At 43.5% G+C, this 267,314-nt stretch overlaps 2 protein-coding genes, 1 long non-coding RNA gene and 1 pseudogene across 11 annotated transcripts; 1 reads left to right on the forward strand and 3 right to left on the reverse strand.

Annotated features, from left to right (window-relative positions):
- Nucleotides 1-377: 377 nt before the first annotated feature.
- Slco5a1 (solute carrier organic anion transporter family, member 5A1) lies at nt 378-126,625 on the reverse strand. 9 transcript variants are annotated; one of them, XM_011238380.3, is made up of 10 exons: nt 126,357-126,610; nt 123,409-124,792; nt 77,809-77,941; nt 72,818-73,029; nt 54,867-55,031; nt 28,256-28,454; nt 15,122-15,281; nt 12,967-13,208; nt 10,139-10,203; nt 378-6,157 (listed from the first exon to the last, which is right to left on the reverse strand). In XM_011238380.3, exons 2-10 carry the CDS (start codon nt 124,322-124,324, stop codon nt 5,697-5,699), a joined length of 2,553 nt encoding a protein of 850 aa, XP_011236682.1. In that variant the 5' UTR covers nt 124,325-124,792; nt 126,357-126,610; the 3' UTR covers nt 378-5,696. The 9 variants fall into 9 exon arrangements, with proteins under 9 accessions (XP_011236682.1, XP_006495581.1, XP_030109844.1 ...); XM_006495518.4 differs by having other exon boundaries at nt 72,818-72,956; nt 126,357-126,601; XM_030253984.1 differs by lacking the exon at nt 126,357-126,610 and adding an exon at nt 126,055-126,284 and having other exon boundaries at nt 72,818-72,956.
- On the forward strand, nt 195,751-196,366 carry Gm5250 (predicted gene 5250; annotated as a pseudogene).
- On the reverse strand, nt 224,517-238,788 carry Gm39592. Its single transcript, XR_865187.1, has 3 exons — nt 238,756-238,788; nt 238,155-238,245; nt 224,517-224,645 (listed from the first exon to the last, which is right to left on the reverse strand). It is a non-coding gene; the product is annotated as a predicted gene, 39592 (long non-coding RNA).
- Nucleotides 238,789-247,256: 8,468 nt separating this feature from the next.
- Prdm14 (PR domain containing 14) lies at nt 247,257-260,992 on the reverse strand. The gene is made up of 8 exons (NM_001081209.2): nt 260,939-260,992; nt 258,995-259,685; nt 258,448-258,501; nt 258,192-258,349; nt 256,190-256,460; nt 252,592-252,794; nt 249,609-249,710; nt 247,257-248,316 (listed from the first exon to the last, which is right to left on the reverse strand). The coding sequence occupies exons 2-8, from the start codon at nt 259,662-259,664 to the stop codon at nt 248,089-248,091; spliced, it is 1,686 nt and encodes a 561-aa protein (NP_001074678.2). The 5' UTR covers nt 259,665-259,685; nt 260,939-260,992; the 3' UTR covers nt 247,257-248,088.
- Nucleotides 260,993-267,314: the final 6,322 nt, after the last annotated feature.

Consider the following 267,314-nt stretch of genomic DNA (forward strand, 5'->3'; position numbering starts at 1 on the left):
CTCTGGCCTTCCATCCCTGAGGGGCGTGTGCAGCCCGGCCATATTGGACATGCAGTGCGGATAAGAATTCTATCTGCGTGCTGTGAAGCCACTGAGGGAGTGGGTGAGCATCCTCTATCAAGCCACACTGAGGACAGAGTTCTGCAGTCTAAAAGTCTGTTGAATTTGAATAAATGATAAACTACCTAAAAGAAATCTCTTAGGAAGTTCATGAAAAAATGTGCTGACAATGGGCTCTTTAAACTGTAGTCATAATAATTTCTACACAGGACATTCTGTTTGTAGATACACTCAGCATCAGGCTGATGTATGGGTCACTCTGGTGCCATTGCTTCATGTCAAACAACAACAACAAAAACAATCTAGAGACAACCAAATTTCAATCCAACACACTTTATTTTTTTTTCAACTTATTTTTCTTAATTTTCAATGATCAAGTATTCATGATGTTGTAAACCCAGGTTTATTAGTCCTTTGACAATCAGTTTCATTAAACATAAAGAAATAAGTCATACGGCCCTCCATACCATACCAGGTCTCCAAATAAATGTTTGTTCTAAAAACCACAAAAATCAAACTCTACATTATAACTCAAAGCAGCCTTTCATCACAAACATGCCTCTACAGAGAAGTACATAGACACACAGGACAGGCAGAAAGACACACACACACACACACACACACTTCACAGATATCCTAATACCAGTTTGACACAGTTTCACATTTCCTTACACTACAAAGTTAAAGGCTGGCCTTGGGCTTCATGCTCCTAGATTAACATTTGGGTTTGGGGTAGAGGTATATAGCTGAAGACAACTGCCCACCGTCGAGTCTTACTCCTCAGTTTAGTTTAATATATCCTTACCATTATTTTCATTTTCAATAACATTAACTTCTTCACTTTCTACATATAGAGTAGACTGCCAGTCAAGGACAACAGTGTCGAATCCAATGCTAAAGGGCAGCTCGCAGGGCGTGAAACTTTCTGCAGAAGATATAAGATTATCTAAATATGTTTTTATCTCTGAAATTATTTTTAGCATCTCCTTATTCTTGATAAACTAAATATCAAAAGCACTGACTCTTGCATAGAAAAGGATTCTCCTGTATACTTCTCAGATTTGCAGAATAGAGTTTCTGGACTGTGGAAATGAGGTGGGGGAGGGGCTTGTTCTCTCGGGAGAATCCCCAGGTTTCCAAACCCAAAGCTCTGAAACACTGACTTCAAAGAGGAACATGCCTCTACAAATACTTTAGCACCAAGGCATTTTATATTTAATGTTGCCAGAGCCAACAGCAATAAGGTGAGCTCCTGGTCACATTTGACCCTTCTTAAGGCTGAGTACAAATGAACTGCTTAAATTAAACCTCTTCAGACAAACACAAATCTGGTTGAAACACAACAGGAAGTCTGGGACAGACAATGCCAGCAGCATTTCTTTGCCTTTGACAGTAGAGTAGACCATGGACTACCAGTAAAGATGAGATGACAGAAGAGAGAAATAAGGTACACCAGGCCACTAGCCTCACCTGCCAGCCACATCCTTCCACACCGCATTAGACTGCTCCCAAGTCTGGAAAACAGAATTAGCGTGCTTGGCTTCTAGGCTATTCTGGGGCTTGCAACATTCTGGTTTCTATCACTACATAGAATCCTCAGCATGTACCTCTGCAGCAAGTTACTGTCACGTTCTGATCTCTAGGACACACACACATACACACACATACATACACACACACAACCCACACATACACACACTACACACACACACACACAGCTAGCACCTTAGGCAAGTGCTTGCCTTGCTACAGAGCTCATGGGAGAGTTCCCATGGGGGCTTTGGGTCCCGCCACACTGTGGTGATGTTCCTTGGTGCACACAGGGTTCTACAAAGCAGCCTTGAAAACAAAACACACAAGACACTTTCTGGCTAGAAGTTCATTAAAGACTGTGACCCAGAGCTGTGGAATAAACAGAAATTTTGGGTGGTTGGTGGGATGGGATTCTGAGAGCTTTGGGAGCCTCACTCTACCAACTCCTGAGGGTGCTGGCTTCCCTGAGTACAAAGATGCAGTTAACCGTCACAGTCACTTGAGGTGACAGATGGGGTCTGTGGCTTGGAGTATATTTTCTATGTTCTTTTTAAATCTTCACTAAGAATCTGAAAACCCATGGCTGTCTACAGGTTAGCATAAATGTTACTCTACTGACAGGAAAGAGAAAAAATAATAATATACCTGAAACCCCCAAAGCTCAGATACAACCAATCAGAATTAACCTTTTCTTCATAAAATTTCACTTTAGAAAATTCTGCTAAGATCCTAACTAATACCAAAACTGAATGTGTTCACAATTAAACTCAACTTATAAACAAATATTTGAGGTAAGTTATAATAAATGATTTAAATATTATACTTGGCTACATAAATAACACTTACTTTGAAAAAATCTAGTTAACCAGGAAGTGTGGGTGGCTCTCATAGATATGTACTATGTTTCTTGTATTCATACAAGGAAATGTCTCTACTTTGAAGAATGTCTCTAAAACCTCAAAAAGAATAATATGTCAAAAGTGATGGGTGCTAACTTACTTTACAGTGGACATACCACCTTGCCCCTGTCACAGCTGCTCTGAGCCACCCTAAAGAACTGGCTTTAACTTTGTGAGCCTAGGGTTCATATCTGTTTTTTAAACAAACAAAACAAGAATCCTTTCCAGAGAAGGCTAGGGTGCTGCTCGGGGAGAGAGAACATGTCATATGCAGGGTCCCTCGCTCAGTCCTGAAGCACTGAAGGGAAGCATTGCTTCCATGCTCCTAACGCAGGAAATGTCATGGGTGCTGAGCATTGGGAGACCATTCTGCCAATGGTCGCCACACCAAATGCTCTTTCCCACCATCCCTATGGTGTTCTCAATGACTTTTGAGTGTTTTCAACTAGAAACTCCACCTCCATGACACAAGAACCTCATACTAAGGAAGAAAATCCAAAGAAGGTTCTCCCCTACTTCCTCCCTAGGCTCTTGGGAGTCAATGAGCTGCACATTACATTAGGATATTAGAGGCAAACAACACATTAATTTATAGAGATGATATAAGAACAACTTGCCCTTTTGTCAAAACAAATAATTCAAAGACTATGCTCAGAAAGCAATTAAAGTTTCTGATAAGAGCTGCGACTACAAGTAAAACAACCAGTTTTCTAGAAACAGAAGACCTCTTCTATATGTACAGTTGAATGGTACTGCCTATGAAATAGCCACTCATTGGCTAGGCAATATTCAGATGATGCTACCAGAGCCCAAACCCTCTGGAGAGCAGTCTTTAATTGATATATAATGCAGGACTTTATTCCCTCAGGACTTTGAGGACTTACTCTACAGTCACCACCAGCACGTTAATGATACACTGCTACTTAATATTAATATTTAATACTTGCACACTGTAGTGCACATCCCAGGTCAATGTCTTTGAGTTCTGACCTCAGCCTTCCAAAGGATTTCATGGAGCAGTGAATGGTATCAACACATAACCAGTGCCCAGTCAGCAATTGCTGGACTGAATTCAAGGTAGAGAAAGGGACCTGAAGCTTTCTAATTACCCTTGGTGAGCCCATCAATCTTAGTACCAAAACAGGTCCAAGTCCACCAGAAATCTCTTCATATAATATCTTATCACAGAAAAAATTAAGAAAGCACCACCTCTCTACAGCCTATACAGCATACCATTAACGCCAAAGGACACTCACTATCCCTTCTAAAGGATGACAATCACCCACAGAAGCCAACAAGGGACACCAAGTCCCAAGAGTACACTGTGGGCTAATCTTCACTACTTTATGAAAACCTCTCATGTCTGTTACACTGGTCTAAATCTGACACACAGCATTCACAATCTATCACAGATAAGCATGACCCCACCTCCATGGCAGCCAAGCCCAGGACTCAAAGCAAAGTTCTTTTCACCTAGGCACTAGCTCCATCTCTTATAGACATTACCCAGTCTAAGGGTGAATGCCTCCTCCACAAACTGCACAAACCCCAAAAAACCACTTGACTAGTGAGTTTCCTACATGGACAGGAAATCAATCCTATACCCAGGAACTGTATTAAGAATACTGGAAATTCTACCTGTGTGGCCTGCCAAGAATGTAGGTGTCTGAATCATGGCCTGTCTGCCAGCCCCCTCTCTTCCAGATGGAAAAATATTTCCTGAGGTCGCCTTACATGACATGAGGTTCTTGACAGAGAGGCCACAATTTTATGGCGTATTGGACATCTTGGCCCATTGTAGCCAGATCCCATGAGTTACCATTAATGCACAAAGCTTGCCAAGAGGCCTCTGTCTTAAGCATCCTGAGCAGCAATGAAGCTGAGATAATGCTGTCAATGGACCCAAGGTGCCTTTGGGAAGGGAATTATCCTGTCTCAGAGCCACTTAAGGAAGGATAGAAGAACACATATACAAAGGGCACCGTGAAATGATGCTAGCTTTGAGAGTGCAGGATTCAGTATGGTAGACTAGCTTGCTTTACGTTCCAATTCATTATTTAAAGTATGATTATATTCCATGTTCAGCTGACAACTCTGGATACTGTGCAGTCATTTTCATATCCCAGGTACAGTTTTTCTGACTAAATTATTCATTTTCTAAGGCAACCATGACCTCTTTCTATACAGAAAAAAAAAAAAAATCAGTGGAGATTTGCCAGTATGTTAAAGATATAAGTGAAATTCCCTAGTTGGGACCTCAATCTTACCTCGGGAATTTCTTTATCAACTCCTTTGAATGTCAAAGTAGTCGTAACTCTTAGCTAGTTTTAGTGGGCCCTTAAGAGCTGAAAGAATTCCTCAGATGACAAGGCCATCATTTCCTTCCTTATTATGCATCTCAAATTACAGTTTCTAGCCACACTGTTTAGCACACTAGTTTAAAGCCCCTTATGGAAGAATACTGTAGTTTATATATTCAAGCTATCAGGTGCATGATTCAGCAGCCTCTTGATCTACCTTAAGATGGAGTAAACAGACTAAGAGAAAATATATCTTAAGAAATCCTTCCATTGCAGAATACAGTTCTTTGAAGCATTTGAGATTTTCTACCTGATTGATAAGTCTGCTATGGCTTAAATTGTGATTAACAGTGCTTTAGGGAACATTCAGCTTCCACTTATGAAAAAGATATCTGCTTTACTCTCTGAAAGCCAAAGGGACATGCCACACTTTTCTATTTCCAATCAAATTGCATAGTTGAAGCAAATTCAATTGTGCTTTGCTGGAGAACTCACAGTAGGTGCTCAAATCTAAAAGCTCTGACTTGCAAATGCAAAGTCATGGTCAAGCTCACCTTTATCTGGAGTGTATGCTAATGATATGTGTGGTCATAGCCTTTCCCATGGCTAACCATGGACCTCAGGCTTCTACCAAACGGGAGCAGGAACATTAAGTGAACCTAGCAGACATAACGACAGATCTAGCTAAGCTCCTCCCTGGAGAAAAGAGGGGAAAGGCTGTCAGTCTTGTTGAGGTATCCAGCCCTCATCAACAGTGGCTGTGTATACTGAGTTTTGTTGGTTTAAGGATGATGTCTGTGGAGGTTTACAAAAAGAAAGAAGGCACAGGTGTTTCTCAACTTGCCGTATTCAACTCAACCAACAAAATCCATCTGTCTGCCTTCTCCGGGCTTCAGCAGGGATGTTACAAAGCAGCATCGGGGCTCTCGTCCTGCCCAGGGTCTGCAGAGGAACTTACTGCTTCTGAGAAAGGTCCCGGATATGTCTGTGTGGTGCATGGGAATCCCTTTTGCAGAGCAGTTTCTTCATGGACTTCCCCCTGGGTGCTGAAGGCTGGGCATGATGTAGTCCGGGAGTACTTCTCAGCTTTGCTGGGCTGGCCCACTTGCTCACTCACAGTGCTCAGTGGGAATTCCCTGCACCTCCGCCTCTGCAATCCGTCCTCTTTGTACTTGATAGAGTACCAGGCCAGGAAAATAAAAATAAAGCCAACAAATTTGAGGCCAGCCGCCAAGCCAAAGTAGACAAAACGAAATGACGTCACGTTGTACTCCCAGCAAGAGCCCTGCACTCCGCATTCCTGCTGCCAGAGCATACAGGTGGTGTCAATCACAGCTCCAAAGTAAATTGGAGTAGGAATGTATGCTGCAGTCAGGGAGAGAAAGGGAAACACAAAGATATAGCTCATCCCATAAGAGAAAACACATTTGTAATGAGCAGGCTGCCTGTCAATGCAGAGAAAATGAGTTTTGTTTAATTGAATTTTCTTAAAGACATTTTCATCTAATTGCAATTTACTCATGAAAATAAACAGCAAAGACTTAGCATCTTCCACTTTACAACTCAGTATGACTTAGTGCTTTATAGGTTGATAAAAGTAGCTACTGCTTTCTCTGGGTACCAGGTCCTTACATTGGACACTTGATAAAGTTTTCACAATGAGACTTCAGTTGAGTTGAAAGAACTGCCTATTGCCCCAAATGCCAACACAGAATCCTTTCAAACTTAACATCGGATCTTGACACCCTTATGTCAGATTGGAGCTGGATAGAAAGCCAGGGAATGTTAAGGGGACCAGAGAATAGAAAGAGTCTAGTCTAAGTCTCTTGAAGCTGAAAGTCAAAATGTTTACTACAAAGTGCTGGCTCTGTGTGCACGAGGATCCGAATGCAGACTCCAGAACACACGGAAAAAGCTGCTCATGGCAGCATACGGCTGTAACTCCAGAGCAGCCCGAGGGCTCCCTGGCCAGCCGACCTAGCCAAAATATTCAGACCAGGGTCAAAAACTAAGGTAGAGCCAGGTGTGGAGGTGCACATGTTTAATCACAGGACTCTGAAGGTAGAGGCAAGAGCTCCATGAGCTAGAAGCCAGCCTGATCTATACAGTGAGTTTCAGGCCAGTCAGAAGCAGTAACAGTAAATATATAAATAAATATTGAGGTAGAGAAACAATTGTGGAATATGCCCAAATGTCAACCTTTGGCCTCAACAAAAGTCCCACACCACCAAAAGCTACACACACACACACACACACACACACACACACACAAAGAATTCCGATGTAATTAACAAAATTCCCTAAAATGATTGCTTACATAAAGACAATATTCCTTTTTAAAGAGGTATTTCAAAAAAGAATGTTACAATACCAAGAATAAAGCATGCAAAAAAACTACATGTAAAGGACCCTCCCCCTTTCTCAGCTGTACACCTGTTATTGTTTGTTACTGAGAATATCACAGACAAGATAATGACCTTGTTTATAATCATCACACATCTTAACTTCATGGTGACCTGGTCTAGTGAGTTTTTTCAACACTGAGAACTCTAGTTTTCATTATCGGTCTATAATCCAGTGAACTTCAAAACCACCATCTGAAGAAAAGCCAATGTTTCCTAGAAGCCCTCTAAACAAAGTTGGGAGGCCACTAAAATTGCATATATGGCTACCGTAAGATTGCAATCTCTCCTGAGAAGGCCAGGACCACACATCAGTGGGTACTGTCTTTGTCCTAAGGGTCTTCAGCAGCACAGTCATGCTCAAGTCTGGTCAAGTGTCTTCTTAACAAACTCCTCTGAACTTCTTACTGACCCATGCTGAGACTCTTTTCTGTGGCTCAGGGAAGAGACTCACCTCTCCCAAGCCGACTGAAGGAGGCTGTCAGGCCACTAAGTGACTCTTCTGAGGGCTGTGCCTTCCACTCTGACCCCAGAGCAGCTAACAAGATACACTTCAGATTTAACATCACAAAGGTACTTAGTGTGTGGAGATAATCAAGGCCTATAATTTATCTTTGAAGCTTCTGAAAATCCTAGAAGTTGAAGGTCTCTTGTCTGGGCTGTGTGTAACAGACATCTCTTCCAATTCCACAGGAAAGCATGTTTACTACATCATACACTCTTCGCCAAAAATTTGCCCCACCTCTAACTCATTCCCTTGCCTATGAGCCATTCCTTTTGATCCCTGGATCTGTTGGACACCACTCTGCTGCCATTGAGTCTTGCACGTACCTCTACTTTACCTACTAGCAATGAGCACTTAAAGCCTCCGCTATTTGTCACCCAACACACTCCTCGATCCAGAGCCTATTCCTTTTTATGCTTTGCAGCCTAAGAACTTTTACAACAGTCCACGAATGCTCCGTGCACAGAAGTAAGAGCTGGCTACGTTAAAGCAACACAGAAGGAGGGAAGGAAAATGAGGGACGAAATAAAACAGGGCATCTAACAGCTCACAAACAGGCCTGTGAACAGACTCTGTTAGGAATTTATTGAAGATAAGGCCTAGGGGCTGGAGAGATAGCTCAGTGGCTTATCGAGTTGGCTGATTAGCTTCCCAGAGCCCACATAGGCAGCTCACAGCCACCCTCACTCAGGCTCCAAAGGTTTCCCTAAGGCACCTCCACTCCCACACCCACACCTACACACAGACACACATACATACGCATAGTTAAAAATAATGAAAGTAAATCTTCAAAATGAAGCCGAGTAGTAAGATTAAATAGTAAGTTTCATAAAGAACTGAGAAGTCTTTTTCTTTTTAATTTGGGGAAAATCAAATTTGGATGGTTAGCTTAACTGTACTTCTGCAGCACCATGTAAATGACAAACATGGGCTGAGTAACGTTCACCAGGTGTTGTTCTCTCCTGGCTTAGTGGCGATTCTACAGGTGGTTCATCTTTTCCCCAAATTCATATCAAATAGCCCAACTCCCTTCAGAGAGTAGAGAGAAAATAAGTATTTTTTTCTCTTTTTCAACTCAATCATCACTTTGACAAATTCCTTTCTTTGAAAATATCTTTTTAACCAGGTAATATGGTATACACCTGTAATCACAACATTTGTGAGGAGGCAAGCTATCACTGGAAGTATGTACTTAAATTCCCTAACCCTAACCCTAACCCTATTCAGCAAGGACAATACACATTGCAAGACCCAGTCAAATACACATAAGAAAATGCAAAACCCCTAAACAACAACAAAAGTAGCACCTTTCAGTGTATGGCAAAAAGCACAAAGCATAATTATGAACTGTATGCAATTGTATCTGAAATCCTCTTTAGCCAGCACACTTTGAACAAAAGAATCTTCAAAAACCTTCCAAGTCTTTTTGATACCAAACAAGCCACACCAGGGGGTTTTGTTTGTTTGGTTGGTTGGTTTTGTTTTGTTTTGGTTTGTTTGTTTGTTTGTTTGTTTTTCCTGCTGGAGGGCATTGAAAGTAGTCAGCTTTAACCTCGCTGTCATCAACCCACACTAGCTGCAAACAGAATCCCAGGAGTGTGAGTGCTTCAGAAAAGAGACCATTTACCTTTCAAAACTAAACTGTGAATGAAAAACATGGACAATGGTTTTGATTAGTCAAGGTAAACAGCAGTAGAGGAAAAAGAGAAACTGCTGCTTAAGAGAAAATGAGCTTGAGGAAGTCAAAACAGTTCAGGTGGCGAATGGGCGGGGTGAGCAGGGGCGGGGCGAGTGGGTGGGGCGAGCAGGCGAGGGTGGGGCGCGCGCGCGCGGCGGCGGGCGGGCGGGCGGCCTCTGTGAACTTTGGTGACCTCTCCTTTTTTGCTTTTTAAGATCTTTGCCTCCGAAAACTCTACACGTGTACACCTCAATCAAGCCAATTAAATTACCCGAACACAGTAAGAACCTGAAAGTACGCTAAGTAAAATGCACCCGGTTTCTCTCACATTCCTGTCAAGAGGCATCAAGAGACCTAAACGCCAAGATAACAAACTCATTACAACGCTCGTGATATCGATTTCTTACAAGTTAAAAATCTGGGGGAATTGTGTACACCTTTGTAGTCAGAGTCAAAAGGAAACTAACCATCTTTTGTTTTGTCCAAGGAACTTGTCAACTTTTAGATGAATTAAAAAAAAAGAGAGAGAGAAGTGTTCTCTGATCTTGTCAGATTCTGTTACAACCATTAATTACCAAGTGACTCCACTTCTGTGTTCCGCTTCTGTTTTTAAAGGACCATAGCATTTGCCTGCTGTATAGAGGAATTAAGGGCACACTTGGAAATTCAGGGACATACCAAGTGTTCGCAACAAAACAAACTGCATTCCCAACCTGCTGTAAAGAGGAATTAAGGGCACACTTGGAAATTCAGGGACATACCAAGTGTTCGCAACAAAACAAACTGCATTCCCAACGCGAAGGGCCTTTCCTCATCTTCCACAGACCTACAGGGAAGGAGGAGAAAATGGTTTAGAACAATGGTTCCAAGAAAATGCCTGTCAAACCAAGCCTGCCTTAGGCAGAACCATAAGCTAAGAAAGGCACCTTCCCAGAACATTTAATCCACTAGAATCTACTAACAGTCACCAACCAAGATTCCCTTAGTAAATTCCAGGCTGTAGATGTCTCCATCAGAGACTGGTTAACTATCTCTGTGTTAATAGTGGGGGAGGGGTAAGGCTCTTGGCTGAAGGGAGAGCCCCTCTAAATGAGCCCCCCAAATCCCTTCTACTAAGAAAAAAATGTAAAAATTTACTCAAACCATTGCAGTCTCTTTTTCTCTGTCAGAATGTTCCAGAATTGAAGGTACATCTAACAAAAACCATCCTCATAATTCCTGCAAGATTGGAGAAAAGTAGCTGCTGGCTAGTTTTATGTCCACTTGACACAAGCTAGGAATATCTGAAAGGAGGGCATCTCAATAAAGAAAGTGCTTCTTTAAAATGTGGCTGTAGAGTGTTTTCTTCGTTGGTGATTGATGAGGGTTGGTGGTGCCATCTTGGGTTCTATAAGAAAGCAGGCTGAGCAAGTGTCAGAAGAAAAGAAGTGAGCAGCGCCCCTCAAGGTCTCTGCTTCAGCTCCTGCCTCCAGGTTTCTACCCGGTTTGAATTCCTGTCCTGACTTCCTCCAGTGATGGACTATAATGTAGAAGAGTGAGCCAAATAAAGCTTTTCCTCTGCAACTTGTTTTCGGTCATGGTGTTTCATCACAATAGAAATCCCAGTTAAGTCAAAGTAAAAGCAGAAATTACAGACATACATATATGTACATGCACACTCACACACACATTCATAAAAAGCCAGAGAAAGATATAAGCGTCACCAAGTCACGCTCTCCTCCAAACACTGATGTTCAAAAGCAATCCCCGTGCGGTGGAAAGATTGGGACTGATTGAGTTTGCAATTAGTGGAGGTTAAATGATCACTCTTCAGAGATTTAGTGTTAGAAGCCAACTCATAAATTGCCATGCTTGAACACTTCTTCTGTATAATGTGCTTCATCTGTACAACGAGGTGGCCTTCATAGAATACTTACAGAATCACAGTGGGAAAAGAATGGGATGTTTCAGGTAAGTAAATTTACTAATGGGGCGTGTAATGTTTACATGATGAAGTACTTTATGCTTTCTCATGCACACAAGATCTAGACATGGAATGGAAATTTTTTCTGAGCCTGGTGTCCTTACTGTCGTCCTCATATTATCTGTGTCTCCTAGCAATTTGCCAGCTCTGCATACAGGGCTGCTCCATCAAGATCTGCTGACAGTGAGTAGACCAGGGAGCCTTGAATGCCCTGCTTTCTCCCACTCAGGAACTGCCTATCTCGGTGTCCAATGAGGAAGAAGCCAGTGTGCATGATACAGTGTGTGTGATACAGTGTGTGTGATTCAGTGTGTGTGATACAGTGTGTGTGATTCAGTGTGTGTGATACAGTGTGTGTGATACAGTGTGTATGATTCAGGCTAACACTCTCAGAGAACATGATGTTTCCGGGCCCGATGCCCAGCATTGTGGGGTTGGAAGAACCAGGCAAAGGGAACACGGGTAGACTCTCTTCCTCAGGCTCTCTCTGCACCACCTCCCTGCTCCCTCCCTCTAACCCACAATGTGTTCTTCAGGCTTCCAACCCTGTCCTTTCCTACCTGGCCATGTATGCACAGCTTTTAATGCAAGGAATAACAAACTGATCTCAATGGAACAGAACAAAAGTAGCTTCCAAGTCCTCTCCTAGGAAAAAAAAAAAAAAAACAAACCAAAACAAAACCTCCTCCAGGATATGCAACACAGCAGTGAAAGCACAGCCTGACCAGCTGAAAGCTCAGATTTCCAAGTCTATTCTGTTCTTGATTCAGCTCCAGGACTTCATACAGTAGTAAAATTAATGAACTCAGCATTTTGAAATGCAAGCCCAGCATAATTCTTCACTGATCCCAACGGTGCAATATTAACTATCCATGAGGCCAGAGATAATAATACCCTTTGCAATATTCATAATCTAGTCACTTTTCCCAAGTATTCCTGCCCTGCCTGAGGGTCTGGCTTCTTGATGCTAACATAGAGATGACTTTCTTTTCTTTTCTTTTCTTTTCTTTTCTTTTCTTTTCTTTTCTTCTTCTTTTCTTTTCTTTTCTTTTCTTTCCTTTCCTTTTCTTTCTTTCTTTCTTTCTTTCTTTCATTCCTTCTTTCCTCTTTCTCTCTTCTTTCAATTTTTCTTTAAGATTATTTAAATTTATGTGTATGCCCACATGTATATATGTGCACCTTTTGCATGTCTGGTGCCTGTGATGGGGACAAGAAGGTGTCACATGTAACTGGAATTACAGAAGATTATGTGTGTGGGTACTGGAAATCAAACCCAGCCCCTCTGGAGGAGCATTCAATGCTCTGAACGGTGAGCCATCTCTCCAGCCCCATAAACAGGGCTTTCAACTCATGATGTCTGACTTCATAGCACAAAGACTTCGGACACTAAAAGCACTAGAAAGAAAGTTTGATAAATAATAAGAATAGCACCCAGCTGAAAAAAGATTCTAGAATAGACAGTATTTCAGCCATCCTTTTCTCCCTGATATAAAAGCTTTTCTCCCTTAAGCCCAGAAGAGCACGTATGGGTGCCTGCCAGCAGCTTTTCCTTCCTATCCCCTGCTTTGTTTGACTTCTGTCCCTCTGCAATAGGCTCTCTCAAGCACTGCCTGGAGCTGTTCTCACCTGAGAGTCACTATAATGGCTGATGGTTGGGCACATGCTGTGATGAAGGTAACTATGAAAAGGAAGACCAGGAAGGGAATGAGGGTATTGCAGGTGCGTTTGCACTTCCCAGACACAGCATAGCCGTTCTCATTGAGATAGGTTTTGACGATGACCACTCGGAGCTGGCTGCGCTGCCCCACTGTGGGCGGGGTGATCACTTGTCGGCTTTGGACACAGGTACACTCTGTGTAATTTCGGACCTGAGTAGCAAATAAAGATAAGTTATAGGCCAGTCAAGAATAAAGCCTGGCATGGAAATATTAACAAAGTAAGAATGCTTTAAAATAACTATAGGATTTTAAAGAATGTTTAATAATTCACACAAAATACTTTGGTAACAGCACTAATGGGTCAACGATTGCCTTGATAATATCAAAACCTGCTAGTTAGACTGTTTAATCCTAAACTTCCCTAAGAAGCTTCAAAGTTCAATTCTGTGACATGCTACGTGCTCATTTGGGGTCACAAATACACACAGCTTTGATTGCTGTTGAACTTGTAGACTCCCCAGTTAGCGAGGCCCTGAAAACAGAATCCAGCTTGATTTTTATGTGTGCTCACCAGAGTGCCTAACACACGTTTGAGCACATAGTGAGTCCTAAAATAAGCATCTATTAAACTCCTAACACACACATGATGGCTTCCGGTGTGCAGACGGGCTGGCCTAGGGATGCTGGTTTCAGTACAGTGATGAGGGACGTTCCGTTGGCTATTCCAGTTTACCCCCCTTTCAGTCCCCTCAGCAAGCTGGTGACCTTCAGGTGAAGGGATGGAGTCGTCATCACTTCAGTGTGTACTCCAGCCTCGGCCCAGTTCTCTGGACTCTGGCAGACTCCAGCTGTCTGAAAACCCTGCTGGGCTCCACATTGCTTGTCTATTTTCTCCAACATATGTCTGGCCCTACTAATGTAGAACATGCTGTTAGAGGGCACTGAAGACAGAGGGGTAAAGGAGACCACGTCTTCTCCAGTAATCACACATTGTGTCTACTGAGCAAGACACAAAGGTCAGGAACTCTTCTTGATGTTACTTGATGTTACCAAACAAGATGAGAAATACTAAACTGGCCAATTTATCCTCTGCCTATCATGTTACTTTTTACTAAATGGAAATCAACTGAACTAGTTCTCATGGTGCCTGCTTAAAACAGTGGTAAGAGCAGGTTGGGCACGGGGTATTTAGCCATTTAGGCCATTAAGGACGTTCAGTCCTTAATAATATAACAATGGGTCCACGAGGTCTCATTCAATGCCATGCAACAGGGGCTTCACTGAAAAGAAATGATCTCATGACCTCAATAGGTCAATCTCCAGAGCTTGCCAGCTATGTCATTGGGAACCAGCAATAGTAATATCCATGTTGCCCTCTGGTTTCAAACTGAGAAAAAAAAAAGTGGCACCCCTAAACTCTCGGTCAGTGGTATAGTCTCTAGATAGGCACAGAAGAAGCAAATGCATTTTAACCTTTAAATTAAGGCAGTCACCTCCTATCTGTTCTAATGCTAACAGCCAAATTGGGCTCAGTAAAGAATAGAGTAGAATATAAAAAACCTTCCCCCACAGTATTAAAGCCTATTTATAATTCACAGGGAAGAAAATTCTCAAAATAGACTATTCTTCAGCTGACAGAAATATCTTTACTCTGGAAGTTAAGGGGTAGGGGAGAAAGTTAACTGACGGGCTTATGAATAATGGCCATTGCCCATCTTCACAACCACCACTTAGCAGACCAGCCTCCTCAGCCTCTAGTCTCTTTTCTCAGTGGCAACAGTGATAACCTTGACCTTCAGATTCATTAAAAAGACCCTGGCAGAGGAAGAAATGGGAAGCCTGGAGTCCAACCTTATCAAGTTTCCCTGAGTTGGCATGAATGTAAAACAGAATCCAGCTAATGAGGACCAGAACTCTACACCTAGCTCCTACTAACACATTTGACAAAAGTAATAGCCCTGCACAATTTTTTGTCTCGGGAGAGGTTTTTCAGAGGTACCTGGAGGGCTATTTGGAGCCTCATGAACAAGGGAAACTGAAGTCATCATGGGTGCCTGGGGTCCCATCACCTGTCTCATGATGCTGGCCTCACAATAGAAGAACAACGTAGGGCGTCTACTCACCCCAGTGGTAAGATTACCACTGTTAATGCAGCCAGCCAGACATGGGTTGAAGTATGTGATCCCATCTGATCCACAGACTGGCTCATATTCGTGTATTTTACAGCCACAATTAACATTACAGCTTCCTGTCAGATTCCTATGAGGCATGGTCAGAGAAGGTCTGAGAGAGAGAGAGAGAGAGGGAGAGAGAGAGAGAGAGAGAGAATATATATCAAGCAAGGTCAAGAATGGAATTATAAGGCAATGGTCTTGAGAGCAATAGAATTTTCTATTTTAGAGACAATATTCCCCTGAATCAAATGTATGATACCATGAAGTAGGCATCTTCTATAGTTATTTCCACAAATTCACAATGAAACATAAGAAAAAATGTTTCTGTTTTCATTAGAATAGATGAGATTAATTTAAAAATCAAATTATCTGTGTTGTTCCAACCTTCATCAACAGACCAATCTCATGTCTGGTCCAGTGACTTGAATCCTCATAAAACTCCTTGCTGGGAAAGACTTGGCTCTACATCTTAACAAGCCTAGATCATGATTTATTTCATTTGATTTGATTTAAGCCCACTGGATTAAACCCAGCAATTAATGCTCACAAAGCACGAATTCTAGCACTGAGACATATACCACCATAGTTTATTTATAACTTCTATATAATACTTATATACATTTGTGGAGTATGTGTGCTATTTCAATATACATTACATGATGAGCCAATCAGATTAATTACCATATCTTTACCTCAAACACCAAATTTTTGAACTATGAAATAGAGAAAGCATATTTCATTACTGAATCTTTGCAATTGACATGAAATCCACCCATCAGCCAGTTACCAGTGTAGATTCTATTCATCAAAAACTTGAATTGCTCTAGGATACTTTAATCAAAGGAGCAGAGTAATCTTAGAAAACCAAGAGGAAATGATTTGCAACAGTGACTGGTTAGGAATCCTATCACTAGTTTGACAGAAATAACTAAAGAAGAAAGATTAAGCAGAAATCACTAGAAATGCCCAAATTCAATTCACAGTCAAACATGGCTGGCCTTGTTTCCCTGTGGAGTCACAGTGCTGGATACAAAGAAGTGATGTAACATATAAGTTCAAGAAACTCCACCCAAGGGAAATCCATTCAAGCCATATATATAAGGGGAAAGATGACATAGAAAGGCTCAAAATGAGATCAGTGGTAAAATGGCAGTAAAGGAGGGGCAGGCAGGGTACAGGGGGCTGCAGAAGAATGGGAGACTCTCTGAAGGGACGAGACAGTGTCTCTTACATCACTTTGTCACCATTCTTAGGCAGTACTGATAAAATGCTGTTCCTGCATCTGTCCCATAATCCACCGTCCAACAAATACTGGGGAATGTGTGTTGTGTCAGGATTTAGCTTCAGTGACTATGTTAGTGTAGCCTAGCACAGCCCACCCCAATTGCATGTACTGCTCTACAAACAGCACACATGCTGCCTATTCTAGGGCTTCTCATGCCTTGATAACTCAAACTGGATAGAGAACCAAATCCAAAGCCATGCTTACAGTCGTATCGAGAAAGCTCCCTACGAAAGCAAAGCCAAATAAATCCGCTCCTCCTTCCTGTCACTCCCCAAAAGAAATCCAACTCAAGACACAATCATCAAGTTCAAAAACTCTTAGTATCAAGAATTTTAATGTTTAAATACACTCCAAAATAATTCTAAAGGAGGGGTTCTCAACGGGGACAATTTTGTTCTCCAACTCAAGGGACTTTTAGCAATGGTGGGAGATAGCTGAGAGGTGCTGTGGATATCTTTTAGGGGTCATCAAAGCATACTTCCAAACACAGCACAATGCTCAGGAAAGCTCCACCTTCCACAGAAAGGGACAGGTAGCTGTCCCAAGTGTCAGTGGTGCTTGAAGATGACCAACCAATAAGCATATTCTGAAGATGATAACATGGGAGTTTCAAAGGCCCGTGCCATGTTAAATATAAACATGTGGAAGTAAGCAGTATGGTTCAGATCCACCTCACCAATGCTTCAAGAACTAAATTGAAAGCCATGACAAGAGAGAAGAGCTTTTATTAGTCTGTGTGCGTAGTCACTGAAAATGACAGACTTTAGTACCAGGCCAACAGTTGGTATTGCTACTATTTAGAAGCTGCTTGGCATTTTCCTTCTGACAGCCTATTCTGCCTTCATATGTAACAGCCACACACAAGTGCCTGCCACTTATGAGACTGTCCACTCAAGAGGCACAACCTAAGTACAACATCAAGGTATGCTTTAATCACACAGACAAGAGCATTCCTCTCACAGCTGTCTTGATGGTCTCTATTTCAGGAAAATACTACAATAGTAAAAACAATAATAATGGCAGCGGCAGCGGCACTACTTTTAAGAAGGAAAAAGTGATTGAAGTCAACAAGTAGAATTATCAGGAAAGGAGTAGGTATTTATGAAAAGGTCTTTAAGAGGAAAAGTCGCCATGGACTGAAGTAGAAGGCAGCCATCATGGCTCACCTCTGCAATGGGATGATTTGCAAAGAATCTTTTTTTTTCCTTACTGAAAATAGAAATTTTCTGCACATAATATTCTGATTATGGTTTCCCTTCTATTACTCTCAGTTTTCCTCCAGGTCTCCTCCCATCAGGATCTGATTTTCATTAGAAAATAAACAGGATTCTAAAGGATAATTAAAATAAAATAAAATAAAATAAAATATAATAAAACAAATTCAGCACATCCAAATAGGACAAAACAACCAAGCAGAAGGGAAAGAGCCCAGGAAAAGGCACAAGAAACAGATGGAGATGCAGAGACCACTTGCTCGCACATTGAGGTATTCATTAAAAGCCTTATACTGGAAGCCAGTATATACCCAAGGGACCTGTACAGTACAAAGAAAGAAAAGATGAAATAAAAATAAAAAGAAATAATTTTAAAGAATGTCTTGTGTGCTTGTCATTAATCTACCAGAACCCAGACTGTTGCCCTCATGCAAGACTCCACCCTACTTCACTTCTAGGATGAGATAAAATGGGGTGTGTTCAGCATAGTACAGCCATATGTCACACTGAATTCTCACAGCAGTGCAAGGGCACATCTCAAAGCACTAAGAAATCTCTCATTGGTCAGGAATGAAGCTGTGAGCTGTGATGGGAAGGGAAGATACACAGGGACATTGCACTTACCAGCACAAAGAGACCAGCTACCATCTTTCAAAACTGGAAAAGATGCCAGGCAAGGCAGCCTTCTAAATGAGCTCACCTGTTAAGTCATGAATCAAGGTAGGTGAATCTCATTTTGGTTTTGGTTTTGGTGGTGGTGGTGGTGGTGGTGGGTTTTGTTGTTGTTTGTTTGTTTATTTGTTTGAGGTTGTGTCTCATGTAGTCCTGGCCTCGAACTCACTATGGAGCTGAAGATGACCTGACCTCCTTTCTTCTCTCCCAAGTTCTGGGAGTAGAGGTACGCTGTCTCTGTGCCCAATGAGTCAATGTGACTTAATTTCAAGTGATGCTCAGGACCTTATTATCAAATATTTTACAACTGATGCTCTGAACTGCTAGCATGAGCTAGAAAAATGGAAGAGGTCTCTGAGATTATCTAGCAATATTGCTAAATGTAAAGACTAAGAAACTATGTGAGATACAATAATCTGCCCAGCATCACCAAGACTGTCTTTAGAAAATCCAGCCCTAAAGAGTTAATAACAAACTAAATATGAATATAATAAAAATATAAATAGCTGCTCTGGCTAATCTTTATCAATCAACACCCAAGGAACAATGTCGATTTAAAGTGATATATAACAACAAAGAATAGCAATGTATAATATGAAATGGAAACAAAGCCCTGCCACCAGTGGGTATGTAGGAAGACAGTTAGACACAATACATTACACGTACATGGGCAGTTGTACCATAGCAGGCTACCTTAAACTCTGAAGACCACTAGGCCTTCCAATTGGCACTGCCACAAACAGAAACTTGTCCTTTCTCAGACATTTTGTAGCTCAAGAGGTCACCTCTGGAAACAGTTTCATCTAGACACTGGAGTCACAAGAAGATGGCATACTAGATTTAACTGCAAGCACAAAGAGATGACATCTGATAAATGAAAGAGCTATCAACTTTCACGCTGGAGCTATTAGATGATATGTCGAGAGACAGCCTTGGTTGGAAGTGCAGTTGGCAATCAGATTTAAATCAACTTTTAGAAGTATTTGAAGGTAGAGAGAGCAGGGAGGTGGTTAGTCTCATTATGCAATGTGTGTACTTAAAGTCTTCCTTAAGCTATGACTCTCATAATAAATGCCAACTTGACTATAAGATGGTTAAGACACACCTATGTTGAAGAAGTCCCTAGCCACAGAGGGGGATCCAGTCACACTAATTAATGAAACTGTATGGAAAATTCAGACGTTGGTGATGGAATTGCTTGAAGTAGAAACGGATCAAGCTATCATCTATAGTTCCTGGAATCTTCATGGATCAAGCTATCATCTATAGTTCCTGGAATCCTCATGCTGAAGTTCCTTTCGTTTTACTTTTACTTGATTATGGGTGGAGCGCTTTAACAGATCTAACTGCCGAACCTGAGGGGTGCTGGTTATTGGACATATGATATGGGTTATACCCTCAGCAGATCATTTAAAATGTTAAGCCTCCTCTCCCTCATTATCTCTTTACTGACTTTATAAGATAAAACATTACAATGCGGACTGGTCCCACCTCTTTAATCCTAGCACTGTGTAGTCAGAGGAGAGCAGATCTCTGTGAGTTCATGGTCAGCCTGGTCTACAGAGTAAGTTCCAGACCAGCCAGGGCTACACAGAGAAATCCTATCTTTGAAAAAGGAAGAAGTATAAGTTAATAACAGGTAGAAAGTTAAAGTTAATAAGGTAGGCAGCCACATGTCATTGAGCAGCTTGTATACTGAGGAAGAAAATCCAGTGAAGGCAATGAGGATCTCACTTTACCTACACTTTGAAAGTGGTATGCCAAAGAGGCCCTGCCGTTCAAAACTGTCCATTCTAATCCATTCTTGGAGTATCTTCCTAGAAACAGGTGGAAATCCAGAGGAGTTATCCATGAAAACTGATGATTTCTTTTGCTAATCCACAAATGTCACTAAAATCAGTTTGCAAAGTACCAGGACACCTGGGTCCCTGCTGCAGTACCCAACACTCCGAGATAGGATGATCCTTCTCAAGTGGTCCTAGTCAGATGAGGTGTACTTAAGAGGCATGTTTGTTTGGTTGGGTTTTGGCTTTTGGCTTTTCAAGACAATGTTTTTCGGTATAGCTCTGGTTATTCTAGAGCTCACTCTGTAGACCAGGCTGACCTGGAACTCAGAGATCCTCTGCCTCCTGAGTGCAGGGATTTAAGGTGTGTGCCACCACCACTCCGCTTTAAGATGCATATTTACATGGAGATCTAATGACGTTCACAACTGAGCAACATTCCTGTGCAAAGGCAGAGGTGTGGCATCTGCTTGCATTCTAGAATGAATGGAGTTGCTTCGCATAATCTCAAGGAAAGAGAACCGGGACAAGAAAGAAACACACCCTAAGTCCAACTCCATGAAAGGAAAAGTGATTCTTAAATAATCTTCATAATAAAGACAATTAGCATTTGTTTGACAATAGCTAAGCTGCAGGATGCATGTTGGAGGAGGTAGCACCCCATTTCTCCCCTCTGTGTTATTTTAACTTCTTAGCATGTTGAGATTTTTCATCAGTTATACACAGAAGATAGCCAAGACACAGCAATAGCAGACTGTTAGTGTGTATAGTATGTGGTGGGAGGGTCACACAACTAAAAAACAATGAAGTTAACACTGTCCTTTAAAAATAATACTGTTTTAGACAAGATGGCTTAGGTGGGAAGGTGGCGGGGGGGGGGGGGGCATCGGGTTAGAAACCTCACTTTCTCACTAACACAGAGCTGGTTGCCCACTAAGAAAAACAAAACTACGGTAAGATTTAAAAGACTTGAGGTAAGGGATTGCAAAGCAAAGAGCAAAAAAATAAAACAAACAAAAAACAAAAAAAAAAAGAAAAAGAAAAAAAGAAAAGAAATAAAAGAAACCATCATTATAAATTTGGGGAAGAAAGCTGACTGTGACTAATAAAATGGATTGTTCGGCGAAGATGAAGGCCTGCTAAGGTTGAAACTCATAAATTTGTTATAGAGTCAATCAGCACAATTATATAATTTCCCCTGGCAATGCTAGCGGACTAAGAAGCAATTGATTTGGGGTTGGCAGGACACAGTGGTATCAAGCAAGGATTCTAGAAAACTTGAGGGGACCTATAATTCCAAAGCAGGTAAGATACAGAGTCTGGCTTCCAGATCTTCTAAAAATACATTTGAAATAATCATGGATTAGAGGAAAAAGGAATAAAATCGTGTACTATTGAAGAAATAGAAAAACTAGCAGCAAGCTTCACAACAGTGGCAAGCAGACAGCCATGAGCTCGTTGTCAAAGATTGTCATCAGAAGTGCTGGGCAAAATGATCTGTGGAGAACACAATGGACCCCACTGAGGGAGATAAGCCATGAGTGGTTCCTTCCACTCTCATCTCTGTTCTTACCACCAGCTCCAATTCAGAGCCCACAAAATCATCAGAAATCTGTGAGAAAAGCTGTAAGAAACTAAACTCCTCTAGTTGCTGACCACCAAGACTAACCCTTTCATTCCTGTATTGAGGATGGCAAAGGATACAGGCATGCCCTGAGAGATGCTAGCCTGAGTGCTGTCAGTCTGGAAAGATTATTGTCAGTAAATGGGGTGGTGGTGGGGGAACAAACCTTTAAATCCAAACGGTAAGATGTAAGGCAAAGAAGTAGAGAAAAACGTCCTAATTGCAAGAGATCTAAGGAGACCTTACTCTCTAAAATACCAGGATCCTATAAAAGGGGAACAATCAAGAGTCAACAAGAAAAAATAATCCTCAAAGTTTTAAAAATTATATAAAGAATTTAAAACATGGCTTTTGAAAAAAAAGCTCTCAGAGCAAAATGTACAAAATTATGAGTTATGGCAGAGTAAGTTAACACCGAAAAACCCATTCCATAAGTTCTAACAGAAGAATAACAACTGCCTTGGAAGTCACAGGAAAAATGAGGAGGCTGTGGAGGTTTGAATAAGAATAGCCACCATAGCCTTATTTATTTGAATGCAAATTCAAATAAAAATTCATTTGAAAGAATTAGAAGGATTAAGAGGTGTGGCCTTGTTGGAGGAAGTGTGTCACTTGGGGAGGGCTTTGAGGCTTTAACCCCATGCTAAGAGCAGAGTCTCTCTTTATCTATTTATGGGTCAAGATGGAGTTCTCAGCTATTGCTCCAGTGTCTGCCTGCATGCCACCACCATGATGATAACAAACTAAAACTTTGAAACTATAAGCAATCCCCCAATTAAGTGCTTTCTCTTATAATAGCTGGTTGGTCATAGTGTCTCTTTACAGCAATAGAACAGTAACTAAGACAGAAGTTGGTACCATGGGGTATTGCTGTGACTTGCATTACCATATCTGTTGTAGGAATAAGGAAGCTTTATGAATTTGGACCAAAAAAGCAGTTGAACATTTCAAGCAGGATTTTCGAGGCAATCCTAGTAGAATCATGAAAGACAGTGGTCCTGAAAACAGTGTAGATTATAATGGCCCAGCTCAAGAGAGGATGAATATTAGTAAGTGGCCTGTAGAATTAAATAATTAATAAATCCCAGCAGTGGGTTAGCCATCTCAATGCTTTAGGTTCTTGAATGAAAGACACACACATACTCTTTATATTTTATAATGCCTTAAACAGCAAAATAGCTGGGCTACTGCCCAGCCTCCATGAAGTTAATCCTGAGTTATCTAATTCTATCTCGGCTGCCCTGGAACAAGTTGGGCATCCTCTGGGCTGTGCTTTCCCATGGTGGCCATGCCTCTCTGTCCTGCACTTTTCTCAAGCACGGCATCTCCCTTCTCTACACTCTCCTGCTATGAAAGAACTCCTCCTTCTTTTTCCTCCCTGTTTCAAGCCTTCGGAATCCTAAAATCCCACCTCTGCCTGTCCTCCCCAACTATTGGCTGTTGGTATCTTTACCAACAGAGGGCAGGCTTCCAGAAGCTATCTGCAGACACTCTAAGGTAAGCAGTTTTGGGGGGAACATAATTAGCATTCATAATACAAGCAGCTACAGTAGCCTATGACCATTCTTGTGATATTTTAGAGAAATTGTGGCTGCTTTTTGCCCTTGTCTCACCTCTCCCCTCCACAAAAAAAGAAATCTGTCTGAAGCTAAATTAAAGAGTTTTGGATTAATGACATTGGCAGAAATTTCAAGACAGCCTAATATTGATTCTGTCCTATGGTTATTAGTGGTCACTCTTATGCAGATCTATAATGAAAAGGAACAAGCTGAGCATGGAAAAATGCAAAATGTAGAGTTTGAGGAGAAAAAAAAAGAACATCAGGAAATGTAATGTGGAAGACAAAATTCCAGTGCTCAAGAAGATAAAAAGTTTAAAGAAAAGCTTGATGCTAAATGGATTTAAGGGATGTGACCTCAGAGAAAGACCCCACCCAGCTATGCTTCTAGCTTATGAAAAGAAATTAAAGTTTGAATAGTGAAGAAATAATAGAAAACTGATACAAATGTAATTGAACAAAGACGCTAAATTCTAGTCCCAGCAAGCAGCAGAATCATATGGTTCTGGCTTTAGAGTCAAGGATACAAGAAAGGGATTGTGGAATCTCCCCCAGGGCTAAGGAAAGCTGCTGAGAGCAGACATGTGACAGAGGTGTCTCTGCATAGAGGCCCAGACAAGCTATTCCATAAAGCCATGGAGGTGAAGCCTAGATTGTACTGGAGATGCCAAGATGTTGGAAATGCCAGAGATATGTGATGCTTGCCAAGGAAAGCAGCAGACTGGATGTGGAGGCAGTCCAAGAGAGAGGTGTATGTTATAGGCAACAAAGCTAAAATAGTTAGATATCTGAAGAATTATTTGACATCAGTCATGGAGATGTAGAATTTGGAATTTGCCCTGCTGGTTTTCAATCTTGCTTTGGTCCAATAGTTCCACATTATGCTTCTTTTCCTTCCTTTTAAAAGGCTAATGTATATCCTGTACCACTGAATGTTGGAAGTATGTGTCTGCTTTTTTATTTTGATTTTACAGGGAATTACAGATAAGAGATTGCCATGAGTCACAGAAGAGACTCTAAACTTTGGAATTTTAAAGTGTCAATACTGCAATAGACTGTGGGGACCTTTGCTGTTACACTGAATACATTTTTTTCATTATAATATTGCTATAAGCCTATGGGGCAATGGAATGTGAAGGTTTGAATAAGAATTGGACCCCTAAGCTTATACATGTAAATGCTTAGTCACCAGGACATGGAATGATTTGAAAAGATTAGAAGGATTAAAAGGTATGGTCTTATTGGAAGAAGTGTCCCTGGGGGTGGACTTTGAGGTTTCAAAAGCCCATGCCAAGCCCAGAGTCTGTCTCTGCCTATCAATCAAAATGTAGTTCTCAGCTCCTGCTCCAGTGCCTGAGAGAATATAGACATCCTTCCTGCCACCATGATAATGGACTAAATATCTGAAACTGTAAGTAAATCCGAGTTAATGCTTTCTCTTATAATAGTCGCTTGGTCATGTTATCTCTTCACAGCAACAGAGCTGTGACTAAGACAGAAGCAAAAAAAAAAAAATACAGGTATAGTATGAGAAATATTTCTTAAGTTAAAGTGGGGAAAGATGTGTTTAATTAAAAGGGCTCATTAAGTGGGCAGAATAACAAATGAACAAAATCCTTTGGAGATATCCAGCTATTCACCTCTACCATCCAACCTCCCAGCTATTCACCCAACCACTCAACCATCCATCTATACATCCATCCATCCATCCATCCATCCATCCATCCATCCATGCAACAAATTTTCGTGCATTGTTTTATATATGAGAGTCACAGCTATTGTGTAGACAACAAAAGAGCTTATCTCAAGGACCTAGGTAAAGAAGGTAATCAAAAAGGAATTAAACAAAATAGCTTCAGTTGTGTTTAATGCTATGGAGAAATGAGAAGGAATAATGAACCCAAAGTGAAGAGGAAAAGTCTTGGTGAGAAAGTGACATGGCTAAAACTGAACAAATGATTGGTCAACTATAAATTCAGGATATTAGTATTTATATAACAATATTGTGGGTTCTCACACGTTAGTAATATATATAAGCCACATAGAAGAATGTTTCTCATATTCTGAGTTAAGAGCTGGCTATGTTCCATATTTTTACTAATGGTATAGAAATATCCAAACATATTGGTACATAATAACAAAGCTCAGATAAGCAACTGTCAAATGCTATAATTTAAGTATAAAACAGTTTTTTTTTAATCAAAGCAGATATTCTTAGTGTTATATATAAAGAAATTTTGGAAAGATACACAAAACTGAATTAGCCAGACACCTATAGTCTAACAGTTGGAAGGCAGAGGCAAAGAGAGGGTCTTTGTGAGTTTGAGGCCATCCTCATTTACAAATGAGTTATAGGCCAAGCAGTGCTACTTAGTGAGACCTTGTCTCAAGAAGGGGCAGGAGAAAGAAGGAGAAGAAGAGAAGGAAAGGAAAGGAAAGGAAAGGAAAGGAAAGGAAAGGAAAGGAAAGGAAAGGAAAGGAAAGGAAAGAAGGGAAGGGAAGGGAAGGGAAGGGAAGGGAAGGGAAGGGAAGGGAAGGGAAGGGAAGGGAAGGGAAGGGAAAGGAAAGGAAAGGAAAGGAAAGGAAAGGAAAGGAAAGGAAAGGAAAGGAAAGGAAAGGAAAGGAAAGGAAAGGAAGGAGAAAACAATATAAATTACTAAAAGATAAGTAAGAAACTAAACTAGAAGGATTAAATAATGAGCGGGTTGGAGGATGAGTTAAAGAGGAAATATGGGAAATATGGAGGAGGGCAACTAGCACCAAAGGTCTTTTGAAAAAAAAAAAAAAACACTAGAAGTCATCTACTGTAGATGCTCCCTAAAATATGTACATAAATGTAAGAATTTAAATGAAATCACCATATAATGAGGTACACAATGCCCCAACTAAACACCTATGCCACCTAGTAAGATCTCCAGTTACAGTTATATCTGTTGAGTGATCCTTCCTCAAACATCACAGGCTATTGTCAAGGCTATTGGTCTCCATGACCTGACAGCCCTATTGCTGAAGACAGCACTTACTTATATATCAAGTGTGGGAAGACCTAGTTGGTGCCCACCTACAAGCTTCACTCCTGCTGACTAGTGTTCATGCTGTTGGAAGGAACTCTGCATGCTACCAGAGGAAAAAAGTAATCATTAATAAACCCTATGACCTAAACCAGCAATCTACCTGCAACATCCTCTGCTGCAATAGTGGCACAGATGTTATGAAAGTAATCAACCACTTCGAAAAATTAGATTCAGGGCTAGAGAGTTGACTCAGTGGCTAAGAGCACTTGCTGTTCTTCTAGAAGTCCTGAGTTCAATTCCCAACAACTATATGGCAGCTCTTCACTTTGGTTATGTGATAATGATATCTGATAACCTCTTCAGCCATACAGAGATACATGCAGACAGAGCTCTCATACAAAAACAAAAATAAATTTTTAAAAATGTAAAATAAACAAAATAGAATTGGATTTTAAGGCCCACTCCATGAGATGGAACCCGTTCCTGACATTGCTAAACTGCCCAGGAACCTGACACTAGATAGATCATGGGCCTAAGGGAAAACTTACTACTACTACTCTACTAAAGGAAAAGCACAATAAAATTATTCCAAATGATATATTGCTATACTCATTGATCAGTATTTGGGTCAACCCTCAGCAGAGAAATTTCTTCTTGAAATAAATGGCAATCCACACAGAGACCCTCAAATGAACAGTATGCAGAGAGTGAGAGATTTTGGAGCACTCAATCCACGATGAGATGTCTTCACCAAACCCTCCCCTCAAGGTTCTGGGATCTATGTAGAAAAGGAGGCAAAAGAGTTGATGGATTAATCCAAGTAAATAGCACCTTTCCAACACAGCAGGGCTGACACACCTATGGCCTCACAGAAACTTATGGAATGCACAAACCCTGCACAGGTTCAAACTGATAAAATCACAGTACCAAGAAAAGGGAGTGGACATAAACTACCATCCCTAACCAAGAAGCTATGTGCAATTTCTACCTGCTGGGAGAGGGAACTCCATTCTCCTCTGTGAAGTCGCTCCAGATCTATCAGGCACAGTCCAGGGCAGCAGCACGCTCGGGAGCAGCTGGACACCATAAAACTAACCCCATGGTTTTTGTTTTGTATGAGATTTTTGTCTTACTGTTTGCTTGTTTTGATTTTTTTAAGAGCAAGTACATGAATTTGGCTGAGTAGGAAGGGTCTGAAAGGGGTTGGGGGAGGAAAAGCATAAGGAAAATGTACTATATGAAAAAACACTAAATGTAAGAAAAAAGTATTATTTAGCTTAGTTTGGAAAGGAAGGAAGAAGTAGGTAAATGGAGCACTCAAGACTTTCCATAGTGGATTGTATTGCATAAATTTGATGGGTTTTGGTGGGGGTGCAGATTCATGTGGGTGCATGTATGCACATTTGCATGTGCACGTGAGTACATGTGTGTACAGATGTGTACACACAAGTGCTCAGGTGCTGCTCTTCAGAAACTTTGTATTGTGATTTTTGAAATAGACTTGCATTATCCTGGGGCCCACAGATGTGACTAGACTAGCTGCTGGCCAGCCACAGGCGTCTTCTCAAATCCAGCTCCCCAGCACAGGAACTACAAGTGTGTACCGCTGCATCCGGCATATCCACATGGCTTCTAGGGATCCAAGTTAGTTCCTGGTGTACTGACTGAACTACCTCTCTACCCATTGTGTACAGCACACTTTAAAAACATTTTAATTAATACAATAAGCATCTTTTCCTCATCTCCTGTAGTTAAAATGTCCTGGGGGTCACTCTGTGAGGACCAAAAGGAACACAGACAAAGATGACACCATCTGGCCTCCACCCTCCAGGTGTGTGAGCTCCAGTGCCAGAGACAGAGAACATAGAGTGGGTGGGAGGGAGAGACGGTCCCATGTATGCAGAGTGGATGATGCCCCTAAGAGGCACTTACCCCGTTGTGTAAGGGATGTTTATGCCTCCTAGATTAATGCTTTCACAGCCAACAATGAACAGGGTGGAGAAGCACAGCAGAGAAACCCCGCTGCAGATCATGGCTAGCTTTGCAGATTCTCTTGCACCAAGCTTCAGTTTTTTTATGATGTAGCCTCCCAGGACAATACCAACACCGGCACTGGGGACAATGATGACACCTTGGAAGAAGAGGAAAAGAGGGTTAATTTGTACTAGCCTCGACTGTCCACTGTTATTTTCTCTTCTAGTTGTTCTGTCTCCTTCTGCTTATCACTACTAAGGTAAAGAATCAGAATTAATTCATAAATACTGAGTGTGTAATTTTACAGTATACTACTTCCAACAAACATTGACAAAGGATTCAAATCCACAAGATGCAGCAAATACCTTTACAAAGCAGTAATATAAGGACAAACAATTCATGAAAAAGGTGAACAAAATTTAAATTGGCCTCTCACTGAAGAGAACATCCAAAGTCCTGTGCACATGAGAAGGCATCCCTTCATTACTGAGCGAGAAGCACAGGTTCAAACCACTGTGGCGTTCTACCACATACCAAGTCAGAAGGTAAACATTTTGAAGTTTGGAAATGTCACATGTTGATCAAAATGTTGATTAAAATGCTGGAAACTCTCAGCAGTAGAGGACACTAGGACCAACTTTGAGAAGCAGTTTATCATTACCTGGTACAACACACCCTGTGACAGGTAGTTCCATCCCAGATTTATACCCTCCGAAGAAAGTCATGGTATATACTAACCATTCTGTTAGTCTCCAACTGAAAATAAACCAAATATCCCATCACAGACACGGAGTATGAGGAATATTCCTAATCCAAGGTATTTATTATTATTATTATTATTATTATTATTATTATTATTATTACTACTACTACTACTACTACTACTACTACTACTACTACTAGAATAATACAAAGGAAGATCTGTAACCATATGTAACGTGAACAACTCTCATAAGGACTACCCAAGAAAAGGAATGCAACAAAATATGCACACATTCACACCCTTGTCAAGAACCAGAACTAAGCTGTCATGTCCTAGGATGCACACATGGTAACATGAGAATAAAGGAAGAGGAGTTACCATAAAAGCCAAGATAGCTTGGCAATGAGCTGTTCAGGACAGAGGGGGTACTGCATGCTCTATTCCATAAAGTGGGCTATGGTTACTGCCATTGCCTGATGCTCATGTCTCCCTAAATTCATTTGTTAGCATCCTAACCCCTAAAGTGTTGGCATTAGGTAAGTGGACACCACCTGAACAAGATTATTGCCCTAATTAAAGACACACACACACACATTCCTTTTTCTCTCCATCATATAGTGGCCATAGTGAAAATGTCCCAGTAAGATCAGGGGTGAGTGGGACACAACATCTGTTCCAACACTACCGGGAGTAACTGTGACCAGCAGGTTCAGGGATGCAGGACCCCACCCAACCAGTGGCTCGGGTTCCTTCAGATCTGCAACTGTTTACCTTGGGCATGAACTCCACAGCCAGTCTCACATCACCCAGAAGAGGCTCAATTCCCAGGTAATCTAACACACCCAGAATCCCAGGAGCTTGGTCACACCAGGTTCTCAGGATCACAGAGGCAGCTTGACTCCCAGGAACTCTGACACACCCAGAATGTCAGGATGAAAAGATCACAGAATTATGGGATTAGATACAACTGGACTCTGAGGAGTTCTGACACAATGAGGTTTACAGGAAGGACAGGCTCCAATCAGATATACTGAAGGCAGGTAGCACTACAGATAATCAGATGGCAGGAGTCAAGCATAAGAACATAAGCAACAGAAACCAAGGTTATTTGGCACCATCAGAACCCAATTCTCCCACAATAGCAAGTCCTGGATACATCATAACACCAGAAAAGCAAGACTCCAATCTAAAATCACTTTTCGTGATTATGATAGAGGATTCTAAGAAGGACATGAATAACTCTCTTAAAGAAATACAGGAGAACACAGGTAAACAGCTAGAAGCCCTCAAAGATGAAACACAAAAATCCCTTAAAGAATTACAAGAAAACATAACCAAACAGGCGAAGAAAATGAACAAAATCATCCAAGACCTAAAAATAGAAATAGAAACAATAAAGAAATCACAAAGGTAGACAACCCTGGAGTTAAAATACCTAGGAAAGAAATCAAGAGTCATAGATGCAAGAATCACCAACAGAATACAAGAGATAGAAAAGAGAATCTCAGGTGCAGAAGATAACATAGAAAACATTGACACAACAGTCAAAGAAAATGCAAAATGCAAAAAGCTCCTAACCCAAAACATCCAGGAAATCCATGACACAAAGAGAAGAACAAACCTAAGAATAATAGGTTTAGAAGAGAGTGAAGATTCCCAGCTTAAAGGGCAAGTAAATATCTTTAACAAAAGTATAGAAGAAAACTCCACTAACCTGAAGAAAGAGATGCCCATGAACAAACAAAAAACCTACAGGACTCCATTTGGAGACTGAACCAGAAAAGAAGTTCCTCCCTTGACATGATAGTCAAAACATAAAATGCACAAAATGAAGAAATAATATTAAAAGCAGTAAGGGAAGAAGGTCAAATAAAATATAAAGGCAGTCCTATCAGAATTATACCAGACTTCTCACCAGAGACTGTGAAAGCTAGAAGATCCTGGGCAGATGTCATACAGACTATAGGAGAACATATGCCAGCCCATACAGTATATGGTAGCAAAACTACCATAGACAGAGAAAAAAAGATATTACATGACAAAACCAAATTTATACAATATCTTACCATAAATCCAGCCCTACAAAGGATAATAGATGGAAAACGTGAACACAAGGAGGGAAACTACACCCTAGATAAAGCAAGAAAGTAACCTTTCAACAAACCTAAAAGAAGGTAGCCACACAAACATAATTCCACCTCTAACAACAAAAATAAAAGGAAGTAACAGTCACTTTTCCTTAATATCTCTTAACATCAATGGACTCAATTCCCCAATAAAAAGACATAGACTGGTTATGTAAACAGGACCCAACATTTTGCTGCATACAGGAAACCCACCTCAGTGACAAAGACAGACACTACCTCAAAGTAAAAGGCTGGGAAAAAGTTCTCCAAGCAAATGGTCCCAAGAAAAAAGTTGGAGTAGCCATTTTTTAATTAATAATATTGATTTTCAAACTAAAGCTATCAAAAAAGATAAGAAAGGACACTTCATACTGGACAAAGGAAAGATCTACCAAGATGAACACTCAATTCTGAAAATCTATGCTCCAAATGCAAGAGCACTCACATTCATAAAAGAAACTTTACTAAAGCTTAAAGTACACAATGCACGCCACACAATAATAGCAGGAGACTTCAACATCCCACTCTCAGCAATGGACAGATCATGGAAACAGAAATTAAACAGAGACACAGTGAAACTAACAGAAGTTACAAACCAAGTAAATATGGCAAATATTTATAGAACATTTTATCCTAAGGCAAAAGAATATACCTTCCTCTCAGCACTACATGGTACCTTCTCCAAAATTGACCATATAATTGGTCACAAAACAGACTTCAACAGCTACAAGAAGATTGAAGTAATCCCATGCCTCCTATCAGATCACCATGACCAAAGGCTGGTATTAGATTCCAACAAAAACAACAGAAAACGCACATACCCATGAAAGCTGAAACAATTTAAAGACTTTTTAGAATTTAATGAAAGTGAAGACACACCATACTAAAACATATGGCACACAATGAAAGCAGTGGAAAGAGGAAAAATTCATAGCTCTAAGTGCCTCAAAAAGGAAACTGGAGAGAGCTTACACTTAGCAGCTTGAATGCACACCTGAAAGCTCTAGAACAAAAACAAGCAAATACACCCAAAAGGTGTAGAGTACAGGAAATAATCAAACTCAGGGCTGAAATCAACCAAATAAAAATAAAAAGAACTATACAAAGAATCAACAAAATGAGGAGCTAATTCTTTGAAAAAAATCAACAAGATCGATAAACCCTTAGCGAGACTAACCAGAGGGCAAAGAGAGGGTATCCAAATAAATAAAATCAGAAATGAAAAGGAAAACATAACAACAGAAATCGTGGAAATGCAAAAAAAAAAAAAAAACAAAACATCAGATCCTACTAGAAAAGTATACACTCAACTAAATTGGAAAATCTGGATGAAATGAACGATTTTCTAGACAGATACAAGGTGCCAAAGTTAAAACAGGATCAGATAAACCATCTAAACACTCCCATAACCCCTAAAGTAATAGAAGCAGTCATTAATAGACTCCCAACCAAAAAAGCCCAGGATCAGAGGGGTTTAATGGAGAATTCTATCAGACCTTTATAGAAGACCTAAAACCACTACTCTTCAAACGATTCCACAAAATAGAAATAGAAGGAAAACTACCCAATTTGTTCTATGAAGCCACAATTACACTTATACCTAAACCACACAAAGACCAAACAAAGAAAGAGAACTTAAGACTATTCTCTCTTATGAACATTGATGCAAAAATACTCAATAAAATTCTTGCCAACCAAATCCATGAACACATCAAAATGATCATTCATCATGATCAAGTAGGCTTCATCCCAGGGATGTAGGGATGGTTCAATATATGGAAATCCATCAACATAATATAATACATAAACAAACTCAAAGACAAAAACCACATGATCATCTCGTTAGATGCTGAGAAAGCATTTGACAAAATCCAACACCCCTTCATGATAAAAGTTTTGGAAATATCAGGAATTCAAGGCCCATACCTAAACATAATCTACAGCAAACCAGTAGCCAACATCAAATTAAATGGAGAGAAACTCGAGGCAATTCCATTAAAATCAGGGACTAGACAGGGCTGCCCATTTTCTCCCTTCCTATTCAATATAATACTTGAAGTTCTAGCCACAGCAATTCGACAACAAAAAGACATCAAGGGGATACAAATTGGAAATGAAGAAATCAAAATATCACTATTTGCAGATGATATGATAGTATATATAAGTGACCCCAAAAATTCCACCAGAGAACTCCTAAACCTGATAAACAGCTTCAGTGCAGTAGCTGGATATAAAATTAACTCAAACAAGTCAATGGCCTTTCTCTACACAAAGAACAAACAGGCTGAGAAAGAAATTAGGGAAACAACACCCTTCTCAATAGTCACAAATAATATAAAATATCTCGGCGTGACTCTAACTAAGGAAGTGAAAGATCTGTATGATAAAAGCTTCAAGTCTCTGAAGAAAGAAATTAAAGAAGATCTCAGAAGATGGAAAGATCTCCCATGCTCATGGATTGGCAGGATCAACATTGTAAAAATGGCTATCTTGCCAAAAGCAATCTACAGATTCAATGCAATCCCCATCAAAATTCCAACTCAATTCTTCAACGAATTAGAAGGAGCAATTTGCAAATTCATCTGGAATAACAAAAAACCTAGGATAGCAAAAACTCTTCTCAAGGATAAAAGAACCTCTGGTGGAATCACCATGCCTGACCTCAAGCTGTACTACATAGCAATTGTGCTAAAAACTGCATGGTACTGGTACAGTGACAGACAGGCAGATCAATGGAATAGAATTGAAGACCCAGAAATGAATCCACACACCTATGGCCACTTGATCTTTGACAAGGGAGGTAAAACCAACCAGTGGAAAAAAAGACAGCATTTTCAACAAATGGTGCTGGCACATTCTTCTACAACATCATGCAGAAGACTGCAAATTGATCCATTCTTATCTGCTTGTACAAAGCTCAAGTCTAAGTGGATCAAAGACCTCTCTGATATAAGACCAGAGACACTGACATTAATAGAGGAGAAAGTGGGGAAAAGCCTCGAAGATATGGACACAGGGGGAAAATTCCTAAACAGAACAGCAATGGCTTGTGCTGTAATATCAAGAAGTGACAAATGGGACCTCATAAAATTGCAAATCTTCTGTAAGGCAAAAAAAAAAAAAAATGGGGTTCAGAGCTAAACAAAGAATTCTCAACTGAGGAATACCGAATGGCTGAGAAGCACCTGAAAAAATGCACAGCATCCTTAATCATCAGGGAAATGCAAATCAAAACAACCTTGAGATTCCACCTCACACCAGTCAGAATGGCTAAGATCAAAAATTCAGGTGACAGCAGATGCTGGCAAGGATGTGGAGAAACAGGAACACTCCTCCCACTGCTGGTGGGATTGCAAGCTTGTACAACCACTCTGGAAGTCAGTCTGGCGGTTCCTCAGAAAATTGGACATAGTACTACCGGAGGATCCCGCAATACCACTCCTGGGCATATACCCAGAAGAAGTTCCAACTGATAATAAGAACACATGCTCCACTATGTTCATAGCAGCCTTATTTATAATAGCCAGAAGCTGGAAAGAACCCAGATGCCCCTCAAAAGAGGAATGGATACAGAAAATGTGGTACATTTACACATTGGAGTACTACTCAGATATTAAAAACAATGGATTTATGAAATTCTTGGACAAATGGATGTATCTGGAGGATATCATCCTTAGTGAGGTAACCCAATCACAAAAGAAGTCATTAAATATGCACTCACTGATAAGTGGATATTAGCCCAGAAACATAGAACACCCAAGATACAATTTGCAAAACACAAGAAAATCAAGAAGAAGGAAGACCGATGGGTGGATACTTCATTCTTCCTTAGAATAGGGAACAAAATACCCATGAAAGGAGTCACAGAGACAAAGTTTGGAGCTGAGATGAAAGGATGGACTATCCAGAGAATACCCCACCAGGGGATCCATCCCATAATCAGCCACCAAACACAGACACTATTGCATATGCCCGAAAGATTTTGCTGAAGGGACCCTGTTATAGCTGGCTCTTATGAGACTATGCCAGTGCCTGGCAAATACAGAAGTGGATGCTCACAGTCATCTATAAGATGGAACACAGGGCCCCCAGTGGAGAAGCTAGAGAAAGCACCCAAGGAGCTGAAGGGGTCTACAACCCTATAGGTGGAACAACAATATGAACTAACCAGTACCCCCAGAGCTTGTGTCTCTAGCTGCATATGTAGCAGAAGATGGCCATCACTGGGAAGAGGGGCCCCTTGGTATTATAAACTTTATATGCCCCAGTACAGGGGAATGCCAGAGCCAAGAAGTGGGAGTGGGTGGGTAGGGGAGCAAGGTAGAGGGAGGGTATAAGGAACTGTTGGGATAGCATTTGAAGTGTGTATAAAGAAAACATCTAATAAAAAAAAAGGATAAACAGGCTGAGAAAGAAATTAGGAAAAGGACACCCTTCACAATAGTCACAAATAATATAAAATACCTTGGTGTGACTCTAACCAAGCAAGTGAAAGACTTGCATGACAAGAACTTCAAGTCTCTGAAGAAAGAAATCTAAGAAGATCTCAGAAGATGGAAAGATCTTCCATGCTTATGAACTGGCAGGATTAATATAGTAAAATTGGCTATCCTGCCAAAAGCAATCTACAGATTCAATGCAATCCCCATCAAAATTCCAAATCAATTCTTCATAGAGTTAGAAATACCAATTTGCAAATTTATTTGGAATAACAAAAAACAAAACAAAACAAAAAAAAAAAAAACCCAGGATAGCAAAAACTGTTCTCAACAATAAAAGAACTTCTGGTGGAATTACTATCCCTGACCTCAAGCTGTATTACAGAGCAATAGTGATTAAAACAAAACAACAACAAAAACCTACATGGTATTGGTATCATGACAAGCAGGAAGATCAATGGAATAGAATAGAAAACCCAGAAATGAACCCACACACCTATGGTCACTTGATATTTGACAAAGGAACTTAAACCATTCAGTGGAAAAAAAAGACAACATTTTTAACAAATGGTGCTTGTTCAACTGGCGGTCAGCATGTAGAAAAATGCAAATTGATCATTCTTAGCTCCTTGTACAAAGCTCAAGTCCAAATGGGTTAAGAAACTCCACATAAAACCAGATACCCTGAAACTTATAGAGGAGAAAGTGGGGGAAAGCCTCGAAGATATGGGCACAGGGGGAAAATTCCTGAACAGAACACCAATGACTTATGCTGTAAGATCAAGAATTGACAAATGGTCCATCCCATGATCAGCTTCCAAACGCTGACACCATTGCATACACTAGCAAGATTTTGCTGAAAGGACCCAGATATAATTGTCTCTTGTGAGACTATGCCAGGGCCTAGCAAACACAGTAGTGGATGCTCACAGTCAGCTATTGAATGGACCACAGGGCCCCCAATGGAGGAACTAGAGAAAGCACCCAAGGAACTAAAGGGAACTGCAACTCTATAGGTGGAACAACAATATGAACTAAGCAGTACCCCGGAGCTCTTGTCTCTAGCTGCATATGTATCAAAAGATGGCCTAGTCGGCCATCAGTGGAAAGAGAGGCCCATTGGACTTGCAAACTTTATATGCCCCAGTACAGGGGAACGCCAGGGCCAAAAAGGGGGAGTGGGTGGGTAGGGGAGTGGGGGTGGGTGGGCATGGGGGACTTTTGGTATAGCATTGGAAATGTAAATGAGCTAAATACCTAATAAAAAATGGAAAAAAAAAGCATTGACAAATGGGACCTCATAAAATTTCAAAGCTTCTGTAAGGCAAAGGACACTGTCAATAAAACAAAAAGGCAACCAACAGATTGGGAAAGGATCTTTACCAACCGTACATCCGATAGAGAGCTAATATCCAATATGTACAAAGAACTCAAAAAGTTAGACTCCAGAGAATCAAATAACCTTATTTAAAAATGGGGTACAGAGCTAAACAAAGAATTTTCAACTGATGAATATCAAATGTCCAAGAAGCACCTAAAGAAATGTTCAACATCCTTAGTCATCAGGGAAATGCAAATCAAAACGACCCTGAGATTCCACCTCACACCACTCAGAATGGCTAAGATCAAAACTCAGGTGACAGCAGATGTTGGCAAGGATGTGGAGAAAAAGGAACACTCGTCCATTGCTGGTGGGATTGCAAGCTGGTACAACCACTCTGGAAATCAGTCTGGCAGTTCTTCAGAAAATTGGACATCATACTACCTGAGGACCCACCAACACCACTCCTGGGCAAATACCCAGAAGATGTTCCAACTCGTAATAAGGACACATGTTCCACTATGTTCATAGCAGTCATGTTTATAATAGCTAGAAAGAACCCAGATGCCCCTCAACAGAGGAATGGATACAGAAAATGTGGTACATTTACACAATGGAGTACTACCCAGATATTAAAAATGATGAATTCATGAAATTCTTAGGCAAATGGATAGAACTATAACATATCACCCTAAGTGAGGTAACCCAATCGCAAAAGAGCACACATGGTATGCACTCACTGATAAGTGGATATTAGCCCAAAATCTCCAAATAACCAGGATACAATTCACAGACCACATAAAGTTCAATAAGAAGGAAGACCAAAGTGTGGGTGCTTCTGTCCTTCTTAGAAGCTGAACAAAATACACACAGGAACAAATAGGGAGATGAAGTGTTGAGCAGAGACTGAAGAAAAGGCCACCCAGAGACTGTTCCACCCGGGGATTCATCTCATATACAATTACCAAAAGCAGACACTATTGTGGATACCAAGAAGTGCATGCTGAAAGGAGCTTGATATGGCTATCTCCTGAGAGGCCCTGCCAGAGCCTTACAAATACAGAGACCAATGCTCACAGCCAACCATTGGACTGAGCACGAGGTCCGCAATAGAGGAGTTAGAGAAAGGACTGAAGGAGTTGAAGGGCTTTGCAACCCCATAGGAAGAACAACAATATCAACCAACCAGATTCCCCCAGAGCTCCCAGGTAATAAGCTGCATATGTAGCAGAGGATGGTCTTGCCAGGCATCAATGGGAGGAGAGGTCCTTAGTCTTATGAAGGCTTGGTAGAACCCCCAGTATAGGGGAATCAAGGGCAGGGAGGTGGAAGTGGGTGGGTGGGTGGAGGAACACCCTCTTAGAAGCAGGGGAAGGGAGGGTAGGATGACGGTTTCCTGGAGGGGGGAAACCAGGAAAGGGGATGACATTTGAAATATAAATAAAGAAAATATCCAATAAAAGAGAAAAATAAAAGTATTCATTGGAACTGAAAAAAAGAAAGAAAGAAAATGTCCCATCTATGAGAAACAGACCTTCACCAGACACCAAATATGCCAAAACCTTGATCTTGGATTCCTTACTTCTAGAACTGTAAGAAACCAAATCCCCACACTTGTGAACCACTCCGTGGATGTTAATCTTGTCACATGAGCCTGAATAGACTAAGTAAGCCTTATGCTTACTACTCATTTCTAAATTCTGACCAGTGCCCTCCTAGATGTGTTATATGACACTAGGAAAAATAAAGACATGGAGTTGGAGAGGTGGCTCAGCTTAAGAACAGGTACTCTTCTTGCAGAGGACAGAAGTTCAACTCCCAGAACTCACATTGGATAGCCCACAAACATCTGTAACTCTAGCTCCAGGGAGACCTGGCCCTCCTGACTTCCAGAGGCATCTGTGTTTACATGCATGCATGAATAGACACATTTAAAACTAATAATAAAATAAATATTTGTTTACAAAATGAAAAACAGCTGGGCAGTGGTGGCACATGCCTTTAATATCAGAACTCAGGAGACAAAGGCAGGTGAATTTCTGAGTGTTCAAGGCCAGCCTGATCTAAAGAGTGAGTTCCAGGACAGCCAGGGAATACACAGAGAAAACATGTCTTGAAAAAGAAGAGGAAAATGAGGAGGAGGAGCAGGAAGAGGAGGAGGAGAAGAAAAACATAGAATACCTGCCCATCCCCAATGTGTACCTTACAAACTAAAAGACAGACATACAGACTAATAGAGAATCTCAGTAAAGCAAGTCTGTAAGTTGCTGGGAAACACAGCGAAAGGGGAAGCTGAGTCTTTCCTGGCAGAGATCTCACAGTGGCTATTTTCAGCTGGCATTCAATAGAAGAGGCAGCATATATTGAATGGACCAGCACAGAGAGACATTGTAAACAAAGGAAATGCACCTGAAGGTGTGAGGTCATGGTATTGGGTATTCACAGTGCTTCAAAATACCAAGGCTGTGCAACACAAGACGATGGGAGGTGGCGGGGTGCAGAAGGAGGGGTAAGAAGAGTGCAGTGAAAGAAACTCAGATTGTATCTCTGAGCAATGAGAAGCCGCTGGAGCCTTCTGAGCCAGGTCAGATAAGAGTTATATGTTATGAAGAGCATTGCTGAAGAATAGCATACGCGATAGCATAGATGGAGAGGTAACTTGAGTCTGAAGGGGTCAGAAGGGTAATTGCAAGGGTGCAGGTGAGCTGCAGGAAATCGCCACACTGACAGCACAATAAATTAAGTAAGGAGAGCAGGAAAGCGAGTGTGTGACACTCGAGTAGAATGGGGATGTGAAGAGGCGGCAGCTTCATAATCTCTACTAGAGACAGGAGTGTGAGGGGCCTGCAGAAGAAGCTGGCAAAGACCTCACACTGGAGCACTGGGGCTGGAAGCTCTCAAAGGAGCCATGCTGAAAGATTTATAAGTTGCAGTAGAATCTGAGGGATGGGATGTTCTCTGAGTGCAAAGTGAGAAAAAGAGGAAGCCGTCTGTGGAGAATGAGTGTTAATGGGAGATGACAAAGAGATAAAGAAAGCTAAAAACCAGAGAAACTCAAGAGGAAAGCCAGGGGCGAACAGTGTTATAAACGAATTGAACTTGGTTGGGCTTTGAGTTCAGTAAGCAGCGAGGTCATTAGTTACACACGTGCAGGTGGTCGCATTTCATGTGAGAACGATCCCACAGACGTCTAAGCAGATACAGTTCTGGATTGTCTTGGGGCTCCTGGCCCAGTTTCCCCTTCACCACCACACTACCATCTTGGTCTCTAATGGTACTAATGCTACTCCTTTGTTAGGGGTTACCAAAGAGGGTCCTCCAGGCTGAAGTTACTGCTACCAGCTCTGTCTGAACCTAATTTCATGTGTTTTTCTTGGCATGTTTTTTCCTCTTCCTGAGAACCCAGATCCCAAAAAGCAACACCGTATCCCACAGTGCCCCAGGCTTACCCTCTGCCAACACCATCTCTTGTCTAGCTCTCAAGGAGACAGTTCTGTGGTCCCTAAGCTGCTGATCCTAGCACTCCCCAGGGGCCATGATATCTAGAACTCAGGGTACCACAGCATGTATGGGGAATACATCAATATATACCAAAGAATGCTCACCTCCACGGGCATCTATGTGGTTTGGATGAGATCTTCCCCCACAGTCTCAGGCATCTGAACACTTGATCTCTGGTTGGTGGCACTACTTAGTGGGTTTAGGAGGAGCAGCATTGTTAGAGGAAGTGCGCCACTGAGGGCAAGCACAGAGAGTTGCCTCCCACCATCCCCAGTGTGCCCTCTCTCCCTCATGCCCCTGCTGCACAAACTTGGCTTGTTGCCATGTTTACTCTCTGATGCTGTGGACTCTCATCCCTTTGGAATGATAAGCCAAAATAAACTCTCTCTTCCTTAAGCTGTTTTGCTTGTAGTATTTTAACACAGCAACAGAAAAGTAGCCAATATAGCAAGAACGCCATTACTCATGGTCTCTCAAATGGGAAGGAACACAGTATTGTCTCCATACCACACTGTGGTGTGGCAGAGTAGGCAAGTGAACTAAGATTTACTGAACTTTATAAAAGCCCATGGTACTAATTTTAAAATACAAAATAAACCCTTCCTCTTGCCTTGGATAAATTACTTTTTAAGGTTTCTACCATCTCTTGCAAACATCTTCTTTTAGAGAATAGGTATCCATTACCATCAGAGTAGAACTAAAGATATTGTTTACAAAATCCACACCTCAATGTTGGCAAATATTAAAATGATCCAAGAATAAAGGTCACAGTAAGTTCACCTTCCCCCAAACTGGATATCAGTCTACAAATAATAGCAGTGTAAGATACCCACATCTCTTGCATTTTGTAATGTCTCATCCTCACTGTTGTGGAAATTTCTCAGAGGCAATCAAGTACCTGCATGTGGCATCTGAATTACTCAGTGGAATCCTTCACTTAGACTTCTGTGGCTATTTTAAGACAGAGAACAAAATAGTTCTTTGCATCCATCATATTCCATAATATGGCTTCAAACCTCATTCAATTTCAGACAAAGAAGGGCTCTGTGTGTGTTTGTGTGTGTGTGTGCTTGTGTGTATGAGTTTGTTTATGTACATGTGAGTGTGTATAAGTATTGTGAGAATATGTTTATGTACATGTGAATGTGTATAAGTGTGCATGTGTGAGTGTGTTTATGTACGTGTGTTTGTATGTGTGTGTGTGTGTAAGTGTATGTAGGGCACAGTCCAAGCTTCCCTTAGGAACTTTCTTGAGGACTTAAGGCTGTAGATTAGCAGCTTGGCGTTTGAATTCTAGCATGACCTTGCTGGAATGATTTAAAAAGGCTCTCAGAATCTTAGCTCCACACTGCCTTTGGGCTGAAGATTCCTGTATGTAGCTCATATGTTAATCCTCGTAGGCCCGATAGAGCTCATTCACCATCACACATTTCAGCCATGCTAACATAGTGAGACCTGTATAGTAGGAGAGAAAATATGAGAAGTCCAGTCTCAGGGATTCAAAGACTTAGACGCCGGAGGAGAGGTGACACAAAGGAACATTCAGGGAGAAGAGAACCCTGTCTTCATTGTGGGTCTCTGACAAATCAGATGAAATCACACATGAATGTGCCTGGTCACAGGGACCCCCAAATCAAACAGAATAAATATGGTTTCAGCTTTTATACCTTACACACCTAGAACAGCTTTCTGCATGGATGTACTAAAACCAGAAAGCAACATCACTTGCAATGGGAAAATGCTTAGATATCTATTTCATCTCCTGGTTCTGGGAAATAGGAGGGAAAGAACATCAAGCAAATAATCATGGGGGGTGGGGGGTGGGGGTGGGGGTGGGGTTACCTGGGCCTTGCGTAGAGGAAATTTCACAAGACAGTAACAGGAGCTCGCTAACGTTTTCAGTTATCAAAAATAAGTTGCAAGCATTAGGTTACTGCACTCAGTTCTTGTTCATGGTACAGGTTTGGGTCTGTGCCAAATGCAAAGCCCTCTAAGAAGGCCCTTCAGGCAAGATCTACTTTCTGTCAGCAATTTTCAGCTGTTCTCTGTTCACTCTTGTCCAAGTCCTATATCCCTTTCAGAAAACTGATCACCTCCCTGCCCACCAGGAGCTCAGCTGGAAACCTGACAAGGCCTTCCACCCACCACCACCACCACCCTCGGGAGGAACAGAGTTTTAAAACTCTGTTCATCAAGGGCAGGGGGGGTGGAATTTTAAAAAAAAAGTTGACACACCTAAACCATGCCCACTTAAATGCCCTCTCACAAAGCCCTGATAGAAATTTTTCGTTCAAAAGTATATTATTGTATTTATTCCATCAGGTCCACATGGGAGACCAGAGTTGTCATTTTGGGCTAAAGTCCAGTCACTGCTTTGAATGCATTATAATTTTTCCTTCATTTTTTATTATCTCTTATTTTATGTGTATGAATTTTTTGCCTTCAGGTGTCTGCTTGTTTACATCCCTTTATCCCCTGGCTCCAGGAAAAAATAGGGAGGAGTTATTATTGCACATGTGGTCAAGTGTCCACCTGCTGCTGGCCAAGATCAGCATGGGGCATCAAATCCCCTGGGACTGGAGTTACAAGCAGTTATGAGCCACCATACAGGTGCTGGGAAATAAACCTGGATCCTCTAGAAGAGCAGCGAGCACTGTTAAATGCAAGCCATCTCCCCAACTCCTCACTTAAAAACAAAAATGACAACTTCACTGAGCTGTACATCACACAGTATAGAATTTGCCTATGACCCATACAGTTCCACACTTTGGAGGATGCTGGGACTTGAGCACAGGGCCACTTTGCAGGTTTTCAAAGCTTTGCTCTTCATCTCTCCTTAGGGCCAAACTACACTGTACTCTATTCATACCTTGTTCTTTTTTCATGAGATGAACTCTAAGGCTATGGCCACATTGGGGATATTATGAATAACACTGTTGTGAGAGTTCATGTATTTATTTATCTTGTTTAGTGTGGCCATAAGTTTCATTTCTTTGGAAACAGGGCTAGAAAAGGACTTTCCAGGTCATGTGTTTGAAGATGCATTAAACTGTTCTCCAGAGGACTCCAGATGTTCCCACCAACCGTGCATAAGGATTTCACTCCATTCTTCTACTTTTGTACCAAGTTTTAAAAGGTAATATTTGATGTGGCCAAACACATCGGTATGCTATAGGGTCTGTAGATCATCGTGGCCTTCATCTGCATTTCTCTGGTAACTAACTGGATCAGTTGTCTTTCCCTGCACTTGTTTTGGCCATTTGTATACCGTCTCTGGACAAATGTCTATTCACAGCTTTTCCTCATTTCTTAAAGTTGGCTTATTTTTTCTGGAAGTTTTGAACTATTGTAGACACCAATGATAATATATTTCAAAAATATTTTCCTTGTCCTAAGGTGTATATATATATTTACTTTCTTGATGGTGTCCTTTGATACAAAAGTTTTAACACTAATAAAACCCAATTTCGTTGTTTTTCCCCATGGCCCACATTGCTTGGTCTAAGACCACATTGATTCATATGCGTGCCTATTTCTAGGAATATTATAAGCCTTTTAGGTTATACTTTGAGCCACCTTGCATTTATTTAATATAATATGGGAGTGCATTTAATTCTTCCTCATGAAGCTACCTGTTTGTTCCAGAATCAGTTGTTTAAAAGGCTATTCACTCCTTACAATGAATAGTGCTAGTACCCTAATCAGCTTGTTGATTGTGGTAGAGCAAATAGTTCAGTGGACAAATTACTTGTCACACAAATCCAAGGGCTAAAGTTCAGGTCCCCCCCCCCCAAAAAAAATAAGGATAGGCAGGCATGACAGCCCACATGTAATTCTTCAGGAGGTCACGGGATCTCCAGGGAAAGATGACAACTGGTGCTCAGTCTGTGGGTCGTAACCATTCTGGTAAACCTCTAGCTCCAAAATATATTTACATTACAATTCATAGCAGTAGCAAAATTATAGTTCTGAAGTAGCAATGAAAACAGTTGTATGCTGGAGATCATCATGACATGAGGCACTGTGTAAAAGGGTTGCAGCATTAGGAAAGTCAAGAGCCTCTGAACCACACTATCCAATCAGCAAGCTCTAGGTTCAGTGATAGACCTTGCCTCAGTAAACAAAGTGGAGAATGATTAAGGAAGACACACACACAAAACCAACCTCCAGCCAACATGCATACGTACATGCATGCATGTGCTCCCACACACATGCACATACATGAACATACACAATACATGGGAATGATCTATTGGTCAGAGGTGTATAAATTTGTTTCTGGATCCTCAGTTCTATTCCCTTAATATTTCTGTCTCCTTTAAGCCAATACCGTACTGTACCGGCTAGTTTTGTGTCAACTTGACACAGCTGGAGTTATCACAGAGAAAGGAGCTTCAGTTGAGGAAATGCCTCCATGGGATCCAGCTGTAAGGCATTTTCTCAATTAGTGATCAAGGGGGAAAGACCCCTTGTGGGTGGGACCATCTCTGGGCTAGTAGTCTTGGTTCTATAAGAGAGCAGGCTGAGCAAGCCAGTAAGGAACATCCCTCCATGGCTTCTGCATCAGCTCCTGCTTTCTGACCTGCTTGAGTTCCAGTCCTGACTTCCTTGGTGATGAACAGCAGTATGGAAGAGTAAGCTGAATAAACCCTTTCCTCCCCAACTTGCTTCTTGGTCATGATGTTTGTGCAGGAATAGAAACCTGACTCAGACACTATACCGTCTTGATTATTAGGAAAGTTTGATGGGGTCATCACTGAATCTAGTGGTCACTTTGAGGAGTACTGACACCTGAACAATACTAAGTCCTCCAATCTTTGAATATTACATGGATTTCTTCTAAGATGTATTTTCTGTAATCTTTAAACAGTCGTTAATTGTCTAGCTTTCCAAGTTGTATGCATTTATTATGTATTGCATCTTGTCTCAAAATATGCATATACTGCTCAATGACTAAATTAAGCCAATTAACATACATTATGTGGCATGCATTTTGTGGTGAGAACACAAATTCTACCTTCCAACTTTCAGAATCCTGTGTGTTGTAACTATGGTCGATCTCTGTTTTGCATGAAAAGATTTTACAGTTGCTCCTCTGCCCATGTGACCAGTGTTTTCTTAAACAATATGTTATACTTTCAAAATGCAAGTTTTGCATACATTTGTTAAGTGCTATTCCTAAGAACATCATTCATTCCTGCTAGTGTTTATGGGACCCTTTCCTTTGTTTGATTGGGATCTCTTTCTCTTAGGTCTTGCAACCCTGCTGAGCACAGTCAGTAGCAAGGTTAGAGTAGCTTATCTAATGGAAGTCTTGGAATTTTCTCCATAAAAAATTGAAACCTGTAAACAGAGGTCCTTTTCCATCTTCATTCCCGATGAGAATCCTGAGTGGAGTAAAGTAGCAAGTGAGACTTATTTGACATTGTTGGATCTTAGGGGGAGGGTGTTCTTAGCAGGTTAGCCATGGCCTTCCATACATCCATTTATCATGGTGTATCTCTAACTTCTAAACTATTTAAGTAGAACTTTATAAAAAAAATTAGTTGTGCATCATTTGCAAGAATATTTTTAAGTGTAACTTTTGGAGAACTTACAAGATTATAACTTTTAATTTAGTTACTTAATAAATGTTAACAAATCATTTAGTATTTAAATATTTACTAGAAACCCTTTATTGAACATCAACTATGTAGCAGGAACTATTCTAAACTGGAGATATATGGCAAACAAAACTAGCAAGAATTTTATTGTCTAACATGGCAAAATAATAAGTTAATAACCAAGCAAGTTGTCCCAAATGATAGGAAATGAAAAGAATTTCAGTGAAAATTATTCTCAGCACTGTAAGAGAAGCGAGCATGGAGAGAGCAGAGGCACATTTAATCAGGCTGAAGTCTCAATGACAAAGGGTCATTTCAGTCAAAGCAAAGGAAGAGAGGGAGGCTTAAGTCACACGCCCCTTACACACCGATCTGACCCATCCCTGAACAGAACCCTGACGTACCACAACTCGGAAAATTTGATAACTCAAAGAAACCTCAAACGTCACTCATCTTCCTTTGCTCTAGTGAAACAATTCAAACTGCTCTAGTGTGCTCTACATAAGAACTCCAGGCAAGTCAGAAACCGATGAGGAAAACAATCAGACCCGACGGGTACTCACTGAACTGCTTATTCCAAGATGCAGGTTTGCTTGCCGTGCGTAATTGCACCAGGTAATGAAAGCCTCGCTCTAAGGTTTCTAATAACAAAGCTGATTCAGGACAAAAACGTACTCTAGAAACACCATGGTCAGAGCATGCATCCATAAAGAACAACAACCCTGTGAGAACATGGGCTGCCGGCATTAATAACTTAGACTTACAGAGAGTAGCCACTGGACTGGAAGTATCAGAATCCATCTGCAATTTCTCAGCTAATCACCTCCTCTCCTCTCTTCTCCTCTCCTCTCCTCCTCTCCTCCTCTTCCCTCCCTTATTCTCCCCTCTGTTCTCCTCCCTCTCCTCTCCTCCTCTCCCCTCTCCTCTCCTCCTCTCCCCTCTCCTCTCCTCCCCTCTCTTTTCCTCCTCTTCCCTCCCCTATCCTACCCTCCCCCTCTCCTCTCTTCTTTTCTTCTTTTCTCTTCTCTTCTCTTTGCTTTCCTTCCATTATTGCTCTGACCTTGTCTATACTTAGTTTTGGAGCATACAAGCCAGAGACTCATCTTCAGTGTTTGACCTTTGTAAAATCATTCTTTCATCAGGTAACTGGCTCAAGATTTTTTTAATTATTCATTTAATTTGTTGACTATTGGTTTTTATTGTTCATATATTATTTACTTATTTACCTCTTCTTTTAAAAATATGCCTGGGAGTGCTTTTGCCTGCGTGCATGTCTGTGAATCATGTTGCACTCCTGTGAATCACTGTGTTGCCCTCAGAGGCCAGAAGAGGGCATTGGATCCCCTGGACCTGGAGTTACAGAGAGTTGTGAGCTGCTATGTAGGTATGGAGAATCACACCCAGGTCCTCTGGAAGAGCATCCGGTGTTCTTAACTGCTGAACCATCTCTCCAGCACCTCTTTTTGTTTGTTTTTTAATCATAGAATTTGGAAGGAAGCTAAGACAAAGATCACGTCTTAACCTCTGATGACTACTTTTCTTTCTTCTAGAGCAGGACTCAGGAAGCCAGATATGCACTTTGCTATCTACCTCGGCTGCTGTAGAACTAAAGCAGTGATGAACATGTGTACATGGGGGACATAACCGCATTCTAATAAAGTTTGGTTCACAAAAACAAGCAGTAGGCTGAATGAATATGGCACTAGACTTTTTATAGAGCAATTCCTTGACTCATGGTCACCTACAATGCTGGCTTTATCTCCAAGCTGCCCTTTCAACTGGATGTGTTTTAAGTTTTGATCAGTATGACATAAAGGAAAGTATATATTCATGGATGTTTGTTAGTTAGATTGTTTTGAAGGCAGGGTTTTCCTGTGTATCCCTGGCTGTCCTGGAACTTGCTCTGTAGGCCAGACTGGCTTCAAACTCATAAAGATCCACCTGCCTCTGCCCCCTGAATGCTACGATTAAACCTGTGTGCCTCCACTACCACTACCACCCAGCTCCATAGCTTTTCTCAGTTCTACCAATTTGCTACTGAGAGTGCAAACACAATCTCTGGACCTCTAGTTTATGAGACCAACAGTCTCCAAGGCAGCAGGTACTGGGAGCAGTTTGGGCCAGCATGATAGTCACTTAGTTGAATCTCTCCTATTCGACTTTTCTAATGCTCAAAAATAAGCAAGCAAACAAACAAACCTATGATCCTAACACAGGGCCATCTCTCCAATGTGCTCAGTTTACAGAGCATAAAACAAAAAGTAGCATCAGTCAACAGCTGGATAATGCACGCATGAACTCTCAAGTGTTCTAATTCTAACTGGAAAGGGAAGGTGCCAGACCTGGGATCTGTCTGTGCATCACAAATTGGCCTGGAACTTGGGAGCCTCCTGGAGTCTCCCAGGAGCTAAGATTACAGGCACCTACCTGACTCACACCTGGCTCAAAACCCGCCTTCCCAGGGTTGAGATTCAAAATCCAGTATGTTTTCTGCATCTCGGGGTTAGGACTTCCATAACCACAGGTATAAATCATGACATTTGGTTAATTATATTGATATTTTCCAAGCATTTTAAGTAAATGTTTTCTGTAGAAAAATGTATTCGATTTTACTAGAGAAAGAAAAATATTTTTATCAAAGAAATTTGATGTACAATCAATTCTTCTAAGTTCCATTTATCTAAACAATGAAAGGATTCTAGACTAATTTTCTACCTATAGCTCAAAATTCCTTTTAAAATGTACAAATTACTATTTTCAACCATGTAAGGTACTTATGGAAAAATAAATGCTGTGATAGAAAGATTAAATGTATTCATATCATCGTTTCAGTGGCTGTCCACAGCAAGTCCCAGGTCAGCCAGGCCTACAGAGGGAGAAACCACCTCATTAAGACAATTCATGCGGTAACAGTATCCATTCTACTTTTTGTATCTCCTAAAGAATTTGATACTTATATAGTGTATATTTTACATAATTTTTCCAAAGATGTTACTACTGCTTTATATAAAACAAATTATACTAAGTGTCCTACAAGAGAAATGTATACCTATAATGTTTCTAAAAGTCACTTAAGTCAACACACAAACGAATTACATCATCTTTCTGCAAATAGAGTTAAGAGAGGACTCTCAGTCCAATGACTTGAAGAATCTGGTAAGTAACATAGCGACAGACTTCTGTGCTTTGCTCCGGCTGATGGAAAAAACCAGCCTGAGCAGACACTGAGCTGCCAGCAAAGCGACTTTCCTGTGGTCCACCCTGCAATGGTTCAGGTTACGAAAGGGCATTGCTGCACTTTCTAATAATGGCTTATCATGCTTTATTATTTATATCAAGAGTAAAGTACTTCCTGTCTGTAACAAGCATTTCTTGTCTACTCTTAAGAGCCAGTGTATTCGTTAGCCTTGGACATGTTCTTTATGTGTTAACAGAAATCACTTTTGAATGAGAGACGACGGAATGTGCCGGAAGTGAGAACAATTTGTCTTTAGTCCTGTAAGGCCAGCACTGGATGCCATCAATGCTTGAATGAGCACCTGCTTCTTTAGTGACTTGCCCATAACTGGGATATTCCACTCTATCCTCTACCACCTCTTTTTCTCTAATCTTCTGTGGGTGTTTGATGAAAGTAGAAAGGGGACTATGAGAAGACAGAAAGAGACCCTAAGGGAAGGGAAGAGGAAACACATAGAAGCAGAAGAGGAAGACATTTGGGGGATTAGCAAGAGGGGGACAGAAAAATGGAAAAAAAAGAGTGGGGGCAGGGTGGATAAGAACAAAGTAAAATGAAGAATGCATGAAAATGCCATCCTGAAGCCCACCGCTCTGTATGCTAACTTAAGTATCAAATGATGTATGTTCAAGCTTCCAAAGGAGGAAAGCGACCAGCAGTCCTGCCCAACTATGACCCCTGTGAACCATGATAATGAGCAGTATGGTACAATCCTAAGGGTACAATAGTGGCATGCATGCTTTGGAAGTAACCAATAACTCTCAATTAGATTTGCACCACAAGAGGAAAACTATTCCTGATTCTGGAAACTTAATTGACTACCCAGAGTTAATGAAGTGATGGGTCTTAGAAGAGAACCTATATCTACATTCCTAACTACATTCTAAATATTTGTTCTTATAACCCCAGATAAGTGTAGTCTTCATCTCTCACCAAGGAAACTCCTCTTTACAATAGATGGAGACTCCTGTATAGAACCACAACTAATCAAAATGCAAAGTTGTGGAGCCCAGTCCCACAGAAACACCTACAAAACAGTTCCTAGGCTTCAGGCAACACTGCAGAAGAGGCAAATAGATCCTAAAAGCCAAAAAACCAGGGACTTAGAGGTGAGATTGTATCTTCTAGTAACCTCAGAAGCTACACCCATAAAGTCTTGCCAACACAGCGGCCTAGGCCTGAGCTTACAAGCACGACACCAATAGGAATGTCACAGTGGACAGGGCAAGCTCATGAGGCCTCAATCCTACACAACTAAAGGATAGTGTAGGCAATGAAGGAGTGCTGAGAGTGGAAGAAATAGTCTTCCCCAGGGAAGAGCACACCAACTGCTGCTCCAATACCAAATGATCAGGCTTAAGAACATGCATAGGAGTGACATTATACAGAATGACCAGTTTATATTTAGGAATATTATATAATCCTAATGTGTGTGTATAATCCTAATGAATATATATATATATATTCTTTATATACATATATATATATATATATATATATATATATATATATATATATAAAGAGAACAAGGAGGGAAACCTTTGGAGGAAGGAAAGGGAAAATAATGAATAATAATCTCAAAAATAAAATAATAAAATTATCATATATTGTAGTATATGCATATTTACTAACAATTCATTTGTAGGTAAATCTATGTAGTCAAACAGAAACAAAAGCAGGATAAAGCAGTGCAAGCAGCTTCTGAAGGAGGAAAGGATGGGAGGGAACCACAGTGGGCTCAAAGCTTCTCTCAGTGGCCTTTGTTTATGGCTCTTATTTTTAGATCATACAAGAGTCTTGCAGCGGGCTGGAAAGATGGCTCATTGGTTAAGAGCACTGAGTGCTCTTTCAGAGGTCATGAGTTCAATTCCCAGCAACCACGTGGTGGCTCACAACCATCTGCAGTGGGGTCTGATGCCCTCTTCTGATGTGTCTGAAGGGAGCAATGGTGAATATATAAAATAAATAAATAAATCTTAAAAAAAAAAAGAAAGAAAGAAAGAAAAGAGTCTTGCAGTTTAAAACATTAAAAAGAATGTCCTCTCTGAAAGCTGGAAACAAATAAACTCTCAATATCTCAGACATAACCAAACAAAGCAGGATTAGTTCAAGCGAAATTAAGACATGGTGTGTTGTGTGTCCACAGTAAGAGCCTTCAGAATCCAAATAACTAGGAGTCCCAAGGCTTCTTCTGGTTTTCCTTGTTTATTGTACTGCAAGGTGGCACTCGACCTGCTGCATGCATGTGCACATGTGGGTGTTAGCACACACTTGGGCAAAGTAACTGTGTTAAGTTCATTAGGGAAAGTGATTCTCCCTATAGAGGAAAGACACTACAATATAATACTATGTTACTTAATACAGTTAACACTGTATATATATTTATACAATATAATACTGTGTTAGTTAACACAGTTATTAACAATGTATATATAGTATATATAAAAAATGCTGTATTGTGTCATTACTATGATGAAATTACTGATGATATCAATATAAGAAGAAGTTATTCTGGCTCACAATTTGAGGGTGCAGTTCACCATGGTGAGTCACCATGGCAGGCGTCTGAGGCAGCTGGTTATGTTATTTCTACCAGCAGAGAGATGAACGCTCATGAGTGGCTTACTTTCTCATTTAGTTGGTCCAGGATCCCAGACCAAGGAATGTGCTACCCAAGTTAATGTGGGCTCTCCTTCCACACTTAATCTAGAGATCCTCTCATAAACATGCCCCAAGGTTTATCCTACCTGACTCTAGATCCATTATGGATATCAAAGAAATGAAATAATTAGCTATCCATAACCTCAAATTAGATAGGTAAATATCCTGAGACAAGGTCTCACATGTCCCAAGCTGACCTTGACCTTCTGGTCACTTTGCTTTCATTGTGAAATCACAGGCATTGAGGTAGTCGGGTTGAGATAGTTATCAAAATAAATTTTCAAAAATAAAAGATTAGTCTGGTATATAGCTCAGTGATGAAGGGCATTCCAGCATACATGATACCCTGGGTCCAGTCAATCAATAACCACGAAAGGATAATTTAAATTAGAAAACTTTGTCAGGTAAGAAATTAACACTAAGGCTAGGAAGGTGGCTCCGAGTTTAGAGTACTGGCTGCTCTTCCAGAGGTCCTGAATTCAATCCCCACCAACCACATAAGCATCTAGAATGTAATCTGGTGCCTTCTTCTGGCCTGCAGGCATACATGCAGGCAGAACACTGTATACATAACAAGCGAATAGATCTCAGAAAAAGAAAAGAAAAAGAAAGAAATTAACACTATTGTAAAAAAAATTTTTCAGAAAAAAAACTCATGATTTTCCATTTCACTTTGCATTTATAGGAAGGGCTTCAGAGAGCAAAAACAACAAGAAGGAACCCTCAAAGTGTTTTTAAAAATTAAAATCTGTGTTCAGAGGCTAAGAACGAAGTGATTCACGGCAAGGAAAAAGCCCAAGAAGAGCTTTAAAGAAACCTCTGCTTTTAATCCCACTGCGACTTAATAAACCTCTTCTGCTCCTAGACAACCTGAATTTTTCTTGAATTTCCTTCTTGTCTATGAATCAAATGACGATGACCAAGAGAAAGTACCTTCCCTTTTCAATGCCACTGGGAAACACAGGAGATTGTGAACTCTGTGAAACACACAAGCCATCATTTTAAAACAGATGACAAAGGATGGACACTGATGAGTGCTGTGACCATAGTGGAATTACACTTAGTTATGTGGCTTCCCTCATCCCGGAGTTGTGTCATGGAGAAATAAACAGCCTCTGTGAGCTAGCCTCATGTAGACAAGTGTCTCTACCTTGCTGATAGGGACCCAACCCTCCAGATCACACTGTAAAAGTTTTCCTCCATTTTACCTCAAAGAACCATCTAACTAGTCTCTTCTCTACCTGCATTTAAGAGATGGCCCCATTGATCCACATTCAATTCTCTTCAGCTGCAAACTGCAAACTGCCCTGGAATGAACACTGTACACAGGAGGACTAAGGGACGACCCAGACAGCTCTGTACTTCTTAGTATGTCTGAAATAGAGACACACATGACTGGGTCCCCACATTTTACCAAAGAAAAAAACAGAAAGACAAGTTTCTGTGAGCTCTGATGGTTCACATAGACATAATCTCTGCACATAGAGGCCTAGGCAGTAGGTTCACAAGTTCCAGGCCATCCCAAGCTGTGCAGTGAGATCAGCTTCAAAATAAGTGGAACGAAATACTGAGACAGTGTCACACACAAACAATAAATATGAAAATAACAATGATAGTCTATCGTAATGAGTAAACAGAAGGTTGTGTTTTGTAGTCAAACAAGCCTGGAGACAAATGCCTCCTGAGTCTCCCTTGGGAGTCTTATAGAACATGCTGACAGGGTGACTGGGGATGGAGAGCTGGGGTGACCAACCCTGCAGCACTCTGCCTAACACAGCAAGCACTGGACTCACTTGGCTAGGCACCTTCTTCCTGGTCACACCTTTTTATACTGAAACTTAGTCTATGTGCAAGTATTCTTCAGCTTTGAACCCAATCCCAAAAGATCTTAGTTCCCCTGTCCACAAATCACTGTTCAACAAAGGCCAGTGAAAGAACTACAAAAGGGGCCTTTGATTTTCTGTTAGCCACGCTGAAACATGATCTAGGGATGTCACATCAAAAAGGAAAGCATTTTGGAAAGCAAGAAGAGCAAAATATATTTTAACTCACAAGTTATAGCAGTCTGCAGCCATATACTACTTATTAAACAGATTATAACCATGGACACATGACCAATTTGGATGCCTTTATAAATACAAACTGAAGCAGATATTTCAGATCACCTTCTATTTTTATAGAATTTTTTTTCTGTTTATTTTTAGATAATTCAAGCATGTTGGGTTTAAATGTAGAAATAGGAAGCCAAGCTGTGTAAAAAATTACTACTTATTTAAACTCACTATTATTCAAAAATATTTAATTGTCTGCTATTAATAAATTAAGTCTCTGTGTACAGAGTCCTTGGCCGTTTCTATTACCACTAAGGGAGTATTCATGATATTACATAACATTGTAATTCTCCCCAAACTGAGAATCAGTTTTCCCACATTACTAAGTATTATATTTACTATTCAATAAGGTTTGAGTATTAAGTCCTATAAGTACACATATCAAAAACTTCTAAAAAGTCAGCTTGACTGAGCACAGAACAACTGAAATCAAGTTCACACAGCATCTTTTTAATGTCATGCATCTTCAGTAACTCAACTGAAATCTATTCAGGAATGGAAAAACCTAAAACCATGGAACTGATCTGAATTTTAAATCACCAACTTAGTCACTTAACACATTAAGATCCATGCTAATCCAAAGAAGATTAATACAAATCTAAATTTGAACCTCACCACTTATTTTATTCTGTTTAATCAAGATCCACAAAAAAACCCATAAACCAATAGTCACCCATTTCAAAACACAGATAATGAATATTTATCACATGAATACAATCAAAATCAAAGAAAGCACATCCCATCACAAACTCTGGGGCAGCAGGGGACAGCAGCGCATGTGTGAGCACTTGAGTGTGACCTAGACCCTCTATTCCGACCTACGGACACAATGGCCATGCTTTTAAGCAGCCCTAGCGGCAGTGCCTTACCAGTGTAGATGCTGGCATTGGAAGCTGGGATACCAAACTGTGACTCGATGAACTTGGGGATGAAGGTAATGAAAGCGGTGACAATGGCACTCTCAGCTGTGTATGACAGACTCACAAAAAGGAATGTCATGTTGCTTAAGATCCTGACAGCTGCTCTTGGTAGGTCTACAAAATGAAGGAAGTAATACATGAGTGTTACAAACAAGGGATGGAAAACAAAAGAAAACTGAGATTCTTTGCTTTTAATGAACTTAAAATAGTCCTCGGGCAACCTTCTCAGCAAGAAAGTAACAACAGGAAGCTCTGATGATTGGCTTTGGTTTTGGTTTGTTTTGTTTTTTGTGGAGATGGGGTGGCTTGAGACATGGTTTCTCTGTGTAGTCTTGGCTATCCAGGAATCTACTCTGTAGACCAGGATAGCCTCAAACTCAAGAGATCCACCTGCCTTTGCCTGCCAAATGTTGGGATTAAAAGCATGCACCATCATTACCCCCGCTTCTGATGACACTTGAAACCATCCTGGTTCTTCTAACTCAAAAACCAAAATAATGAAGAAAATAGCATCTAAAAGCATAACCAGATACAAACAGCTTCATAAACATTATACCGCATGCGACACCTATATTTTAAAAAGTTTCAATTAATTACTCGCTTTTCTCATTAATTAAAACACATTTTCTGTTAAGACCCAAAAGTTTCCTTAATATACAAAGCAGTTGTGAGCTAATCCAACATTATAGTTTCCAGTTCACCCAACTACCTCTTTCCTAAAAGGAGACATTTCTCTTTTTAAAACTCAGTTTGTTATTTACACACACACACACACACACGCACGCGCGCACATGCGTGCGTGTGTGTGTGTGTGTGTGTGTGTGTGTGTGTGAGAGAGAGAGAGAGAGAGAGAGAGAGAGAGAGAGAGAGAGAGAGACTGTTCGTGTATGCATAGGTGTATATGGGTGCTCTAGGAATCCAGAAGTATAGATAGTAGATCCCCTGGAGCTGGAGTTACTGGTAGTTGTTAAGTCACCCAAAATGACAGCAGGGAACTGAACTGGAGTCCTCAGAAAAAGTAGCAAGCACTCTTAACAGCCGAGCCATCTCTTAAACCCAAGATGCATTTCAGAGTTGGCAAGTCTTTGTTGCCACATTGCAGATGCCCAACAGCAGAGCAACAGGTTGGGCATCTGGTCTTTCAGCCTCGTTTATGAAACAGGAAATATTCATAGTTAAAGCAGTGGTGAGGCATGATGACATCAGGTCAAGCACTCCCAGGTACTTTAGATTGAAGTACAAAAGGCCATGAGGTCCTAAAGGGAAAGACAGCCTGAAGGTGAAGCTCACCACCTCCTGGGCAGCCTGTCAAGGAGAAAGCCCTCATACTTAAACCTAGGTATTGACTTAACAGAATATGCTACAGACACAACATCATTTATAATAATGGCTAAATAGCCATCAATGAGAAATGTTCAAACAAAGTATGGAATAGCCATACAAGTGAATATGAAGTGGTCATTAAAATTGAAACAGCTGTATGTGCTAGCACAAAAGAGTTGCAAAAAGTATTGTAACGATAAGTAAAGTGAGCTACAGAAACACACATAAATATGTGTGTATAGTCATGTTTAAGTAAAAATTAAACAAGAGAATGCATTCGTAGATCAAATAAAGACTTCTTCATGCATTAATACCAAATCCCTAAGGGATTAAATTGTGGAATCCTGATGGAGGTTGGGAGGGGAATAAAAGAACATTCTCTATCTTATAAACTTCTGTATTTTTCATTTTTTCAGAATGAATGGATACCCATTTGTGTAATTGTTGTACCTTAGCTCTTACATTACAACGTAATAAAGTTATTCCATTAGGATTGGTCAGCTTTTATTGATACTATAATTCATAGCCTCCCACTCACCAGAATCTAAAACTTAGGAAATAGAGAGTATTAGCTAACATCATTCCAAAATGTAGTTAAATGTAATGTTCTGGGTCTTATCTAACCTTATGACGTTTAAGATTTTAGAGGGAGCTAACATGCACACTTGACCTTTAACATAAACACACCAAAGAAAAACAACTAAACCTTTTCATAAGTTTTCCCTGTAAACCTTAAATTAAACATCATATTGTAAGTTGGTAAGTTAAGATTATCACCACTCAAAGAGTCTAGTTAAATGTAACTGGCATGTTAAAAGACAAATATTGAACCTAAAACATCTAGGAGAAGGGAAGTTTAAAGCACAGCATTTGTATCCCAAGAATGCTTTAAGTCATATTCATTATCTCAAATTGGCTTTTCATTTTACGATACATTTATTTTTCATTGTGTATGTTGCATATGTCTTACTTTGTGTAAGCAATGCACATGAGTACAGGTGTCCTTGGAGAGCAGCAGTATCGGGAGCTGGAGGCACGCGTTTGCACAGAGCCTGGGAACCGAATGCTGGTCCTCTGCAAGAGCGGAATGTGCTTGGAACACACTGAACCATCTTTCCACCTGCATATGCTTGCAAACCCTCTGAGCCACGTCTCCATCTAAATGTCTTTTAGAGACATTTGGTTTGATAAAATGGTCTTTTAGCTTCAATGGTAAGAAAATATGCATATATATATATATATATATATATAAATATTTTCTTATCTCATTAAAAATTTACCGGATAAATAAATAAAAATAAAGTTGGTTGTTACTTAAGAAGAACTGACGAAGTTTAGACTTCCAATAACTTTTTTTCACTCTCCATACCCACTGATTGGGGTTGAGTGTTTTGCCCAAATGCCCTAACGGAGTAAAAGGATTTAGAGCTATGTCTTAGGCTGGTACCACTAAGTATTTTTTACATAAAGAAACTGAGCTAATAATTACATTGAAGAATGATGGAAATCAGATCACTAACTGTAAGAAAAGAAGTTAGAAATGTGGAAAGATAGGTACTAGATTAGAACTGAAGGTACAAATATGACTCAATTAGATGAGTAGATACATACAGAAATGAGAGATGCATTAGATAATAGATGGATGGGTAAATAGATATGATGGATAGATAGATGATAGATGATTAGATAGATAGATAGATAGATAGATAGATAGATAGATAGAACAGGTTGATAGATGATTTATAACAGATAAATAAAGGATATAATAGATTGGCTGACAGGTTGTAAACAGGTGCACACACACACATAAGGTGAGTGCATGTGTTTGAGTGTGTCCATGTTATTTGCAGCATTGTTGCAAACAAGACTGACATAATGATACTGCAGTAGGAATGAGCCCAACCCATCACCCAGCTCTTGGTTTCTAAAAGTCATTTTCTACTAAAAGGAACAGAGAAATGTCTGACTTCAGAGTTGGGAGACAAGAATACACAAAATATAATCAGAAAATATTGACGGTGAAAAATCACTTCAATGGACTGGGATCTTCTGAGCTCAATAGATGCTAAAAGAATTTGGTGAAAATCCAACAGAAATAATATATATCCAATCATCCTTACTTGTGGATTGTACTGGCAGATTTAGTTTTTGCTAAAATTTACTTGTAAGCCTAAAATTAACACTCGATGAACTTATACAACCACACTCAAGGCGGTAAGTCATCCACACTCCCTTTCCTGGCAGAAGTTGAAAACATGTTCAGCTCTGACACAGTAAAGGTGGGTCTTTGTCACAATAGTTTGTCAGAGTTTTCTCATTATGTGTTCTGTTGGTAATCTTGCTTATTTTAAAGATCCCTAATATCAGGCACGACGCATTATACCTATAATCCCAGTACTTAGGAGGCTCAGACACAAGAACCATTAGTTGAGGGCCAACCACGTCTATACAGGCTTTACCTCCAAAGCAGAAAGGGTCAAATAAGAATCCGCCAAGGGGCTGCCTGTGGTATCCCTAATTGCAGGTGACTGCAATGAATGAGCTCAGGAGAAAATACATGCAGCAAAGATGCTTACTCTAGGCCTGAGTTACAGGCTTTTGGCATGATCTCAAAGCGGTAGCTGTTACATACAGATATTCAAACATGAAATGAAGTCACATACAGATGAGCTGTTGATTACATTGTGACAAAACCAAACCCATGATATCTTCTAGAAACTATTTCCATGTTTGCTGATGTTATATTGTGATGTCACAAAGCATGATGGCTATGAAGAATGGGAGTTCACTGATCTTATGTAGCCTCAAACATGAAATGTTTACAAAGCATTAATAAATTATGTATTGATTTACTGCACTCTACTAATTTTGCATGGAGAAATCTAGCAAATGTAACTTTATTCAGGGATCAAAGTGTTAATCAACCGGAATAATGGGCAAATTAATGCTATGTGCCCAGTTAGAATATACTTAGCATAATATTATTTTTGTGCTAAGCCTTTAAAAGTGCATAAATCAGAAGACAACATCAAACCCCAACTAAGCAATATTCTACAAAGATAACAGCCTATACTTTTGAGAAAAGATTAAGATCACGAAGAACAGGAAGAGGAGAATCTGACCAAGGTGGAGGGAGACCCCCAAATTAAATATAAGTGGTCCTGTGTTGGACCTTTAACATTAAGGGCTTCACTGGGAAGACAGGCCTGTGATATAGATAGTTGAAATAGTTGACTGCATATTTCTGAGTTTCGATGGCTGTCCAGTGGTCATGAAGGACAATGTCCTTGCACTTAGGGAAGCACCTGTGAGTATGATGAGTCAGTAAGCCTGTCTGCGGCTTCCAGGAATGGGAATTATCATCGGAGACTCACTACCAGTCACCAAGTCACCAGGACCCTGTGCACCTTCCCAAAGCCTTTATGTTTATCTAAAACTACTTCAAAAGCATAGCTTTAATAAGTGAATTGGGCCGGGCGTGGTGGCGCACGCCTTTAATTCCAGCACTTGGGAGGCAGAGACAGACTGATTTCTGAGTTCGAGGACAGCCTGGTCTACAGAGTGAGTTCCAGGAAAGCCAGGGCTATACCGAGAAACCCTGTCTCAAACAACAAAACAAAACAAAAAGTGAGTTGGACAAGAAGTTGCTAAATCTATATAGATTTACAACCAAGTATCTATTGTTTAATGCTACAGAATATATTCTAGATTCATTCCTTGGTGCCATATGTAGAGTGTCATTATACAATCAAAGATGCTGTGAAGACCAAGAGACAGAGGTGTGGAGTGATGATGACAATAATCAGGGGTCTAATCATTTGATAGTGTTTTAGTCAGGGTTTCTATTCCTGGACAAAACATCATGACCAAGAAGCAAGTTGGGGAGGAAAGGGTTTATTCAGCTTACACTTCCATACTGCTGTTCATCACCAAGGAAGTCAGGACTGGAACTCAAGCAGGTCAGAAAGCAGGAGCTGATACAGAGGCCATGGAGGGATGTTCTTTACTGGCTTGCCGCTCCTGGCCTGCTCAACCTGCTCTCTTATAGAACCCAAGACTACCGCCCAGAGATAGTCCCACCCACAAGGGGCCTTTCCCCCTTGATCACTAATTGAGAAAATGCCTTACAGCTGGATCTCATGCATTTCCCCAACTGAAGCTCCTTTCTCTGTGGTAACTCCAGCTTGAGTCAAGTTGACACAAAACTAGCCAGGACAATTGACCCCTTATCAACTTGACACACAAACACATCACTAGTAAGCCTCAACCCTTAGTTTCTTATTCATCCCCAAGATCTAAATAACTTTAAAAGTCCCACAGTCTTTAAATATTAAAATTTCAATCCTTTTAAAATATCCAATATTTTTTAAAATCCAAAGTCATTTTACAATTAAAAGTTTCTTAACTGTGGGATCCACTAAAATATTTTCTTCCTTCAAGAGGGAAAATGATCGCCAGGCAGTGGTGCATGCCTTTAATCCCAGCACTTGGGAGGCAGAGGCAGGTGGATTTCTGAGTTCGAGGCCAGCCTGGTATACAGAGTGAGTTCCAGGATAGCCAGGGTTACACAGAGAAAACCTGTCTTTAAAAAAAAAAAAAAAAGAGGGAAAAAAATCAGGGCACAGTCACAATCAAAAGCAAAAATTAAACTCCAACTGTCCAATGTCTGGGATCCAACTCACAATCTTCTGGGCTCCTCCAAGGGCTTGGGTCACTTCTCCAGCACTATCCTTTGTAGCACACAACTTTTCCTCTAGGCTCCAGATGCCTGTACTCCACTGATGCTGCTATTCTTGGTGGTCATTTATGGTCCTAGCATCTCCAAAACACTGCATGACCCCTTCAGTCCTGGGCCAACAATTGCAACTGAGGCTGCACCTCACCAATGGCCCCATGACCTCTCACAGTGCCGAGCCTCAGCTGCTCTGCATGACCCCTTCATGCCTTCAAAACCAGTACCACCTTACACATTACCAAGTCCTGCTGCAGTATGAGGAACAACTTTGGCTAGCTCTGGAACACAGCCTCTTTGTGCTTTCAGAAAACAATTCCCAGAAGATGTCACCTCAATGATGCTGGTCTCTCCTTAATCACAGCTAATTTCTTAGCTCCAGCTAACCAGCATCAATAGTCCCAGTAATGCAAAGTTTTTGCTTTAGTAGTTCTGGTATCTTGTTAATCACAGCTGATTCTTCAGCCCCAGCTAACCAGAACCACAGAATCTGCACAATCAAAATAGCAATGGCCCTGAAAAGAGTTTTTAATCTTCCCTCTGAAATTACACAAGCCAGGCCTCCATCTTCTGCAGTATTCTCAACATTATCTTCCAAGCTCCTACATAACATCTGACAGAGCTCTTAGCACCGAATGGATCTTCTAGCCCAAAGTTCCAAAGTCCTTCCACAGTCCTCCCCAAAACATGGTCAGGTTGTCACAGGAATACCCCACTATACTGGTACCAATTTGACTTAGTCAGGGTTTCTATTCCTGGACAAAACATCATGACCAAGAAGCAAGTTGGGGAGGAAAGGGTTTATTCAGCTTACACTTCCATACTGCTGTTCATCACCAAAGGAAGTCAGGACTGGAACTCAAGCAGGTCAGAAAGCAGGAGCTGATACAGAGGCCATGGAGGGATGCTCTTTACTGGCTTGCCTCCCCTGGCTTGCTCAGTCTGCTCTCTTATAGAACCCAAGACTACCAGCCCAGAGATGGTCCCACCCACAAGGGGCCTTTCTCCCTTGATCACTAATTGAGAAAATGCCTTACAGCTGGATCTCGTGGAGGCATTTCCTCAACTGAAGTTCCTTTCTCTGTGATAACTCCAGCTTGAGACAAGTTGACACAAAACTAGCCAGGACAGATAGTAAGAAAAAAAATATCAAATTCAGGGTTGACGAGACAACCTAGCAGATAAATAAATGTGATTACCACCAAGCCAGATGCAGTGTTAAGGAGACACCACACTGAAACCAAGAAACGCCCCCCGCCCTACATTACATAGAAGTCATGTTGGAAGAAGTGTGTAATGTAAAGTGCCCAAACTCAAGAGAATGTTACATGAACTGAACAACACTCGGAAAATACCTGTGGCCAGGCCTCGGGTATACACCTTGAATCCCAGCACTCGGGACAAAACGGATCTCTGTGAATCCAGGATCAGCCTAGTCTACATATTGAGTTCCAAGTCAGCCAGGGATATATAATGAGACCCTGGTTTGGTTTTGTTCTTTTAGAAAAGAAAATATGTATAAAAAACATGTTAACAGTGTTGGCAGGTCCTTTGCTTCATGCAGACAGATGCCAATGGCAGTTTAGGTGGCCCTGACACCATACACCTCTAGACAAAGAGAACAATGGCACTCCACTCACAAAGGGAAGACATATGCTTCATTGGATCTGTTGGCTTCTTCTCTAAGTTTTAGAAAATCTGAGGTATGGAGTAAGGCCATTCTTGTGGAAATTGACAAGGGACCTATATTTATGAAAGACCGATCAGTTTCAGTGCAGATTGGACCATAGCTGGTTCTGACCAGTCCCAACGGGAGTAGAGCTATAGCTGGTTCTGACCAGTCCAGTGAGAGTAAGACTATAGCTGGTTCTGACCAGTCCCAGTGTGAATAGGGCTACAACTGTTCTGACCAGTTCTGTTGCAGGCAGGACTACAGCTGGTTCTTCTCTGAAGCCTTGTAGATAGAAGATGTTGTCATGCTTGTTGTAACCCAACCAAGCACCAACACATGAATGCAATGTTTTAAGCAAAACTGTGGTCTGAAGCATCTGTCAGACTAACAAGTTAGGAAGCAGCAAGCATCAAATCAGTCATTTTCAGCAAAGACAAAGCTACAGCCATCTTTTCAAGGGGAAGAGAAATACTTACTGAGAGCTTACTTTCAGTGAGAAATATTTCTCCTGTTGAGAGAACCATGAACACATGTCACGCTAAAATCCCTCTGTGTACCTGCTTCTGCTGAGGCTGCAGTAGTTTTGAATCATGGGCCTACAGAGGCACTAAAATATCCTTAGAATGTATTTATTCACTAGCATTCCTTACTGCATCACAACAGCCATGTATACTGAAAAGAGTATCTGTATATGAGAAACTGCAATGAATGGCATGGGTATTTCCTTACTCCATTTCCTTACAGGAATGGCTAGGTTCACAGAGCATGAGTCCCAAGATGAAGGTGTCCTTGGTACAGACACATAGAACACACTGAGAGCTAAGAAGGGATGGTCCATACTCATCTGAATGACAGCTCTTTGAAGCTAAAGAAAGCCACCACTTTCTATGCTAACCTAAAAAATTAATTTTTAAAAGTCAGGAAAAAAAATAAAGGTAAAAAATTTCTAGCAAATTTAGATAAGATTACGAATTAATCGTTCATTAAAGAATAATTAAAATGCTATTAAGAGAATATAGTATCCACAGATTTGTTGGTACAGCACATAAATGGGGAGGGGTCTTCACAAGCTTCAGTTGAAGTAACCGAGGGATTCCTTTTTAAGCTGCAGCGTAAAGGATTTTGATATGCTAGCTCATATTACGAGACCACACATAAATTGACATTTTCCTCAAGGTTCCAATTCATGTGTAAGAATGCTAATCACTTCACGCTACTTTCAGTGTATTTTAACCCTCCATTTACACTCTTATTTTTCTCTCTTTTAGTTGCAAGAAAATTCCTCCCCTATGACCTGCCTGTGTATGTGCTTCCTCCTGTCAACATTCAGCTCCCAGATCAATGTTCCTCTGTCACCTTTTTCTAAAAGTAAATGTAACCCATCGATTCTATTCTTTCAATATCTTTTTAAATCTTCACTTTCCCAAAGAAATTCCAATGACAGGTCTGATCCAGTTTCCAGACTCACTCCTATTTCTCCCTCTTGGTCAATCCCACTACTTTCCCCGCCCTAGGGCTCTGCAAGGTGCTTCCTTCAGTATCTGTATACACTAAAATCATGGAGAGCAGCTTTATTGAGCATCTCTTCATGAAAACTCCTAGCTCCATCTTTGGCAAGTACTGTACGTCTGGTCATTTCCCCTGATTTCATTTGGACATTAGATGATGAGCTAAAAAAGAAGTAACAACAGGTCCACAGGTTGAGTCCAAACCGTGGTGGAGATGCCAATCAGCACCATTTATCTTGCAGTATGAGACAAATATCATCCCTACTTCCTGTTCATCATCCTTGAAACCAATGACCCCAGGGGATCCCCAAAGATGAGACCCCACAAAAATATTCTAACTGAACCCCCGCCTCCCCCCAGGCCCTGTGTGCAGCAACCCCTGCTTCATGGCAGTGACCTTCCAGCCTAGCCACAGAATCTCTGAGCCACTGAGTTAGACTCTTGACAGAAATGGAAATGGTGTGCCTGGAAGGCATCGATAAGGGTCAGCAGGCTGTGCCCTCCCCGCAGCCTTGAGCAGGCTGGCTCAGACCTGGTTTGCCACAGTTGCTAGCTCACCTAGGGTGGAGTCTTCCGACCTAGGTAAAGTCTATTGTCCTGCCACGTTTTTGGTTTCCTCCAAGACAGCACTACCTGCTGAGAGGTTGAACCTGTTTTCCTGACAAAGCTGGGATCCTGACAAAGCAGCAAGATCCTGGCATGGTAGGGGATGGGTCCCCCATCTCACCCCACCCCCATTTATAAGTTCAGACTCATAGTAAACATTGGCCTTTATCAGAGAACTTTGTCTTGGCTCACTATTTCTCTCACTACTTTTCCCATCCAAACCCCATCTTTCCTTTCAGGAACCCAGTAACCCGTGGCCGCTGGCGGCTACAACAGGATATGGCATGCCTTGAAAGGCATCAGTAAGAATCAGCAGGTCACAGTGCACCCTTGCTTGCTTAGATTCAGCACTCATGAGCACTGTTATCCATCTTTCTGAATGGAGACTCCTCAATGTGAGTAATGCTGCAGGCAGTTTGCACTGGGTGTAAAATGTAGAGCTCTCTCTCTCATTCCTACGGACTCTTGGCCTATTGTTATACTTGTATTTTAGCTCATCATCTAAATGTCCAAATAAAAAAGAGATGGTCAACTACAAGGAAATAAAGAAAGGCTCAAGGAAATGAGTGCAAATCAGAAATGAAACAAAAAAAAATTAGAAATGAAGAAGGCTTAAGAAGAGCAGAACATGAAGAGCAAGGAAGGGGAAAACATGGGTGTAGAATGAGACTCATGGTCAGCAAAGTAAAGAGCTCTCCTCCTCCTCCTCCTTCATCATCATCATCATCACACCGTCACCACCACAACCACCACCATCACTGTCACCACCACCATCATCAGAAACACTCTAATTTCTTTGTAAAAACAAAGCTTTTCTCATTATTGTATATCATAAAAAGCAATGGATATTTTGTGTGGTTCCTCAACCCATAACATTTGTGAGACCTGGATGGTTATTTAAAACTCTGATGTCCAGATCAGCTGAACTGGGAATCCTGGAGCTTTCTAATGATGCTGAAAGAGGATAAATTTGAGAACCATTGTGTCAAAGAAGGCTTATGAAAGGGGCACTGGGAAACCATCCTTGGGCAAGCCTAGGAACCCAACAATAGCCTTCAATAAAAGTTACAAAGCATCAAACTAAAGTGCAGCCCAACCAAGCTAGCACACAGGAGGGCCAAGGCAGTGCGGCTCACAGATGCAGTCTGTAGAACCCACACTGTTGAGTCAAAACCGTGTCTTGACATTCTAGTGCTTTACTTTCTTAGCAACACTCAGCAAAGGCCACATACACTAAGGATGGGTAGTTTTTGGAAATTCCAAGCCAATTCTGTCCTTTTCTCTGCTAATTCCCATGCCTGTTATCTGAACTTCATCTTAGCACATCTCCCCCTCTAAATCTGATGCTCAGCCATCACCACCAGCATGACTGAAGTTAGACTTAACCAAGAAGACAGAGTCACACCCCAAGCTTATCGTGATGCTGTTTCCAGAGGGGCTTAACCAAGATGAGACCCATCCTGAATGAGATCCATTTTGGTGAGTCTGGTTGTTTTCAGACCTTAAAATAAGTGCTAAGTTGAGCAATCATCCATTAAATATTTACTGAGCTCCACTTGGTGGGGTTAACTCAGCGATGTACGTGATGAGTAGGGTGGGGGCTGCACCAGGGAGACAACAAAGATTAAGGACGTTCCAGTCAGCCCTGAATCACCCTGGCCTCTGCATCTGTGATCTCAAGCAACCACAGAGCAAAATAACAGAAAAGATTTTATCTGCCCTGAGCGTGTGGGAACTTTTCCTGTCATGGATCATAAACAACACCATATAGTCTATTCGCATGGGCTTTATGTTGTAAAGAGCATAACCAAACTCTTAGAGATGGCCCAAAGTCTAAAAAGGGTGTCAAAAATGTATGTGCAAAAACTATGTCTCTTTATATAAGCACTTTGAGTCTTCTTGGAGATACCAAGGGACAACTGTGCCTTGTGGGTGTGTGAGGAGACCTGAGGGGAAGATAGGGGATCATAGGAGCTCAGAAGCATTAGAAGGGGAACTGGAGATGTTTTTAAGTAGGTTGAGGAAGGCTTCGGTGAGCAACATGCTGAAAACTGAGGAGCTGCGGGCAGGAACATCCTTAGCATATGAACAACAGCTGCAAAGGCCCTGGGGTCAGCATATGTCTGCACCAGCAATGAGCCCAGTGTGGTTATGCGTGGTTTGTAGGTGAGACTGAAAGGAGGAGATGGGATGGAAGTACAACCATGCCTTAGATCCAAAAGTCCTATGAGAGAGAAGAGAGTTACACTTATTAGACTTCTCTGGCAGCTGAGTGAAAAGCATCTACACTGGCAGGGGAGACAACGGCTCATGGAGCAGGCTGGCTTTTCCTTCTGTTATGGGCAAACTTCACCTGGGCTTTGTCCACCACTTTCTCGGTTACCACCACCACCCCCCCCCCACACACACACACACACATCCCCTACCTGATCTCCCTCTCAGAATGTTTTTGACAGCTCCCTGGTAGGAAGGAATTCGAAGAAACACTGGGGTGCCTGCAGCCAGGTGTTCCACAATATGACCCAATGCGCACACTTGTATACACACACACACACACACACACACACACACACACACACACCTCCCTAGCCTTACCATCCAGGAGTCCACCGCATATGATCGACAATGTGTCAAGCACCAGAAACCCATTCAGTATTTCTGAACTCATCTACACTTTGCACTTGATTCTCTCTACCTGGGACTCCTGGCCACCCGACCTCTACAGGGATCAGGTGACCTGCAGTGTATCCATTAAGTGCTCAGTCTCCCACCCTCAGCCAGTTCCATCCTCTTTTTATGGTTCTTTCGTGGTACTGGGGATCAAATCCAGAGCCTTGTGCATATCAAGCAGACATTCCACGGCTGGGACGAATCCTAGACTTCTTGTGATTCACAACAGTTCTCCCTCAGGGAATTCTGGAAAACACAGCTCACTCATTTCATAACAGCTATAACCCAGTCTGGAACCTTCTACGGGATCTGCCCCATCTTTATCCCAAACTCAGCACAGTGAACTTCGACACTAGAGTTTTATAGGTTCTGGGGGTCCAAAGCTAGATCCTCATGCTCCCCCAGCAGGCCCATTATGGGCTGAGCTGTCTCCCCAGACCCTGACTTTATCCTTTAATGACAACTACAACAACAACAATTATAAAATCACTTCACTATTTAGTTATGATTATAACATTGCACAACAACACAGACAAAATCCTAGCTAGAAGAATTTCTATTTTATGTTAAATTAATAAAAGGAAACAATTAAGAGTAAAAGTAGGCATGAAGGAAAGTCAACTGCCACCATTTTTAGTTTTGTTTTGCTTTTTTTGTTTTGTGGAGAAAGATGCTAAGGTAAATGGGAAAGGTTTTAAAATTCTAGGCCTCAAACCACAGGAACATTGATCCACTTAAATATTTTACGTGTTTATTTTTGTTAAGACTTTGATGGAATCAATGTTAATCTCTTGTTGAAAGGCAATGCAGACACACTTAAGTTTTGACTTTCTTCTTTGTGGTGTTTTACAACAACCCCATTCTACATAATTTATAAGAATCTAGAAACCTAAGTCAGATTTTACCAACATCTGTATCAACATGGGGAAGCAAAAAAGTGGGAAGTGCAATGAATTTTCTTCTAGCAGCCTCAGCAAGAGGGCTTCTAAAGAGACAGGCCTCTAACCAGGTGTGGTAGCATGCCTTGCTAGTCCCAGGTACATGGGAGGCTTAGCAAGGGGTCACTTAAGCCCATAGATGCAAAGCAAGCTTTGGTGACACAGCAAGACCCTGTCTACAAATAAAACAAACGTAAAAGGCACCATTCTGTAAAGCCTAAATTGTTTTCTTTTTTAAGGAAGTACAAATCAATAGCTGAGCTATCAGTTTTCTTTTTTAAAGAGCTGGTATTGATGGATACGCACAGAAAAATAATAATGAAAGGAAACCCTGCTCCAGACAACGAGAGAGAAAAAGTACTCGGGACTCAAACTCCCTTTTAACTCAGAATGAAATCTAAACAATTCTATAATATAAGACCTTCAGCCTCGGTTCCATGATCATCCCAAGCCTGAATTCATACCCAGAGGTTTTATTTGTCCTTCTCCAAGCTGGATTAGATATTAGAATTGTCACTTTCACCAGCTGCTTTGCAGTAAATACTGTAAGGAACAATGGTGCATACAAGATAAATGAATTGATTTAAATGCTTAAGTTAAACGTCCTTATAATACCATCTATATAGTTTAAGACATTTTTAGCAAGAGATTTTTCAGTATATCCCATTAAAACAGTGTTTCTGTTTAACAAGTAAATCAGGCTGGGTGTGGTGGAATGTGCCCATAATCTGAACATTCAAAGACTGAGGCAAGACGATCAGCGTTCCAAGGCCAGTTTCATCTATATAATGAGTTTAAGGACAGCTGAGGCTGCATGCGATTTTGTCTGGAACTTCCGATCTACAACCAGCTAGAGAATCCATTTTGCAAGAATTAACATCTAGGAGGGTTACACATTATAATCCAGAAAAAGAGTAAACATGAGAATTTACTAGAAATATGAGCAAGAAAATCAGACTGGGAACTAATTTCACAAACCAACTATACAACATGTTCAGACTCCTCTCATTCACACACTCACACACACACACACACACACACACACACACACACACACACACCAGATGACCCATACCTGTGCAGAAAAGTTGGAAACCCACAACGCCTTGCAGAGTAAGAAAACTAATGAATTAGCATGTAAAATTCCATAAATAAGTCTTAAATTCAGAATAGATTCTTCTCATTTTGATATGATGCTAGAAACACACACACACACACACACACACACAACTCTGGAAGTTTCAAAAAGCATTGGGAAGAGGACAGGGCAGAGATCCATGAAAAGAAAAGACAGCTGAAGTCGCTAGAAAAAAAGCCTCAGGGACTAGGGAAATGGGTCAGAAAAGGAAGGGCGCTTTCGGCTCTTGTGGAGCACCTGGGCTTGCTTCCCAGCACCCACATAGCAGGCAGGTAACAACTTGTTATTTCTAGCCCAGGGGATCTGGCGCCCTCTACTGGCTTCTACGGGTGGCAGGCATGCAAGTGGTGTGCAGATAAGCATGCAGGTAAACGCTCATACACATAAAATACAATGAATACATCTTTAGAAAGAACATCAGCAGTTGTATGGACTTTAGTACTTGATATCAACACCCCCTTCTACTGTTCATTTGATATATTTCACACTGAAGTCCTGATTTATAAAATATAAATACTTCTAGCCATGCCTTTCTTTATCTTTTCCCTTGAGTCTACTTTGTATTCCCTCAAATTAAGATTCTAAATATATTTGTATGTTTTAAATTACTTAATACCAACTTCATCTCAATTAAGCTGTAAAACCAATTGTGGAGGCTGGAGAGATAGCTCAGTGCTTAAGTGGTACTGATCTTGTAGACGTCCCAAGATGAGTTCCCAGTGCCAGCATCAAGCATTTCACAACCGTGTATAACTTGAACTCCAGAAGACCCAGAGCCCTCTTCTGGACTCCAAAGGTACCTATATCTATACGGGTACATGTGCACACACACATAATTAAAAGTGAAATAAATCAGTTTATGTGATCATCGTAATGGTCCAGAATGAAGCTGTGAAAATGGTGGGCTGGCCTACACAGGAGAGTTCAAGCCACAGAGAATCCCTTTGTGCCACAATAGTATCAGAAGTCATTTCAACAGTTACAAAAGAACACCTTGTCCTCCCCTAAAAACTTGCAAAGCAATTCTGGTGATTTAATTAAGTGATGTGATACTTGCTAGCTTTAACTTCTCAGTTTCTCTATTCAAATTTTATTGATGCCTATGCCTAAAGAATAGAAAATTATAGCAGCCTTAGAGAAGAATACTAATCAGGTAAACAATATTGTAGGCAAAAGAAGTTTATTAAAATTTATAACCTACATGTGTCTGCTGTGGTTAGACTAGACATCTATATACTAACAAATTTAATGATCCAACCTTTAAGATTTTATCTTATAACCAAGCCAGGTTGCAATATTCTCTGCATCAATTTACTTCTAAGATACATAATAAATAATGTGGCATTCGCATTAAAATCTGTCAGTACTAATATCTAAACTTTCAACCTTATAATTCTAATTTTTGTATTAATATACAATTTCCTAATGCTTATCAATCAAAAAATTATTCTGAGAAGTTTTACAGAAAATGGAATGCATGGCAAGAAAAATTTTGTTTACTTTTTATTTATTTTAATGGGGTTATGGAACCATTGATAAAGAAATCAATCAGAGCTAGGTGTTAAAGGTTGAATAGCTGAAATAAATTCATTGATTGAAATTAAAAAAAAAAAAAGAACACATTGTCACAACGTCATTGGGAGGAAGGGAATCACATCTACAACTCAAATGGAAAGAAACAGCTTTTTTCTAAGTACTGATAATTGCTTTTATTAAGTAGTCTTTAGAAATGCTCTAGTCTATTATCCTTCTTAAGTTGTAGGGACAACTCTATGGCATATTAGTGACTTTATCCCACCTATCTGTCTCACCGTACATAGTCAAAATGCTGGAGTCATTTCATCATAAGCATTTGATAAACACCATGCTCTACAATTTATATAAAAGTTAATTCAAAGAATTCAGGAAGCAAAACTGAAAACAATGAACACATAGGCTCCTTAAACAAAGAAGGTTAACTGTCATTCAATAGACCAAAGCCTGCCTACTTAGAGGCCATTTAAGTTTTAAGGTTTTACACTGTTTAATCTAACGTTAATGAACTTATCATTATTTATTGCTACTACCTCTACCACCATCACTTTCCTTTTTGAAACAGTCTCGCTGTCTAGATCTGGCTGGCTTAGAATCCCTATACACATGAAGCTGGCCTCAAAGTCACAGAAACCTCCCTGCCCTGGTCCACCCCTGCCCTACCCTAGGATTAAAGGTGTGCTAAACTCATCATTTTTAAGATAAATAAAAATGAAAACACATGATAGTCCCTTCTACAAATGTCCTTCTGCCAGGACAACCACATAGGAACAACTGATAGAGTCACCAGAGAGTAGCATTCCTCTCTAGTGAATTTTCATACTTCCGTCAGGATTGCCCTACAATGATCTCAACCATGCTGTTAGAAATCCAACGCCAGAAATTGCAGCAAATGCTACATCTAGTTATGGGTATCTTTGTGTCCTAAAGCAGTGACCTTTAAACTTCCTGCAGGGTGGGCCATTTATATTATTTAATCTGTCACCTACTAATAGTTTTTGCAAAACACACTCAAAATGAATTGTTAGGATTTTTGTCTGTCTGTTTTTAAGTTTCATTTTTATTTTTCACTATTCGTTTATATAAGTGTATATGATGTGTGCACGTGAGTGTCAGGCTTGTGTCACCTCACATTCGTTGAGGTAAGAGAAGACATTCCTTGAGAGTGTTTCTCTTCTCCCACTGTGGGATCCCTACTTTTAAAGACTTGCAAAATATAAGCCTAACTTTGTATTACTGTTATCAAATTCAACAGATAAAACCATTGGCTTGAGTTTCTCTTTAAAAACTAGCTTACAGCGCAATGGGTTCCATTGCACCTCTTTATATCTGTCTCTTTATATCTTTTAAACCTGTCATTTTGTTTTGTTCTTATTTGTCCCTCTTCTCGACTTCACTCTGTGTCACTACCCCACCCTGCACGTGCTGTCCCACACCATCCCTCGAAGAACTCATTCTCTCAAATTTCTGAAGTGACATTTGTAGCCCTTCCTCTCAAATGCAATCCTTATCTGGCCAGCAAGCACCAAACACCTGTGGGGGGCATTGGTGTGGAGTCACAGGGTTCATATTTTGGGGGCCTGCTGAGCATCAAACTCAAGACCTTGGTCCTCTACACTGAGCCACCTCCTTGGACTGGCATTGGCTCTCTACCGCCGAGCCACTCCTCCTTGGACTGGCCTTGGCTCTCTACCGCCGAGCCACTCCTCCTTGGGCCCACACTTGGCAGAGCACCTGGCTGAAGTACCATGCATGGATTCATTTAAGAGATATACTTTACCTCTGACATTCTTTCCAAAGCCCATTGGAGAAACTTTTTTGTTCATTTGTTCACTTGTGTTTGATTTCTCCTTGATGATGTCATCGTCGATAACGACATCGGCAGAAAATTTTTTCTTTTTCTTGTGTCGAGGTGGAAGCTTTTTTGGAAAAGTAAACATTGGGAATATCACAAGAAACATTGCAATGGCACAAAGAAGGAATCCACTCCACCTAAAAAATTGGGAAATGTCAGTTGTATTTATGGCTTCAGTTTGGGAGTAAGAATAAATCAGAGAATGAGATTTGACAGGATAAAAGTGCAGAGAAATCATTTTACCTTCATCAACTGTAACACAGAAGAGAACTGAACAAACTGAGAAAATAAAGGTAACTTGCCTTTCTGTGGTATGAATGGAAAATTCATAATTACCTAGGACTATAGTGACTAATATACTGAACAATTTGATTGGGATGTCATTCAAGAAGCCTGAACAGCTATGAATCTGCTAACACAGTTATTTCCGCTACAGTGTGCATTTCAGAATAGTTTTTATTTTATTTTGTTTTCCTTTGTTTAAGCCCGAGTCTCATGTAGCCCAAACTAGCCTCAATTGATTATTATTTCTGGGTAACCCTGACAATATTATCTGCCTCCTAAGTGCTAGGATGACAGGCTTGGGCCACCACACCCGGCTACAGTAGATTTACTAGAACAACAAGAGACTGTCTCACATGCTTTGAGGAGCAATATACACCACCACCCAACTTTTGAAACAAAGTATCTCTGTGTAGCCCATGCTGTGTTAGAACTTACTTTGTAGACCAGGCTGGCCTCACAGAGACCTGCCTCCTGGGTGCCAGGCTCACCCCTTTTTTTTTTCTTAAAAGTAAACAAATAGCTCATGTCAAATGTGGTTTGTTTTTCCATCCATTTGACCCGGTGATTGAAGCTATACCCCCAACTCTATGTCCAGTGTGCATTTCTTATTGCTGATGGGGTTCAAATACTTTGCAAGTACTTAAGCATGCATTGCTCACCCCCACTTACTCAGTCCTCGAAGTCTTTAACAAACATGATGGACATTAAGACATTCAGAGTTCACCATTTTACATGAAGAACTTAAAACTACCATATGCCAAAGATGTAAGAAACAACTCCCAGGAAAACAACACACTATAGAGCTGAACTTGTATCTCATTTTGTGGTTTGTGTTCCAGAGAGCTACCTAGGGGGTGTATAATCGCCAACCTAGTGCTTGGGACAGGTTAGGAATTCAAAATTTTGCTCAATACTTAAACTGAGAGAAATAGGTCTTAAGAGGGTGGTGGGTATCAGTGTTGGGGAACATAGTTAGGTCAACATGGCTCCTTTAGAACCTGGCCGCTTACAGGACCTCATCAGTCACTGCCCACGGCACACCCCACTTGCCCTCTGGCCTTTGAGTTCTCCAAGCCTCTCCACTGCCCGCTTCACATCCTCCCTCCTCAAGAAGGCAGGCAGTGGACTCAGGGCAGTCATGAGTTGTGGCTTAGATATATCTGGGATTGGACCCTGTCTTCACCGCATTAACTAAGGAATTTCAACTGGGGAACTGCCTCCATCAGACTGGTGTATGGGCACGTCTGTGGCCATTTTCTTGATAAACGATGGCTGTGGGAGGTTCTAGCCCAACTGCTCATGGTTCCACCCTTGGACGTGGCCCCAAGTTAATGAGGGAACAATTTTACTTTTCCCAGTTGATTTTCTCATCTAAAAAGAAGGTTTAAAAATGTTTCTGAGAGATGTCAAATTTAAGTCAGATGGTGCTTCTAACAGACCCAATGAAGTACTCAGCCCAGCCCAGCAGGTGCTGTGCAGCTGGTCTCAGACCCGATTCCCAGCCTTCCCCTAGCCTGGGATGATGTGAAAGTTCATGCAACCATTGAAGGTACTTGTGTTTTTAAAACTTGAGGTGTTTATTTAATACTAGTGTGTTGTGATATGGCAGTAATGCGCATGTGTGGAGGACAGAGGACAATTTTGTGGCAACAGTCCTCTCCTTCAACCTTTATATATAGGTTCCCAGGAGTGAACTCAGGTAATCAGGCTTGCACATCAAGCACCTTTACCCACTGAGCTATTTTGCCAATCCTTGAGATAAAGTCTAACAGCCCGAGGAAGGGAAGAATTACAGCAAGAAAATACAAATGGGACAGCTTGGGACCAACTAGAAGCAAAGGAAACCAGCTTGCATTCTTCAGTAGCCTCAAGAAATAACCATGTGACAATGACAGCCTCTGAGCACACAGCTGAAGAGGACACTGGGGGAAGCCATGACAGGAGAAGATGCAGCATGTGTTGGAAGAAGACACCTCCATAACAGTTAACATTGAAGGGCCCAGATATCCAGACCCTTCTCACAAGCCTATTCAAACCAGCCCCAGGTGGACAGTAGACTGGCAAACGGCCCCACTCCTGTCCGTTCCTTAACCCCACTCCACACAGAGGCTTTATTCAGGTAATTCAACTCCCTGGATATCACTTGCCTGACCTATGAAATGGGCATGATGTTAAAAGCCCCAATTGATTGTTAAAAGGCTTAGACGAATTTGTGTGTAAACCTTGACACACAGTGTCTAATAAATGCCAGCATAATGTCTCTCTCCACTCCTTCAGCCACTATTCAATGAAAACTTATCTTTGGTTCTAAGTACTTCATTCAATGAGAAATCTATTACCAGCAAGACTACCGAATTGGGGGGGGAGGGGGCCCTCTAATTCATTTTTTAAAACATTCAGATAGTTCTAAACTGACAGTCATACATAGAATTAAGATTAAACCGTCAAGCTGGTAGATAAAATTGTCTGACTATTGCTATTCAAAGCAATGAAGATGCCTTGGTCTGGTGCTGCAGGTCCATAATCCCAGCTACTCAGAAGGCTGAGGTAGGAGGGCTGCAAGTTCAAGGCCAGCTTTAGCTACAAGTGAGTCAAGGCCAGCCCGAGCAGCTTGGTGAGACTGAGAGTGAAAATATAGAGGTAAAAGAGAGCACTGGGAATGTATCAAAGGGACAGAAAGCTTGCTGGGTTTTCCCAAGACCCTGCATTCAACCCCCTACTGAACTGCAAAAAAACCAATTAACAAACAAAAACACTTACTGAAGGCCAGGACATACAGAAAAGCCAAAACTGGAGAGCTCTCCACAGTCAACTCATTCCTCACTACAACCCTACACCTAGGCACAGAAAAGCAATTTCCAGAAATCCACACAGCTCAGGAGCACACTAGAAGAATTCAACGTGAGGGTCTGTGCTCCACAGTCTCTGCCATCCGCTGTTGACCAGAACACTGGTAAATAACAGCATCAGATGCGGGGCAGACTAAGGTTCCTGCGGTCCTTCCTCCCCTCGCCCTTCTGTTCCTGCATCTGTCTTTCCCACCCCGAGTTCCCTTCCTACTGTGCTGGCCTCAAGATATCTAAGTAGGATACAGGGTGTACACTGGACATTCATAAGTATATTTTAGGAATTTGTTTTCTAACAATGAAAAACAATTTCTACTCTGACTCATTCCAGAACTGCAATGAAAACAGCTCAGATCAAAATCTTCACTCTCTGTCTAGACCTCAATGCCCTTGCTATTTCCCCACTGCTGGCAAGGGCACCCTTCCTGTATGACTCAAACGCTCTGCAGGCTAAGTCCACGTGGGTCTTAGTCCATCTACAGTCAACCAAGTCTGGAACATCACTGTGTGGCAGGACTCTCAAAGTCTAGCAAGTGAGAAAACAGCTAAATGTATAGCACATATAGGGAAAACTGTTTCCAAAAAGAAAATACCTGCTCAGAGTGGAAAAACGGAAAAGTAGGGCTGCACATTTGAGCTGGAGAAGACAGGCTCAGAGGACAGACACACACAGATCTGAGCCCAAGAGGACAGGCACACACTCCATAGCTTTTTGTCATTTCCATACTAACCACTGTCACCAGGAGAGAAGGACTCTCAACTGGGGAACGTCTCCATCAGACTGGTGTGTGGGCAAGTCTTTGGGCATCTTCCCTCTTAATGATGGATGTGAGAGGACCTAGCCCACTGCGGGTGGTTCCAACCCTAGGCAGGTGGCCCTGAGTTAAGTAAGGATGCAAGCTGAGCAAGCCATGAAAAGCATGTCAGCAGGCATCATCCCTTCATGGTTCCTGCTTCAAGCTCCCTCCTTAAGAGTTTCTGCCTTAGCTCCCCTCAATAATGGACTGACTATATCCTGCAAACCGACATAAATCCTTTATTAACCAAATTAGGGTTGGTCAGTGTTTTATTACAGCAACAAAAACCTAAGTAGAACAGAAAGTTTTTTTTTCTCTACAGCACAGAAAAGGTATTGGGACATGGGGTTAAAACGGTCTTCCCGGAAAGTCCTCTCTAGGTCAAGATGCCCTCTTCCTACACTCTGCTTTGGACACAAAGTGACCCAAATGCCTCTGTGTTAGCTTCCTGGTGCTGCTCTGACAAACTATCACACATGGAGTGACTCACACAAGTGGATCAGCTCCAACATCATGCTAGATCAGCTCTTGGTTCTGGGCCCTGGGTATCTACTGCACATCCCCTGTGAAAGTCCAGGCTAAAGAATTCGTCTTCCCTCCCTAACTTGTAGAGGCCGTGCCTACAATTCTTTTGTTCACAGACCTTTATCCATCTTCAAAGTGAACTGCCAGGATCTCCTCTTTAATCAACAGAGGCCCTGCATCTGGCCACCTCCCTCCCCTTTCACCAAAGATACCCTCCCCCTACAAAATCCTTAATGTGACCACCCCTCTTCAAAGTCCCCTCACCACATAAGGTCCCATATTCATAAGCTCTGGGAATACGAAAATGGCAGTTTGTAGGGGAAATTATTCTCCCTATCATCTATTGCAGGTAATGCCTAGCTAGCTACCTTCCCCCTTTTTGCTGGGGACATTGTAAATGCAGAGTAGTCGTGACTGACGATCTCTAGTAAGAAGTGAAATAGAAAATGCGGAAAACACTCACCAGTTTCCGATGAAACGAGGGTCACTCTGGTCAAGGTGAACAGGATTTCTGGGATCCACATAAAAGCCAATGAGTAGCCCACCTAGTAAGTATCCTACTGCAGGGCCGAGTGCTCCCATGACATACATGATGGCTGGAGAGAGAGAGAGGGGAAGGGACAGATAGCAACGTTACACAAGACTGTATATGACACAGATGTGTTCTGTGGCTATCTTCTGAAACATTCATGCTGAGGTTGAGCTTCAAAGTTTTCCCTTTACTGCAGTGGCCCCTCTTGTTTCTGCATGAGAGTCACTTAAACAAGCTTGCAGTTGCTTCTGCTTTGGCTTTTAATATGAGTATCCAGGCCACGCTCTAGAACCACTAAATTAAAATTTCTCTTTTTATTAGCATACGTTGATTGTGTATAATAATGTGTTTTCATTGTGGCATTGTCATACTTACGTATGATATAATATTCACACCCTTAACTCTGTTCCCTTCACACCAATCCCTCTCCTCTTCCCACCTGTCCCTCCTCTACTTTCTTGTCTTTAATTTCTTTATGAATTAGTAAGTTTCATCACAGCTGCTTACAGGGTCCTGGGCAAGAGATTTAAATTCAATTTTTGAAAGTAGAGACCCAGGCTAGTCAATGAGGCTGTATTGACTAACCAAAAGAAAGGAAAGGAGAGGAGATAAGGAAGCCTTCTCCAAAAGAAAAACAGTTGGTCACAGCTGGAACACTAACAACATGACAAATCTGGGGGGCAGAGTTGCTCTGAATGCTGGATTCAGTTGAACTATGGTCAGCCACTGTTCAAGTGCCCACCACCTACTAATGTTTTACTAACTACCACCTTAGAATCAAATGAGGTTTTAGAATGCATTTGGTTCATTGCTAATTGAGGAAACTTTCTTTAAAAAGAGTAAATATCCCTAAATGACATCATTCAGAAGGTCTATGTGGAAACCATCAACTACTGATGGACCAGAAAATAGCTTGTTAAAATCTGTCTAAAGAGCTGGGTGAGGATGTCTCACTGCACACAGGTCTGAAGGCAGTCCCTGGGTTCAAAAAAAAAAAGAACCAAATTATTAGCATTACTTCACTAGGTTTCTGAGACAGGGAAGTACCCCAGACTAGCCCTGATCTAGCTCCTCTTGCATTAGGCTCCAGGTTATGAAGGCACAGGTACATACATGCCACCATTTCTGCCTCTGCTTCATTTATCCACATTTCTATTTTCACTTCTATAATTTAAAATTCTGAAATGCCACATTGGAAATCTTGAGGTGGGATATGAAATTCCTTGAAAGTCATTGAAAACTCCTGACCCATTTTCTCCTACTAAACTCCATCCGTGGGAGCAGATCCATGGGCATTTTCAAGTCACTGCTGCATGCAAGGCATGAATAACACACGCTGGTGGTCAGCATTTCTCATTATACCTCTGTCTGTCGTTTGTTTAAGCACCTAGCCTTCAAACAGCACATAGTTACCAGAAAATGATCAGTGTGGCTTCACTTGGCTTCATTGTCTATACCTGAATAAGTGTTGATCCTATCTACTCCTAGAATCACGGACAAGACCAAGACTGCAATTTAATCCTGTCACTCGCCCTTAACACCATTACAAATATAAGTCACAGTGCTCGTTTTACAGAATTGTCCACCACTACAGTACAACTGTGCTTCCATGGCCCATGGAAGTCCAGATCACAGGCAAGCCTCATATAAGTGAGAATTCCAGAATTATGTTTCTCATGTATATAATTAGGACTTTGACAAACACCTTGATAACCTCTCTGTTTACAGCCTCCTTTGTTAACCAAAAATAGAAAGCATTTCTTTAAGGTATAGGTATTCCTGTATGCACAGGAAGATAAAATTAAGGTTTACAATGCTGAGCAAGCCACATCCACTTAGAACTTAACACTATAATGAGGCCAAATTGGACATGAGTCACGATACCCAAACAGTTCTTCTGGCATGGAAGAGGCTGTCTTATTCACATAGTTCTGGAAGGGGTACTGTGGTTCTGCTGTTTACACCTGGGGACAATGGTGTGGGTCCATGAAGAAGAGCATGTGTGTACAGCAACCCCACACAACTACCCAACAGATGAGAAACCATCAGACAACAGTCACCAGAATTCCTGACAGCAGTTAGCTGTCCAGCCATACACCGTGTGGAATATGGGGAACTGAGTGGCCCAAGCCCAATCAAAAGAATTTCAGTATCACGTCAGCCTACAGAGGAAGGTCTATGGAAGCCTTTCTGGCTTTGTACACTAATATTGACTAAGTCACTCCTTTAGCTGTATCCTCTTTGAGAGGGCACTGGGGAAAGCCAGGGACACTGAAAAGATAACTATGACTGACAAAGAGTCTCACAGAGAAGACACACATAAATCTATGATTCACGGTGCATTGACTCGATGGGACATCAACAATATGTGGAGGGGAGGAAGGATCTGTTGTAGTAAGTAAAGGAAGAAGGTCTTGTGAAAGGATGACAAGCCTCTCAGACTATTCTTCAATGACTTATTATTGATGGCTGAGGAGTGCTGACCATAAACTGATAAAGATGTGTTGAACGGAGACAAGATGAAGAATCTTAAGTAAATAAGCAAAAGCAGTTGGACGCTCATCCTTACGACAGAATCTAAACTGGAGCTTACTCGCTTTCTAGGGACCCCTGTCTATCCTTGAGAGCCTTATATTTTTTTATTAGATATTTTCTTTATATACATTTCAAATGTTATCCCAAAGGTTCCCTATACCCTCCCCCACCCTGTTCCCCTACCCTCCCTCTCCCGATTCTTGGCCCTGGCATTTCCCTATACTGGAGCATATAAAGTTTGCAATACCAAGGGGCCTCTCTTCCCAATGATGGCTGACTAGGCCATCTTCTGCTACATATGCAGCTAGAGACACGCGCTCTGGGGGTACTGGTTAATTCATATTGTTGTTCTACCTATAGGGTTGCAGACCCCTTCAGCTCCTTGAGTGGAGAGCCTTCTATTTTTTTCTCCCATCCCAGAGTCTGTGATTTACAAAGTTGGTCCCTTTTGTTTACAGCCACAGAACCCTCAATTTTGCCTTTGCCAGGCAGGGGTCATCACCCTCCCTAGCTGGAGTTTCTTGGACCTCATAGCCTCCTTGTAACTGAACTGGATTGCCACAAAACATCCAAACTTTATCTTTTACTTATTAAAGTCTACATCTAAGCTAATCCCTGCCCCCAGCATCTTTCTACCTCCCCACAGGACCAGGACCTACCTTCTCAGCTGCCCCATGGGACTGTCACTAACCTTGAGAACTGAGACACACAATGGATTAGCTATAAACGTGAGTTGGGTCCAGGCTCAGAAACTGGGCTTGCACCTAAAACAATACCAGGGACTTGTGTTCTATATACATGCTCGAGGTTCTCAAATGCCTATTGAAGTTGGCATGGGACACGTGATGAATGGACACGTGCTTAGTGATGATGGATATGTGCTTAGTGACACAACTACTGAAGATAAGACACTTGAAGAGCAATCCACACTTCTCTGTAATATCACAACTCTCGTTCCAATTGCATTCAAGTTCCTGGAAGACTGCCAACAGACTTCATTGTACAAGAGCACCAGATTTAAAGAAAATATTCCTTCCCTCATTCCTTCCACTCACCAGAACAGGGATAAGGGCTCTTTATTCTCAGTTATTTTGAGAAATGATTTTTCTTTTCCTTTTAGAATATTCAATTACTTTGACACAGACCTGACAGCAAAAGACCAGCTGCCACAGCATTCAGGGAACAGTCTGTCACCTGCTAAGGCATCCAGGGAGCATCTCAGGTCATGATGGAGAGGGGCATGGGCCTTAAATAGATCCCTCGCTTTTCCTCGTAGCGGCAACCACTGATTTGCATTAAGAATTGTCCCATACTCATTTCTCCTAGTGGGTCGCCCTGTCCAGCCATGACATGAGGGGAGGTGCCAAGTCTTATAGTAACTTGTTATGCTGTGTTTGGTTGATATCTCTGGGGTCTGCCCTTTTCTGAAGGAAAACAGAGGAGTGGATGGAGGGGGTGGGGGAGGCTGGGGGAAAGGGACTGGGAAGAGAGAGAGAGAGAGAGAGAGAGAGAGAGAGAGAGAGAGAGAGAGAGAGAGAGATCCAACCCTCTGAGGGCCATATCTAGGTCAGCTGCCACTCAAACACAGATCCAGGGCACTGAGTTGGCCCACTCCAAAATTTACATAATCTGTGAACCATTAGGACCCATGAAAGGGCCAGTCCTACCCATCCAAAACTGCAGAATCTCCATGACACAGGGCAACAATAGAATCACCAGGAGGAGTCCAGGTGAGGATCCAATACTGATGGTGTCACAGAATCCAGAGACCTCTGATTCTTGAACCAGACCAGTGACTCACTGCAACGAACATGTGCAAATAAAGATGTGTGGACAGAGGGGTATACAGTAGGACATAGTGTGGCACACTACAGCTTCCATGATGAAATATTTTGTATGCTCAGTTTTGGTTTTTGCTGTTGTTGTTGTTGTTTATTTTGTGAGTGTGTGTGTGTCTGTGTTTATTTTGGGGTTCAGGTTGCAAGGGCAAAGGACAGACATGAGGGGATGGGGAGATAAGTAAGACATGTTTAAAAAAAACAACAACTACATTTCCAGATACACACAATGATTAGGAGTTCAAAACAGTACCATAAAGAAAAGATATAAACATGCAAAGTATATTGACAAATATGTGTGTGTACATATATAATGATATACACATACACACACATATATATAATGATGTGTGTGTGTGTGTGTGTGTGTTTGTGTGTGTGTGTGTGTATACACATTCATATACATAGAGGGAGTGATGAAATGGTTTGATGGGTGAAATTACGTTCTATACAAGCCTGATGACCTGAATTCCAGTCCCTGGAACCTACATGGAAAGGTCAGATGCAGCTGCATGCTTTTGTAATCCCAGCACTCTCCAGTGAGGTGGGAAACAGAGGAAGAAGCCTGGAGACCTGTGACCTGCTCTGAGTTACACAGCAAGCAGAGATATCCTGCTCAAAACCAAGGTGGAAGGAGAGAAACAACCTCTAAAATCTGACCTCTGATCTCCATGCACCTACAATGATACACACACATCACACATACTAATACTACCAATAATGGATCTATAAATGCAGACATACATATAATATAAAGATAAAATGTTTGTAACATCTTTTTGTTGAAATGTGAAAACTGTTGAAACAATTGAAAGACTCAGTCGAGTGGAAAAGATGTACAACTTACTCACAGTTTGGAAAGTTCAGTGTTGGTAAGCCATCGACTCTCTGAAAGTTGGTGTGTAAATGCAATGTGATTCCAATCAAAATCCTAACAGGGTTTTGCAGGAACTCCCAAGCTCCAGCAATTCAATTGAAGAACATAGACATTTCAAGACTTCTAATTGTCACTCTTGGGCCAGTGGGATGCTGGCCCACATCAAGACAGATAAAACAATGGGAAATAAAACGTAGAGGCTGACCAACACAATCATGTATATAACTGTCTTTTGACCAAGGCACAAACATAGTGTCCTGCAAAGGACAGACAGCATTCTCGAGAAACAGTGCTGAAGGCAATAGATGGGCCCAGAAAGTCTAAAATGCCCTAAGTCTAGGAGAAGATCACCCTGGAAAATATACTTGAACAGAGACTTTACAAAGAAGACCTGTGAGTGGCAAATAAGAACCTGGGGATGTTAGACTCTTCAATTGGGAAATTCATATATTGCTTACTTTGCCATTGTATGAAAAAACACTATAGTAAGGCAACTGGGCAACTTACAGAAGAAATGCTTATGCTCCCTGAGGGAACGTCCATGCAGCCTTGGAAAGCAGCCCACAGGGCAGGGCAGAAAGCTGAGAGCTCACATCACCAACCACAAGAACAAAGCAGAGAGAATGAATTGGAAGCAGGGAGTGTCTGGAACTCCTCAAAGCCCAATGATGCATGTCCTTCAGAAGTCTTCACCTCCATTCTGCGACTGAGTGTTCCTCATAAGCCTATAGGGGACTTTCCCATTGAAACCCTATAACACATTAAAACTGCAATGAAATACCACCGAATATCTATTCAGACACTTAACTCCCAAGATAGTAAAGTCATTAGAATTCCCACATACTGCTGGGAGGAATCTAAAATGGTACAGTTGCTCTAACATTTTGGTGGAGTCCTAATTAACTAAATATGTGCCTAATGTATGACCCTCGTAGGTGTTTTAACACAAGACACAAAAGCATATGCACATGTATGTGCGGAATATGCACACTTGATCTATATGAAACTTGAAAGAGCCTAAGAAAGGGAACAGAAACATTACATATTTTTATTTCGCCAGAATGCTGATCATCAACACAAAGGAATAAATTAATGATATGCATTAAAACCTAGATAAACTTCTAAGTAAGCAAAAGAAAGGCATTTTTAAAGCATAGCTTATGCCGGGCAGTGGTGGCGCACGCCTTTAATCCCAACACTCGGGAGGCAGAGGCAGGCGGATTTCTGAGTTCGAGGCCAGCCTGGTCTACAGAGTGATTTCCAGGACAGCCAGGGCTACACAGAGAAACCCTGCCTCAAAAAACAAACAAACAAAAAACATAGCTTACATGATTTGACATCTGAAATTCCAGATAATGCAAGCCAGTGCCTAGTATTAAAGGAAATCTGCAGCTACCTGGGGCTGTGTGAAAAGATGCATAATGAAGCCCTCGTGACTCTGGATATGCTCAGAGATGATTTCAGACTCTCTGGATATGCTCAGAGATGATTTCAGACTCTCTGGATATGCTCAGAGATGATTTCGGTGAGCACGAGGGTGCCAAATCCTTTCAAACTATATGTGTAATTATACAGTTTATTTTATCTCGAGTTTTAAAACTTTTTTTCTGTTTTCTTTCACTTGACTTATGTGTGAGTATTTTTGACAATATGTATGTCTGTGCACCACATGAGTACAGTACCTAAGGAGACCAGAGAGGGACATCGGACTTCCTGGAACTAGAGTTATAGACAGCTGTGAGCCACCAAGTGGGTGCAGGGTTTTGAAGCTGGGTCCTCTGGAAGAGCAGCCAGAGCTCTTAACTGTTGAACCATCCTTATTTTATGCTGGTTTTACTTTAGAAAGAATAAAATGAGTGTTCTAAAAGGAGACTCTGATGAAGACTGCACAATTTTATAAATTCACACCCCTCTCTCCCCACCAAAATCACTGAATTATGTACACAGTGTGGAATGAATTTTCTGGTATGTATAGTAATTTTTTAAAAAGCTAGATGGAAATGCTCATTTTTTCAAACTTGATATCTTGGCTATGACAAAGACACAGCCCTCACCTCAAGGGAATTAAGAGATGGGTTGTTCAGAAGTCAAATGTAAGCACTTAACATTAGTTTATGGTAAAGAACAAAGAAACTCCTAAATCAAGACGCCTTTCAGATATACTGCTGTATACATATATGTGTAAGTGTACATATGTGTATATATATAGGGGACTTATACTAAGGTGGGGAGAGCTCTGCTATAGGCCTTGGGTGCTGTCTGACAAAACTCTATCTGTTTGATTAGTGGGAAGCTAGGGTTTTGTTAAGTTAACATATTCCAAAAGGTTTCTTTTGGTTTTTAAAAATATGTTAGCTATAATAACGTTCAACAGGATTTTAGGCCCAGGACAGAGTAGTACAAGTAATGGCTATGATAACGATGGTTCTGGAGCTGCAACACTCCAACTTTCTCACATCACTGCAGTCTGACCAGCCAAATGGCCTTGCAGACAGCTTCTCTTCAGGAGTTCTCTCTCACAGACAGTACAATCTTAGTGGGATTTCTGGTGTATACTTTATTACTTTTCATATTTTTAGTTTTTTTTTTTTAAAAAGACCCTGGAACTGTTTTATTTTCAGCACCATGAAATGCAGTATCATCTCGGTGGCCTTGTTTAACCTGCAGCCTGGCAGAGGCACCTGGCACACAGTGGGCACACATCTGCTCACTGGAAAGCAAGCAGACAGCCTGGCAGAGGCACCTGGCGCACAGTGGGCATACATCTGCTCACTGGAAAGCAAGCAGACAGCCTGGCAGAGGCACCTGGCACACAGTGGGCACACATCTGCTCACTGGAAAGCAAGCAGATAGCCTGGCAGAGGCACCTGGCGCACAGTGGGCACACATCTGCTCACTGGAAAGCAAGCAGACAGCCTGGCAGAGGCACCTGGCATACAGTGGGCACACATCTGCTCACTGGAAAGCAAGCAGATAACCTGGCAGAGGCACCTGGCACACAGTGGGCACACATCTGCTCACTGGAAAGCAAGCAGACAGCCTGGCAGAGGCACCTGGCACACAGTGGGCACACATCTGCTCACTGGAAAGCAAGCAGATAACCTGGCAGAGGCACCTGGCACACAGTGGGCACACATCTGCTCACTGGAAAGCAAGAAGACAGCCTGGCAGAGGCACCTGGCGCACAGTGGGCACACATCTGCTCACTGGAAAGCAAGCAGACAGCCTGGTAGAGGCACCTGGCGCACAGTGGGCACACATCTGCTCACTGGAAAGCAAGCAGACAAAATCTGGAAAGCAATCCTCCAAGTTTCCATATCCACCTAACAATCATGGGGACTTCTCTCAGGCCAAGCTATTACCCTAAAGCAGGAGCTGGCAAAGTACCAGACAGATACAGTAGGTAGAATTGTATTGGATATAGCTATAGAAAGTTATATTGGGATGCAGTATTCATTTGCATGCTGGGGTCCTGTTTTCATATCACAACAGTGGAACTGGGTGGCTGTGACAAAAAGAGGTAACCCACAACCTAAAACAGTTGGTGTCTGTCCTATTATAGAAAAAGTGTGCTGTCCTTTACAGGGAAGACTAGCATTCACTGAGCATCTGTGATGTTCTCAACATTAGCTAAGTTTGCACTCACTGCTTCTTTTACATTTTGCCTCCAATATACTTGTAAATTATGGTTCCAACTCACAGAGGTTTGAGTGAACTTCCATGACATGCATTTCTCAAAAAAAGAAAAGCACTTTTCTATTTTCAAAATGTTTTAAGACAAAGTCTCACTACATATAACCCTAGCTAGCCTAGAATTCAATATGTAGCTGAGACTGGCCGTGAATCACAGAAATATCCACTTGCTTCCGTCTCCAGAGTATTGGGATTAAAAGGCTAATCCCCCACACCCTAGTTTATTTGTTATATTTGTAATAGGCAAGCTCGGGTAGAATAAGAAATTTGTACATGTGGGCAGGCATGGTGGTGTAAGCCTAGAAGCCCAGTACTCGCTCAGGAAGGGGAACTACCCAGAGTACAAGACCACCCTAAACTGCATTGTAAGAGCCTGCCTCCAAAAAGAGTTATAACTGAAAAATGAAAGGCAATTTTATAAAAAGAAAATTCATTTGTTAATTCAGTGTTTACAGGGATAGCAATTTCTCTAACATTCAAACTTACAAGGGTATAAAGTTCAAGCAATATTTTAGTTGATCTAAATAACAGTTCATAAAGTGTAATCTCTGAACGAGTAATATGATAACATAACCATTGTTCAGTGATCACGTTCAGGAACTCTACTCACACATCACCATGCTATCCAACACCTACAACTTTTATGGAAAGAAATTATTTTTCCCAATTTAAAGATTTAGATTATCAGTTTCTGTGTGGGAATGTAACTCAGCTAGAGTGCTTGCTTCTCACACATGAAGCCCTGGTTCCATCCCAGCACCACATAAAACTGGGCATGGTAATGAGTGCCCATGATCCCAGCACGAAAGAGATAGGGGCTGGATGATCAGAAGTTCAGAAGATCAAATCATGGGTCCAAGTCCTAGGGACATTGAGAAGACAGCATATTATAAGTGGTACAGCGTAAGAATGTGTACAACTTCTGTCCGGATTCCATTTAGGATCCAGTGCCTTCAAACAACAAAGAAAGTGACAGAAATGAAATGGTAATCAGCGTACAGGCATGCACGACTGAAGAAAGTATAAGAGCTGGGATTTTCTAAATAGTTTTGGAACTGTGAACAGAAAAAATAATAAAAGCATCCTCAACGAAAAGGAAGCTCATCTCCCATTTTATTACTAATTGGCTGTCACGGGAGGGCAGGAAAAGACACATTAACTGAAAAATGCATTCTAAGTATGTTGGGTGGCATTTTCTCCAGTAGTTACAGAAAAGACTCAGCAGCTCACACCAGCTGTTTAATTTATCTCTTGGGAAGATTAAGCCACTGCCAGGAAGCACCTTCCAGGTAAACAGGTACAGAGTTGCACAGCAGTCTCCTTGGGCACTTGAAGAAGCACCATCTCCATGGGAACACCTAGACACTAGTGGAGTGAGGTCATATAAGGTCATATGCAAATGTGGCTCCCTAAGCCGAGTGGTCAAAGTCTACAGCTATTCTAAGGACGCCAATGTAATTCTAAAAGGTAATGCTGGACTTTTATAGCTGTAAGATAATAAGACTAAATGTGTCTTCTCAGTTAATCTAGAACAGCACACGCGAACAGTGCTTTAACTATTCCAAACTAAAGCATTTTCCTTTGTCAGCACTTGCCCTTGTTAGGATCTAACAATAAGAAAGATTATTTTTAAATACAAATTTGCCTAGGCTAATACACCCACTTTTTTTTTTAGCATTTTCTAGTGATACAGTAAAGGAAATATGGCAAATGTTCAAACTAACACCTGGGATTTTATTTTAAAGTAAAAGATAAGGGTAGGGAGATAGCTCTGCTGGGAGAGGGCTTGCCTGTGAAGCTTTGAGTTCAATCCAAGTTCATTCTTGAACACACACAGTAAGTTCCCAGCTAGCCTAGGATATATATCTCCAAAAAAATGTGATTAAAATTATATTCAGTATTCTTAGGTCAGTGTCCACTCCACCCAAAGAACTCAGACTATCATATCAGATGTCCATGTAAGTCTAAGATGCCCACGTAGGTCTCTTTAGGAGACTGGCTTTGTGATCCCAGAGAAGTTACTCAATCTCACTGATGTCCCTCCTGCCTATTCATAGGGGATTGTGATTTCTCTGCCTCTGGTAGAAACAAAGTACACTTTCTGTGTCCCACAAAGGAACACACAAACAAAGCAACAGTGTCCTGGTAAGACCATTATTTTACTATCAATACTCGTTGGTCAACATAGTCCCCATCTTTTATCCCTGATGTTAGTGGTGAACTTGGTCACATCCTATTGGTGGAAGGTTGACTTCACAATCTAATATGATTGGCTAATTGGTGCAAAGGGAAAGGTTTAGAAAGTAAGAGTTAGTTGGATCAACTACCTTATATTTAAAGAGCAAAACCATTTCTCACACTTCCAACAGGTGCTGATGCAAGAAAATGAGATAACATGGAGAGAGCCCTGAACACTCACTATGGGCTCAGAAAGTATCAGCTGGAACAATAACTGTTATTAGTAAGACTTCTATTATCACCCCTAACTCCACAGTTACAGTCTAGGTCTGTAAACAACCTTAGAGTATTCTCAAAGCCATAAAAGAATGATGACAATCATGGTGATTTAAATAGGTGGCCCCCAAAGACTCATGTGTTTGAATGATTAGCCCATAGGGAGTGGCACTATTAGGAGATGTGACCTTGTTGGAAGAAGTGTGTCACTGAGGGTGGACTTGGACATCTCATATTTTCAAGTATGTCTGGTGTGGCTCATTTTTGCCACCTGTATATCAAGATGTAAAACACTGGGCTCCTCCAGCACCATGCTGCCTGCACAATGCCATGCTTTCCACCATGATGATAATGGACTAAACCTCTGAACTATAAGCCAGCCCCAATTAAACATTTTCCTTTATACAAGTTGCCATGGCCATGGTGTCACTTCAGAGTAATAGAAACCCTAACTAAGACATCATAAACAATGGCACATACACATTTCAGGGTCAAGTGTATTTCATCATTACCAAAATCTGTGAATGTGGAAGTTACATATCTGATTGTCTAATAACCAGAATTATCAATTACTGAAAACATGCTATTCCCTAATCAGTAGTTATACAACATATCGATGCTTTGTGTGGAGCGTTTTGCTCTGGTCATAACATGATGCCATTCTGACTGTGTTCCTGTTACCATAGCAACTTGACTGGGATAATAGAGTAGTAGCTGAGTCTTTGATAACAGTAATAGAGCTATAGACTCTCCCTCGGGAAAGTCAGGAGGCCCTGCCCGGGATTCCAGCTACTACTTCCCCCACCCCACTGCAAATGATCCTGGAGATACAAGTAGAAGGCTGATCTAAAGTTGGATTCCATGAGGCAGTTTCCATGCAACCACAGCCATAAAGGGGTGAGACTTTACCATGGCATGTTTCTGTACATAATCCCTCACCCATGATACGTCAGAGAACCCAAAAAACTCACTAAGAAATTTGGTTTAAAAAATGTTTTTGGGGGCTGTTGTTGGAGTCCATCTTCAGTGAAACGTTAATGCAGCGCTGTGTCAAACATCTGTGTGATAAAGAACGTCATGCTGTCTCGTAAAAAAGAATGTGTGGTCTATGTACTCATAAACACATATTTGTCATCTAAAAGCAGGCAATTCCATCCTTGGGCTACTCAAGAGGAACAAACACATATACTGACATGATTATTAATAGAGACCATCTCAGTGGTTGTCAGGGACAGTCGAGTTACATAATGACCCATGTAAGCTGTTGCACGTGATATAAGCTTCCTATACCCTGACAGTAATGTTCACTACAAGACTATAAACATTTGCCAAAACATACCAACTCTGTCTTTACGGTTGAAAAGCCCTGCTATATATTAAAATTCACTCCTCAGTACATTGATGCAAACACTATGATGCAATGATTAGGCTTCACTGTCAACTGGATTTGAAATCACCTAGGAGATACACTCCTATGCATATCTTGAGGGCATTTCCGGAGGTTTAATTGGTGAGGGGATGACCCATCCCTAATGTGGGTAATATCATCCCATGGCCTGGGGTCTCATTCAGGGAAATTGAGGAAACATGCTAAGCACCAGGGTTCATTCTTCTTTTCTCTGTGACTGTTGACACGTGACCTCACCCCCTTGATTCTTTCTGAGGTAGTTTTGGTCAAATGTTTTGTCACAGCAACAAGAAAAGCAACTAATGTATACAATTGTTAATGAGGAGTAAGGCTACTTCTGTGGCCAACCTGATTGTGGCACTCCTGGGTCTGTGGAGTTGGTTTGCAAGAATATTCTGGTAGAGTTTTTGATACTGTGGACTAGAGAAGCCCTAGCATGCTGTGAATAGGGTTTCAGTGGTCATTCTGGTGAGAGTTGGGAAGTCTAGAGAAATTGAGACAGAGGAAGACCAGGTTTTGAGATTTCAGAGGCAGCAAGGACTATCAGGAGCTGAACTGGAAGCAGCCCATGCTGCATTCTGGCAAAAAAAAGTGATTGTGTTCTTGTGCTCTGAAAATCTGAGCAAGGCTGAATTCAAAAGCAATGCACTAAGTAGTTTGGCAGAAGAGATTTCAGAGCATGCTTGGGCTACGGCATTTTTATCTTTTACTGCATTGTTGATGTTAATAATGAGAACTCAGAGAAGGAAGACATGAAAAATCTGTAGCTTGGCAAGGTGTGTGAGCAAGTTTAAAGATGCAAACAAGGCAGATGTGTGAGAGCAGCTGTAACTGTTAAAAACAAAACACACAGGGCTGTTAGAAATACACTCTTCACTGAGACAACAGGAAAGATGGCCTGAGAGCAAGACCCCATTCGATGAAGGTAGAACTCCTTCTTCTTCTTCTTCTTCTTCTTCTTCTTCTTCTTCTTCTTCTTCTTCTTCTTCTTCTTCTGTTTGTTTGTTTGTTTGTTTGTTTGTTTGTTTGTTTGTTTGTTTTTCAAGACAGGGTTTCTCTGTATAGCCCTGGCTTTCCTGGAACTCACTTTGTAGTCCAGGCTGGCCTTGAACTCAGAAAACCACCTGCGTCTGCCTCCCAAAGTGCTGAGATTAAAGGTGTGTACCACCATGCCCCACTTCTTCTTCTTCTTCTTCTTCTTCTTCTTCTTCTTCTTCTTCTTCTTCTTCTTCTTCTTCTTCTTCTTCTTCTTCTTTTCTTTTTCTTCTTTTTCTTCCTCCTCCTCCTCCTCCTCCTCTTCCTCCTTCTTCTTTTTTTAGATATTTTCTTCATTTACATCTCAAATGCTATCCCAAAAGTCCCCTATACCTTCCCCCCACCCTGCTCCCCAAGCCACCCACTCCTGTTTCCTGGCCCTGGCATTCCCCTGTACTGGGGCATATAATCTTCGCAAGACCAAGGGCCTCTCCTCCCAATGATGGCTGAATAGGCCATCCTCTGCTACATATGCAACTAGAGACACAGCTCTTGGGGTACTGGTTAGTTAATATTGTTGTTCCTCCTATAGGGTTGCAGACCCCTTCAGCTCACTGGGTACTTTCTCTATCTCCTCCATTGGGGACCCTGTGTTCCATCCAACAGATGACTGTGAGCATCCACTTCTGTATTTGCCAGGCACTGGCATAGCCTCATAAGAGACAGCTATATCAGGGTCCTGTCAGCAAAATCTATTGCATATGCAATAGTGTCTGGGTTTGGTGGCTGTTTATGGGATGGATCACCGGGTGAGGCAGTCTCTGGATGGTCCTTCCTTCTGTCTGAGCTACAAATTTTGTCTCTGTAACTCCTTTCATTGGTACTTTGTTCCCCATTCTAAGGAGGAACGAAGTATCTGCACTTTGGTCTTCCTTCTTCTTGAGTTTCATGTGTTTTGCAAATTGTATCTTGGGTATTCTAAGTTTCTGAGCTAATATCCACTTATCAGTGAGTGCATATCATGTGAGTTCTTTTGTGATTGGGTTACCTCACTTAGGATGATATTTTCTAGTCCCATCCATTTGCCTAAGAATTTCATGAATTCATTGTTTTTAATAGCTGAGTAGTACTCCAATGTGTAAATGTACCACATTTTCTGTATCCATTCCTCTGTTGAGCAACATCTGGGTTCTTTCCAGCTTCTGGCTATTATAAATATGACTGCTATGAACATAGTGGAACATGTGTCCTTATTATGCATTGGAGCATCTTCTGGGTATTTGCCCAGGAGTGGTATTAGTGGGTCCTCAGGTAGTACGATGTCCAATTTTCTGAGGAACCGCCAAACTGATTTTAAGAGTGGTTGTACCAGCTTGCAATCCCACCAACAATGGAGGAGTGTCCCTCTTTCTCCACATCCTCGCCAGCATCTGCTGTCACCTGAGTTTTTGATCTTAGCCATTCTGACTGGTGTGAGGTGGAATCTCAGGGTTGTTTTGATTTGCATTTCCCTGATGACTAGGGATGATGAACATTTCTTTAGGTGCTTCTTGACCATTTGATATTCATCAGTTGAAAATTCTTTGTTTAGCTCTGTAGCCCATTTTTAAATAGGGTTATTTGTTTCTCTGAAGTCTAACTTCTTGAGTTCTTTGTACATATTGGATATTAGTCCCCTATCAGATTTAGGATTGGTAAAGATCCTTTCCCAACCTGTTGATGGCCTTTTTGTCTTATTGACGGTGTCTTTTGCCTTACAGAAGCTTTGCAATTTTATGAGGTCCCATTTGTCGATTCTCAATCTTATAGCACAAGCCATTGGTGTTCTGTTCAGGAATTTTTCCCCTGTGCCCATATCTTTGAGGCTTCCCCCCACTTTCTCCTCTATAAGTTTCAGTGTCTCTGGTTCTTGTTTGTTTGCTTGCTTGTTTGTTTGTCAAGACAAGGTTTCTCTGTATAGCCCTGGCTGTCATAGAACTCATTCTGTAGACCAGGCTGGCCTCAAAAGCATAAATTGGCCCGCCTCTGCTTCCCAAAGTGCTGGGATTAAAGGCGTGCGCCACCACCGCCCAGCTCAAGCTGCAACTTCTGAAAATGCAAATTTTCAGGAAAAGAGAGAGAGAGAGAACCCAGACCCAGAATGCTACTAAAGGGGTTCCTTGCTTGAAACTCAAAGGCACACAGCTGTGGCAGCAGGGCTCCACTGTCCACAAAATTTTGCAGACATATAAAATGCAAGAGTTAGAGGGTCAATGGGGATTTATATCAGGGTTCCAGAAAGCTACTGCAGTCAGGTGATATGTAGCAGAGTTGGGTCCCCTGGCAGACACTGCATCGTACATCTGTGAATGGGGAAACCTAAATTGCTGTGAAGCCCCAGGATGTTGGGCATGGCAGGCATGGGACAGCACAGAGGAAACTGCACACACAGACTGGAACAACTGAGCAGAGAGACCGAGTGTGCTCTAAGATGTAGAATTGGAGAAACAAAGTCCACTGAGCACATTATATGCCACAAGTGCCAGATGTTGGGTTTGGTATTTTGCCTGCTGGGTTCGGTATTGCTTTGGGCCAGTCTTTGCTATCCTCTTTTGCATCCTGCTCTATTGAAAATGTCTGTTTCATATCAGTGTATATTAGAAGTATGGAACTTACCTTTCGGTTTTGTTCCCCCTACCCCCAAGGGCTCATAGCTAATAGACTGCCTTCAGCATCAGAAAAGGATATGAATTTGGAGAGTTTAAACAGTTTTAGAACTGTTAAATTTGGGAGACTCATAGAAGAAATGCATTTTGCATTAAAAGATGGTCAAGAACATTTGAGGACCAGTGGTGGAATTTCACAGTTAAAAATAATATAATTGTGCATCAAGTTGCCTTTGAGGTTTTGATTTGTTTTTAATTTTATTACTTTATGTGTGTTTGTGGGGGTGTTTTGCTTGCACATGGGGGGAGGGGTTGCCTGCACACATGGGGGTGTTTTGACTGCACATGGGGGGGTGTTTTGCCTGCACATGGGGGGTGTTTTGCTGCACATAGGGGGGTGTTTTGTCCTCATGCATATCTGTGTAGTCACTGGGCACAGTGCTAGTTGAGGCCAGAAGGGAGCATCAGATATCCTGGAAGTAGAATTTCAGATGATTCTGAATGACCATATTGGTGCTAGGAATTTAACCTGTATCCTCTGGAAGAGCAGCCAGTATCTTAACCACTGAGCGATCTCTCCAGACCCTTGAGTTGATTTTTGATGGTCAATCTTCATTGTCAGTTTGACAGAATTTGGAATCACTTGGGAGACATGCCTCTGCGGGTGTTCCAATAGGAGTTTAACTGAGGAGGGAAGTTTCACTCTGAATGAAGATGATATCACCCCCAGAAATAGGATCCCAGACTAATAACCAGGAGAACAGGAGACTGTGGGCTGAGTCCAGTGTTCACCTCTCTCTGCTTCCTAACCTCTTCATGGTCTGACCATGGTACTTTCCCCACCACGATGGATCTCAAACCTCAAACTGTGAACCAAAATAAACTGCTACTTCCTTCTTTCCATCATGGCAACAAGAAAAACAACTGACATACTGGAACACTGACAACAGGAGGTGTTCTATGGTCATTGCCAAATGCTAGTTCTAACAATAACTGAAAGCAGACTTAGAGACAGGGGGAAGCGCAAGGCAATAATGAACTTTCACCTAATCACCTAAGTGCCTTCACCACTGGTTATAACTTTTATTTATTTTATACAGTTTTAATTTTATGCCATATTTATTTATTCAATATGTGTATGTGTGTGTTTATGTGAGTGTGTATATCATCATGCATGTATGGAAGACAGAAGACAGCTCTTGAGAGTCAGTTCTTTCACTACGTGAGACTTGAGGGTCAATCGTTTTTACCCCGAGCCCCATTGTACTGAAGATACACCCACACACCCACACACACACACACACACACACACACGCACACACACACCAATTCTGTCATTGTTAAAAGGTGAGGTTAATTAGTTCTCACTTTATAAAGGAACTGACCTTTGAAATATATTCCCAAGTCCCAAGATTAATAAGGCATAGAATCAACTCATTGTCTAAGTATTCACACTTCACCATGCAACCTCCTGTGTGGTCTAAATACATCCATGAATGAGATAATACCTTAAATCCAACAAATATCAAAATCAAGCCATAAAAAAAAAAAAAAAACCAACCTCCTAACAGGAAGACAACAATCTGTACAATGGGCAAATCGTACATGAGGAATGTCAACACTAAGCCATTGTCTTCTATACAGAAAATTCTGAATTATCACAGAAGCAGTCATAATCTTCACAGGAAAATCACCTTAGGGGTGTTCTGTGAATTTGTGATGTTACATTTTCCAGCTTACTCATAGGCTTTATCAGCTCGCAGGACATTTCCAGAATAGATTGACTGCAAAGCATTAATTCTGAGAACTGGTTAGAGAGAATAGAGCTGTCATGTAATATTTAACAGTTCAAAATGGGACATTAACAGCTCTAAAAGTACCTAAGGAACATGTAAAAATGTCAACTCTGAGCAGAATTTGCTCTTGGGAAGAAGCACCAAGAGTTGTCTGAACCAGGTGGCATCACTGACCAAGGCAGCACTTCTCTCCATTTTAACCCATTTGCAGCGCACAGATGCTCTCTGTTGTAGTAACTCTTCAACCCAGTCTTAACCCATTTGCAGCGCACAGATGCTCTCTGTTGTAGTAACTCTTCAACCCAGACAATTCCCTTTGGCTACTCTCAACAACCCTCATCAACGGCAAACATGGTGCCAAAGGGTGGAGGAATACTGACTACAAGGATTTAAAAGTAATTCTGAGCTGAGCATGATGGGAGGCAGAGGCAAACAGATGTCTGTGAGTTCAAGACCAGCCTGGTCTACATAGTGAGTTCCAGGACAGGCAGGGCTACATAGGGAGGCCCTGTCTCAGGAAAAAAAAAAATAATAATTCTAAACTGTGCCTAGCAGACTTCAGTGCTTAAACACCACATTTAACTCATGTCTGCCCCAACGTTTTGTAGCTGTCATGTGTCATCACAGTTCAATGAAAGGAGTAATGTTTTCATCAGTGAGAAATTCTGGAAACAACCAATGATTCATGTCCCCTTCCCCAGAGTAGCCTTAGGACAACACAAATGCTCAGCAGCTAAAAGTACTTGCTACCATGACCAACAACCTGAGTTGTGGAGTCCGTTCTCCACAAACTGTCTTCTGATCTCCCCATGCACGCATGGTGGCATACACAAACTCACACACCCACACGTGTACATAGCCCAACTAAATAAATACGTGTACAAGAAAGAAAGAAAGAAAGAAAGAAAGAAAGAAAGAAAGAAGGAAGGAAGGAAGGAAGGAAGGAAGGAAGGAAGGAAGGAAGGAAGGGGAAGGGGAAGGGGAAGGGGAAGGGGAAGGGGAAGGAAGGGGAAGGGGAAGGGGAAGGAAGGGGAAGGGGAAGGGGAAGGGGAAGGGGAAGGGGAAGGGGAAGGGGAAGGGAAGGGAAGAAGGGAAGGGAAGGGAAGGGAAGGGAAGGGAAGGGAAGGGAAGGGAAGGGAAGGGAAGGGAAGGGAAGGGAAGGGAAGGGAAGGGAGGGAGAGGAGAGGAGAGGAGAGGAGAGGAGAGGAGAGGAAAAAGGAGGAGAGAGCAAGAAGCATCAGTGGGCTGTCTCAGTAGGTAAAGGCATCTTGTCACGCCTGGTGGCCTTAGTTAGATTCCCTAGCTTCACACGGAGGATGAGAGATCCAGCCCCCTCAGGATGTCCTCTGACATACACACATGTGCACTTACAATGCATAAATATGAATACAAGTAGCTAAATAAATGTAACAAAAATGTGTTGACAGCAAATAACATTTTCATAAGTTTTCAACTTTTCATGCAGATACACAGCAGCATGAAAAAACAAAAGAAAAATAAAAAAGAGAACAGGGGGTCCTGGTGTGCTGTTGGTAGGAATTGAAATTGATGTAGCTATTATGGAAAACAGTACAGAGATTCCACAGCAAACTCAAACAGAATAACTATATGACTGGGTAATCTCGACACTAGATAAGTATCTAAAGGATTTACAATCACTGTGATGGGTGAATTGTTATGCTCAGAACAGCATCATTCATAAGAGACAACCTAAGTATCTATCCATCAGTGGCTTAAAAAGGACAGAGATTTCAGTTTAAGGTCACTGGGCTCCATTACTTTTGAGGATGTCATGGAGCAGAAATCACTGTGGGGAGTGTGTACAGAGCGTGTATGTACAGAGTGTGTGTACAGCGTGAAGCTGCTCAGTCTGGCAGCTGGGAAGCAGGAGAGGAGAATGAAGAAGAAGGAAGGAGAAAAGAAGAGAGGTTCCTAAAGGGCACAACTGCAATGAACTGACTTCCTCCACTCAACTCAACCTCCTAAAAGGTCCATCACCTTCCCACTATGCCACAGGCTGATGGCCAAGCCTTCACACAAGGCCTTGGAAGACATCGAAGAACAAATCCATAGCACTTCTGACTGAGTTGTGTTCTCAGACAGCCTTCATTATGACATGTGCTTATACACCACCCAAACTGACTATGTAGTTGCCTAAACTACATAACAACATGAAGTCATGTCTACAGTCCCTTAGCCTAAAACCTTAGAGCCAAATATGTCCTGGAATTCATATTTTCTCCCAGTTTACAAGTATAATAATTTAGTGAGCCATCCTGGTGGGACTTTGCAAGACAGGGATGCTGAAAGAAATGTAGACAACGGCAGTCAAGTTTCTGAGATTTAAGATGGAAACAAAAACTCTACCAGGAACGTGGCTTGGGGTCGTTTATGTGATATTTTATCCAAGAATCCGGCTTCATTTTGCCCTTGTCCTGAGAATGTAATTGAAGTTGAATTCAAAGCAAATGGACTAATTTGTTTGGAAGAGAAAATTTTAAGACAAGAGAGAATCAGGCTGGTGCTGAGAAAGCAGCTGTAATTGTTTAAAAGATCAGAATGACTGAAGGCCCAAACTCACTAGAAGGGAGAGAGCCCAGATTGTCAGGATAAACAACTGTATAAATAGAAATGTCAAAAATAAAGTCAAGAAGGGAAGCATCCAGAACAAGGTCCTCTCTCCTCATTTATTTTTAAACAAAACAAAATAGAGTAGGTTTTGTGGGGCTATTTTATCAAACATACCATCTATTGCTTCTCTCCAAGCACTTGGGTGTTCGTAAAGGTAAGCCTCATGAGAAACACTGTAATTTAGTTAAGAAAAGTAGGCAGGCATGAAAGGCATGGATTAGTATCATTTAGATGCCAAAAAATCGCAAGCTTTCATGTGCTCACTGGCCAACTGAAACAAACTAATGTTTCTGCAAATTGCCAAGAAAGAAAAACCATACAGATTAAAGATTTCAACAAGCATGTTCCTAAGCAAGATCTTGAAGGATGAGTAATATTTGGATATAAAGTGTTAGGAAAGGAAAGACAGTCATACAAAAGATATAGTAGGAAAAGACAGAGTAAAGAGAGGACTGCTCAGGAGAGCAGAGAAAGATAAAGATGTGGGAGCCTTCAAAGCAAGGCAGGAAGCTCGGTTTGACCCACAGTGATGCAGATTCCAAAGATGTTCAGAAAAGTTTTAAATGGGGAGGGGGAAAGAGGGAGAGAGAGACAGGAGACAGAGACAGAGACAGAGACAGAGACAGAGACAGAGAGACAGGGCAGGATGTCAGTGATGTGAAAGGGAAAATGGAAAAAACAAGAAGAGAGTTAGCTAGGGAGGAGAAGGTGAGGTCAGTGTTCAAGGAAGGGGAAGAAGAAAAGAAAGTCACACTATGGATATTTGAAAACTCACAAGAAATTATTTTTATTTTCATATAGTATATATAAGTTTATGTGGATACACATATATGTGTATATATTAATATATGTGTATATGTAGTAAATGAAATTATGCCATTTGGACCAACAATGCTCTCTACAAGAGCCATTGACTACCTAACAAAGACCCAAGTCCTAAGCATTAAAAAAAGACCCTTTTGAGTGATTGATCAGGAAATCAAAAGGATCCCCAAAACAATATAGGCTATTGCTACTTCCCTTGGTTGCCTTCCAGAGATTAAAGGAAGTCTCTATTGCTGAAGATAAGCATGTACTTTAGACATGGGACTTGAACCATCAGAGATAGGTTTGACCTGAAAGTCTACTCCCCTATGATTAGCTTCCATACCACAGAAGGATACTAGAAAGCACTACACAGGCTGCCAAGGAGGGAAGCAACCATATTCCTACCCAACTACAATGCCTATGAACCACAGCAATGACCAGCATGCCAGGATATCCCTAAAGGTGCGACAGTGGCACTTCTATCCTTGTGGTAACTAACAACTGTCTAAGTGGACTTAAGGCTCACCCACCAGAAGGGAAATCAGGCCTGGTGCTAGAAAGCTGCCCACTAACCCAGGGCTAGTGAGGTTATGAATCTTAGAGACCTCTCTAACACCACCTTACCAAAGCAGGTGGTTAGATACTTCCTAACTTCCTCCCTAATACTTATCCTTATACCCACAAATAAGTATAGTTCTCATCCCTCATCAAAGAAGCTTCTATTAGCAACAGATGAAGACCTTCACAAAATCCCACAGCTGGTCAAAATATGAAGAACAACTGACTCTAGCATTCCAAGATCCAATGGATGCACCTAAAACATCACTGTAGCATCTAAAGCTCAGGAGTCACATCAAAAGACTGGGTAGAAGACTGTAAGAGCCAAAAGACCAGGAAGTCTGCTCTGAGATTGTATCTCTTGGAAATAAGAGAGCTTTACCTTGGTACTTCAATAATATGGCTGCCTAAACAGCGCCTGAACAATGACACCAGCAACAGACAGACATGCTGATGCTAAAGAGGGAAATCTCATGGAACCACAGCCCTACACAAAGAGCTACAGGCAACTAACACTTACTAAATGACAGAGACTTAGTCCTCTCCAGGAATGAGCCCCTGACTGGTTATCCAATACCAAGTGCATAGCCCTGAAATCATATACAGAGAAGCAACACTAAATGGACTCAATGGGTTGTACTTACAGACTTATGCATTTATACATATATACACTATAACAAAGAAAAGGAAGTCGTGAATCTGAGAGGAAGCTAGGAGAGCCTACATGCAAGGAGGAGGAAGGGAGAAAGAAAAGGGAAGGAGTAACAATGTAATTGATTTTAATTAAAATACATATACATATACAAAAGGCAAGAGAGCCCTGTGAACTGGTAAAATCTGGGCTAATCTGGGATGGTAGATGGGTGTGTAAAGGAGATTTAGAAGAAAGTGCAAAACTTTGTAAGTTATGAAACCAAGAAGTCACATGACTTATCCTTATCATCTTTTGTTTTATTTGTTCTTTATCTAGAGTAATGTACACACAAAATCCCCAATATATGTCCCATTTTTTTCTACCTCCACTTTAAATTTTGTTTTTATCCGTGTCTGTGTGTGTGTGTGTCTGTGTGTGTGTGTGCGTGTGTCTGTGTGTGTCTGTGTGTAGGGGTGTGTGTGTGTGTGTGTGTGTGTGTGTGTGTGTAGAACTGAAGTTCACTTTAAGCATCTTTCTTGTAACTCTTCATGTTAGATTTTGAGACAGAGAACCCAGAGCTCTCCCATCAATGAGATTCACTCTTGCTCAGGATGCCTCCAGCCCTGATAGTGAGGAGGACAAGGCTGTGCAAATCTCAGCAAATGAGAAGTAGAGGCAAGAAAGGCTCGAGTGTTAGGCTTTCTCTTTCCCTCCTCTGGAATGGCGCTGGCCTCCTTCTGGTCAGATCTCTCCTGCTTAGATAACCCTCTTGGGTGATTTTTACTTAATCTGCCCAGCACTTCTCAAGCTAATCCAGTTGATGGAGACAGAACTCAGACCTGTGAGCCATTCTGACTCCAGTTATCTGTGTAAGCCACCCTTGCCCCCTCAAGTTCCAACCACATTTTGAATGTGATTCTATCGCCAATATCCCTTATGATGCAGACTGTCAACTAAAGCTGCCTTAAATTTAAGTCACTAACAACTATCCCTGTGTCCTCCTCCTTCCCCATCTGTAGTAGAAGCAAACAAGGCAAGAAAAGACCAAGTTAAAGTAACTCCCAGCTGGTAAAACACTGACATCCAAGAGTTTTACTATTTTTTATTTTGTCTAATATTGTTTTTATGCTTTCAAAAAATTCCTCAGAGATCACTGGGTGTGGTCCCAGCGCTGATAGGTGGAGGTAGAAGATCAGATGGTGGTGGAAGATCAGGTGTTCAGGGTTGTCCTTAGCTACACAGTGAGTTTGAGGCCAGCCTTGGCTACATGAGACCCTAAACCACCCCCTCCCCAGCATTAAGGAAAGAAAAGGAAAAAAGAAAGTCTGTAGGAAGCACAGTGGAAAATGATAAATGCCACTGCTATGAGCATTGCTGTTTGTATTCAGGTCGGCTCTGAGTTTCATGAGATTGGAAATCTGTGTTACAACATTTTCCCACATGGTTTCATCACCAAAGAACATAGTCATAATAATTTCTTATTTTCTTTACCAGCAATCTTATGATCTAGAGTTCCATACCCGCTGACAGATTTTATTTTAATTACTTGTCCGAGAAGTATCCATTTGCAAGCAACAAATAATCTCCATGGAGATATCTGATGTGTGTGCTTTTATGCACCCCTCCCAGTGTTTCCTCTGTAGCGTAGCTAACTCAAAGCCACAAAGAGATGAAAAATATCAGTGGTCATTGTTCATAGTGCCCTGAGGGTCCACAAGGAGCAGGGCGAACATGAAGCCTAAGTCCAAAGTACCGAAACCTCAGAACACAGCCCCAAACCTAGAGTAAGTAGCCCTACAACCCCAGGATCTTGCTATTCCCCTTGTCACCCAGGTCTCTTAAATAGCACATCCCATAATATTGAGCCACTAGATCAAAATTTTCCCCCATAGATTTCAAAGAACATGGGTCTCTGAGGTGGTTGAGGGACTAAAAATTTTATGGTCATACTAGTTTGAGAAAAGTAAATATCTTAGTGTTCTCCAGTAGACTGAAGTGATGTCAGTATAACAGTGATGCTAGCTTAGATGAGGGGTGTCCACACAGCTCCCGGTACAATGATCTTAAGAAGGGTTGGGGGCTGGCGAGATGGCTCAGAGGTTAAGAGCACTGGCTGCTCCTCCAGAAATCCTGAGTTCAATTCCCAGCAACCACATGGTGATTCACAGTCATGTATAAGGAGATGCTCTTCTGGCATACAGGCATCCATGCAGACAGAGCACTCATACATAAAATACATAAATAAATAAGTTTTTAAAAACTTGTTGGGACAGTGATGAGGGGGAGTGGAAGGATTTTAAGTCATGTGGGGCATGGTCCTCAGAGGAGGTCTACACAGATCTGTGGGACCCCAGGCTCCTTCTGGCTTTCTGACTCACACACACTCCCAAAGTGACTCTGTCCACCAAGGGTGACAAGCCAAGGACATCCTTGCCTGAGCCATGCTGTGTGACTTTTCACCCACTAAAACTGTCAGTTAAATTGAAAAATAATCATCTCTAAATTATCCAGTGTTGAGTATTTTATGATAGACTAATACAACAGGCTAAATAAAATTTTTAATAGACTTAATACACGTGGATGAATAAAAACTGGCTGATAATGAAACCAGCATTTCATTAACTTATTGGCCAGGTGACTGTTTATAAGAGTGGGTCTTATTCTTTTGTTGCCTTCTCTGTCCCCTCTTCTGCCACTTCAAGATTAGACTCCTTTCTGCTGAGCTCAAACATACGCAAGGCTGTGTGGCTTCAGGCTCACTGACCAAGCCAGAGCCAAGAGGACTTACTTCCTCCATGAGCTCTTCCCTGGCCTCTACTCTCTCTACAAAGTGTCTCCTTGGATTTCTTTCCTTCATAACCTCCCCTGCTGAACACAGCTCCACGTGCCTGTTCTCATGTTGTGAGTTTGAGTGCAGAAAAGAGAAAATAGTGTTAGCAAAATAAAAACAAACCCCATTTCCTAGAAAACTTTAAAATTCAGCACACTTTAAATTTTGACAAAATTCTCCTTAACCTCACATACACATTTACCATCTGACAAATGCCCTTGTCCTGAGACATCTTCAGGATAACACAGACACCAATTGTAAAATTCCGTTGTGTGTGAGCAAGTCTCTTCTGCTACTCTAAACATCTGACGGAGGAAGGAGCAAATTTCTAGTTTCATTAGTCCTAGGATTATCATATAGCAAACCCACTGGGCCCTGCCAATAGAAAGAACGCTTGAATTAGCACAAAACATCTCACTGAGAATTAATCAGCTGCCCAGCTACCCCCAAACACTCGAGGGCCAGTTTACCATCTGCTACAAGAACAACAAGAACAACAAAATGTATATTACCCAAGAACAATTAAAGTTTAAAAAGGGCTATGTTCCTCCAAAATAAGAAACATTCACAGCACACACACACACACACACACACACACACACACACACCTTAAATACATGGACACAATGTTTCTCATCATAACCAATCATTTGGTTATATTTCCGTGGATATCACAGAAAACTCTGGTAGAGTAACTGGAGAACAATGCAGGGTCACTTTTGCTTATTTTCATTTTCTGTCAACTGCAAATTAGCAATGGGCCAATCTTTTATTCTCCTTTTTACTGGAAGACACCAAATACATGTTATAACAAGCCATCATGTCTTCTGGGGCATTCTATACCCTGGCTTGAGTACAGGCTGAGCGGGCCCGGTAAATCCTATTTTCAGCCTCTTCCCCCAGTTCTCATCACTTGACCTCCTGGCTCAACTCCACTCCTCAGTCTAGGTGGCCCTGAGGAGCAGCAACTGCCTTCCAGGCAGCACGGCTCCTTCCCTCTGGGAACTTCCACAGCATCCAGCAGCAGGCCTGGCCACCAGCCTGCGTTGCATGGTCCTCCTACCCTGTGCACTTCACATCCTTGAGTGCCTCTAATTGCAAAAAAGGATAGTAGGACCCAGATCCTTCTTCATCCTCTCCCTCCAGCACTCCAAAACAGGAAACACATCCTAGAAAGGGTTGACAGAAGGGTGAACTCGCCATGATTGTGTCTGACAGGATCCTATGGGGTGGGGTCCTGATCCCAGCAAAAATGAGAAAGCAAGCTGGTGGCCAGCATTCATCTCTTTCTGCTCCCTCATTACAGACACCACGTGACCAGGCACCTCGGACTCTAGCTGCCATGCTTTTCCCACCATGATCATCTGTGCCCTCAAACTGTGAGGCCTTCTTAAGTGACTTGTTGTCAAGTATCATGTCACAGTGAAAGCAAACAGGTAAGATGGGGTAATAAGCCTATCATTGTGTCTGTGTGTGCAGGAGAGACACACATGTGGGCGCACGTACAAGAGAGAGAGAGAGAGACATGCATTAGACAACTCAGGCTGGCCTCATCCTGCTCCGCCTCTCCCAGCTTCCCAAATCCTGAGCTTACTGGCTGTGTTGGCTTACTTAACTGGAGAGGAAGAAATCTGAGTGAGCATTGTGAAGACAACCTTGCCATGAAGGGATACTGACAGGTCAGAAATCAGGGAAGAGCAGGGATAATGGTTAGAAGATGCACTAGCTCCTTGAGGAAGTAGGTCACATACCAGCTGGTATTTAAGATTGCCCAGGTCTCCCTCCATGTGTCTTTTGGGGGTACTCTGGGTTTCCAAGTTTAGAGATTAAAATTTCCAAAAAGTACACAATACAACCAGACCAAAAAGCAAGCCATCTTTTGATAGGTCCTAAGATCTCTACCTTAAAAATCAGCCAAGTAGAGGATTCCCCTGTATCTTCTGAATGTGTTTCCTGATGTCTTCTCTGAGTGCCTTCCTCAAGGCACAAGCTGCTCAGAGTGGGGGAAAAAATGTTACTTGTTTCACAGCTGTTAGCACTCTGGGGCAGGAGGCTCCTCTCAACATCAGGGAGGAGCAAAGGGGCCAGACTGCAACAAAAGCAAAGCATCACTGCCAATCACGAGCTCTTCATCAGACTCAAACACACACCGGCACCAGGCACCATGCTTCTAGGCTCCACTGCCTTAGAGGCGGCAAGTCCTTCATCATGTACAGCTTCCAAGAATAAATGTAGCCAGTGCACCCGGAGTTCAGCTCAATTGATGAAGTATGTGCCTGCCACACAGGTATGAGGATCTGCCTGATCCCCTGCACCCGCATCATCATCATCATCAACCATAGTGGCACATGATAATCCCAGCATGGGAGTTGGGAACATGTTGGTATCTGATACTCACTGGCCAGCCAACCTTATTTGGGAAGTCCATAGACCCTGTGGGAGGATTTATCTCAAAAAACAAAGTAGATGGCTTCGCAAAATAACACCTGAGGTTGACTTCTGACCTCCTGTGGTGGTTTGAACATGCTTGGTCAATGGGTAGTGGTCTTATTAAAGGAGATGTGTCACTGTGGAATAGGCTTTGAGATCTTAGTACTCAAGCACCACCAGTGTGGAAGAAACCCTCCTCCTGGCTGCCTGCAGAAAGAAGTCTCCTTCTCGATCCCTGTAGGATCAAGATGTAGACTCTCAGTTCCTTCGCCAGCACCATGCCTGCCTGAATGCTGCCATGCTTCCTGCTGCTTCGATAAACGGGCTAAACCTCTGAAACTGTAAGCAGTACCAATTAAATATTTGCCTTTATAAGAGTTGCCTCAGTAATGGTGACTCTTCACAGCAATAAAACACTAAAACATCTTCATCTGAATGCACACACATATGCACAGACACAAACATGCAGACATAAACATGTAAGTAATTAAATAAGGATAGATACATAGATAGATAGGTGATAGATAAATGATAGATAGATGCATAGATACGTAGATAATAAATAGATACATAGATATATAGATAAATACATAGATGATAGATAGATGATAGATACACACATAGATACATATATATGTAGACACATAGATGATAGATAGATAGATAGATACATACATACATACATACATACATACGTAGATGGATAGATGATAGACACATAGATAGATAGATAGATAGATAGATAGATAGATAGATAGATAGATAATAGACACATAGATAGATACTAGATAGATAGATGATAGATAGATAGATAGATAGATAGATAGATAGATAGATAGATAGATAGATAGATGTCAAAAAGCAGGTGTTAACTGCTTCTCATGAATGACAGTTGTCATTCTGGTCAGCCTTTACAGAAGTATTTGGGCATAAAAAGTGCTTTGAGTAAGTTAGTGGTAGCGTGCCTGCCTGACATATGAGAGTACTTCACTTCCAGCCCAAGGTTTGCCCAAATACGAGGAGGTTGCTGTGAGTGCCTGAGAGTGCCAAGAGCCATTGCTTGGAATCTTTTCAGGGATCCTAAGCTTGGTGACTGGATTTCCACATGGCGGTGTGAGCTGTGCTCCCACACCCCCCACAGTCCTTGTTAGCATTATCCAGGTCACATGGAAAAAGGAGAAAGAGAATACATACATGGACCATTGTCCCCTGAAGCATACACTGAGTTTCAAAAGATTATTCATGTCTAGCCGCACCTTCCCACTACTAAACTGCTAGCAACCAATCTTTTTAAAGTGCAGCTTGAAGCAAGAGAGAATTGCTGAAATACACACAGGAGCACAAAAAAAGCCTCTCATGGGCAAGTCCCAGCAGCTAAACTGTGTTCACAAAGGCGCTGCTCCCAGCTTCCCCTAGACACCCCAGGAGGAAGAAACAAGATGAAGCTCTGACCTCAGGGCTCACATGGGGCTTTCCTCAACCCTGAGATCCCAAGAGAAAAGCTTTGTTGTTATCATATTATTTCTTAAACTACTCAGTCTACTAAATATGTACAAAATCAACTAAAACTAGAAAGAAGGCAGAAGTACAAGGAAAAAGCTGTGCACTTAAGCTTTCACAATGACAAGCTCAGTAGACATAAAGCTCCAAAATGGGGCTCACAAGATGAGTAAGAGCACTTGCTGTCAAGCCTGGGGCCTGAGTTTAAATTCTCAGCACTACAGAGAAAACAGACATAAATACCTGCAACCACAGCACTGTCGAGGTAGATCAGTAGAGTGTGCTGGCCAGTAACCTAGCTCTGGGTTCAGTGAGAGTCACCACCTCAAGAAAATAAGGCAAGAGAGTGTGGTACAGTAAGATGCCGGACATCCTCTTCTGGATTCCACATGTCAACAAATGGGCACCTGCCCCCCCAACACACATGTATTTACACCACACACACACACACACACACACACACACACACACACACACACAAATGTATTTTGCTTCCCAAAACAACTTACAATGCTCATGGTAGCAGCGTTACAAGCCAAAACCCCAACACCTGCACCAGAAATAAAGTCCCTCCCATCATCCAAACAGTCCATAGTGGCTTCCCATCATGCAGCATGCTTGCTGAGAAGTTTAAGCCTGGTCCACAGCAGGAGTTGAAGACCAGAGGTCCACAGCACATGAGTGTCAGAAATGCAGAAGCTGGAATGCGAACCTTGTGCCAGGTGAATGCAGAATTAGAGACAAAGCCATGCACATTCCTTCAAAGGGAATTGTTTTCTGCCTTGGTTTTATAGGATGGTGGTCTCCATCATCTGGGAAGATAGCATAGATAACACATTATATTTTCAGTGGGAGTGTGCCCCTTCTAAATTAGTTTGACCGGGGCAGAGGGCAAAAGTTTACATTTTAAAGGATATTTATCAAGTAATTATGATTCACACGCATTTACGAATCCTCCAGTGGCTGGTGATATTGCTCAGTTGGTACTGTGCTTGCCTAGCATACACAAAGCACTAGATTTGATACCAGCACCACATAAATGAGGTATGTTAGTCCATGTCTTTAATCCCAGCACTCACGTGGCAGAGGCAAGAGGATCCGAATCTCAAGGTCATACTCAGCCACATAGAGAATTTGAGGCCAGCCTGGATGTTGGAACTCTTTGGGAAGGATTAAGACTGTGGCCTTGTTGGAGGAGGTGTGTCACTGGGAAGTGGGCTTTGAGGTTCTAAAAGCCCACTCTATTCCCAATTATCCCTGTGCTGCTCTCTCTCTCTCTTTCTCTGTCTTTCTGTCTCTGTCTTTCTCTACATCTCTCTGTATGTCTTTCTGTCTCTTTCTCTATGTGTCTCCCTGTCTCTCTCTCTCTGTCTCTCTCACTCTTTCTCTCCCTGTGTGTGTGTGTGTGTGTGTGAGAGAGAGAGAGAGAGAGAGAGAGAGAGAGAGAGAGATGTGTGTCCTACTTCCAGATAAAGATATGAGCTCTCAGCTGTTATACCAGCACCATGCCTGCCTGCCTGTTCCTTGTACTGATGTGAAATAACCTCACCCTCTGGAGCACCAAGCCCTTTTAAACTCTTTTTTCTCTAAGTTTTCTTGCTCATGGTCTCTTTACAGCAATAACAGCCAGCCTGACTCCTAAAGCAGGCAAAACCCCATCTTAAAACTTATTTCAATTCTGATTTTAACAACAGTAAGATTAAAAATGTGTCCATTAAGGAGAAATGATACTCCATGAACTGAGCCTTTGACACAGCTGTTCTCTATGTGGAGAAAACATAGCTAATCGAGACAGCATGCACAAGACGCACATAAGTACAGGTCACTGCTAAGCCCATTGCCAAACTGCCAACTCATTCTTTTTTTGGTTTTTGCAGACAGGGTTGGTTTCTCCGTGTTGCTCTGGTTGTCCTGGAACTCATTCTGTAGACCAGTCTAGTCTTGAACGGAGAGATCGCCTATGGCTTGCAGCCTGCCTTACCCTCCCAAGTGCTAGGATTAAAAAAAAAAGGCGTGGTGTGCCACCACCACCTGGCAAATTAATTTTTTAAAAGAAACTAATAAAAAAAAGAAGAAACTAATGAGTTTTTAAATGATATGGACTCTAAAATGTATACCTAATGAAAATTCCCAACAAAAGAGATGAAAGATTGGATGGTAATGTTGAAAATAAAGTATTTAGCCATTTTAGGGGGAAATGGGGTTTTTATTGGGTAACTACATTGGCAGACTGTCACCTAAGACAGTAGTTGGCAGTGGCCTCCTAGGGTGTGCTATGAAACAGTAATTCAGATTGATTCACATATGAGTCCTCAGAAGACTCTAAATCAGTAGGAGTAAATTAAAGCAAAGGGTATAATCAACCGGTAATGTCCGAGGAGGTACAGGAGATCGCCGTGGGAGCCCTCAGAGTCAGCAGTAAGACTAAACTGTGGCTTTGATAAAAAGGATTAACAGCCCTCAAATTAAAATCCCAGACGATGAAGAAAAGGAGGAAACTCGAAAATGAAAGAGCCGGTCATTATAAGAGTTTGTGATTGGCAAGAAATAAAGGCCTAGATGGAACTTTAGTGAATGGACACACTCCTGGAAGCTATACACAGAGTGTGATTGTGAATTGTCTTAGCTAAAGGAACCCATACCAAAGCAACGAACCTAATTCACATTCCATGTATAGTTATTTATGTGTATGTTATTTACTTATATTGATAAGAAGTTCCCCTTTCTATCTGAAATATGTACTCTCGGTTTTCATTTTTGACTATTGGTTTTTCTCAAAAGGCAAATGTGTAGAAGTTCAGAAATGAGCAAGCATACTCTAAAATTAGGTGTTTAAAGAAAACATGCCATAATCGCCTTATAACGTTTTAATAATTCAGGTGGGTTGACAATTCATTTAAAAGTGTCTGGAAATATAGCGACACCAAAGAGAAATGGAACGTTTAAATCTCTTTAGCCTAAAACATCGTCCACCAAAGGCAGTATGACAATGCTTGCTACAGAATCTGGGGGTTGTTTTTGTTTGTTTTTCTGAGAAACTATCTTGCTATGTACCCCAGACTGGCCTTGCCCTCAAGAACGTCCTGCCTCAGCTTCCTAAGAAGCAAAGACATGTGACACCTTGCCCAGATCTTGCATGGGAACTTTAAAATGTGAAGGACGACAAGCAAGCTAACCAAATGTGGACAACCTTGCCAAACCGTGAGAAAGACATAGAATCACCTGAGTCACTTACAGCGAGTCCGGTCGGGATGGTGAAAGGCCCTGCTTCCCCAGTGTAATTACGGTAGCATAGGTATAATACACGTTGATTATTATTATTATTATGTACTGAGATAACAGCCACTGACCCAGACTGGGGGCAGGGGGAATGCATTACAGTCTTGTATCTGGGCTTGGGGTTATTTCTGCAGCTGGGTGGGTGAGCCTGGCTCCTCTTTCAAACAGAGCCATAAGTTGAGGACAAGGCCAGAACAGTGTGGTGGAGGACTGACTCACAAGCTGTTCAGGCCCCGATCACAGACTCATTTACACGTGCTCTGCCTGATCCAGTGAGTTCACTAGCCACGGGCGCAAGACGACCCTGACTGAGGACCATAGCTGCCCATGTTGAAGCACCTGTGTGTGCTTTTTCCTATCTGAAATCCAGACCAGGCAAGGGTACACCAGTGTCCTAGTCCCAGTGAATTTCAGAGAGCTGGAAGAGGTCACACACAGTAGTACTGGCCTAGCTATAGGTGATGGCAATAGAGATTAAAGTCAGCAGTCTAGAAAAGTCGCTAGTGAGATCTGAGGGAACCGGCTCCTGAAATCCAGACACCCAGCTGAGAGCAGGAACTGAAGCCCTGGGCAATGAGCATAGGGGAGACGCATCGGGCAAAGCATGTTGGTAGAAAATTTACGGTAGGAAGGGTAGACTGGAAAGAACCTGGGAGACAGATGAAAGGTGTTGCTGCAGTCAGATGTGTAGAGGCCAGAAGCTGGTGGCGTCTGTACCAGGAAAGAAAACAAAAAATGTCTCTTGAGTTGTATGTGAGGCGGAATGACCAAGGGTTACCCCAACATAGATCATTTGGATCACTGATGAACATCATCTCAGAGAGCACTCTCAGCATTCTCCGTATACCTTAGGAAAGGACTTACACAGAAAAATTAAGTAATGTGGCCCAGAGTCCCTTGACTTGCCATGCAAACTCTGAATGGAGCACCATGACATGGCAAACTCAATAACATTAGACAGGGGAGGCATGAGAGGACTTGACAGTAACTCATAAGCTGTGATCCTGGAGATGGTTTGGAGCACCCAGAAAGTGTCCCATAGCCATTTTCCCCTCTGTTTTTCAGTTTTTGGTTTTTGTTTTGTTTTTGTTTGTTTGTTTGGTTGGTTTGGTTTGGTTTGGTTTGGTTTGGTTTTGTCTTGTCTTGGTTTGGTTTTGGTTTTGGTTTTGGTTTTGGTTTTGGTTTTGGTTTTGGTTTTGGTTTTGGTTTTTTTGTTAGTTTTTGGTTTGGTTTGGTTTGGTTTGGTTTGGTTTGGTTTGGTTTGGTTTGGTTTGGTTTTTGGCCTCTACTCCCTCAGCTCCCAGACACCCACATTCTTACACACAGACATGTGCCTTTGTAAGTGGAACCAGAAGGCTCAGCCTGTCCCCAGGGCCCTGTTTGCCACTTTGTATTGTCAGTCCCACCTTCCCACTTAAGACAAAGCTCATGAGTTAATATACCATCCAGTAGACTACCTGTGAGATCAAAGGCCCATCCCAGAAACCACAAAAACTGACTAGAGACCCAGTCATAGATATTTAAATGTGGTATAAGATAGAAAAGAAATAAGAACAGCCTGTGAGTTTTTGTATTTAGGAATGTCTCCCTGTGATCCTTAGCAATTAAACTTGATTATAGGCAACAGCTCACATTCATAATTGTCTGAAGCCCTTAGCAAGAACATCTCTTCCTAGGAAGCTATTTATAATCTGTCTTTACTTTATAGAAAGGATATCAGCAATCACCCCTAACATAGGGTAGTAGATCCCAGGCATCACTAGGGGTGGTGTGATGGATACCTGCAGAGAGCACCTTGATGGACAAAAGCCTCACATTCTGTCCCTTCTGGCCCAGGGCCAGTCCAAAACACAGGTTCACTCAATGCCAATGCACTGTGAGGCAAGCACCCAGTTCAAAGAAACCAGTTGTCCCCTGGCAGCTGTAACAGAGCTCACAGCGCTCTCCGCCAAGCAGAGGCTTCTTGTGTTTCTACATCTTACTCCTGTGTGAAGCTCACCTATGTGTTTATCTGCATATGCACGTGAGGAAGGAGAATGGGACTACGCATGTGGCGATCAGAGGACAACTGGCAGAAATTCCTTCTCTCCTTCCTCTATATGGATCCGAGATTAAACTCAGGTCATCAGACTTGGTGCTGTCTGTCACCTTCACTACTGGGCCAACTTGCTGCCTCTAATTTTTTTCCTCTGGGTCTTCAATCACTTGCCAGGCCTAGCCTTGTCTTATGTCATTCACATATCTTAACATCCGAGGGCAGATTACTACCCATGTATTTACCGGGCAGAGAGAGATTATGGCCTCTGTCCCCCATTAAACCTGGCCAGGACAGAGCTGGCCTTGATTCAAACCCAGGCAGCTAAGTCACACCAAACACAAGGGACGAGTACCTTACATCTGCCTCATTAGGATCTATAGCACAGTAGGTGTGGGAGAAATGGAGAATAGAGTTCTGCCTCAAATTCAGTTTTACCCACTTACAAATGTCCAAACTGAAACCCAACGTATCACGTGACTGGCTGGAGTCCACATAGCCGACAATCACTTCAATCATTCGGCTAATGCTGCCAAAGAAATCATCAGACTAGACTGCAAACTCCTCATGGATCAGGAACCCATCCCAGGGTTAATTTTAGAAGCGGCACACAGTACTTCCCACTGTCCCCACTCAGATCTTACAAAACCACAGACTAGATTAGAAGGTGACTGAGGAAAAAAGCCAAACTGCCAAAAGGTTACATAATGTGGTCAGTCATGGACCTGAATACAGTCAGTTTCTGTCAAATTACAAATTACCTATGCATAGCTGACCACTGCCACTGAACTGAATGACCAACAAAGGTCACGTCCTAAATAAACCATTCCCAAGGTGCAGTGAGCCTCACAGAAATGTGGGGGGAGGGGGGTATGGGTGTATGTCCCACCAGAATCCTTGTGGGGGTCCTGAGGGCCTCTCTCTAGCAATGGTCACTCTAAGGCTACCAGGAAGAACATTCTATACCCAGAACCCTGAGCCCAGTGACTCAGAAAAGTGCTGTCACTGGTGTTTATATGTACCCGGGTGCACGTGCAAACCAGAGACTCAGCTTGGGTGTTATTTCCCACTCTCATTGGCCTGGAGTGCACCACTTAAACTAAGGTTGCTGGCCAACACGCAGCAGGCATGACGTGTCCCTCCTCAGTGGCGGTCACCATGTGCTGCTTATTTGGTTTTTTTGCTTTGTTTTTTTCTTTAGCAAGGCTATGCTCATGCTTGCAAGGTAAGCGCTTCACCTACTAAGCTTTCACCACAGTCCTGCCACTATTAAAGCTTTCCTTTAGTTGCTGCTGCCCTTCCCTAGTCATAACTAAAGGAATCAAAATGCATTTCTCTTTGAATGTTTTACAAGATGGGAAAAAAAGAATGCTAGAGGAAAAGAGTTTCAGAACCATTATTCTAAGACTCTTCTTTTTCTTCTGCGTTTGTTTTTCTTTTCTTTTGTTCTTTTAACTTTAGACTTTCCCAAGGGTGGTTTATCAGATGTCTCTCTCTAAAAGTTTTTACATCTGTTTAAAAGTTGCTGTTCTCTTCCATCATAAGGAAAGCCATTAAAATGCAGTTCAAATTAGGACACAGGAGAAATTAAACATATTCAATATAAGCATATTTCTAAGCAAATATCTTCTGCCTAATAATAAAAAGACACTTCCAGATCAGGACTCCTGCTCGGTCAATATACAAAATTGATTTTAAATTGGTTAACAAGCAGAACGTTCAAGATCTGGGATTCATTCCACCCAATCATGCTCATTGGAACACCTCCCCTTTTCTTACTCAAATAAAGACATCTTAAAACATCTCTGACCTTCATCAGAATTCAAGTTTGGAAATACAAGAAAATACCTAACAAGACCCAAACCTGATGCTATCATCATCAAAGCATCATAGCTAAAGAGTCTCCGATCCAAGAGCACCAGGGACAGTGCAACTCTATTTCAAGCCCTTGCCAATTACTTAATTTCATCTAGCTATAATATATTAATTACATGAGCATGCTCTTTACTTTTCAGAGAGAATAACCCACACCTGCCTTTCAATGTTATATTTGGTAACAGGGATTAGTGGTTTTGCAGGGTGAGAGTTTCACAAGGAATCACAACTCCCAGGAGGGGAAACAGTCTGAATTTACCATCAGGTGATACACAGCTGCTGGAAAAAGAGCCAAACGGAATGTCTGAGTCCTGAAGGACAGCTGTCACTCGGCAACTGTCCCTTGCAGCTCAAGCCACGTGGCTTGAAAAGTACTCAAAGGATATTAAGGAAAAGCAGGCTGCCTCCAAGTCCTTCAGACCAGAGTCCCAGGTTCTAAGAGGTGGGGATGGGGGCAGAGGGATTGTAAGCTAAATGTTTTTGGTATTTGGGCTTAGTTTGGTTTGAAGGCACTAGAGAATTTAAGGGGTAACGGCAAACAGTTATTTTAACTCCCTCCCTTGTGAATGTTGAAAAGCCAGACGTCTGATATTCATGGTTCCTTTCTCAGGTCACAGCCCCTGCAGCTTCATGTGAAGGTGCAATTCTGATAGTTTTTGGGTGACTTTGAACCCATGAGTTGACCCTGATTTCTTCCACTACTAAATGAGCTATGGGTTGGTTAACTGCGATCCACAGCTCTTTTGTTTAAATAAAATGTACTGGCCACACATACACCAATGATGGCATGTTTTAAACACCAGCCCTTGTTAGACATCCCCCCTGGAGACTGTATCAGAGTTATTCTGTTGATGGTGCTCATTTGAGGTTTTGTTGTTTTGTTTTGTTTTTCCATAAACTAAGCATTCAGTTATTTTAAGAGAAATTCGGACTATTACCCCTCATTAAATCTATGCATCTCACATCCCCTCTGAGGGTCTGACTACTTAAGGGTGAACTCTCTTTAAATACTGAGTAGTTGCCTTATTGTTTTGCAGAATCCCTTGCCTGAATGTTTTCTTTAATTGAAGTCACCATCCCTAAAAGAGAGCTTAGAAATGAGGGATGCATTTCAACAGTTACAAACACACCAGACACACACACACACACACACACACACACACACACACACCAACATTACAGTATTCTCTACTCCAAGAATATGGTCCAGAAAGTCTAAAGCACCATAGAAATCATGAAAACCTTAATATTTTTGCATGCACTAACTATAAGCCACTACAGGGACTGGAAAGCACTTAAGAGCTCATACTGTTCTTGCAGAGGACCTGAGTTCAGTTCCCAGCACCCATTGCAGGTAGCTCACAATGTCCTTGTTGAAAGTCAGGACGTGTTCTACATGCCAGCCAGGGATATGAAGTGAGAGAGACCTTGCCTATAATACTAGTAACAACAATAATAAAAATAACAATAACAAATTGTGAGGAGAAGAAGACCACGACAAAAGGTTTCAGCGTTAAAAGTTTTGTGCTTTAGATGTGTGTGTTTCATTCAGAATACCCACAGAGGTTAGGTATAGTAAAGGACCAGGTGGAGGAGGGGGTCTTCCAAGAAAGGGAAAATGGAATTCAGTGTTATAAAGAAGTAGGGCTGGAGAGATGGCTCAGTGGTTAAGAGCACCGACTGCTCTTGCAAAGGTCCTGAGTTCAAATCCCAGCAACCACATGGTGGCTCACACCACCCGTAATGAGATCTGGTGCCATCTTCTGATGCGTCTGGAGACAGCTACAGTGTACTTACATATAATAAACAAATTTTGGGGCTGGAGTGAGTAGGGACCGAGCAAGCGGAGTTGACCGGAGCGAGCAGAGATCCTAAAAATTCAATTCCCAACAACCACATGAAGGCTCACAACCATCTGGTCAGCTACAGTATACCCATATACATAAAATAAATAAATAAATCTTTAAAAAAGAAAGAAAGAAAGGGAGGGCAGAATAGAAGAATTGAAGAGGCTGGGGGTGGGGAATAGGGTAGAGGAGAAACTATTGGAAGGGATAAAGAAAGTCCTTCTAAAAAGCCTTATGGAAATGTGCTATTATGGGAGCTTCCTAAAATACATGCATAAAATACATACATAAAATGAACTTAAACGGAGTCACCATATTGCGGGGGGGGGGGGGGGCAATACCTCCAATAATGTCATATGCTGTCAAATACAGCCCAGAGTTTTTCGTTTTGTTTTGTTTTGTTTTGTTTTGTTTTGTTTTGTTTTGTTTTGTTTAAGAGAGAAAAATGACCACGAAGTTGTGTCGGGAGGAAAGATAGGAAGGTCTGGGAGGAGCTGGAAGATGACAAAGAATGTGGTAGAAAAAATGTTGTATGAAATTCTCAATTTTAAAATAATCCTCTATCACACACTGTCTCTCAGCACAATAGAGTGTAGACCTACATGCAGCAGTGACAAGGCGGATCATCTCTGCTTCCTCTCTCCCTTGCTAGAAGACCTTCCTGTTTATATACTTCCTCTTCTTGATGCTTTTTCAGCCAGCAAGTTCGTCCTTTTTTGAGCCTATGACCTTTTTTATGACTATGACACAGAAGTCTGAGGACCCCAGGAAATCGTAGATAACCTGAAAGGTTTTTAACAAGTCTATCACTACTGACAATTCTCTGCTGGCTAACTCACTCAGGTGACTCCCTTTGGGGCACTGTAGCATATTTAGCAGCATCCGACTGTGGCCTAAACATCACTAAACACCAGTGAGACTCTTCCATGTTGTGACAATCAAAAGTGACTCCCAACTTTGTCGCATGTCCCTAGAAGACGAGTGAAGTCACCTCAATTGAAAACTACTGGTTTGAAATGAGCTAAAACCCTTGTAGTTTTCCACGGGAAAAGGGCTTCAGAACTGGCAATTCTTGATAGTTACAAAACTGCCTGAGCCAGGTAGCTATGGAATCCCTGTACTTTTGACTGTGGAATCCCCTACCTGGTTTTTTTCTGGCAATGAGAAACTGAAAACACATGGTCCCAGCACAAGCTACTACTGCAGGGACAAGGGACACAGCAGCACCTACTGGCATCTGCCTCAGGGTCCCAGAAAGACCCGTTGGAACAACCCCAGGCTGCCTCTCATGCTCTCTTCCTGAGTGCTTCCCTAAAATAAAACCTACTCTACAAAGTGTTTGTCTTCCTTCTGCAAACCCTTCCATCTCCTCCTCCTCCTCCTCCTCCTCCTCCTCCTCCTCCTCCTCCTCCTCCTCCTCTTCCTCCTCCTCCTCCTCTTCCTCCTCCTCCTCCTCCTCCTCCTCCTCTTCCTCCTCCTCCTCCTCCTCCTCCTCCTCCTCCTCCTTCTCCTCCTCCTCCTCCAGAAGGAATGCAAAACTTCCACACACACTTCAAAAGATGACCCTTAGAACTAGGGACAGCCATTAACCGACAGTGTGAGGAGGTCGCACACATCCCCAGGTGACTCTAACCTCCCAGAACTTGGAGTCTTCAGAATTTCTATACAAACAGTAATAATGACTTTTGAAAAGGCATTCAGGTTTGTAATCCATACATCGAGTCATTTGGTTTCTAGAAATTAACTACTTTAGACGGTGTACAAATTGAATTACACAGCTTTGGGCTTTGGAGGAATGGCCAATTTCACTAAAGACCTTGAGGTGTCTGAATTCCCTTCCTCTTATTGTTGAATGGTATCTCATTGTCTGTTTGCAAGACATTTTGTTTAGCTTCTCTCTTGCTGGTAGACATTGGTTTCCAACTCTAGCCTACTGTACAGTTTTTCACTGTCTGATCACTCTATCCTGTCTGCCCCTTGTTGTCCAAAACCTTATGCAATACAGACCTCACATGTATCTGCCCCATAGCCTCAACTTACTGTTTCTAGATTACCAGCAAAGAAAGAAGCAGCCCAGACAAAGAGCGTCTGTAACCTGGCCCTTGGGAGCTGTGGCAGGGGATCAGGAGTTGAAGGCCAGCCTTAGCCACATAAGACCTTGTCTCAAGACAATTAAAACAAGCAAAAGACAGAATCGAAGCAGAAAGTAGTTGTGGATGTGTTAGTGTTCCCCATCTGCAGCTGCACGGCTGGGTGAGCCTTCTCACACACAGACGGAAATGCAACTGTGGCAGAAGCCTCGGGAGGAGAGAGGGAGCGCTGCCCGCCTTGCTTCTGACATCCAAGCAGCATTGTGTGAGCTGAGCAGGATGTGTTTATGGACTTATGTATTTAGGAAGATACACGTGTGAAAATAGCAGTTTAAAAGCTCTGTGAATTTGAAAGAGCGAGAAATACCGAATCTAAAAAGAATATTCTCTTTACCAACAGGTGGGCTGAAAAAAATCAGCATGCACCCAGCCATTGACGTCTCCCCTAAGATCAGAAACTCATGCTATTCAACCCGACCCTGAAGGCATTTGTTTCTCAGCCTCGTGGTCTGATAACTTGCCATAGAGGCCCAAACCAACAAACACACCAGCATCCAAGCACAGCAGACAAATCCAGCCCCTGCTAGACACGCAGAAGACACAGGTGACCTAACACAGATTCGCTGTCCCCGGCATGTGGGGAGCTTTTGCACAGCCTCCTCCGAGCTCTTACCTGCCCCCTGTCCCTGACTGCCCCACACTGTTCCAGTGGATTTTCTCCATGAGCCTGAGTTTGTTTCCTGAAATTCCCTAATGTTCATTCTCTCACACACACTCATTGATGGTGGAGATTAGTTTTTCCATTTACTCAAGCTTTACACAAAGCCTACTTCCAAAACGATTTTGCATGGCCTACAAAGAGAAACACATTGTAAAGAGGACACAGGAATTTAAGGCAGAATTTTAAAATGACTCAAAAGTCTTCAGGGAAAATAAACTCCTACTCTGATGTTTCCCTTCTTGGCTCCTGCCCCTGCTTCCTCTGCTCCTCTTCAAGACATACAGGGGCATCAGTGCACCTCCTCTTGTTTTTGGGGGGTGAGAACACACCAAGGAAGTAAACTCTCAGCCTGGCTCATTCCTAGATCCCAGGTTGCTACAAGCTGCTGGGGGCTAGGGGAATAAGTCTGTTGACTTCTATCACTATTAAAATGTCCTTTGCCCAAAGTGTATGTGTATATTATATATACATATAATATACACACACACATATGTCACAGTAGTGGTGAAATGGGGCCATCACAAACCCCTTGTCACACTTAAAGAGCTTGTATTGCATTGCACAAGCCATAAGCGCCCTTCCTGGTGTACATTAAAGAGAAATAGTCATCCAAGGTTGACAAACAGAATCTTCTGATGGCGAGACATTGAGGCCTCATAAAAATGTAATTAGGAAATAGAACTGCTGAAATGCTGACCAAGACTTTCCTGTGTCCTGTTTTGAGGGGGTGATTCCCTACACAATCCTTTGATTTCTTGCACAATATTTCTTCCCTTTATCTGACTATTAAAGGAGAAGACACATACAGTAGTGAACTGTCATGTATGTCTCTCCTGCCTATGTCTTGGATGAGCTTGAGTTCTGCTTTGACAATGAATATTAATCATGAATGTCCTCCAAGTGTAAGGACAAGTAGCTTTTAAAGGGTTTCATTACACCTCCTTCACTGTGGTGAGGGGGGAAGCATGTGACAAAACGTGTGTGTGGAAGTCAGATGACAACTTTTAGGAGTAACTCTTCCTCCACAAAGTGAGTCCCAGAAATTAGACCTGGCAGCAGGTGCCTCTAACCACTAAACAATCTTGCCAGCTCCACCATTGACTATTCTAGAAATGCATCCATTCTTTCTATCTCCATTTGGTGTCCATTTTTTCTCCTTTCCCTGTGGTGTGTGTATATATATATATATATATATATATATATATATATATATATATATATATTTCCAACATAGTATCACACACACATACACCACACTCTGAGATAAATTTACAAACCATGGGCTAGTTTCCTACCCAACTTATTGCTCATACTGACAAAGTTTTCTCTATACTCAAAGCCAACACTAAGGCTATATCCTCACAGTGGAGTCAGAGTTGTTAGTGGGTAGAAGCCCCACTGTCGAATCTGTGACTTCATTTCTTCTTCAGTTAGACCCTCGGATGCTATCATGGAGCCTTGCCAAGATGAAGGTGCACAGTTACATCCCCATCCATTATACTGGTGTTTTAATGTTACTTCAGATATTTGCTCCTGCCCCCAGTTTCTAAGGGGCTATCTGGCATTAGGTTTGTTGTTGCTATTTTCTGGAAAGACTGACTAGGAAGGTCAGAAAAGAGAGGAAGGAGATGGATAACGCAGACAACAGCTTTGTGAAGAAATAACATGAGGTGTTTTCCCCTCATTACTCACTGGAAAGGAATCCCTACATTCTGACTGGGTAACATTGCTTGTAGTCTGGAAAACACTAGTCTCCTGATCGTAATTCGTTCAGAAAGAACCTATAAAGCCCATTTGAAAGGGTTTGATCAGGCGTGTTGGTATGTGCCTGTTACCTTAGCACCCAAGAAGTTGAGGCAAAAGTATTGAAAGTTCAAAGCCAGCCTAGACTACAAACTTAATGAATCCTAGCCAGCCTGGGTTCCACTGTGAGCCTCTTTCTAAGAAAAAAAATCTTGTATTGATTACTAAAATTAATTTAATGTAAGTCAGAATTATGGTGGAGTTTCCTTAAAAAATGTATCCTAAGGCAGTCATCAATTTATAATTATTTCAAAAAAGTCAAAAGGTCAACTTCACACACACACACACACAGGTTGAGGTATTTTCTCCATTATGAAAGCTACAATGGCAAATGGCCAAATGTAATTATATTAATAAATGACCTTTGAGGAATTCCTGAGTTTAACATTAGTAATTATAAAAGAATTCGGGTGGCAATTGAAATTTGAATTTGGAAAGGTGTTTGACAATATTAGGAACTAGTTCTTAACTTTCTTACCATGTGGATACATCTGTCAGTATGGAAAAGAATGCATTTATTTGTTTCCCTGTTTGTTTACCTACTTACTGGTAGTTCTAGAGAGCAATTCCAGAGCATCTTTCATGAGGCAAGTACTCTACAGCTCAGCTACATTCCAATCCCAGAATACCCTTATTTCTAGAAGAGGCACAATGAAGCTTAGTGGTACCTACACACTTAGCTTAGCTCTCCATGTCAAATATATACACACATATTGGGGAGATGCTAGTAAGCTCCCCACATCAAATATACACACACATACGGAGATTCTTTTAAGCATGACAAAGTGGAGTTTTTGTTGTTGTTTGAGACAGTATCTACCATGTAGCCCTGGTTGGCCTAGTACTCGCCATGTAGCCCAGGGTGACCTTAAAAACCATAGCAATGCTCTTACCTCACCCTTCCTAGTGCTGGAATTACAGGTATTGGCCACCATACACAGTTGATAAAATAAGGAATTATTAAGTCTAGTGAGTGGGTATATTGATACTTATTTTACCATTTGTGCGTATATTTACTAACAAAGTTAAGTTAGTAACTCCAAGGGCAGTGGGTAAACTAAAGACAAAGTACAGCCCTTCTAAGCTGACCATCTTCTTCACTCTCTTGGAAAATCTCATTCAGACATCAAGGAATCTACCAACACATAGCTAAGAAGTTACTAAACAGCCACATAGGTGAGCTCCTTGGTGAATTCTAAGCCAGGAACGAAAGAGAGAGAAAGAGAGAGACAGAGAGAGAGAGAGAGAGAGAGAGAGAGAGAGAGAGAGAGAGAGAGAAGACAACATCCAAGGTTGTCCTGTGGTGTACACACAGATGTATACACACACACACACACACACACACAGAGTGCCTTTAGGTGTTTTAAGTGTTAGGTGGACTCCAGCAAAACAGAACAGAGAGCAATTAACTGGTCTAACAACACTGATCCTTTCCAGGGGTTCAAAACCATCTTTTAGTGCACTTTAGAAGGAGCAATTACTAACTACAGAGAGATGCTGACAACCACCAAAGTTACATCTAGAAACTCGGTTAGCCCTGTGCATACCTGGCTGACCTCCCATGGATACCCGGAACTTATCCCAAACACCTCTGTCTGCTGTGCTCTTAAATGAAAGGCAAGGAATGAAACCCAAGAGCCTGTGTTCTTCAGAAGACAGTAATGAACTCTCACAAACTCCAGTAACTGAGGTCTTCTAAGCCCAATGAAAACAGCCTTGGATAAATCCATGGCCCATGCTGTTGCTTCCTCGTGGGCAGACATAACTTATTCATCTACTGTTTTTCAGGCTTTGTTGGTGCTGGGTGATCAGACATGTTCAGAATAGAGTTTGGAAGTGAAGTGACATAGCATATGTGGTCTGGCTACCCCATCATCTGCTTTTAGGGATGAGAAACAGATGTAACAATGCAAAGCAATGACTCAAAACTGCTGGTGAGCTCTCCTCCTTTCTGGTCATTTCTTGGAAAGAAAGCTTAGAAGATAAACTTGACAAATAGAGGTTCCCCAAAAGTGAACAACAAGAGGAACGGGCCCTGTGCTGTCCTATTTTTCAGCCTTTGTATTGGTGAGAAAAGACAACTGTGAAATTATTTCAAAGAGCTCTTTATCCCAAACTGAAAACATACTACACCAAAAGCAGGACTCAAAAGGAATGAACCATAATGCTTAATATACTTGAAAACACAAAAGGTTGTGTTCCTTTGTGACTGGGGAAGAAAAAGAATGTCACTGTGAGCCAACTACATGCCTGAGAATTCCAAGTCTTACCTAGGTACAAGGATGCATTGTCTTTCTTGACGTTGTCATCTAAATAGGTTGGTCCCAGGGTGTAAATCGGTGTAGAGCCCATTCCAATGAGAACCTGTGCACAAACGAATAAAGCCACGTAGATCCAGTGACTATTTCCTCCCGAGTCCTTGGGACAGGGAGGAGGCTCCAAGATGGCTGTGGAGTTGCCATTCTGACAAAGGCCATCGTTGGAGGCCGAAGCGTTCAACTCTTGGATTTGATAGGGGGGTGAGATAAAGTGAGGTAAAGCGAAGAGCGCAGCCCCGATGGCAATAAGAAGTCCACCCACTGCCAGCCATAGGGGCCTTCGCCCACGGCCACCAAAGTAGCTGACGAACACCACCACCACCAGGTTTCCTATATCAAAGCAGCTGACCAGCAGCCCTGACTCAGAACTCTTCAAGCTATAGCGCCTTTCGATGGTGGTGATGACACTGCTCAGGTACCCAGAGACCATTAACGCCTGGATGAAAGTCAGAAAACACATGCACACTAAGAAGCAGCGAGAATCCGTAAGGACCACGTAGAGACACCTTCTCTCCTGGAGTGTGGCCAAAGTGGAAGATACTGACACAGTTTTGCTGGGGTCCATCCTGTGGTTACAGTCCATGAGTTCCGTTGTAGTGCCTGCCGAAGTGGATGGAGCAGAAGGGCTGGGGACTATCAAGTTCCGTCCTAGATGCGTCTCCTGGCGACCTGGAGCTTCATTGCAACCCAAGGCCAGTTTGCCATCTGCATTCCCAGCACTGAAATTCTGCCGGCAGGAGGCGCTGTGCAGGACCGGTAAACTCTTAGACCTGAAGGACTCTGACTCGCACTTCTCTTGGACAGCTCCAACCGAAGACGGTGCCTCTAGCTGCTGTTGGGCCCGAGACTGCGCATCCCCTTCGTCCATGGCTCTTAAAATGTGATCGCTGATTCCATATAAGGCCTCCGGCACTTTTCATCCACCTGAACGAGGGGCTGATGCCCGGCCCACTCAGTCGTCTCCTCCTGAGACCCGGGCTGGGGATGGCAGAGCCTGGAAGCAAAACATCTCAGCAGCAGGGAGGTGCCCAGAGCATCCTGACCCGAGGCACAACAAGAAGCCACCTTGTACCGGGGGAGGTAAAGGTCCACGCGGTCCTTCGAGGAGTCCTGCTTGGTGTCCACTCTCAGGGATAGCTCGCGGTAGGCGCTTTGCGCGTCCGGTGCTCATCCCCTCCGCCGCCGCCTCTCAGACGGTGGCCAGAAGCTAGAGCGACCTGGGCCCAGTGTGGGGTCTCTTAGCGCAACTGTCCGAACAACATCCCACTTTGTGGCTCCAGGGGTGTTCGGTGCCCACCGCAAGGCTTGTGACACACAGGGTCGTGAAGCTGCCGACCTGTAAAGCAGAGAATTGATGGTCAGAGGGACGGATGCACTTGGGGCTGGCAACCCGGGGTCCGGTGACTAGTGCTAAGTAACCTCGTGGACCCCAGAGGGACCGAGGTGCTAGCCAGGAGCTGAACCGTGCAGGAGGGACCTGCAGAGACTGCAGCCTCAAGTCCCGGAACAATGAGCAGCAGGCGGTCCGCCAAGACTCTCGCTCATTGTCTGCGGCGGGCCTGCCCCCGCCCCGCCCCTTTTGCCTTAAACAGTGCGTTTGCTTTTATATGTTAATAATTATCAGCCTGGCAGCTCTGACTCAGAAGGCAGTGTCTTTTATTCGAGTGAACTAATAGCAACCTTCTGGTACTCCTACTCCATGACTCAAAATAGAAGATTCCCAGAAGAACAAAGGAAAGTTTTTTTTTTCCTTTTACAAGCACACAATACATTCCTGGTCTCAAATTTTAAAATACATTTTTAAGCGGTAGAAAGAAAACTACGTGTAGAAATATGTGTGCACACTTGTACACTGGCACGTGTGCGCGACGAGATGTGAATGCGTCCGCTCCATCAAACACCTACTTAAAGTCAAAGACAGCGCGTGGGGGGAGGGGATCAACATGCTTGCGTGGTTATTCTCTACACTAAAAATAGCCCCTTGCCGGAAAGAACTATATTCAATTACAAGTAACGAGGGCATTCGAGGCTGTGGCCCACGTTAAGTCCCAGAGCGCAAGGTTGAGCGAAACCGAAAATCAATTTGCTTTGCAAATGGTTGAGTGAAGCCACACCAAACAAAGAGACGCTGGCAAGCTGGCACAGCGTGCGCGGGGAGCCCACCGAAACGGCTCAACACAGGCACGCCGGCCCGGAGGTGTGCTATTTGCCAAGCACACCCTGAGAGCGTGAGGTGTGCGAAGGCCTGAAGTATAACACACACACACACACACACACACACACACACACACACACACACACGAGTTCACTTTGTGCGAGCCAGCGCTTGGTTTGAATTCAGCGAGCGCTAATACAGGTGCGCCTCCGCTGTAAACCCCATCCCTAATCTTGGGGAACCCTATACTCCTCCTGCCCCGGCGGCGAAGTGCACCAGATGGGAGGCATTGGGGTTCTGCTGCGTTGGGTTTCGTTCTGAGCTTTTGTGATGCTGCTGCGAAAAGAAAAAAGATGAGAGAGGCGGCTACAACATCTCCCAGTATTGTTCAGGACCGGACTGCCAGTGGCTTGCAAGCCGGCACTTGGGCTCCGCCCGCTCACCCCTGCGCCTTCCCGGGGAACTCCACCCGTGGCTGCACGCCGAGCTGGGGAATCCCGGCGTCGGAGCCCCTGGCTGAGGGAGCAGCCGCATCGCGACGCAGACTCGCATGGGATGGACACGCGGATCCCCGCCCCGAGCTCTCGGAACCAACGCGGAATCCTAGGGACATCCCCTCCGCGCGCGCGCACGCACACACACACACACACACACACACACACACACACACACACAGCCGGTGGGAGGACAGAACCGCCAGGCACAGCTCGCCGCTCTGCTAGGCGCACAAGCTTTCGCAACTCACTAGCGAGGGTGACGACCAATCTGCCGGGCTGGGAGAGGATCAGCCGCTGTAGGACGGCAGCGGTGGGGGAAGATGGGCCAGCCGCCTGCGGAGACCGTCTCGGTCCCGCCGCCGAGAAATCAGGGAGTGAGACTGCGAGTCGAGCTGGCTAACTCTTCCCCCAACCTCTGGCCTGTCACCCAAGCCTCTTCTCCCCAGGCAGACACACACGCACAGAGACGCGCCAGGACCGGAGCAGCAGAGGGCGCAGGCGCGCGGGCAGCCACCCAGCCCAGCCCTCAGGCAACCAGCCACCCCGCTGCCCTTCATCTGTACAGTGGGAAGACGAACCGCACTGAAGCCCCAAGGGTGCGGGTGTCTTTAAGTCACCAAGGTGGACAGAAAGACCATCTCATGTGAAATACTTCTATTGGCTTCTACCATGTTCACCACACACCATGTCTTTTCTACCATAGCAGATTCTGGGGACCAAAGTGGAACAAGATCCCTAATGTTAGGGAAACTTGTCTTGCCCTCTCCCATCCCCCGCCAAAATATCCACGTAAAAGGATTTTATACAGTTCATTCTATACAGTGTGCGACTGCAGAACTAGACACCCATTCACTTTCCTGTCCGGATCAGGAAGGGCACTTGCAAAGGCACAGAGGCATGGCACTACAAGTAAATCAGTTTTCTCAAGAGCGGCAGGGAACAGGACACAGGGGGTTCGTGACTTGTGTACTGTCAGTCCCAAGGGGCCATGGCATTCTGCCTTTCTTACCAGAAATAGCTTTGTCAATAGTGGTGGACTGTTGTGAGTACAGAGACAGACATATTGATATGTGACGAGGCAGGGAGACAGAAAACAGGTTGAGAAAGTAGAAGTGGCTAGCCTAGTTAGGCCGATGGGGTGGCGGGGGATGCTGTGGGAGGGGTCAGATCTCACACTTGAGTGGTGAACAGAGTCTAATCAAAACACGAGACGGGCAGTAGTGTCACACGCCTTTAATCCTAACACTTGGGAGGCAGAGGCAGGCAGATTTCTGAGTTCCAGACCAGCCTGGTCTACAGAGTGAGTTCCGGGACAGCCAGGGGCTACTCAGAGAAATCCTATCTTGAAAAAAACAAAACAAAAACAAAAAAAAACCCCAACAATCTTAAGGGCTGTCTATTGCTAGTCCATTATCAAACAGCAGTCTTCCTCTGTAGAGACAACATCTTGGTATTGTATGGATGCATCATCTTGTCAGTTAAAATACCTATGGCCTATAGGAAAGGGTAGAATAGAAAGGACATTCAGGAGGCAGAAAGGATTCATGAAAGAATGTAGGTGAAAGTAAATGGGTTATAGTACGTTAGGATCAGTCAGAGAAAAGCCTAGCTATACGACCATGGTATTTTTATACAGATATTTTGAGAGCATAGGGCTGGGAGCAAGAAACAGGAACACAGAGTGCATGCTCTCTCTCTCTCTCTCTCTCTCTCTCTCTCTCTCTCTCTCTCTCTGATTTATTTATTTTATGTATATGAGTACACTTTAGCTGTCTTCAGACACACCAGAAGAGGGCATCAGAAATCATTACAGATGGTTGTGAGCCAGTGTGTAGTTGCTGTGTATTGAACTCAGGACCTCTGGAAGAGCAGTCAACCCTTTTAACCTCTGAGCCAGTGTAGGGTCTCTTGATGCCGTTATCTTCTCCCCAATACCAGGAAGCAGTAGCAGCCAGATTTACCCAACTGTTGCTGGGGTCAAGTTTCAGACCCTAGGCCATTCTTAAAAGACACTGTCCGGTAGAACACATGCTACCAACATAGTTAATTACTTTATACTGGGCAATGAAGCTAGCTCAAGACGTGGGATTTGAAACAAATCTTTCTTTGATTGGACTTAATCGTGCATTCCGTGTTTTCTTTCTTAAACTACAAAGTATGAAAAGCATCTTTCGAAACAAAACAAGCAATCAAACAAACAAAAACCCGTCGCACCTTCAGGACCAGCCTGTGGATGAATCTCAGTCTAAGAACTGAGGCACATGGTGAGTGTTGGAAGGTGCAATGAGCCACTGTCACCTTTTCAGATAACAAACACCCCATAGAGACATGGTTCTTTTCTGCTTCAACATCCTTTAGTCCAGAGTCAGCTTTCTTAGTGCAAAGAGGCCAACCGTTAAGCACTTCTGATCTCGGCTCCCTGGTCACAGCAGAAGGTTCCCTGCCCTGCAGGCTGTAGCAGGGGCACCAGCTTCCCTGCAGGCAGGGTGTATCCATATATCCCTTCCTAGATGCTGTTTGTTAGACCCTTCTGGACATCTTATGATTCTCTTTCTACCTAAAATACAGGGTGGTTTCTATAACAAGCACAGGCAAAGATCAACACACTGGACAACTGCTAGTAAATTCTGCCTCACTTACCTGCAGTTTGAAGGTTCTCTGCCCAACTTACAGCTTCCCTGTCTGCAGCACAAGCATTTTGAGTCTTTATTAGGACCTACCTCAGAGCCATCAGGTCCTCCTCCAGTTGAGGAGGTCTGCATTCACAAAACAAAGCCCAAGGCCAGCTGAGATTCCTCTGCCTCGCCTCTCTTATGACTTCCCACTGCCAGAGCACAGACTTCTTCCCCAGAAGACACATTTCAGTATGACCCAACAGCCATGACCTCCACTCAGAGCATAGAACAATGAACTAAGGATCTGAAAAGGTAACACCATCCAGATACCGCATGCTAGTGAACCTCTTCAGTATAGGCGGGGCACCTGAACGCTCCTGTTTCCTAATACTTATTCAAAGGAATGATGTCCTGGTCATCCACAGCGCTCCACTATGATGCTGTCATTACCAGCAATGTTTTGGTTCTAGTCTAGAAGTTCTGTTTCACTTGTGGGTCAAAATAGAGTGGCTAGGAATTAGGGTTCTAGGACAAGCCATCTAGAACGATCTAACATTGTAGGAAGGACACTGTGCCACTTACAGCATTGCTCATAGAGGAAGCTGCCTTGGTGCTAATGTTAGCACCAGAACTGATAGCACCCATCCCAGTGTCCCTTCATGATTAAGGAGATGAAGAGAGCCCTGTTTCCAAACTTCCTGCACTGGACCTCAGTGTTGTCATTTACAGCTGTGTGGTGGTGGGCAAGTCATTAAGCCCTGCTGCCTCAGTTTCCAAGTCAGGCTTACATCCGGTACTAAGGTTGTAATGCTGTTGAAAGCATCGATGTGTAACCAGATCTAGAATACAGAGTCCTGCAGTCAATAGACGTAGTCATACCGGCTGCATAGTTCATACAGAATGGGATCCGAACCAAGTCAGAGGGTTTATGGATGTTCGTCACCATCATAGTGAAAGGATGGAAAATACAGCCCCATCTCCAGCCTCCTAAGAAGCCCTAAATACCACAAATTCCAGACCCTGCTCTCTGCCAGTATATAGGTAAAAGGCCACATTTCTTGCTGTTCCAGGGCCCACTTTCTGTATGGAACTAGGTGAAAGGGCATAAGACAGGCCCTCGAATAAGTGATCCTGGCCTAGTAAGATAACAGGAAATGAGTTGTCTAACCGCTTATCTAGCCTCTGTAAACTGTTTGCACCATAGAAGGAAAGATTACACACTGAAACTGAGATTTGCCACGCCACCCCTGCCCAGGAACCCGCACAAATGTGGACCTCTGAGGCTATAGGAAACTGATGAGGACCTCCGAGGCCATAGGAAACTGATGCGGACCTCCGAGGCCATAGGAAACTGATGCGGACCTCCGAGGCCATAGGAAACTGATGCGGACCTCCGAGGCCATAGGAAACTGATGCGGACCTCCGAGGCCATAGGAAACTGATGCGGACCTCCGAGGCCAAAGGAAACTGATGCGGACCTCCGAGGCCATAGGAAACTGATGCGGACCTCCGAGGCCATAGGAAACTGGCCCCGGAGTGCGGGCTTGATGATTTGAAATGATTGGCCTAGAAACTGTGGAGTGGTACAAACTGATTGGCCCGCATTGCACGGGCTCTTGATGCTATGAAATTATTGGTTTGCGAAGTGCGGGCTTTGTTGTAACCCCATAAAAGCTGTTCCGATTCCGCATTCATGGTCCTAGGTCCTCCTTCTTACGGTTTGCATCAAAGCTGTTTCTTATAAGTGATTTGGGGTGTCGCCTCTCCTGAGTCAGAACGTGGGGGAGTCCTTGCTTTGAGGGTCTTTCAATAGCTGGAAGATGTACTGTGTTTCTCTCAGTCTTGTATCTTGTCATTGAATTTGGAGGACAGGAGGGCCACATTTTTTTAGGTAGGCCATCTCTTCTCTAGAACAAGCTCTTGGCAAAAGGACTGTGAGATTGATAAAATATCCTTTTGGGTCTAAAATCTAGTTGTTTGTTTTGCATTGGTTTTAGTCCTCAGCCACAGGAATCTTTCTTGTCATGAATGCACCATCATTCAAACTAAGCAGAAAGTATCTCTCCCATCAGCTCAGGCTGCACACACATCAATCCTCTTAACACCCTGGTAGATACTTCCTCCTGCTCCTTACCTGCTCCTCCTGTCCCTCCTCCTCCTTCTCCTGCCGCTCGACCTTCTGCTCCTCCTGCTCCCCCCTGCTCCTCCTGCCTCTATAGCCCTGTTCCTCCTCTTGTTCCTCCTGCTATTACCCCTGGCCCTCTTTCTCCCTTCTTGTTCCTCCTCCTCCTCCTCTTCCTCCTCCTCCTCCTCCTGCTCCTCCATCTTTTGTTGGCTTTGTTGGTTTTCATTGCATTGGGGATTCTGTTTTCCGCAGACAGGCTCTCACATAGCCCAGGGTGGTCTCTGCCTCACTGTGTATCTAAGGATCTGAGCAACAGCTTTTCCTGCATCTCCTTCCTGAGGGGTTGGACCACAGGCACGCCCAGTTTGCATCCTGCCGGTTGGCTTTAGACCGAGTGACTCACTGGCCCACTGCTCAGCTCATGTATAAGCTTCCTGGCTCAGCCTCCTGAACGTTAAAATGACAGATCCACAGGTTGGCTCAATCCCTTTTGCAAAGGACTGAGGAAGGGTAAGAGGTAACTAAGTCACACCGTACAGAAAATGTAGAGAGAGATCCAAACGGAACCCCACCCACTGCGGAACTTATGCTCCTGGCTACCTCTTTCCTAACCCTCTCAGCATCGCTGCAATCTTAGAGAGGCCCATTGGTCAAGACAAAGCAAGTCTCTAGGCATGGTGTCTTTCCTACATGCCCCAAACCTCCTTGCGCATCTTCCTTAATGGGCAGCCAAAGACTACCAGAGCCTTCCAGAGCAAATGTGTAATGAAATCCACCCCTCTCCCAGCCCCAGAACACTGCTAACCCAGCCAGCACCGCCCCGACCCCATAAACTGAGAAACTGCTAGTCATCCTGAGGAAGGTGAAACCTGACCTTGTCCCCGGAGGGCTAGTCTTGTAAAAGAGCACTGAGCTCAATCATGGCTTCGTGGGGCTTTGAATCACAAACATCATATAAGACATTTCTTTCAGCAACAATAAGCCCATGAAAAGGCGGGGAACGGTGGACAGCAATCAGAATGGGCCATTTAGATTCTGCAAGACCGACCATCATCAAATAATAGGACTTAAATAATAGGTGAGGCGTCACACCCCATTCCCACTATGGACACTGAGGCTACTAATATCAAAATCAAGCTTGGCTGAGCTGAGAGATTCGTAGAGATGCGTGGGAATGGATGCGTCTGTTGATGAGGTGTAACTGGAACACCTGCTTAGAGGAATCTGCGGCTCCTCACTTACTTGGCTGCATATATGACGTCCCACACCAGGAGAACACTGCGATTTCCTAACCAAAAAGGAATCATTTTGAGAGCATTAGTTCAGGTTAGACTTAAGGTGAATTAGACCTAGGAAAAGGACAGATGCACTTTGCCTGGTGTTTGATGACTGCTTCTCCACTGTTTGCTTGCATTCTATCTACCGGGGCTCTTTTCATGGAGCTCTGGTTGGCTTTGAACTCCTTATACAGTCCAAACTGGCTTCAAAGTCACAGGAATTCTCCTGCCTCAGCCTCCCCAAGTGCTGGGGATTATGATCATGCATACTTCTTCAATGTTTAAGAAAAAAAAATACTTCTAGAAAGAGAGATCTGGAGCTTAGATAACTTTTATACTACTCCTAAAAGAATATCTTTTTAAATATTAATTGATGGCGTTAACATGCCCAAAAGAAACAAAAACCAAAAACCAAAAAACCAAAACAAACAAACAAGAACAAGGAAGGAAATCTAATCTTTTGAAAAACAAACAAAATTAGCTCCAGCACAGGCTGTAATCAGCCTCCTGCACGTGCTAGGACACAAGCCTGACTTGTGCCAGATATGGAGATAGGGTAAAGGGATGTGTACAGGTGAAGAGGAGTGCCTGCCAGTCACCCATCAACTGAAGAGCCGAGACAAACCCCTTTCAGGAACAGTAATTACCTTGAGTATTTGCCGCAGGTGAGGAACACTGGCTAGCACTGACAGCCCAGCACCTGAGAAAGGTGTCTAGGACAGAAACAGACACTCAGGCAGGAAGCCTCCCAGACAACTGAACTGCGGGGAATGTTGGAACTTTACCAAGAAATCGGTAAGTAAGGTAGAAATGCTGATCCACTCGTGAGTGCCTGGGCAGTGGTGCACACACCTTAAGTCCCAGCACTCAGGATCTCTGCGTTCGAGACCAGCCTGGTCTACAGATGAGTACCGGAGCAACCAGAGCTACACAGAGAAACCCTGTCTCAAAAAACCAAAAAGAGCCGCGCATGGTGGCGCACCCTTTAACCCCAGCACTCGGGAGGCAGAGGCAGGCAGATTTCTGAGTTCAAGGCCACCCTGGTCTACAAAGTGAGTTCCAGGACAGCCAGGGATATACAGAGAAACCCTGTCTCGAAAAACCAAAAAATAAAATAAAATAAAATAAAATAAAATAAAATAAAATAAAATAAAAACAAAAAGGAGGAGAAATTTAGAGTCTCACCTTTAAGCGACAGAAACCCATCGGAGCTTTCTCTCCAGAGTGGGGTCAGGGACAAGCAGAAATTGATGAAGATTAATTTCTTGTGAAAGGACAGGAAGGAGTGGAATAAAGATGATGTGGGTAGAGGAGAGAGCCTGGTTCTACTCCAGGCACCTTTATCAGGTGCTGGGCTGTCTGTGTGGTCTGATTTCCCTGCCTTTGACAAATACTCAAGGCAATTAACTAATATAACAAGAGGTTTGGTTTTTGGCTCTTCAGCCATGTGATGGTTAAGAACTCAATTCTCTAGAAGAGCACCCAGTATATTGACCCACTGACCCATCTCTCCAGCCCCAGTACTTCAGTATCCTATGGCCATCATTCCCTTAGACCTCCCAAAACAACTAAAAGTGCATTTGATCTGACACTACATTTTGAATTCCTGCAGAATACAAGTCTACACCAAATTCTGATTATTTCAATCTCTGATGACACTTTTTAAAAATTGTATAAAGTCTAAAACTCTATTAAGAGACTCCCAGTAAACTCTGGGAAATAATGGTAGTGTTAGAAGTGACAGTTAACATCCCCAATGTTCTATTTCAGAAAGGGCTGCCCACCTCAGATTGAAGACATTTTAAAATGGCTGCTTTTAATTAATGTGTTGCACACCTGACAGGGGTTTTGTTTGGTTACACTGCTGTTTGATTGTGGTTTTTGGTTTTTTTCAGTTTATGTTGAAATAAAGCCTCATTATATAGCCCAGAATGGCCTAGAACTTAGAATCCTCTTCTCCCTTCCCATATGCTGAGGTTACAGGCATACGCTACCCTCTCCTGCTTGACAAGTGGCGTTAATTTCAGTCCCCAGCTTCCTCCCAGAAAAATCCAGAACATCTAATGAGCAAAACACACAACCACACTACCGCTTTGGATTCTACTGTAGTTCTTACAACCGGCAACTTCCCAGAGGCCTTTAGGTGGATGGATCTTGCAAACCCCAATGGCTCGTTGCTTAGAAGCAGGACCTCTCATAAAACATGTGTGCTTTGAATAGACCTTCTTGCCAGCACTCAGGAGGCAGAGGCCAGCAGATCCTTATGAGTCTGAGAGCAGTTTAGTCTATACAGAGTTCCAGGTCAGCCAGGGTTCTACAGTGAAATCTTGTCCTCCCCACCACCACCTCAAAATCATATAACCAGAACCATTTGCCATTCCCCCTTTGGTTTAGTTGGCTTGTTTCTGAGGTTCTTTTTTTCTTTTTTAAGATTTATTTATTTATTATATGTAAGTACACTGTAGCTGTCTTCAGACACACCAGAAGAGGGCGTCAGATCTTGTTACAGATGGTTGTGAGCCACCATGTTGTTGCTGGGATTTGAACTCCGGACCTTCGGAAGAGCAGTCGGGTGCTCTTACCCACTGAGCCATCTCACCAGCCCCTGTTTCTGAGGTTCTAATGATCTAAAAATTAAGTTTTAATTTATAAACTGTGTTTCATATTTTTAGACAATGTTTGGAGCTTGTATAATTTTTCTGGCCAAAACAAAACTGGACAAAATCCACGACATAAGTCAAAGTTCAGACACAGTACTTTCAGAATATGAAACTCTCTTTACAGATGAGAAAGAATTAATCAACATTACCTGTAATGAATACTTTTTTCCCAGAACTAAAGATTGCACTCAGGCCTCAAGCATGCTGGGTAAATGCTCCAATGGTTGATTGGCAGGTATACTCTTTTCTGTCCCACTTATTCATGCTCATAGGCAGTATCATATTATATTTAAGAAGAAATTGGAAAGAATGAAGGCCATTTTTAATCACACTGCCTTATATAATTGGGAGGACATTTCACAAATGTGAGCTTGCTGTTAAGTAGCAGAATGACTCTAGATTACAAGTCATCTTCCTAGCTCAGAAAAGAAGCCATGGTGGTCCATTGCTCCCTGAATCTTGGGGATAGATGCTCAAAATATAGTGTGAGCTGCATCATCACCTAAGAGGCATGCCTCTAGTGGTTCCAGAAAGGTCTAATGAAGGAAGTAAGGCCAACCCGAAAGGAGTGTCCCCATCACATGGAGGGGGTCCTGGACTAAGGAAAAGAGGGGGAAAGGTGGAGCTTTTTTTTTTTTTTTAATTAATCTATTTATTTATTATATGTAAGTACACTGTAGCTGTCTTCAGACACTCCAGAAGAGGGAGTCAGATCTTGTTACAGATGGTTGTGAGCCATCATGTGGTTGCTGGGATTTGAACTCCGGACCTTCAGAAGAGCAGTCGGGTGCTCTTACCCACTGAGCCATCTCACCAGCCCAAGGTGGAGCTTTTAATTACTCTCCATGCATCAGTAACTAAAAGCACGGACTGATGTTTCAGAAGACCCAGGTTCACAAGCATCTGCAACTCCAGATCCACAAATCCGATGCCCTCTTCTGAGCTCCACAAGCACCAGGCACACAAACTGTACATAGAGGTACATTCAGGCAAAACACACACACACATAACATAAAAAATAAGTTAAAAATGAAAAAAAAAAAAAAGAAGCCAGGCATGGGGCACAGCTAAAACAAACCCTTCCCTCCTCAAGTTGCTTTTGTCTGGTAATTTTTTTTTTTTGCAGCAATGAGAAAATCAACTAATGTATACAATAATTGCTAGTAAGTCACCCTCAATGCGTTGTTGGCCAAAGACAAGTGATTTAAGATCCTAGCGTAGAAGGTGAACTAGTTATATTCAGTTTTCCTTCTGCCGTGGCAGAGCAGTTACGCCCGTGGAGTGGTTTAGAGACAAAAGGGAGAACATGAGGGCTTATGATCAGCCTAAAAGACAGCTGTGTTTATGTAAATGTCAAGGTCAAGCTAGACTAAAAGCTTCTAAATATAGCTGTTCTATTTTAGGTAGTATGGTTCGTTCTGTTTCCATAGCTTTATTTAAAATATGCCCCACATTTTTTAGGGGTGGGGTTCAAGACAGGGTTTCTCTGTTTAGCCCTGGCTGTCCTGGAATTCACTCTGTAGACCAGGCTAGCCTCGAACTCAGAAATCCACCTGCCTCTGCCTCCCAAGTGCTAGGATTAAAGGCGTGTGCGCCACCACCTCCCGGCTCCCACATTTATTCTTAAAGTTCAACTATTTAAGTGAACATGAGTCAGTAGCACATCTTAAAACTTCACTTTCTGCTTACAGGCTCGAATAAGAAGGCCTAGCATCTCTTCCTTTGGGTTCCCATGATTGGGAGTTATCTGGAGGAAAGTGTGTGTGTATGCATGTGTTGTGTGTGTGTGTGTGTGTGTGTGTGTGTGTGTGTGTGTTGTGTGTGTGTGTTGTGTGTATGTGTCTAAACCCAAGGTCTTCCGCATGCCAAGCAAGTGCTCTATTGTTCTATTCCTGAGCTATGGTATCAGTCCCTTAAGATTTTTTTCTAAGTTAATTTTTTTTTAATTTTCTGGAGAAAGAGAGAGCGATGGTGGGTGCAGACACACTCATGCCACAGTGCACATGTGGCAGTCAGGAAACAACTTTTGAAGTCAAGCTGCACCTCTCACCGCTGAGGCAGGGACTCTCTTGTCCCTGCTGCTGTAGCCTCCAGACCAGTGAACTTCTGAGCAGCTCTCATCCCCACCTCCCTCCTTACCAAAGGAGTGCTAAGGTTCCAGATGCATGCTACCACATCTGGGCTTTAGTGTAGGTTCCAGGGGTCAGATCCTTTGTGGGCCATTAGGTGTGCACAGCACGCTTACCCTCTCAACCATCTCCCAGCCCACAGTTCCTTTTAGAAGAATTCTCTAATATACAGCTGTCCCTTGGTGTTCACAGAAGACTGGATTCAGGATACACATTTGAAGCACTGGTGCCCACCCCCAGCTAGTGGATCTATTCACTGAGAGGTGTTTGAATCTTGAAGGCTCTGACCTAATCAATTGATTAGTCAGTTGATGACCTAATAATTTGGTGACATGATCGGAGATTGTGGGAGGAGCCTATTGGGGTCTGTTTTTTCAGGAGGGTGTATGCTGTACTTGATCTACTTGTCTCTCACTCTGCTTCCTGGTTCATGTGCAGCCAGCATCTATTGTGCTCCGTGTCCTTCCCCTAAGGTAATTTTGCTCAATCGCAGATTAAAAAGCACTAGATCCAGCTGACTCTGGACCAAGTCTCTGAAACGAGGTCAAAAGAAAGAGTCCCTCCCTCAATTTGATTCTCTGTCGTATCTAGTCACGGCGATGGAAAACTAATACATGCAGATGGTTATGTCTGAGGATGTAAAAACTGATGGTACAAAGGTCTGGTTGTACACTGCGGTTTAAGAGTGTTTTGAGACAGAGTCTTAGGTAGGTCTAGCTGGCCTTGAACTCTGTATGTAGCAGAAGATGGCTTTGAACTCCTGATCCTCCTGCTTCGATCTCCCAAATGCTGGGATTACAGGCATCTACCATCCATGCCTGGCCTTTTATACAGCATTCTAATAGTTAACCCTTTACTCTCTCATTTCACTATCTTAGAAATCATGTTTCCATAGTGAGATTATAAATCTTAGACTTGAGGTACCTACAAGTTCTATAAGTATGTCAGATTGAGTGAACACAAACCATATATCCCTACCAAAAAAAAAAAAAATCTGTCAATGAAGTTCTTTCTGCAGGCTACTGTTTAAGCTGCTTCCCACAGAGTAGTCATAGGCAGGAATGCTGCCTTCAGCACACTTGAGTTTACTTTAATTCTTTAAGCCCTATTCCACATCAATATATATTCTATATCTCTTTTCTTGATTGTTTTGATCTGCTTTCCCATAACAGCCCTCTCTCCTCGAGGCCCCCCTCCCACAGGAAGAGTTGCTTCCTAACCCTCCTTCTCCTTGGATTGACCTCCAACCATCCTTCATGCTACTAGAAAATTCTCCCTGAAGCTTTTCCTACTCACCACTCTTCCTAAACCTCCATACCTGGAAGGAAGTTTGCTTGCACCTTACTTTCCTCTGCAAACTCTCTAACTCAGGACTTAGCACACATGGCATGGTTAGACCTCAAAAGAGCAAGGTCCCCAGGAAATTGTATGGGGTGAGAAGACTTTAACTTGAGAGGGTTTGTTGGGCATGAAAAAGAACCAGTTCAGAATGGGACACCACAGTTCAAAGCCAGGACAACTAGGAACTATCTGGGAGGTCCCAGGTGAGTCCAGGTGAGCTGTACCAAAAAGGGAGGCACATGAGAATTGGAGATAATAGCAAGCAAACAGAGGTGGTTGTTGGAGACTGTTCTTAATCTACAGTAACAGATCCTCTTGTCCAAACTCCTGCAGAATAGCAAGGAGATTAAGGAGCCCCTGAGATTTTCAACTACTAGGTGTTGAACAAGGAGACTTTGAGAAAAATAGACGCTGCAGCTGCAAGAAGTATAAAATGAAAATTCGTTTTTTAATACGTCCTAAAGGATCAGAATGGAGGAGGAAGAAAAAAAAACTTCTGAAAGAAACACACCATATTTTAAGTGAGTCAGAGAGAACAGGAAAAACAATGCTTTGAATTTGCCCAGTGTAAGGGCAGGGAAGATGAAAGAGATTAAACTGTGCTTCATTGAGCATGCGCCATTCTTGTGAGCTGCATTCAGAAGAGACGTGAGCTGGGCAAAGGCTGGACTGGCTGCCTAACTGGACCCTGGGGAAATCTCACTTAACATTCATTAGCAGGGAAACTCCAGAGCCTGGGGACAGGTACACTGAACGGTGAAGTCATGCACTGTGTTGAACACTTTTCTGTAGCAGGCAGATGGTACACGCAGCTGTGAAGATCTGCCTTGGTGAAGAGAGAATGGTAAGACCTCATGGTAACGAGGAAGCAACAAACAAAAGGCCATCCAACTTCTCCCTTGGATTTGAAAGGCTTTGGCCTCTCTAGCTCCAGACATTATACACTCCGATAACTGCTAGGCAGCTCAAACAAAAGAGACCTGTTTTTCCCTCTCTTCATCTATGCTTACTCCAATCCTCTGGGGCAAAAATAGGATGCTGTTGTAATACTGCTCATAACCAGGAAGGGAATGCCTCGGGCAAACACATCAATGGAAAAAACTTATTCCCTTCAGATTAGAAAAGCCACAGTCACCGATTAAGCAGCATTAACAGAAATAAAATGATAGCTACAAACTGACAGGCAGGCCTAATCATATCGACAATATTAATAAATGAACAATCATAGAAACATCTCATCATTTGCTCTTCATTTTAATTAAAGAGCACTGTAAGCAAATTGAAACTCTTCACTGATTTTTATTTAATATGTTGATGTGGGTGTGGAGGGTGCACTGTGAGAGTGCCCACAAACAGCTTGTCCTAAACATAGAGGTCAGAGGATAACTTCCTGTAATCTGTTGTCTCCTTGCACTATGTGGCTCTTAGGGATCAGATGCAGGTCATCGAGCTTCACAGGAAGTGCTTTTACCCACAGAGTCACCTCGCCCCTCCCCCATCTTCAGTAATTGGTCAGGACAATGATTTCGGATTGCCATTATCATCTCCTAAGTAAAAATGTAAACAGTGGCTAAGAGTACTTGCAGCTCTTCCAGCGGCTCTAAGCTGAATCGCCAGAACCAAACAGCTTACAGCAACCTATATCTACAGCTTCAGGGGTCCAACACCTCATCTAACTTCTGCAGGTATCAGAAACTGACACACATACATATGAATAAAAACAAAATGTTCTTAAAAGAAAATATAAAATCAAACCAAGGCAGACATTAGAAGGAAAACAGTCTTTAAACTTTATTTATTAATTATTTATTTCTTTTTATTTCATGTGCATTGGTGTTTTGCATGCATGTATATCTGTGTGAAGATGTCAGAACTACTGGAACGGGAGCTACAAACAGTTGTGAACTGTCATGTGAGTGCTGGAAATTGAACCTGGGTCCTCTGGAAGAGCAACCAGAGCTCATAACCACTGAGCTATATCTCCAGCCCCCAAGAAAACAATTTTTAAATCATAAGCAAGGGTGGGTGGGATGACGTATACCTGTAACCTCAGCATGTGAGAGGCAGAGGCAAGAGAGTCTGGGGTTCAAAGCTAATGTCAGTTGTATTTAGAGCGAGGGGATAGTCTGAGCTACATAAAATATTTTCCAAAACAAACAAATGAACTAAAACGCAGAGCTAGAGAGATGGCTTAGTGCTCAAGAGTGCTTGATGCTCCTGCAAAGGACCCAGTTCCTAGCATCCACATAGTGGCTCACAACTATCTGTAACTCCGGGACCAGGGAATCTGGTGCCCTCTTCTGATCTCTGTGGGCACTGCAAACATGTGATACATGCATGTGTGTGTGCGTGTGTGTGTACACATATATACATATACATATGTAATATATATAAATGTGTGTATGTGTGTATGTATGAATGTATATATATATATATTGTATATATACACACATATGTACTCATACATCCATACACTAAGCAAATATCTTTAAAGGTTAAAAAATTACAAGCAATTGTGTGTAAAAGGCTATGTGCTTAATAATTATCTGAAAAGAATGGTTATCTTCAATTAATAATAGCAGAAGTACACATTAACATGCACTGAGATATAATTTCAAAGCAAAGTCCCAGAGCTTTTGAGTTCACTGGGATAGTGAAGCTGGAATGCCTGCCTCCCTCCTCTAGTCTGATGAGAATAAATGACATATGATTTTACTGTGAGCCCTGTGATCTTACTTCCAGGAATTCACCCTGCATCTAGGTAAACACTAAACAATGTACAAAATTAGTATGCAGGATGGTCTGTAATAACACAAGTTTGGAAACAACCCAAACATCCACCAAAAAGGAACTGAGTGGCTGGAAAACCCCACTTAAGGGACTTCAAAAAATCTAAGAAGTCCCCCACATTTAACTTCTTTTTTTTTTAAAGCATTTTATTTTATTTTATTTTATTTTTTATTACATATTTTCCTCAATTACATTTCCAATGCTATCCCAAAAGTCCCCCATACCCTCCCCCCACTTCCCTACCCACTCATTCCCATTTTTTTTTTGGCCCTGGTGTTCCCCTGTACTGGGGCATATACAGTCACATTTAACTTCTTCTAGGAAATAAACATATTGTATGCAATTTGAATTCCCAATGTTTCACATGTTGCATGGCCCATACTCTCTATCCATTTGGCACAGGAAACTGAAAAGGTAGATGCTGCTGGAAATATTAAAAAATGAACGGCAAGTTCCCACACTACACCTGGCTACTATCAGCCCAGGCGGTCTCGCTGGCCCATTCTTAGCTCGTGGATCTGACTCAGAGCTCCAAAATCTCTCCACCCAGCTCGTAAGTTCCCACTGGTAGGAAAGTAGATTAACAGTGTAAGATGATGGAATAAGCAGAGACTGTCTGATCACTCAGGAAATGAGAGTTTATGAGATTAAAATGCTTTTGTAAAGCAAAAGAATCACCTAAAGAGAGAACATATAAAACATGATAAAATCTGCCAACTAGGGCGGGTGAGATGGCTCAGTGGTTAAGAGCACTGACTGCTCTTCCACAGGTCCTGAGTTCAATTCCCAGCAACCTCAGGATGGCTCACAACCATCTGTAATGAGATCTGATGCCCTCTTCTGATGTGCCTGAGGACAGCTACAGTGTAGTCACATGCATAAAATAAATAAATAATTCTTTTTTGTTGTTTTTTTGTTTGAGGCAGGGTTTCTCTGTATAGCTCTGACTGTCCTGGAACTCACTTTGTAGACCAGGCTGGCCTCGAACTCAGAAATCCACCTGCCTCTGCCTCCCAAGTGCTGAGACTAAAGGTGTGCGCCACCACTACCCGGCTAATAAATAATTCTAAAAAATAAATAAATAAAAAAGATCCACCGACTGTACATTTGACCAAAGAACTAATATCCAGAATATACATCGAACTGAAAACGAAAACAAGGAAACAACTTGATCAAGACAAACAAACATCAAGGGCAAGAACAGGGATAGAGTTCTCAAAGAAGAAATGCAAATGTTCAATAAATATTTGAAGTAGTATCAATGTAGCAATAATAATCAAAGAAAAAGAAGGTCTGAACAGAGGTACACATGCAGGTGGGCAAAGCTTCTCCCAGAAACTGAAGGTTACTCAGCCAAAATTCCACGCAGGAATGGGCTACTTCCCTACAAATTGTTTGGCTTGGTGCTTGAAGCTTCAAAACAATACAGGAAGTTGACAATGATGGTGGGCTCTCCCAAAACTGGATGGCGAGATCCTCTTACTGAAGGTGCCACATGCCCTCAGTGCAGGGCATGGAATCTCGCTGGAACTTGCCTGGAAGCTTCCTCCCTGGTTCTAGTCTTCATACATCCAGAAAGCACTGTGCAGGCTGCTGGAGAACTGCCACCAACAGGATGGCTCAGCTAAGTGCAAGAAAACTGACCAGATGACAGGAGCCAACTGGTCTACAGTGGCAAACCTGGGGAAGGGGGAAGGGGGGACAGCCAAGCACTTTCTGACTGGGTGTAATGCACATTCCATGGCAGGGGATTCACATCTAGAACTATAAAGCAAGCTGTAAGTCCCTGGCCAGGGGAAGGAGGTCAGAGGCCTGCATAGGAAGCTATTGCTGCTGTTCTCCTAAATGGACAAGATGTGCCTACCCATCAGTCTACCTTCTGAATAACTATTTGTGTCCATAGAGTAGTAGCACACTCAGACTTGGTAAGGGAAGCTGGAGCTTCTGGAGAGTAGGGAAAGTGAAAGTCAGCTAGTGAAAGTACTGAGAGAAAATAACTACCCAACACCCAGCCATCAAAAGGACGTCTCTATCCGAGGAATCACCTTGGAAAAAAGGAGCAGAAAGAAGGTAAGAGATGGAGACATGGTGGGAGCGAGAAGACCACCAACTTTCTGCAGTGATGCAGCTGCTACAGCCCTGAACTCACAAGCTGCTTTAAGCACTTGATGTGCACAAGATTGGTCACCAACAAACAACCTGTCGCTGAAGTGGGATCACATGTCCTCCCTGATGATCCAGGAGGAGAGACATTCCCTTCAGTGATGTACCACTGATGTTGTGTTTTATAAAAAGAGCTTCCTGGAGCTCAGTATGGTGATGTGGGTGGGAGTGGTCCAGCACAGGCCCAGGCTGGGCATCCCTTCCCTGAGGCTCCAGCCTTCAACAGATAGTATAGAGCAGAGTTTACTTAGGACATAGGAAGGGGAGTTGAAAGGGAGTAGAGACAGGGAAAGACAGAGACAAAGAGAGGGGGAAGGAGGGAAGGGGAAGGAAGGAGAGGGAAAGAGAAAAGGAGGAGAGGGGAGGAGAAGGGGAGGGGAGGGGAGGAGAAGGGGAGGGGAAGGGAGGGGAGGGGAGGGGAGGGGAGGGGAGGGAAGGGGAGGGGAGGGAAGGGGAGGGGAGGGGAGGAGAGGCTGGCCAGGAACATGTAAAGAGCGAGAGGGAAGGGGAAGGGGAAAGAGGGCTCAGGGAGAGAAGAGAGTTAGAAGTGGGGCAGAGAGTGAGGAGGGACCAAACAGCCCCTTTTATAACAAGCCAGGCCTACCTGACTGTTGCCAGGTAACTGTTGGGCAGAGCCTAAGCAGAATGCTAACAACTGATACAGTTCCAGTGACTCTATAAATAAACCCTCAAACTATAGGCAAAGCTAATGAAGCTCACTGGGTCACAGAAAAGGAAAAAAAAAAAAAAAAAAAAGACATAAAAGTGGAAGGTGGGGCCAGCAGTTGGGAAGAGGAAGGGAATTAGCGAGAGCTGAGGAGGACATAGAGGCTATGATGGAGATGTGTTATGTATAGAAATGAAAACATCGTAATGAAACCGTGTACACATTTTACAACTCACTATTACTGTGTGTTTGCTTACGGACACTGGCATGCCGGTGGAGGCCAGAGAGCAATGTTCAGTAGCCTCTTCCGGCTCCTCTCCTCCTCTGTGGTGTCAGGGGCACCTGTTGGTGGCCAGGTTTGCAAAGAAAATGCTTTTATTTCCTAATCAGAAGGCTCTATCACGTTAATTAGTATATGCTAATGAAAATCGTTTTTAAAATTTCTTGTTTCTATTACTAGTTACTATACCAGTATTACAGGATCTTATAGAAGATATAGAACAAAATCCCAGAAGTGAACATACATTAGTTAAGCTTTGAGGAAAAAATGTCAGAATTCCAAGATAACTCTTCCTCGGAGGCCAGGCCTCGCTTTATGCTCCCTAGTGCAGGGTTTCTGGTGAAATTTATTTCCTTGAAGTTTCAGGGTCCCTACTGCAATCCCCTGAGTCTTGCTCATCCCTGAAATCAAGTGTTTGCAGAAATACTACGGCTTTTATGGAAATGTGTGAAATCCTAAAGATGTGTCTGGACCTGAAGAATGTCCTGAGTAGACTGCAGACAGGAGCCCCGGTGGAAGACACTCTCTTAATGTCAGGCAGCCTGAGGTCCTTCCCCCTCAGGCCTCTCCATTTTCCTTACCTTTAAAATCAAAGGCTGGTGAGGTGAACGCCTCCAGCTACACTGACAGCTTCCTCCCTCGTCTCCAAACAATTCTGTCTAAAGATGGCACCGATTAACTAACCCCCAGTTCAGCGTTTAACTGTTCTCCATCCCAGAATGACAAGACGCGTTTTCCTGGTTGATCCAATCCTACAGTAGGAGGGAAATGGCAGGCAGGCAGGTGGTACTAAAGTCCCTTTCCTTGGCCAGTTAAACAATTGAGAAGTCTAGAAAGAAAGGCTGTGTTTACCTGGAATCTATTACATGTTTAAAGACTAGTGTGAGTCTCGGTGGGAAGGATTCTGTTCTTTCTGCACTGGGCTGGGTCCCTTGTTTCTGGATCCATTTACCTTTTCTTTGCCAGGTAATTGGGAAGATAGCAGATCCTTACCTTTCTCTCTTTCAATGTTAGCTTTACCTCAGCCTCCTGGGCTAAAGTAAAGAGCATTAACTTCTGCTGAGGTCTTTGCTTTCCTTGTTGTAGAAAAATGCCAGCAAACAGCAGCTCCAAATGTTTATAAGGCAATGACAAAGCAAACCCAGCAGGATCTGAGAGGTTACAGGCAGCTTTATTACTTTGCTGTGATCTTCCCGGCCATTACAGCTCCCAGTACAGCATGCTCATGCACACAGGGTCAAAATGATGATCCATATATAATTAACTAGAAGCATACATCTGCCACAAATGTTCGCCACTGTTAATAATTTTAGTTAGTGTGACACCAGCCTAGAAAAGCATTCTGAAGCTTTGCTTGCTAGCAGAATTATCTCTAGGAGCACCATAGACATAAAAAGAAGCCAGCATCATAGTTGTAAAATTTTTATTTTTGAAGCAGAATTTAGAGTATTTCGAGTTTTTAGACCTCTTACAATTTATTTAAATGATGTCAGTGACCATAAACTAACTCAACACACCAGTGCACCTCACACGTGTAATAGATTTCTTCAATGAGAGCTATAAAATGGTCATTTTAAAACTCCAGGGCTTGGTGGTGGTGCACACCTTTAATCCTGGCACTCTGGAGGCAGAGGTAGGTCAATCTCTGAGCTCAAGGCTAGCCTGGTCTACAGAGAAAGGTCTAGGACAGACAAGGCTACACAAAGAACCCTGTCCTGGTAAAACAAACACCTTTAGGGTGTGGAGAGGTGGCTCAGCAGTTGTAGTGTCCTTTGCTGCTTTTGCAAAGGACTGTACCTTGGCTCCCAACTCCCACATGGCAGCTTATACCACTTATAATAACTCCAGTTCCTTTTTAGAAAAAGAAAAAGAAAAGGAAAGAAATCTTTTCAAAATCTTTTAAAAGATTTCATCCTGGCTTCAGAACTTTAAACAAGCCTAGCAAAATTAACAAAAACAGATGACAGTACCTTTTTCTTTTTTACTTGTTCTTTTCTTTTTTTCTTTCTTTCTTTTGTTTGTTTGTTTTTGGAAACAGGGAGAATTTTGTTCTGGAACTCACTCTGAAACCCAGGCTGCCCTATGCTTCTCAAGTGCTGGGGTTAAAGATGTGCACAGCCAAAACTGGCTACTTTGTTGGTGGTGGTGATAGTGGTGGTCTTTGTTTTGTTTTGTTTTGTTTTGTTTTGTTTTGTTTTGTTTTGTTTTGTTTTGTTTTGTTTTTAAACAGGCTCTTACTACATAGCCCTGGCTGGCTTGGAACTCCCTATGTAAACCAGGCTGGCCTAGAACTCACAGATATTTTCAGCTGTAACCTTTATTAACATATACTGATATTCTAAGGAGGTTGGGAAGATTCAGTTGAGAAATGTCACATGCTTCATGTATGTAGTCACTTGATACCATAGACGATGATGCTGTTTGGCCAGCATGCAGAACTTGCTGGAGGAAGTACGTCACTGGAGGGCGGGCCTTATCAGTGTACAGCCTCTCCGAAGCTTAGGTTCTCTTTTTCTGCTTCCTGTTTTCAGTTGAGACGCTATCGCTTAGCGTCTCAGTTTGGCTGTCTGCAGACTTCCCTCATCTACCATCATGGATCCATGATGCCAAATCTACCATCTGGAACCATGAGCCAAAATAAAAGTTTTCTTCCATCAGTTTGTATTGGTCATGGTACTTTATTACAGCAACACAACTTAGTTAATACAAAATTCCGTTGGCTTAAGTATGAAGCATTAGAAAATCCCACAATAAACATTTTAATTATAGCCAATATAATATATTCCCTATAATTCTTTTAGCTTTATAAAATTTTTGTAACGTTTTCAGATCTTTTAATATAATCATTGGTTGATTTTTTTTTCCCATAAAGCAGAAAGTATGTTTATGCTGTGGTATTTTTTATTGGATTACTTGTCTGGTTTGTTAATGTCAGAATTTTGACAGAGCCTCAATATGTAGTCCTAGCCATCCTGAAACACTCTGTGCAGACCAAAATAGCTTCAAAGAGGCAGCTATCCTCCTGCCTCTGACTGAGTACAGGGATTACAGGTGTGCACCACCAGCCCTAGCCAAAGCGTGCATTAAATTATTTGTTTTGCTTTGTTCTGTTTTTAAACATTTTGTTTTGGAAAAGGAAAAAAGAAAACTCAAGCAAAATGAGACCTTTTTCAATATAATTCTGATATTATGTTTCAAATAACATGTAAGCATAAAACCTTCAGGATTTTAGTTCATGTCTAACTTTAATGCAAACCTCATATGAGTTCATCTATACTCCAGATAAATTGTGGGTATAATTTACTGGTACAAACATTATATATTAATTAAAATATAACTTCTAGGGTGTGAAAGTCAAAGGTTTTTTTGTTTCTGCATCTTTTTGTCTAGAGATATCTGGCAACATGGGCATTTTTGTCATGCACAGAGTTATATGCACTGGTTCACACACATCTGTAAACCACCAAAACAATTAACATCTGATAACATTTGCATCCTGTTGCATCTGCCAGACTCACTTGCACAGCACCATGTTCTGGAGTATCTGTAGCAGATATGCTACATTGTATTACACACATTATAACCACATTTTCTGTTACAAGGATAAATATTGAGTCCAATGATCTAATGAGCATAGATGCTCTAAATCTAAAGTCACATATTTGTGCATAATCCTAGTGTTTTGTCTAAATGATTTTATAATGTACTGGGCAGGGTGGTAGCAGTATTTAGGAGGCAAAGGCAGGTGGGTCTCAAAATCTTAGGAGTTTGAGGCCAGCCTGGTGTGCAGAATGAGTTCGAGGATGTTGGCCATCCAACGCTACACAGAGAAACCCTGTCTCGAAAATCCAAAAATAATAATAATAGTAGCATTATAATGTACATTTTAACAAAATGTAATTTTTAAAAAATATTTATTTATTTATTGTATATGCATACACTATCTCTGTCTTTGGACACACCAGAAGAGGGCATCTGATCCCATCACAGATGGTTGTGAGCCACCATGTGGTTGCTGGGATTTGAACTCAGGACATTTGGAAGAACAGTCAGTAGTACTCTTAACCTCTGAGCCATCTCTCTAGCCCACAAAGTGAATTAATATTGAGTAGCAACTTTATCATCCCAATACAATAACATATATATGTATATATATATATATATATATATGTATATATATGAAGAGAGAGAGAGGAGATACGCACATATTTCATATGACACAAAACCCAGTAGCTATGAAAATTTTCTCTACACACAGGATAAATTTTTAAGTTTTAAGTTTTTTGTCTTTTAGTTCGTAAATTTATATTTAAGTTGGTATAGAAAAACCAGTGATTTTTTCAAGTATTTAATAAGACTATTTCAATAATATACTTTAAATCAACCCTTAATTTTTTTTCATTTTACTTATCATTTCTGTGTGTGAGTACACGTGTTAAAACACTGTGTATATAGAAGTCAGAGGATAACTGGCAGAAGTCATTTTTCTCCTTCTCTCATGGGCAACTCAATGGTTAAACTCAGGTCTTTGGGCTTTGGAGCAAGTGCCAAGCACTTGCTAAGCAGCCTTGTGGTCCTCTAGAAAGCTCTCTTCTAGGCAAGACCTAATAACATCATCCTTTTGCCCATTATAGAGATATAAAGGCTTGAATGCCACTGCTTGTATGGACTGGCATCTTCTATAATCTCATCACAAAACAAAAACAACAGAAAGATTTATCATAATACACATCCATGATGTTGTGACAATCACAAAATCAAACAAAAATTTCACATTTACAAACTATACCTGGAAAAGTATTCCTACCAGACATCGTGGCATACACCTTTAATCCCAGCTCTCAGGAGGCAAAGGCAGGCAGCTGTGAGTTCTAGGACAGACTGGTCTACATATCAAATTCTAGCACATCCAGGGCCCCATGATGAGACCCTGCCTTTAGAAGAGAAGGTGAGAAGGAGGCTGGAGAGATAGCTCCGCAGTTAAGAGTGTGGAGAGCCGTGCCGTGAGCAATCGCCATTATAAGATGGCGCTGGCTTCCACTGTGCCTAACTAGTAAACAAGCCTTGTGCGCAAGTGCAAGAGTGAATTCACGCCCAGTCACTGCCCATCTCGGGGTGTAGTAATGGGGTGATGGGCGAGAAACTAATCAGGTGCTGTCACATCAGGTGCTGAAACGTCACGCTGTGGGCTATATAAGCAGCGCCATTTTCCGGGTTCGGGGTGTTCCTGAGAAGTAAGCAATAAAAGCTTTGCCATAGAAGGATCCGGTTGTCCGAGTGAATTCTTGCCGGCGAGATACTAGCTTGGGCGAGATAAGAACACCAGCTAATCTTGCAGAGGATCCAGACGCAGCTCCTAGCACTCTCATGATCATCTGTAACTCCAGTTCCAGGAGACCCAACATCCTCTTCAGACCTCTTTAGACACCATGTATGCACAGATATGCTTGCAGGCCAATCACCCACACATAGATTATTCATGTGTTTTTTTATTCAGAATACATAAAGTTAGTAATTTTTTTAACTTATCTATGCTTGTGTGCACTTGTAGCCTCCCCCAGCCTTGAGCAGGCTGGCTCAGACCTGTTCTACCACTGTGAACAAGACCACCTAGGGTGGAGTCTTCTGACCTAGATAGGCCTATTGTTCTGCCACCTCTGCCGTTTTTTTCTCCAAGACACCGCTACCTGCTGAGAGGCTATCCTGAGGAAACAAGATCCTGGCGTGGTGAGGGAAAGGATCCCCCCACCCTTTATAAATTCAGACTCTTAAGTAAACTTTGGGCCTTGATCAGTATCTTTGTCTTGCTCTCCTTATTTCTCTCACCATTTTCTCCCATGCAGCCCCAGCTTCCCTTTCAGGAACCCGGTTCGCATAGCTGTGGTCAGTTACATGCACTTGCCTGTGGCGGTAGAGGACAACTTGTGGGAGTCAGGTCTCTCCTTCTACCACATGCCTTTTGGAGGGTTGGTGGCAAAGGCCTAAGCATCTTTTACTATACATCACTTAAAGATATTTTTATTTTATTTCTCTAATCATTTAGTAAGATATTTTGTATGTCACTGAAAACTCATGATTGGTACTCTCCATACATCAAAAAAGTGTCACAAAGGAGTCATGCTTGACTATTAACAAGTCAGATATTCTGGAGGGTGGTTTGTTGGTTGTTTGGTAGCTTAGGACCACTGGTGTGTGCTACCTGCAGTCTTTAGTTCTTTCAAAGACTATTCAAGCTTCTCCTTTATTCTCACACTTCTTTTTAGAAGACTTACTTATTGATTTTATGTATGTGAGTCTTCAGACACACCAGAAGAGGGCATCAGATCCCGTTACAGATGGCTGTGAGCCACTATGTGTTTGCTGGGAATCAAACTCAGGACCTCTGGAAGAACAGTCCGTGCCCTTAACCACTGAGCCAACTCTCCAGCCCCACTGACACTTTTTAAAAAAGAAGTATTCCCTTCTCAACTGCCTCACTTTTTTTAAACCTTTCATAATCTCACTTTCAGGCTTCCCTCTTTATTTCAGTAGTTCTAGACTTTCACTACTTTTATTTTAGATCTTGAAGACACTTCTAATTTTTAAAGCATCTTACTTTTTCATCTACTGTAAATGATTGGTCCCTTAATTGTATTCTTTTTAAAAAACTTTTTTTTCTTTTGTTGAGGCCTGGTTTCATGTAGCCCAGGTTAACTTCAAACTGCCTGTAGCCAAGGTTGACCTTGAGCTGCTGAGTGTCCCTCAGCTAGGACATGAACATGCTCCCCTGTCCCCGTTGTCTCAGTGACGCAATCCCTTCAGCCTCCTCTTCTCGATATCCTATTCATTCACACACACACATTCCTTTTCTTCCTTTTTTAATCTTTTCTTCCTATATGCAATTGATTTCTCTTAACTCTCCCAGGATGTATGTACGGTGCTCCTGCCTATAGTTCCAACACTAGAGCAGCAGAGAGGGCCAGCCTAGGCTTCATCATGGGGTCCTGTCTTAACTTACAAAAATTAATAATCTTTTCAAGGTACTACAGTCAACTCACTTTAAAATTAAAATACTTTAAAACTCCTAGACACTTGCTATCTTCAGACACCAGGGAAACTGCTAACTTGAACCGGTTCACAGTTTCAACATTAATAGCTACACTCCTTTTTGAAAGTATCATGTCTTTGCAAACCTAGGGTTTTGGCAGGTTCTCTGGTAAAAAGCAAAACTAGAGCATAGAATAGGAGCCAAGGGCATCAGAGGCCAATCTGTTCTAAAGCCGAGCTGAAGATGTTCATATCCTTTTTTATTTTATTTTATTTTATTTTATTTTAGGTATTTTTATTACATCCTTTGTTGGGGGTGAGGCTCCGCATATGTTACAGCACTCTTCTCTTTCCATCAATCAAACTCAGCCCACCAACCTTAGTGGCAAATGCTAGTCAAGGTGATGAGCTATACTACCAGCCCAGCGCACAAATCTTAACTATAGCTATTCAATACAGTATAGTTCTTTCTTTCAACTTATTTTGAAAAAACGTCAAATATCATCACGTGGTAACTGGGGAATTCCTCCTGCCATGAGTTTCTCCTGAAATGGAGTGACAGTTTTGTGTGACAGTGTATGTGTTAGTAACATCCGTAAGGCAGAATCCATGCTACATATGTGTGTATACAAAACCTACAGCTCTCATTCTTTTTTTAAAGATTTATTCATTTAGTGTATGTATGAACACTGCCTTCAGACACCCCAGAGGAGGGCATCAGATCTCATTACAGATGATTGTGAGCCACTAGGTGGTTGCTGGGATTTGAACTCACAACCTTCGGAAGAGCAGTCAGTGCTCTTAACCACTGAGCCATCTCTGCAGCCCCACAGCTCTCATTCTTAAGTAAAACATGAAATAGTTTATTCTAGAGCCACGTGTGTGACCATAGCCTGGGAATACAGGTTTAAATTACCCCTAATTCCATGTTCCAATGTGGAAGCAATTTCATGAAGTTTTATAGGTTTACAGAACAACATCACCCAAAAAGTCATAAGTCAGGGCACATTTGAAATACATTAGTAGGGACATCAGAGAGACGGGTACAGAAAGATGAGGCTTTTCTCTCCAGACACAAGATGCTATCTAATGGCATGCTTATCTGTTGGGTTGGTGGCAACTAGAGATCTGCTAAGTTAACACATTCTAAAAGGCTTTCATCTAGTAGTCACAAGATGTTAGCTCAGTTGCAGAGGTGGGCAGGCTATGGCTCTTCCAGCAGGCTAGAGCTAGCCAAAGATACGGTAATTAGCTCTGGATCTCCAACATTCCAGCACACTTCTGAAATTCTAATTAAGTCACTAAGTCTCTGCACTGCAGACACAGCTTCTTTCCAAGAATCATTCCCATATGCAAATTAGGATGCATAATTAGATGTGAGCCTTCTTAAGCTGTTTTAGAAGTTTGTTGATAACAATCTAATTCTGAATGATTGCTTCCCAGTGGGCTAAGCCCTCCTTCATCAGTTAAGAAGACAGTTCCACACAGACATGTCTACAGGCCAGTTTGATGTGAGAACTCCACCAACTGAGACCCTCATTCTCACGTGACTCTAAGTTGTGCAAAGTTAACCATTAAAGCCAACTATGGCAGCAGCCTCACTCAGAAAAACACCAGAGCATTCTCACTCTTCTTCCCACCTCCCCAACGTCTCTCTCCCTTTCCTTCTCTCTAGTATTCCATAAGCTATGAAGGGGCCCCTCCTCAGAAACCAAACCCTGCAGGACCCTGGTCTTGAACTTAGAAGTACCTGGTCTGTAGTCCTTTGTCAGGGTACCCTGAAGTAACATAGGGAATTTCAGAAGACTATACAAGGACAGACATAGAGGTTACTCTGAGGTTGAAGCTGATTGAAAATAAAAAGGATCCCTGTAGCCAAAGTGAATTATCACTCCATTTCCTCAGACGCTCCGAGAGCAGACCCGGTTAGGCCCCTCCAGACACCATCTGTGATGCCTGATCCTGGTTGTCAAGTTGACACTTCAGGTAAGAGAGAACCACAACTGAGGAACTGCCACCATCAGATTAGCCTGTGGACATGTCTGAGGGGCGTTTTCTTGATTGCTACTTGATGAAAGAAGGTTCAGCCCACTGTGGATAATGCCATCCCTGAGCAGGTGGGGCCGAGCCATATAAGAAAGGTTGCAAAGCACCCCAGGAGAGGCAAGCCACTGAGCTGTGCTCTTCTGTGGCCTGTTTCATTCTTGCCCTCAGGTTCCTGTCTTGAATTCCTGCTTTCCCTTCACTTGATGACAGACTGGTAGCCTGTAAGCCAAATAAACCTTTTCCTCCCCAAGCTGGTTTTGGTCAGTGTGTTGTCATAGTAACAACAACAACAACAACAAACCAAACCCCCAAACTCTAGCACAGCACCTAAGCAGAGACCCAGGGCAGCAGACGGAACCAGCCAGACACTATGGGGAGAAGGGTGAGCATTTTGTCACTCACTGGCACACTGCCCACCCTCCCTGAACTATGGAAGAAATGCCTCAAGGGCATTAGAGAGCAGTAAGATGCATACTTCAGGGGTCAGTTTAGACAAGCGATGTTACTAGACGTCACATGGGAGCCAGTTTGTGATCCCTGTGGCTTACCTGTAGCTTTACTCTCTTTCAATAACTCTCCATCAATGTTTGTATTTCCAGAAAGAATGTCATTATGTAGCCTGGCTGTCCTGGAAGTCACTCTGCAGATCAGGCTGGCCATGAACTCAGAAATCCACCTGCCTCTGCCCTCTGAGTGATGAATGAAAGTCGTGAGCCACCACACCTGGCTGTCTCAATCAATCTTGATCCAAAAATGTTAATTAGAAAATTAAAGAGATAAACAATTTATATATTTTAAATAGTTGAACACAGTGATGTACATCTTTAATTCCAGCAAACAGCAGCTAATAGAAAGTTCGGGGCTAGCCTGGACTACATGGTGAAACCCTGTCTCAAAACAAGCAAGCAAACAAAAGACTACAAATAGCTTTTATTCTAACATGGTGTTCTGATTGTTCTATTGCTAGTTATTAATCACTCATTGTGTCCGATTTATAAATAACCTCTGTCTCATATTTATGAGGAGATATTATAGTCACATGGCTCAGTTGTAAATAATATGCCTAACACCACTCCTGGGGTATCTATCACCAACACCACACCAATAAAAAAATTATGCATGTGTGACCAGCACAAGACACCATATTTAATCCAGAGCACCAAGATTGACACACATACCCAAATGGTCCCAACTTAGAAAGATTTGACTTATAATGTATAAATCTGTGGATGGAAGTATTCAATTCACTTTTTTTTTAACCTTAAAGAGTGGAATCAGGATGCAATCCCATGGCCAATCATGTTCAGCACCGCTTGTTTCAGACTAACACTGAAACACTACTTTGTATGTCTTCTCCTGGCTTTTCCATGTACAGTATTGTGCTTTACAGATGGGGTCCATGACTATCGGCCCGGCATCATCTTGGCTTCCGGTCCCCTTGATGACCTCTCGAGTCAGAACTGGGTCCAGCTCCAGAATCCCCATACTGCCGGGCACATGGTCTGCTCTCTAAACCGTTTATGTTCCTTTTAGGCAGTTTAGACATGTCACCCAGGTTTTCTGTAAACTACGTGTTTCTAGTTCACACAAATCATTAATACATTGATGTGTTCTTGCAAAGTGTCAGGATGCCTGGAAAATCTTTAAAAACTTTTTTATTACTCGTGAGTATATGTTTCATAGTAGAAAGGTGAACTAAGAAGCAATCAAAAGGCAAAACCATCCAGCAGTTGCCATTACTAACTCAGAGCAGCCCTGGATGCCTGCACTCGACCCTGGGAGACCTACTGCTCACTACTAAACTGTTAGCTACAGACAAACTCAGACAAGGGGGGGGGGGCGGTTCACTGTCCTCAGGTTAGTGCCCACTGATGACTCTACTGGCCTTCAAAGGATGCTGCAAATCCAGTGTTCACACCGCCAGTTAAAACAGATGGATCACAAAAAAATATAGTTAAATTAAATTAAAAATCAAAAGCCATGAATCTGGCTGGGTACAGGACTGCAAACTTTTGATCCCAGAACTTGAGGGACAGAAATAGGCAGGTGGATCTCTCTGAGTTTGAGGCCAGTCTGATAGTTCAAGACTACTCAGGGTTACACAGTGAGAATCGTTTAAAAAAAGAAGAAGAAGAAGAAATCTAAACTATGGAGAGCTGGACATGGTAGCACATGCTTTAATCTCAGTATTTAAGGGACACAGGCAGAATTGCCCACCTGGGTTATAGAGGGATATCCTGCCTCAGGGAGAGGCAGTGTAAGGGAGAATAATGTTCACAGGTCACAAACCAACCATAATGACAAATTCTTTAACGGCGGCTGTGGGGTCTGACGTTGAAGGACTCACCAGAGAAAACATGAAAATTCAGAGACTGTTCTGATCCACTGTGTGGAACACAGCTTCCTGTGCTCTTTATACAACATCTGTCATCAAGGAGCTGGAAACTCTTGAGCAGGAGACATGATGTCCAGAGTTAAATGTATCCATTCACAAAGCATTCAGGGAGAGTGACAGTACAACAATGGGTGTTCAGTGGCTCTAGGGGAAGCTGAGTCACAGGCAAGAAAGCTTTCCTAGAAGAAAGTCTATGGGGCTGGCCACTGTGCCTAGCCCAAGGTCACCTCCTCTCCATTATCCAAACAGGCCGCTGCCAAGGGTAACAGTGGAGCCAGGTGAGCCAGGGCACTGCCAACAAGGTAGGGGGCATTTAAGGGAACCTCCAAATGTAACTTGTACACAAAGGCCCAAGACACACAATATCCTTATGGAACATATAGTTGTACATATGTCTTTCAATAGACCATCCTCAAAGGGAAAGGTCACTAGAAGGATTGGGAAATCTCCCAGAAAGCTGTAGGTGGCTCTCTCTCTCTCTCTCTCTCTCTCTCTCTCTCTCTCTCTCTCTCTCTCTCAGTGAGAAAAGAGCTTGCTGAACATGGGCAACGCTCTCAATTCAATCCATAACACCATACACAAAGACAGGGGATGGATATGAAAAGGGAGGAGGAGAGGTAGAGATGGAAAGGAAAGTTAAGACACACCCTTCTACCTTAGGAAAGCTATCCATGTCTCACGCTTGGGAAGCTTTGCATTAGTCAAACTATATTTACAATTCCTGATGTGCAATATATGCAAAAACTAGAAAATTGCATTCATATAGAACCAGCCTCTTCATAGGGTATATTTTTGTTTTTAAGTAAATGAAGGCCAATACTAGTGCTCACCTCAAATCCCAGCACTCTAGAGGCAGAGATCCTGGGATTGCCAGTTTGAAGTCCACGGAGGCCACAGAGTGAAACGTCCTCTCAAAACGGGCACTGAAGTTAGTCTTCCACTGTGTACCTGCAGAGCTTGGGAGAAGGGTCTAGAAGTATCCGTAGCTTGGTGCAGTGTGACTCAGAGTGATTCTGAATTGTCCTCATAGACCCTGCAGGGCTGGAGAGATGGCTCAGTAGTTAAGGGCACTGGCTACGCTTATAGAGAGTCTCCAACCTCTGTTTCCAGTTCCGTGTCAGGAAGTTAACTATAGCTATAGAGGACCCAGCACCCTCTCTGCCCTTCATGGGCACCTGTGCTCATATACACATACACATATACAAATAATTTAAAATAAAATAAATCTTTTAAAAAATATCCTTCCCTAAAAAGGCCAAAACCACACAGAGTGCATAGATGCAGGAGTTAAATTGGAAGCTGCCACCTACCTGTTCTGCTTGAGCTTTGACGCAGGTACAGACATACAACAACTCGAACAATATTCCACAAGAAGATCCAAATAGGAAGAGTGAGGAAGAAGAGAAGAGTGAAGGGTGAAAGGTCAAACAAGGAGAAAGACAAGAAAAGAAATAGTCGGTGAAAAGCTATGTGCTGCATCAGGCTCTTCTGCAAATATTATTTCTAAATTACATGACCATAAAGTCGGAAATAGTCTCTCAGACATTAATCACACTGAGCAGGGCCAGCTTTTTAAAAAGCCTTTTTAAACCTTTGAGCATGAAGTAATTTGCTCTCTAAATCCAGGTCTCTCTTAAACAAATGATGTTAATGCGTGTGAGGGTTATGGGATCCAGAGCTGGGGAGGACATTTAAATTCTTAGTCCTGCTTCAATTCCAAAATAGATGTCCAGTAGCTAGCCGTTAAATCTGCTTAAGGGACAGGCATGCGTGCATGTGTGTGTGTGTGTGTGTGTGTGTGTGTGTGTGTGTGTGTTTCGATGGTTGGAGATTAAAGAGGTAGGTCACTGGATAAGGGCAGTTGTTTTGTTTGAAGAGGACCATAACCCATGTAGAATGGCGTGCAACTGCCTATAACTCCAGCTCCAGGAAAGCTGTTCTCTTTTCTTGCTTCTAGGGACCTCCACAAGCATGCATGGCCTCACCCCTTCTCTCTTTCAGTTGACTACCTCACATGTTTGTTATAATTGTTGAAATCTGACTACCACAGAGGTCATCTGTCAGTTAGATGACCTCTACCATGGGGCAGGCTCCCTAGTGAGGTGACATGTATTCCTCTATGAGCAGACACTGGTCAGGAATGTATACATGGCATTTCTACTTAAACAGGAGAGGTAAGATAAACACTGGTTCCAATCACTGTCTACTGTAATAATGTTACTGATGACTCCTGACAAACCAATAAGTAAATCAGGATAAGGAACTAGCTTGTGATGAGAATGCTTCTCTAGTACACATGAGGCCCTGGGTTCTAGCCTGAGCCCACTGTAAACCAGGCAGGGTGATGTGCACCCAGCACTTGGAAGCCAAAGGCAGGATGATCAGAAGTTTCAAGTCACCCTCAGGTATATAAGGAGTCAGAAGACAGCCTGAACTATATGACCTAGTTCATATAAAAGTTCATAGAGGCCTTAGAAGAAAGAAAAGACAGGAACCAGGCCAGCACTTGTTCCCTAGAGCTCACTTTGTTGACTTTAAAGACTTGTTCTCAGCTCTGAGATAGCTCAGAACTGACCCTTCCTGACTTGCCATTCGCAGTGTCTTCTCTGTGAAGTGGCAGTGACAGGGATAATGACGGCTGTTCTTCTGAAGCAAATGTATTTGGCAGAAGGAAAACAACTATTATTATGCCTATTGTTCCAGTGTTCTTCTGTGTTGCTGAATCAAAGGAATAAATTTGAAAAACGGCTAGATAAAAATGAAATTTAAAATGCTTCTAGTTGAGGCTGGAGAGATCACCTGCTGCTCTTTCGCCACACAGTGGCTCACACACATGTATGTCATGTCAGTTCCTTGACATACATGGCCTCTCTGGGTTTCTTCAGCACCTGGAAATCAAGTGCTACACAGACAGACATGTAGGCAAACAGCCATACACATAAAATAAAATAAGTCATTTTTAAAAAATCCATCTGGTTATTAAAGCCCAAACCAGAACCATGCTTGAGTCTTCCTTTCCCTGAAGCTCACATTCAGTCAACATAAAGTCATATCATACTCACTCAGTGTCCATACTTTGTCCCCTTCTTTTCTGCATAGTGTGCCCGGCCCAAGCCCTCACTGTCTCCCTAAGAGAACTGCAACAGGTTCCTAACAGTATCGCTGGCTCCACAGTTCAACCCTTCTTTCAGCTCATTCCTGTTCAGCGGCTAGAGCAAGGGAAAATGCAAGTTAGGGCATGGTCTCACTCTTACAGCCTTCAAATGTCTCCACAAGCCTACTAAGGGTAAAAGCCTATAAGACTGTGCCTGGGCCTCCCTCTGCCGCTTCAGTCTACGCAATTCCTCTGGCCGTTACAGGACATCATCTGCTACACTGTAGGACTTAGGTCGTGTTGTTCCTTCTAATATATTTTTAAGGTTTTGAAAAGGGTCTTAACTCTGCCGCTAAGAATGGCATTGAATTCTCCTGCTTCTTCCTCCCATGTTCTGAGGTTGCAAACACTTGCCTCCATACTTTGCCTGTTCCTTCGGATTTGAACACTCTCACCAGCATCTTCCCTTGCTGAGGCCCCTTCTGCTCATCCTCCAATGTTCTCTCTTCATAGACGTCTTCCAAGACCAAATGACCTGGAGAAACCCTCATTCCCGCCTGTCTTGATTATTTTTTTTTAATTGCTATGAAGACAGACCATGACCAAGGCAACTTACAGAAGAAACAGTTTATTGAGGCTTATAGTTCAGAGGGTTAGTCTAAGAGCAAGAGGGAGGTAACTGGGAAGGCCAAGGGCTTTTGAAATCTCAAAACCCACTGGCAGTGACACACTTCCTCCAACAACTTTCCTCCTAAACTTTCCCAAATAGTTTCACCAACTAGGGATCAAGTATGAGAGACAGAGACAGAGAGACAGAGAGAAATTCATTCTCCAGAGAGAGAGAGAAACTGGGCCTGGCTTGAGCATTTGAAACCCCAAAGTGCAGCACCAGTGACACATTTCCTCCTGCAAGGCCACACCTCCTAATGCCACTCCCTAAGCATTGAAATAGAATCTGTGGGGGGCATTCTTTTTTTTATTATAGTCATATATTTTTTTAGATTTATTTATTTATTATGAGTACACTATAGCTGTCTTCAGACACACCAGAAGAGGGCATCAGATCCCATTACAATTACCATGTGGTTGCTGGGAATTGAACTCAGGACCTCTGGAAGAGCAGTCAGTTCTCTTAACAGCTGAGCCATCTCTCCAGTCCAGCGGGGGCCATTTTTATTCAAACTAACACAGTACCATTGCCTGCCTGTAATCCCAGCACAGCGAAATAGAGTCAGAGTATTCCTGAAGGAAACTGGCTAGCCAGACTAGCAGAACAGCAAGCTCCAGATTTAGTGAGAGATCCTGCCTCATTACATAAAGTGAAGAGCATTTAGCCTCAGCCTCCATATTCATGCATACACATGTGCACACATGTTTGCCCACAACACTCACATACATACACAAAAAAGTCTTTCTAGATTAAGTGATGCATTTGTATTTTCTTTATTAGTTCTACTGCTGCTGCTGCTGCTGCTACTACTACTTTTGTTTGTTTGTTTGCATTTATGTAGCAATTTGAATGCAAAGGACCCATAGGTTCATAGCTCCCAATGAACCTATTAGAAGCTGTGGTCTTACTGGAGTAGGTGTGGCTTTGTTGGAAGAAGTGGGCAGGGGGCAGGCTTTAAAAGGTCTCAAATGTTCAAGCCAGGCCTAGTGTGTCATTTGCTTCCTGCTGCCTGCCAATCTAGATGTAGAATTCTCAGCTTCTTCTCCAGCATCATGTGTGCATTCCTGCTACCATGCACCAAACCTCTGAGCTGTAAACCAACTCTAATTAAATGTTTTGTTATAAGAGTTGCATGATCAGTGCTAGAGAGCAGGCCCCGCCCCTCTCTGGGGTGGTGTGGAAGTTAGTCCAGCCCTCACTAACTGCAGCACTCAGGAGAGCTGGCCCCTTACAGGCTGCCACTGCAGTGCAGGGTGAGCCAGCTGGGGCAGTGCTGGAGAACTGGCCCTGGTAGTGTGTGGGTGCAAGAAAGCTGACCTACTGACACACTCAGCTACCACCCAAGCGCAAATCCCGGGCTTTGAGTTGACCCGCCCCCACACCTACCCCATCTATGAGCTGCTGGAGTGTGTAGAGACGCCAGAGGCCTCAAACCAGATCAATGAATGACTCATTTATAATTATAACTTATAATATATATGTAATTTTGGGTGGTTTTTTGTGAGGTTGCAAAGGTGCAGGGCAGATATGAAAGGACAGGAAAATGAATGAATTTGGGGTGCATGATGTGAAATCCTGCACATATAAGTAATTACATTAGAATTAAGGCCTGAAGAGTTCTCCATTGATGTTGGCTTTCCTTAGGAATAGACAGAACAACATCTATTGAAAATAATACTATGTTATACACTTATTTATTGAATGAACTAGATATAAGCAATATCTAAATGATAAGCTTTTGTTTACTTAACCAAAATATAAAGATAATAAACACTGTGAGTGAATGAGGATATTGAGAAGTGTGAAAGATGGCTGGGAATATAGCTCAGCGGTAGAGCATTCGCCTAGCATGCCTAAAACCTTGGATTTCATCCTCTCTCTCTCTCTCTCTCTCTCTCTCTCTCTCAATCTCTTTCTCTTTCTCTCTCTCTCACACACACTCACACATACACTCACACACACTCACACATATACTCACACACACCACAGTGTGAAAGAGGTATTCTCCATTGGTTCAAGTAACATCCAGGGACCCTCACTGACAAGTCCACAGCCACTGAGTGTCGACACTTGCTCCAGCATCTTAACAGTGTGAAGGAGCAGAGGCTGTCCATGGTCTGGTCTCTGAACACATGCTGAACCTGCCAGATTTCAGATCAATGTCATAATAGTCAGCGTTAATGTATTGAAATGCAAAGCCAAGAAACAATTTCCCTTTATAGAACATGCTCTTACTCCCAGTGATACTGCAGGATGGCTTAGAATTACTGTCTGACCTTTGCTTCTTGAGATTTGATAAGCAGTTTTTAAGCCTTTCTGCTTTTTCAAAATGAGGTGCAAATTTACAAAAACGGCTAGTGGTGATATCTGCACTGCAATGTGGACTTGCCTACTGATGTAGAACTGTGCACAATTAAACATGGAGGAAACAATATTGATGTCATTTTTAAGTTATTTGGTGCTAGAGGTATGGCTCAGCGGTAAAGAACACTCTCTGCTTTTAAAGAATGCCCATTTGGCAGCTGCATTGCTGGGGCAATGGATACACACCAGCAGGCCTGGATCTGAAAGAGTCTGTCACTAAGAATCAGCCCCAAAAGCCTTAGGCCAATTCTAAATCAACAATGAAACCTAACTTCTTACATTTACTTCATGCTTATGTGTGAGGATGTGGATAATGTTCACCTTGTGAACCTGATGCCAGCAGAACCCAGAAGAGGGTGTCAGATCTGCTGGGACTAGGGTTCCAGCTGGCACAACCCTGTAATCCCAGCCCTCCATCACAGAAACATAATGAGATCTGGTCACACAAACTTGGAATCCCAGTACTCAAGAAGCAGAAGCATGAGGGTCACTGCAAATTTGAGATCAGCCTGGTCCACACAGCAAGTTCTGGGCCTGGCAGGGCTACAGAGCAAAGTCTTGTTTCAAAAGAAAATGAGCCTGAGATGGTGGTTCACATCTTTATAGCCTGGGATGGTGGCACACACCTTTAATCCCAGCACTTGGGAGGCAGAGGCAGGCAGATTTCTGAGTTTGAGGCCAGCCTGGTCTACAAAGTGAATTCCAGGACAGCCAGGGCTGTACAGAGAAACCCTGTCTAAAAAAAAAAAAAAAAAAAAAACACACAGTTGGGATGATTCCAGAGGGATTGCAGAGAAAGGGGGGATATTGAACATGATCAAAATACAATGTATGCATGTTTGAAATTCTCAAAAGGTCAATTTAAAATTGTATTTAAATATTTTCTGTGGGACTGTGAAAGGCAGCCTGATTTCTGGTTAAGCTAGGTTAAAACCCCAGAAACCCAGCAGATAGCTTTGCAAGGGACAGAAGGAAGTTTGACACACTCCCAGACACCAGGATCCTGACACGAGGCCCCAGCTCCATAATTCTGTGGCTATCAGTCACATAGGGCAATGCCCCAAGCTCTTGGAATTCTGTCTGGACTCGACCCCCACAGTTACCTGGCTACAGCCAGGTAGGCCTGGCCCACTATAAAAGGGGTTTCCTGCCCCCTCCTCTCTTTCTCTTACTCTTGCCTCTCTCTTGCCCTCTTGCTCCCCGTCTCTCCACATTCCCTTCTTCCCTCACTCCATGTGACCATGGCCGGCCTCTACTTCTCTACTCTCTCCCTCTCTCTGCCTTTCTACAGTAAACGCCTGAAAACCATGGACTGCCTCTTCTCATCAGAATCCACTGTGGGGGATCCACTGTGCTGGAGCAGTGGAGCAGGTCCTCCTCTAAAGAGCCAGAGCTCTCTCTCCTCCTCCCCCATCCCCTTCCCCTTCAACCCCGGGCCAGAGCCCACTCCGGGGGCCGACCCTCGGTTTTTCAGTTCTTCCATGGCATCCATTGGAGTCTGCAGTGTCCAAGAGTGAGAACCTGTTGTCCTCGGCCTCCTTGCAGTCCGGGGTGTGTGGTGCCTGAGAGTCTGAGCCCGACTCCCGCAGGTTCACAGGGCCCTCAGACTGTGCTTCCCCATTCCAGGGCACGCAATGTGCCCAGTCACACTTCCTGTATATGCCTCCATGAGCGGTCCTAGCCCTGTGGCAGGCCAGACGGGTGCACCCATTTTGACCCACAATTTTTAATTGTACCTTTTAAAATATCTGAAGGTATATGGCAGGATGTGTGCTGCTATTGTGTGCACCATGTGACTTTTTTTTTCTTTTGGTGGCCCTGGGGGTTGAGCCTCACACCAGGTAGAAGAGCTCTTACCACAGACTTATACCATCAACACCTGTTGATTTTCATATTGAAATGGGGTCTGACAAAATTCTAAAAGCTGGTCTTGAATTTATTAGTCCAGGCAGGCCTTGTAGTTGTAATTTTTATTATTTTTTACTTCATGTGTGTATGTGTATTTTGCCTGATATATATCTTCTCACCATATGTGTATAGTGTCTATAGAGGCCAGATGAGGGCATTAGATCCCCTGAAACTGGAGTAACAGAGGTTGGGAGTTACAGAGTTTAGACATATGGGTTCTAGGAAATGTGCCTGTGTCCTCTGAAAGAGCAGCCAGTGCAACCAGTGCTCTTAACTGCTAAGCCACCTCTCCAGCCCCCCAGGACTTGAGTTTGTAATCCTCCTGACTCAACCCACTGAATACCTGGGGTTATAAGAGTTACAAATGGGCCCACTGTGTCTGTGTGGCTTTTTAAAGTGATATACAAACACACACCAATAACACACACAAGCTCTCCCTACCTCTCGAATTTGCTTGCAACAGCTCTGAAATTGCTTACAAAAAAATAGCACCATGCTCTGGGCAATGTCAAACTCACAGCAATTCTCCTGCCTCCGTTCCCTGAGTGGTAGGATTACAGGATTAGGACCTTCCTTTCTGCGGTAGCTCTAACATTTCTTTTGGATTGTTGAACCAGTGATCCTTTTTCTTTTCTTTCTTTTCTTTCTTTCTTTCTTTCTTTCTTTCTTTCTTTCTTTCTTTCTTTCTCTTTTTCTTTCTTTCTTTCGTTCGTTCGGTTGGTTGGTTGGTTGGTTTTTGGTTTTTGGTTTTTCGAGACAAGGTTTCTCTGTGCCCTGGCTCTCCTGGAACTCACTCTGTAAACCAGGCTGGCCTCGAACTCAAATCCACCTGCCTCTGCCTCCCGAGTGCTGGGATTAATGGCGTGCACTACCACTGCCTGGCTGAACCAGTGATCTTTCCCCAGACCCCTGTGGTGGGGAATCTTGATCATCAACTTGGCAGGATTAAGAACCACCTAAGAGGGCTGGTGAGATGGCTCAGTGGGTAAGAGCACCCGACTGCTCTTCCGAAGGTCCGAAGTTCAAATCCCAGCAACCACATGGTGGCTCACAACCACCTGTAATGAGATCTGATTCCCTCTTCTGGTGTATCTGAAGACAACTACAGTGTACTTACATATAATAAATAAATAAATATTTAAAAAAAAAAAAAAAAGAACCACCTAAGAGACACATCTATGTCTCTCAGTGTGTCTTCAGAAAACCTATCCTATTAGTGGGCATGACATTGTGGGCTGGAGCCTGCACTGAACAAGAGGATAAAGGCAGCTAAGCACAGGCGTTGTCTCTGCTTGTCTGCTTGTGATGGAGGACACAGCAATGCTGGCTCATCTCACTCTGGCCACCACAACTCCCCAGTGTTTGGGGGCTGTACCCAAAACTGTGAGCCAGACATAACCTTTCCATTCGTCAGTGCCTGTCATCAGGTGTTCTGTCACAGCAATTAGACAAGAAACTAATGATACGCCGTTTTTAAGGGAAAATGCAAATAATGAGAATGTCTGGTGTGCCAGTGTCATGGTGAGTTTGGGCTACACCACTTTGGCTCTTGGCGGGTCACACAGCATCCAGGAGCTATCTGGATTCACGAATGGAAAACATACACACACACACACACACACACACACACACACACACTCAGGTGCACTAGCCAAAATGCCTTGGCTTCCTCAAAGGTTGGGCACTTCTAAACCTTCCCCTGCTATCCCAGGTCCAGTCAGAGAAGTGGTCAGTGGCCACCCACCCAAATTCTCATATGACTGGTTGGCTTTCTCTCCTGAAGTTCCTACGTCCCATCTTTCTCCCTGAATCATGGAGATTCTCTGTCTCTTTTTCCCGTAGCCCTTGCAAATCTAAAGGCCCTTCCCCATCTCCCTTTGCCCAGCGATTGGCCACTGGCATCTTTATTGATGGAACAAAAAACCAACTGGGGACAAGGACATTTGGACACACAGATTCCCGGTTAAATCAAAGCATTAGCACCAATCCCCAACATGCTAGTGCTGAGTTAAATTGCTGAACTGACATTGTTTAGAAAGAACAAAAGGTGAGCTCCTCCCACCCCCACTGACAACATGAAAGAGAATTCATTTCCTTATGAGGATGGAGGAAACACTTTTTTCTCTTGCAAGTGAGCAAAGAAAATGCATAGATGAAAGTTCTTCTTCTGCCCAGTGTCTGGGTGTTCCTGGGTCTCAAGAAGCCTTTACAGGAGGGAAAGAAACAAATAGAAATGCCTTGTCTACAAATGGAAAATCTCTAAAGCACTTTCAGAAAGAGGGGCGTTATGTAGTCTTAAAAACAGACAAACAGCAAGAAAATTCACAGAGTTAACTAACCAGGGCTCATAGGTGCTCACAGAACCCCCCAGTCAGGGAGCCTACCTGGGTATGACCTGGGTTCTCTGCATATATGCTATGGTAATGTAGCCTGATGTTCTTAGGGACTCCTAACAGTGGGAGCAGTGGTTGTCTCTGACTCTTTTGCCTGCTTTTGGGAACTTTTCCTCCCACACAGGTCACTTTGTCCAGCCTTAAAATGAGGGAAGGTGCCTAGTCTTGTTGCAACTTGATATGCCATATTTGATTAATATCCCTGGGAGGCCAACAGAGGATAGTAGACCTAAGGGAGAGAGAAGTGGCAGGGGCAGGTGAATGCCTGGGAGAAGAGGACAGAGGGGAAACTGCAGTCGGGGATGTAATGCATGAGAGAAGAAGAGAGGGAGAGGGGGAGGGGGAGGGGAAGAAAGAGGGGGAGGGGAGGGGGAGAAAGAGGGAGGGGGAGAGGAGGGGGAGAAAGAGGGAGGGGGAGGGGAAGAGAGGGGGAGAAAGAGGGAGGGGGAGAGGGGAGGGAGAGGGAGAGGGAGAGAGGGAGAAATGAATGGATAAAAATATGTGGTATCCCCAGGAAAGAACACACGGATTGTTGTCCAGTGTTAAATGGTCATCCTCAAAAACATACATACAAGTAACAGTAAATGGACTAAGCAGTATATTTAGGACTGTACATCTACATACATAGGCATATATGCATACAATAACAATAAATGGAAAAAAAAGAGACCATGAATGTGACAGAGAGCTGGGAGGGGCATATGGGAGGTTTTGAAAGGAGAAGTGTGTAATTATATTACCATCATCTCAAAAATAAATAAAAACATTCTTTTTTTTTTTTTTTTTTTTTTGGTTTTTCGAGACAGAGTTTCTCTGTGTAGCCCTGGCTCTCACTTTGTAGACCAGGCTGGCCTCGAACTCAGAAATCCACCTGCCTCTGCCTCCCAGTGCTGGGATTAAAGGCGTGTGCCACCACGTCCGGCTAATAAAAACATTCTTAAATGTGATACATACACTCTTGGATTTTACTCAGTTATAAAGAAAAATAAAAATTTGACATTTGCAGTAAAGTGGATAGAACCAGAGAGCATCATGTTAAGCAAAAAAACTACTAGACTCAGCAAGTGACAGAAATACAAAGTAGAAGAAGGGTGCCAGCAAGAGAAGGGGAAGGGGACAAGGGAAGGCAGTGTGGGAGATAATTTTTTTAAAGGATAATAAGATATGTGTATGTGAAAATGACACAATGAAGTCCATTTCTTTATATGCCAACCAAAAATTAATATTAAAAAGCTGCAGCTCTAACCTTCCCCCTCCTTTTGTCTTTTGGATTTATCTTTGTATAGTTGGGTAGGGTGGTGGGATCTTACTTCATAGACCACGTTGGGGTCCTCATCCTTCCACATGCTAGCATGAAGACCTGCATTGCCAGACCTGGCTTTACAGACTTCAATTCAATGTCAGCAGTGCCATCAGCAATGATCAGGACTCTTTATCTTGAAAGAGAGGCTGTATGATGAGAAGCAAGCAGCCTTTCCAAGTTGGCCATTAAGGATATTAATTTTGCCTTATTGTTTACAGGAAATGTTTACTGCTAAGGCCAGTCTGGCATCTTTAAGCAAAGTAATAGGAAACCAGGTCTCAGTGTTACTTGCAAGGAAATCAACAAGATGCGGTTAGACCCACTGAGAAAGGCCTTGGTCTCCTCTATCACTGCATAGTGTGTTGCAGGCAGTGGATGGCAAGGAGATTGGCTTGGAGCACACGCTGGTTAGTTTCATGTAAATGTGACACAAGCTAGAGTCACTGAGGGAGGGAACCTCACTTGAGAAAATTACTCCATAAGATCAGGCTGTAGGCAGACCTGTCAGCACTTTTTTAAAATAATGATTTTAAAATGGCCTGGCAAGGGCCCAGTCCATTGTGGGTGGCACACTTCTGGGTTCTATAAGAAAGCAGGCTGAGATTTTGATATCGAATAAAATCAACTTTCAACCAAAATTTATCAAAAAAAGATAAGGAAGGACACTTCATACTCGGAAAAAGGAAAAATCTACCAAGATGAACCCTCAATTCTGAACATCTATGCTCCAAACGCAAAGACATCCACATTCATAAAAGAAATTTTACTAAAGCTCCAAGCACACATTGCACCCTACACAATAATAGTGGGAGACTTCAACACCCCATTCTCATTAATGGACAGATCATGGAAACCAAACAGAGACACAGTGAGACTAACAGAAGTTAAGAATCAAATGGACCTAACATATTTATAGAACATTTCATCCTAAAGCAAAAGAATATACCTTCTTCCCAGCACCTCACAATACCTTCTCCAAGACTGACCATATAATTGATCACAAATAGGCCTCAACAGATGCAAGAAGATTGAAATAATTCCATGCACCCTATCAGTCCAAGCACTGCTAAGAGGAACACTCACAGCTCTGCGTGCCTCCAAAAAGAAACTGGAGAGAGCACACACTAGCAGCTTGACAGCATATCTGAAAGCTCTAGAACAAAAGGAAGCAAATGCACTCAAGAGGAGTAGATGGCAGGAAATAATCAAACTCAGGGCTGAATCAACCAAATAAAAATAAAAGGAACTATACAAAGAATCAACAAAGCCAGTGTCTTAGTCAGGGTTTCTATTCCTGCACAAACATCATGACCAAGAAACAAGTTGGGGAGGAAAGGGTTTATTCGGCTTACACTTCCATACTGCTGTTCATCACCAAAGGAAGCCAGGACTGGAACTCAAGCGGGTCAGGAAGCAGGAGCCATGGAGGGATGTTCTTTATTGGCTGGCATCCCCTGGCTTGCTCAGCCTGCTTTCTTATAGAAACCAAGACTACCAGCCCAGGGATGGTCCCACCCACAAGGGGCCTTTCCCCCTTGATCACTAATTGAGAAAATGCCTTACAGCTGGATCTCATGGAGGCATTTCCTCAACTGAAGCTCCTTTCTCTGTGATAACCCCAGCTGTGTCAAGTTGACACAAAACTAGCCAGTACAGCCAGGATCTGGTTCTTTGAGAAAATCAACAAGATAGATAAACCCTTAGCCAAACTAACCAGAGGGCACAGAGACAGTATCCAAATTAATAAAATCAGAAATGAAAAGGGAACAATAAAGTATATTGTAAAATAATTACTGTTTGTTGAATATTAACAGTTAAAAATATTAAAATCATGTACTACAAACATCATGGAAATATTTATTATTGATAATTTTCCTCACTGTGCTTGAAATTAGCATGCATTTTCTTAATGTTTAACTTCAAAAAGGTTTTGCTATTTTGAAATTTTTTTAAATATACTTACTGATAAAATATTTTCTCTCCTAGAAACACTGATATCTTCTTTAAGTAAACTGATTATTAGACAATGTACGCATATATATAATGTGTTTTGAATACTCTCTCACTGTGTCAGGTGGTATGCTATAAGGGCTTTTAAATAAATTTCTTTTTTTATTAGAAATTTTCTTTATTTACATTTCTAATGTTATCCCCTTTCCTAGTTTCCCCTCCAAAAATCCCCTATCCCCTCACCCCTTCCCCTGCTCCCCAACCCACCCACTCCTGCTTCCTGGCCCTGGCATTCCCCTATACTGGGGCATAGAACCTTCATAGGACCAAGGGCCTCTCTTCCCACTGATGTCCGACTAGGCCATCCTCTGCTACATATGCAGCTAGAGCCATGAGTCCCTCCGTGTGTTTTCTTTGGTTGGTGGCTTAGTCCCAGGGAGCTCTGGGGGTACTGGTTAGTTCATATTGTTGTTCCTCCTATGGGGCTGCAAACACCTTTAGCTCCTTGGGTACTTTCTCTAGTTCATTCATTGTGCTTCGCCCAATGGATGGCTGTGAGCATCCACTTCTGTATTTGTCAGGCACTGGCAGAGCCTTTTAGAAGACAGCTTTATCAGGATCCTGTCAGCAACCTCTTGTTGGCACCTGCAATAGTGTCTGGGTTTGGTGGTTGTTTATGGGATGAATCCCCAGGTGGGGCAATCTCTGGATGGCCATTCCTTCAGTCTCTGCTATGAACTTTGTCTCTGTAACTCCTTCCATGTGTATTTTGTTCCCCATTCTAGGAAGGAATGAAGTATCCACACTTTGGTCTTCCTTCTTCTTGAGTTTCATGTGTTTTGCAAATTGTATCTTGGGTATTCTGATCTTCTGGGCTAATATCCACTTATCAGTGAGTGTGTATCATGTGTGTTCTTTTGTGATTGGGTTACCTCACTCAGGATGATATCCTCCAGATCCATCCATTTGCCTAAGAATTTCATAAATTAATTGTTTTTATTAGTACTCCATTGTGTAAATGTACCACATTTTCTGTATCCATTCCTCTGTTGAGGGACCTCTGGGTTCTTTCCAGCTTTGGCTATTATAAATAAGGCTGCTATGAACATAGTGGAACATGTATTCTTATTACGTGTTGGAGGAGTAAGCCAGTGAGCAACTCAGCATATATAAACCAAATATATAAACCTTTCCACCCCAAGTTATTTTTGGTTATAGAGTTTCATCATAGCAATAGTAACCCTAAGACAGAGAGCAACAGAAAAGGCACCAGACATGGTTCACACACACACCCCAAAAAAAGTCTTTAAAATATTTGCCTAGGTAAAATCTTGTCTTGAAAGCTGTAGTGTGCCCCACAGTCACCCTTCTGTCCGCACATCTTTCTTGCAAATATTCATTGCAGTGAGTCACTGGTCTGGTTCTAGGCCTCTGGCTTCTGCTACTCCATTAATACTAGGACTCCTTTTGGATATCCTGTTGTTGCTCTGTGTTGGGGGATCCTGCAGCTTTGAATCTGTAGGACCAGCCCCTTTATTCACTCCAGCAGTTCACAGACTGAGTGGGCCAATTCAAAGCCCTGGGTCTGGTCCTGAGTGGTAAGGTGGGAGTTAAATTTTTATTCTTTTAAATGTTGCAAATAATTTAAAATGAATTCACCTTTTCCCAAAAGATTTATTTTATTTATTTATGGACATGCATATTTGCCTATGTGTAGCCTCCCCCAGCCTTGAGCAGGCTGATTCAGACCTTGCTGCCACTGTGAATGAGACCACCTGGGGTGGAGCCTTCTGACCTAGATGGTTCTATTGCTCTGTCACCTGCACTGCTCTTCTCTAAGAAGCTGCTACCCACGGAGAGGCTGAACCTGTCTTCCTGAGATACTCCTGAGATAGCTGACAACCTGTGGAATTGGCACCTAATGCTAACAGCTCTGACAGACTAGTGCTAACAACTTAGCAACAAAGCATCAAGAAGCCTGGAATGGCAGGGGGTTGCCCCCACCCCCACCCCCCCCAAGCACAGACTCTTAGGAAACACTGGGGCCCTTGCCTTTCCTCCTTACAGCTCGGGCCTCCCACTCAGGAACCCACTTCACATGGCCGCAGGCAGCTATACCTATGCATATGTACAAGCATGGAATTCATTCAGAGGCCAGGAGAGGGAGTTGGATCTGCTGAAACTGGTGTTAGAGTTGTGAACTGCCCTGTGAGACCTGAACCATGGTCCTCTAACAAGAACAAAAGGTAATCTTAACTACTGAGCCATCTGTCTAGCCCATAAGTTCTCAACCTGGCCTACAGAGTGAGTCTCAGGACAGGCATGGCTGCACAGAGGAAACTCTGTCTAAAAATAAAAGAAAGAGAGGGGCTGGTGAGATGGCTCAACAGGTAAAAGCACTGACTGCTCTTCCAAAGGTCCTGAGTTCAAATCCCAGCAACCACATGGTGGCTCACAACCACCCGTAATGAGATTTGATGCCCCCTTTTGGTACAAATAAAGACAGCTACAGTGTACTTATGTATAATAATAAATAAATCTTAAAAAAAAAAAAAGAAAGAGAAAGAGAGACGGGGAAGGAAGGAAGGAAGGAAGGAAGGAAGGAAGGAAGGAAGGAAGGAAGGAAGGAAAGAAGGAAGGAAGGAAGGAAGGAAAAGATCAAGCTTTCTGGAGATGAGAGTCCATATGGAGCAATATCAAGTTATCCTAGCTAGCCAAGGCCAGCTCCTTGCCGATGTCTGAGCTGAGCTTAGCCAAGAACGATGCAGACTCACATAAAATGTTCACAGCAATAGATGACACTCACTTGTCACGGTCTCTCCAGCAGCAGACAGAATGACAAAGTTTTGCCAACTGCATGAGCAAAATGATAATTCATTGTTAAGACATTGTAGAGTACAGGAAGGTACGTCAGGAGGATCAAGAGCTCAAGGTCAGGTCCCCGAGAGATGGATAGCTCAGCAGTTAGAGTACTTGCTCCTCCTGCAGAAGAGCTGAGTGCAGTTCCCAGCACCCAGGTGACTCACAGCAGTCTCTCCCATCAGTTCCAGCACAACCTAAATGTTTTCTGACCCCTGTGGGCACTGCATGCAAATAGTGTACACACTCACATGTAGGCAAAACAGACATGCAGTCATTGGTGTGTGTGTTGTGGATGGGGGGTGGGGGAGAAGAGGGAAGTGGGGAGTGGGGGAGTGGAATCCCTGACTAGTCAGAGTGCAGCCCAGGGTGCAGATAAGGAGTCAGCACTGGCGACTAACTAGCACTGGTGACTAACTAGCACTGGTGAGTAACTAGCACTGGCGACTAACTAGCAACCTGATGCTTCTTATGTATGCAGGTTTCACAGAACAAAGACAGACTAGTGTAAAAGTAACTTACTCCCTGTGTAATTGTAGTCTCTGAGGCTTACGCCTAATCCGCTGTCCCAGGCAGAGGAGCTTCTAGCCTCCTTACAATCTTATCTAGTCCTAGAATGTTTTCAGCCTCTGAGACTTGCTACTGAACAAGCTCACCCTTCCTAGGTCGTTCTGAGTGATTTGATCTGGTTTCTCTCTTGGCCTCTGACTGCATTGCCCTCTTGGCCTCAAACTGACTCTGGCAATCTGTTCTAATCTTCTGGCAGCCTCTCATTCTCTGACTCCTTCTGTCTTCACCCGGGTCTAGCTTGTTCTTCCTTCAACCCATCTCTGTAAGACTCTCCAGGTAAAACGGCCTCCTTCTCTTTCCTCTCTCTTCTCATGTTAGTAGGGCAGATCCTATTCTGTCAAATCTTTCTCTGATTTGTCACTTTGCCATTCAATTTCACATCACTTTCAAATATGGCTGCTTTCTTCTACAAATTAACTTTACCTTCATTGTTTGGGATTAAGGATGTATAGTAAGGGTGTGTCTGTATTCCAGCCAGGGGAATTAAAGGTGTGTGCTAAGGCTGAGCCACACCACAACCAGAAACGGGTTTTTCAGGTAAACAACACAATCTTGGGGTTCAAAATGTCATCAAATATCCTGCAACAAAGTAATGATTCTCCTGGAAGTACAGATTATGTTTGAGTTTTCATTACACATCCATGTTCAGTCACAATTAGAAAATATAAATAGAACAGATTTCATTTTTTAAGATTTTATTTATTTATTTATTTATTATTTTATGTATATGAGTACACTGTAGCTGTACAGATGGTTGTAAGCCTTCATGTGGTTGATGGGAATTGAATTTTTAGGACCTCTGCATGCTCCAGTCAACTCTACTCACTCAGTCTCTGCTCACTCCAGCCCAAAGGTTTATTTATTATTTATACATAAGTATACTGTAGCTGTCTTCAGACTCACCATAAGAGGATGTCAGATCTCAACCTGCAGGTGGTTGTGAGCTACTGTGTGGTTTCTGGGATTTGAACTCAAGACTTTCAGAAAACCAGTCAGTGCTCTTACCCTCTGAGTCATCTCGCCAGCCGCAGATTTTATTTTTATTATCGGCCCTATAAGTCCAATGTAAAGAATCTAAAGAAAGTCTCCTCCAAAGCAAACACATTTATTATACGACAGCCTGCTTTTAGGCTGACAGTTTGGAAAGCCCTCCAGACAAGCAGAAAATATCTGAACCGGTCTTTTTATAAATAGCAAGTACTAATACATAACTTCTTTTACTATATGTTTCATAATCTACACTATAAAGTAAGAAACCCTTATTTTAGCTAACCTATCTGACTTACTGATTTACTCCTCCAAGGGTGTACCCTGTATGAATCCCCATCTTTAAAGTATGTTTTCAGAGAACTCTAAGTGTATTGTAAAGGGAGGCCTTGAATCTGTAACCTATTCTCCTGGTCAGTAGAGATTATTAATTGTCTCTGTTTATCTTGCACCAATTATACGTTTTGTGTCTGCTCCAGAGCAGATGCCCCAAGAAGGTTCCAGGAGAAATGGCCTCATCTAGCTGTGTGCTTCTTTGTGCTTAATGATATTCAGGGCCTAAAGAAGACTTTCAAATAGTGGCCAGAAAACAATATGTTTAGAACTTTCCTTACAAAGACTCAGACACAGTTTTCTTGGGGAAAGACATAAAATGAATCACAATGCAGAAAGCTCCCAAGAGGGCAGCATGCAGAGACCAAAACGCAAAAGTTAGAGATCAAAGGGCAGCGACTTCAGCATTCAGCTCAGCTTAGCTGGAATGTGTCAAACAGCTGTGCTGCTTCATGACTCTCACCATTTCCAGTAGGCACGACTGTGCCAAGTCATACTCAGTAAATAAAAATAAGTAAGTATAAAAAAAGAAGAGCTGGCTTACCAAGAGACGGTGATTGCTGCCAAGTCTAACAACCTGAGTTTGATCCCTGGATCCTGCCTGGGTGAAGGAGAGAAGCAACTCCTAAGTGACCTCAACACACAAGCCCTAAATTAACCAATCAGAGACCTAGGTCTCTGCATCTCTGTTACAGGTGTGCACTTGGTGTTCTTTTTTTTTTTTTTTTTTTTTTAATTTATTTATTTATTTATTACATGTAAGTACACTGTAGCTGTCTTCAGACCCTCCAGAAGAGGGCGTCAGATCTCATTACGGATGGTTGTGAGCCACCATGTGGTTGCTGGGATTTGAACTTCGGACCTTCGGAAGAGCAGTCGGGTGCTCTTACCCGCTGAGCCATCTCACCAGCCCAACACTTGGTGTTCTTGTGGGACTTCTAACAGTGTGAATGGAGTCTGTCTCTGACTCTTGGCTTTTGGGACCCTATTCCTCCTCCTGGGTCGCCTTGTCAAGCCCTGATATAAGGGGATGTGCCTAGTCTTACTGCATCTTGATGTGCCATGTTTGGTTGATAACCCCAGGAGGCCAACCCTTTCTGAAAGAAAACAGAGGAAAAGTGGATCTGGGGGAGAGGGGAGGTAATGGGGAGAGACTGGGAGGAGAGGAGGGAGGGAAGCTGGGGCTGAGGTATAATATATGAGTGAAGAATAAATAAATAGCCAGGCATGGTGGCACTCGCTTTTAATTTCAGCACTCGGGAGGCAGAGGCAGGTGGATTTCTGAGTTCTAGGCCAGCCTGGTCTACAATGTGAGTTCCAGGACAGCCAGAGCTACGCAGAGAAACCCTGTCTCAAAAAAACAAAACAAAAAAATAATTAATTAATTAACTAATTAATTAATTAAAAATTTAAAAGAGTGTGCCATGTTTTAGTTACTTTTCTATTGCTGTGAAGAGACTACGATGAAGGCAGCTTATAAAAGAAAGCATTTAGGCCGGGCGTGGTGGTGCACGCCTTTAATCCCAGCACTCCGGAGGCAGAGGCAGGCGGATTTCTGAGTTCGAGGCCAGCCTGGTGTACAAAGTGAGTTCCAGGACAGCCAGGGCTATACAGAGAAACCCTGTCTCGAAAAACCAAAAAAAAAAAAAAAAAAAAAGAAAGAAAGAAAGAAAGAAAGAAAGAAAGAAAGAAAGAAAGAAAGAAAGCATTTAGTTGGGGGCTTGCTCAGTTTCAGAAGGTGAGTCCATGGTCATTGAAGCAGAAAACATGATAGTAGGCAGGCATGCCTGGTCCCAGAACTGCAGCTGAGACCTGGAGCCTCTCAGGATGGAGGTAGAGAGAAACCTGAAAGCCCACCTCCATTGACACACCTCCTCCTCCAACAAGGCCATGCCCCCTAATCCTTCCCAAACAGTTCCAATAACTAGGAAGCAAGCCGTCAGATATATGAACCTAGTGGGGCCATTCTCACTCAAACAACCACAGCATATATTTATTAAATCAATACTCGGAAAATATTTGAGTATTTGCTAATACAGCAAGGGCTGAAAAGTAAGCACAGGGCTGGAAACAAATCTGAGAGTTCCATGGGAGTTCCTAGTTAGCAGGAGTTCTGCTCTAGTTAAATCAGAAATCACCAACAACTTTTATAATTGATTGTTCCATCTATGTTTATAAGACTAATACTAAAAACAGACTTCCTCTTAATTGCAGAGGTCTGCCTCCTCCCAGCTGTGGAGAAGGGTGCCAGAGTTTGGTATCCAGTAGGATTCTTTTCTACCTAGCAACCCATAAACAAAGGAAAAAGCTTTTTGCCATTGGCAGGTCTCTGTTTAGCAGTTTGGCATGAAGACACTGGACTTAATTTTAGCTACTGACTCTGCATTTTAGCAGAGATGGGAAAGAATGTCCTTTTTTTTTTTTTTTTTTTTTTTTTTTTGAGATAGGATTTCATGTAGCCCAGGCTGGTTTTGAATTGGCTATCTACTTGAGGGTGACCTTGGATTTCTGATCCTTTTGCCTCTATCCCTCAAGTGTTAGGATTATAGACATATGCCAGCACAGCCCACAAGTTTGTAGTGCCAGCCCCACAGTTCACCCAGTGCTGAAGATCACACCCAGTGCTTCGAGCATGATAGGCAAGCACGCTACCATTTAAGCTACATCCCCAGCCCGAGAGTGTAACTGTTCAGAGGGCATCTAACCAGTGTGAACTCCTCTGAAGTGTTACAGCAGACAGACAAGGAAGAAGGAAAGGCAGAAGGCATCTTATATCTGTAACTGTCCTAGTGCCTGAACCTTAGCAAGGAACAAGGGGAAGGCTTTTCAAAGCAATGACAGGGCTGAGGAGATGGCCCAGAGCAGTGGCTGCTCTTCCAGAAGACCAAGATTCAAGTCCTAGACCCTACATGGAGGCTCACAACCATCTGTAACTGAAGTTCCAGAAGATCTAGCACCTTCTTTGGGCTTCTGTGGGTATTGCACACACTTGATGCCCAGATATTCATACAGGCAAAACACCTGTACCTGTAAAATAATAAATTTTAAAAATTACCTGCCTTCATATTTGCTATAATACAGCAAAGGCTCATCACAGAGGCTGTGGGAAAGAGGCTCCTTCTCTTCCATACCTCTAAGTGAGGGGCACTAACACCACACCTTCCACATTGTCTAGCCAAGTGTCTCATCATGCTTGCAATCTCAGCACTCAGGAGGATGGCTAATGCAGAGGACCACTGTGAGTTCAAGGCTAACCCGCGCTACATCGGAAGACCCTATCAAAAACTTGTAACAACACCAATAATAAATTTCCTTAATACAGTTCTTTTGTAAGATCAACACAACTTTATTGGTTTCCTATGAATCCCTTCAACAATTTTTTTGTGTTTGTTTGATTGTTTGTTTGTTTTGAGGCAGGGTTTCTCTGTGTAGCCCTGACTGTCCTGGAACTCACTTTGTAGACCAGGCTGGCCTTGAATTCAGAAATCCACTTACCTCTGCCTCCTGAGTGCTGGGACTAAAGGTGTGTGCCACCACGCCCAGCAACAATTTTCTATTAGGTTAGCACAACTCATACAAGAAGTTTGACTGCAAAGGGATTTTATTCAAGGTCAATGTGAGTTTTCATCAACAAGTCCAGGAATTAGGCCCAGATTTCCAGCCCCTACAGCTGGCCCATTCCACCACCACCACCACCACCACCACCACCACCCCCACATTGGAAAACAACCCTCCCCTTCCATGGCTCACACTGTTCTAGTCTCAGACTCTGCTGATGCCCTCCTAGGAACAGACTCTCCCACTGCAGCCAAGGGTTCTACCCCACACTGCCAAGGCAGGGGGAGAATTTCAGGAAGGTAGTAATGGGGAATGGGTGTGTCTGTAGAAATCCCAAAGTTGTCACTGCCTGATCTACCATGAATATCACACAAGACATCCAGCTAAAGCTGACGTTTATGTAAACAAAAATGGTTGTTTGGTAGAAATACAGCCCATGCAATATTTGGGATGGTGCATAAATTAACCACATATTTCTTGGTTTGGATGGAGGTTTGGGAGGTTGTTTAGGTTAAGTTTGGAGTTTGTTGATGTTGTTGAAACAATCTCACTATGTAGCTCTAACTGGCCTGAAACCCTCTTCTGCAGACTGGTTTGACCTCAGACTCACAGAGATCTACCCACCTCTGCCTCCAAGGCTCTGGGATCAAAGACACTGGAGACTGTGTCCAGCCTATCACTCATGTATTTACTACACGACACCCAGATTAACGGAGTGTCCTTCCTTGTATCTAGCAGTCCATGCATCCATTTCTACAGCAGTGCCCACAGATTTAAATAATGAAGGAGAGGAAACTCAGTCAGGACAGAGATGCTGCACACTGATGCTTTTCTTCCAAAACCTGGGAGGGTCGCCCTAAGTGATGTGTAAAACAGTGCCCCACTGCTTCCACCAGAAAACTGGGCTGCTTGCTATTTCAGTGGTAGTGGTTGTGGTTGTTGTTGTTTTTCTTTTTTTTTCTTTTTTTTTTTTTTTTTTTTTTGGTTTTTCGAGACAGGGTTTCTCTGTATAGCCCTGGTTGTCCTGGAACTCACTTTGTAGACCAGGCTGGCCTCGAACTCAGAAATCTGCCTGCCTCTGCCTCCCAAGTGCTGGGATTAAAGGCAAGTGCCACCATGCCCGGCTGGTTGTTGTTGATAAGGAGAAATGGTACATATTTGTCTTAGTTAGGGTTTTACTGCTGTGAACAGACACCATGACCAAGGCAACTCTTATAAGGACAATATTTAAATGGGATTGGCTTACAGGTTCAGAGGTTCAGTCCATTATCACCAAGGTGGCAGGAGGAACTAAGAATTCTACCTCTTGGGCTGGAAAGATGGCTCAGCGGTTAAGAGCACTGACTGCTCTTCTGAAGGTCCTGAGTTCAAATCCCAGCAACATGGTAGCTCACAACCATCCATAATGAGATCTGATGCCTTCTTCTGGTGTCTGAAGACAGCAACAGTGTACTTAGATATAATAATTTAAAAAAAAAGAATCCTACATCTTCATCTGAAGGCTGCTTGGAGAATACTGGCTTTCAGGCAGCTAGGACATAACTATTAAAGCCATGACTACAGTGACACACCTACTCCAACAGGGCCACACCTCCTAATAGTGCCACTCCCTAGGCAAAGCATGTGCAAACCAACACAACATGTAAGTAGCTGTGTTACTGGGTGTGGGTAGGTATATGTCTTTGTGTATGCTTATGTATATGGAGATCAGCTCTAACCAGGAGAAATAGGCTAGACTGGATGGTCACTGAGCTCCACGCCCCTCCTCTGCTTCTCCATCACTGGAATTACACTGCAGTCTATCACATCTGGCTTCTTTACACAGTTCTAGGGATGACACTCAGGTGGTCACAGGAGACTGGAGGAGAAAGATCAATTAAACTCAAGAGTTCAGAGATAGCCTGGCCAGCATACCAAAACCCTTTCCCACCTCTTAAAATAAATTTTAAGTTCGAATTTGCTTATCAGTTGCCTTTTTTCCAATTACAAAAAAAAAATGTAAAATTTTCAAAGATAGCTTCAGTAATGGCTCCCACACTAGCTTTGAATAATGTGACCAAAAGATACTTTTTTGTCGCAGCACCATATGGTGTTTTGCGACCATCTACAGATTCCCTGGCTATAACTCCAGTCACAGAGGATAGACAGCCTCTTCAGGCCTCTGTGGGCATCAAGCATGCACACAGTACACAGACATACATGCAAACAAGACAGCCATTCACATTAATAAATCAAAACGTGATAAGTACACAAATAAATAAATTTTTAAAGTAGGAGGGGTGGCATGTATGAGTGTGTGTGAGTTTGTGTGTGTGTGTGTGTGTGTGTGTGTGTGTGTGTTCCATTGTTTCATTCCTGGATGCTGAGGATAGATCTCAGGAACTCAAGAATGTCAGGCAAGAGCTGCACCCGCAAACCCTGGCCTGTATGATTTTTAAAGCTTTTGATACATATAAAATTTCCCCCAAGAAGTGAGCATTCTAAATCTTCAGACTAAATCTTTTCTAACAGACTAAATCTTTTATGTTCTGCCAACAACAGTGGAAGAACGCGGAAGAACTCATGGTTTCACACTGTCACTGGTAGCAGATATCAACCCCCCGCCATGTGTGTGTATGTATGTGTGTCTGTGTGTGCATGTGTGTATGTATGTATGTGTATGTGTGTATGTATGTATGTGTGTATATGTATGTGTGTATGTGTGCATGTATGTGTATGTGTGTGTGTCTGTGTGTGCATGTGTGTGTCTCTGTGTGTGCGTGTGTGTGTGTCTGTGTGTGTCTGTGTGTGTCTGTGTGTCTATGTATGTGTGTCTATGTATGTGTGTCTATCTGTGTGTGTGTGCGCGTGTGTGTGTCTGTGTGTGTGTGCGTGTCTCTGTGTGTGTGTCTGTCTGTCTGTCTGTCTGTCTGTGTGTGTGTGTCCAGGAGCATGCCAGATGTTAACATCAGGTATCTTCCTCAATTGCTCTCCACCAGATTTTCTGCATCAGGGTTTCACTGAATCTGGAGCTGGCTAATTCTGCAAAGCTGGCCAATGAGCTTCAGGGATGCTCCTGTCTGTGCCTCATATGTATAGCCCAGGGTGGCCTAGAAGCAACGGTCCTCCTGCCTCTGCTTCCAGAGTGCTGAGATCACAGATGGAAGACACTATAGCCTACTTATATTCCTTTGCAGGCAAAATTTGCTCATGCTCTTTTTTTTTTTTTTTTCATTTTTCTACCAAAAATGTCTCCAAGTGTAAATGCAATTGCCACTGAGACAGACAACCTGATTTGATTCCCAGGACTCATGTGTTAGAAGGCAAGGACTGACTCCTAGAGTGCCGTGCATGTGCACAGTCACGCACACTAAAGAGAGCAAGCCGACATGCAGTAAAAACAAGTAAGTTCTCGTGGTGATGTATGGGCACTCTTCAAATGTTGACTTTGCTAATCTTCTTTCAGAAATGCAGAATTAAATTTTAAGTTGGTCATATTGTCTCTTATTGAATATATATTTAAAGTTTTATTTTATTTTTAGGTGTATGTATATGTGTGAGAGGGTATGGGATGTGGTATGATGTGGGGGTGTGAGGATGTAGTGTGGTGTGTGTGTGTGTGTGTGTGTGTGTGAGAGAGAGAGAGAGAGAGAGGGAGAGAGAGAGAGTGTAGAGTGTGTTGTGTGTATAAGATGTGGTATGCTGTGTATGTGTGTTTGTGTGAGGGAATGGTGTATGTGTGTATATATGACGGTGTTATATGGTTATGTGGGGGGGTGTGTAAGAATGTGGTGTGGAGGGGTGGGGTGTGTGTGTGTGTGTGTGCACCCATGCGTGTGTACGAGCATGCTACTGTGGAAGCAGAGGTCTTGGATCCCCTGGAGCTGGAATTGCAAGTGGTTGTGACCTGAGTGCCAGGAATTGAGCTCTGATCCTCTGGAGGAGCAGCAAGTGGTTTTCCTGATGCAGTGGCCCATGCGTACCTGCAATACCAGCACTGGTGAAGCTGAGACTGGAGACCCATGAGTTTGAGGTGAGCCTGAGGTGCGCAGTGAGCTTCAGATGAAGATCCTGGGCTAGAGTAAGACCTACCTCCGAAGGAAGAAAAAGAAGAGAGGGAAGGCGTGAGAGGAACCTGCAAGCTACATAGGCATCAGGCGTGAACACACACACAACCTGAGGCAAGATGCTGATCGTATTGTTCTCATCAGTTTTGTTTGGCTTTTGATTTTCTAGCGGCATCTCACTAAGTAGCTGGGTTTATCTCAAACATGTTATGCTCCTTTCTCCGCTCCCAAGTGGGCTGGGGTTACAGGCGTGTGGTCCCTCCTCTGCTTCTAAAGAACAGTGAATTGCCACTGATTGTTTCTGGAAACATGCCCTGGTCAAGTGGTCTGCAAAAACTCAGGATGAGTCGTCTGGTTCTCCACCTGTGGGTGGTGACCCCCTTAACAAACTTCTATCTGCAGAAAGAATTTACGTTGGGATTCATACCAGTGGCAAAATTACAGTTGTAAAGTAGCAATGAAAATCCTTTTCTGGTTGGGGGTCACCACAGTGTGAGGAACTGTATAGAGGGTCACAGCGTTGGGGAGGTTGACAGCCACTGCTTGAAATGATCGAGGGACCTGCTCTAAGGAGGCGGCCTGCACACATAAGTGTCGTTACATCATTGGCTCACAGTTTCCATATTACACTGGAAGATCAGATTTTGTTTTGCAAGCTTCTACATTTTTGTTCAGATAATTTAATTTTCTGCTCAAGGTCAGAGAGGCTCCACATGTTTTGGAGTGTCTGTGTCACAGTTGAGCAATAAGAACTTTTTAAAGGACCACTTGTCAACCTAGACAGAGGTAATCCATTGCTAGAAATAGTATCCTCAGGCAGCTCGGAGGACTTCCCAACTGGACACAATATTCTTCCCCTAGTGTGTTGTGGGCCCACGTTCTTACCTACCAAACACAGCTTACCCTCAAAGTATCTAGTGAACTATGTATGTTTTAGTCACTTGACTTCATTCCAAAACGAGGCAAAGTTAAAAGAACACTAGGGAGTTTTTATTTCCTTCAAGAAAGGTGTTCAGAGCATTCATCATGGCAATGACATCTGTACTGGCTAGTTTTGTGTCAACTTGACACAGCTGGAGTTATCACAGAGAAAGGAGCTTCAGTTGAGTAAATGCCTCCATGAGATCCAGCTGTAAGGCATTTCCTCAATTAGTGATCAAGGGGGAAAGGCCCCTTGTGGGTGGGACCATCTCTGGGCTGGTAATCTTGGTTCTATAAGAGAGCAGGCTGAGCAAGCCAGGGGAAGCAAGCCAGTAATGAACATCCCTCCATGGCCTCTGCATCAGCTCCTGCTTTCTGACCTACTTGAGTTCCAATCCTGACTTCCTTTGGTGATGAACAGCAATGTGGAAGAGTAAGCTGAATAAACCCTTTCCTCCCCAACTTGCTTCTTGGTCATGATGTTTGTGCAGGATTAGAAACCCTGACTAAGACAACGTCATAATAGGATGCCCTATATAAGACAGGAGAAGGCAGGCATGCTGTCACGTGTTTATAATGCCTACTGAGGCGGAGGCAGAAGATCAGAAATTAAAGACCTGCCTGGACTTCATGAGACTCTTGTTTCCAAAGAAGGGAGGAGAGGGCTGGGGCCATGGTCCCACTGGTACTTGCCTCCTTGCATAGTACACATTTGATTCTGGGGTTCACTACTACATAACCCCGGTGGTATTACACACACCTGTCATCCCAGAATTCAGAAGTTTGAGGCCTTCCAGGGCTAATAAGACCTGGTCTCGAAACAACACACACACAAAGCCTGTCTTCTCCTTCTCTCATCTCTCCCCACCAGTCTAGACTTGAGGCCAGTTCTGAACAGTCACTGTGGTCCCTGGCAAATCTCATCTGTGTGTTTCCAACAGTTCAGAGGAGTCTGTGAGTTGACCCTCTGTTTACTACTCAGCCAAAGCAGGGTGTCACGTCAAGCTCTCACTATCGAGGAAGTATAAAGCCCCGAGCTCATGTTTCTACAGTTTGGTTACCCGAGTGACCTTCGCTCTTCTTCCCCACACTGGCTATTTCATAGCTCCTCTTGATTGCTCCCCTTCTAAAGCGATGGACACTCTAAGTTCCTGAACCCATCTTTTTGTGAACGAGGGTGTAAGTCTTCAGGTGCTGCATCACCCTGAAGCACTATGCTGTCTCTAGGATGCTCTCAGCATCAGGACAGAATCAAACCCGTTTCCCTAGCACAGAGCCACCCAGGACCAGAAATAACAGCTTCACAAAAGAGCTCGCTCTGTACACATGGGTCCCAAGGAAGAAGTGAGATTCTTTCCCCCTCACTGAGGAAAGGGGGCCGTCTTTCCTGCTAAAGAGAAAGAAAGTGAAGTTTCCTGGAATCTTCTTTTTCTCCTCGTGAATCTCATTATGTCATCGAAATTCTAGGCTTAATCGATGCTTCTGCCCCAGCTTCTCAATTATCTGAGATTTCAGATGCCCACCGCGTCCAGCTCAGAAAATCAAATTGTGGTTACTATTCTAGACATTTCCAGCAGAGGGCGCTTCGGTGCAGGTAGCCAGAACACCGAAGTCATCCAGTTTCTGGCCGCAAACTCAGATTACTAGATTGCCAACAGGGTTTCCAGAACGTGGGTAAAAGAGACTGAAGTGGCAATCCCCACGAAAACAAAAAAAACAAAACAAAACGGTCAAGGGTGCTTCGTACTGAAGTGGAAGGTGAGTGAGGCTGTGTGGGCAGATCGCAACCGTCATTTAGAACAAACCTGAAGCAGAGCGGTGTAAATGACTGTATTCCCAGCACTCAAGAGAATAGCTGGAGCTTTGGCCAGCCTACAGAGGAGACCCTGTGCTGTTCTCAGTATTCAGTTATGCTACCCTCTAATGAAGTACATTGTACTTCCTGGTAATTTCATTTTTATGAAAGGCAATACTGGATTCCTGCCTTTCTTCCTTTCTGCCTGTAGTCCGTTTTTAGGTTGATCAACAGGTTGACATTACACTTGTGACAATTCTCTTGCCTCACGGAACGATAACGTTTCAAAGGGGAAGACTAATTAGGATTGGTACCGTTAGTTTTTTGTCAACACAGCCAGAGTCATCTGGGAAGAGGGAACCTGAGCTGGGGGTTTACCTCCATCAGATCGTTTGTGAGTATGTCTGTAGGAAATGTTCTTAATCATTAATATCGGAGAGCCAGACCATCCCCGGTGGTGCCACTGCTGGGCCGGTAGTCCTGGGTGATACAAGGAGGCAGGTTTACTGGCTAGTAAGCAGCACTCCTTTGCAGGCTCTGCTCCACTCTCTCCTTCCTCCCTTCTGCCTTGAGTTCCTGTCTTGACTTCCCTCGGTGATGAGCTGTACCCTGAAAACCAGATAACTTGTCCTTAATTTACTTTTGGTCATGGTAGACTTTTTATTATTGTTGTTTTGTTGTTGTTGTTGTTGTTGTTGTTTTTATGTGTATGGGTGTTTTGCTTACAAGTATGTCTGGGCACCATATTCATGCACAGTGATGCCCAATGATTCCAGAAAAGGGCCGAGGATTCCCTGGGACTGGAGTTACAGAAAGTTAGGAGCTGCCATGTGTGTGCAGCGAATCAAACTCTGGCCTTCTGGAAGAGCAGCCAGTGCTCTTAACTGCTGATCCATCTTTCTAGCCCACTTCGTCACGTTGTTTATCACAGCAGTCGAAAGCAGACTAGGACATGATGGAAAGGAGTCAAAAGCTTGGTCAAGGGATCTTTAGAGATGGGAAGGGGAACTTTTTAAACGTTGGTCCTGCCATGCTCTCCCAGAGGCATGGTGCCTTCTCTGTCTTTCCTAGTGCTTTCCTTTGCAAAGCAAGCAAATATCATCTACTTTGGTGTTTTAAGAAATAGTACGGGGGGGCTGGTGAGATGGCTCAGTGGGTTAGAGCACCCGACTGCTCTTCCGAAGGTCCAGAGTTCAAATCCCAGCAACCACATGGTGGCTCACAACCATCCGTAACGAGATCTGACTCCCTCTTCTGGTGTGTCTGAAGACAGCTACAATGTACTTACATATAATAAATAAATAAATCTTTAAAAAAAAAAAAAAAAAAAAAAAAAGAAATAGTACGGGGCTGGTGAGATGGCTTAGTGGGTAAAAGCACCCGACTGCTCTTCCGAAGGTTCAAAGTTCAAATCCCAGCAACCACATGGTGGCTCACAATCACCCGTAATGAGATCTGACTCCCTCTTCTGAAGTGTCTAAAGACAGCTACAGTGTACATTATATGTAATAAATAAATGTTTTTTTTTTAAAAAGAAAGAAATAGTACATTTCTCAATGGCCTCGAGAATTAACCTGCAGGAAAAGGAAAATGCTGTGTTTCTTCTCCAAAAATCCTATAGGTGGCGCACAGACACCGGTTTCAAGTGATGGGTCCCAGCTTTGACCTTTCTGCCCAAGTCCGGTTTGTCGGGAACTCTTCTTCCTTCTGCCTCTACCCCCTGCCAGAATTACAGGGCTGCTCTTGGCTCTGAGTTGTTCGGTGTAAGTGAGAAAGCAAGCAGCACCTGCAGTCCTGAGGTGTCACCTAGCAGCTCCCTTCTAACAAGGCTGCGCTCCTCTTGGGAGGACATAGCCAAGAGTCACTGAAGGGCAAGCTCCCTCAAAGCTCCTCTCTAAGGTTAAATAGCAGCATGACCTCGACCCACCTCCTAACCTTAAGGTTCATATTCTCTCTGCAAAACATCAAGGGGGTCTGGAGGAACACTGAAGTCCCTCCTGCCGCATGGATTTTTTTGTTTTGGTTTTGGTTTCGAGACAGGGTTTCTCTGTATAGCCCTGGCTGTCCTGGAACTCACTTTGTAGACCAGGCTGGCCTCGAACTCAGAAATCCACCTGCCTCTGCTGGGATTAAAGGCGTGTGCCACCAACGCCCAGCTTTTTGTTTGTTTGTTTGTTTTTGTTTTTGTTTTTGTCCGCATGGATTTTTTTTTTTTTGTCCCCTACATAAAAGCAAAAATTCTAAATGGTCCCTAAGAAAAAAACTGAATGGATTTTGTGATACTGGGATCAAAATGTGTTATGACTGTCCCAGCTCAAAGACTAGTGTTGCCATGGAAATCTATCTTTCTTTCTTTCTTTCTTTCTTTCTTTCTTTCTTTCTTTCTCTCTCTCTCTCTCTCTCTCTCTCTCTCTCTCTCTCTCTCTCTCTCTCTCTCTTTCTCTCTTTCTCTCTTTCTCTCTTTCTCTCTTTCTTTCTCTCTTTCTTTCTTTCTTTCTTTCTTTCTTCTGAGACAGTCAGCAGCTCATTAACTCACAAGGCAACCCAGAAGACTTCTACAACGCTCCTAAGACGGACCGCCAACAATGCTGGTCCTAATGCTCCACTTGGGGGTGAGCCTTACTCCTCTTCCAATGGCTGACCAACTTGTCGATTATCAGGAACCAAAGCCCTGTGTGGCCCCTGCTTTACAGCCTCCTAAACACGTGCAGCAGACCCATGGCTTTTCTAGTGGCCAGAACAAAACACCTGGCACACCACTTAAGGAAGCAAGGATTGAGTTGGGCTCACTGGTTTCTTGTTGGTTGGTTTTGAGACAGGGTCTCAAACCTGACTGGCTGGAAGTCCCTATGTAGACCAGGCTGGCCTCAAACTCACCAATTTTTACCTGCCTCTACCTTGCAAGTGTTGAGATTACAGTTTGATGGTGTAAAGGAATGGTAGCCAGAACCTCCAGGATCATCCACCAAAGAGATGGGCTGGTGAGAACTGGTTTCCAGTTCCCCTTCTCCTTTTCACTAAGTCTGGGACTCCGTCTCAGGAAACAGGATGCCTACATTCAAGGTGGGTCTGCATGTCTCAGATAGACCTTTCTAGAAGTATCCCCATAGTCACACTCAATGATATGTTCCATGGTGACTCTGCTTTTGAGTTTTGAAACAGCATCTCACTCCTTATAGCCCAAGTTGGTCTGGAAATCATTATGTAGCCCAGTCTAGCCTGGAACTCCTGGAAATCCTTTTGCCTCGTGAGGCTGAGATTACAAGTGAGGGCCACCAGCACACCTGTCTAGAATCAAGGCAACTCTAAATTCAGTCAAGTTGACAATGCAGGTTCACCATCACACCCAGTCTGCTGTTCCTACTACCTATGAGTGGGTAAAATGTTCCAGATTTCAGATGAGTTCTAGATTTAGTTAGAGTAAATCTAACTGAAGTGTGAATGGCAGAGCAGTCAACTTCCTATTCCAAACTGTCTTTACTATTTGACACTGTGGCCAGCTCCCTCACTAAAGAATCTTACACAGCTTCTGACAACTGCAGACTCTTTGGCTACACATCTTAATAGAGTTTTAATTGTACATAATTTAATTTATGGAAAATCAAACGCTCATTCAATTTATGAGAACTATTTTAAGGATATTTTAAACAGCTTGGTTATCTAAATCTACTTTCACAACTATAATTTTTTTTTTCAAAAATCTGAATATAGGGCTGGTGAGATGGCTCAGTGGGTAAGAGCACCCGACTGCTCTTCCGAAGGTCCGGAGTTCAAATCCCAGCAACCACATGGTGGCTCACAACCATCTGTAACAAGATCTGACTCCCTCTTCTGGAGTGTCTGAAGACAGCTACAGTGTACTTACATATAATAAATAAATAAATCTTTAAAAAAAAAAAAAAAATCTGAATATAGCCGGGCGTGGTGGCACACGCCTTTAATCCCAGCACTCCAGAGGCAGAGGCAGGCGGATTTCTGAGTTCGAGGCCGACCTGGTCTACAAAGTGAGTTCCAGGACAGCCAGGGCTATACAGTGAAACCCTGTCTCGGAAAAAAAAAAAATCTGAATATAGAACAATCACTTACAGTGAAAATGTAGCTTCTTGCCAGGCATGGTGGGGGGCACTCGGTCTCAGTGCTTAAAGGCAGAAGCTGGGGGGACACCAGAAGTCCAAAGCCAGCTGCCCTGCACAGCATGTTCAGTGCTCACCAGGGCTACATGGTGATGCTCTGTCCCTTCAAAACTAAGGTCCAGTGAGGGTACGGTGACTTGGAGTGTAAAGATGCTTTCTGCCAAAGCCCAGAGACCAGACCTGAGTTCTATGCTTGGAGCCCACAGCCCACGTGATGGATGTAGATGGACACCTCCTGTGAAGTATCATCCTCTGAACTCCAAACAGATACAGGTACACACAGACAGACAGACAGACAGACAGACAGACAGACAGATGTAAAAATTCAGGATCTGAGTTATGATGTACTATATAAAATACCCCTTAATTTGAAAGATATCATAAACAAATGTCAGGAACTGAAAGTCATAGCACACAGTAGTGAGAGCATAGGATCTACATATACCTGAGGCCAACCTGGGCTTACATAGTGAGTTTCAGACTACCTTGGGCTACATAGCAAGACTGGTCTCAAAATAAACACAGTAAGGGCTGATGACATGGCACAGTGGTTAAGATCACTGGCTGCTCTGAGGTCCTGATCCAGAGGATCTGATCACTGGATCCAGAGGTCCCGAGTTCAAATCCCAGCAACCACGTGGTGGCTCACAACCATCCATGAGATCTGACACCCTCTTCTGGTGTGTCTGAAGATAGCTACACTGTACTTACGCATAACAATAAATAAATCTTAATAAAATAAAATAAACAGCAAATGTTCAATAAGTTTATATCCAATGCATGTTGAAATGATACTGTGTTAGATTTGAATTCAATACAAATGTGTTTGTCAGAGTCAGCTCCATCTGCCTCTGGGTCACAGTGCTCTGCTAGGAAATGTAAAATCACACGAGGCTTGCTGTATGTTTTGTTTTGTTGCTTTGTTTTGTCGGCCCCTAATTTCCAATCATCTGCCTGTATTATTCTACTTCAATGGCATCAGCTAGTGTCAAATTATCCAGAATTAACCAATCTATGTGCCATTCTCACACACATCTGACCGCCTGGGTTTTCGGTGTCTACTGTAGAACCTACCACACATTCATCAATGGACTTGGTCTATGTAACCCATATGACCATTTGGAAAGCTATGTCATATGCTTGGAATGCCCTTCAATCTCATGTCATCCACAACTTTGAGAACCCAACTTCATTAAAGTCTTTGAAGTATTGACAAAAGCCAAGACTGAAGACATTAATAGTAATCACTTTCTATGTTAGGAGTGGTCCAATAATTAATAAGCATTACTTTGGATGGACCTCCCTGCAAGCTAAATGGTTACAATCCTATTCAGTCTTCATTCTGCCTTCTGTGCTCTTGTGAACTGCTCATCTACTGCAGAAGTGCTGGTTAGGATGTCCGGGGTGAGGCTGCCAACTTGACACAAACTAAAGTCACCCAGAAAGAAGGAGCATCAACTGAAGAGCTAACTTCACCAAATTGGTCCTGAGCATGTCTGGGGACATTTTTTTGGTTGATGACTGATGTGGGAGGGGCCAGGCCCCTGGGGACAGTGACACTCCACTCCTAGGCTGGTAGTACATGGCTGCACAAGAAGGCAGGCTGAGCAAGCCATGGGCAGCAAGCCAGGAAGCAGAACCCTCCATGGTCTCTGGCTTGAGCTCCTGCGCTGGCTTCCTGTGATGATGACCTATAAGCCAGCATCCACCCCCATGTTGCTTTCAGTCCTGCAGCAACAGAGAGGCAAACTAGAACACCTTCCTAACAGGTACCAAACAGTGGGGGCTGAAGGCAATGGGGGGGATATGAACAAGATCTTGGACCAGAGCTATAAGTTGCACAGTTGAGACATCTAATGGGATGGAAATCAAACATCAGCTGAGAAAACTAGACTCTGGCCTGGGAAGGGGTGTTCAGACAATAGTGTGAGAAGTACAGGGACCGCAGTGGCTTCAAAGGTAAAAATTAAGGCTTTCCTCTAATGAGCTGGCCCATGGGGTTGGGCAGCTTAGATGTACCCTCAGCCTGAGCCTGTTTCCTTTTGCTCCCAGCTCCTGTTACCTGTTTTTTGTTTTTTGGGGTTTTTTTGTTGTTGTTGTTTTTTTGTTTTGTTTTGTTTTTTTGTTTTTTTTTTGTTTTGTTTTTTTTGTTTTTTTCCAGACAGGGTTTCTCTGTATAGCCCTGGCTGTCCTGAAACTCACTTTGTAGACCATGCTGGCCTTGAACTCAGAAATCCGCCTGCCTCTGCCTCCTGAATGCTGGGATTAAAGGCATGTGCCACCATGCCCGGCCCACCTGTATCATTTAACATCACCATGGATGCCTAAACTCAGAGAAACATTGGACATCCCTTCATCCTAAGTTTTAGACTATTCTATATTGCCTAGGCAAATTCAAAAATTCTATTAGCTAATATTGGCTAAAACACACCAGCAAAGAGCTCACTGTGTTGTGAGAACATGCCACACTTGCAAAATATCTGGCCTTTAAGGACCCCCTTCCTTGTAAGTAGAAATCGGCCTTTCAAATGAAGAGGGAAACCATTTTTGTTGAGACAGAGACTTTTACTCCACAGCCAAATTTGTCCTGCCTCAGTCACCCAGCCCACCTACCCAAGCCTTCCAATCATTACACACTCGCACACATACACAACCCACATGCATGCACACACTCACACATATTCACACATACACATGCACACACCACACGCACGTGCACACACACACATATGTGTGCACACACTCGCGCACACTCATACACATGCACACGCATGCACATACACACCACACATTTGATCATACTCACATACTGCTCTATTTCCCAACATATCCCTTCCTACTTTCCTGCCTTTCTATATAACCCACTGAGTTTACTTAGGGTTTCTTGCATGGGTGTGGGTTTTATTTCCTGGATCATGGACAACTTGATGGCTATATTGTGCCCATTTTGCAAGCCCTAAAAAACCACCAGGCAGTCAATTCCAATGCAATCAAACTAGGGTCTTTATTTGTTGTGTCCGGCCAGCAGCTCACATGTCTGGGTTCTAGCCTGGAAAGGCATTTTGGAAACCTGGAAGAGAAGAGGGGCTAGGCTGCGCGAGATAAGGACGGAACCAAGTCAAGGCTCTGCTCAAGGTTCAATTTTACTATTCCGACGCTCCGTTATGAAGGAGGGGGAGGGGCCCGATTCCCGCCAAATAATGTTGGAGTAATGTTGCAAGTGAACACCGGATGGCTTCGGAAAAGCAAAGCAGCAAGCTCCAGCAGTGGGCGTGGCAGAACGATTGAGCTGAGCGGCAAGCTCCACCCCTGAGCAAGCAGGTTTCAGGCTGGGGGAGGGGAGACTACATTTATTCTACTCGAGCTTGGACCACACCATCATCACTGATGCAGGAGGATGGGAGGGTAAAGCCCCCAGCTAAGTTTCAAGTAAGCATTTATAGAGTCAACCAAGGAAGCAAGGGGGGGGGGGGTATCCAGTTTGGCACACAACTGATTGGAGGGCTATTATAGAATTTGTTGCCCTTTAAAATGATTGGTTGATGCTGGGAGCCAAACCATAAGCTTTCCTAAGTAAATATCTTTAGGTGCAACTGTAACTTCTGCTGTCCTCTTGATTGGTGGTTGTTGGGGTGAGCTGGGGACCAGTGCTAGCTGCAGGCCTGGTGGTTAACCCAAGTTCAACCTTAGGTTCTCTAAGATGGAGTTGGTTCATCTCCCAGCTACAGTCCTAAAGAAAAGGATGCCTTCTTCTCCAGCAGCTACTGACTGCTGATAACTGCTCAGCCTCACAAGAGGGCTCTAGTGCCCCAGTTCATCCATGATGAAGTGTTGACTGATTTGAGCTTCTGTGGCTCGCCACAGCTGCCGTGAGGTCATGGGTCAATGCCATGTCATGTCCACACATCAGTGCTTCATAGCACTCCTCCTAACCATCTGACTCTTCCTCCATGTTCTCTGAGTCTTTGGGGTTGGAGGGGTTATGATCCCATTCACAGCTAAGCATTCAACAGTGTTAGGGCTTCAATTGAACCTAGGGCTCAACATCTGCACTCTACCTGGAAAACACTCTACCAACTGATACACATCCGCTTACTTCTTTGAGTGATGTTTTTGTCTAGTCAGCTGGTTTTGATATTTTAGAGACAGGGTCTGACCTTGAGATTACTATGTACCCAAGGCTGGCTTTCCACTCCTCATTCTCCCATCTCCACCCACCCTGTTCTGGGATCACCGCACTTACATCTGTTTGTTTCAAACCAGCAAGCTCTCATTGTTGTACTCCTATCCAGGCCATCACTGGTAACAACAGTGCCCACTGACCATGTGTTCTAAGACCCTGAAGGAGAGGCTTCAAATGGTAGCAAATCCTGAACAGGCTGGGTTTTCCTATGTATGTACACCCGTCAAGATGTTTTTCTCCTCCCCACCCATCCCCTGCAGGACATGGACCTGGGCACCCTGTGCCTTTCCACTTATTACCATATCGGAGTCATAATGTACTTTGTTTCTCTGCCAATTAAAGAATTCTGCAAAGCACTCAAGAGGCAGGCAGAGATCTCTGAGTTACAGATCTACCCAATCTGCATAGTGAGTCCTAAGCCGAAGCTACATAGTCTCAAAAGAGAAGTTGTTTTTGTTTTTAATTTTTGTTTTGTTTAAGGCAATGTGCACACAGCTAAGATTGATCTTGAACTCTTGGTCCTTCTCCCCCAACCTCCCGAGTGCTGGGATGACAGGGAGGAACCGCTGTACCCAGCTCTCAGTGTAAATTTTTATTGAGGATCTGTGGGCTACAAAGCAGTAACCATCAATATAATTTGAAAAATGTAACACCCTCTGCTATTCAGTAGGTGTCGATGTTCTACTGCTGTGAAGAGACCATGACCGAGGAAGCACATCTTATAAAGGAGAGCATTTCATTACGGCCTGCCTATACTATAAGAGGTTTAGTTCATCATTAGCTTGGCGAGGAGCATGGCAGCACACAGGAGAAGGAGCTTAGTGTTCTACGTCTGGATCCACAAACAGTAGGGGAGAAAAAGACTCTGAAGTTGGCATGAGCTTCTGAAACCTCAAAGCCAAAACACTTCCTCCAAAAAGATCACTACCCCTAATCCTTTCAAATAATAGTGCCACTCCCTGGTGACCAAGCATTCAAGTCTATGCACTTATGCAAACCATTCTTATTCAAACTACAAAAGAGGGTTAAATGTGTACAGTCTGCCTTTCTGTTAAACTGACCCATCTCAAACTACCACATTCTGGATTTCCTTTCTTCTCTTTCCTCCTCGTCCTCGTCCTCCTCGTCCTCCTCTTCCTCCTCCTCCTCCTCATCCTTTTTCTCTTCCTCTCTCCTCTCTTCTTATTTTTGAGACAGGGGTGTGTTTAGTCCATGCTGGTCTTGAACTTGACACGCCACAATGACAATCTTGAACTGTTGTCATGGAATCCAACACTGGATTGTAAACTGAAATGTGTTAGGAAATGGGCAGTGATGGAGCATATCTTTGATCCCAGTGCTTTGATCCTGAGGCAGAGGCAGGGTGATCTCTGGGTTTAAGGCCAGCCTGGTCTATTGAATGAGTTCCATAATAGCTAGAGCTACACAGAGAAACCCTGTCTTGAAAAACCAAAGGAGAGGTCTGGAAGAGATGGCACAGCACTTAAGAGCACTGACTTCTCTTCCAGAGGTCCTGAGTTCAATTCCCAGCAACCACATGGTGGCTCACAACCACCTGTAATGAGATCTGATGCCCTCTTCTGGTGTGTCTGAAGACAACTATAGTGTACTCATTTACATAAGATAGCACAAAAGATGACTCTATATTGCTCCGGTAACAAGAACACTGAAGAAAACCCTCTCCTTTGGTTTTCTGTATATAAGTTATCTGTTGCTGTATGTCTTCAGACCCAACTGAAGAGAGCATCAGATCCCATTATAGATGGTTTTGAGCCTCCATGTAGTTGCTGGGAATTGAACTCAGGACCTCTGGAAAAGAAGTCAGTGCTCTTAAGTGCTGTGCCATCTCTTCCAGAGCTCTCCTTTGGTTTTTCAAGACAGGGTTTCTCTGTGTAGCTCTAGCTATTATGGAACTCATTCAATAGACCAGGCTGGGAATTGAACTCAGGATCTCTGGAAAAGCAGTCTGTGATCTTAATCACTGAGTCATCTCTCCAGCCTGGTTTTTCTTTTAAACTCTAATAAGAGCACCCTCAAGATTTCTTTTCAGCCAATTCTTAATTTTTTTTTTCAGTAGTAGCAAGGCCAAAAACCCAGAGCGAAGTCCTCAGCTTCTCTGATAACACATAGCAACTCCACCAAGGCTCCTCAAAATCTTCTGTGGCATTCTCACCATGAAGAACAAAAGTAACTGCTGAGCTGTTGAGTCTCTTGGTCCCAGCTATCAAGGCAGATGTGTACCTTCAAAAAGACATCAGTGAGCTGAGGGTGGTGCTTATCAGAAGAATATGTGCTTGGCACTCAGAAGGCTTTTGTGAGGAGCAGCTGATCCCCAGCACCCTGAAAAATCAGGCTGATGCAAGCAAAGCTACTCAATTGTCTGTCTTTGTGTTTCAGTGAATCTGGGAAAGGAAGAAGGCAGGAGGCTGTGGCTCACACCTGAAATCCCAGCACTCAGGAGGCAAAGGCTGAAGGATCACTGAAAAAATGTGAGGCCAACCTGAGCTACGTAATGAGTTCCAGGGTTAGCTCAGGCTATATAGACCTGAGCCTCAGCGGAAGGAAACTGGCTGTGCCTTAGCAAGAGAACACCCGGCAGCATAACTGGAAGAAGGGATGCGGGAGGCTCATCTATTACCTCAAAAAAAAGAGGAATAAGGAGATGGCTTGGCTTTTCAAAGCACTTGCTGCTCCTGCAAAGGACCTAAGTTCAGATCCCAGCACTGACATCAGACAGTTTACAACCAACTATAACTCCAGAGTGTTGGGCTCAGACACCTTCAGTAGTCCTTGGGTACCCACAGAACATACCCAGACACAGATATATACATAATTAAAAGTAAAATAAATTTTATTTTATTTTCAAAAAAAGAACAAATGGAGGACCAAAAGAAGAAGGAAGAGGATAGGAGCAATGACTGGGTGTGGTGGTGCATGCGCACAACCAGGTGACAATTGACAAGGTGGAGCCGGAAGACACCTGTGTGTTGGAGGCCGCCCTGGGTTATATAGTGAGACCCTTTTTAAAAACAGAAAACAGAGAGACAGAGAGACAGAGACAGAGAAGTGGGCTTAATATCGTGGATAAGCTTGACCTAGTCTTCCTTGAAGTCTGGTTTCTTGGCAGGAATTATGATGGGAGCCCTCATAACCCATAAAGACATCCCCAGTGGGTGAAAGTTCCTGAAGACCTGAAAGATCCAGAAGTATTCCAGGTCCAGTCGCTGGTGCTGAAATCTCTGTTTGGCCCACAGGGATCTCAAATGTCTCGCATCGAGCAGGTGAGCCAGGCCATGTTTGAGCTGAAGAACCTGGAATCTCCCAAAGAACTTATCAAGGTCTTCATTTATGACTCTCAAAACAACAAGGTTTGGGCTAATCGGATGCTTCAGTCCATGGCTGAGAGGTACCGCCTGTGCCAGCAAAGAGGAGTGCTGAAGCTGGAGGAAGCCATGAAGACCCTGGAGCTAGGCCAGTGTATCGAGTGAAGCCAGTCTCCAGTCATTGTGTCTCCCACCTGGACGCGGGTTAAGCTGTGGCCAGTGTTTGGTTCTGGCGGGATTTTTAGCTTTGTTACATCCTAGCAAGATATTCCTGGATCCTTGCTGTGCATTCTGATGTGAATACCAGGTTACTACTCTAAATAAAACATAAAATTGAAATGATTAAAAAAAAAAAAGAAGAAGAAGTGGGCTTAAAGAGTTAGGCAGGAGCAGAAGATCTGAATCTTTCAGACATATGAACTATTGATAAACTTTAGTTTTTTTCTCGTGTGTGTGTGTGCGTGTGTGTGTGTGTGTGTGTGTGTGTGTGTGTGTGTGTGTGTGTATAGGTGTGTGTGTGTATGTAGGTGTGTGTGTATGTAGGTGTGTGTGTAGGTGTAGGTTTGTGTGTGTGTGTAGGTGTGTGTGTGTGTATAGGTGTGTATGTCTGTAGGTGTATGTGTAGGTATGTGTGTGTAGGTGTAGGTATGTGTGTTTGTGTAGAGGGGTGTGTGTGTGTGTGTGTGTAGGTGTGTGTGTGTAGGTATGTGTGTTTGTGTAGGTGTGTGTGTGTGTGGGTGTGTGTGTGTGTAGGTTTGTGTGTAGGTATGTGTGTGTGTGTAGGTATAGGTATATGTGTGTGTAGGTGTGTGTGTGTGTGTGTGCTCACAAGCAAGGGCTTGTCTTGGGTCTCAACACAGTCAGTCTTTGGGATGGTCTCAGAGCATCCTAGAGTCTAAAAATAAGAATTTCCAAATGCCCAGCCTAACGATGGAATTTTTCTATATCAGAAGCCAGAGTTCATTAGCACAGAACCATCCTGAATTAGCCTGGCTTACATGAAGGCATTATACCAAAGAATAGGAACACACAGGAAACAGGTAAAGCCTCTCCCAGGCACCATCTTAGTGGGGGTGTGAGACTGCTAGGCAGTCTATTCTCTAATTGAAATTACCCAAAGACAGCAGGGTGATGAAGTGGTTTGAGCACCAAAGTTGCAGAGACAGAGAGATCCATTTTCCAATCCAACTAGGGGGCTAATGATTTTGTGTCACTTCGGGAAACAATCACCTCTTTGTGGAAATGAAAACGAAGTTCATCCTCCTCAGAATTGGGAACAAAACACCCAGGGAAGGAGTTACAGAGACACAGTGTGGAGCTAAGATGGAAGGATGGACCATCCAGAGACTGCCCCACCCGGGGATCCATCCTATAATCAGCCTCCAAACGCTGACACCATTGCATACACTAGCAAGATTTTGCTGAAAGGACCCTGATATACCTGTCTCGAGTGAGGCTATGCCAGTGCCTGGCAAATACAGAAGTGGATGCTCACCGTCATCTATAGGATGGAACACTGGGCCCCCAATGGAGGAGCTAGAGAAAGTACCCAAGGAGCTGAAGGGGTCTGCAATAAGCAAGTATTGCTGCAGTTTGACATGTGTGTGTGTGTGTGTGTGTGTGTGTGTGCGCACGCACGTGTGTGTTCGTGTGTTCATGCATCCCTGCCTGGCTGCCTGAGAGAGGAGAAAACTTTGATCCTCAGCTCCCTCATCTACAAAACAAGGACAATAATGGTGTGCAGCTCAGAGGAGCCAGGATAAAGATCTGAGACACATGAAAAGCAGTACCATCCTGAGGAAGCTTTCCAACAATCCACTTCTCTCAGGAGCAAAACCAGGACCTTGGTGTTTATACCCACATGGAACATTGTGGGAACTAAAAGGGAGTGTAGGGGAATGAGGGGGGAGGGAGGATAGCCCATGTCTGGCCAGAGTTCCTCCTCTGCTCTGGGCAGGCGGACATGGGAGAGCTGTCAGACGATTTCCACTCAACCCGGGGTGGGCATCTAGGCCATTGACCCCACTCGACAGGAGGTGAGGGGTGGACAAGGGGCAGCCCCTGACCTGGGGCCCCCGGGCAACACCCTGTAGCCACAGGGTTATGGAAGAGAGGGCTGAGGGAGAGAGGTTTCCATGCAGGTGAGAGTAAGCACAGCGGGCCTTGATGAACAGAGGCAGTCTATGGTTTTAGAGCTTTATTATAGAAAGGCAGCGGGAAAGAGAGAAGGTGGAAAGAGAGAGTCCGGCCATGGCCAAAAGGAGAGAAGGGGGAAGAGAGAGAGAGGAGAAAGGCTAGAGAGTAAGAGGGAGAGAGAGGAGAGAAGAGAGTAAGGGGAGTAAGAGGAATAAGAGAGTAAGGAGGGGTCAAGCAGCCCTTCTTAAGGTGTGCTGTTATCTTTACCGTTGCTAGGTAACTGGGAGCCTAGCCTGAAGGTCAGAAGCTGGGGACATTGTCTATGTGACTAAAAGCCATGCTTCTCCTGTGGGGGCTGAGGGGGTGGTAACTTTGATAGGAGTCAGGGTCCAGGAGACATGAGTGAACTTCTTCTGACGCATGTAGGTGAATTATCACCACTGGGTCCCGGGGTTCAGACCTCACCTCCACTGGAAACCAGACTATCTGTGCATAGCCCAGTGCCCCACAGAACATTAGACAAAGAACAGCCTGGGTCTATGTAACAATCAAGGGAGCTCTTGGGTGAGGACCCTACTATGACTCCTCAGTTCCCTCTCAGCAGCATCAAGTCAAAAGTAGAAATGAATAAACAGGGATAGGAAAGCAAAAGCATTGTAGAAAAGGGGCTGGAGAGATGCCTCATCAGTTAAGAGCACTGACTGCTCTTCCAGAGGTCCTGAGTTCAATTGGTGTCTCACAGCCATCTGTAATGAGATCTGATGCACTCTTCTGGCGTGTCTGAAGACAGCTACAGTGTACTCACATGAATAAAATAAATAAACCTTTAAAGAAGGAGAGAGAGAGAGAGAAAGAGAGAGAGAGAGAGCATCAAGATGGCTAGGCAGGCGAGAGGGCTAGCTACACATCCCAGGAACATGGAAGGAGAGAAAAATACAAATTTATTTTTAAAATATTGTACAAGTGCCCTGATCCCATAGTTCTTACATAACAGTGGAGAGAAAAATGGAGATGGGACAGAATAAACCAAGATAAATATCACAGGATAGTTCACTATGAAGAGCAGTGTGATAAACTGAAGCCCACAAAGACAGCATTTTAGGTAAGTGAGGTGGAGCTCAGATTCTGAGGCACTCAGGAGGACAACTAAATGATAAGAAACTGAGTGAATGCCTGGGAGCAAGGATTGCAAAGGCCCTGGGGCAGAGAGAGTTTGGGTGTTAGAACAGGGAAGCCCACTGGCAGTGAGATAAGCAGTTAGGGCCCAATCAAGGTGGCTCTGCTTCCTCTTTTCATAGTGCGGGTCACCTTTTACAAACTTTGTAACTTACTCTTGTGTCTTGTCTACTTTTACTCTCCCTTGGAGAAAATGCAGAGGGCTTTCATGCATTCGCTTCTGTGATCTATCCCAAGCACCTAAAACTGGTCCAGCACAGAGCACGGAGCATGCAATAAACAGTCAAGCCTCCTTTGGGAAGGAGGGGTTTTCAGATCCGTTTCAAACCGGAAGCTTCCAGACTCCATCTGAAAGTTGAGCGGTATTTCCAATCTTACCTTATGATGGATTCCGATGAGAGGGACGTAGAAGATAGAAAAGAGACAGATCTCCTCCTGAGATCAGATGAGCACTTCTAAAACCAGCAAACATCAACCTTTCAGCCCTGAGCAACTGCAGAGGCTGACTGGCTCTGTGGCATCTAACACGAATCATCATGGAGCCTCAGAGAGGAACCAGAAAGGAGTCACTGCAGCCATGAGAACCTGGACCGGAGATGTTTGTGGCTGGTGCCCAGGTGAGAGCCGTGCTCCCCTGGAGGGAGGAACTGGAGCTCCATGCCACGGCCACACTCCAGGGTGTGTGGTTTATCCTTGCATGCTTCAGCCTAGAGTTAGGCCTGGCCAACGCGGGATGGGCTATTCTCACTAACCTTGTGAATATTATTACAAAGCTCTTAATTATGAGCTTCCTTGAGCTGGGTATGGTGGCGCAAGCCTTTAATCCCAGCACTTGGGAGGCAGAGGCAGGTGAATTTCTGAGTTCGAGACCAGCCTGGTCTACAAAGTGAGTTCCAGGACAGCCAGGACTATACAGAGAAACCCTGTCTCAAAAAGCAACAACAACAACAAAAGAGCTTCCTTGGCCAGGCTGGCACACACCAAATATCTCAGAACTCAGAAATTGAAAGCAGGGAGAACTGCATGTTCAGAGTCAACTTTAGCTACGAGTCTAGTTAAAGTCTAGGCTAGGCTACATAAAACGAAACGCTCCCTCAAAAACAAACAAATAGAATAAAAGTACCTTTCAGGTGTTGGTAAAACTGACATGGGCTATAGGTTATTAAAAAAAAAAATTTCCCCCCAAAAAAGGGCCTCACATTGTAGCTCAGGCCAGCCCAGCCTTGCACTATTAACAGCTCTCCTGCTTCAGTTCCAGGCTACAGGTATAAGTGTTGGGAGTATGGTGCCTGTTGCCTCGGGTTTCAGCACCAAATGATGTGTTAGAATGGCGGGTTGCGTCTCAACAGCACACTAGGCCAAGACAGTTCCACGTGGAAGGTTTTTTTGTTTTTGTTTTTGTTTTTTTGGAAGAGGTTATATTGGAAGGGAGAGACAAGGTAGTGGTAGAAGGAGAAGAGGGGAAGAGAGAGAGAGGGAGGGGTGTTCTCCTTATTTATATGGAAAAATTTGTAACACAAGTAAAGGTGGGAGGTGAGCCAAGTGGATGTTGGAAATATGGTACCTGTTGCCTTGGCAACCAGTCTGCGGGTCTCGAGCTGTCCGTGATGCTATAGGTTTGGGAGGTCCTGATGCCAACATTAAGTGCAAGTATATCTTGGGAAGAGAGGAAGATAGGGGATTCCAGCATGAGGAAGGCTCTTGTGGGGTTCAAGCCTGGACCTGGGCCTGAGCTGCCTGAGAGATAGGAGACACAGGAGAGAGCAGTGTACCTCAGGGATGAGCTGCCCAACATTCCTTTTCTCTTTTGGATCCACAACTCCCGCCTCTGGAGTCCCTAGCACTCTCCAGTCTGCCTGTTAGCTGTGACCCAATACCCTCAGTTGTTGGCAGTTTCTACAGACTGAAAATAAATGGTTCCTCTACAATGGCATCCTCCTACAGTCTAGGCACTGAAGGACCAACACGGTCTCCCCCGCTAAATCTCAGACCCTGGGACAGATAGCTGGGATGCCTATTTTTCCAGCATCTCTCTGTCTCTACCTGGCATACCCCACCATTTACTCTGAACTCTCCAGCCCAGGGGCTGGGCTGCCCTTCCGCAAGAGGCTCTTACCTGTATAATCTAGTCATTTTGGGTTACTGGCCCCTACGTACCTTTGGCCTCCTCTCCCTACCCCTCCCCATCCCCCGAGTGGCCCAGCTCAGCCTGGTCGTGTCCATCCGGGACTCTCCGAGATGTTTCTGTCTCTGCCTCTGGTTGTGCTCACCCCGTGCCCCTCCACCACACCTCGAAGCAGTCACAGCCTTTTCTTCTGTTTCCGTTTTCACTCACTCTGCACACCAAGCAGGCCTGAAACTCACTGTAGCCCAAATGAGCCTCAAGGTACTTTCAGTGTTTCTACCTCAGCCGTCCAGGGGCTAGCGTAACAGTCTGGTTAAATTTTCAGTCTCTCAATTCATATCAATGTTTGCTGTAATTAAATGAATGCTCTGTCTGCAGAAATGTGCAAGGCAGGTGCACTCACAAACCTGTGAGGAGTCGTGAGGTTGCTGCTCTGCCTGCTGCCCAGATAGCTCTTGCTCCTAGTTTTCTCTGTGGCATCTTGCACCAGGGCTATCTCACATCTGCTAAGGCCTTTTAGAATAAATTAGACAGCATCATCTTTATCCTCTGGAAGGAGAAATTGCAGCCTCGTCTTTTTTTCTCACGTCGTTTTATGGACCATTAATTGAATGGATATTTCTAAGCAAAGATTGAAGCATTATTCACCATTCCAACCTGACAACTCAGACAAGGCTACACAAAGAAACCCTGTCTCGAAAAACCAAAGAACTCTGTTATGGGGGTACCTGAAGAGAAAACTCCCTAGAGGCCTAAATAAGCCACATGGAGTCTTTATTCACCTCTGCCACGGGCTACTCCAAGCAACTCTGACCTCCAGTTTGCCTGAATCAGCATATTACAGAAACGTGTACGTCAATGTTTACTGTAACACCATTCACAACAGCTAAGAGCCAGCGTGGACTCCATCCACAGAGGGTGGATAGAGAAAATGCAGTACATATGCACAGGGGATTTTCTTTTCAAACATAAAGGAATAAAGTTATGAAGTTATTGCAAGAAAATTGATATAACTGGAAATAATACGAGAATTAGGTGAGTCTCAAATATAGCATTTTATCTTATTAGTTCCTAGATTTTACATGGTCCATAAAATGATGTATGTCTATATTAAATGTAAGTAGAAGCAAAGTTGTCTGGGGAAACAGGAAACTACTGAAAAAGGGCGGGGCCTAAACAGGAAGGGGAGGGGGGACAAATGAGGGGGAGGAGAAACCGTAGAATGCACTCAACATACAACAGGTACTTGTAAAAAAAGCTTTAATATTTTATTTTTTACTTATATAAGTGTATGTGACTATGTGTGTATGTGTATGGGTATCCATAGAAGCCTGAAGAGGATATGGGCTTCCCTGGAGATGGAATTTTAGGTGATTGGGTTCCAGCGGTCTCTGAAAGAGCAGTAAGTACTCTTAACTACTTAATCTCTCCAGCCCATGATGCCAAGTGTTCATACCTCCTAGGCCAGCACTCTTCCAACGGAGTTCAGTCCTAGCCTTAGTCTGCTTTGGGACTGTGAGGGAGGATGGCACTTTAAAAGAAATGTCCCCATCTTCTCAGGCTTTTGAATACTTGGCCCAGTTGGTAGCACTGTGTAGCATGGCCTCACTGAAAGAAGTAGATTAGTAGATTAGATCACTGGGGACTGGCTTTGAAAGCTCTCTCTCTCTCTCTCTCTCTCTCTCTCTCTCTCTCTCTCTCTCTCTCTCTCTCTCTCTCTCTCTCTCCTACTTGTGGCTTAAGATTTGAGTACTCCACTTGCTGTTCCAGTCACAGTCACAGTGCCTGCCTGCTGCCCTCGTATCCCCTCTGGAGCCATAAGTGCCCAAACACCTCTTCCTTCCATAAGTTGCTTTGGCCCCAGTATTTGATCACAGGAGTAGGTAAGTAAGGAATCTGGGGGAAGGAGGGTGCTGGCTACTCTTATGTAACGGATGGTGCCATTCCTGGCAGGTCGTGAACGCTATGAGAAAGCAGGCTGAGGCAGGCTGAGCAAGCCGTGGGGAGCAAGCCAGTACGCAGCACTCCATAGCTTCTGCTCCTGCCGCTAGGATCCTGTCCTGTTTGAGCTCCTGTCCTGACTTCCTTCAGTGATAGATTACGATGTGGAAATATAAACCAAATAAGCCCTCTCCTCCTTAACTTCTATTAGCATTCTGTCTAAACTCTCCCACAGTTACCTGGCAACAGCCAAGTATGCTCCTCCCCACAGTTACCTGGCAACAGCCTGGTAGGCCTGGCCCATTATAAAAGGGGCTGTTTGCCCCTCCTCTCTCTCTTACTCCTGCTTCTCACTTGCTTCTCTGTTGTCCTCCTGGGCTCTTCCCTTACCCCCTCTCTCGTGGTCATGGCCGGCCTCTACTTCTCTACTCTCTACTCTCTCCCTCTCTCTGCCTTTCTCTGCCTCTATTGCCCTCTTAACTACCCTCCCTGTGCCCTGAATAAACTCTATTCTATACTATACCGTGTGTGCCTGTGTGTGTGTGTGTGTGTGTGTGTGTGTGTGTGTGTGTGTGTGTATGTGTGTGTGTGTGTGTGTGTGTGTCTGATCCCTCAGGTGGAAGGGTCTCCTGAGACACCCCCTTCCCCCATACCTCACTACATCCCCATAAAACATATTCTTATATTCCTTTATCTTTTTTTATAATCATAACAACTTCATTTTTGGTCATGGTGTTTCATCTCAGTTGAAACCCTAAGGATGGAGGGGGTCTTTTTTCTTTTTGTTTTATTTTACAAACTAGTTTATTTCATGGCTCTGTGAGTGGGCACATACCTGCAACAGCACACCTGTGAAGGCCAAAGGACAAGGTACAGTTTTCTCCTATCGTTATATGGGTGCCAGAGAACAAACTTAGATCCTGTGGCTCAGCAGTGAGCACTGCTTGCTGTGATCATAGAAGAGAAAGCTATAAGAATATGTTCTGGCTGGGCAGTGGTGGTGCATGCCTTTAATCCCAGCACTTGGGAAGCAGAGGCAGGTGGATTTCTAAGTTCCAGGCCAGCGTGGTCTACAGCGTGAGTTCCAGGACAGCCAGAGCTACACAGAGAAACCCTGTCTAGAAAACAAACAAACAAACAAAAAGAATATGTTCTGGCAGGGGAAGAGGGTGTCTCGTCGGGCCCATGCCAAGGCATGCCTTCCTCCTGAGGGACCAGCCACACAACGGTATAGTATAGAATAGAGTTTATCAGGGCATGGGAGAGGAGTTAAGAGGGTAGTAGAGACAGAGAGGAGAGAGTAGAGAAGTGGGGGCTAGCCATGACCACGAGGAGAGAGGGAGGAAGGGAATGGGAGAGAGTAGGATTAAGGGGGTAAGAGAGAGGAGTAAGAGAGAGGAGTAAGAGAGAGGCGTAAGAGAGAGGAGGGGGCAAGCAGCCCCTTTTATATTGGGCCAGGCCTATCTGGCTGTTGCCCGGTAACTGTGGGAGTGGAGTTCAGACAGAATACCAACACTGTTACCCACACCAAAAAAAGAAAAGAAAAAAGTTACAAATACATTGTCTAGCTCCTAAAAAATACCAACAGGGTGAGTTTTTGTTCTTTTTTAAAACCCAGGCTTTGTTTTATATAGCCGTAGTAAGGTGAGGTGGGAGGGGGAGGTACCTCAAGGAGCCCATGCTGAGGCATCTCTTCCCCCCAGGTACCAGCCATACAAAGGATTTAGTATAGAATAGAGTTTATATGGGGATTATAGGAAAGGGAATTGAGAAGGGAGTAGAGGAAGAGAGAGAGAGGACTGAGGACAGGGGGTGGGGGTAGGGGTGGGGGACTGTGTGTCAGAGAGTAGAAGAGGGCAGAGAGAGCAAGAAGGGGCCAAACAGTTCCTTTTCTGGTAAGCCAGGCCTACCTGGCTATTGCCAGGTAATTGTTGGGTGGAGCCTAGAAGGAATGTCAACACTGGAGAAAGGGCTCAGAGGTCAAGAACACTGACTGCTCTTCCAAAGGTCATGAGTTCAATTCCCACCAACCACATAATGGCTCACAACCATCAGTAATAGGATCCGATGCCCTCTTCTGGTGTGTCTGAAGACTGCTACAGTGTACTCCTAAAAATAAAGTAAATAAATCTTTAAAAAACAAAGACAAAAAAACATATGCTACCATGTCCAGCTCTCTATAGTTTAGTTTATTTGTAATTTTTTGTGTGATATAAAGAATGATAATTATTAATCTTGTGATTCACAAAAGAAATCCACAATTTTGAGCCAAATTTGAAGCAAGCTTTAATTAAATGCTGACCAGGATGGACAACTCTCAGAAATTCCCTGCAGTCTCATTTCTCTTTCTCCTTTATTACGAAAGGCTGGGTGTGACAACCCCAGAATCCAGAAAGTAGAAGCAGGAAGGCCATGAGTTCTAAGCCAGCCTGGGCTACAGAGCAAGACCCTATCTCAAAGAAATAATAATTACTACTAATAAGTAAGCGCTTGGTTGGTATTTGATGAGCAATGATTGTGGCCACGCCTCATTTATCCCCATAAGCTCATGTGCATGTGCACAGTTTACAAAAGTACAGTCAGTCATCTGAGGAGGAAGGCCAATAAGCAACCCTTCCCCTTAGCAGCTGTGCCAAGTACTCACAGTGTTAGCAGCAGACATTACCACAGGCCCAGGACAGCCAAGGAAAGGGGCTTCTCCTGGACTGGGGAATCACTTCTGTTGGTCGGTAAGGTTAGGGCCACCCTCTCTAAGAATGACCCCTGTACACGGCAGGGGTTGGGGGTGTCACTGGCAGAATTCTTACCTGCCAGAGAAAGAGTAGAGACCAGAGTGAAGAAGAACAAGCCGTAGATGCCCCTAATCTGTGTTCCTTGAGACTTTTGTCGAGTTAGGCTGCAGGACGGCCGAGCTAATCAAGGAAGAACTAACTGCCTTGCACCACAGTTTACCCCAGCAGTCAGCTAGCTGAAGACTCTACAGTGTGGCCCAGGACTCAAGTTGTTGCTTGGAACAGGAGACAGATAACCACACTTGTTAAACCTGTTCACCTTTTAGCTTTTGTTAACCTTAGGCCACAAAGGTACAACTAAAGGTATTTATTCTCATTAGTTGTCCCTCACTTTGGGGACCAGGTAAGCTCACATTTGACCCTGTCTCAAATACACAGACACACACACACAGCATTTGAAAGTTTTCAGTGGCCTCTTTGACAATCAGGCCTCTTCTCCCAGTTTCCTAACTCCTCGCCCACCCTGAGGGTCATGGGGGATGAGAGATTCATTGAGGTATGACAGACAGAGGAAAGGGCTGTGGATCATGTGATCACACAGCAAGCATGTGACCAGCAACGGAGCCAGATAGACCTGCCAGCCCACCCCAGAGCTGCCATAGCATGGGATCTTGGGTAGTTTCTTTTCTAAAGGCTGACGGTATCCTCTCTGTTGAAAAAGAGCCTCCAAGGTCCCAGAAGTTCTTTAATACTGAGATGTAGCTTTCATATAGAAGATCTACTACGGGGCTGGTGAGATGGCTCAGCGGTTAGGAGTGCTGACTGCTCTTCCAAAGGTCCTGAGTTCAAACCACATGGTGGCTCACAACCATTTGTAATGAAATCTGACGCCATCTTCTGGAGTGTCTGAAGACAGCTACAGTGTACTTACATATAACAAATATATATATATATATATATATATGATCTACTACATCTCCGTAATAATGCACAGCCCCATTTAGCACAATAGGCACAGCTGGCTATTTTTTCTCAGTCTCTTCAGTCTACTTTGTTTCTCCCAGCCATCTCTCTGCTCCACAGAGGTGACCATGAAGCTTCCTAATTGGGAAGCTCCCCTAAAGTCTCACACTCACTGATAGAATGACAGGCCCAAGATGAGAGCACAGAGCTAAAATAGGAATGTCAAAGGATACTTTTCACACTTGCCCTCTAAACAACACCCAGCAGACAGCCAGGAGTCTTTGAAATGTGTCCTGTAGAACCACCAGCCCCTAATCCTAGGGATGAAGATCAAGGGAGCAACAGGCTGAAGTAGAGCTTGCAATCTGCCTTGCAAGGTTGATGTTATTTGATGCTTCATCTCACCTCTTTATACAAAAAAAAAAAAAAAAAATCAAAATAAGTTATGAATGACAGACTATTTTTGACACAGTCCAAACATAGCCAAGAAGTAAGAAAAATGAGTCCCATAGGAATGGGTCTTTAACTCCAGGGACACAGCAGTCACCATAGGGTTTAGCCCCAGCACTGCATTAACCTGGAAGAAGTAACACAAGCCTGAATTGTAGCAGGTTCAAGGCCAGCAGGGTAGAGGAAGGACTTGCCTGAAAAACAGACAAACAAAACACCCAAAAGAAAACAGAACCAATTAAAAACAAACAAACAAGGCCCACAGGGCAGCAGTGGAGCTGGCCTTCGATTCCAGCACAAGGGAGGCAATGGCAGGTGGATCTCTGTGAGTTCAAGGTCAGCCTGGTGTGCAACCTATATAATGAGACTCTGTCTTGAGAAGCTAACCAAGCAAGCAAGCAAGCTAACAGAGTTACTGTGTGGAGATTCTGCTGTATTCAGACTCATGATCTCCTGCATCCTCTGGGCTCCGTAACTAACAAGACAACATATATGTGCTCAGTTGTGGAGGAGAGACTTGCCAGCCCATCCTTGGGCAGTTTTATCTCTACAAATTAAAGACGGTAGTAATTTCCATCTCTACTTACTAGCATTAACAACCCCACAAATGCTTCTGTATTTTCCCCCTTGATTAGTCTGCTACTGAATGGCTAGTAAATTTAAAATGTTTTAATGGCTTCTTTTTCCAGATAAGGTGAGTTCTACTATGCTACCTTGCTGCACTCAATCTTTAAAAAAAAAAAAAAAAAAAAAAAAAAAAAGAACAAACAAAAAGTACGAAAATCTAAAAACAACAAGCAAACAAAACCCCAAACTTCTCCCCCGACATACAGTTAAGTTTTTTGTTAAGTAATTTGCAAATTTACTTAACAAAAAACTTTTTAGTCATGTATTCTATCTTTCGAGGGGGGGGCAGGGGGGAGTGAATTTGCAAGCAGACAATAGGGATGGAACAGTTACAAAGTGGTGCTTTTCTTTGTTCCAAAGGTGGGCTGAGTGCTTCATTTTAAGCTAAGTAGATCTCCAAGAGCACAGAGAGCTCGTCCCCAGGGTCCCGCAGCACCTTCAGGCAAGTACAATTAGGCAAAGACCTCGGAAAACCCCTGGAGGGTTTCAAAACTTACCCCCTCCCTCAGACTCCAACCTGCTAATCTAATGCTAATCTTTGCTCAGAAACTACAGGTATTTTAACACCAACTAATTAGGTTTGCTAGTTCTCCGGGCGTAGGCCGGGTCTTTCCTAAAGCTTGATGTGTGTGTTATTAGCTAAGTGGGTCTATATACTCCCGAAAGCTCGCCTGACCCTTTTCCATGACACAGAAGTCAATGAATGGATTGATAAGACCACAAAGGAGACAGGGGGCATTTGTGCGCAGTGATTTCTCCTTTAAAGAAATGATTAACTGACAGAGTCTATTGAATGCCAAAATCTAACATCAGATTTTATTCTTAAACCAATGCAGTTTAATACAGTGGTTATAAGATAAACATTTTTATTAGTCCACAGAGAATTCCTGGGGAAACTTGGCATAAGCTCAAGATTCAAACAAAGATCATGATTCTCAATTAATTTCTGTGTCTCTGAGTCTGTCTGTCTGTCTCCCCCCTCCTTACCTCTTCTTTGCTCCATCTTTCCTGCTTCTCTTCTTCTCTCTCCATCTATCTGCTTAGGCATGTAAGTGCCCTCTACCTCAGGCCTTTTAATGTCTGTGTTTGGAGAAGTTCAGTTCTTGTGCACTCTACAAAATTCCTGCATCCTAATCAATGATGCTCCTGCTTCCTTTACTCCTCGTCCCCTCCCTCCCTCCCTTCCTTTCTTTCTTTCAATTTTTTTTAAATAGTCACATTTATATTTTATTGTTTATATTTTATTGAACACTATAAATATAGAGAAACGCTAACATATGTAGGAGGATGTAAATTAGTAGCATGCAAACATGCCACTTCATATAAAGGCTTGAGTTGCCAAGGATTTTAGCAGCCAACCAGCTTTAGGGGTAGCTTCAGAGATCCCCCATGAGCCGGGCAGTGGTGGTGCACGCCTTTAATCCCAGCACTTGGGAGGCAGAGACAGGCAGATTTCTGAGTTCGAGGCCAGCCTGGTCTACAAAGTGAGTTCCAGGACAGCCAAGACTATACAGAGAAACCCTGTCTCGAAAAACCAAAAAAAAAAAAAAAAAAAGAAATCCCCCATGAATGCTGATGGATACTCAGGGTACTCTGGAGAATGAGAAAGATTACAACATTGCCGACATTGCCGACATTGCCTCCCACAGCTATGGAGTTGAAGTCCACAAACCTGCAAGTTGGAAATGTGGGAGAATGAGGGTTTAGTTCCAGGTGGAATGTGCGTGGGCCTGAGGACCAGGACAGCAGGTGTTCCAAGTTCCAGTCTGAGTCCGCTGTGGTTTGCCCCCCAAGTTCGTGTGCTAGAAGCTTGGTTCTCGTTGTGGTGCGACCTTTAACGCTGCTTAGTACTACACAGGGTCAGGCATTAAGCCCTTGGACGGATCAGTGCTGGTCCTGAAGAGCAGGTGAGTTTTCCAAGAGTGGGTGCTTAGGAAGCGAGGCTACACAACAAGGTTGATCTCTTGTGATCATAAAGTGATTCCTTGGCTGCTTCTCCTCTGGGTTGTTTCAGCCACAGATGCCGTCCGAAGCTGATGCTGGTGACAGTCACTTGAATCTTTAAAGTGGACTGAATGAAGCTCTTTCTCCGTCAGTCAATCGTGGAAGGGGTGTGGCCTCGTCTTGGCGCAGCCACAAGGTCAGCTCTGTCCGAGATGTAGGTGTGGGCTTCCCACAAGCGTCCTGGGGTGGAGGTGAGGTGAGGTGAGGTAGGAGGGAGGCACGGCTCCCGCAGCGGCCTCTTTCAATTTTGTTTTTTGCTTTTTACCACCTTGTTCAACAAAGCTGTGGCTATCCTAAAACTCACTATACAGCTGAAGCTGACCTTAAGCCCTTAATCCTCCTGCCTCAGCTTCCAAGTACTGGTATGGCCTCACAATTCACCCCCCCCCCCAAACACACACGGGCACGCACGTGCACACACACACACAACACACCCATGGTTCTTTTCCTGCCCCACCAGCAGAGCTGAATCTTCGCCCCTCTTCTCCAGCCTCAAGCACAAAGCAGCCCCACAAGTCTCTGAGAAGAGGAACAACTTTGCTAACTGTTGGGGCTTTTGTGTTTGTCTGTATATTTTTGGTGTTCCTGGACATGGATCCTGAGGCTCTTGAGTGTTAAATCCCACCTAGCTATATTCCCCTCCAAGGCCTCCATTTTATTGGTCTTTATCTCCTTTAAACCTGATTTACCTTGGTTTGTTTTTTGCTTTCTTGTCTGCTTTTTGAGAAAGTGTCTCACTCTGTAGAGTGAGCTGGTCTTGTGTTTTCAAGGGTCCACCTTGCCTCAGCCCACCTAGGGCAAGGTCTACAGGCTGAGAGCTACAATCCTGGCTCTTTGCTCAGTTCTTTTTCTTTTTCTTTTCTTTCTTTTTTTTTTTTTTTTTTTTTTTTTTTTTTTCTCGAGACAGGGTTTCTCTGTATAGCCCTGGCTGTCCTGGAACTCACTCTGTAGACCAGGCTGGCCTTGAACTCAGAAATTCTCCTGCCTCTGCCTCCTGAGTGCTGGAATTAAAGGCAAGCACCACCACACCCGGCTAGGCAGCACATTCCTATGGTAACAGGACAGCAGTGCGGGAGGACAGAGGACAGCAGTGCGGACAGCAGTGTGGGAGCAGGGATTGAGGTAGGGGTTTCCTCATCCTGAGAACTAGGCTCAAACCCTGAGCTAGGGTTGTGCCTCCAATCTCCAACAGGTTAAATCTCCAATATTTATTTTTCTCTGTTATGAATTTGATTTTTCTTCCTAAGATATGGTGCTAAATGAGTATTCGTCTTTCTTTTTTGCTCAATTAATTTCTTTTTGAAAAGTTTACAGCCTTCATTTCACACAATTAACAGTTTCATTAATACTCCTGTTTCCACCAGGCATGGTGGCGCACGCCTTTAATTCCAGCACTCAGGAGGCAGAGGCAGGTGGATTTCTGAGTTCAAGGCCAGCATGGGCTACAAAGTGAGTTCCAGGACAGCCAGGGCTACACAGAGAAACTCTGTCTCGTAAAAACAAAAACAAAAATAAAATAAAACAAAACAAAACAAAGATACTCCTGTTTCCATGTAGATACCTGCTGGTCCTTCATGTATAATGTTGCTCCTAGATCTGTTTATCTCTAAATGTGAGTTTATATGACTGCTGTCTGTATTTTATTTTCTTGTGCTTTTGAGACAAAAATCTCTCTGTGTAGCTCTGGTTCACTACAGAGACCAGGCCAGCCTCAAACTCCCAAGTGCTGGGGTTACAGCTGTGTGCTATCACACATAGCTCATGTAAGTTCTCTTGGTGATATTTATATTTCAAAATCAGAGGTCTAAGAAAGTATCGTCATTATCAACTGACACTACATGATTTCACAAATGATAAACTACTTCACCCATTACTGCCACTGTTCTTCACAAGCTACTTTAATTGTGCAAGCATTGCACGTACAAGGATCATGCCAGACTAAATTAATATCTTGTCCCTGGCCAGAAGGAAACTAAGCAACTAGAAGGTAATGAGTTTATTAACTCGTGATGTCTGCAGAGGAGCCAGGCATCACTGTATAGGATCCCTCTTAGTCCCTCCCCAGGGGGCTGCTCACGGGAGCCTTGCCCACGCATGCGTAATGGATCAGTCTCAGGCAGAGGCACTCTGCTTCCAGTCACAGGAGAGTTTCCCAATCTGAGAGGAGTCCAGCAAGCTCACAGGTTACTATCCTGGGATGGGCAAGACCTCATTCAAATTGTTACAAAGAACATTTGGGTAAAACTAGAGTAACTTTTTTTTTAACAGAAAAATTGTCTTGTTGTGGCTGAGGAATGTAGAGCAATGGCAGCACTCATGAGTGAGGTAAGAAAATGGGCTTAATCCATAGCATGAAACATTTTATTCATTGCTAATCCCATTGCTTAAGAAAAGCAGATTTGGGGCTGGAAAGATGGCTCAGTGGTAAAGAGCACTGGCTGCTCTTTCAGAGACCTGGGTTCAATTTTGATTGCACACACACACACACACACACACACCCAACACTATCTGTAACTCTTATCCCAGGAGGTCTAGCACCCTGTTCTGGCTTTCTCAGGCACATATGCACAGGTTAAAACATTCATACACAAACAATAAAAATAAAGGTTAAAAACATTAAACAAAGCCGGGCGTGGTGGCACACGCCTTTAATCCCAGCACTTGGGAGGCAGAGGCAGGTGGATTTCTGAGTTCGAGGCCAACCTGGTCTACAAAGTGAGTTCCAGGACAGCCAGGGCTATACAGAGAAACCCTGTCTGGAAAAACCAAACCAAACCAAACCAAAACAAACAAACAAACAAAAAACCAAAAACATTAAACAAGGAAAGCAATGCCCTGAGCTGTGTCCAGAGGCTAAGACAGGGTCTCACTATGTGGTCGAAGTTGTCATTAAAACTCAAACACACCTGCCTCAAGCTCCCAGCGCTAGAATTACAGAAACCTGTTGCTGGTTTTAATTGTGGAGTTTGGTTGAATCAACACAAATGTAGCAGTTCTTCTGTCGTTTCTGTTTCTTTTTGCCCGAGGGTCAACTAACTTTCCCAAGACAGCACAAGACTAGACCAGCCGTGGCTCTGTAGGATACTTAGGGTAGCAACCTAGAATAAGGCTAAGAATGTAAATGTGAGGGCTTATCTCAGGCTGAATTAAACTCCAAGGGTGGCCCCAATAGTTTAGAGTTTTGTTTCCAGAACTCCTTAGATGGTTAAAAAAAAAAAAGGCAAATCTTCGGCCACGATAAAAACTCAAGATTCAGGAAGGTATAGAGATGGTCAACAGTTAAGAGCACTGACTGCTCTTCCAGAGGTCCTGAGCTCAGTTCCCAGCAACCACATGGTGGCTCACAGCCATCTGTAATAGGATCTGATGCCCTCTTCTGGTGTGTCTGAAGACAGCCACAGTGTGTGTGTGTAGAAGCGGATGGGGGTGGGAATTGTTTGTTTGCTTGTATTTGGAACAGGCTGGCCTGGAACTTGCTTTGTGGGTTTGAACTCCCAGAGGTCCACCTTTCTCTTCCTCCTGAGTGCCTAAGGCACCTTACCTATTTACTCAACAGTCTCTTCTCCAGAGCTGAGTTTAGGAAGCCAGATCTCCTTTATTATCTATCCCTTGTAGTGTCTGGCATCCTGTAGTTTGCTAATTTTGAAAACAAAGAGAATAAAAATGAGAACATGCTAGGCCTGGAGGGAAGGGTACTTCCGAGTGTGGAAAGAACAGAGACGGCTAGAAGCAGGTAGGTAAAGAAACTGTATTGTCCAGGACACTGCCATCAGCAAACATAGAAGGGTAGCCAGCCTGCAGAGTCCCGGTGGCAGGCAGTGTCTTGGAAGGCAGACTTCATGTAATCACGGAACTCGCCTCAAGCTCCAGTCACCTCCGCCTTTCCCCTAGACAGAATATTCTTCAATCCAATGGCACTCTGCCCCAGCCTGTTACCTCAAAGACGCAAAGAGCTCAGGTAGAACATATTCCCTCCCAAATGAGGTCTGTTCAGGACAGGGAGAGTTTGTTGTTATTTTGTTTTGTTTTTAGGTGTGTGTGAGTTCTCTATGTAGCCCTTGACTTTCCTGGGATTCAAGGTGTGTGCCACAACTTCCAGCTTTTTTTCCCTAAATAACAAAGGTATTTGCATATCATTTACATTATTGTGTATTATAAGTAATCTGGTAATGAATTAATGTGTGCTGGAGACCCTATGTAAAACAGAGGGGCTTACAGCTAACTGGGGCTATTGAGACCCTGCCCCAAAACTAAATAAATGGTCCAGGAGGTGGTGGGAAGACAAACGTTTGATCCCAGCACAAGGGAGGCAGAGGTAGGTGGATCTCTGAATCTGAGGCCAGCCTGGTTTGCAGAGTGAGTTCTAGCACAGCCAGGACTATACAGAGAAACCCTGGGTGTGTGGGGGGTAGGCAGGACTAAATAAATGTAACTAATTAATTAACTTAAATATAGAGAGGATACATGCAGACGCAAGGGCATGTTACGGAAGAGATGAAAAGCAGAGGAGTTTGGTCTCTACAGGGGTCTTGGGACTTACACACCATGCACTACTGTAATTTGCACACAGTGGCACTGCCACTATTGGCTATTGTTGGCTGGTATTGTTTTGTTGTTTGTGTTTTGTGTTTTTGTTTATGTGTGGGTGTGGGGTAAGTGGGGACCCTTTAGACTACGACTTGAAGGAGTGGGTTCTGGGAGTCAAGTGCAGGTCACCAGGCTTAGCCATAAGCAAACAAAGCCCTGCTTTGTTTTCTTAAGACCCGGTCTTATGTTTCCCAGGTTGTCCTTGAACTCCTAATCCTCCTTCATCTACCTGGATCACAGGCAACCTGTGGTATATTGAGACAGTGTGAGAAAGAAAGAAGGAAGGGATGGGGATGGAGAGGGACGGGAGGTGGGGGGAGGGAGGGGAAGAGGAAGGGGGAGCAAATGATTCCTAAATAGAGGTTCGTTTACCTAGAGATTCTGCTCCTGGTCCCTTCTGTTCAAGCCTGGGGCAGATCATAAGACCATAAGACTCTGGGTGAATGCCTTACCACGACCTCATCTCTCCCCCACCCACTGTTGCAAGGGGCAGACCTACAGACATGGCTAAGTAGATGCCTGCTATCTGCAGGGGGTTAAGAGAGCTTTTAGTGCTGTCTTGTTTGTTTAAATGGATAGAGAACCAGGTTAGAGGGGAGGAGGATAAATAATAAATGAGTGACGGCCCAAACCCACAATTAGACCAGGGTTAATAAGCTTCAGTCCCAGAGGGCAAACCTTTCCCTTCAGACAGGGGGACAGCATCATTCATCTTACTGATGATAAACCTGATGGAGTATTTAGCACATAAAAAGCTAAAAGTAAATAAAATGTATATTCTATGATATTCAATTTTTTTTTTTTTTTTGTTAATTTGTTTGGGAAAGGAACAGATAGTTTTTGCTTTTTAGTGATAGTTTATCAACACCAGATGGCAGTTCATTCATTCATTCATTTTTATTTTATTTTTGAGGCAATTTCTCACTCTGTGTTTAAAGTTAGCCTGGCCTGTATGGCAAGTCATTGTCTCAAAGAACAAAGCAAAAAAGGACATTGAGATAGCTGACTCAGCGGGTGATGGCATTTGCTGCCTAGAATGACAGCCCCAGTGTAGTACCCAGGTGTTCTCTGATCTCATGTGTTCTCCCGGGTTCAGATCCTGGAGCCCAAGTACAGATGAGACAATGCCCTGTGTGCTTAATAACCCAGCCCTAGCTGGGCGTGGTGGCGCACGCCTTTAATCCCAGCACTCGGGAGGCAGAGGCAGGCGGGATTTCTGAGTTCGAGGCCAGCCTGGTCTACATAGTTCCAGGACAGCCGGGGCTATACAGAGAAACCCTGTCTTGGAAAAAAAAAAAAAACCAGCCCTGAGAAGACAGAGACATGCTCAAATCACTGGTCAGCCATTGTAGCTCAATCAGTGAGCAGTTCCCAATGAAAGGCACCATATCAAATACAAGGTAGATGGTTCCTGAAGGAGCTTAGCTGAGGTTGACCTCTGGCTGGCAGGCAGTCAGGCAGGTGCAAGCACACACAGACATACAGACACATGCAGGCAAGCACATGCACACAAAAATAAATAAAGTTGGCATATCATTAAGTCACAAGTATTTTAAATATTAACATTTGCTTTTAAAACCATTTTATAGCCGGGCAGTGGTGGTGCACGCCTTTAATCCCAGCACTCGGGAGGCAGAGACAGGTGGATTTCTGAGTTTGAGGCCAGCCTGGTCTACAGAGTGAGTTCCAGGACAGCCAGGGCTATACAGAAAAACCCTGTCTTGAAAAAACAAAAACAAAACAAAACCAAAACCAAAAAAAAAACCATTTTACTCTTTGATTCCTTTTTTCTGTGTGTAGCTGTTTGGCCTGCATATATGCTGTGCAGCACCTACGTGCCTGGTGCCCGGTAAGAGCCTTGGATCAGTTGTAACTGGAGTTGTAGCTCACAGTGGTGAGCTGGCAGCCTGTGAGCACTGAGCGCTGAGTCTGGATCCTGGGGGAGAGGAGCCAGCGCTTCCTTGCTGCCTTGCTGCAGAGACTGACAGCTGTCCCTCCAACCCCATCTTGTAATCTTTAGGTTATGGGCCTGAGTGTATGTCTGTACATACAGGTGCCTTTGGAGTCAAGAAGAGGGCACTGGGTCCTTCAGAAGCACCTAGAGACCTGTTACCACGTTCCCAGAATACACTTGGGTCACCTCTCACCTTTACCTGCGTTATGTCATTCTCCATATAATTAAGGGGAACCCCCCTCTCTTTTTTTTTTTTTTTTTTTTTTTGGTTTTTGGTTTTTGGATTTTTTTTTTTTTTCGAGACAGGGTTTCTCTGTGTAGCCCTGGCTGTCCTGGAACTCTTTTTGTAGGCCAGGCTGGCCTCGAACTCAGAAATCCGCCTGCCTCTGCCTCCCGAGTGCTGGGATTAAAGGCGTGCCCCACAACGCCTGGCTCCCTCTCTCTCTCTTTTCCCCCTTTTTCTGCCACCACCTCTTCACCCTCCTCTCTCTCTCTCCCAATAAACCTCTCACACATGGAACTGCTTGGGCCCAGTGTGTTGCGTTCAGATGCGAGCTGCTATTGTAACACATCAACTATTATTACTCCACTAAAGTAGGAAAATAGCATCTTAGCAAAGAACAAGTGACCCTTCACCTACCCCAGAATCTCAGCAGTAATTACCTTTCTGGCTTCCTTTGGGGTAAAAATCATCCTTCATTAGCTTTGTGCTTTCCGACGTTGGCATAAAAGATTAGGGTGTGGTCTTGCTAATGAGTCACCTTGGGTATTACCTGTGTGTGTCCTACTCAGTTCAGTGGTCCAGGAATAAAAGACAAAGTGGGAAAGAACATAAGAGGATCATGCAACACTGCTGGCAAGACATAGGACACTGGGGCTCTGAGGGATGCAATGAAATAGCATCTCGTCAGTAGCACGGTCAGTAAATCCTGTTAACAAGATTTTTTTGTTTTGTTTTGTTTTGTTTTGTTTTTCGAGACCAGGCTTCTCTGTATAACCCTGGCTGTCCTAGAACTCACTCTGTAGACCAGGCTGGCCTTGAACTCAGAAATCCCCCTGCCTCTGCCTCCTGAGTGCTGGGATTAAAGGCGTGCACCACCATGCCTGGCTTTGTTAACAAGATCTTACAAACTCTAAGACTCAGCTGCGCTATTCCCTGCAAGAGGGTGCAATGGTCACTTCCTGGTGCTGCCCTTTCTGAGTCCCACAAACCAAATGACTTCCAGCAACAGACACAGGAGCTTTATGGTTCTGAAGCCAAGGCACTAGAAGCCAGTGCAAGTAGACTTTCAGAAAAAAGCCTTTGCCCGTCCAGCTCTTCGTGGCTCCTGACACTTTCTGCCTTGGGGTTTCAAAATCCAATCTGTCTGAGCCAGGATGGTACCAATAATCTCAGTAATGAGGAGCTAGGGGCAGGGCAACCTCAGCTACACGCTGAGTTCTGAGGCTAGCCTGGGCTATATAACATCGTGTTTCAAACTAGAAAAAAAAAGGGGGGGGGGAATTCTAACCTCTGGCTGTACCTTTTTAAAAGTATGTATTTCTCACTGTATATGCTATATAAGGATGATTTCACAGAATAATACACTGTGGGGGCTGGCAAGATGACTCAGTAGGTAAAGGGTTCAGCCTCCAAGCCTGATGGTTTATTTCTACTCCCAGAACTCACATAGTGGAAGGAGACACCAACTCTCATCAGTTGTCTTCTGACCTCCACAACATGCACCCCCACCCTAAACCTGCACATGCGTGTGTGCATGCACACACATAAATAAGTAAATCAATGTAATATAATCCATTTCTAAAAAGGAATCCAATGCAGATTGAGTGCAGGCCTATAGGTCAAGACTGTCTCTAAATAGAAAGCAAACACTTATCTTTTCTAAGACCTCAGCCCAACACAACCTAGAACCAGTTTAAAATGCATAGGATGGTCTTTGGCTGCTTCCTGGTGTTTTGCAAGCTGGTTCTGTGGGGGCTCAGCAGGAGACCAAGCAGCTTTTTCTTTTATACACAATTCTTTACTTTGTTACTTGTTTCTGCACCCTGTTGACAAGCAGCAGGGTGGAGATAAATTTATTCTGGACTTGTATTTGTGTTATGCATATACCCTACCCGCTTTCTAACTATGCACTTAGCAGCCCATTTCCCCCACCTGAAAGTACTCTAAGCTCACCCCTTTCTTTGAATAAAACACCTATCAACCTCCAATCCGTTTGCACTGGTTCCACCCAGGCTCCACAGACACACACTCCTCTCTGAACAATGGGTAAGTTTCTCCTCCCCTTGATGAGCATTAAACTTTAAAAGTGTCTTTTCAAAGGTCTTCTCAATACACCCAAGTGTGAGGGTAGAGCTAGACAGACCCATCAGGCCTGAACTGGTCTGGAGTGGATAAACAGGAGAAACTGTCCTCCAGTAAGGGTTTAGATAGAGCCCTCCTCTGCTTGCCTTCTTTGGCTTTACTTGTTTTTTGCTTTCCAAGGCAAGGTCTGAATGGGTAGCCTTGGCTACCCTAGACCCCACCTCCCAAATGCTAGGATTAAAGCCATGGATCATCACCACCCGGCTTCTACTTAGTATCTTATGCTCATAGTTAGGTGTGCAAGAATAATCATAGGTGTTTTGAGAGGGGACCCCTAACCCTAACCCTAACCCAATCAACCAACCCACAGAACTACCCTCCCTGCCTCCGAACCCCTGCTCTCCAGCCCCAGACAAGCCTACACACTACTCAGGCGCTTGGTACTGTCAGTCATGTGGCTGGCTGTCCACTTTGAAGGTGTGTACCTCTAATTGGTCTTATCAATTTGTATTGAGTAATGCTTTCTTGGTATTTTTGAAGTCTGTTTGTGCCTGGAAACAACTGACTCATATCCTGACCACCTGAAATAAGCAGGATCTTCAATCACAGGGAGAAAACCCTTTTTATAATAGTCTTTCCTTACTCATCCAATATTAACCATGCATGCTCCATGTGGAATCCAAGACTGTTCCCCACTGTATGCGACGCTCTTTAATCTCTAGGCCTTTCTAGCCTGGGGATAGTAGATTTGTAAAAATGATGATAGTTTTCAAACTCAGAAGGAAAGAAAAAAATGAAGACCAAGTCTTGGCTGGCATGGAATTTACTCTGTAGACCAGGCTGGCCTCATGTTCATAGCGATCTGCCTGCCTCTATCTTAGTGCTGGGATTAAAGACGAAGATACCACCAAACCCATTTACAATCAGGGATTTCTTTCTCTCTCTTTTTTCTCTCTTTCTTTCTCTCTTCCTTTCTTTCTTTCTCTCTTCCTTTCTTTCTTTCTCTCTTTCTCTCTTCCTTCCTTCCTTCCTTCCTTCCTTCCTTCCTTCCTTCCTTCCTCCCCTCCTTGCTTCCTTGCTTCTTTTTCTTCTTTTCTAAGTCAGGTCTTACTATGTACCTCTGACATACTAAAACCCACACTGGAGTCCAAGCTGGCGTGGAGAGCCTTCTGCAGTAGCGCTAGGATCACATGTATGTGCTATTACAGCCCAGTCCAAAATAATAAACTCTAAACTCATTCAGAGAGAGAGATTCCAGTGGTAGCAGATGGTCTAGGCTCTAACTCTCCTGTGTATCCTTGGCCCAGGCGCACGGTAGAGAGCTCTGTATGGAACCGTCACTGTGCAGGAGTAAGTATTTGTGTTCCTCAGGGCTATGGGGCTTTTGGTGGTGAGTGGTTGTGGTGAACCTGTGGGTAGGCTGCTTAAGCTCTGGCTCTATAGATCCAGCTTTGTTCATTTGGAAAAGAACACGGTGTTGTTTTAGGCATAACTACCTGGCTTTGGTTTTTTTGTACTTAGGCTTTGCAAGATGTGAACTTCAGGAAAGCCAGGCAGGGGGTTATTAGGCTTTGCCTGCAGTTCTTTGCAACTTTGCTAAAAATACTAAGTTGTATTAATTGCAGGTGGGTTTTTAGGGAAGGGCAATGTTTCCTCTGTTATTTTGTTTTTGTTTTTTGTTTTTTTGGTTCTCTCTCTCTCTCTCTCTCTCTCTCTCTGTGTGTGTGTGTGTGTATATGTTAGCTATTTTGAGATTTTCTATATAGTCGAATAGCCAAGGCTGATCTTGAACTCTTTTGTAACAGTTGTAGAGTTTACTCTCAGTAGGCTGCCATTTTATGAAGAATCCCCAAGCTTTGTTCCCTGCCATGTGAGAGTTAGCAGGAACAACTCAGTTACTATAAATACTGCGGCTTGGACGCAGAACCTCTGAGTTGAGACTGAAGACGATTATCCTACTCCTATTTGGTTTACATACAGTCACATAAGGGACATGCTTCCTTGTTTAGTAAGAAGCCAACTGAAAGATTCTTGGGGAAGCAAGATGACTCCATGAGTAAGGAGTCTCATGGCCTGACTTTGACTGGGCACATGGTTGGTAGAAGGAGAGAACTGACTCCCTGCCATTGTCCTCGAACTCAGGATGCATGGTGTGTCACTGATGTGCATGTTCACAATAACAAAATGTTATAATGGTTTTTGTTTGTTTGTTTGTTTTTTGGTTTTCCGAGACAGGGTTTCTCTGTATAGCCCTGGGTGTCCTGGAACTCACTCTGTAGACGAGGCTGGCCTCGAACTCAGAAATCTGCCTCTGCCTCCCGAGTGCTGGGATTAAAGGTGTGCGCCACCACGCCCGGCTGTATAATGTTTTTTAAAAAGAGATTCTTGTTGCTCCGTACATTGATGCCAGTCATCTTCAGCTACATGTGAAAAACCATCCAGCTGCCTTTAAAAATTAATAATGCTCCAGTCCCAGCCCCTAGCAATTCTGATCTGATAGGTCTGAGTAGGCCAGACTCCACCAACTGAAAAATTTGTTATCTCAGCACGTGAGAGGCAGAGAGGAAGGGAATCCAGTGAGGATGCTGCAGACTTTCTGTCCAGACAGACAAGACACAAAGACTCTTCTGCAGGTAGAGGCTTTATTATGTGTTAACACACTCCCATTAGAGTATCTCTGAAAGGGCTGGTGAGATGGCTCAGTGGTTAAGAGCACTGACTGCTCTTCCAAAGGTCCTGAGTTCAAATCCCAGCAACCACATGGTGGCTCACAACCACCTGTAATGGGATCTGATGCCCTCTTCTGGTGCATCTGAAGTCAGCTACAGTGTACTCATATATAATAATAAGTAAATCTTTGGGCTGGAGCAAGCAGGGAATGAGCAAGCAGAGTTGCGCAGAGCTAGCAGGGTTGAACAGAGCAAGCAGAGGTCCTAAAAAAAAAAACCCATCTCTCTGAAATACAGAATCCTGAGCACAGAAGGGACGGTGATATTTGAATAAGAATGGCCATTATAGGCTCATATATTTGAAGGTTCAGTCACCAGGGAGTGGCAGTATTTGAAAGGATTAGAAGGATTAAGAGGTGTGGCCTCGTTGGAGGAACAATGACACTGGGGATGGGCTTTGAGGTTTCAAAAGCCCATGCCTGACCTAGTCTCACCCTGCCCGCTGCTTACAGATCAGGATGTAGCTCTCAACTATTTCTCCATCACCATGCCTGCATATTTCCTTTCCTGTCATGATAATAATGAACTAAACCTCTGAACTGTAAGCCAGCCCCAGTTTAATGCTTTCTTTTATAAGAATTGCCTTGTTCATTGGTGTCTCTTCACAGCAATAGAAAAGTGATTAAGATAGGACAATTCCTTTTCCTGGAACTGTGTGTGTTGGGAATCAAATCTGGCTCTCTAGAAAATCGGCCAGTATTCTTATCCATCTAACCATCTCTCGTGGCCCAGTGACTGGATGTTGTAAACTACCAGTCTGGATACAAAACCATGGCTGGACCATGAAGGGAAGAGGAGTGGCAAAGTTGCACATATTCTCTAGACAGAATAGACGGTGTGGGTGCCCATCAGCATTCCTACCACGTGAGCTCTAGACGGCTTTGAGCTCCACAATATCTCAAAATAAAACAAAACTTACATAGTCTGTGTTCAAACCTAAGACTCAGTCGTGCTGAACAGATGGGGCTTCAGTCTCACCTCAACCTGCAATTGTCTGATACTCATTCAGGTGTCCAGTTTTCACCTTAGTGTTCTGATCGATTGTGACTCTCCAATAAGTATCTTTCTATGTCTACTTTATTAAAAGCTCTCCTAGGCTTCCCTCTGTGTCTGCTTCATTCCCTGGGACAGGATCTAGGGAAAGTTTCCCTGATTTTAAACAACTGCACCAAGGTCCCCAGCGATTCTTGCTTTCTTCTGTAGCAATAATAGTGAACATGCAATGATTTAGCCCCGGTGTGTGTGTGTGTGTGTCTTGTGTGCACTGTGATGACTTCGTACATGGACCCTCTGCCTTACTCCTTTGAAATGGGGTGTCTCTTTGCACCTACAGCTCTTCTTTTCCAGCCAGGCTGGCAGCCAGCCGGCCCCAGCAATCTTCTTTTTTTTTTTTTTTTTAAAGATTTATTTATTATTTTATGTAAGTACACTGTAGCTGTCTTCAGACACACCAGAAGAGGGAGTCAGATCTTGTTACGGATGGTTGTGAGCCACCATGTGGTTGCTGGGATTTGAACTCTGGACCTTCGGAAGAGCAGTTGGGTGCTCTTACCCACTGAGCCATCTCACCAGCCCCCCAGCAATCTTCTTGTCTCTGCCCTTTCTCATTGTTTATGGTGTGACAGTTAGTTTTATGTCAACTTGACGCAGGATATAGAAATCTGAGCAGAGGGAGCCTCAACTGAGAAAAGCCTTCCATAAGATTGTGCTGTCAGCAAGTCTGTAGGGCATTTCCCTAATTAGTGATCGGTGGGGGAGGACCCAGTCTACTGTCAGGGAGGACAACTCATGGTTGGTGGTCCTGAGTCCTGTAAGAAAGCAGACTGATCGAGCTATGGGGAGCAAGCCAGTAAGCAGCACCTTTCCATGGCCTCTGCATCAGCTCCTGCCTCCAGGTTCCTGCTCTGTTTGAGCTCCTGTGCTGACTTCCTTCAGTAATGGACTATAGTGTGTAAGTATAAAACAAACAAACCCTTTCTTCCCCGCAGTTGCTTTGGGTAGGGTGTTTCATCACAGCGATAGAAACCCTTACCAAGATATATGGTTCTAGGAATGAGGCAGAGAAAGCCCAGTTTTCCTGAAGGGTTCTGGGATTGAAACACACTCTCTCTCTCTCTCTCTCTCTCTCTCTCTCTCTCTCTCTCTCTCTCTCTCTCTCTCTCTCCATCAATCACTAATTAAGAAAATGCTCCACAGGCTTGCCCACAGCCCGACATTATGGAAGTGTTTTCTCAGCTGAGGTTCCCTCCTCTCTGATGACTTTAGTTTGTGTGAAGTTGATATAAAACTAGCCAAGACAGGGCTGGAGCAGTGGCTCAGCAGTTAGGAGCACTGACTGCTCTTCCAGAGGTTCTGAGTTCAGTTCCCAGCAACCATATGGTGGCTCACAACCATCTGTAATGTGATCTAATGCCCCTTTCTGGTACTCAATGGTGTATCGTATACATAAAATAAATAAATAGATTTTTTTTTTGTTTTTTTTTTGTTTTTTTCGAGACAGGGTTTCTCTGTATAGCCCTGGCTGTCCTGGAACTCACTTTGTAGACCAGGCTGGCCTCGAACTCAGAAATCCGCCTGCCTCTGCCTCCCAAGTGCTGGGATTAAAGGCGTGAGACACTACTGCCCAGGTAATAAATAGATCTAAAAACAAAAAACAAAAACAAAAAAACCTAGCCAGGACAGCAATGCTCATGTCCAGAAATCAGCACAACAGCGTTCCTCCACATTCTCCACCTCTTCCCTTATTGCTCCCTCTTCCATGATATTCCATGAACGTTAGAGAAGAGGTTGGTGTCCTCATTCATTGTACGGCTGAGCACCCAGCACCACATATTCTCCGCACTTGTGCGTTGCTATCCACTGCAGAAACGGCTTCTCCGGCCAGGGCTGACGCATCATTTAAATCTATGGGTACAAATGTAAATCTTTAGAAGGCAGTTTGATGGCATCCCACCTAGGAGAACAATGTTAGTAGACTCCCTCCTAGGGCTCTGAGCTCTTCAGCTTTGGCCATGTTTACAGGCATGAATGTGCTTCTGTGCAGAAGGCCACACATTTAAACCCAAAGCAATTGGCTACCCCAATAATCTTGATGCCTTTATTGTACCCATTGGCAATGTTGCCAGGAAGGTTGGTGTAGCAGTGATCAGGGTAAAGTTGTTGATGACTTTTCGCCTCACGCAGCCTGTGTAGCATCTTCCAGCACTATGAAAGTTGGCCAGCAGGGAGGTTTTCAAGTCAGTCCCAGCTTGATTTTTGTAAGTCCTGCAGCCAGAGTATGTGGTGTCTTCAATAACAGGGCCTTGCATTCGGGTTGCGGTGGCAGCTAAGAACAGTGGCAGCTGGGCTGTGGATGGCAGGCAGGCCTTTAATTCCAGCACTCTGAAGGCACAGGCAGGCAGATCCCTACCATTTTGAAGCCAGCCTGGTCTACAGGACAAGTTCCAGGACAACCAAGGCTACACAGAGAAACCCTGTCTTGTCTTTTTTTTTTTTTTTTTTTTTTCCTTTTTTTTTTTTTTTTTTTTGGCTTTTCGAGACAGGGTTTCTCTGTATAGCCCTGGCTGTCCTGGAACTCACTTTGTAGACCAGGCTGGCCTCGAACTCAGAAATCTGCCTGCCTCTGCGCCACCACACCTGGCTCTGTCTTGAATTGAAAAACAAAACAAAAACAAACAAAAAGAGCAATGTAGTTTGGGGGGCTCTCGCTGGATGGGAGGTATCCCACATGTGGCACTGGGATATTCATTTAATAATGCATGTCTTCTTGAAGAAGCACTTTATACCCATGCAAAGCCCCTGTGTTCAAACTTTTTAAATTATATTTTAAGTGGCATACAAAACAGTAGCTTTCCAAAAGGGGCTTTGTTTGTTTTTTCATATATTCTTGGGCTTTTCTGTCTTTATTCTTATCTCAGTATTGCAAATTGAAGATATCAGTCAAAGGCAAAGCCATGGGTGATGAACCGAACCCAGTCCTTGGCTGCCACTCTGTCCCCATCCCATGCTGATAAACAAGACAGTTATTAAAAAGCCCACACAGCCATGTTTATAAACCTCGAGCTGAACATGCAGTACCGCTTGCTGTGCGGATGCCAGTCTCTTACACGTTTGCATTTCCAGAGCAATTAGTCTGCCACTTTTTGACATCTGATCAATTTTCTGATAATTAAAGTTTAAGAGGAATGGCTCTTTGTACTCAAGCTGTACGAAATAGCAAATGGATGAATTTCCCTTGTCACCAAAGCTCCTATCACCAAAACTTCTCATCAACTGGTAAGGATTTTCACGGAAATAGGGTATAGTTTTGCATACTTGTAATCCCAGCATTTAGAGCTCTCTCTCTCTCTCTCTCTCTCTCTCTCTCTCTCTCTCTCTCTCACACACACACACACACACACACGTATTTTACTGTAAGAGTCAGAGGCTGAGGAAGTTTGCTGTGAAACTGTGTCTCCTAGTAACATCAGAGGTTTCATCCATAAGGTCTCAGCAACACAATTGCCCACATATGAGCTGAACAAGTAACATACACATGCCAACGTGACCTGGGAAATTTCACAAGGCCTCAACCCTACACAAAGAACGACAGGCACCAAGAAATGCTGAGAGGAAAAACAGCCGTCAGGGGAGAGCACACTAGTTGGTTATCCAACACCCAAAGGTCAGCCCTGAACACATACATTCAAGTCACATTATACAGACTGAACAGATTATATTTAGGAATGTATAACCATATGCATATAACAACAATGCAAATGCTTTTTTCAGAGCTGGCCTTGAAATCACTATGTAGCCAAGGCTAACCTTGAACTCTTCTTCCTCATTCCTGCACTTCCCAAGTGTTTAATCAAAAAAAAGAGCCGGGGCCTAGCAAACACAGAAGTGGATGCTCACAGTCAGCTAATGGATGGATCATAGGGCTCCCAATGGAGGAGCTAGAGAAAGTATCCAAGGAGCTAAAGGGAACTGCAACCCTATAGGTGGAACAACATTATGAACTAACCAGTACCCCGGAGCTCTTGACTCTAGCTGCATATATATCAAAAGATGGCCTAGTCGGCCATCACTGGAAAGAGAGGCCCATTGGACTTGCAAACTTTATATGCCCCAGTACAGGGGAACACCAGGGCCAAAAAGGGGGAGTGGGTGGGCAGGGGAGTGGGGGTGGGAGGATATGGGGGACTTTTGGTATAGCATTGGAAATGTAAATGAGCTAAATACCTAATAAAAAATGGAAAAAAAAAAACAATAACAACAACAACAAAAAAAGAGCCATGAATTTGATAGAACAAGGAGAACGCTATGCAAGTGTTTTGAGGAAGGAATGGGAAGGGAAAAGTGCTGTATTTATATTATAATCACAAAAATAAGAGAAATACTAAAGGTTTTTGTTTTACACAGAAATTATTATAAATGGGTATCTCCAATTGTATTTTCTAGAGCATCTCCCTGTTTTAGGGAGTCTCATACATGTGCTGAAAACAAAATATGCCTGCTAGTTAAGGAAGCAATTTGACCATTCAGAGGAAAGGAAACATGAACGTTAAAGCTGCCCGCTGCAGGCCTTGGAGAGTCTTACAGGGTCTCCATAGCCACCCCCGACCCGCCCCCATGCTTGCCAGGACTGCTCCTTCATCATTGTTTTCCAATCAGCGAAGGAGCCTGTGGAAGCAGCACCCTGAGGACTCCTTGTTGAAGTACTCTCTCTCCCTGGCAGTCTCTGTTTTGTCTGGGACTCCCTCTGAGTTCACACATCTGGGCGCCCTCACAGCTACCCAGCATGGCTACCCAGCATGGCTACCCACCACTCTGGCAGACAGTTAGGAACCTATCTTAGAAACTTTTTTCTTTCCTTTCCTTTCCTTCCCTTCCCTCCCCCCTCCCTTTTTCTTTTCTTTTCTTTTCTTTTCTTTTCTTTTCTTTTCTTTTCTTTTCTCTTCTCTTCTCTTCTCTTCTCTTCTCTTCTTTCTTTCTTTCTTTCTTTCTTTTCTTTCTTTCTTTCTTTCTTTTTTTTTTTTTTTTTGTGATTTGGAATAATATGATACCTGAGGCCTGCCACCGGGCAGTTTTTGATAAGAGCTAGGACTCAAACAAGCTCAGATAGAGCCTAACCTAGAACAGGTTTTGATATAAACTTACCCCACACTAAATGATGCTGGATACATAAACTTGTCCGATGAAATGATACAAAATTTAGAACTTTGGGAATTGTCTCTAGGATCACAGGGCTGTGCTCCCAAGACACAGCTTCACTCCCCTCTGTGTTGATACAAGAGGACTTGAGACTCTGCAAGACCCTGGGCTTTTATGCCACTGTAGTTGGGCTCACACAGGGACCCCCTCAGTGCCATCTTCTCAGCCTGCCACAGCTAAAGGACTTTAGAGAAGACATGGGTCGAGCCTACAACCTTGAGAAGCGTGCTTACCAGAGACGATCCCCCCTCGTGGAACCCTGCGCTGCATTTCTGCCCAAACCACTGTTCTAAGATGGGAGACATGTCTGTTTAACTCTTATGTTAGTATGATATTATAAAGAATGTTTGTGTGAATAAATGAATATATTAGAAAGATAAGTCTTGTGTGTGAAGAACAAGCCTGCCTCCATTTTTTACATAAAAGCCATCTTTTTTTTTTTTTTTTTTTTTTTCTTTTTTTCTGAGACAGGGTTTCTCTGTGTAGCCCTGGAACTCACTCTGTAGACCAGGCTGGCCTCTAACTCTTGAAAGCCATCTTATAGTAAAGGCAAATTAGGCTCATTCGTGTTTATGATTGATCTGGGCTATGCCCCACCTGTAACCAGAACTCCCGAGGATTCCGGCCTGCCTGTTCCGGGAATGGCGAGCGTGTCTTTGTTTCAGGGCAGACTAACTTGTTATGCTGATGCTCTGCTCCTGTAACCCTGCCTATTTTGCCTGCCCCCCCCCCCCCCGCCCCTATTTGGAAACCTCCTACCCCTGAGCTATAAAAATCTTGTCTTCCTCACATCCAATGCTAACTTCTCAAAACCCACCTTAGGGAGAAAGCACCCTGTGTACCCGAGTAAAAAAAGCTTGCTTTAATTAATTTGGCAGATGGTCTTTCTCCTCCCTTCTCTGGGATTAACCTGTACACATCCTAACTGTGTGCACCCTGCAGCCCATTGTCTTGCTTCCTGCAGTGTAGGTCATCCCTTTCTGCCCACTCAAGGAAATGTATTTGAGGCATGGTGGGGCAGGCCTGTAATCCCAGCACCACAGAGGCTGGCGTTAGAAGATCAATAGAGTCTTAAGCCAGTCTGGGATATAGATGAAACTTTGTCTCAAAACAAACAAACAAGCAAACAGAAAACAAAAGCAAAAAACAAAACAACAAACTATCAATAGGGAGCTATCCTCAGGTGAGGGACTCTGGTATTCACAACACTTGTTCTATTTTTTGAAGGGACTGGGATTTTCTTTCTTTCTTTGTTTTTGTATGAGATAGGGTCTGTCTATGTAATTCTGTCTGGCCTGGAAGTCAATATATAGACCAGGCTGGGCTCAAACTCACTGAGATGCATCTGCCGCAGCTTTAAAGATGTGTGTCATCACACCCAGCTTTTTTATTTTATTTTATATTTTTTGAGATAGGATCTCACTAGGAAGGCTCTTGGGGATGTCGGGTGTTGGGAGCTGAGAGCAGAGCTCTGTTATTCTGGCTGTCCTGGAACTTGCTGTGTAGATGAGGATGGCTTCAAACTCAGAAATATCCTGCTTCCACCTCCCACTGGCTGGGATTAAGTTACCACTGCCCGCCCGCCCACCTGTAGGATTTGCCTCAGCCTGCAGCGGAAAGACAGGTTGAAAGGATACAAAACTAGAGATAAAGCGAACAGCTAGCAGTGACAGCCATACTGTGGAACTGAGAGTGAAATAAGAAAAAAATGGAAACTTGTGAGAGCTGATTAGAGAGACAGAAAGATTCAAGAGGGCAAATGGACAGATGAAGGTTGACTAAGAAGGAGGTGGGTGACAAGTCACAGGATCCCCGACTCCACTTTACACAGCATTGATGCAGCTGGAAGATATGAGAAGTTGGTTCTGGCAGTACAGGCCTGTAATTCCACCCCCTCCGGGTGCTGGAGCAAGGAGGATAGCAAGTCAGAAGCAATCTAGGCTGCAGAGCGAGTCAAAAGCAGAAAGAGGGCCCAGCCTGAGATCAGCTCTGGCTTTAGTCAAGCCCCAGTAGGGCAACTACAACAAAAAAGACTTAAAGGGGGAGGTGACTAAATTTTAACCCTTTCAGAAGGAGAACAATGAAATGTCTACACGTCACACAGTAGTTACACAGGAGAAGTGTTCAGCAGGGTTTCCAAAGCTCAGGAAAGAGATTTGATTTGAGGTTATCAGTGATAATGTGGGTGCTAAGAACTGACCTGGATCCTCTGCAAGAACGTCTCTTGCACAGAGCCATCACTTCAGGTCACACGCTGCTTTTTAAATCGTTTTAAGATTGTTTTATGCATATGTGTATTTTGCCTGCATGTTGTCTGTGCATTATGTGTGTCTGGTACCCACTGAAGCTAAAAGAAGAATGTTGGATCCCTGGAACTAGGATTACAGACAGTTGTGAGGTAATATGTAGGTACTGGGTCCTGGACCCTCCACATTGAACTCCAGTCCTCTGGAAGATCAGTCACTGCTCTTACCTGCTTTCCAATCACCCTTCTCCCAGTTATTAGGGTCTTAATACAGCGCCAGCTTAGCCTCATAATAGCTGGGTAATGTGAATAGCTTTGAACTCCTGATCCTCCTGCCTTTGCCACCCAAGAACTGGCTTTTAGGGGTGTATGGTACCACCCCTGGTTGACTATAGTTTTGCAAGACATTTTACTGTTTCTTTGGTCTAGCAACCCTTTATACATCTTATCTACTTATTTTTGGAGTTTTTCCAGCTAACCTGGAATATTTAGTTACATTGAGTAAATTCCTAAATTGACAGATAATTCTCGTTCACATTTTAATGAGATTTTGTAACACCCACCCTGCACCCACTCTAAGGTTTCTCTGTGTAGCCTTGGCTGTCCTGGAACTCAGTCCCTGTTGTAACCAGGGATCCATCTGACTCTGCCTCCCAAGTGCTGGGATTAAAGGGCATACACTACCATATCTCAAAATATTTGATATTCTAGAGGTGCTCAGGCAATCAAAGAGTTATTGGAACAGAAAAAATAAAAATTCTAATGATTACTCCTTCCACCAATTCACACAGATGCTGTGCTAGAAGAGAAGAGTAGGGAGATAAGAAAGAAAGGCTACACACACACACACACACACACACACACACACACACACACCCTGCAACACTGGGATGTTCATAACAAGGATTCCGTGTCTGACTGGTTCCTAGACCCAATGGGCTGGTTTTTAGGATCCTTTGGGTAGCCTCCAACACAGCACACTGCTTTGCTGATGGCTGTGTTATGGTAAGATCAGAACAGTTTCAATGGCCATGCCCTAGTCTGTCTCCAGTCCCCGATATCTAATTCACTTATAACACAATAACTAATTTGTTCTCCAGGCTTCTTCTCTTTCCCATCATCCCAATCACATTCCCGAGAAGTATCTTAAGAAGCAGTATGTGGGGACAGATGCCGGGGTTGGCCTTATAGCATGAAGGATGTGGATAAATACGCATTGTTTGTAAAATCTCAGTGTAGCCTGAGTCTGGAAGCTGCGCTTTCACTGATTGACCAACTACTCACTTATTTATTGCATGCATGTCAAAATCTCTGTAGCCCTTAATGACAACTGCAGATTATCCTAAGGAACTCATTTCTGCAGAACCTGGCAAGGGCTGTATTTGTTATCCATAAGTATAGTTTCATTGACATTTAGTCTAGGGCAAGTAAATGAGCCAATGAAGTGATTTATACATTTATTCAGCCCATTCCCTGATAGGAAGCTGAGCCATGCGCTGTGGCCATTGGGGCTGATTTATACCAGAAAAGTGCAGGAAAGAAAATGGAGGTTCTCTATGTCACTCGGCCTCTCCCAGCTCCTGCTACTATATAACAGGCATCCTTTTCCTTTAATTACCTTCTTCATGGCCTGAGAGCTTTGATGACTTGATTAAGTCTTGCGGTGCAGTTCCAGTCCCTACCCATCTGATTAATTAGCCCAAACCTTATTAACTTCCTAATTCTGATCAATAAGGTACTGGTGCTAAACTGTGCAAGGACAAACTAAGGAGGCAATTTTATTTCAAGACAGAGTCCCTCTGGTGTTTGTCTTTTATCTTACTTTTAAACTTCCGCTATAATCGGTCTGGTGAGGCGGAGGTCATTTTGTGGGGGTGGCACACTCTCTCTGACAACTGCTTCTCCCACCACAACTCTTCTACCTCATGATATGAATTTGGGTAAATTTGCTCTTATCCAAAGATAGATGCTGGTGGGGGTGAGGAGGACTGTCATTGCTAAGCAAAACCCGTAACAGCATGCATTCAAAGGCCAGCTGAGATCTTGCTCAAAACAAACAAACAAATAGGTAAATTCTAATAGTCACATTTTTGTTTGTCTCCAGAAACCCACGTAGAATGAAGTTCTCCAGCACTGAGAGACTTTCAATATTCTAGACCTGACCTCTCCAATGGAGCTACTTTAAATTCTAAGCTAGAATGGTGCACCCCTTCATCCCAGAACCTGGTAGTCCGAGTCAGGTGGAACTCTACAAGTTTGAGGCTAGCTTGGTCTACATAATGAGTTCCAGGCCAGTCAGAACAATATGGTGAAAACCTGCCTCAAAATAAAATAAAATTTAAAAAGTTGGGACATGCTGATATGTGCCTATAACCCTGGCAACCAGGATACTGGAGCCAAAGGACCAGGGGTTTAAAATGATTGATGATACATAGCAAGTAGTTCAAGGCCGGCCTGGAGTAGCTGAAACCTTGTCTAAATACAAGGAAATAAATTTGATGAACAGTGGTGATGCATGCTTTTAGTCCCATTACTCAGACCCAGAAAGCAGAGGCAGGTAGATGTCTGTGAGTTCAAAGCCAGCCTGATCTACAATGTGAGTTCCAGGATAGCCAAGGCTTCACCAGAGAAACCCTGTCTTGAAAAAACAAAACAAAGCAAAACAAAAAAGTAAATAAATTCTAGTAGGACTTCTTGTTTGTTTCTTGAGATAGGATCTTGGGTAGGTCACATTGGCCTCTAACCTCGATTATGCAATTTTCCTGTCTCTACTTCCAACACTAGGGCATTACAAATAAGTGCCATCATACTCGACTAATAGTCACATTTTATTTAGTTTTATTTACCTGTATAAGTACTTGTGTCTATGTATGTATGTACACTGTGTGTGTGCCCTTGGAGGCTGTATGTATGTATGTACACTGTGTATGTACACTATGTATGTATGTACACTGTGTGTGTGCCCTTGGAGGCTATATGTATGCATGTACACTGTGTATGTACACTATGTATGTATGTACACTGTGTGTGTGCCCTTGGAGGCTGTATGTATGTATGTACACTGTGTATGTACACTATATATGTATGTACACTGTGTGTGTGCCCTTGGAGGCTGTATGTATGTATGTACACTGTGTATGTACACTATGTATGTATGTACACTGTGTGTGTGCCCTTGGAGGCTGTATGTATGTATGTACACTGTGTATGTACACTATGTATGTATGTACACTGTGTGTGTTTAGTGCCCTTGGAGGCTGAAATAGTGTTGGAACCCCTGAAATTGGAGTTGCAGACAGTTGTGAGCTACCATATGGGTGCTGGGAATTGAACCTGAGTCTTTCACAAGAGAAGCACTTGCTCTTAACTGTTGAGTCCATCTATCCAACCCTTAATAGTCACATTTTAAAAGTTAAAAGCTTAAGATGGAGGTATAGCTAAGCTGCAGAACCCTTGCATAAGACCTGGGTTGAATCCATAGCCCCAAGATGATGGTGATGGTGCTGATGATGGTGATGTGGTGGTGATAGTGATGGTAGTGGTGGTTGTGGTAATGATTTCTTCTTATTATTATCTACTGAAATTAACTTAAATAGCATACTCTACACAATCCAAACCTAGCAAAAACTGGGCGTTGGTATGGTGCACGCCTTTAATCCCAGCACTTCGGAGGCAGAGGCAGGCAGATTTCTGAGTTCGAGGCCAGCCTGATCTACAAAGTGAGTTCCAGGACAGCCAGAGCTGCACAGAGAAACCCTGTCTCGAAAACCAAAAATCCAAAAAAAAAAAAAAAAAAAAAAAGCAACAACAGCAAAAAAAACTAGCAAAATTATTGTCATTGTAGTTAGTATACAACCTAAATAAAATTATTAATGAACATAAGTTAGTGTGCTTCTTTTCCCACAGAAAACCTTTGAAATGGGGGTATATATTTTATATTTTCAGCCCATCTAAATTGAGACTAGCCACATTTCTGAAACACCAGTTACTGGCTACCATACTAGGCAGACAGCTCCTGCTCGGGGCCTCAATCTGCCTTGAGTTTGTATCTGAGTCCCCGGGCCTCACCCCCAGAGCCTCTGATACAGGCTAAGTTTATTCAAGAGAACTGGCATTTCTTTGAACTTCTGCATGCTGTGTCTGGGGCTCTGCCTTGAGAGCCTGCCTGCACTGACTTCTCCCTATCTGCCCACTCACAACACTTGAACAAATGTGCCGCCTCCGTCCACTTAGTCGAGGACTTAATATTAGTTGTGTCTCTGTCACATTTGAAGTGGTTCCAGCTCTGACCATCTAATTTACCCCTAGACTATTTTGTTCTCTGTGGCTTCACCAAATGAGTAAAAAATATGTGTGACAGTATATGAAAAAACTAGGATTTTTTTTTTTTTTTTTTCCTGGGGAGAGGTAAGAAACCAGTCTTTACGGAGTTTGGCTGGCAACAGAAATTAGCTTCATTTTACAGCTAGCGTATCATAGTCAGCTTCTGCGTCAACAAATGGATTCCTGTGCCCAGAGACCAGTAAAGCGCTGTCTCCCCTGGGGAGTCTGCACAGCGTTTGCTTTAGGACATTAATGGATGCTCTAAGCAGCCCATGTTTTCTAACGCAATGACAGCTCAAGGTCACTCTCCGAAGATGAGCTGTGTTCGATATGGTGACTACAGAAAGCCGTGTGTGCCGCACAGACATTTCAGATGGTGCCCGTCATTCAAATCACTTCTTTTCTAATACTAACTGTAGTAGGAAATTTCATCCTAAGAGGCATTTTGAAAAGCAACAAATCAATTTCTAGTAAGAAGCCTTTTGTGGGCGTTAGCGTGAGTATTCAGACAGCACCCAGGGTTTGTTCAGAAAGCTAGAAAATTGAAGTACCTGTGTCTTTCTTTATTTTATTAAATAAAAAAAGTTAGCTTGGCAACGATCGTGCACACCTTTACACCCATCACGTGGGAGGCAGGCAGGCAGGCATATCTTTGTGAGTTCGAGGCCAGCCTGGTTTACAGAGTTCCAGGACAGCCAGAACTACATAGAGAAACCCTTTCTTGAAAAACAATTAAAAAAGCAAAAAAAAAAAAGGTTAAAGTGGCATGTCTTCCCAAAAATTAGGCCCCAAATCAAACTTTAAAAGTTATCATCTGTCTCCTACCATCAAATGTGTAAGCTAGGGCGTGGTAGCTCACGTCTTTAACCAAGCACTCCAGAGGTTGATAGACAAAGATTCCAAAGTCAGAGGCCAGGCAGTCTGGGTTACCCAGCAAGCTCTAGGCCAGCTGGGACTATAAGGACTTTGAACCTCTGTCTCCAAGGAAGGAAGGAAGGAAGGGAGGGGAGGAGGGAAGAGGGGAGAGAGGGAGAGAGGGAAGAGAAAGGGGAAGGGGAAAGGGAGGAGAGGGACAAGAAACAAAAGAAAGAAAGGAGGGAGGGAGGGAGGGAGGGAGGGGGAAGAGAGAGAGAGAGAGAGAGAGAGAGAGAGAGAGAGAGAGAGAAAACGAGAGAGAAATCAGCAAAGCAACCAAATTTCCGAACAAAATTCATTTTGTTTCATGTTTAGCCAAATTATTTTTATATGTTTGGTCTAGGGAAATGAATTGATCAATAAGGCTAAGGCTGAAGGATGCATATACTTCATCATGGAGGTTGTGATTTTTTTTTCTAAAATAAAAAGAAAAATAAGTGAAAAATGTACAATTTAAATTGGGAATTTAAATATGGTAAAGCCAGGCATAGTGGAAGCACGTTTTATCCTAGCACTTGGGATTCAGAGCCAGGTAGATCTCCTGTTAGTTCAAGGCCAGCCTGTTCTACTATATAGTTCCAGGATATCCAGGGCTATGTAGAGAGACCCTGTCTGAAAACACTAACTAAATATGTACTTTAGTCACAGTAAATTATAGACAGCATCTCCCAGATACTATAGAAGGCTCCACCACTGAGCTACATCTCCAGACCCATTGCACTATGGGAGCATGACAACTATACTAACAGAAATAAGTCACTTATACACAATAGAATTAATTGTGGGCTGGAGACGTAGCTCAGTTGGTAGAGCACTTACTTAGCATTCAGGAAGCTTTGGTTTGGTCCTCATAACCCATACTGGGTGTAGTAACTTGTACCTGTAGTCCCAGAACTCACTCAGGAGATGGAGGCCTTTCTATTCTGATATATAGAGAATTTGAGGCTAGTCTGAGGTACATGAGACCCTACCTCCAAATAATAGCAATAATATAATAGAAATAAATCTCTATGTAACTTGGAAATGTGTAACTGGTTTTATTCCTCTTTAAAGCTTGAACTAGTAAGTATGGATGGATTTGGGGGTCCTTTTTAACATTTATCTTGTTTTTTTTGTATGTCTGCCTGCACATAAATTTGTGTAGCACATGCATGGCTTGTGCCTGAGGAGGTCCCCTGGGACCACCGTTACAGACATCATGAGCTGTGTGTGGATGCTGGGAACCAAACCCAAGTCCTCCGCAGGAACAGCAAGTGCCTGTAACCACACAGAGCCTTCTTTCTGGCCCACATTTTGGGTTACTTAAATTTTGAGGGTGGAGTGGGGATTAATCACAGCCTTTTTCACACATGTGAGGCAACCCTCTGACCACTAAGTTACCCCAGGATAACAGAATCCTTTTATTTCTTTTCCAATAAGCTGCTGGGAAGTAGGGGATAGGGACATGGCTCAGCTGTCAACACTAACATGCTCGGGGGTCCTGGGTGTGATCAACAGTAACAGAGAGAGAGAGACAGAGACAGAGAGAGGCTGGAATAGGCTGCTCACCAGCACAATTATTAATGTATGCTTGTCACTCACTGTCTAGACACTATTACTCTAAGCTCTGTCTGCAGCCACTAAGCCTAGCTTTGCTTGACCTATGACTAGGTAAACTTTTATCATTGGAAGAATGAGAAGAACATGAAAACTGGATATAATATTTTTGAAACTATCTAATAGCCTTTTCAAGTGTGTGTGTGTGTGTGTGTGTGTGTGACCGCACCCACCTTTGCGTTATAGCAGCAGGTGTCCTAGGTGGCCAGAATATCGTGTCAGTTCCCCTAGAGCTGGGGTTTTATCTACTAGGGGATCAGGCTTAGAGTAAGTGGTAACAAAAACCATTCCAAGCCAGTGTGTGGCCCATGTGGAGACTACGGAAGGAGACTACGACTAGTTGGACGCCAGCCTAGGATCATGATCCTACCTCACAAGGAAAAGGAAACCGGGAGAAGAAAAAATAAAAGCCCATCTCCAAATGCTGCTGGTGGTCTGTAGTGCACCGCTGTGCTCTAGTAACTCAGACCTGTGGGGCAATCCTGCCAAATTCGCTCCTAGGAGCTTCTCTCTGAAGTCTGCCCTTGTTCTTGGAAAAACCGCTCCACCCACACATTCCAGTTCAAGGTCCAGGCATAGAGCAGCCCCCCCACCCCCACCCCCACCCCCGAGCTCGGTTGGATAGAGCTGGCCGCCTACTTTCTGGGGTGGCATGGAGGCTGTGTGGGCTGTGTTTTAAAGCAAATCTGGGTGTTTTAGGATGAGTAGTAAACAGAGAGCGAAGATGCCAGTCTTCTGCGTGAGCTGCGTGAGCTGCTGATGTGGAGAGGTCTACACAGCACATGCTAACCTGAAACAGGGAGCTTCAGCTCTCAAATGAGAAAAAAGAAGCAAGAGGGGAGTTTTGGAAGAAAGTCCGGTGCCTTCACTGCAGGGGCGGGTGTGTGCTTGGCGGTGTGAGGATCTCTAGCCACACCCTACGCTTAGCGTCCGGCCCTGGGTATCTATCCCTGGGAGGGCGGTGCCCTTCTCTTCTCACCAGCTCTTGTTGCTTTTGTTTCCTACTGCAGAGAACTCTCAAAAGGCAGCTTCCCCCACTTACCCCCTCCCTATCCCCCGCCAGGAATTAGTACCCACTCGACTCAGGAAACTATATCGGAATGGGAGAGAAACCAGGAGGGTAAATCACAAATACCCACCTTGACTGCCCTTGAGCTGAGCGCAGTAGTTCCGTCTACACACAGATGGGCTCCGGTCTTCAACCTCACCTTCTTGAGGTTCATTTACGATCTGGGAATGTAAAGCCATCCGGGTGTAAGCAAATGTTCTCATGGATGTTTAGAAGAGCTTTTTTGTGATATTCAAAACTGGAAGCTAATGAAGTGACGAACAGGCAGGGATTTTTAAATCGCTTTAATACTTCATGAAACCTATTTGACAAATATGAAGGGATTTTGTGGGGAGAATACTAACAAAGAACGGCAGACTTGTCATTGTCTCTAATCCTCTCTACTTGATAGGCTGAGGGGCTCGGAGGAACTGAATTTACAAGTTCCAGGCCAGCCTGGGCAACGTGAGCAATCTGGTGGGGCGGAGAAGAAACAGAAAATGGTCAGTATATATCAAACTCGGAGGGCGTTTACAAGTTTTAAAGAATGTAAATAAAAATTTTTAAGTAAAATAAAAAGAATTAGAGCCGGGTATGGAAGCACACACTTTTAATTCCAAAGCCCAGGAAACAAGGTGATTAGCGGAAAAGTTCTAAGCCAGCCTGGGCTACATACTGATTTCCTGACCCACCTCCGAAAAATAACGATGGCTCTTAAAAGCAAAGGGGAAGCTCCGGTAGGTAGTGAAATGCTTGTGGTAAGCACGGCATAAAGTCCACGTGGCTCACATACCGGATAATCTCAGCACACTACTACAAACAACCGGGCTTCAGACCTGTCCCAAAACACCCAGGGAGGGGAGGGAAAAACCGGGTAGTTCCCTTAAGATTTTGCAGCGTCCCAGCTCTCTGGCTTGGTGGAGGTAGAACCCAGGAGCTGCAGGGAGAGAGCTGTTTCTCTCGCCGCAAGGAGCACAGCTGGTCTGTTATCTCAGGGCCTGGCATCTGCCCTTCTTCAGGCTGCCCTTCTTCAGGCTGCACACGGAGGCCCGTGCGTGCTCTAAAGTGCGTTGAATTTGGGAATCGATCAGAAACTACAAGGCCAATTAAATGTCCTCCGACTTAGAGCTCTGATGAGGCCTGAAAGGTTCCAAATGGCCCCTTCGTCCCTAGGGGGCTTATCCATAGTGACCTTTCTTGTCCCCTATCCAGAAATCTTCCATGGCTCTGGAGAGGGCAACACAGCTGCCTCTTACCTGCAAGCCTGAGGCTTGTGGTGAGGTATGAGAGCCCACACCCTCGATAATTCCCACTGAAGACCAGAAAACTAAGGAGAGGAGAGCCCACGATGACTGTAGGTGCCCAGAACCCAGCTCTGAGAGGATGTTCTGACCATCTGCTGCCAGGAAGTTACGGTGTACTGTCCTGCACCCCTGAACTGGGACACTGTAATTCTGTCCCATCTGCTTGTTTGAAGACTGCTAATGACTAGGAAGAAAATCAAACAGACAAAACCACTCACAGTTCCTGAGTTTCTCATTCAAATGACCCTCAGCTTCTTCCTGCCTGCAAATTTCTAGAAAAACCAAAGAGCATGGCGTGGTGGCATATACCTTCACTTATTTACTTACTTGCTTTGGAGGGAAGACAGGATCTCACCTGGAACTCACTATGTTGATCTTGCTGGATTCGAACTCCACCCACCTCTGCCTCTTAAGTGCTGCCGTTAAAGGCATTCACCACTACACCCATCTTTTAAAAGATTTGAATTTTATTTTATTTTTTTATTTTTATTTTTGGTTTTTCGAAACAGGGTTTCTCTGTGTCACCCTGGCTGTCCTAGAACTCACTTTGTAGACCAGGCTGGCCTCGAACTCAGAAATCCACCTGCCTCTGCCTCCCAAGTGCTGGGATTAAAGGCGTGCGCCATCACGTCCGGCTGAATTTTATTTTTAATTAAATGTGTGTTTGTGTATTTGTACACCTGAAGAGGGTATCGGATCTTCCCCCCCAAAGAAACAGAATGACAAGTCCAGTTCAGAACTGGAATCTCAGAAAATCCTGAGCTACCTCACCTCACTTCTGAGTCACCTTGGGAGTGACTAGTCTCAGGGACATCCTAAATCTTCCACAGCAAACCTGGTCCAGCCAATCACCGTGGTCCAGCTGTGCAAGTCACAGAGGACTGTGGCCGTTTGAATTATATTTTGAGTGATCAGTGGGGGACAGAGGGAGGATGAGGAGAAGCAGGCAATTTTTCCTATAAGGAGCCCACAGTTCAGTGAAGATCTACTTTCAACAATTTAGCCAGGCAGGGTGTGGTGGCACATGTCTTTAATCCCAGCACTCAGGAGTCTGAGGCAGGGGGATCACATTGAGCTCAAATTCTAGGTCTGCCAGAAACCCTGTCTCAAAACAATAAACAGGAAACTTAGCTAGTTGTAGCAGCTCACACTCATAATCCCCAGCATTTCAGAGACTGAGGCAGGAGGATCAGAGTGAGTCCTAGTGTGAGTCTTCTACTTAAAGGGGGGTGGGTGGGAGGGGGACAGGGAATGAAAAATGATATGTTTGTTTCCTAAGAACATACTTAGAAAAAAATCTTAGTGCACTCTTAAGTAAATATCAAGTGCTTTACATGACATGGATAATTTGAATCTGTTGGGAATGAGAAAAAATTCCACTCTATCATAGCAGGTAAGCCCATTTCTGTCCATCAGCTTCTTGGCCATTTGTTTTTGTTTGTTTGTTTGTTTGGGTTTTTTTTTTTTTTTTTTTTTTTTGAGACAGGGTTTCTCTGTAGCCCTGGCTGTCCTGGAACTCACTTTGTAGACCAGGCTGGCCTCGAACTCAGAAATCTGCCTGCCTCTGCTTCCCAAGTGCTGGGATTAAAGGTGTGCGCCACCACTGCCTGGCTTCTTGGCCATTTGTAAGCTAATCATTAATTGAATTAACACTAAACCCAGGGAATGCTGGTGGCAGCGTTAAGCACAAAATCACTAATATGTACAGTAGCCAAATTCATAGACTTTCCTTGGGTGCTCTAAAGAGTGCAGCTTTTCAATCACATCAGAACGTGGAGACAGGCTGGGCCCAGCGCTGGTGATGAGGCCTGGATCCAGTGTGTGGGTGAGAGGCTGAGACCCATTTGCTTTAGCAAAGATTGCTATCGAATGAAACCTTTTATCATATAAGCGTATGATCCCATGTGGTTACGAGCCCAGAGCTACCTCAGAGGAGCCCTCTCACCCCCACCTCCATGGCTCTTAGGGAATCGATTACAGGTACCATGTCATCGGTGGTTATCAGCTCTCCAAGAAGAAAGGTACAGCTGAAATGAAAACTGACAGGTAGCCACTTAGAGAGGGGCTATGGTAAACACTCTGAAAAATAGGGGAGTGCCCAGGCCTCAGAGTACAGGCTTGTAGGAAAAGGACCTAGGAGCCCCAGCTATGCACTCTCTTTGGGACCACAGAACTCAGTGGCTTGTGCACTTCTACATTTACGTGTCACATTAAATAAATATTCAGAAACATTCTTAAGGTTCATAGGGATGGCTAGAGAAATGGCTCGGTTGTTAAGAGTGCTCGCTGTACTTGTAGAGGGCCGGAGTTTGATTCCCAGCATCCGCATCAGGTGGCTCAGAAACCACCTGTAACTCCAGCGCCAGGGGATCCAAGGCCCTCCTTTGAGCTCTTGGTCACATCCTATGCATACACACACCCCTACACGCATACACATAAGCCAAAATGACAAAGATAAACTTTACAAGTCATAGAATAAGGAAGCAGAAGCCAGAGGTTAAGGAGTTCAAGGCTATTCTCAGCTATACAGTGAGTTTGAGGCTTGGCCACCTGACACCCCATCTCAATAAGTTAAAATTAAAACCCAAGCCAGTGAGAGTTGCTTGGCAGGGAAAGATGCTCACTGTCCCTTAACGTAGGGGACAGGACTGATTCCCATGTGTTGTGTCTGATTTCCACACTGTGCTGGAACATACATGTACCTGAACACAAGCATACGTAAGGAAATAAATATAATTTTTGAAAAGCTACCAAATCGGGCTGGCAAGATGGTGCAGCAATTAAGAGCTCTGACTGTTTTTCCAGAGATCTTGAGTTTAATTTCCATGGTGACTCACAACCATCTGTAACATAAACATCTTCAGGTGTGTCTGAAGACAGCTATAGTGTACTCATATAAATAATAAATAAATAAATCTTAAAAAAAAAAAAAGCTTAAAAAAAAAAAAGCTACCAAAGCCAAAACGTTTTTTAAAATGAGCAGTGTGGTGCAGGGTCATCTAGTGAGACCCTCTCTCTCTCAAAAAGGGTGGGAGGAGCTACTTCTAAAATCTAAAATAGTCTGTGACTTGCTGTTTGTTTTTATTGTTGGCTTGTTTGTTTGGTATGTGTGTCTTTGATCTTGAGATAGTCTCAATATGTACTACTGGCTGACCTGGAACTAAGTAGGCAGCCCAGTGCTGGGACTGCAGGCTCGGGCCACCACTCCCTTCCCTCAGGTCACCTTCTTTGTTTTTGGATACTGGGTCTTTACATAGATAGCCCTGGCTGTCTGACTCACTAGGTAGAGCAGGCCTCCTTGAAATCATAGAGCTCTGCCTGCTTCTGCCTCCCAAGTGCTGGGACTAAAGGTGCTCACCACCAAACCCCACCCTTATACTATTCTTAATAAAGTAGTTTGATTTCATTAAAAATCCTTTCCTATAGATGTTTGTATTTTTGTAAAATTTAAATGCTGCACCCATTAAACAATAGCCCCCACTCCCTACCCTGCCTTTGCTACATTTTTACTGATTGGTTTGCAATCTCATAGAAACAATGTAACAAAAAGCAGAGAGATAGGTAGGTCTATGAAAATAAGGCTATTGATATCTTCTCTTCACAAGACCCCCTGGGCCAGCCCTTCACAGCTCCCTCCTGCCACAGTCTTTGTGATGAAACTCTTTTCTGGCCTATGAGGTACTACATGGCATACATACATACACGCAGAACTTTTTTTTTGTTTGTTTGTTTTTTGTTTTTTCTGAGACAGGGTTCAATTCCCAGGACCATATAGACCCTGCTAGGTTCTACACACCTGTAATTTCAGCACTCTGGGTAGGTGGAGGCAGGAGGATCAGAAGTTCAAGGTTATTATAACTTCCAGAAAACTGGAAGGCAGGGATGCCATATATTTCCCGAATATTAAAATCTCTTTAATAAAGCTATTGTTTTGTACGATTCTCACACTTTATATTCCCTTACAAATAAGTAAGAGTGGTATTTTTTGTTTTAAAATAATTCTGAACATCTTACTTGTATATCAACAAAAAATTTCTATGCTAAGATGCATGATACCCAGTATAGACCTCAGTATGTTAGAATAATTTGATGTTTAATTTTATAAATTTAAGGTATTTATAATAGTTCGATGTAACTAATTCCCCCATCTCCCCATCTATTTCAAGCTATCATTACCAAAACCAGACCCATAAGTAAGAGGATCTAGACAGTATTTGTAGTTCTGCCTGTGTGACACTACTGCTCATTACAGTCCCTTAGGACTCACCCTGGAATTTGACTAAGCTAAGGTCACGATACTGCACCTGTTGTAGGAACATAGAGATCCTGTGTATGTCTACCTTGACACCTCTGTTCCCCACAACTGCCAAATTCCAGTCCTTGGACTCCCTGAAGACCCATTAAGAGCCCCAATAAGACCATGGATGTCAGTCCACTATGAATATGTCTCCAGAGCTTCGAGCATCCTTTTTTATACTAAAACAAAACAAAAAACTCTACTGAATGAACAGATATTTAGCTCAGGCTCCTGTGATGGTTTGACTATGCTTGGAACAAGAAGTGTCATTATTAAGAAGTGTGGCCTTGTTGGAAGAAGTGTACAATTGTAGGGGTTGGCTTTGAGACCATCTTCTTAGGTGCCTGGAAGCCAGTCTCTCCTAGTTGACTTCCAATCAAGATGCAGAACTCTCAGCTCCTTCTCCAGTACCATGTCTACCTGCATGCTGCTGTACTTCCTGCTATGATGATAACGGACTAAACTGAAGCCAGCCCAGATTCAGTGTTTGCCTTGTAAGAGTTGTCTTGGTCAGCTGGGCGTGGTGACGAACACCTTTAATCCCAGCACCCTAGAGGCAGAGGCTGGCAGATTTCTGAGTTCCAGGCCAGCCTGGTCTACAAAGTGAGTTCCAGAACAGCCAGGGCTATACAGAGAAACCCTGTCTCAAAAAACAAACAAACAAACAAACAAACAAACAAACGAGTTGTCTTGGTTATGGTGTCTCAGCAATGGAAACCCTCACTAAGACAGGTCCATTGCTGTGGTGTCCCCAGTCTCCCACAGCAAAGAAACTGTGTGGTTTGAAATTTGTAAGCAAGCACGCTCTGCATTCTGATGCTTCCTTGTAAAGAGTAGCTTTGTGGTTTCCCAAAGCCACCTTGCTCTTGAACATCACCACTGCTCTACTGTGAGACCTGGGAAGATTCAGAGCAACAGTTCTCAAACAGATTGCTCTCTCTCTCCACTTCCTGGTTTGCAGAGAACACAAATCTCTTTCTATCTCTATATTTTAAGACCACGCATTTATGCTAGTTTTCAGGTGATGTTGATGATCTCATGTTTTTGGAAATCATCCTATGTACCATCAATAAAATTCATATAAGTCTTTATTTTGCTTTCCACATGCTTAATGGAATACTTACCAAATATAATCCAGCATACATATACTATAATTTAATTCTTCTAATACTTGATGACATAACTACTGTGCCATATTATAGATGAGGACCTTAACCCTCACACAGCAAACTACTTGGCCCGTACTCTACACTCAGGATTTGGTGAACGAATGCGAGCTTGTCTAAAGTCTACATTATTAAGCTCTTGGAACTGTATCTGCTCACAGTTGTAATTCCATTGTAATTTTTAAATTCTGTTTTCAGTGAGCTGCTTTTGGTGTTTATTCTTAGTCTTCTCATTGTTATCAACTGGGTCAACCCACTGTTGAAACAGGAGAGTGAAGTACAACTTCTGAAGAAGCAAACCTAAGTATTTCAGCAATGAACTCAAGAAACTATGTCCACCAGGCTGACATGTGTAGGGCCAAAACTTACCAAAGGAGCCAAACTGAAGGAAACAGCTCTTAAAATACCCAGTTAGTGTGGGATGCATTAGAAAAGAATCCAGTATATTCGGCATGCATGCACAGTGAGAATTAGAAATGACACACAATAAACTCCTTTCTGTTTTTTGCTAATCAAGTTCAAAAAACAAAACACCTCATTTGATTTATCCAGTGAGTGAAAAGAAAAAAGATCATTGAGTTGTCATACTGTTTGAATCAAAAATAATGTTTAAACCCCTAAATAGTAAGAAAATGTTTTAAGCAATATATTTGGAGCTAGCAGTCAAGGAAGGCTGCTTAATTACATGAGGAGGCCAGGACCTTCTCAAAAGACCATTGTTCTGAGTTAATTAACATGAATTAAAACAGTCCTAAAACAACAGGCGCATTCCCTTTAGGGTCAATTACTCAGCCCTAGTCAGGGCAGCAAAGAATTCCCTGGGGGGAAATCTGTCATGGCTGCTCACCTGTGAGACATCTATTGCTTACACAGGGGGCTACACTATAGCTGGGAGCCCTCTGCAGACATCTGCTCCATATTGAATTTGCTGCCCTGATGGACATGCGTTATGGGCAGAGGTAAAGCAAGTGCCTAGGTAGTCAATAGATCCCTGAGAAGGGGTAGCACACATCCCTAGTGCTTAGGGTTGTCCGGGGAGCACTTCCACCAGGCTTACTCTGGTCTGACTTGCTATATGAATATTAATGTGAGTTTGTGGTTGCAATGGAATAGCTAGGTGGTTGACAGGGCAAGGTTCCTCTCTAAGCAGGGTCCAGCAATGGTTTGGCAGTTTGTTAAGAGTCTGGCCTTTGAAGGGGCAGGCTTTGCTTTACCTCTCAGAGGCAAGTGACCTTCCGCCATTTCCTTCAGGTCTCATCTGCAGTGGCAGACACAGTGATACTCAAGTGGTCTGTGATCGCCGACATGGGGGACAGGTTCATTTCCATATTAGCCATGTAGATCGGGCACTCACACCAGCCTTGAGACACCTTGCCCATTTCTTTTCTTTCTTGGTTTTTTAAAAAAGGTCTTACTCTGTAGTTCACCATGGCCCTGTAGTCAAGGTGATTTTCGTGCCTCAGTTTCTTTTTTTTTTTTTAATTAGGTATTTTCCTCATTTACATTTCCAATGCTATCCCAATAGTCCTCCATACCCTCCCCCCGACTCCTCTACCCACCCACTCCCACTTTTTGGCCCTGGTGTTCCCCTGTACTGGGGCATATAAAGTTTGCAAGTCCAATGGGCCTCTCTTTCCAGTGATGGCCAACTAGGCCATCTTTTGATACATATGCAGCTAGAGTCAGGAGCTCCGGGGTACTGGTTAGTTCATAATGTTGTTCCACCTATAGGGTTGCAGATCCCTTTAGCTCCTTGAGTATTTTATCTAGCTCTTCCAGTGGGGGCCCTGTGATCTATCCAATAGCTGACTGTGAGCATCCACTTATGTGTTTGCTAGGCCCCAGTGTAGTCTCACTAGAGACAGCTATATCACGGTCCTATCAGCAAAATCTTGCTAGTGTATGCAATGGTGTCAGCGTTTGGAGGCTGATTATGGGATGGATCCCTGGATATGGCAGTCTCTAGATGGTCCATCCTTTTGTCTCAGCTCCAAACTTTGTCTCTGTAACTCCTTCCATGGGTGTTTTGTTTCCAATTCTAAGAAGGGGCCTGCCTCAGTTTCTTAACTGCCAGAATTCCAGGTGGGAGTTACCACATTTGGCTAAAGCATAGTATAATTGGTGGCTTTTTCCCCTTTGTTCCTCCCTGTATTACCAAGAGCCATCCAATTACGAAGAGTTGGAGAAAATATACTTTATTCATCAATATTAGAAGTAAAAAATATTAAAAAGGAAAGAGAAGAGCCAGGCAGTGGTGGCACATACCTTTAATCCCAGTACTCAGGAGGCAGAGGAAGGTGGATCTCTTGTGAGTTCTAGGCCAGCCTGGTCTACAGAGTTTCAAGACAGCCAGGACTACACAGAGAAACCAAAATAAATAAGTAAATATAAAAGATTAAAAAGGAAAGAAAAGAGGAACCAGCTTTAAAACCAGAGTAGCATAAGTGTTTATTTTCAGCCTGTCTTTATTCAGATATAATTTTCCTTCTCTGTTGGTAAAAGTTAGACATCAACAAGAATTGCCAGTCTTCCTGCCCTGGAAATGATTCTTTCTGATACTAGGTGTATTACCTGGCATTTTCATTGCTCAGTGAGGAGAGAAATGAGCTCAAATTAAGATGGAACACTAATACACGGCAGAAGACTTAGTTATAACATACCAAATCTCTAGGTAGTGCAAATTGCTTGGCTGTGGTAACTTAATCCTGTAATTCAAGGTCATTTTCAGCTATAGGACAAATTTAAAGCCAGCTTGGGGGTGGGAGAGAAAGAGAGAGAGACCAAAACACCACCACCAAAACCAAATAGAAAGCAGGAGCTGGTGAGATGGTTTAGCAGTTAAGTCCTAGCAGCACTAGCAGAGGACCTGGGTTCAATTCCCGGTACCCACACAGTGGCTTACAACTATCCGTAAATACAGCCCCAGAGGATCTGATGTCTTCCTTGGGCCTCCACACGCATGCAGCACAGAAACATGCCCGCGGCGAACACTCATGCACATAGTCGCTGGCTACAGACACCGTATAACGGGGTGTTCAAGGCAGACAGGAGAGGGGGAACCTTTTCTTCTTTAATCACAAGACCCAGGACTTTATTCTCACTCCTGGTCTGAATGGATTCCATAAGGTTTGGAGCTTCAGATCAACTACTCCATTCTCCAGATTCTCACTGAACACTTCAACCATGCCCACGCGACACAGACAAAGCAGGAATGAGAGTCAGCGTTCTTGGTTTGTAACTGGCTTTGCTTTCAAAGACCTAGCAGGTTTTATGAAGCCTCATGTGGGCATAGAAAGCCTCTTGATCCAGGAAGCCTTTCCCACAAATATCGCAGGAGCTACGGCCATTGTCCTTGTGTGAGCGCCGGACGTGGCTGTCGTGGGCAGCATGAGATGCAAAGGCTTTACCACAATGCTTGCACTTGAAGGGCTTCTCTCCTGAGTGCTGTCTGATGTGTGTTCGGAGTATGCTGGAGGCAGTGAACTTCTGCAGAGGGCAGAAAGCAGAAAAAGCCAACTTCCATGGGCTGCAACTCAGCAAAGGGGTTAATTTTCATTGTAATGGACACATCAGCTTTTATTGTTTTGATTGAGAAACTCTAATTTTGACAGACATCTGTGGTACACACTTTTAAGCCCAACACTTGGGAGGCAGAGGCATGTGGACCTCTGTGAGTTCAAGGCTAAGCCTAATTTACAGAGTGAGTTCCAAGACAGTCAGGGTTATATGAAAAAAAAAAAATCCTGTCTCAAAAAACAAAAGCAACAAGGTGACATGGCAGCCAAGCTTCACTGTGCCTGGGTCTTTTCTCTTCTGTGCTCTCAAACAGCCACATATGGAAATAGCTACAAACCGGACAGCACTGGACATCACCAAAGTAAAATGCTTGAATATTCTTAGAATATTCTTTTTTTTTTAAAGATTTATTTATTATTATTCATTAATACACTGTAGCTGTCTTCAGATGCACCAGAAGAGGGTGTCAGATCTCATTACGGATGGTTGTGAGCCACCATGTGGTTGCTGAGATTTGAACTCAGGACCTTTGGAAGAGCAGTCAGTGCTCTTAACCACTGAGCCATCTCGCCAGCCCCTAGAATATTCTTAAACATGACCAAACCATCGTCTTTTTCAAAAAAGCCTTAATTCCACTCTGCCTCTGTTGATGGATGTTCTACAGTGCATGAATCAGATGCCACCCTCACAAATGTCCTTTTAGAATGATTATCAGCAGCAGGAGTAGCCAATACTTCAATGGTTACAATCAGCAGACACAATGAGAAGTTTTATAAAGACCAACTGATAGAGCCCAACAACTACAATTCCCCACATTTTACCAAAGAGAAAACTACAAAAAACTAATGGATTTGCTCAAGGTCACATAGCCAGGTTAGCATCAAAGGCCGGGGCTGAAAGCGGCTAGGGCTGTGCTCTTAAATTCTCTTTTTAAAAAGTTTCTTTAAGGGCGTGGTGGCGCACGCCTTTAATCCCAGCACTCGGGAGGCAGAGGCAGGCGGATTTCTGAGTTAGAGGCCAGCCTGGTCTACAAAGTGAGCTCCAGGACAGCCAGGGCTATACAGAGAAACCCTGTCTAGAAAAACCAAAAAAAAAAAAAAAAAGTTTCTGTTTCATTTTGAAACATGGTTTCAGTCTGTAGTCCTGGCTGATCCAGAATTCCTAGAAAAAGGTATTGGCTGATTGGTAATGGACTAGTTACCCAAGATGAATTAGTCACCCAATCATGAAGTCAGGCTGGCACCAAAGGACGTCTCACCTACCTTTGTACAGTACACGCACTGGTATGGCCTGTCTCCAGAGTGGACTCTCATGTGCTTGTTCAGGCTGGAAGACTGAGAAAAACTTTTCCCACAGGTTGAACACTAAGGAGATAACAAAACGTAGAGTTGAAATTTCATCTCCACCCCACCCCAAACTCTGTCTCAACATATATTTTCCTGGGGGTGAGAGAAGTTTTTGAAAAATCCCTAATTTGTTTACTTGTCTGTTTAGAGAAAGGCAAATGTGTGATAATCATCAGAAAAACACTTCAAAGTCTGTTGATTCCTGAGTTTGTTCGCAGAAAGAAACTCAGGTTGTCAACCTTTCAGGGCAAGCATTATAACACAAGAGCCATACTGACAGTCCGAGAATCATTTTCTTTATTCTATGCACATCTGTGGATCAACAAGTCGCTGGCCAAGGATTGCCTGAGATTACAGAGTGCAAGCAACCTAGAAGCTGCCTCAGACCTTCCTAAGCAAAGGGACTACAGAGCTCCCACACTGGCAGGATGGAATCGTCAAGTGTGTACCCTGCATCTTTTGGTGTGAGTCCATGGCTGTCGCTCAGTGGTCGAGCACTTGTTCAGCAGATGTTCCAATTGTTCAACCACTAGCACCCAAACTGTAACTAAACCAGATATCCAATGTTCTGTATGTCTGTTTCTCTTGAGTCTTCTTCTTGTGAAATATTAACTTTAAAACAAACAAAAAACCTCATGAACTCTCTGGACATGACTGTTAGGGAAAGCACACAAGAAATTCAGGGTGAGGCACTCTTGGAGCAGCTTCGGTGGATAGGTGCTGCTTGTGTTCAGGAGAGATTTTAAACCCAGGGTTAAGCAGAGCTTTTGTTACTATGAGGGACAAAATAAATGACCTTGTAAACTAGAGAGAAGGGACCCAAGCACTTTCCGATGGCTGGGTGGGTGGCTCAGTGGATGCAAAAGCATGACCTGTATTCAACCCCCAGCAGCCATTTAATTAAAAAGCAAGCACGGCCAACCACGACTTGCACCCCAGGGCTCTGGGAAGGAGAGACAAGAGGATTGCTGGGGTTTGTAGACTGCCAGCCTAACTCCAGCTTTAGTGAAAGACCCTGTACTGGCTAGTTTTGTGTCAACTTGACACAGCTGGAGTTACCACAGAGAAAGGAGCTTCAGTTGAGGAAATGCCTCCATGAGATACAACTGTCAGGCATTTTCTCAATTAGTGATCAAGGGGGAAAGGCCCCTTGTGGGTGGGACCATCTCTGGGCTGGTAGTCTTGGGATCTATAAGAGAGCAGGCTGAGCAAGCCAGGGGAGGCAAGCCAGTAAAGAACATCCCTCCATGGCCTCTGCATCAGCTCCTGCTTTCTGACCTGCTTGAGTTCCAGTCCTGACTTCCTTGGTGATGAACAGCAGTATGGAAGTGTAAGCCGAATAAACCCTTTCCTCCCCAACTTGCTTCTTGGTCATGATGTTTGTGCAGGAATAGAAACCCTGACTAAGACAGACCCTTTCTCAAAAAACTATGGCAGAAAGTGATAAAGAGGAAAGACTCCAAAGAGGTATACACAGATATGTACAACAACAACAATACACACATACACACCACCACATAAATTAGGTAACAACAACAACAACAACAAACAAACAAGCAACCCAGAATTTAGGGCCTGGAGAGCTGACTGAAGAGCAATTGCTGTTCTAGCTGAGGACCCACGTTTGGTTCCCCGCATCCAGATGGTGACTCACAACTGACTGTCAGTAGCAACTCTAGTTCCAAGGGACCTGATGCCTTCTTCTGGTCTCTGTAAGCAACTGAATGTACATGGTGTGCATTCATGCATGCAAAACACATAAAATAAAAATAAATGTATCCTTTACCAAAGAAAACAAAAAACAAAACAAAAAAAAACCCCCTGATTTTAAAAACATTAAAACAAAAACAAGAAAGAAAAAAAAAAAGAAAAAAACTATGGCCCAGTTGTAGAACACAGATCAATTTAGAGATATTAAAATGTGGAAAACTATAAATGTTAGCACTGGCATATGACGCTGCATATTATACACTAGTGTAACACTAGTATAAGATGTACTATAAGAGTCTATGTATGACAAGGAGCTGGCGAGCCGACCTGGTGGCTAAATGCATGAACTGCACTTCAGTTTCCAGCACAACCATGGTGGCTCACAACCATCTGCAACCCCAAATCCAGGGGCTCTGGTGGCCACTTCTGTCCTCTCAGGGGCACTCTACTCACACATGCACAACGCACACATGTACACAGAACTATAAACACTGTAACAAAACACAGAACTCCATCTTGTCTTTTAAGGACAAACTTGGTTTTGCCCTTTTGACCAAGCCTGGCAGAGCAATGGGTGTCTGGGCTGGCAGAGAACAGCTTCCTGTCATCACTGTCGTCTCTCATCCTCATAAAGAACACAGACTGCGGGGCTGGTGAGATGGCTCAGTGGGTAAGAGCACCCGACTGTTCTTCCAAAGGTCCAGAGTTCAAATCCCAGCAACCATATGGTGGCTCACAACCATCTGTAACAAGATCTGACGCCCTCTTCTGGAGCTACAGTGTACTTACATATAATAAATAAATAAATCTTAAAAAAAAAAAAAGAAAGAACACAGACTGTGATGTAGCCTTCCATTCTTTGGACCATGTCAGTGTTTCTTCTGCACCAGTGACTATCTAGAGCCTGACCGGGTGTGGAACAAAGTACAGTCACCTAATCTCTTCCCAGCTTCCAGTACAGCTCACGGCTGTGTTCGCCCCAAGGCTGAACTGTCCTCGCCCACTCCTACGTCTGTTCCCTGCTTCTTCCTGGGCACATTCGCTCACGCTCACACATTGGCGTCTTCCACACTACCCCGGCACGGCAAGCATTGAATGTTCTAGTCAGTCCCATGAACCCCTCTCTGTGTGTTCACGACAAGGGAGTGTAAAAACACACTAGGAAGACATCAAACCAGCAACTGCTCACCAGGTAGGGCCGGTGCCTCTCATGGACGTGAAGAATATGGATCCGGAGGCGGTCGCGCTTTTCAAAGGATCTTTGGCAGAGAGAACACGGAAACTTCCTGTCCCCCTTGTCCACACAGGGCGTGTACTTCAGGTGCTTATCTCTGTAGTATTTGTAGGTAAACACCTTTCCACAGCGTTCACATCTGTAACCTTCTGCAGACTCTGTCAAACACAGGGGTGGAAGTGTCGGAAGGTGTGTTAACCTCTGTCCCTCCTCTTCCCCACCTCAAAGAGGATTCAAAACAGCTATAGACAGACACACACCATAACCGGGTGTGGTGGAACACACCTGTGAACCTGGGCAGAAAAATCAGGAGTGCAAGGCCATCTTTGGCTCCAAAGGGGATTTGAGGTCAGCCTGGACTACATATACTGAATGCATCGTGCCTTCAGTAATTCACAGACGTTGATTCTAACACTTACTGACTCTGACCCAGGAGTGATAAGTCACTGAGTGTCAGAAAGCAAGCACAGAAAGGTAAGTCTGGTTTTTTTTTTTTCCAACGGACAAAGAAGGAAGAGAGAAACTAGAGACAAAGAGGTGTCAGATCCAGGTGTCTGTGCCAAGAGTAATCCCACTACTGAAAAGACAGAGGCAGGAGGGTCAGGTTTACAGGTCAGACAAGGTATAACAAATCCATAGCTCAAGAAGACAGCTCGGACCCCAAGTCAACAAGATGTGTGACTATATTCGGGACAGGTAAAAGAACGTCCCCACTCAAGATGTTCCTGGATACTAGAACCAGAGACCTTACGGTCTGCCCTCAAGGGAGAGGAACCAGGAGGGAGCGTAAGTAGAAATCTGCAGAAGGCTGGGTGATGGTGCCACACCACAGACCCCCATCTACTTGGCAAACACATAACTGTTAAACCGTAGCCTTCCCTTTTTTGTTTATCACCATGATCTCATGTAAATGTCACAATACAAAACAGTATAATTCTAACACATTGGGAGACAGGGGCAGGCAGATCTCAGGCTTCAAGGTCACCCTGGTCTACAGAGCAAGTTCCAGGACAGCCAGGGAGGGCTTCAAAGAGAAACCTGTCTCAAAAAGCAAAAAATAAACCAAAACTCCAAATACTTTCAGGGATCCCTGAAACTAACTGGATTCACTAGGTAACTCCTTGTGAGAGCAAGCAATCAAAGCTAAGAGCCCTTCTCAGAGGGCAGGAGGCTGCAAAGAGCAGACCTGGAAGAGGCAGGAACCAGGTGAGCTGCCTGGAAGAGGTTTAGACCAACTGAGGCACATGGAAAGGACACTCTCCAGTCTGTTGAGAGTACAGTGTGCTCCAGGTTTCCCTGCTTTGTGAGATATAGCCTAGGCTGGGGTTATAGTGACGCAGCTGTTGTCTGTGAGTCATTCCTGCTTCATCCCCAGGCATGCCTGGTCTGTTCAAACAGTCCACTTATGACACTAAGTCAAGAGTCCGCCTTTCCAGCCCCAGACCTTGTGAGGGAAGGCACCCACCAACCCTACCAAAATGCTGTGGGTTTTTGTTTGACGCAGGATCTCCCTGAGTAACCCGCACTAGATTTGAATTTAAAATTCTTCTTCCTCAACCTTGCAAGTATCAAGATTACACACACACAACCACTATTTTTTTCTTTTATTATTAATCATCTCCAAAAACATTGACCTTATGCTGGGGTGTGGATCAGCAGCAGAGCACTGGCCTGGCAGGAGTCAGGACCCGAGTTTGATTTAATCCTCAACACAGCAATGGAACAAAACTAGACACTCAATATTAACAGTCATCATAGGAAGTCACTTGTAAGACTTCTCAATATAAATTAATCTTTAAAAGCTGCCTTTCACACCTTGTCAGAAATGGTATCACGGGCAGAGTGTGGTGTGCATACTTTTTGTTTGTTTGTTTGTTTTGTTTTGTTTTTCGAGACAGGGTTTCTCTTTGTAGCCCTGGCTGTCCTGGAACTCACTGTGTAGACCAGGCTGGGCACACTGAGCATCACCATAGTGTGACAGATAACATGTATGTGTTGTTTTACCTGCTCTTTGGGCTGCTTATTACACTGTAGTGATGATGTCTTCCTTTTATACACACAGTAGTTTATATTTTTCCTCACCTACTGAGTCAGTAGTTTCCAAATGTTTATGTATACAAACCAGTTGGACAGGTAATATTTAGGAGTAGATTGCAAGCTTAGTGCGATGGTACACACTTTAAACCTCAGCATCCAGGAGCCAGAGGAAGTCAGGAGTTCAACCCTGTCTACACAGTGAGTTTCAGAACAGCTACTTAGTGAAACCAGGTGTCAAAAAACAAACAAACAAACAAACAAACAAGTTAAAGCTGGGTATAGCTTTACATGCTTATAATCCTAGAACTTGGGGGTCGGAAGTAGGAAGAGCAGTCCAGCCATCCATACTGGACTACTTGAGACAGGGAACAAAGAAGAAAAAAACAAAAAAACACAAACCTGAAAATTCTAGCATAGTCTGAGGGCTCAGCGTCACTCTTTCCTTAAAAACACCAAATCTGAAGACCTATTCCTATGGTGAGTTGATTGTCCTCTGCCTCCTAGCCACTCAGATGTGATCATCCAGGGACCAGCAGCAACCCCTGGAAGCTGAGCAAGGCGCATAGTCATAGTGCCAGCCCCACCTGTGCTAAGAACTAGCTAGCCTCTCTACAAGATCTCCAGGTGTACACACACACACACACACACACACACACACACACAGCCATAGACACACGCACACAGACTCACACACAGTTCAACAGTCAGGAGCACTTGGGGAGTTGGGGCAGAAGGTTTTGAGTACAAGGCCAATCCCGGCTATATAGTGAGATTCTGTCTCAAAAAAGAAAAAAAAAAGAAAGAGAAAAAGAAAAAAACAAAAAAACAGAGAAGAGAGCATAGTCCCGCATTTTTCAAATTTGCCACAGTGAAATCTTATGGTGGGTGGGGGCTGGAAGTGGTGAGAGTTTTGTTTGAGGTATCTCCATATCACTCTGTAGCCCAGGCTGGCCTCAGACTCAGAGCTCTGCCTGCCTAGGCCTCCCTGAAGGCTGGGATTAAAGGTGCGTACAAAGTATCCAGTTTAGAGGCTGGAAGTGTCTGTAGCTCAACGGTAGAGTCCTTGTATAGGAAACAAGAGGCCTCAGCCTGAGAAAATAGTTTTAACTGGAAGCCCTGATTCTTATAATGTTTCTATATAAAACAAAAACTTAACAACAGAGTTTCTTAAGTGATTCTCATCAATATTTCCTATTCTAATTTCTTTCTTTTTTTCCTTTTATGCTGGTTTCAATCACTAAATTGATTTTCCACCTCACTAAGTTGCTGCAGCCCATCATTTGAGAGAGCTGGCCTGAGCAGGAGTGGATCAAACTCACTAGCCCACAATATGCTGGCATGCGTTCTTTGTCTTTTATTCCCAAGAATGGGAAGGGGGAAAAGATGGATAACCTTAGAAAAAGACGCTGTAGAAAAAAAGATGGCGCCAATCCACCTCTCCAGGGTCTCTGGCATCTTAGTTGGACGTTAGGGAACCCAGTAAGCGTTCTAGTAGATTCTCTCTGGGCAGACTCACCTTCAGAGGACTCAGACAGCTGCTGGCCTCCTTGCTCAGTGACACGGAGGTTCATGGGAACGCCCAGGAACTTCTCATAGCCATTTCCGTACCACACAAGCAGTTCCTGGTTCCGCTGGATGTCTCTACAACTCTCATAAAATATCTGCCCTTGGTGCTGCACGGCCAGCAGGTTCTGCTCCTTGGGGAACCGAGCACAGTTGACATAGGACATCCAGTTCCCAGAACCTTTGCCGTCGATAAAATGGCTCAGGTGACCATCTTCAAAAATCTAAATAAGATGACACATACAGTTGGTTTTTTTTTGTGTGTGTGTTTATCTTGTTTTGGTCAGAATCTTTCTATGTATCAGAGGTTGGCCCCACACTTGTGCCTCTGCCTCAGCTTCCTGAGTTCAGGGTCCATCAAGCACACCCAGCACCCCCCCAAAGCATGAGCTCTTTGTATTTGCTTTTGTTTTCCTTTCGTCTGATCTATAAAATGAAATTTAACATCTATACCCAAATTCCTACTATAGAACACATTTCTATAAATCAGATTCCCATATAAGAAGTAGCATATAAACGCCTTTCTGCAGAGGGTCTCAGGTAGGACTTGAATTTAAAATATAGTTGAGGATGGCCTTGAATTTGTAATCCACCTGCTGTTCCCTCTGCAGTGCTTACGTGTGCCACCAGGCTGATGTGGACCACCATGCTGATGTGTGTGTGCCACCATGCTGATGTGTGCCACCATGCTGATATGTGTGTGTGCCACCATGCTGATGTGTGTGTGCCACCATGCTGATGTGTGTGTGCCACCATGCTGATGTGTGCCACCATGCTGATATGTGTGTGTCACCATGCTGATATGTGTGTGTGCCACCATGCTGATGTGTGTGTGTCACCATGCTGATGTGTGTGTGCCACCATGCTGATGTGTGTGTGCCACCATGCTTATGTGTGCCACCATGCAGTGTTATGTGGTGCTGGGGACTGAGTCCAGCACTTTGGGCATACCAGGCAAGCATTTCTCCAGTTCCTCTATAGACTATGTAACAACATACTTTATTTATTTATTTATTTATTTATTTATTTAGAGACAGGGTTTATTTATTTATTTATTTATTTAGAGACAGGGTTTCTCTGTATAGCCCTGGCTGTCCTGGAACTCACTTTGTAGACCAGGCTGGCCTCGAACTCAGAAATCTGCCCGCCTCTGCCTCCCTAGTGCTGGGATTAAATGTGTGCGTCACCACGCCTGGCTAACAACATACTTTAAAAATGAATTCATGCCCTTATCACATTCTCGATCCCTGAGTTTCTACTGTGGTGTACGTTAGTTTTATAAGCAAGGGTAAGGGAACTAACTAGGTCTTATTTGAGCCCAGCCCTTTGGGATGAGCTGCGGAGGATTCTTTCTCTTCTGCCCAGTGTGGAGGCGTGGGATCGGGCAGCTAGTGCCGCAGCTTAGTTTAAGTACAGTTTAGTATAAATTACTGTTTAATTCAGCTCTTCCACATTGCCAAAATCACAGGTTATCATCCTAAAGTATATTGCTAGAAGTCCAGGGTCAGGGCTTTCAGATTTTAAGTTACCTGGTTATTCTGACAAGTGGGTCCTGTAAACGAGAAGCTGCTGTCTCAGCAGCCTCCCTTAGACAGGCACTAACTTGCTTTATTTGTTTTGTTAATCCTTGGCTAATTTTACAAGAAAGTAACATGAAAGTCTAAAACTTGTCTTTCTTTCCTGTAGCATGCTTTTAACACTCTATCATATTTAAAACACTTGGTTTGCCTGTAAATAAAACACACAGTGGTAATTCTTTAAATGTACTTTCCATGTCTGATCTGTACAGATTAAAGTTGCTTCACCCACTACAACGTGGATTTCATGCAGAGTGAGGTCCTGCTGGAGCGAACACCAATGTCTTTCTCAATAAAGGCCTTCAAGGGTACCGCCTCCCCCAACCTCAGGTCGTCCTCCCCAAATTCAGCACCCCCCACCCCCAGAAACACACTTACTTCCCACATCCGAGAGTTGTCCCTGTGTGCCTTCACTTCGCTGGCATTGACCACTCTACCTCGAAAGGGTCCAAATCTCACTCCTTTGGCAATGAAGTCGCTGCAGAACACGCCAAAGTGTGGCACATCACCAAATGAGGTCTGCATGAGGCAGAGACCTAGGTGAACCCGAGGCAGGAGAGGAAAGGAGAATGAGCCTGGGCAGTGAGTCAACATTAGTTGTGGGAAATAAATCCAGGCAAGGAGTGCAGCCTACCTTCCGGAAGCTGGAGGGAGTCTTTGTCCAGGGTTTTATGAAGATGATTAGACCCTAGAAAAAGACAGTGAGTTGCCTTCCCGACAGGGTTCCCTCAGTCCCTAGAGAGGATTTACATTGGACATTTATCCTCTACCCTTTACTGCTGCTGTATCATTGACACAGGCTTTTTGTACACTGTTGCTCATTTGAGCCTCAAAAAAACCCTTTGGGGGAGGTTTGGTGGGTAATGAACTCCATTTTGCAAACTTGAGAGTCAGAGACAATGCTTTCTGAGGTAAAGAGCTGCCAGGTGTGAATTTCTGGAGACCATCATGTAGATACTTTGTACATTCCTAAAGCCACCGAGGGAAACCACTTGGCTCTTAGTCCTCAGAGCTCACTAAAAGCAATCTCAGGAATTACACGGTTAGGCAAGGAGGACCATGAGAAGCCAGCAGAGAAGGCGGTTTAGAGAGACACTCGCCCCAACATACATCCATGTTTTAATACTGCGTGGTCCGGACCTGTACCAACCAACCCAGACCCAAAATGTAGATTTCCTTACCAGAACTCTCTGTGGGAACCAGGATGCCTGAAATTGCATGCTGTAAGTCGGTTGGGTGCTCCGGACTAGCGATGGCTCCATACAGAACGAAGCTCAGTTCCTCCTCTGTGAAGTTGAAGCCGCAAAACGGCAGCTTCCCCTCTTGATTCAAGGTTTGGGGGACAGATATTGACTGGGACGACTTAATTCCATCAGGTAGTAGGGAAGCAATTACCGGGGATGGCAGAAGTAAATTTTCAGCTTCCCACCTCTGACCACTGATTTGGCCACCGCCGCCGCCGAGGACCAAATTTTGGTTGCTGGAACCGCTGCTCCTATGCTCAGTGCTGTCTAGAAATCGTGGTACTTCGGGAGTGAATTGAGGAATTCGGTTCCATGGTGACAATTTGTACCAGGGCAGATTGTAGAGCGGCTCGCTCTGAACAGCCAGACCCGGGTTCAACAAGGGAGCAGTCATCCGAAAAGCATCAAGAGGGGCCATCGCCTGGGACTCAAGCACTGCAGCTGCCAGTTTCCAAGGTTGAAACTCCTCCTCGGTGGTGGCGAGGTTCCTAAAGTGACTGTAGCCTGGGGCATGCGCGTAGTAGGTAGTCAGGTGGTGAGGGTTGCTCTGGGGCAGGTAGTTCGCCTTGTCCTGGGACTGGGTCTCACCAGAGGGCGGTAAGGCCATCGCAAGCTGAGTTTTGCGGATCTGTGGGAAACCGAGCTGGCTGAGTGAGGGGTCCTAGGTGATCTTAACTACTTCCCTCCACCCCATCAAAGTCAATGAACAAAGTTCCCAATTCGATCCCGCCAATCCTAGCTCGAAAAAAGTAACACAAAAGGCACAAACTCCCACACCAAACCGAACTAAAAAGCCAAACGTCTCAAACCTCTAACGAAAATCTGCCTTGGTGTCACCCGACTGAAAGGTGCTGGCTCAGGTCGCCTTCTCTTTTGCTCCCTAAACCACCTTGACTAAGGAATGCCGGTGACCCCCGCTCCCAAGCCCTCAACCCGGCTCCTACAAAACGGGTTTCAATTCCGTCTCTCTTAATTATCAGCCCAACAAAACGAACCACCCGCCTAGGTCTCTACGAGCGTCTTTTTTTTTTTTTTTTTAATATAATTTTTTTAGCCAAGCTACTAGGGCACGACCCTGCACCGGTTTCGGAGCAGGCAGTGGCTTCAGGCGCTCTTGAGTATGCAGCCGAGATAGGAGAAGTGTGCGCTCTCGGTGGGACAGTGCAGAAGGGGTTCTGAGTCGACTCGGCACCCCAAGGAGTTTAGCGAAACGTCAGCGACCCCGGCGGTCCCAACAGCACCGAGGGGAGCGGAGCGGTATTCGTCCTCCCTCTAGAGACCCACGCCCAGCGCCCCTTCCCGCCACATCTCCAATCTCTTGGCAACCCTAGCCATCTCAACCTAGGTCGCCTCTGGAGACTCCGGGATGACAAGTCCCAAGCCAGGCAGCAGAGAGATGTCTCGGTTGTCGCCGACCTGGCCGCGGCGGCCCTGGCCCCCGAAATGCTTCTTTCTCAGTAGCCACACAGCAGGGCTAAGGAGTGAAGACCCGTAGGGTCCGAGGATTTTAAGATCAGGGATCAATGTGTCCAATAAGGAAAACAACCCGGGTCGTGACTCAGATGTTAAAGAACATAGGGTCAGGGGGCGAGGTCAGCCACCACACAGGCCTCTCCGTCTATCTCCCCCTGAGCCCCGAACAGCGCAGGCTCTAACTCCCAAGACAAGCGACTCCGGAGGTGGAAAGCCAAAATCCAATTACGAAGTTTAAAACAAAAACAAAGCCAAAAACAACTAACTAAGTAAAACAAAGAAAAAACAAAAACAACCAAACAACTGCAAAACGAATTTTGAAAGCGATTACAGAGCACTGTTCCCAGCCGTGCTGGAAGCCTGTAGCCTTCGGGGTAGGTCCCTCCAGCGGGCCAAAGACCTACCTACCTCAGGCCAAGGCTAGGGCGGCACCCGCTGGGTCTCGGGACCCTAGACTTCTGAAACCCCCGAAGGCTGTGCAGGCTTTAAGAGGGAGGGTGCAGATCCGGCCTCAGGGTACTTGGAGAGGGAGGCAGTAGAAGAGATCAGGCCTGTGGAGGTCCCCTGATAGTCTTCTCCCCGCCCACCACACTCATTGGCGAGCGCTTGGATTCCTCCCCAGGTCCCCAGAGATCACCCACTTAACCTAACAGTTCTCTTGACCGTTCCCTGGAATCCTGTGAAGTGCGATTGCCCATCTTGCACAGGCAGGTGTTGTTGTTGTTGTTGTTGATTCAGTCTAGCAACGTCAGGAAATCATAGTGTGGCAAATGTTGCCCAAGGCCAGAGCGTAGCAAATGCTAACCAGTGTTCACCTTCTGTGTGTAAACGCACACGTGCACACATGCACACACCACACACGCACACAAACCCAGAAGTGTCGGCGTGAGAACTAAACAAGTGTTACCCTGGGGACCCAATAAATTCTTCTGTGCCCTCACACACACTACACCCTAAAAGGATGGGTGTAGGAAGCTGAGAGCGATGAATAATGACACCTACACACAGCCCCCACTCTCACACGGAACAATTGTTGCCTAAGCAAGGTCTCCAACACACACAAGGACACACACACACAGACACACAGACACACACAGATACACACACAGACACACACACACAGACACACACAGATACACACACACACACACACACACACACACACACACACACACACACACACACACACACATACAGACTGGCGTCTAGGAGGCCAAGCTTGTTCTTAGTCTTGGTCAAATTTGTCAGAGAACCAGGTAGGCTGAGAAGTTAGGCGTTAGACGCTTCTGAGGCCCCGGGGGTCCTTTTGCCCTTTCTGCAGCTTTTATTTCTTGGTAGGGGAGAACTAATCTCCTCACAGGACACCTTCTCCGCTGACCCTGGCTTGCGACCTTGACCCGAGGCTCTGAGAACCTAGGTCCAGACTGTAACTGTGCTCAACGACTGCATTTTTATTCTCCTTGCAAGCGATGAATAGAGAGAAAGGGGCGTTTAATCCCGTTCACATCCGCAGGTCTAAGCACCTAGGGTGGAGAAAACCGCGCCGAAGCTGGTGACCTTGGTCAGGTTCCACACCATTCCAGTTCCTCTTTGGGCCTGTCACGAGGGGGGGGGACCGCTGTGATGAGTGAGGAGAGAGACTCAGTCTCTCCTCCGGACTGATAGTGATTTGATTACTAATCATAAAACGAGGTTAAATGGGAAGCCGCCCGGAGTTCCAAAACTAGCAGAGAATGGAGGTCTCCTGTCCCCTTGGTCCCTTTAGAGCCCCATGAACTGATTCTGCCTGTGTCCCCGGTGAGGAGGCGCATGAGAAGAGCAGGAATATGCGCGAGCGAATATGCGCGGGCTTCGGAGAGCAATACATTCTGCCCTCCCTGGGCCTGAGCACCGAAGACGTAGCATCAAGTGCGGTTGTGCTGATCTACAGGGTTAGCATCCATAATCATTTCACAGTTGCAGGACAGATCCGAAGGGTGAGGCAGCGCTTTATTTTCCGAAACGAAGTGGGAATGGCTAGAGATCCAGGGCTCTGCCTTTTCCATAAGATAACCATTGAGGCAAATATACCTGCACAGTAGGGAGGGCCAGACCAGCTAAAGAGACATAGAGCCCTCGTTTGTTTGGTTATTCAATAGTTTGCATACCAGTCTCCCCTCTTCCCCTCCCTTCTCCCTATTCTTTACAGCTGCTCTCACGACGTAACCCAGACTTACGGCCAATTCAATCCTTCTGCCTCAGTCTTCCAGTTGCTATGATTAGAGGTGTACATATATAGCATTTATGATAAAAACAGAATTATACTTTAATTTTCAAGACTTTGAGAATTATTTTATGTGTGTGGCTGTTTTGTCTGTGCACCAGTTGGTTATCTGACCCCTGGGGAGAGCCTTGACTGCATACGGGTGTTTGTGTGTGTGTGTGTGTGTGGGGGGGGTGTTGGAGTTACAGATGGTTGTGAGCCCTTTATGTATGCTCTGGGAATTAGCCCTGGTCTTCTGGAAGAGTAGCTAGCACTCTTAACCAAGAAGGCAGCCTGTTAACTTCTACCTATACTTTGCTGCAGTTTTTCTTACCACCCAGTTGCTTCCACTTCTCATCAGTAAGTTAGGGTCGACTTTATTCCAACTGCCTGGTATTTAAACCGTTGTCCTTTTTTTTTTTTTTTTTTTTTTTTTAAACAATGTTTGAAGCAACTTCTGGAAACAGTTACACAGATACCAGTGTGTGCTTCCCACCCAGCCTTGAAGCAGTTCCTAGGTAGAAAACCCCTGGATTACCCAGTTTCTATACCAAACTTTCATTGTTTTGATGGGTTTACCACTTTATTAGTTCTTTGGGAATGTTGTATAATGTGTTCAGATCATATTTATGCCATCTCATCTCCCAGCTCGCCAAATACCCCCCTCCTTCCCCAACCACCCAATTGCCTTAGACAACCTCTGTGAAAGGGGTTCGACCCCTAAAGAGGAGGCCTTACTTTATAGGCATAACAAACGTCATTAGCAGTCAGTTTAATACTATGTCCAATTAGCAAAATCCCGTCTATATAGGTTCTTGGTCAGATATCCACACAGACCTTTGTTTTGTTTGCTTGTTTTGAGAGAGTATCTCTTTGTATAGTCTTGGCTACCCTCCAGCTTGCTACACAGACCAGGCATGCCTCAAACTCACTAAGATCTTCCTTCCAAATGTGATTAAAGGTATGTACCACACACCCAGCCGCACAAATCCTTTTAAGAGTCATCAGCACCCTCCCTCATTCTCCTTCATATCAATGAAACCATACAGCAAGTATCTTTCTCTTTGTTTCTCCTTCCTTCCTTCTTCCCTCCCTCTCTCCCTTCCTCCCTCTCTTCTTTCCTCCTTCCCTCCCTCCCTCTGTCCCTCCCTCCCTTTGTCCCTCCCTCCCTCTGTTCCTCCCTCCCTTTGTCCCTCCCTCCCTCTGTTCCTCCCTCCCTCTGTCCCTCCCTCCCTCTGTCCCTCCCTCCCTCCCTCCCTCCCTCCCTCCCTCCCTCCCTTCCTTTTCCTTCCTTCCTTCCTTCCTTCCTTCCTTCCTTCCTTCCTTCCTTCCTTCCTTCCTTCTTCCTTTTTTTCCAAGACAAGGTTTCTCTGTGTAACCCTGGCTGTCCTGAATCTCACTTTGTAGACCAGATTGGCCTTTAACTCAGAGATCTGCCTGCCTCTGACTCCTAAGTGCTGGCTGGGAATGAAGGAGTGAGGTACCATACTAAGACAGTAGGTATGCTTTGGGGAACTGCCAAGGCCTTAGCTCTTTGATAGGGACAAATTTCTATGTAAGAAAGCAAACTGTAATCAAGCTATATTCTACCCCACAGCAGGGGGCTGTGCTCACTGACAGAGCCAAGCCTCTGCGTAGTATTATGTATGAAGCCCAGAGTTTGATCTCCAGTAAGAATGAGCTTGCTCTTGCCTCTTAAGGGCGTGCTCTCCCAGGAGTGATGGGACAGCAGGTAAGACATTCTCGGCCATAGACTTGGCAGTGGCAAGTCTTGTGATGTTAAGTCTTGGAGTGGCAGCCTTGTGATATCAAGAATGATACCTGCTAGGTCTCCAAGGCTTCTCCATAAGAAAGGCCCTTGTACTTGCAAGAAACTCTAGCATTGGGCTGGAGAGATGGCTCAGTGATTAGGAGCACTGACTGCTCTTCCAGAAGACCTGAGTTCAATTCCCAGCAACCACATGGTGGCTCACAACCATCTGCAGTGGGGTCTGATGCACTCTTCTGGTGTGTCTGAAGAGAGCAATGGCGTACCCATATGCATAAAATAAGTAAGTAGATCGAAAGAAAGAAGGAAAGAAAGAAAGAAAGGAAGAAACTGTAGCATCCCCAAGAGCATCTTCAAACAGTTTGCAACCAGATCCGTTTCCACATGTTTTCTTTGATAATCATAGTCAGTTTAAACCTTCTATAATGGCTGCTTCAGACTTTCTCAAGTTCACTGGGTTAGGGGTTATGTTGGTGTCCAGAGCTTCTGCAGGGGAGTCCTGCTTCAGGTAAATGATTGGACAGGACACTTCCCTTAGCATCTAGACTGAATGAAAAACAAACAAACAAACAAACAAATTTGAAAGGAAAGGAATATGATTAGTTTGGGGTTTTTGGCACCAGATGAATGAAAAAAGGAAACAAAATGGAAGGACCTGATTGCTCCTAGGCGTGGTGGAGGAGAAAGTTTATTATAGATATGTGGAAGAGCACAGCCAGAGAGAGGCAGGCACATCTGGGAGAGTCCAGAGTGGCTGTGCTGTGTAGGGAGAAGGGAAGGGAAGGAAGAGGAGAGAGGGGAATCAGGTGCAGCAGCCTGGAAGCCCGAAAGTACAAAAGAGGGAAGCTAACCAAGATGGTTGGATTCTACGGGGAAGAGCAGGCCTGGCCTCTGGGCTGTCAAGTTCCTGGTAGAAGGCTGGGTACGCCAGCCAGGAGGGCACTGTAATAAGCGGAGACTGAGGGATGCAGGGAGAACCTGATAGCCAGGTTCTCTTTGGTATGGTAAGTAGGCACCTCAGCCTTTGGTCCTGGATAGTCTGCTACTACTACACCATACTAGATACATACAAGGTCTTTGACCTTGACTGGGATGCACTCTAAGATAGCCTCTTTCCAAAGCATTTCAATGTTTAGATGGCCCAAGAATCTGGGTATAATACTTTTCTTTTTTCCTTGGAAAAAAAAAGTTTTTTTTTTTTTTTTGGTTTGTTTGTTTGTTTTTTTGTTTTTATTAAGCATGCATATAGCAGGAATGGCATTAGATATATTCCAGTTTAGATTTTTTTTTTCTGTTTTACAAAAGGAATATGGCACTGGTGAAAGAGCTACATGGATGGACGGGTGGACAGAGGTACAGGATCTACCCTAGCTCAACTAAAAAGAAGATAAGGTTTATTAACATACTGCAATTGGGCCCAAAGAAGGTTCTCAAGCTGCAGTTGTAAGTGACATAGCCTCAGGCAAGGTAAAGAAACCCTTTGTTACTGCAGAGGGGTAGGCGGGGTCATTACAATAAGCTATGGGGGAGGGAGGGCTTCAAGCAGCTAACACCAAAGACTTGGTTAGCTAATTTGTGAACAAGTGTTAATAGTTTTAACAGGAGTTACCCCCAGGACAGGGAAGTGTTTGAGATCTGTCAGATGTCTGCTTAAGTTTGCCTTCCCAGAAAGCTCTGCTGCAGAGGACAGGAGTCTGGTCTCCAAAGAAATGGCTTTAGGGAAGGTGGAAGGCTTGCTGGAGAGCCCAGGGAGGTTCAGCAGCTTTTCAGTCTGTGGCCTGTTTCTCTCCGAGCAGGAGAGGCTTGGTCAAGCCAAATACTAGCCTAGAAAGTGAGCCTTTGAAAGGATTTCAAGGTTTCTTGGACACATTTTGAGTGAAAACATTCAGGAGAGATAGAATTTATTTTTAGTGAATTTCTTTCTCTCTCTCTCTCTCTCTCTCTCTCTCTCTCTCTTTCTTCCTTCCTTTTTTTTTCCTTCCTTTCCTTTTCCTTCCTTCCTTCCTTCCTTCCTTCCTTCCTTCCTTCCTTCCTTCCTTTTTTGGTTTTTTTGAGCTAGGGTTTCTCTGTGTAGCCCTGGCTGTCCTGGAACTCACTCTGTAGACCAGGCTGGACTCGAACTCAGAAATTCGCCTGTCTCTGCCTCCCAAGTGCTGGGATTAAAGGCATGCGCCACCATTTAGTGAATTTCTAATTTCGTGTATAGTGTTGGGAATTGAACAAGGGGCCCTGTGCACACAAATAGTGCTTTGTTGGCTAGTGTTTGTCCCCTAGACAAAGGCTGGGACTGTTTTGGAAGAGGAAATCTCAACTGAGAAAATGCCTCCGACAGTCTAGTGCATTTTCTTAATTAGTGATTGATGTTGGAAGATCCAGCCTAATGTGGGTTGGGGTCTCTCCTGGGCTGGTGGTCTCGGTACTGTAAGAAAGTCTGCTGGGCAAGACAAGCGGGCAAGCCAGCAAGCAGCATTTCTCTGTGGCCTCTGCATCAGTTTCTGCTTCCAGGATCCTGTCCTGTTTGAGCTCCTATTCTGACTTCCCTCAGTGATGGAGTACACTCCAAGAATCATAAGGGGAAAGAAAGCCGGTCCTCCCCTTTGCTTTTCTCATGGTGTTCTCACAGCAATGGAAACTCTGACACTGGACTGTATTCTCCTGCAAGCTCCACTGTCCACATGACAGTTTCTGATGGCCTCTGGCTGAAGGCAGACAGGCAAAGGATGAGCAGAGTGGCCGGACGAGCTCAGACAAACCAGCAGCAGACCACATTGGGC

The sequence above is a fragment of the Mus musculus genome, chromosome 1 (genome assembly GCF_000001635.26).
Source record: "Mus musculus strain C57BL/6J chromosome 1, GRCm38.p6 C57BL/6J".
Taxonomy (NCBI): Eukaryota; Metazoa; Chordata; class Mammalia; order Rodentia; family Muridae; genus Mus; species Mus musculus.

Coding starts and splice junctions, on each gene's coding strand:
- Prdm14 (NM_001081209.2), bottom strand. CDS start 259,664: ATGGCCTTACCGCCCTCTGGTGAGACCCAGTCCCAGGACAAGGCGAAC. Junction 256,461..258,191: donor ACAACTCTCGGATGTGGGAA/GTAAGTGTGTTT, acceptor CATCTTATTTAG/ATTTTTGAAGATGGTCACCT. Junction 248,317..249,608: donor AGTGCGTGTACTGTACAAAG/GTAGGTGAGACG, acceptor TGCCCTCTGCAG/AAGTTCACTGCCTCCAGCAT.
- Slco5a1 (XM_011238380.3), bottom strand. CDS start 124,324: ATGGACGAAGGGGATGCGCAGTCTCGGGCCCAACAGCAGCTAGAGGCA. Junction 77,942..123,408: donor CAATGCATCCTTGTACCTAG/GTAAGACTTGGA, acceptor CTCTCTCTCCAG/CCATCATGTATGTCATGGGA. Junction 6,158..10,138: donor TGTTTTGTTGCGAACACTTG/GTATGTCCCTGA, acceptor CCCTGACTGCAG/CATACATTCCTACTCCAATT.